The sequence below is a fragment of the Sander lucioperca genome, chromosome 6 (assembly GCF_008315115.2).
Source record: "Sander lucioperca isolate FBNREF2018 chromosome 6, SLUC_FBN_1.2, whole genome shotgun sequence".
NCBI lineage: Eukaryota > Metazoa > Chordata > Actinopteri > Perciformes > Percidae > Sander > Sander lucioperca.
Window position 1 is genome coordinate 39,106,870 of NC_050178.1, and position 219,666 is coordinate 39,326,535.

Consider the following 219,666-nt stretch of genomic DNA (forward strand, 5'->3'; position numbering starts at 1 on the left):
AACTGAACTGTTTTATTTCTTGAGTAAAAATAAAACATTGTTTAATGTACTTATTGTACGTCACTTTGGATTAAAGCATCTGCTAAATGACAAAAATGTAAATTAATGTGCAAGAAGTGGCCACTGATTGTCCAGGTGCAGGATTTCTGCCCCTCTATTCACATGTAGCCTTTCATATGTAAACTTGGTGTCACTCCCATTATCTTCCACAATCTGCCATGCGACTTTAGAATTTTAATTAAGCCATATCTTTATATTTGTCTTCGCTGTAAGGGAAGCTTATATTCCCACCTTTCACATCTGACCATGCACACCGTGACCAAATGGAGCCCACATTTCAGGGTATTGTTATACCCATTGATAACTTTTTATTGATATATGAATGCTTGGTGAACAGTTTTAAGAATCCAAGGTATTAAATCACCATCATTGTAAATTATTATTATTTATTTATTTTAAGGAACCTTTGCGACTGTTCCTGATTCTGATTCACCCTCAGATGGTACCAGCAGCTAGACAAGGACCAGCACCCCTATAGAGGAGCCCTGTTTCTTCCCCCTAGCAGAGACCAGCATCTGTGGAGCAGAGTCCATACTGACTGAGAGAAACCTTTCCAAAGGCCTCAAGTGAAGCACTGCAGCAGATGCTGGACGAGTCCAACAGTGAGGAGTCAACAAACTTGATGCGCACCATTGTTAAAACCCTGGAAAGGTTAGCTTCTCAGGAATACCACGATGAACACATCCCTGCCTACTGCAAAAAAAATTGAGTACAGAATGCAGAAGTTGACCCTACAATTACTGCCACATTTCCAGCACCAGGTGGACAACTGGTAGACCACAACCTGGCTATTGAAAACTCTACTAACAGACATTTTACTTATCTGTAATGTTGAATTGCCATTAAATTTTATGTTCATTCAAACTTGAGAAAGCATCAGTTGGAACAGATAGATGTAAATAAATAATGAATAATTCCTGCATGCTGCTACCTTTTCTTTTATATTTTCTCTACCTACTTTACAAACTTTTATTAGTACCAAAAGCTATTCATATTTACAGTACTTGTTTTTTATTATGATTAATCATTAGGCTACCTATTACTATGTGATTCTTTATTTCTTATTGATACATACTATGCAGTTGATCGTTGCCTTCTAAGAATTCCATTGTGAACATTTGATAATACAACACTTACTTTGATAAAGGGTATTTGCAATAGTAATTCTTTGGCAAGAGTGAACACCAGACAAGACAGTATAATGCAAAATACAAAACTTTATTTTGTAATTTCAAGCTACAGTCATTAGATAGGAAACACATAGTGATACATATTTACTATATTTTGCCCCACTGAAAAGGCACCGCACCGATATCAAAATTAAAGTAACTGCATAGTTCATCCCTGTGCTACTTGGCTTGTGCTGTTGCATCAGTTGTGTTTGGCAGGCAGGCCTGCTCTAGGTCTCCATCTTCCTGGGACAGTGTCATGATCAAGTCCTTCCTGGTCAACAATTTCCACCATGTATAGGTCACAGCCATAGACAGTATAGGTCACAGCTTTCGGTCCGCAGGAAGTTGTGCAGGGCACAGAAAGCCAAAACAACGTCCTCAACAATGTCTTGAATGTTGATGGTGGTTAGAAAGACCCGAAAACGGTTGGCTTGGATGCCAAAGGCATTTTCTACCACCCTTTGAGCTCGCGCCAGCTTGTAATTAAAGACGCATTGCTCTACAGGTAGCCTGCTGTTTGTATATGGCTTCATGAGGTACTCCTTCAAGGAAAATGCCTCATCTGCCACAATACAATAAGAAGCAGGAAGTGGTGCAGAGGCGGGGATGTTGGATGTCGTCCAGGGCATCCTGCAGTGAGCATCCACCAAACACTCCGCCATCTGAAATCCACCCATTGCAACCAACATCTACGCACAGGAACCTGTAACTACTGTCAACCAGTGCCATTAGCACCATGGCAAATGTATGCTTGTAGTTGAGGTATTTCTTATCCAGAGCACCTATAGGCAGTTTGGGAAGTTCCACTGTGCCTGGAATCCATCGGCTACTTGCTGCCACTCGTCCACTGTGTCTGGGCACTGGAAAACAAGAAAATACAATGTAAAATCCATGGTAGACCCTTGATAACTTATAGTCATGTGGCCATGTCCAACTGCCTACAGACTGCACTGTAAACCTCAAAGTATCTAAAAAAAAAGAACATAGGTACAGCACACATACCTTGAGGTAGCCTGACGTCGTCATACTCAGATTCTAGTCAGAATATCTGATACTGCTCCATTGGGCTGTGATTATGGGGCGTGTTTCAACCGAACCAGGAAAGAAAATGCCTCTGAACTCAATTGGATAGACCTACAACCAATCAGAGCAACGGAGGCAGACGTCACAGAAGCTGCAAGTCAAGTCAGGCTTCAACAGAGCAAAGGCAGAGGTTTACACCAACCAATTACTACATTTGGAATAACAAGGATATTCAATATAAAAATAAATCTCTGTATTATGGAAATTGGGTTGCTAATGGTATTGTATTGGTAAAGCAACTCCTTAATGCTGACGGGCAGTTACTAAAGTATAATGAATTCCTCTCCAAATTCTGGTTAACAGTCACGGCAAGAGAATATGCAACAGTTGTTGATGCTGTGCCGAGGAGTGTGCTGCAACGTCTCAGTGCTGAGGATCAGTACTGTCAGTGATCAATCCGCTTAGTAGTGGTATATTCCTTGGGGGAGTTGACATTACTAAAAATAAATGTTCAAATAAACACATCAGGAATTATATACAAGAGGTAACTCTGCCCTCAGGAAGGTTCTTTTGGGCTTCAATCTATGGAGAAATGAACTGGCAAAAAATCTGGTTAATTGGAGAGGTCTTAATAACAAAGTAAAAGAGGTTTCTTTTAAAATCTTGCATAAAATATGTCCAGCAAAAAGGACATTAAAGAGATTCAAACTTGATATTGAATATTCTTGTACTTTCTGTGAACTAGAAGAAGAAACAATCTGTCATTTGTTCTTTCACTGTATGTATACTAAAGGTACGCTTATTTATACCCATAGGTAGATTTGGTTTACAGTGAGTGATGAGTGGGTCAGCCTCCTTTTACACACACACACACACACACACACACACACACAATCAGCAGCACACGGTAGGACTTAACGTGATAAAGTGACAACAGTGCTCAGTACTAATAATAAAGTTAAAAATGTTTTTAAAGACATAAGATTAGATAAGAGAAGATAAGATTGAAAATAACATGCTTTGGGGAGTTCTGGCCAACTGAACTATACAATACAATACAATGCTAAAAGAAAAAGCCACATTCCACTTGCCACAGGCCTGTATATGTGATCTGTAGGCCCACATTTTGTTGGTCTGTAGTATATTCATTAATAAATAGTTACAATTGTTATCAAAAGCTGTAACAATAATGTGGTTTAATGCTATAGCTAGTTTCAAAGGTAGTTTTCACTGACTTTTCTGTTTCTTTACACGTCAGCTCTTGTTAGATGTTTGCTCTTATGACCGTTATAGCTTTATATTTTTAAATTGTAGCAGTATGGAATTGTGAGCTGTACGTATTATGTGGTAAATGCTGTGTGACCACGCATATCATCTGATAGATAAATGCCATTAAACCTATAGGCCGGAGCTCTTCAACAGGGGGTCCGGGACCCCTAGGGGGTCCTCAGAGTCACTGCAGGGGGGCCGGGACCCCTAGGGGGTCCTCAGAGTCACTGCAGGGGGGCCTCCAAACTATTGTTAATATTTGAAAGTTTTTTCAAAAATGAAAATGTCAATTAACATGAATCCAACATATTATTAGCAAATATAAATCCCCACTGATGATAGGCTTACTGGCCAATGGGTAAGGTAGTCACTAAGGCCATCCACAGATACAGTATATCCTAAGGATTCAATGGGCTACATGTATGTGACATAACATTAAAACATGATTTATAAAATCATGCTGATAATTATTTTAATAGCTTAGTATTCTATGCACTAAAAATGTATGTATAAAGGCTTTAGGCCGCCCTACATGTTATTGTAGGCCCAGTTTAATATGCAACTTCATTTTATACAATATTTGTAGTAGGGGGTCCCTGCTCTGTCTCTCTTTCAGTTAAGGGGTCCTTGGTTTAAAAAACGTTGAAGAACCCTGCTATAGGCTATTATAATTTAAGACATTGTGTTATTGTTATTGACTTCTCAGACTCCTGTGGAACAAGGCGTGTCCAGTGCGTGACGTCAGCCCTCACCGACAGAGCTTGTTTTGGAGGAAGTGAACAGAACTCGGCTAGCAGCTAGCACGTTAGCTTGACAGGAAAAGCAAGCGTCAAACGGGAACAGGGCGAAATAGACCATTGTACTAAATCGCTTCTGTTACACGAAGGGAGATATACATCGACAGTGGCAGTGTTGATTTTGATAAGTAGGGTTAGCTGCGAGGCTAGCTATCGGAGAGTATTCAGCTGTCGACGCTGTAAACGTGTTGTTTTTTTACGGCAGACTTTATAGGAGCTGTTAGCTAGGCTGCGCGTTAGCTAGCTAACGCTTCCAACCGAGGCAGAAGAAAAGTCCACTTTGATATTTTATTTCTGCAGGATCATCGCCCAGGTTGGTTTGTGGTGACTTTTGTTATTGGTTTTGCTAACGATATATATTACTAATAAAGCTGTCGTCAACTGTTTTACATTTATTAATAAACCTTTTTTAGCTAAACGTTAACGTTAGCTTAAATTAAGAAGTGTCACTGAGCTGTAACGTTAGTTGACACGGTAAAAACGATTGGCTTTAGATGTTTTAAAACGAGTCTTTAATGATACTGTTTCCCAACCTATGCTTCATCGTTCTTTTGCATTTGCTTAACGTTATCTATCTATCTATCTATCTATCTATCTATCTATCTATCTATCTATAGTTATTTATCATTTTATCTCCGAATGTACTGTGTGTATTCTACCCTGGCAACCTTAGCAAGTGTGTTTGATGTCTTTATGGTTGTTAGGTAAAATGTCGAGATAACTAGGACTCTACGTCAGTTAATTAAGTGGAAATATTTACAACCAGATATGTCGACAGATTTATCATAACTATGGATTTTACCGGTGTATGGATTTTGCTGTGCTAATCATGCTTGCCAAGTCATGGTTGCGTTAGTCCTGTGTTTAAAACCATGTGATCAGTCCCTGACACAGTGTCATGGGGTGCAGATTATGAGAGCAGCACCGATAGCTCTATGCTAGTTTTGCTTCATAATGGCAGTGGTGTGGATTCAAGCCGTAGCTTTTCAATCACATCAGTGGCTATAAACGTTAAGTGATGTGTGGAGAAAAACATATGATTGTGTTGTTTTTTTTCCACAATAATGCCTTTTCCAAAGTCTAACCTGAATAGAGTGATGATTTAAAGCCCACCGGTAATAGAGGTTGGACTTCGGTCATTACAGCTGTATGAGGCGGTTTATTATTACAAAGCACACTCAGTCAAAGTCAGAAATGCTTGGCGATGTCTGGAGCAGACCCACATCTGAGAATTTTTAATCAGCCAGGTGTTTTTGTAAAAAGAATAATCTGTACGCCAGCTGTGAGTAAGTTTAGCCTAGTTATAACGTAAATTAGTACTAAGTGGTGATTTATACATTACTAAGAAAAAGATTTGGAAGAGGAATTATGTTTAATAGTGATCTTATATCAAGGTATATAGATGTGTACATGGGGGATGAACTCATACATTTGAAGAAGACCTGAGGATAGCTTTGCCTTAAAATGAGTGCACCTATCTTTCCAAAAAATATTGGCGCTGTTTATTTGTAGCAATTATCTGTAGTTACTAAAATCTGTCAAGTCTGTGTGGAGATAATGATTGAAGTGCAGCACCTGCCTGTTTGGTAGGACAAATAATGTCTCAAGTGGGAAGGCATCATGATGCAATACAGCATAGACATGCAACTATTAATACCATTCATGATTCCATCCGGTATGTTTCGGATTAACTGGGTGTGTTACATTTTTGTTTTCAATTGATTGTAATGTTCAGCTTGTATAAAGGTACAATAATTGTATCTTGGAATGAAACAATGTTGTTTCTTCCATTGAATGGTTTGTATAAATATAATATAAATATCACAAAATCAACACTTTACAGTATAACAATAACAACCAGCTGTGGTGCTAAAAATAGTAGATGTCATCTCAGCTCAACAGCCCTAGCACTGCATTGTTCAACATATTTTGGGAAAGGAAAACAAATCATGAATAGTATTTAGAACCTCATGGTACAATGTGGTGCTGCATATTGGTTTACTCTTATTACTTTTTCTTTGTGAAGTGAAGGAAACGCACATATGTAAGACCCTGCACTTGGTTTCATTCCTAGAACAGGCCTTTTTTCTTTGGAGTGTATTTGGAGATGCACAGAGGCCTTATCATCTTTCACTGAAACCTGTTGGCCCATATCAAAAGGGTCATCACTAGAGCATGGCTGTATCCATGGTGTTTGAGCAATTCCAGCATTGATCTGCTTCTATTAGAGGAGTTTTCTTTTCCCCTCTAATCTATTTTTTTTTTGGTCTTCACAGCTGTGGCACAATGACATCAAGGAAGAAAGTACTACTCAAAGTCATCATCCTCGGAGACTCCGGGTGAGTGTTGTTGAGCCATAACCCCACAGATAAAATACTGGGACAACACTAAGGAGTGATGCCTGATGGTTTATTGTATACAAAAAAAACACTTAATTGGGGTATTAAAGAATTAAAGTGCTCATATTATGCATATTTCCCTTTCCTTTACTGTGTTGTATATCGTTTTTGTGCATGTAATAGGTTTAGAAAAGTCCAAAGTCCACCCCAAAGGGACTTACCATCTCCAACAGAAAACACTTCACCAACTGCTCCAAACAGCTCTATTGTAGTCCAGCCTTTACTTCAGAGACAAACATGCGTCACTTTGTAACACACGTTATAATGCTCGCCTAGCTGCTAGCGTGGCACACCCTCATACTCTGCTTCTGACTGGCTAGTAGTCCTTACCTGGCTACTGCGCATGTGCGACTCCCAAAAAAGATGGAACAGACATGAGATGCCTCACTCTGTAGCTAAAACAGAGAGCTCAACACACAGGGTGAAAAGAGGAGCTGCAGCAATGTGCAGTACAACAAAAATATGGTGTTTTTTGAAAATTAAACCATGTTAACCTATTCTGATATAACCTCTAAATATAATTATGAACCTGAAAATGAGCAGAATATGAGCACTTTAAATGTAGTCTGATACACTCACTCTAAATACAGCGAGCAAGGAATGTATTCTGTGCTTCACAAATCTATGCTCAATGCATCACAGTGACTTTTTCTGTTTCACTTGTCTCTGCATATGCTCTAAATGTTGTTCTGTGATTTATTTTTTTTCTCCTAGAGTTGGGAAGACCTCGTTGATGAACCAGTATGTGAATAAGAAGTTCAGTAACCAGTACAAAGCCACAATAGGAGCGGATTTCCTGACGAAAGAAGTCATGGTGGATGACAGACTTGTCACAATGCAGGTACTGAGGAAATTGGAAACTGGCAAGAATGCCATGCTAGCTTATCTCTAATTGAAACACAGTCATCATATTGAAAACAATCAATACAATAAAAAGCTAATACATTGTTTTGATGTATAAAAAAGAAAACAACCATGCTAATTCTTATTCCCCTCAGTAACAATGGACTACCAACCGTTTTAATGGTGTACAGTAAATTCATAATTTCTTTCTATGTCTGTTCTGTAAAAGCAATATATATATATCCATTAAGGAACACACATTTTTAAGGCTTTACCGTGGTTAGTTGAGTTAAGGTCAAAATCAGAATTAAAGAAGTATTTCACTGCTGGGAAGATGGCCTTCTCATAAAACCGGGCTGTCTATGCAGTGATAGAAACAAATAATTATGAAATAGTTGCTACATGACCAGAGAAAAATGAGAAAAAGGGCTTTTGCTCAGAGGTAGACATTTACTATTACTATTTACTTTGGTGACTATGGGGCAAAAGAATCTACAAAGCTGTGTTTTTCTTCATAAACATCATTATATGTATAATGTGTATTCTAACAACAGAGTGAAAACATTGTAATTTCCCTTGCGGGATTAATAAAGTATAAATTAATTTTATTATTATTATGGCTCGTGATGCTGAGTTAAAAATTTTTTTAAAAAAAAGGCAAACATCTGTGGCCGGTTAGCTCAGTTGGTAGAGCAGGCACACATATGTAGAGATTTATTCCTCGATGCAGAAGGTCCAGGGTTCGAGTCTGACCTGTGACGGTTTCCTGCATGTCTTCCCCCCCCTCTCTCTCCCCTTTCATGTCTGAGCTGTCCTATCATTAAAGGCGGAAATGCCTATAAAAAAATAAATAAAAAAGGCACACAGCACTATTAATGGTAAAAAAAGTCCCTTCATTTTCTTAGTTTCTTGTGTGCAGGCTTGTATGGTACCTCACGTAACTCCAGACTTCATCAGCTATCGCACAAATAGTGGTCGGTAATCAGGAAGATCTGGTTAATGTGAACCATGTAAACACTACAGTCAAAGTATTACCGTAAGCTCTTTATTTAGAATAATCTGATTATGTTGTGCATGTAAACACACCGTGTCTTCTCTATTCTGTATCTCAGATTTGGGACACAGCAGGTCAGGAGAGGTTCCAGTCCTTAGGCGTAGCGTTCTACCGCGGAGCAGACTGCTGTGTCCTGGTGTTTGATGTGACAGCACCCAACACCTTCAAGACTCTAGACAGCTGGAGAGACGAGTTCTTGATCCAGGCCAGCCCTCGAGACCCGGAGAATTTCCCCTTTGTTGTGCTGGGCAATAAGATCGACCTGGAGAACAGACAGGTGGGTCCAGACAATCACATTTATGTTTGCCAGGGGTGTCACTATGTGCACCACGTGCAAGGAAAATGTACTGTTGTGGTTAAAAAATTGGATTGAACAGTCATTCTCGCGTGTCCGATGTTTCTTAGTATAACATCAGCTCTTTTTCTCTTTCAGGTAACGACCAAGCGAGCACAGGCTTGGTGTCAAAGTAAGAACAACATCCCATATTTCGAAACCAGTGCCAAGGAGGCAATCAATGTGGAGCAGGCCTTCCAGACTATTGCACGCAATGCCCTTAAACAGGTAATGGAGGCCAGCAGGGAATCCTATCTGACAGTTTGACCCAGTCTGGTGAATGTTGAGAAATAACATTCATCAGCATCTGTTTCTGTGAGAGCTGGGTGATGCAACTATGTTGTCTGATTTCAGGAGACCGAAGTGGAGTTGTACAACGAGTTCCCTGAGCCAATAAAGCTGGACAGGAACGAGCGAGCCAAGCCGTCAGCGGAGACCTGCAGCTGCTGAGGAATCTGAAGATCTTCTGGGGGGGGAGGGAGGGAGGGCCCTCACTACCCTGTCTTGCCTTGTCTATACATCCCTTATCCCATGGCCCACTGTGTTAATCCTTAATGCCCAACATACAAGCAGCAGCCAACTCATTGAGTATACTACTACACACAAACATGCTGCACTCACCTCATGTATACAAAACACACATTTTCTATAAATATGAGTCTCCCAGCCCAAAGAACACCTTAGGGAAACATTATGGAATCTACTTGTACGATGCTTATTACTTCAGTGTTTCCCTATGTACTTTTTCATGGCGGTGGTGGTTTGGGCTAACCTCATTTTCGGTTCCATAAATATATCCAACTGCTTTTATTTGGATACTTCACGATAAATCAAAGCATTATCTCTACATGTTTGTGTTGACAAGTAAAGTTGGAAAACTGATTTTTTTTTTTTTGTTTTGTTTTTTTAAATCAGTTTCTTTAGCAGTGGTAGTTTTCTTAATTTCACGGCCCGCCACTGTGGCATGAGTAGAGGAAACACTGCTCCCCCGATTTTACTCATTTGTGTTGTGGCTTAAATTTGTTTGAATCTCAAAAACACTTGTAACCATGGTTTCACTTAACCTCATGCAATCTTAAAAAAAAAAAAAAAAAAAAACTGACGTAGTGAAGATGAGACTGTGCATGTGGGTCACATTATTATGCTGCCTGCTGATTTTCGTTAATTGGCAAATAATTATAAAATCCAGTTCCATGAAAAGTCCATCATACAAGTGTGTACAGATTTTTTTTTTTTTTTTTGCACTTTGCTGTCATCCACAATTGCTGAAGACTTTCAGACATCTCATTTTGGAGCCACAATAAATGCAGTTGTAGCTCAGGTTGAGGACACTGTGTGAATGCAGACTCAGCTCCTTGACGTAGGTGCGGTCCCTAATGAAGGTTCATTTTGTAATCAAGTTATTCGTGGTACAACATTTGACGTGGGAATGAACAAAATGAAGACAGCATGTCATTCTACCTGATGTCCTGAAGAGACTTTCTCAAGTATAAATATTCATAACTGATGCTATTAGTTAGTATGTTTCTTTTTACTGTCAACTATTGCAAGACTTTGTATATTTGCAAACCTCTCAATCATTGTGTAGGGAAGGCAAAAAGTTGTGTTGTAAATCTCCATATCTGACTCTGCCCGTTGCTCGTGTTGGCAAACAAAAGTGCTTGACATTTCTTTTAACTGATCAGATCTTTAACTGTCTGTTCCTATTATGTTAAAACGTTGAAATGCATTATAGATTACAAAAAAAGCATACATACTGTAACTTAAAAAAAAAAATTGGGGGGGGGGGAAGTATTGGCATTCATCATTATATTATTAATATGATAAATGCATAGTATCTACATTGTTTCGAAATGTCTTTGCGTTTCAAGTAATAAGGGTAATAAAATTCTTGAATAAAGCATGCTGTGTTTATTTCTGACATTTATTGATAATTTTAAATATAGTATCTGTGTAGATTTCTTTTTTTTATTGCATTTAAAAGTTACTAAGCAAAACTGTCAATAGTAATGGAATAAAAAATGCCTAAATGCTCTTTTAAACACTGCAGAGTTTTTAGTCCCAGTTCATATCTTCATGTGGCTCTTGGTTTCTTATTAGCTCCCTGAAGCCAATGCTGAAGTGCTCCTGTAGACTTGCACTGAGCCTTTTTGCTTTCGCTCTCTTCTTTACTCCCACATGTGTTGGGCTCCTTCCTCTTTGAAGGTGTGCTGCTTGTCAGCCAGCTCATCATCATCTTACTGCTGGCTGTGGGCTTGGGCTCCTAGGGGGTCAAGGGTCAGATTTGTCAGCTTTAAGCCACTTAAGAACTACATTTTCCTACTACAGTGAGAAAAAAAAAAAAATACCAAAGTAAATCTGATACCTTTTTGCTTTTGAGATCAACTGGCTGAAGGCACTCTGGAGAGTTGTTGCGGGAGTTGTTTACTAGCGAAGAGACAGGATGAAAAGTCAAAGTGTTTTTAGACTGGAGCAGTTTCAGGGCATCTAGAGACTTCACATCTCCAAAATCCAGCCATCTTCTCACTTCTTCCTCTCCATCCAGGATTGCTGGCATCCTAAAACACAACCACACAGTAATTTAGGATTTCATACAGACACAAATGAAAAAAAAAAAAAAAAAACCTTTCCCCATTAACTATCCTTACCTATCATGGATGCTTTCCAGGCTTGGGGAAGCATTAACAGTGATTACACTGTATGTGTAAAGGGGTTCTCCACCACCTGGAGGTGTCCAGCAGTCAAACAGTCCAGCCATAGTCAGCAACTTCCATCCAGTCCACTCACCTGGTGCTTCTCCTCCCTGGCCAACACATAGCATAGAGCAGAGGGGCATGGCCGCAAGAATAAGCAGGTTTTATGAATAAAAAGTGACACATTTTGTTGGAATGGTTGTCATTTTTTACACTTCTTAGCCTAGCACCAGAATCCAAACTGAAGCATGGGTTTGTATATAGCATGAATGGTAAAGAAACACCTGGTGGACACATGCACATTTTTGACAGGATATTTTCAGCCATGGTAATTTCCGCCACAGCTGCATTCTCTCTACTTCTATTCTGGATGAAAGCAAATGTTTGTGGTGCTTATTTTTTTTTTTAAATCCAATATGAACCTCTGTCAAGTCATGGGAGGCCTCCTCTGGAGGGCACACTGTCTCTGAATTCTCCTTATTGCAAGCTGGGGTTGAGGGGTGATCCTCGGTTTTCTCATGACTGGTTCCCTGAGCCTGAGGGAAGTATATGAAGAAAGGCTGCTTGTCTTTTTCCTTCCTCCTCCACTCATAAAAGCCATCAGCCAGGATCACGCAGCGCTGCCCTTTTATCAGAGGGTCCTTTTGGAAGATGGCAAAGTGATTAGACACTGGTGTGTGCATACATCCAGCACAGAGACCAAAGCATAAAACACAGGAAAGGTAATATAAACATGGCACAAAAAGTAAGGAAATTTGTGTTTGGTAGATTATTTCTCTGTGGTAACAATGCTTTTTGGCAATACATCTTATACCGTTGGAAAGCCTGTTTAGTTCCCTTTCAAATGGTTCCCCATTTGTAGGGAAAATGCATTTGTGGAATGAGCAGCAGCGCTGAGTATGTGGGTCGCGCCCATGAAAAATTTGCCAAATCTTCTCTGCCAATGTCAAACAGCTTATTCTGCCATTGACTCATTTGGTGTTTGGTGGATTGGATGATTGAAGTTTGAAGAAACAAGACATATTGACAATTTAACCATTTATTCATTTCACAAACAGGAGCCTCAGTAGTGTGTGGAAGAACCATACACAGCCACAACAGCCTGGCACCTCCTCCTCATGCTGGTCACCAGCCTGGTCACACACTGCTGTGGGATGGCATCCCATTCTTCTACCAGCATTTGTCGCAAGTCAGCCAACGTGGTTGTGTTGGTCACTCTGGCACGAACAGCACGCCCAAGCTGATCCCACAAGTGTTCAATGGGGTTGAGGTCAGAACTGCTGGCAGGCCGTTCCATCCTCTCCACTCCCACATTCTGGAGGTAGTCTCTGATAAACCCCGCCCTGTGGGGGCGAGCGTTGTCATCTTGGAGGATAGAGTTCGGTCCCAGACTGTGGAGATATGGGATTGCCACTAGTTGCAGAATCTCATCTCTATATCTCTCTGCACTGAGATTGCCTCCAATGATGACAAGCCTTGTTTTTCCAGTGAGGGAGATGCCGCCCCACACCATCACACTGCCTTGTCTTGCTTCTTTAAACTCCAATCATCCAATCCACCAAACAAGTCAATGGCAGAATAAGCTGTTTGGCATTGGCAGAGAAGATTTGGCAAATTTTTCATCAGCGCGACCCACATACTCAGCGCTGCTGCTCATCCCACAAATGCATTTTCCGTACAAATGGGGCACCATTTGAAAGGGAACTAAACAGGCTTTCCAACGGTATAAGATGTATTGCCAAAAAGCATTGTTACCACAGAGAAATAATCTACCAAACACAAATGTCATCACTTATTGTGCTAAGTTTAGCTTTGCGGTGCATTAAACTGCATGCACCTTGTATGTTTTTTTCTCCAATATATTCTCACTGCGGCAGTTGTTGGTGCTGTATTGCATCTTGCTCGGGTCATTCTCCTTGAACCAGGCAGGTACCAGGCCCCAACGCATCGAGGCCAACACACACTCATCAACCGGAGCATTCTGAAGACATAGGAGTGAACACAATAAAATGAGTACCTATAATGTTATTTAATGCCATAACCCATGCAGTACATACTAGCCGTTGGGGGGCTTACAATGGTCCATACTGTTGAGACTGTGACAGAGAAGAGTTTATGATTTGTGTTGTTGCTGCGCTGTATATTGTTATGTGTCCGTATTGAATCATTAACAGATTATCGGTGATGTGAAGTCTGTTTCCCTCAGGGTTAAGATTTGGTTCAGGTTTAGGTAAGGGGAACTGATCTCAACGGGGAAACAGAGTTCGATACAACATCGGTATCCCTCCACTTCGAGAGTTATTTAGACCTACTAAAAGTTTTTTAGGGCGAAATCTTCACGTCTACGTTACCTATTTGGCATCCTTCAATTGAAACAGTGTATGCATTTCGGTCAGTGTAACGCTTATCAGTTCAATTTTCTAAGCACAAACAGACATTTGAAAAAACAGAAAAATGGGTTCAAATATCCAATTTTTCATTTTTTCCACCTTGACAAATAAAAAAATTGGATCTTTAACCTGTTTTTCCAATTCTCTGTTTTTATTCAGAGGATCAGAAATTTAGAAAATTACAAAATTGCATCTGGGCTCCAATTATTCAATACTGCAATGGTATTCTCTTCCTCTTCTTTGCGGAATATGCAGGTCATTAACTGCATATGGACCAAAAAAAACTAAAAACTGATAGACTTTGGGGTCAGAGGTGCTTGCAACTGATGGTTTCGAGTGGGGGGGGGCGTAGCTAGGCGGAACGAGGGAGAGAATACCATCGCAGTACTGAATAATTGGAGCTCAGATGCAATTTTGCAATTTTCTAAATTTCTGATCCTCTGAATAAAAACAGAAAATTGGAAAAACAGGTTAAAGATCCAATTTTTTTATTTGTCAAGGCGGGAAAAAAAATTAGATATTGGAACCCATTTTTCTGTTTTTCCAAATGTCTCTTTGTGCTTAGAAAATTGAACTGATGAAGCGTTACACTGACCCATTTCACTCAGGCCCGGTTGTTACCTTACCTTATCAAAATGCCTCTGGGATAGCAGGACGGGACTCATAGACTGTGGGCTCTTGTTATAAGAGGGTTGGTATTTGTCCGCATCTCCATCCCTCCAGCGGGGCTGTCTACGCTGCCCTCCTCGGTTTCTGTAGGAGCAGGCTCGGCTCACCTCGTCAGAAGCAAGAGTACATGCAGTTCTTCCACACATTTTACGGGAACTTTCCGGCCACCTGGGAAAGAGGTTCAACAAATGTTGAGCTAGCTAGCTAAGGAAGTTAACAATTCGTCGGTGTTAGCATGTTAGCTTGAGTTAATTTCAGGAAACAAAACATTTGTTTTTCACTGGCTGTTACGTTAACGTTACTGTCAAGTTGAGGCACCGTTTAGAAACGTTGCTCGGCTTACCTGTTTTCTAGTGTTTTAAAATATATATCGTTAAAACGCCCTTATTGTATTATGTTATGAGGGTATGCGTGTTCATGTGTATGTGTGTCACAGACTGTTAGGTCGTGTGTGTGTTTGAATCATAGGTTTGGGGGAGGGACTTGCCTGGTTAACTACATTTGCGAAAGTCTCGCGAGATGGATAAGGTTAGTCGGGCAGCGAACGCAGCAAGAGAGTCTCGCAAGAGAGCGAGATGACAAAAAACAGATAAATATTCAAAATACAAAAAGAACATGAACATTTGGAGCAGGCTTTTTCCTTATTATTATATATAGTATAAATATACCCTGCTAATTATCATAATTGCTAAATATACAGACATTGACACTTTCTCTACATTTTGTATGGAAACTTTTTTTTATTATTGTGAAATATCCAAAAGATTTTGGACAGATTTGGAGTCTTACTTTTTTGAACTCACTAAATCTGTCTACTCTTTTAACCTTATAGATATTATCTGTTTCTATAGTAATCCAGATACTGTCACTCTAGCCTATCTGAGCCTACATTTCTAATATGGCAAATGTTACTGATATATTCACAAACAGAAAATGTATAATTCATTACCTAATAGCCTATCTAGACCTCTTCTTATAGAACTGAATTTTTTACTCGAGTCAGTTTGTTAAACAAATAAAAAGTAGCCTATAGGTACAGCTAGAAAGACAAGAGCTCCCCCCTAATCCTCTGATTGAATATGATTTTCTTTGTGTATGTTCATGTTGTTTTATTTATTTTTATGTAATCTCTTTAATATTCTCACTTAATGTCATAAATTATATATTTTGTGTATATGTAGTATTTTTGATCTATGTTGTTTACCACATTTGTATATTGCATTTAATAAAACAAAAAGTATATTTAAATATAAGTATTTAATAATTCAATATGACTAATCTTACGTAACAAATACGTAATTCGTTCTTTAACACGCCATTGAAAGTAGCAAGACTAATGTGCAATTAAGTTAAAAATGATTTAAGTAGCCTATACAACCGAAAGAAAACATGATGCCATAAAATAATAACGTTAGGATAAACTCCAATAGGGATATGAATATTTCCACGGAAAATGTTATGGTACAATACGGCAAACTAAAAGCCGCTGCCATGTATACATAGATATCTATGCCATGTATAAATGTCAAGGTTCTGTAACCACGTGGAAACCCCATAGACAGTATTGAAAACTCGCCATCCGGTTGAGTGCTTCTGGAGCTATCCAGCGGTTGCCGTGGTAACAATAAACAGGTCGAGAGTCGGGCGCACCGTGCACCGACCGGAGTTATTAATACCTATATACTGTCTATGATTAATACACCAGTGGACTTTAGCAGGTAAGAGGAACAAACACTAAACCATGAGGTCGAAACTTTGCCTAAAATAGTTAAGGCTTTGGTAGCTACTTTGCCAATAAGTTTTAAAAAGATTGTGTCAATGAGAAGGTTGTAACTGTGATATTGTTAACGTTACGTTAGTTAAACACAAAAAGGACTTGTAATCGGTGGTTGCTTTATTGCAAGTATTAACGTTAATTATTAGAATAAAAATATATACATAGGAACACATACTTTTGTGTGTGCTGTACATGCTACATGGTCTGATGTGAGTGTTTTCTGTGTAAAATAGATTACAGTAGGAGTTTAATTTGCATTGTTGTTGTTGGGATTTGTATCTGGTTTCGGGCCCCTGTTCAAAAGGAACTGAATGAAATCCGACTAGTGTCACGCCCTACCTGGAGTGTTAGGTACAAACCTGACAGGTGTAGCCAAGCTGTCTCCTGCATAGCAATTTGACCCACTTTATAGTCCACTGCACTTGGAGAGAGTCTGATTTACAAGACCAGTAGCCAGAGATGCACTTGCAGTTGTTTACAGAGTTTTCATAATTATGTACACATCATTTGTGTAACATTTGAACACACTTTTACACTGAATGATTGTTTCCCCATAAATGCTGTGTGTCTGTGTCCTCTGCAGCCGTCTGACCAAACCATGAAGCAGAGCCAAAGAAAGGGTTCCTATGAAGAATGAGAGCTGATGTTAATATGGAGGCCACCAGGTCCAAACAGTCTGTCCAGCTGTTACACCAGACTACTGATAGACGCTGCACACCATGCCCAGACAGTGGTGAGGGACAGACAGCAACAAATGAAAACACTGTTCCCATCTGAACATGGACCCAAGGACCAGACAAATAATACTGGAGATATATTTTCTTCAAATATTAATCAAAGGGTGGCCCCATTACCATAATTCATAACCAAGGATGGTAACCATCTACTACTCCCAAAATTGATTCACAAGTCTTGTAGCAGTAACACAGGCCTATATTCTGATTGTAACTTTGTCATTTTATGACTTCACATTGTCAAATTACAGATTACTCACAGAGGTTGCAGAACTTGCTGCTGAGGGACCCATTTATAAACTTAAACGTAACTTCTGTATGATTTCACACCTCCAAAAGGACTACATTCATAGAGCGGGCTTATAGATCATGAATGCTAAATTAATCATGAGGTCGCATTAAGGACAGGTGACCGAATGTTTGAACTCAGAGGCCACTTATTAAAGTTTCATGGCTTTGCTATTTTTGGCTCCAAGCTGAATATGTCAAGCCTTAATCTTTAGTTACACTGCTTTGGCTTTTCCATCACAATGGTATGCTTATTACATCTATGTGCTGTCCAGTTATATTGGGTTTATGTTTTATGCATTTAGGCATATAAATGCATATAGAATATAGGCTTATATCTTATTCATCAGCAAATGTGTGGACATTTTGTTTTGTAATAGATAAATTACATTTGCAAATAATGCTATGTTGCAAGAAACTGCATACAGGTGTTTGTGCATATTCTCCTGTCTCCTCCTTCATGGCACTCGACTGCTACATGTTGGCATGTTATGCCATTGAAGAAGGCTTTTCCATTTATGTTATGCCAAGCTTACAACATGGCCTTCTGGCTTACTTTGCAAACGTATTTACATAAGCCATTGTACCAAAATATTATATACTGTGTACTGTAACAATCCTACTGTTATTTCAGGGGAAACAGGAGGCTCATCCAAGGATCAGAAGGTCACAGCTGTGGTCCAGCAATGCAACCAAGATGAATGCAAAAGCCTGCAAACAAGTAGGTTTACCCTGCAGGTTGACAACCAACATGATGAATGAGTTAACTTGGTATAGTACTCCTCATACTGCATGAACAGTATCATCTCTGACTAGCTTTATAGACAAATAACAGTATAATTTACTCAACAGAGGTTTTGATTTGTGTCAGGTACACCTCCTGAGGGCAAAGTTCGCCGCAGTTTTGTCAGCTTACCTGCTCTTAACCCAGAGAGAGTGAGGACAGCCAAAGCTCTTGCGGACAAAGCTGTCAAGGTGAGTTAACATTACTGGATGTATAGTCTATATCCACATATTCCGCCGGATTTCACTCGTTTCGGCCGTATGTCTGTTTCCTTACTCTTTCTTTGTCTTGGAATTTTAAACTCTGGTCGATTTCTGAGGACTATGGTTAACTGCTCCTCAGATCTCTGCAGGGTAAATCCAGACAGCTAGCTAGACAATCTGTCCATACTGAGTTTTCTGTTGCATGACTAAAACAACTTTTGAACGTACACATGTTCCACCAAAATATTTTGCACCGCCCATGACGATTGTGATTGGTTTAAAGAAATGCCAATAAACCAGAGCACGTTTTTCTCCCATCCCGGAATGCTGTGTGGACTAGACATCCCTCCTCCGCAGCGCTGTGGAGGAAGGTCTGGCAAAGCGAGACTACTGGATGTATACAAAACATTCATGTGGTCACATACATTTCTGATTGTTCTACAAAGTTGTCCATTATTTAGATGTCTGCTTTCATTCCTCCCAGATGCATAAGGTATTCTATGTCCAGGGCCCTTACCCTGTCATCAGGGCAGCATTGAGGTCGAGAGGCTGGGTGGAGCAGCGTGTGCACCCCCCAAACCACCATGCTCACCAGCGCCACAGCGATGAGGGCAGAGCCAGCTCTAATGATGCTGGTGACAGTGATGACGATGACGGTGATCTAGATGAAAGTGTGATTGTTTCAGAAATGCTATTCCTAATATTACTGGGTGTGGATATCTATCTATATCCCATCATTAATGTACATTGCTCCTTTTTCTCAGACAACTCAGACAGTGTCGAGAAAGAGCAGGATCCAGATGGACTATATGATCTCATGGTAAAAATAACTTCTAAGATTGTAGGTAGGCCTGCACGATTCGGGGAAAAATATGAATCACGATTTTTTAGCTTAGAATTGATATCACGATTCTCTGCCACGATTTTTTTCTCACAAAGTGTAATGTTTATTGCACACATGAACCGTGACAAAACAAAACAAATTGGCAGTACCAAACATAGATATTGACAACGAGATATTTGGCAGCTATAGCACATTGCGCATCACCACAAGCCTGTAAATATAGAGGCTTCAATGAAGAGCATTGCAGCGTTTGGGAGCGCTTTAAAACCTTTTTTATACAGTCTATGTTTAAAACTCACAGAAGAAAGTAGTAGCGTTTGTGATGCAGTCGGCTCGTAAAATTAAATGAGAAAATAAGTCCAAAAAAAAAAAAAAAATATATATATATATATATATATATATATATATATATATATATATATATATATATATATATTATATATATGATTTTTTTTTATTTAAAAAAAATAATAATTATAAAGTAATTTAAAAATTAAATCGTGAACAGGGTGAATCGAGATCGCGATTTTATAACGATTAATCGTGCAGGCCTAGTTGTAGGCTAACATAAGGTGATCTGCAACGTGCAGGGGGGGGGAGCACAGCAAGTGAAAGTTTGCTGCTTACCTTGTTAAAACATTGAGGTTTGTAAACGCAAAATGCAACAGATACAGCTCTCATCCTTTCCCCCTACTCAAACAGTCTCGCCTGGTGCGGAATGAAATGGTTTATTTCTATTGGACAAACCGTAGAGACGCCATCAACAACAACAGCTTGCAAAAAGAACAGATCACCAATCATTTTGCAAAAGCAGGCAGCTTCACCACCAAGGTACATTTATATGCTATTATTTCTTACAGCAAAAAAAACTAATTCAATGGTCTCCTGTCACGCCCGCATCAATATTTGTCTTTTCTTTGTCAGGTGGGGTTGTGTGTGAACCTGAGGAACCTGCACTGGTTTGACTCAGCTGACCCAGACACCTTCTTCCCTCGCTGTTACAGACTAGGAGCAGAGGATGAGAAGCACGCTTTCATTGGTTAGATCGGACTTTATGGCCCTTCAAACTAACTTACACGTATCACTTTTTAATATATTTCCAGCATCCTTCTACTGTACTTTCACTCATAGAGAACGCTTAGAATAATTGCCTCTTTGTCTCTGTATTTTGTGTAGAGGACTACAAGAGGACAGCCTGCACCAGTTTTTTGAAGTACATTGTGGAGAGGGAGCAGGGTGTTCAGGGAGAGGGAACGAGCCACAACATTCGGGCTGAGAGGAAACTAAACAAACGGCGATCTAAACCAGTGGTCCTTTCCAAAATGATTAACAGCGCACTCAAAGTGTGCCACGAGTTTCTCGAGAGTCTGCAGCATAATGACATAGACATAAACTTGGAGACACCACAAACACTTACAAAGGAGGAGTGGGCAGAGTTTATCAACAGTTACTATCTTGTTGTCCAGTGAGTACTGTGTGTGCGTATGTGAGATAAAAGGAAACCAAAGTGCTCTTCAGTGTCTCACTACAGTCCCTCCCTCTCTCTGTTTCCTCGCTCAGTGGAGGAGCAGAGATCGAGAACAGTGATCATTTTGTGACCTGCTGCAAAGCCATGCTACAGAGGCTGGTGGAGGTCAGTCCACAGCTGCACATAGACGGCATACACAACATCTGGATCATCAAACCTGGAGCTAAGTCCAGGGGCAGAGGTGAGAGGTCAGACACTATCAAAGAGTTCCAAATATCTGACAAAGTCCTGGCTGACCTGCCACACCTGACTTCTAGGTATCAAATGCACCAGGCGTCTGGATCAGATCCTCAGGCTGGTGGACAGTGATCCAACCCTAATCAAAGAAAGCAAGTGGGTGGTGCAGAAGTACCTGGAGCGCCCCTTGCTGATCTATGGCACCAAATTTGACGTGCGCCAGTGGTTCCTGGTCACCGACTGGAACCCCCTGACTGTGTGGTTCTATAAAAAGTGCTATTTGCGCTTCTCTACGCAGCCTTACACGCTAGATACGCTGGATAGGTAAGACTGATTTTTTTTTATTTTAAGTTGTTTTTTTGGGGGGCATTTTAGGCCTTTATTTGATAGGACAGCTGAAGACATGAAAGGGGAGAGAGAAGGGGAATGACATGCAGCAGTTGAACCTGCGGCTGCAGCGTCGAGGCGTAAACCTCTATTTTTGGGCATGCGCTCTACCAGGTGAGCCACCCAGGCTGTGATATTTCTAAAGAGATGGGGGAGAGGGGCGGAAAGGAAGAAGCAGATGTGAAATCATATGAACATTGAATTTAAAAGGGAATTGCGAGAAAGATACAGAGTAAGGGAAAGGCAACACAGGTTATGGTTATGCTTGTCATTTTTGGCGGGAGATCTGATTTTGTGTGACATGAAAATAGCTGTTATCCTGTGGGTACATTAGCAACTTTCAAATCAACTCCAAAACTGCAAACTGGCTCTAAAATACCTGCCCACTTACTGTATAGTATAAGAGTGCTTCTTCTACCTCCACCAAAGTTGCACAAATTATAAGCAACAAATGAGAAATATGCCAAGTAAACACTGTAAAAAAAGAACTTCTATAAACACTTTTCCTACCCATCACTTCTCTACTTTCTTGCCGTTCATTTCTCTAACCTCAAAATCAGATTTTAGTTTTTTTTTATACCTGTTACTAAATATGTCTTGGTCTGATCACATGGTGAATATTACCATAGTCAAAGAGAAGATAGATTGAAGGCAAACTGGAGAGTACAAGTAGTGAGGGCCTTGTGTCATTTCTCTAATCATCATGTCTCATTATACTTCTCTCCATTCCTTATCACCCATTTTCATTAATTTTTCTTTCCAATCTTGGCCTCTTTACCCCATCTTTGCAGCTCTGTCCACCTGTGCAATAACTCCATCCAGAAGCACCTGAGACCCTCCCAACAGCGTCATCGTGGTATCCCAGCTGACAATATGTGGTCGGATGACCAGTTCAGGACCTTTCTGTCCAGCCAGGGCCAGGAAGCTCAGTGGCAGACAGTGGTAGTCCCCGGGATGAAGAAGGCTTTGATCCACGCATTACAGACAACACAGGATCTGATGGAGTCACGCAAAAACACATTTGAGCTCTACGGTGCTGACTTTATGTTCGGTAGGATGAGATCACTGTAACATGGCATTCAATTCTAATAGATTACCGTTTAATATTTGTATGTATTTTTACTATGAAAACAGACGGAATGATCACCACTTGGTTATTTGGTTCTCTTTTTCTTAGGTCATGACCTGCGTCCATGGCTGTTAGAACTCAATGCCAGTCCCACTATGGCTCCCTCCACGCCTGTGACAGCCCGCCTCTGTACTGCTGTGCAGGAAGACACATTACGAGTCGTCCTGGACTGGCGAGCAGACCGCACTGCAAACACTGGAGACTTTCAGCTCATATATAGACAGGTAAGAAAGAGTTATCCCGCCCTCTTCAGGTTATAGTGTACATTCAAGTGGAGATTGATATACATTACTTAAAGCGTAACTCTCGCCAAAATGCAACCTAGGGTCTTTTTGTGAATGTACCCGAGGCAAACTTTCGTTTAAAAGCATATTTAGGACGGAAACGCCACTTTTAAGATTTACCGTATTTTCGTTTTTCGGTCAAATGGCCTTTTGAATGAGAGAGCTAGGGGCACTTTTATGCTAGCATCAAAATCACTATTTTTAAAACACTAAGAAGGCTCGACACAACATGAGACTTTGCTCCAAGTATCACCAGGGGCTCTACACCTTAATGAAAGCATTGACAACATTGTTTGTGTACACAGAGTTTACTAAAAAGAAAGGTTTTGAACAACTCACGTTAGCAGTTATTGTTTACGCTATCCGCCATTTTCTCAGTCAAAACAAGTCGATATCCGAATGCGAATGAACGGACTCCTATATGAGGCTCCTTTTTCAACTACAAGGTCAATAATAGTTTTTCACTAACGACAAAACAACAAATTCTCCGTGCATTTATATGGAACTAAGCTTTAGGAGCTTTCCATCTTTACTCTCCTCCCTCGACTATTTTTGACTGGCTTGATAGACGGCGACCGGAAGAACAACAGCTACAGTGAGTTGCTCAAAACCTTTCTTTTTAGTAAACTGTGTACACAAACAACGTTGTCAATGCTTTCGTTAAGTTGTAGAGACCCTGGTCATACTTCAAGCAAAGTTTCATGTTGTGTCGAGCCTTCTTATTGTTTTAAAAATAGTGATTTTTGATGCTATCATAGTAGTGCCCCTAGCTAGTTAGTTAGTTATGTTTTATTTCTGTCATGCCAAACATTTTGGCCCATCCCACATGGGATTACAAGACACCACAAATTTACTTATTTAACAAACATCTTCCTGTCGCATATTACTAGCACTCTCATTCAAAAGGCCATTTGACCGAAAAACGAAAATACAGTAAATCTTAAAAGTGGCGTTTCTGTCCTAATTATGCTTTTAAACGAAAGTTTGACTCAGGTACATTCACAAAAAGACCCTAGGTTGCATTTTGGCGAGAGTTACGCTTTAAGATGCCACTTTTGGTCTCTAGGCAGCAGTTGACGTGCCACAGTATGTAGGAGTCAACCTACTTGTTGAGGGCTTCAAGGTCAAGTGCCCCTGCCCACTTCCTCCACTGAGGTCCTCCAACCGTTCGGCACCGAAACGCCGCCGTCCTGTCAAAGAGAAGGAACCTGCAGGAGAAAAAGTAAAGCCTCTGCCTAAGATGTTGTTGAAGAGTGCAGAGACTCAGCTCAAAAACATCAGCAGTGGGGTTCTGCCACCTCCTTCTCTTCCTTCTGAGCCGCCTGGACCCTTCCCTATTGAAACCTTCACAATTCACCTGCCAATGACTGTGAAGTCCATCCACCTGCCGATTAGTGGCCAGTCTCACCCTGTACTTTTGTGGAAGAGGAGACCAGAAGTATCAAAAGTCTGCTCAGAGAAAGACCAACGCTGTCCCATAGAGAAGCACCAAGGCCCTTCTTTGTCTTTGGAGATTAATGTTCCAAAACAGTCCAGACAAGCAACCACCAGCACCTTGAGTGCCTAAAAAAGACTTTCAAAAGAAGGTTTGTTAACCAAATCATCCACATACCACATCCATCATCCTTCAGCTTGAACTTTCTTTTTGCAGGTTTTTTTTTGGCCGACGTCATAATAAAGTCAGATTTTAATAGATTGCTATGTCTTGTTTTCACTCACTACTTTAGTTTCAGTAATGTGACTCACACTGGAGGGCCCCTGTTTTTTATTTTTATTTTTGATATTCCACAGAACAGGTTGTCAACAATTTGTACAGCGATTATTTCTTTCGTAGAACGTATTTTCATTACATGTTCACAGCGAAGTGTGTAGATTATCCAGAGTAACAGGGAAACTGTTTCAAGAATTCCTTAAAGGCTATTTTCAATGTTGTGAGCATCTGAAACAAAATTCCCTTCACCTCCAGTGTACAGTGGTGGAGTAAAAAATATCTAGGATAATACAAAAATAATCTTAATGACTTGATACCATCAGGGATAAGTAAGACAATGTTTAAATTTAGTGGACCAACCCTTCATTACAGAAAATTGCTTAAGTCACACATGATGCTAAACTCCTTATTTGACAACTTGAGCTAACAAGAATAAGGACAAATAAAGCCTATATCAAATGTGATACAGCAGTCAGTAGGCTACTAGTATGCCTACTTTTTTACCATCTGCACTCAAAAAAGAAAGATCTTTTTTCTGAAGAAGCTGTCAGTAGACCTATGTGGGCGTACATTGAAGTCACCAGGGTATTTGAATTTTCATTAAAAAAAATGAATGCGTTCAAATAAAGTAGGCTAACGTTATCCCATCACTTAAGGGAAAAAGCAGTGGTGTAGTCTACGTGATACGCAGGTATACACAGTATACCCACTAAGAAAGCTCCAGGATTTCCATATACCCACTTAAAAATGCCCAATGACACGCAACAACATACTTTTCATTATATTTTTGATATATTTTAAATTGTCATCTGTGTTTTTCTTCTTCACATAGGCTAAATAAAGGTATTCCCCCCATAAATTGGTGCATAAAAGTGTATCTGAATACAGGAAATGAAGTCTTTGATGCTCAAAACTTCCCTGGGGGAGGACACCCTGACCCCCCACTATGATATGCCCCCTCTCCCCCAAATGCAGATTCTGGCCAATATACAGTACAGTATACCCACTATAATACATTAGACTACACCAGTGTTTCTCAAATGGGGGTACGGGTACCCCAAGGGGTACTTTGGAGAACTGCAGGGTGTACGGGAACACTTTTTTCTTTGTCACTGTTTTTAACGTTTTTGTCACTATTTCGTCACTATTTTCGACCCGTTCTTGCCTTCTTTCCTTCCTTTTTTCTACTGTCTTTTTTTTCTCCAAGTTTGTCAAGGTTTTGTCACTTTTTTCGAAGTTTGTCTTCCTTCTTTCTACAGAGTTTTTTCATTCCATCCAGCTGAACTTCAGTTTTTTACAAGTCTGTTGCTTTTTACTAAGTTTTTGTCGCTGTTTTCTAAGTTTTTGATACTATTTTCCACCTATTCTTGCCTTACTTCCTTCTTTCTACTGAGTTTTTCCAACTTTTTACGTTTGTTTTTAAAGTTTTTGTTGCCTTTTGTCATCATTTAAATGTTTTTCAGTTACATGGCTGTTGTTTGGTAAATCTATCGTTGGTCACGGGGGTGCTTGGCTTAAAAACACAATTCAAATGGGGTACATTATTGAAAAAAGTTTGAGAACCACTGGACTACACCACTGGGAAAAAGGGATTGTTCTCTTTAGTAGACAGATAAGAAAAGATGTTAGTGCCGAAGATCACAGTACGGAAGTTAAATTAGTGAAATCACATTGCCAACCACCTTACATAAGTAACCCAACTAAAAGGAAGAAAAACAAAAGTGATGGCAAAGGAGTCTTTCAAACTGGACAACACTGAACTAGCGAAGTGACCGTCAACAACACATAATGAACAGTTGGTGGCGATAATACCCAATTGAAGAGGTTATACACATTTGATATAACGGCGAAGAAGAAGCGATACACGACACCAGCCGAGATTTCTGTCACCGTACTGAGAAATGGCGGCGTCCGTGTGCCGAGTTGGGAGCACCGTGGGTCGAGCCCTCGCCAAAACCCGCAGTGTAAGTACAAAATTAAAGGTTTAGCAGACACGCTTTTTGCAATATGAAATGTCTAAGCGGGAAACCGGTACTGTGCTTTTTTTCGCGTAACGCTGAAAGTAATCGAAAAGGTTGGACCGCCTGCTAAATTCACAGGCTAACTGTTAGCTGTCCGCACAACAGAAACGGGAAGGGGTTAGCTAAACAGTTAGCATTAGCTAGTTAGCTAGCAGTGAATGCAAGGTCAACTGTCAAATAAGGCAGTATGTCTTGTAAACAACCACTTGATGCGTAACGTCCCCTTTATACACGTGTTGTTCAGTGTTCTTCGTCGTTTCGGTCTTTTAACAAGGTCAGCACAGCAGCTCTAACGGGACTGATTGTTACGTGTCCTCAGTCGTCCTCATACCGCAGCTAACGTTAAGCTTTATGGCTAGCAGCGTTAGCATAGTGACTTTGGAAAGGCAGATGCAGACAGTGACAATCCTGTACTTTTGTTGATCGTCAAAATGTTTGATTGTTGAAAAAGTAACGTTACTTTTATACCATGTCAAACGATAACGTAACGACTGCAAACGTTGACATTACTTTTAGGTTTTTTGTGAAGCGGTGTTTTCGGTAGCGTTAGCTTTGGCTGTGTTTCCAGATTTTATAACAATCCTATTGCATTGCACAAGGTGTTCTTTTATAAATGTGTGATAAACAGTCAATGACATCATAGATTGTTGTCAGAAACCATGCTAAATATTAAATATACTGGTTAAAAATAAATGAAAATAGTTAGCTTATCTATATGACATCTCATTATTGTACAATGTGATTGATGTTAAACTAGACAATCTTACATGTATCACATCTGAATAGAACTGATGGCTTACTGATATTGTGGTTTTGTCTATTTTTAGTCATTGGCAGATAGCAGAAAGGGGGCAGTGGTGTCAATGTCAACTGCCAGCCTTAAGTTTATATTTCTACTCTTGCTTTGTATGTGAACAGATCGACAAGAGTTAGTTTAAGGCTTTCAGTACAGTCTGACATATATAAATGTGGTTTCCAATGTGTTTAATGTGTGCAGAAATGCATGTTATGTAAACAGGATTTTTAAATTACTTGTGTGCCTGTTGGTGTCTCTACCTCTTCAGCCCATCCTGCTGTCTCTGAGGCGTGGACAGGCCTCAGTCAGTTATGCCCAGAGCCTGGTGGGAGCCCCTGAAACTCGCCTCACTACCCTGGACAATGGTTTGAAGGTCGCATCTGAGGAGACTGGACATGCCACATGCACTGTAAGAACACAGTTGTAGGGGGCCTATTTACAACCATGGACTGTAGGTTGTTTTAGTTACTAGACCACACTTACATTCTAGGATAGGAGGAAAAAAACGTGCCGGATGTCAGGCTTTATCCTGGCAATGTACTTCCGTTGCTCCAGACTAGCACTCTATAGATTCAACAATTTCACTGTTGTGTGTTGTAGATTTACATTTCATTGATTCTTCACATATCTTTTCCCTATCATAGGTTGGACTGTGGATCAGTGCTGGCAGTCGCTATGAGAGTGAGAAGAACAACGGAACAGGCTTCTTCCTGGAGCACATGGCTTTCAAGGTAGACATCACAGTGTTTCCCCTAGGTTTGGAGGGCGGATGGGCCCCCCAGAATATTAAATATTGCAATATTACAGAACATTTGGACTTAAACAAACAAACTGTTAAGGAAGTCATCCAATATTTTATTTCCCGGTGATCATTTTTATTTACTTTTGCACCTAACCTTACCAAGATTTCAGTCTTGTAGTAGCGAGTATTTCCTCTCTGACAGCAAAGATGGATCGAAGCTTGTCATCTTTTATTGCACTTACAGTAACGTGTCGTCAACTTAAGTAACGTTAACTTTACTTCACCTGTCCCTCCTCTGCTGTGCTTTGTGTGAGTAGAGGGGCTAAGCCCCACCCTCAGTGGCAGCAGAGAAGAGGAGAGAAACTAGCGTGACCATAAATGACAGCAGAACGCAGTAAAGACTCTCCCACTGAGCTGCACCATAATACATTGATCGTATCCTCGAGGTCTATGATCTGGTCTCTGTTGAATACATTTCCCTCCTCATTATACATTTGCAAAGCGGATTTTCAAAGGTTTTAAATCTGCATTGTTAACATCCATGTTTACTAGTTAGCAGGCTTCTTCTTTCCTGCCTTTGTTGGCGCATAACCATCACCTGTAGATCAGGTAAACAGTATAAAACCATTGGCAGGGCTGTGTATTGCATCATATGCATGAAAAACTGCTCCATAGTGCTACTAGAAGTTAAAAAGTCCACATTGTAGGTAGCCTAAGTCTCCAATGGAACCTTGTTTCTTTAAAGCTGAATGCACTTGAGATAAATCTACCTGTTAGCCAAACAGTACCATAACACAGTTCTTTCCATTCACCATTTGTTCTCGCCTCCCAGGGAACCAAGAAGTACCCTCAGACAGCCCTGGAGCAGCAGGTGGAGTCAATGGGTGCTCACCTGAGCGCCTACACCTCCCGAGAGCACACTGCATACTACATGAAGACCCTTGCAAAAGACCTACCCAAAGGTGAGATGACCTGCTTACAAGCAGTGAAATAAACAGAGCATCCCCTAAATTGTACAATAATTTGATTTCAGAGACGTTTTAAAAATAACAACTGTTCTTGTTTGTCATATCAAGATGAATCAACTAATTCACATTTCTGATGGAGAATCCCAATTACTAGAGCCTATACTGTATGGGGCAGTAACAGATCTTTTTTTCTGAGCACAACGTATGCATACCCCCTCTTAAGTTGTGAACAATCAATTTTCTTCTGTGTTTTCATAGCCGTGGAGCTGCTGTCAGAGGTGGTGCAGAGCTGCTCGCTGAACGAGGCAGAGATCGAGCAGCAGAGGGGCGTGGTGCTGCGTGAGCTAGAGGAAGTCGAGGGTAACCTGCAGGAAGTTTGCCTTGACCTGCTGCATGCCACAGCCTTCCAGGGCACTGCTCTAGGACAAAGTGTGCTGGGACCCTCCCGCAATGCCAGGCAAGAGGAACTGCATATTTGCATAATCACACGCACACTAGGGCCGGGCGATATGTCGATATTTTACCTTCTATCGATATATTTTCAAACGAGATATGGGATTAGACAATACCGTTTATATCGGTATAGTTTAATGTTGCGTTACGTGACCCATTTCTTCTGTAAAGCCGTGCCTGTCTTTGCATATCGTCTCTCACTCTTCGCGCAGCCCCGCCCCCGCTCACTTACCCACGGCTCTCCTGCAATAGCGCCAGTGCACACTGCTGTCATTGGTCTATAGTTTTTTTTTTTTCAATGAATTTATTGAGAGCATTTGCAGTTACAAACAACACATACACACAACTACAAAATAAATACGTAAACAAATCATATCCCAGGGAGTCTGCAAAGTCCAGCAAGGCTAATCAACAAGCAGTCCAATTCATAGCATCACTTAGTTAGACGAGTTCCAATATCATTCAGTCACGTGATGTCACAAGTGTTGAATATATCGGCACAGTCTGTTACACTTTACAATTCTTTGAATATCTTGTGGAGTCCAAATATTCATTGACTTCCCTCTCAAACACAGGAAAGAAAGGTTTAGAGCCCCTGAACTTACATTTATGGATGTGATATATAGCGAGTAGAAATAAAAGATTAATAATGAAATATTTTCCTTCCTGCCTTGGAAATTTAGGTTACACTATACATGCATTACCTGCAGGCCTAGGCGATTTCATTACGTCATTCTTAACGGAGATCTTGTCACACTCAAATCACACATTTATCGATTTAGGGTAGGTTAGAAGAATCGCTGCTTTCCGCGTACTAAGTAGCCTAGGAATGCCTCGCAATCTTTGGGCGCACTCACCGCATTGCAGCGTCATTTTTTTAATGACACACACACACACGCACGCGCACACGTCAGAATTTTAGAATTGCTTTCATCAAAGGCACACTGCTTTTAAAACAATGCAGTGTTGAGATGATGGTAATTATGGCTTCAAAAGTTGCACAACAATTTGCCATAATGTAATTTAAACACTGTCTACTCTATATTATATTCAGTTCTGCACCATTGTGTAAGTTACCATATTCAATTCTCCCAGGACTCTGACCCGCCAGGACCTAGTGGATTACATCAACAGCCACTACAAAGCCCCTCGCATGGTGCTGTCTGCTGCTGGAGGTAGGTCTCCTTCGTCCTAACACAAGCTGTGAGGAGGCACCCTGGTAGCTGTAAATTTTCCCTTTTCCTGAAATGACTCGGCGTTTATTTGATGTGCTTCTTTAACAGGTGTGAACCACGAGGAGCTGGTCGGTTTGGCTAAATCTCACTTCAGCGGAGTATCTTTTGAGTATGAGGGAGATGCTGTCCCCGTGTTGTCACCCTGCCGATTTACAGGCAGTGAGGTGAGATATGCTGAATATTTTGCAGTAGTATTTTTTTTTTTTTTCTTCATTGTTTTGTGAGGTGTATTACATGATCTCTGATTACACTGCTATTTAACATGACCAATGTTTTTTTTCCAATACATAATCAACACAAGTTGGAGAAATCACTGAAAGTGACCATCTATATCAGAGTAACGCATCAGTTGCAGACTAATTTCAAGTTAATTAACTTCTATTTAAGATTGCTGTGTTTGGTGCATTAGCTGTGATTGAGGCCTGTGACAGAGCATAGCTCATGGGTGGGGATATTTCTTGACCAGTCGTGGTTCATTGTTTTGTTGATCTTTTCCTTCGATGCCTCTCCTCAGATCCGTATGCGTGATGATGCTTTGCCTCTGGCACACATTGCCGTGGCTGTGGAGGGGGCCAGTGCTGCCAGCCCAGACATCGTGCCACTCATGGTGGCCAACTCCATCATCGGCAGCTATGACCTCACCTATGGTGGTGGAAAGGTTGGGGAAATATGTTTTTAGTTTATGTAAATAATAAACGACAACAACGATGAAATTGGAAGCTGTAACTAACTCAGCAGTGTCCCCTTTTAAGCTTTGCCCACTTGAGGTTGTTAATGTCTTGAGTGGCCATTATTGAGGGGTAGACTATGATCCTCTCTGAAAACCTGGGTCAGGGGTCTCACCCCTGCCTCTGAACTTGTCGAGAGGAACAATACCTGAAAAACATAGCAACTGCTAAAGAATTGGTGAATAGAATAGCAATTTTAGATATTTTATTTTATGTACCGAAAGCTAAAATCTATTATTTCTTTAAATATCATTGTAACATTCTTATATATCATTTGTATGTTGGATTCAGAGCATGTGAGTGGAGTGGTGAGAATTTCCACTCCTCGCTCCCTGAGCTTTTCATCACCTCCGCTCCCACGCTCAAAGTCGCTCCGCTCAATATTGCTCCATGCTCAAACCAGGTTTTACCACGCTCGACTCAAATCGCTCATCGCTCGTTCCAAAAAAAAGGAAAGAAGTTCTACATTTTAGCTTAAACCCTAGCCTGGCATGATGGAATAGTGCACCTGTATGATCTCTCAGCTTCCCTTTCAAAGTACTTTGTCAACTCCATTGTCAAGCTTGCCGCAACAGCTGATTTCTGACAGAAAATAGTGTGGGTGGCACAACACACAGATACGTTCTGGGTCGGGCTCGGAAATGCTTTTGAACTCACAGTGCAAGCGATACCCGAGAAAAATTGGAGCGGGAGATAAGTAGACACTGGATAATGGTAAGACACTAATAAGCACGTTTGTGGGGCAGAAGATGTTGGACTTGCACTACACCTGTTCGATCTTTGCCGTAGTTGGAGGGTAACGTGTGGAATGTTATGGATATCAGCTTTAAATCCACAAGATGGGAATATACAGAACTATAAAAGTTTTTCATATTGATATCATATTTCTCTGTTGTACTACTTTAACACTGTACTGCTATTACTAGCATATACTTAGAGCGGGTCAACCTAACACCATGAATATTTCAACCTACTTCCTGATGCTGGTGTGACTATAATCTAGTTTTGATTGTGAACAGTCGAATATCAACGGCCATTCCTTTCTCTCACCTGCAGCATCTGAGCAGCCGCCTGGCTCGCCTGGCAGTGGAGGAGAACCTGTGTCACAGCTTCCAGGCCTTCCACTCCTCCTATAGCGACACCGGCCTGCTGGGCATTTACTTTGTATGTGATAAGCACCAAATCGAAGATATGATGCACTGGTCCCAGAATGCCTGGTCAGTAATGACTCTGGGACAGAGAGACACACACATTCACAGAACACCATAACTGTAATGGTATGCCACTTTTAATTATAGGACAGTGTGCATATTTCATCTTATTTCCTCCACTTTCTGTTCCTCGCAGGATGAACCTGTGTACCACAGTGACAGAGAGTGATGTAGCCAGAGGCAAGAACGCTCTGAAGGCCAGCCTGGTTGGACAGCTCAATGGTACGTATCATGTCTGTCGTGCATTTACACAAACGCACATACAAACTCCTCCGAATCGCAAGTCAACACACCCGTTTGTCTTTTAGGAACAACGCCACTTTGTGACGACATCGGAAGACACATCCTGAACTACGGGCGGCGTATTCCTCTGGCAGAGTGGGATGCTCGGATCGATGTGAGTTGGCACTCTGAACTAGAGTTCTGACCTGGACCGTTTGTACAATTGAGAGAGAAAAAAAAGTATTGCGTGAAGCAGTGCCTTTTCAAAACTGGCTTCTAGTCTGTCTCCAGGACAAAGAGTTCTGACTCCCCTCCACACCTCTTCTTTCAGGCCGTGACTCCCAGGATGGTGCGTGACATCTGCTCCAAATATATCTACGATAAGTGTCCTGCTGTGGCAGCTGTCGGTAAGTTCTTTTGTGGTTTTAGTATTTTGCAGCAAGGTCAGGGCCAATGCTGTAGTATCGTTCTCTAATCTGTCACTCCTGCCTCTCTCCACCAGGCCCTTGCGAGCAGCTACCCGACTACAACAGAATGCGCAGTGCCATGTACTGGCTGAGGTTTTAAGATGCGTTGTTTTTGCTCCATGTGTCCCACGTCTGCTCCTTATCTTCCTCCTCAACCTTATCCTGCCATCGCTAAGAGTGAACACCTGAGGGATTGTTCACTTGTTGGCTTGACAGCACATCCATCTTCTCTCTCCTCCCTGCCTCCCTCTCCCATCCCGCTCACTGATCACTCTTAGTTAGCCATGAGGGGGGCAGCCAGTCTGCGCATTATGAGTATTGAAATTACACATTGGTTACCTCTTGATTGTACTGTACGGGTCCTCGTTACCTGCTACAGGCTTGCAGAGGGGAGGGAAGAGAGGGCAGAGTTGAATAGAAAACAATCATCCAATGGACACGGTACAGCCGGTACTAAATACAACCTGTTTGGAGCAAGAGTATATTTATAATTTCTGTAACATTTGTTTCTGTCCTCTATTGTACATAACAGAAGCTCTCATTCCAACAAAATAAAAATACTGTAAAACTTTGGGCCAGTGTGATTTGTCTCATACATGTGTTCTGTAGTATGTGATGTGTTGCTTTTCAGTTTCTTTTTTTTATATTAAATTTTAAGATCTTCATACACGTATAACACACCATTTCTTTGTGTCATGGTTAACTGTAATGCTAGCTTTTTGGTTATTGCTCAATTTAGGAACAGCACAACTGAAAGAAACGTTAAGATACAGCATGTACGCGTAATGATAACTTTAAAAAAAAAAATTTTTAGGTTCAGTTGCTTCTCGATTAATTTTGTAGGTGTTCTATATTGTGATGCATAATCACATTACACAAAAAAAGGTCTTAAAAATAGATTGAGAGAATAAGTAAGCCATGTGGGAAATGTGCCTTGTCTTTGTAGGCTCCTGCATGTTAAAAGCACTAACACATTTAGGTGCCTACGCTGCCTCTAAATTAATTCTACGAATATTGCTGTGCACGAAGCCATACATGAAAGAATTTCAGTGTCGCTAGCAGTTTTCAGTTTTCTAGAAAAAAAGAATAGATAACATTAATGAACACAGCTGTTAACCCTACATCCTAATTTATCTCCTAAAAGCAGACTAGTCCTCTTTTTATTGTCCCTGTGTTCTGTCTTCTGATTATATATATGTTTATTCAGAGATCTGTTATAGTTATATAATATACAGTAGTTATAGTTTGAGGTGTAATTTTAGGTTGTGGGCAACTTCTTGGTCGCCTACTTGCATTTTGCTACTGTGTTATGTCTTAGCATTTACTATCGTCACTTTGTATTCTGTTCTTACTACTACAAATTGCTGTCATATGACTGTTTTGTTTGTTCCTTAATTTAGAATAAAGTATTTTTTTTTTTAGAATTGAACCATATTGTTACTGATCAAAGTAATTGTGATGAGATGTTTTTTCATACATTGAGTTTATCAGATACAGAACCTACGTCAGTAGGCTACTTGTATGGTAAACCAGGACCTGCTGAGATATATATATATATATGTTGGATCTTGAATCATAGAAATGACATCATCTCAGATTCATGCTTAGTCCAGCGTCATGCAGTATATGAGAAAATAATGCTATGGGTAAACAACCCAGGACATCTCTGTTTGCTACTTAATCACATTTGTGTGACCCATCAGTGTATCTGAGGGTAACTGAGACGGCTCATAATCCTATTTGGCCCCCCGAGGGCCCACCTATCGTAATCAGGCTGCACTTGTAATATTCATATCATTAGTCAGATGAAGCTAAGTCCCTTGATGGGCTGGACTGGAGGTGAATCAGTAAATAAGGTGGGCTTTGTGTTGTTAGTCTTCCTCCTGGGCCTGACAGCCACTTCCTCCTTGCTTTTCTCCAGAGGGCTTTCTCTATGATTGCTCCCATTCAACCTCCCAACACTCCCCTCCTCTCTGCGTCTGTGGTCTTTAAATAGAGAGATGTGTGTACTAAAACATTATGTTCCTTTAAGTAGCAACAATGCACAGTGTCCAGCATTTTGATTTAAATTTCCCACGTCATACCTGGCAAACATTTTAAGGAGACACATGCATAAAGCTAGGGTGGCTGTCATTACACAAAATCCAATCAGAGTTGACATCAGTAAAAAGGTGATACTGATTATTTGATCCTTGATTAAGCCTATCATTTCAAAATTGGAACCCAATGAGCAAATTTGCAGTTCCTTTTATTCTACTTAAATTATTATGTAACACATCCAATTCCCCATTTTCAGATATGCAATCGCCTCTTTAAACCCTAAATGATGACAACATTTAGCAGCTGTTACTCACATCTAAATGCTCCCTGTAGAGTTTAATCATCACACAATCACAGTATTGTGAAAGAATTTGAGCCTGCTCTTTCATGTAGAACTACTTTTTTTGGAGTTTGTGACGTACACTGTTTTAGGTTCTGGAGGTCTGTTGTCTGACTAGTTGTTGAGAAAATGTTCTATTTATTTACAACATACAAACAAGTATACATATTCATATGGCCTTATAGTATCTCACTTTAACCCTTTGCCTCATCAAGGTCATGATACAGTTAAACTAGCCAATTTGAGGCCTTTAGTAGACCTCTCTGTATATTGAGAATTGTTTTAGAGATGAGAAACCCATTTATTTCAGTGAGATTGTTACTCTTTCAAGAACAATGTTTTTTTTTTTGTATTGTGGAGTCTTGATCCTATATTTAAGGAGAAAGGAGGCCAGTATAATTGTGCATGGTCCTGGACAAGCAGGGATGTCTGGTGGCTACAGACAGCTTCAACAGTCCAGTTACTGCAGGGTATTAGGTGTCATCTGTACAGAATGTGTTGTGCCTTGTTAATGACAGATCTTGGTAACTGCCATTCACTTTCATGAATGTTTATGAAAATTAGTGAACACTTTCACTCAAATCAGTCTTGAAACAAGACATTAGAAATCACACAAACGCAACATAAACTACAAAGATGATCATGACAATCTGTAATTGCATGAAAATTGGACTTTTCAGTGATAATGTTGTTTGTCCTACTACTGTCTTTTACATTTAATATTCCCCCCCATTGTAATGGTGAGACTATGGTCACCCATGATGGATGGATGGATGGATGATTGACAACACAGGAACTCATAACACCATGATAAGAAAGGGACTGTTTTTTTGCAGCGTATTGTTACTTTGAATGGTGATGGTGGGTTTTTAGTTGTGCTTTGACTGCAGACTGGGGCAATGATCCAATTCATTCTAGGCAAACTATTGTGATTACCATCGTGTTATTATTAGAAAGAGAAAGAGCAATGAGTGTAGAGGAAATGAGATGAAATGAGGGGAGGGTGATGGGGTGTAGAGATGTAAAAGATAAAAAGAAAGAGGTAGCGGCAGTGTCAGGGCGAAGACCGACGTGGATGAAGACGAAGTCGTGGACGAGCAGGCAGAAGTCTATTTGAACATCGGACTGCGTACCACACAGGTCGATCCTCCAGTAGCTCTAGAAGAAGAAGCTGGGAGACAGAAGATACAGTATTATAGGATATCTGAGGGTCAAAGACAAGAGATCATTACCAAAGCCCTGCTTTAGACCAGAGGAAAGAGAAGTGCCTTTTTGTCAAGTTACCAACTTTTGACAGCGGTAACACTGAGTAAGTATTGATTGGGATTATGACACTTGATAAAGCTTACCCAGGTTTATCTGTACATGTCCGAACATATTGCACGATTTATTAGAAAGTTGGACGAAATACTGGATTAATTATAGAACAAGTAGACAAAATATTGGAGAATCTAAAATTCTCTGCAGAAAACTGTATAACCAGTAAAACAAGTAGTTTTTCAACATGCTTTTAAGTCTTTTTTTAGGCTTTATTTCAAATCTATCAATTACTGCACAGTGGATAGATCATTTATTTCCTTTTGTGCACTGGCATGGACTACTAAAATGTAAACAATCCTATATATTACATTTACAAAATGAGTAATTTCATTCTACTGTTGCATTGTATCATATTCTATATTCCCATCTAAAAGCCTCTAAGAGGCTCACTTTAAGACTGAAGAGGGATTTGCATATGAAATCAGTATAGAATGACTGTTTTCAGATGTGTTTTTTGTTTTAATTATTGCAAAGAAGAAAATTCCTGATGCATGCCATCACCGAGAGAAGCCTTACAGTGTCACAGTTGTGCAATTTTGAGCCACTGGCTGATCTGTTCTTCGTCTCTCCCTGCAGAGTCCTGACCATGAGAAGTGTGCGTGTGTGTTTCTGCCTGGCTCTGCTGCTGCCTTGGTGTGTCCAGAGCCAGAGGAGCGGTCCAACTCTTGCTAAACTTGACGAAGACACACAGAGGGAGGTGTTGGCTGTGGACATCCTAAACCGCAGCGGTGTGCTGAATTCGTTGCTCCGATCAGAACATCACACTGTGCTCCGGCGAGAACGAGCCCCGCGCCCAGCCTCCCAGGTGCCAAAAAGAGCCCCACAGGGGTCCCGCTTCGCCCTCTCCCTTGATGTTCCTACAAGCATCCTCAGTGTCCTCATAGACCTGGCCAAGAACCAGGACATGAGAACCAAGGCAGCAGCCAATGCAGAATTGATGGCACGAATAGGCAAGAGGAAATAAGAAGCAGGGCTCCTGGGAGCTGTCAGGGGCTCGATGGATGAAATCTCACCTCACACAGGAGTTAACTTCTTACATTGTGGCATCGGCACCTGGTTAGAAACAATGTTAGTTCAGGTAAAACAGTAATTACGGTCAGTATCTGTCCTTTAGAGCTTAGATCTGCTTTACTTTTATACTTGTATTATATTATATTACCTCCTTCTAGACCCAAACCACTCCATTGACTGACTCTTGAAACAGAAGTAAATAGAAAGAATGATGTAAAAACATAAACAAAAGGACACTGCGAACAATGCCAAACAAAATAAGATGAAGCTGGTCTTTTGTCTCAAAGATTATTCACCTCAGAAACTGTGATCAGGTTCTGAAATCTGTTTCTTGTGTTTGCATGTGTAATCTTGAATTCAAAGAAAAGGTTGTTCAATTAAATCCAATATGATAATCATATTTTTCTCAAGTCTAATTCATTTTACTCTGCATTGATATCAGGCATGCTTAATATAATTACAAGCATCAGCAACCCATAAAGCACAAATGAATGCATCTGAGCCAAATGAGCCTGCGTCACCCACAGAAGGGTCTGATGTGTGATAACAGGACAAAGACATGGGCAGGATATTGACCTCTGAAAAGAAGAACAGACCCTTTCTATAGACCTTTGTTCACTGATACTTGATAAATTTGGCAAACAAGTCGCGGCTATTTTAAGTCTGATGCATTATCTGTTCTACATTAGACTAATATCTGTGGCATGATTCATCTGTGCTACTGCAGTGAGCATGAAATGTGAAGCAACAGAGTGAAATAAACTCATCTGATTTCACTGGTCATGACCTTGAATTATTTCTTGCATTACTTCAAGCTGTGGTAGCTTCAATTCTATAATAGTTAAAGCCAACACAAATGCAAATATTTATACAAGAAATGTTTATAATATGATGCAGCTATACTGTAAGCAGTAAGGCCACTATGAAGTCACTACTGGGCATCACAGAAACTCTCCAACCTGTGCAAATATACAAATTATCGAGACGTTATTCAGATATTAGCATTTGATTGTTCTCCCAGCATCAATGACCACAGGGTTGTTTATGTTGCCGTTTGAATATTGTAACAATAATCCATTTAAGAAAGCCTAAAGGGTTTTTTAGGCTTCTTCTACAGAAGTTATCACAGGCAATAAACCACAAAGGAAACTAGCATTTCTTGAAATCATGCTATTTATTAAAAATAGAGTAAAACTTTGTTTACCACACTATAGCAGTGTAGTCTAGTGAATGGTATAAATGTGTACATATTTAACAAATTAAACTCCACTCATCATTATAAAGCAGTTATCACAGTACAGTTTTTACTGGAGGCTACTGTATTGTTTGTAATGACTGCACTAATTAATTTAGCCTTTTCAGTTTGGCTTTAAAGTTGTTTCACAGATTAGACTCGAAGTGTAGGCTATTTCTGCCACATCTGCTAATATTACAGGAAATAAACTTGGACCCAAGCTGTTTCCCTTTTATAAACGGTATGGCTGTTTCCAACACCAATTACTAAAGTAGCCTATTAAAATTTTGAGGTAGGCCTACGCATCACGGTTATCTTCATTTAACTCTACGTTACTGGAATGAGCATGATATGGGAAGTAGTTTGTAATGTATGTAAATAACGCCACTTAAGTACATATTCGAATGCAGGACTTTTACAACGCATTGGACTTCAGAGACAGAAAGTGTTTCCGACCTGCTGGAGTCTAAACTGAAGCAGTTCGTCGTTTGTCCACACGACGTCCTCAGTGTTTCTTTCCTACACACAGACTACTACAATATACAGATCTAATTATGGCCAATAGCTCACAGTTTGGCAAAAGACTGTTCCTCATATCGTCAAATATATTCAATTTGGCCACTTCTTCACTGTAAAGACTTGTGTAAAAATGCCCGAGAGCTTGCATTAAGTTTACAGAGAGAGAGAGAAAGAATTCAAAATGGCGCAAACTAGGGTTTATCAATCTAATCCAGGTGTTGTTAATTAGCGATGAGGATTTGCAAGCAGGAGCACTCGGGAAACGTAAGTCTGTTTTACTGTTGTTCCACATTTTGTCACGTTTCTTTTAATGGGGTCTTATGACATTTTGTTGTATGAGATATTAAACAAGGCTGTGCACACAATTTGTAGAAACAATACATTTTTATTAGGCCTACTACAAATTTAGCATTACGCTATGCTGGTATTCAGTATTTGTGACGAACTGACCAGTTTCTCCTATTTTCTGTATAAGGCGTCCCTGTTAGTGGTTTTAAATTCTAGTTTTTGCCTACCTCAGCCTGTCCATATTGTAAGTAGGTTTTGTTCTATCTGAATGCTGAACATATCATCCTATGTTCCTCGAATTGTATGATGTGTTACTCGCACAACAACCCCAATCCCACTTCAGAGATAGAAAATCGCTATTTTATAAGTATGAAAAGATGATTTAGTATACAGTATGCTTAATCACATTGTCAGGACTGAGTGTTTGTTTTCCATATGTGATAATATTAGGGTTTACTTCAATTTCTAATGCCACAAGTGTGCAGGAGGCTGCTGAGTGTAAACTTTCAGACTCTCACACACACACACACACACACACACACACACACACAGAGAGTGAAATATAGCCAAGACAAAGGGTCTAACCAGCCAGAGTTGAGAGTCGTCTGAGGACATCCAGGTAGGAAACGCCTTAGCATACAATCAGGATCAAGATTCACTCAGTCAACGCTTACACTGATAAATAATTTAGCATGATCAACAGTAACCTAATACATGCGTCTGATCAAGTGTGATTTAATTTTAGCATGATCAAAGACAATTCCCCTCAGATCTCAGACTGTAGCTTTAGTTGTGTAACATGATGTGATAACACATGGTGTGGACACTCATTGTCCCCTTAAGCTGACACACCTATGTTAGAGGACGTGTGGTGACCCTTGAACGATGATCTCATTTGGGGCATTTTCAATTTGTGCTTTTCAACAATTACATTACTGTCACATATTCTCCTCGACCTCTGACAGGTGTCATCTGTGTTTGTCATGTGTGTTAACATTTTTGTCATGTGTGTTGAAATTTGTTATTTTTATTCTAGCAGAAAGTATTTGAAATTTTAAAATCAGATTTATTCAACAATTGTGTTGGAACTAACATTTTGACCACAAGCTTTAATGTGACAAATCTGCCCTCCTCAAGAGCCATAAAACAAACGTCATATTTTAGACTTCTGGTCATCTTATCACACATCTTTATATTGTCTTTAAAGGGTTGATTCACCCAAATTACACATATATTCTCACCTACCCCAAATGCTATTTAGCAGGTATGATAATGATAAAATACAGTGGAGTTAAAAATAATTTAGTTTTTGCTACTCAAAGGATTGAAAAGTTAAATTTGAATGTTTTTTAAAAAAAAAAAAAAAAATAATATTTCCAATAACAATGTCCAGGTTAGTGTGGGTATATGACCGCACTGTCATCATGTAGGACATATTGCTTCAGTACAAAGTTGTTCCAATGAAAACTGTTCATAGAGGCCCTTTCAGAAGCTCAGTTAATGTAACTCTGTCACTTTATATAACAAACTGAAGGGCTGAACCAGGGCTTTCACAAGGGAGGGTCAGTGGGAGTGTTAATGGAGAATTACTCAATAAAACATGCAACAAGCTCAACAGTCATCAGCACAAAGTTCAGTGACCAAGTGGTGCAAGAGAAGGAGGGTGTACGATTTCAGAGAGGTTAAGTGGAGTAAGGAGCAGCACTTCAGGATCACAACGACCACTATACGGATTATATTCAAACACGGTCAGGACAACAGCTTGTCGCCTTACTATAACAATAAGATTATATATGTTGTAGATTTTTTTGTCTTTATCGGGACATTATTGTGAAATGTGTGTAGTTTATTAAAGAAAAGGGTTTGTTTACAGAGTAAAGTTAATTATGACAGATGTAGATGTGGAGGACATAAAAAGGGGCATGTGGTACCAGAATTATCTCCAGATCGATTGCCTTAATTTAATTTATAATGTATAAATGTTCAAGCTGTAATATTGACTCAAAGCTACTACTTGCTGCTTCTGTGATGTTAGTAATGTTACCCTTTGCTAGTGTTGATGTGTTGCCTTGCTGTTAAAGTCTCATGGCTAAACTGATGCTACCTCTAATTGCAGGCTGAGTTGCTCTCAGATGGATTATGCTATGAATACCCTCAGCCTTCTTACTCCATCTACCCTCACCAAGTAAGAGCACTGCTCCATGGGTTGGATGGGATAGCCAACAATCACCAGTTAATAGTGGATGAGGTTTAACATTATGAAGTTTACTTAATGTCTATACTGTCTTTTCTCAGGTGTGTGACAGCCAGCGTCTCAGCCAGTGCTTCCATGACCCAGCAGCTCCTGTCGGGTCGAGTGGCTCGGCCGAAGCCCTTCAGGGTCACAAATGCTGACCGCAGTGTAAAGAAGGGCATCATGGCGGAAACGCTAGAAGACCTGATGAACAAGGTAAGGAGGGGGTGTGGAGTGTTGAAAGGGCTGAGAAGGAATTGGCACGTAGTTGAGGTGGATGATGATCAAACGTTGACTCAAACAGTTGAAAACATTAAGACCAAATACATAGTGAGGAAACATCATGGTGTGTTTAAAGGAATAAATATAGGATTGAAATGACCTCGGGCAGACTGGCCTGGGAACATGTATCGTTGCTGCACCCTGTGTGAGGTTCATGCTGGTAAAAGTTCACAAGACTGAGCTGTACACTTGGTACCTGACTGTAATAATGCTCTCTCTTTTTGTATTCTGGTCCATATCTGAAATGTTTGCTAATGAGTAATGTGCCCACATGACCTGTGACACATTAATTTACCAAGTGATTTACTTGTGTTTTCCCTCTGTGCCTGCTCTCTCAGGTCAGTGACTCGTTGAGTGTACCGTGTATCATGGCCCTGGTGCTGGATGAAGATGGCACAGGAGTGGACACAGAGGAGTTCTTCGAGACGCTGCCTGAAAACGCTGTCCTCATGGTGCTGGAGAAGGGCCAGAGCTGGACCCTACATCTGGTATGATAGTGTTGGACCCTTCTCTCATTAACCACTAGGAGACACTGTTGATCAGCTGCACAGTGTGACGCTCAACGTATTGATTGAGTACTTTTATTCAGCGTTTGTTATGCCAGGGATTCATTGATGTAGAGACTGAACAGACAGGAAAATATCTGTTTCGTCAATGTAGCAACCATGAATATGGATGTTACGGGGGCCTGTAGACTGAATAATAATAATAATACATTTGACTATTCAGTGAAATTTAATCAGCAAATATTGTATCCATCAAATTGAACAGGGAAGTAAAATGTCAGTTATTGTGCAAAGGCAGAACACAGGGCGACCACAAGAGATTAGTTTCTTCCGTTATAATTTTTAGAGACAAATCGAAGGCTGGGGTTGAATATTAATCAGACCCAGAGGTATCATTAAATTTGAACGATGTTCACCCAGAAGCAATTAATTTCCATAGGAATTGATGCAAGCAGTGATTTGCACCCCCCACATCTTTACTCTGGTGACCCACACATTGCCCCCTTGTCATTTCCCTTTCCCATCATCACTGGCAGGAGCTGTTTCAGTCTGTAATCATACTGTCTGCTGGTGTAGCTGGGTGCTGTCATTTGGCCAAGTTTGCTGTGCCAAAAGTGCCCAATGTTTCTGTACCACTTTGACCTGACTTATGTTTCCGTTCCTGTCTCCCCTTACAGAACTACAGAGATCAGTTCTTTGAGTGCAGGCCACTGCACCGGAAAGATGTGGCCAAGCTGACTTTTGACCTATACAAAAACAACCCCAAGGATTTTATTGGCTGTCTGAATGTGAAAGCAACCCTGTATGGTGTTTATTCTGTGTCCTATGACCTGCGCTGTTATGCTGCCAAAAGCATGCTGAAGTGAGTGAAACAGGCTGCCAAATATCTGAAACCTTCCATTATTATGCTTTTAAGTTGAAATAGAATGTAATTGATGTATGTTTTTTTCTACATGTCAAAGTATTTCTCTGGTGACTTTACAGAAGCACTATTTGGATCCCTGGAAATAGTTTAATCCAGTTGGAGATGAAAATTGCCATGCTAAATCCATAAAATACCAAGTGGATCATCGCTTTTGCGGTGCAACCACCCACTAACAATTCAATTTCTTTCTGGTTCATTTTATACTGTATATCAGCTGCTTTTCTAAAATATTAACATCAGTTACAGTATTCTGTGCAGAGCCCCCAACATGTAAAGTCTAAATTCATAGTTTACTATGTATATATGTGTGGGTGGCTGAGTTTAAATGTCAGATTGCAGAAGAACAAAGGCTAGATTTTACCGAGGTTAATTTTGGGAGGAGTTATGTCATCACTGCTGAGATCTGCTGGTTTTAGGCTTTGACACGGAGCTTCAGTTAGAGAGGATTACATTTTGCAGACTTGTCAAATATGGGGCTTTTCTGCTCACATTGCAGTGTAAGAGGTTTGTTTCTTAGATGTCAGTTTTATGAGATTCAGTTGATGTGAGAAATGATCATCTCGGGTTGTGTATATTTTCTTGTCATCTTATGTGGTCAGTCATGTATATTTTATCATAAATGCTCAAGACATGACATGTACATTCTTCTGATAATATTCCAATACATATGTGTATTCCAAGTTAATCAAATGCTGTGTCTGTTAAGCCGGCGTCGCAGATGGGAATTTGCTATCAATGACCACTATCTTTCTCTCTCTCTCTGTGCGCTGCGCTTCCAGGGAGGCTCTGCGATGGACCATCTTCTCCATGCAAGCCACAGGCCACATCCTGCTGGGTTCCTCCTGCTACATTGAGCAGCTGCTGGAGGATGATGAGCGAGCAGAGAAGAGACTGGCGCTGCCACAGGAAGGAAAGATCAGGCAGCTGCAGAGCATGCTGCTTGGAAAGATATCCTACTGATGATGGACTAGAGCTGACGATGGTGGAGCAAATACATTGCCCACTCTTAGATTTAGGACACAATGTCAATAATCACAGATGACACTGGGAGTTTCTACATGTTCATGTCACGGTTTCCTGTGCAGTTTGCGAACATTTCAGACATTGCAACTGTCTCAAAGTCACTTTGTTACATTCTGTTGCCCTATTTTGAAGCTGATACCACAAGTTATTCTTCAGAAAGCCCTTTTACTCACTATTGTAACTTTTTCCTATGGAGATGAATAAATAAAAAACTTTTTTTTTTTTTTTTTTATAAACACTTTTATTTTCCTGTTTATGAAAGTCCATTTAAGTCTTTATACAGTAGGTTTACAAGTGGACTTATATGTGCAGAGTGAGCCCATTAACTGGCTTTGTGTGTGGGACTGTGGTTCCTGGTCAAAATCAATGTAATTGGTAACGGGTCCAGCTGTCTCTCCCACGCTTCCCTAATTGTCCCCTGGCCTGCACTGCCCTGTCAGCTGCAGCCTGCCTCTGCCTTAGAAAATCCGAGGAAGAGAATGAAAGAAGAGCAAGCAGCTGCAGGGGGCGAGGGGATGTAAGCAAACCATTATACTGAGAGAGAGAGAGAAGAGAGATGATGACTTCAGCTGGTGGCTGAAGTGCCACTTTTGCCATCTCATCATGGAAGGTGGCAATAGAAAGCTGTGGACAGATTTTGAACCAAATTGGCTGTCTGATATACCCGGGAGAACAAATGTATGAGGTATATATTAAGTAGGTCAAGAGTTGGAGTATGACTGTGGTCCCTCCCCTGTCTTATGAGTCATGAGGTGCATGCTGACTGTCTCATGGTGTAATCTACATTTGTTGTGCTTCAGTGTTCCTTCACTGTGTGCAGATGCTCCAACTGAAAATATCCAGTCATGCTGTTGTCTTAGTAAACCTTACATTTTGACCTCAAAATGATAGCTGTACTGTAAATGATGTGGTGATTAGAAGACACAACCTCTGATCCAAATGCAAACAAAAGGGTCCACACCACCAAAAAAACAAACACAAGGTTGGAGCCTGTTGTCACTCCCCCACTTGTGACTCGTCTGCTTTACCATTGCGCTCCTATGACATTGTCAGGCTCACGATGGACAATTTAAAAAAAAAAAGGGATCCAAATCCATGCAACTTATGCAGTTTATTTTATTTTATACAACTTATTCCTTGTCAAAACCTGCTGCCTACATTACTCACAATGCCACAAGACCAGCACCAACTGTTAAGTCAGAATGCTTTATGTGCTAGTAGTAGATAATGTAGCCTCAAGCAGCGATGAGGACTACAGAGATCTGGTAAATGCACTTTTTTGTAACTCTACTCCAGGTGTTTTAATTTTCAAACTTGTAGTCCCCAGCTCCATCTGACATGGACTCAAGTGACATCACTTGAGGCAGTTTGTTAGATTTTGCGCATCTCCCCTTGGAGCCACAAAGTGCTTAATGTGTCTGCAGGAGGGCCACCAAACTATTTAATTTTTTCAAAAATTAAAATGTCTTAACATTAAGCCAACATATTATTAGCAAATATAAATCAGCCTATTTGTGGTCACAGCCGATAGGCTTACTGGCCTATAGGTAAGGTAGTCACACTCCATCTCTCTCCTGGGATTCAAACACTTTGAAGACCCCTGTTCTAGGCTATATAGCCTATATAAAAATGTGAATTTTCATCCACCCCATTCCGGAAAAGTTCTGACTGGGGCTTTAAAGTTCTAAAGTACCTCCTCAAAGACAAGACCAGCATCACAGACACATTTGGAGTTTTGAGCCAATTTAATCTAAATGACCTCGATACTAGATCCCTCCTCCTCTAGTCAGTCAGCTGAAGTCATCCTGACAGCACGGTCCTCTGTGCATCCAGCAGGAGCCTGAGCTCTTCCCGTCCGTCCCACTGAGCTGTGTTGCTGTCGGTGGTCCCTGGTGGAGCTGTTGCTGTTGCTGTTGCTGCTGAGCATGTGCTCGGCTGCTCCACAGGGCAGAAGGAACGCTTCCCATCAGCACACAGGTTGCAGGCATGGATCACTGAGCGCACGGCTCCGACTCAAGAGGTAAGAGTGCAGGTTTGCTAAATAATCCATTTGTTTTTTTTATTTTTATTTTGCAGCATCTCAGTTTTTGTGTGTGCAGACGTTAGTCTGAGAAAGACATTTTAGTGTAAAATTGCGCAGCCGTTTGGCAAACAGTTGGCACGCAGGTGTACCCCCACCTATCCAGTCCAACATTAACTTAAATGGCCAATTAAATAATTTTGTGTGATAGGAACGTGCACTAAAATTCACGGATATAGGCGCTGTTTAATTTGTTTTGCCTTAGTTGAACTTTTACGCAGCGTTGGCTATTCTTAATTTTTCTATAGGCCTAACGTTAAGTGTAGATATTTAACAAAATCTTTATAAACTGGAAACACTGTGTTGGTAATGCATATCATATCAAACTTAATGTGTTTATTTGATGAGAGAATGGCTACTTGCAGTGCACAGCAGCACACCGCTCTGTGTGCTGTTTGGCAGTCAGAGCTCCACGAAATATCGATTTAGCAGAGGAATCAGGGTTTTATTAGAAACCACGGGCTGTATGTGGGAGTGTGCTTGACACAGTTACGGGCTCTGAGGCTGTGTATTTCTCCCACGCTCCTGAGGGAGTTCACTGCAGTCCGCTGGAAACATCTCACCATGCATACTGCAGCCTATCAAAGATTGGTTGTCTGTTTGGATGGTGTGTGTGTGTTTGCGATGTTTTGCATTTGTGCATTTGTGTGCCAACATCTGAGGGGCCAAACATGCCTTCAAATATCTATAAAATGCCTTAAACCTCTCGTAATCTATTCTCACTGCCCGTCAGGGTCTGATAGTTGCTGATATGGTTCTATCTCCCCTTCCTTATCAGTTTTAGGTAAGAATCAATAACAACTTTAATTACATAGTTAAACCCATAGGCTGTAGTCAAGTCCACCTTTGTCGAGTCCAAGACAAGGCTAAGACCAGGACTAGTCGAGACTGAGTCAAGACCAAGTCCAAAGCGGTTCGAGTCCAAGTCAAGGCAGAGTCCAAATGAGAGACAGTCAAGACCGAGACAGAACAAAAAGAATCCTCTTCAAGAGCACTTTCTTACCTGTTCATAATTCATGTGATGTGAGAGACAGTATCTTCTATTTTAAGATGATCATTTAGCTTTATTACCATTTGTAATGATACAAAAAGCAAGTGCAGAGCAATGTAGGCTCAAAATAAAGCCATATTATTTAAGTATAACTATTTCAATTAAGTCACATAAAACTGAAGTGCAACTTCACATTTTAGATGTTATACTGGTGTAACAAGAACATTCTGGACTGCCAATGGAAAATGTAACAAATAACAAGCAACAAAGGTGTCACTAAAAAACAGTGACACGTTCCCATTCTTGAACTTATTACTTGTCCTGAAGAATTCATAGTACAAAGTGCTCGCTGACATTACGTCTGTGGACAAAATGAAACTGATTGATGCCTGATGATGGCGACCAATACCAATGCCCGTTCTTGATGGATTTTGAATGAAACTACTACGTGTTTTCTGAACAAGCATGCTTCATCAATGGTTTAGTTTTGAAGGAGGTCACTTTAGAAACAAAGCATATAGTGCTGGACTCGGTCGAGACCAACGAGACTATTGACGAGTCCAATGGCCGAGTCAGAGACAAGTCCAAGACAATAGTAAAACATAGGACTTGAGATGTTTTTCTATCAAGTACTACAGCCCTGGTTAAACCTTAATCATTCATTTATCAAAGCAGAATGAATGGCATAAGAGACCTTTGGGACTTGCCACAGGTCTGTTAAATAACCTTTAAAGTCACTACAATTATGCACAGTATACCTTAATACGAAACAGATTAAGGTATACACTAAAAGAATTTTGTTCCCTGCAGGTCTATTTTGACTTATTTCATCCAAAATGTGGTTATCAAGTTTTATCAACAATTTGATTATGATAATGTATCTGCAAAGTACAATGCACAAAAACAGGCCTATCTGGTTTCAGTTTCTCAATCTCAACTACAGTATATTTTTACGGGTTGGTTGGGAAAAACAAGCACTTTATAGTCGTCACCTTGGGTTCTGAGAAATCAGAATCAGAAAGGGTTTTATTGCCAAGTACGTTTTTTTAACACATACAAAGAATTTGTTTTGGTGTTGTTGGTGCACGTCACACATTCTCTAGATGGAATATTTAAACAATATAAGTATAGGTATAAACAATATAAGTATAAGTATATGTACACAGTATGTATTAAATGAAATTAAAAATAAAGATAGAAATAAAAAATTAAATAAAGAGCATTACAGCAGAGAGAGAACAGTGGCATGAAGAGCCTTCACTCATTTTTTAGACCAAATGTTTAATCGAGAAAATAATTGGTAGATACTTTTAAATTAAAGTTATCGTTGCTAGTATTAATGCTGGTGTTGTGTTTTGTAAAGCCCTTGTAAAGCCAGTAAAGCGAACCGTATCCAGTTTTGACAGATGGGACAATATGCTGCTCAACATTTCGGAAATGCATTCTGCCGTCACAGAATCAAATAATTCCGATTTATACTCTCGTACAATCCATATGCTGTATCATGCAGTTTCTCTCTCAGCTGTCACAAGCAACAGTGTTTTATGTCAAAGAACACAACAAATTAAAAAGAGAGATGTACAGAGGGACAAATAAAGACAATGAAAGTGAAACTAAATGCAGTAAGACACAGCAGGCGGGATTAGAATTAATCGAGAAAGGAGGGGTTGGTTGCAACAGTGTGGGGGTGGAAGAAAGAAAAAAGAATAAAAGAGAGAAGTCTTGATGAAAGCGTTTGGGTCTAAGCTGTGTCTCCTCCGCCACACCGTCCCCGTGTTCTGTGGACGGCTTTGATTGTGAACATAAAGGAAGGAAAGCAAATCCTGCTGAAGACAGAAATTGTGTAAGTGTGTGTGTGTGTGTGTGTGTGTGTGTGTGTGTGCGTGTGTGTGTCAATACAACATCATCATCCCCTCTCTTTCTTGCTGTCGCCAGCTGACACACACATGGATAAATTGTCTTCTAATTGCCTCCTTAAGTAACCATCATTTTTCATTAAATGGCTTTCTGTTGAGCATTTATCCATCTGTCGGTTGAAACACACCTTTTCTCTTTTCGCTTGTCTCCATTTCTTCCTTTCCCCCAATTGCTTCTTCCCCAAGCTTAAGTTTTCAATGGCTGACTATTTCAGGTCCATATTTCAGCTCAGCAGTAAATCATTCAGGTCGCAGGACAACACAAAGGTCCTCAGTGAGAGCCTGGAGGCTTTGCTCGAGCCTGAATTGCCCGTTGTTGGAGAGTGTCTGAATAATGGATTTGTAGTGTATTCTGGTCAATGACTAAAATGGTAATAGGTGCACTCACTCACTATATGTGCAAGTTATCTATCAGACTTCTCCTTGGTCATTTTAAGAGACACATTCATTAAAGATGAGTCTCCTATAGAAGCTGAGGGTTTGCTTGATTTTACTCTACTCTCCCTCATATTTTCCCTTTAAAGCACTCTGTATTTCTTAATATTTCATGCCGTCCAGCTTGCTTTTTACAGCTGCTCCTCCGGCCACAATTAAGGGTTGTAAAAACCCTGGACACAGGTTCAATAAACCAATCAGAATGAAGAGGACCGTTGACCCTGCTCGCACCCTTGCTGTTAACACAGCAGTGAGGGTTCAGTGTCGGGACGCAGCATGTGTTTATTTCTTTATATAGATCATAAGACATACAGTATTATATAGTATAATAGTATGTGTTGTAGAACTGGCAACTCATTTTTTTGTTTAACAAAGTTTTAAATATTTTGGAGGCCATACACAAATAAAGAACAAACAGAATATGAGTTATAGCAATCTAAACTATAATGATTCTGCAGCTATTGTGAATACTTTTCCATTTTTCAAAAGAGGATAAAGCCTGTTTTGCACATATTTGTGGAAACAGCAGCAACCCTTGAGTTTAGATTGTTCTGTCAAACCACCAGCTTTAATTTTGACAGTGTGATTATTTCAGATTGTGTGTGTGCAGTCCCAGTAGGGCTTTGCATAATCCCGTTTCCCATTATGGGTCTATATAACTATGCATACAATGGACATATTAGCCGTATAGAACTATTCATTCACATTTAAAATGCTTATTACAGTTTACATGATGATACTAATCTTGAAAATGATAAAGGTCGGAGTCATGCCACAAAGAGTTGGCCTGTTAATGGCAGACAAGCAGCTGGGAGTCAGATTCAGTGGGGATTCTTTATTCAATTCATATTTTTTTTACATTTCATCTGCTGGCAGAGAAAATAATCCCTTACATTTACAACCCTGTAATACACTCCAATGCTGCTCCAGATGATACTTTTGTCCTATCTGTATTTATTCTACAGCTACAAGAGCACTTAGACTCAGCAGGTGTCCTGTTGTACATCTGTGTGTGTGTGTGTGTGTGTGTGTGTGTGTGTGTGTGTGTGTGTGTGTGTGTGTGTGTGTGTGTGTGCACTAATGTAGTAATATGTGTATGCTGCTCTCCCAGGCCAACTGCGCCGAGGGTGAGCAGTGGCCTGCAAGTGCTTTGACTTGACATTTTGTCTCCGTCATGTCATGGTGACTGGAGAGAGTGCTCAAATAGACAGCTTATGTTTTTTACCCTTGTGCTAACACACATGCTGGTGGGTGTTGCACAGAGGGAGTATATATATATATATATATATATGTGTGTGTGTGTGTGTGTGTGTATACCTTTGTCATTACTCACCCCCTCACACTAAAGACACTCAGGTTTAAATGCTGTTCTTTCTATTCTTGTGCACTGCTTTCCTGATGAGTCATGTCTTGTTAAAATCAAGTTTCTGCCAAATTTTGTGGTGGTCCACTTTATTTCATCAACCTAACCTAACCTAAAGTAGACAAAAAAAATGTAGATAGATTCATTAAATGCCCACCATGATCATTGTGTTCATATTATTAATTTGTTTAATTAATATGTATATGTGTTCATAATCTAAATCTGCAAAGTAGCTAGTATCTAAAGCTGTCAAATAAATGAAGTGGAGTAAATAGTACAATATTTGGCCCTGAATTGTAGTGGAGTGAAAGAATAAAGTAACATAAAAATAAAGTACCATAAACATTTTAATAAGTACAGTACTTGAGTAAATGTACTTAGTTACATTCCACAACTGCATAGGTTTAACATTACAGTAATATGAACGTTATTAGTGACAGAATACAATTGAAAGGTTGGATCTGCTTAGGTTTCCACTGAGAGAGAAAAGAGTCAAATATCAAACACTTGTTGCTTGATTTGATTTAATCATGATCCTTTTTTAGTGTGGTTGATTAAAACACAATTTTCCACAGTATTCCCATGCAAATCCTACATTAAATCTGTATTCCCCATTACTATTCGTGTACCTTCAGCATTTCTATCTTCTCACTATATATCATTTTGACAACCTGTTACATCAGCTTGTCTCACAGGAATATTAAGATTATCTTCACTGTATTTTATTCTTTGTGCTGCTGCTCCGGGGGAATGCTATATGTATACATGTTATACAGTCTCTCATCACATATTTTCTGGCTTCCCTACACCAGCGGGGAAACGGTTGTAGGGCATCACCTAGATAAGTGTAGAAAGTGGTAGCTTTGGATGTGGTGTACCAGTTTGTGAATTAACCCTCCTGCTGAGGCTTTAATGCACTGTAAAGTGTTGTAATTTAAAACATTTATTTCATTTTTCCACAACTTGCAATGATTTTTTTTACATATCCCAGAATTACATTCTACAATTTGCAGCAACCAGTTCTATTGCATTCAAGTCTGACTATTGAATCATAAAACGAAACGTGAATCATTTAGGTGGAGAAGCAAAAATAGAAATTGCTGTTCCTCTTTATAAAGGATTTCACCTTTGTGGTTGTTGAACGTTGGTGTAAAACTATAGACGCATAAAGAAGTTCTTGCTTTTTAAGTTTGTTAGCAGAACCTGATGTCTACTGTTTCTGTTTCTACTGCTTCTGAATCGCTGAAAAGTTTTAATGTTCAACTTGATTATCCTGAATAACATTGACAATAAACAAAATCCCAAAGCAACAAAACAAGCATCCATAAAACAGGTTAAGAGCTGAAAGAAGATCAAAACGAAAGAGACACTCCTAACTGAATCAAAAATGAAAGATTAGGACTCAGATGTGATGTAGAAGTGCTGTACAGAATTACATGAATATGTTTACATATTGCACATGGTAATGTGCACATCTTTGCATTTTGCACAAAAAATACAGGCATCAACTGTAGATATGACCAAGATTAACATCAGTTTATTATCAAACAACAAAATGTGCCAAAGGTACAGCACACATAGCTTTTTAAAAACTGAGTGTTTTAGGGTGCATTTTGGTGAAAGCTATAGGTTGACATTATGCTAAATTTGCTTTTTTGCCAAGATTTAGATGAGAAGATGCATACCAGAGTGGTACCAAAATTCCCATCTAGCAAGCCTCTAGTGTTAGCCTCAGAAGGCTCTAAATTAAGGATTCAAACTGGAAAATGCAGATCCGTTCAGAAAACTCACATCACAAAATCACATAACTTCTTGGTTCTTGACATTATCACCTGATATTCAGTTGTTTTATGAAAATGTGTAATTGCCCACCTCCGACGACCTCATTACAATGTCAGAGGTTAAATGGAGAAGGTGTTGCTGAGATGGGGCCACTGATTAAATGCCATCTCCTTGACCTTTTCCCGGTTCTCAGTAGGGTCTAGGTGACATAATTGCCTTCTGCAAAGCTAGAAAATGGTCACACAAACAGTCACCTGGAGCACACCCTGGTGAGTGTCTTCCACTCACAGGCGACATAATTAGGAAGCCATCTTAAGAAAGGCACCTGGTTTCACACTCGTCTGCCTCCGGCTGACAGTTAGTTTTCAGCAGTGGTGGAGTTGCTTTCTCACAAGGTTTTATCTGGATTTGGAAATAAAAAAGTGCTTTGCAAAGCCTAAGATCACTCAGATTCAAAGAGGGACAACATTCTTAAAGCGTAACTCTCGCCAAAATGCAACCTAGGGTCTTTTTGTGAATGTACCCGAGTCAAACTTTCGTTTAAAAGCATATTTAGGACGGAATCGCCACTTTTAAGATTGACCGTATTTTCGTTTTTCGGTCAAATGGCCTTTTGAATGAGAGAGCTAGGGGCACTTTTATGATCGCATCAAAATAGCTATTTTTAAAACACTAAGAAGGCTCGACACAACATGAGACTTTGCTCCAAGTATGACCAGGGTCTCTACACCTTAACGAAAGCATTGAGAACATTGTTTATGTACCCAGAATTTAGTAAAAAGAAAGGTTTTGAACAACTCACCGTAGGTCTTGTTGTTTCCGGCCGCTACCACCTCGGCAGTCAAAACGAGTCGATATATGAATGCGAATGAACGGACTCCATGTGAGGCTCCTTTTTCAACTACGAGGTCAATATTGTTTTTCAATAACGACAAAACCTGAAATAATCCGTGCATTTATATGGAACTAAGCTTTAGGAGCTTTCCATCTTTACTCTCCTCCCTGTTATGTTGCATTCAGAAATTGATTGTTTTTGACTGATAAAATGGCTGCGGCCGGAAACAACAAGAGCTACGGTGATTTTGATGCTAGCATAAAAGTGCCCCATGCCTCCCATTCAAAAGGCCATTTGACCGAAAAACAAAAATATGGTAAATCTTAAAAGTGGCGATTCCGTCCTAAATATGCTTTTAAACAAAAGTTTCACTCGGGTACATTCACAAAAAGACCCTAGGTTGCATTTTGGCGAGAGTTACGCTTTAATAACAAACTTGAGGATAAAGAACAGTGTGAAACAGCCCAGTGCTCTCCAGGGTCAGACATGAGGCGCTTTGGGTCAAAGCAGGGTCATATTTATTGATATTTCACACTTCTGCTTCACATGAATGCCCTTTGCAACTCAACCGAAAGAAAAACAGAAAACCAATGTAACTGATTCTTTTCAAGTAGAAAACTTGTTACAAAAAGGTACTGTTTAAAAATCACACCAAAACTCCCTAAAAATAAAGCAAATTAGCACAGCCAAACCATTAATGCTTATATTACAGGAAAACCTGTGTATCATAGAGCTCCGGTCTCTATTCTATGACCGGATTGCTTTTCCGCTGCAATTTTAAGATTGGCAAAATATCTGTCCACTTTTTCTGTGCTTAGCATCTTACCCGTGCAGGCATCATGCTTTTCACTCAGGCAATCGTAAGTAGAGTCTTTTGGGACATAAGCGGTATGTTCTGGAGGCAACCAGGAAACCAGCAGCAGTTAGTGATGTAGGACTTTAGAGTGGAAAAAAAAGCTGCCACTCTGCCCACTGGGACATCTTGTTTACCAGGCTCCTGGCTCACACTTCTTTTCTACTTCCTTCCCTCACATTTTCTGTAATCTGTCTCAGGTTTCCAGCATGTTTTTCAGATGTCCTACTTCCAGGTGATGCATGCCTTCTTTTAAACAAGAATCCACCACTTCTCTACATTTTCGATTGACAACCCCCCTCCCTCCCCACTCCCCACTCCCCACTCCCATACCCCCTTATCTTCACTCTGCAGTTCCAGCCTCTGGTGGAAATTAGGGATGCGCTAATCTGACTTTTTCAGTCCCGATACCAATACCGATGACTGGACTTTGTGTATCTGTCGATACCTGATACCGATCTGATACTGTTGTTGAATTAATAATACACTGTATACCTTCCACTTTATACCTTCCTTCCACCATGTGGAAGAGACTAAAGGCACCAGGCTTTCCTAACTGAACATTACTTTCCTAACTAAGAGAAATAACATAGATGTAATGTATTGGATTTTTATGTATTTATACACTCAACTCTTCCAGCATGCGACACACATGCGACAGAGGGGAAAAAACTATCAAAACTGGATCGGCCCGTGGATCTATTAATTTATCTAATCCCCGATCCAGCTATTTTGTCCATATCGGGACCGATATCCAATCTTAATATCGGATCGGTGCACCACGAATGGAGCAGCTGGAAAACCTCCAAAATGAGTCAAGCAAAGTGGCTGCAGGGCTGAGCTTATGCACACCTTCAATTTTTTTTTAAAACTTTACTTTCCCCAGTATCCCTCCTTTCATTTCTTCTAATAACCCCCTGAGATAACTCTCTTTAAAAAACAGTTTTAAGCTAAACCATAAATCTGTATCTGCCCACGGTTTCCTCGCTAGCTTAAACAGTTCTGTAGAAACTTGCCTCTTGTTTCCATGACGTCTATAATTGGCTTATATTGCTTTGCTGTTGATCTTCCCTTTCCTCCCCCATTCTGCTGAACAGGAACACATGAAAGTCAACATACAAACAGACATGTTGTATGTCAGTATGTGAATTTGTTTTTGTCTCCCTTATCATTTTTGTATGGATGTAACATGTTTCAAGCTTTTTTGTAGTTCAGAGATATAACTCTACTTCTCTACCATCTCCCTGTCACTAGCATGGCATCACCAACGAGCTCAGTGTCACACACTTTGATACTATGGCACCTCTGCCAGAACTGTAGTAGGGTTTCCTTGGCAACAGAAACTGGGAGAGTCCATCGCTCAACCGAATGTCTTGTTGCCAGCAGATAAGAGTTGATCTGTTAGATCTGTAGGGTCATCAACAAATGTTTTAAACACTTGATGCTGAAATGTTCACCTTTTAATGATATTAGGGGAAAGGAAGCTGTGATTTTAATCATTCAATTGATTTCCCACAGGTGCAATCAGTAGCCACCCTCTAATCAGCTGTGTTCTGCACAGTGCACACTGCCTTTAATCCTGTGGTTGTCAATACAACAGTAAGATACTGGTGCCTGTGTACCAACAGGCTGTGTCTAACAGCTATAACAAAAAAGCACGACAAAAGTCATCAATGACCTGCGAGCTGCAGCACTGAATGACAGCAGTCTAGTTGTTGGTTGATATTTAATTGAAGTCAACAAATAGTTTTTTTTTGTCCTCCATTTAATGCCATTGTTACTAAAGAATAAGTTAGAGCCACCACCCTTAATCACCACAACCAGAATTCAAAACGGGGACACAGGGCAACGTGGCTGCAGTGTCAAATGTTTACTTCCTCCATAACCTCCCTAACTTTAGTGCAACAGCGTGCTGCGTCTGATGTCATTGTTATTGTTCCCACAAACAGTTCCCACTGGAATCTGATACAGGCCACATTTTAAAAGGTCATGTGAACAGCCAAACAAAAAAATCGGATCTGAGCAAAAAATCCGAATTAAGCATTAAGACTTGCGGTGTGAACGTAGCCCATGTTTGGCCGTGCGTAATGTACAGTATATAGCTAGAGTCGTAACGTAAATAGTTTAGCAATAGCTAGTTTAAAGTAGCTAGCCTAGCTCTTTCAAAACAACACACATATGCCTACCACCACCTCTTAAGATCACTTTGATCACTAAAGATCAGTTTGTTTTATCAGCACACAAATATGAAATATGAAAACAACAATTTGTCGTGGCGTCGTGAGTGGTGTAACTAATTCTGTTTCTGGACCAATAACACTGTTGCTACAGTGAGTTTTTTGGTCAACCAACGGAGATGCTGCACAGACAGTATGTGCTTGGCAGACAGATTGTTGTTTGTCAAGAAATAGTTACAGCATGTACAGGAACTCCCCCTAAAAGCATGTTTACATTTTTATTTGTGTTCATATTAAACAAACAAGATATGTTGGTGAGCTTTTGAAGTGCTGATGGACATATTTTTTTAAACTTTGGACAACTTTGTTGTACCTGTTTTTAATCACATAAATCTCCCTGAAATCTGCTTTATATCTGCTTTATGATTGATGTTTACCTTTGGTTTATTCTGCAGATATACCTTGATGTCCTTCCACAGTATATTTAGTGAATTAACTCTTCAGATGTGACGCTGTCGCTGATACAAAAATGAATTAACTCAGTTTGGCTGAAACATTCCAACACTTATGTTATAAATATACTCTTTTGGCAGTAGAGGTATTTCACATAAATCATGTAGTCTGCTACAGCTGGCAGACTAGAGATCGTAACCAATTTTTTGTGTCCGTTGCTGAATGTGTTGTTTTTACTGATCCACTGAGAGGGCAGTTGATTGGTCTGATTACTTATCTTCATTCAAAAGCCCATTCCCCTGAGCTCCAGTACACATACTGATGGCCTATTGTGGCGGCCTGCGGTTCTAACAGCCTGTGTGCAGGTCTCAGGCTGTGGCTGAGCCTAAATGGTAATCAGGCATACTGATAGGAGACAGATTGAAGGCTGGATTGATGCATAATGCAGCACCTGTTCAATCTGCAGACGCTGGATGATATATGCATATTTATAACAATCAATCTATAGATAGATAGATAAATAGATAGATAGATAGATAGATAGATAGATAGATAGATAGATAGATAGATATTCTTCTTTTGGTCAACATGGGTCTGTTTTGACTTTTCTATCCAAAGTAATGTTGAGATGTCTGACATGCTTTCTCCTCAACATTTCATTTCTCATCTGTCTGAATTGTGTTCCTGTCTTCCCAGCGCTGTCACCAAGCTGTTATTCATCCCTGCATCATGGAGGCTCAGCCTGGTGCATCATGGGAGCTCATCAACAGTGTGACAGATACAATATATGAGGGCTGAGAGGTCGTCATGGAGACTGACAGCTACACCCCAGGCCCAGCCTCCAGTGACTGGCTCGGGACGGTGGCCAGCCTGGAGGGAATGGGAGTCCTTCAGGAGCATGAAGGAGGGGGCTTGCCCAGCAGCCCGGCATCCTGGTACACGCCATACTCGCTGGGCTTCCAGGTGTCGCTCACCTCCTTCCTCATGCTGGAGCTAGTGTTGGGTTTCAGCAGCAACCTGACGGTGCTGGTGCTCTACTTCTCTCAATCCAATTTAGTGGACTCGGTGAGCAATATGGTGACTGTCAATCTGCATGTGCTGGATGTGGCTGTGTGTGTGCTGTGTCTGCCCATCACTCTGGTGATTGTGCTGCTGCCTCCAGGACCAAACCTGGCCCTGCTCTGCTGCTTCCACGAGGCATGTGTCACCTTTGCCAGCATATCCACAGCCATCAACATCCTGGTCATCAGCTTGGACCGATATGACATCTCAGTGCGGCCTGCCAACAGGCTGCTGACCACACATAGAGCAACGCTGCTCCTGGCTGCCGTTTGGGTCACCTCGGTAGCTGTGTTTTTTATCCCATTCTTAGAGGTGCAGTGGTCCAGTGGAGAAGGAGCAGAGGAGAGAGGGAAGGTGACACGCTTGTCGTTGTCCTCACATGGTATCAGTTCCACTGTGGTGCCAGCGTGGCGTAACCAGACACTGCTCTGTGTTGGCGGGCAGGACTACCACACAGGCCTGGGTATGCATTTCCATCTTATCCTGCAGGTACCCATCTTCTTCACCACAGTGGCAGTCATGCTGTTTACCTACTCCAGAATTTTGAGGGCTTTAAACATCCGCATTGGCTCCCACATGAAGAAGGGCCAGCAGTTCAGGGGGCCCCACAAGAGACAGAAAAAAAAGGCGGGGCTCAGAATGAATAATAATGGTGGGGAGGTAGGAGGGGAGCAGTGCACCACAGATGGTACTAAACAGCTCAGCCATCCTCCCCTCATCCCTTCCTCCTCCCCCACCCCCACAGCTACCTCCCCGCCTGCGCTGTCTTCTTCTGCTCCACTAGTCACCTCTGACACAGGCGCTGTGACCGCAATGCCCACCACGAGCGTCCAGGCCTCTGTGTCGGCCATCATTGCCCTGAGGCGGGCAGTGCGGCGACACAGGGATCGACGCGAGAGGCAGAGGCGGGTGTTCAAGATGTCCCTCATCATTATCACCACCTTTCTGGGCTGTTGGGCCCCCCTCTCTGTGACCAACATGCTTATCCTGGGAATAGGCCCTAGTGAGGCCCTGGTCAGCCTACGCCTCTGGTTCTTAGCCCTGGCCTACGGCACAACTGTCTCCCACCCTCTGCTCTACGCTTTCACCCGACAGAAGCTACGCCGTGCGCTCCGTGCTAAGGTTAAGAAAAGGGTGGTGTCCCTGCTCCAGGTAGACCCTTCACCAGGGGGCACCATCATACACAACTCCTGGGTGGAGAACAGAAAAAGCAGCCGGCAGGTGCGGCTGGAAGCAAGCAAAGGTACTGACCGCTGCTTAGCAGAGGTCCTCTGAGACTGACACACATGGGCCAGGCTAGTACAATTAAAAAGCAGGATAGAGTCGCAGGTGTGTTCTATTATGAAACTCACTGGTGCATGAAGCCAGTATGTGAAAAAAAACATTTCCACCTCTGGGAGATGTTTAAATGTAACCACCAGCAGAAAGCCCATGCTAAACACAGCTAATGTTCACCTCAGGCATCAGTGAGAGCAGGATGTTGTCGTCACTGTAGTGCACACAGCCTCTGCTGCTGAAGAAAATCATACAACAGCAAACACAAAACTGTATATAATTTGCACTCTTTCAAATTGTGAAGTCTGTTTACAAATTGAGTTGTATAATAGAGCACTATCATAGTGGTGCTTACCAAACTGCTCCAAAGAATGTGTTTAGCAGCAGATAAACTGGTCTGCCACCCACTCAAATGCCCCAAGGCAGCTTTAAAATAAACATTGACACTTCGAACAAATAAATACTTATCAAACTCTTTGAACGTATTTAATATTGTCTCTGTCTTAGTTCTGCTGTGATGGTGTATGTGTATTTTGAACTAAAAAGAGATCATGCTGGATATTCACAAGCAAGACACAGCGATGATAGAATGATAAGATGTAAATGTTTCCGGGTGTAGGAGGGGAACAAGTCAGAGAACAATTAAAGGCTAGTGTGAATTATTAAATGCAGTTTTGCTTTAGCATAAGTAGTTACTAAACTCTCAATGTTACAGTGTTTACATAAAATCTTGCAATGCTCTTTCATATAAATGCAACTCTTTTGCTCTTAAATTTGTATCATATGGTGCAATGTCTTATTGATGTTTTGCATATACTGCTTGGAGAAGGTAAGCACATTGATTAAAGGCCATAGTTTGACATTTTGGGAAATAGGCTCATTGGCATTCTTGCAGAGAATTAGATGAGAAGATTGATACCACGGTTGTGTGTACAATCAATATGAAGCTTCAGCCAACAGCTTAGCTTAGCACAAAAATTTTGTCAATTTAAAAGATAAGAATTTTGCAAGTAAAGAAAGTCAGTTTTCCGTAGTATCACTGTTGTGTGAAACAGCTAAGTAAGCTACATATCCCGTCTAGCTAGCTAGCTAGCTAGCATAGATCTGTTCTACAACACATGTAACATTATCTTACCTGATGTGTTTTATCCCGTGTCTTTTTATCAGCCGGGAAGCAAAAGAACAAGTAAGACCTGTTGCTTGTATCAGTAACATTACATTCCTGTACAAAACACACCGGCATCGTAGCTTTAGCGAGACGTCACTCATGCGACTTTGGGGTGAGTAGTCTTCCATTCTTATACTTCAACAGTTTTACAAGAAACTGAGACTGCAAATTATCTTTTAAATTGGCAAACATATGTGTAGCTATATCATGGCTCAATTCAAACGGGATAAAAAAGTTATTTCTCTCTCCCCATTGAGTTTAGTTTATTTATGGAAGGGGACAGCGCAAATTAATAAAACACATGATTTCCCATGGGTTAAAAAAGCCAGAATTAGGCTATTTTTCATCTGTAGTCCCCTGCCTTCGATGTTAAAAAAGGCTTTTTAAAATACAAAAAAACAACTCAAGCAAAACAAAACTTAGCATTAAGCGTCACAGAGACAGAAAACAACAAAACAAAGTACAACACACAACTTAGCATAAAACAAGACACAACACAAAAACAGAAAGATATACAACAAGGCAAAAACAACAGGGTATAAAGCAGGGGTGGCCAACCAGTTAGGTATAAAGAGCCACAAAAAAAAACGCACCATAGCAAAAAGCCACACAACACATGCACGTCCACACTACAACAGCAACAGTGTCTTCCAGATCTAATGACAGTCATAATACATAGCAGGTTTCATAGTTTTTTTTCTCACTTAGATTGACTCAGTGGGAAACCTGACAGTCTTTGTTATCCACAATCCCTTTCAGGTCTTGCTTGAACTCGGTTGTGGCCACTCGAAGCAACTCTCTCACTCATTTGTCACTAGAGGGGCTTTCAAACAATCGGATTCAGCAGTGAAAGGGTTAACGAGGAAGGTGATCTGTGGCCGCTGTTTTTCCTCAGGTTGCAGAATCTGTCCTCAAAACTCTGCTGCATTATTTTCCATTTTAAAATAATTGGCAAATGTATTGGCAGTATTGGCAGATGCATTCAAATGTGTTTTTTTTTAACTTATCTGAAATACTGTATGTTTCAGAAAAGTTAAAAACAACAATCAACCAATGAAACAGCCCCCAGCCACACAGGAAGAGCCTCACAGGAGCAGGCAAAGAGCCGCATACGGCTCAAGAGCCACAGGTTCGCCACCCCTGGTATAAAGTGAAATATATAAATTAGAACAGACACAACCATTAAGAACAATAAAAGCAGTATTAAACTAGGGGGAAACAATAAGTAAAATTCATATATGTTGACTCAAACTAACAGAATAATAAATAGACTACATTCACATTCACATTCACTACAGTACATGTCCGTTCCCCCCCCAAAAATAAGGTCCAATGGTGGTCCACCAGAAGGGGAGGGACTTCGCCTCTCTATGTCAATAATGCTTCAATTTACATTTCTATTAGAAATCTGCGACTATTGGACTAGTTGCTTACCTTTTTCAGTAATGTAAGCATTATCTGGTGATGCGGGTAGAGCTGAAGGGGGCACGGGTTACCATGGTTACATGTCTCCAACGGGCAAGAGCTCTCAGAAAGTGACATGGTAATTACAGCTCAGTGCATCCTAAAAGATACATGGGTTACTGTTAATTCACACAAAGTATGTTGAACAATAGTATACATATTAAGTACGTACTGATACTATGCGATTTCAGACACAGCCATGTATGCACACATGAGAGTGCTATCAAACGTCTCATCTAACTCTTTTAGCAATGCCTCTTTGCCCAAACTGCTAACTACTGCTAATAGTAAAAAAAAGAAATCTATTTAATGATTTATTAAATGTTGACAGAATGATGTGGTAAAGTCAGCTGGCTGTGCTGAAGTAGCTATGATACTGTAAAATAGACAGATGAAGGAGAAATAACAGGAAAACCTTTTAATATAATGCAGTCCAGTGCATCACCAAAAATGACAATCTTAAAAATAACCGTTGAGTTCAATCAACACCTCTCTGACACATTCTCAAAACAAAAAGGATACTTACAACCTTAAAAAAAAACTAGTATTCATTGCAGGTCAATTGTTTTGGATTGCATTATATTTAATTTTCCACTGTGGTTTAGTTTGGGGTTTTGGCATACTATAAAGCATGCATTACTCCTTTGAAATAACAATAATGTACATGTTGTAAATATTGACCAGATTAAAATGTATTTCATGTGAAATCAGCAGTACAAGTCACTTGGTCTGTATGTGATTATAGACTGACTTTTCTAGATTTAGAGTGTTTCAGTTGCAGCTGGCTCATCCAAACATGTGGTCCCATGGGTCAACTCAACCTGTCACTACAGCCGAGCACTAACAGATTGTAGGATTTTTGATAGGACTTGTGTTCCCTGTTCTGATGATGTACACACACTGGGGATCATTTCAGAGGTTGTGTAATATATGACACACACAATTGATGTGTTCTTGAATGTAAACACATGAAAACAATATATATTATACTGTATGTACACCAAGAATATGCTATCTTTATAAGTTTTCTTCATGGTGTTGTTTTTATGTGAATGTATCACCATGCTATGTTGAATTATATGAATAAAAATGAAATACTGAAGTCTGTATTTGATGCCTTCGTTTGTATGCTTTCTGCGATGAGTTTGTGGATTGCAAAAAAATATATATATACTGTATATATATGCAAACAATATTGTGATAACTGCATTTTGCCACATAAAGACTTTGACTTACGATGAAACCTACTGTGAAGGGAACAGCATGAGGACAATGTACACCCTGTCCATATAGCTCACATGATTAATCCCCTGGTACCGGAAGGGACACAGTGATATACTGCTGAGCTAAAGAACATCACGTTCTCCATAGACACAAGCACATTGTTGCAATAAATAAACATATAGGATACTCATGTTTATTTATTGTGATTCTATGAGGTCTGTTTTAAAAATGGACTGCAAGTTGCGTACGATTGTGCACTTATAACAATCAGAAAGTAGGCAATAATATAGTGTGTAGGTGGTACAATTTGTATGTTAATTTTAGCATTATCATGTCACTGTTGGCATCGTGAAAGCAAACTTCACTGTTGAACTGGCTTTATGCTTTCTGATGAGAAGCCATCCTTTACTGTTTCAAGTGGGTGCACCCATGTTCAGTATGGGTGCCCTCAGTAGGCACTGACTGAGCACCTCCAGTAGCCTACCTGCAGTGTTCATGCCATGCTCCTCCCAGAGAGCTATAGTGAACGCATTAGTTGATAAGCTGCCAGCATGCTGTTTGAAAACTTGGGCTTTTTGTTGCGTGGGAGGGAGGCGATACAGACCTCTGCAGAATGGGAAAAAGAAGGTCATCCATGTGGGATGAAGCCTGCTGGGCAAAGTAATTCAGCAGCACTCAAACCTATCGAAAACATACTGGCTCCCGCTATAGTTTTGATGATTTTTGCATTTTGATATAATTTTAGTTAAAATCAATTAACATTTAAATCCTGTAAATCAAATCGCTTCATTTGTCTCTGTCGCGTAAGCTGCCGACTTTCCTCCGTGGTTTTCGAGAGGTAAAACAAACAGGCCACAGCTACAAGTTTGGATGGTTTTTACATTTTAATATAATTTAAAAACAAATAACATTATAATTCCACCACAGTTTTTCTGAGAAAAAAAAAATTGTTAGCTCTTTAGACATTCATTTAACCATACCTGCCAGCACTTTTTTCCCGGGTTTCTCCCGTTTTTTGCCCTATCTCCCGGACCCCTCCCGGTTTGTTATTTCTCCCGGGAAACTCCCGTAATTTGCATGGCCCAAACTCCTTTATAAATAATCGGACCAATATGTTTGTCTAATGTTGACCAGTTGCCATACCTTGTATGAAATGCATCCTATTCACACAATCCACACACCATATACAGTTTTCAACCCGTTTGTCACCTCAACTTGGCAACTATAACCCAGTTGCGCAGTTGATTTCTGCGCAAGCTTCGCGGAAAGTTCAGACCCGAAAGCGAGCCGATTAAAATGGCAGGTGAAGGCGGTGTTCCCGCAAAGAAATCGAAATATAGCTGAATATTGCAACAATTTACATGCAATTTACCGTCATATCCACCACCTCCACGCTTTTCTAAGGTGTGTCGCATTGATTTTAATGTAGCACACGACTTTACCCAGCACATTAAAACACAGCGGCACCATCGCGCAGAAGAGGCACATAGGCGATTTCATCCTTCATCACGAAAAGACAAGGTAAGGTTAGGTATAACGAAAACAAACAGGCCACAGCTACAAGTTTGGATGATTTTTACATTTTAATATAATTTCAAATTCAGGTAAAATAAAAATAATAATAATAATAATAATTTCAAAACTTTATAATTCCAACACAGTTTTTCTGAGAAAAAAATGTTAGCTCTTTAGACAATCGTTTTAAAGTTGAACCTACGGTATAATAATACTTACACATTTCAGCTGGTAGCTACGCAAGCCGAAATAGCTCAGTTGGGAGAGCGTTAGACTGAAGATCTAAAGGTCCCTGGTTCGATCCCGGGTTTCGGCAGTAGTCTTTTAATGCAAAAAGAACACCGTTATGCCGTTTAGATCATAATGTCACAACCTTAAGGTCACAAAACAAAGACATAAACGTTTGAGTTTCAAATCAAATGCAAGGCTAAATACAAGTAAACAGTATTCAAACAGATCTCAACTTCACACTACACCATGTTAGTCATCAACCTACTATAGCTCAGTGCTTATCATACACTGTCCACAGCAAAACATAGGAAACATTTATTTATCTTGTTCCAGAATGTGAAAACCGATTTAGATTTAAAAAACATTTCAGAGTAGAGTTTGAAATTAACACACACATTGAATTTAATAGAAAGAGATGAGAGAATTAAACTCAAAGGTCACGTGCAGAGACCTAAGTGTGTAACTTTGGGTTCAACATTGGGGGGGGGGTTGAGATCTCCACTTTTGAGCAAAATTGAAATTTTGAGCATATCAAACACTTCATTTTCCGCATTCTGGTGAATTTTTCTGCAACAATTTTTGCCTTTTCTGCATCAACTTATGGTGCAAATGTCTTTATTTATGGAAAGGAAATTATAATAGTTTTTTTTGGGGAGTTGCACTGGCCAGTTTTGATTATTGGGGGGGGTTGTAACTGACAACACTGTGAAACCAGGGTCACAAACTGTTTACAAACAGAAGCACAATATGTACAGGCAAAACTCCCAACCTCACCCTGATGTCCAAAACTGGAAGTCAGTGACACTGACTGAAAAATCAGTCAAAAAAAAGATGAAAAACCATGTGGGGTTATGATTGGTAATGTAACAGCACACACACACACACACACACACACACACACACACACACACACACACACAGAAGATCCCGTTTTTTTTGTAAATTCATTGACATATTTAAATGAAGTCTATGAATTATGACACAAATTATGAATCAAATAAAATGTATTTATGTATGCCTGTATTATAAACAACTTCCGATAAAGCCGCTTATTGTGTTGTTGCTGTGAATACGTCTCTGTTCAAGGAACAAATACTCTGGGCTATATTTTTATTCTTTGCATGGCTTACTTGTGTATAGTATGCCGATTTTATAACAGCAAAGGATTTGTATTGGTGAACGCTAAAAGGGTACTGTAAGTAGTACTGAAAGGAAGTGGGAAACCCCACTGTGAGGCAAACAGCATGATTACAATGTACAGTACTACTGTGCATTAGAAGCTCATATGATGATGCATGAGCTGGAAGGCCGCTGGGCTGTTCAGTGCTCTTCAAAACAACCAGACAATGTTGGAGTGAATTTAGACACCCTAAAACAGTTATGATAAACCGAATCACTGTTTGAATATCATCAGCTCAGACCCTTCATTGGTTAGTGAAAATGCCTACAAATATAATTATGGCCTCTCTGCCCTTAGTTCAACATCTGCCACACATGCTGCCTGCATCTGCTGGCTCTTGCATCATGACTGACCTCTTCCATGATGGACTCCATGCAACCATGATGTCTGGCTAACTGTGGACCACAGTCTTTCCCCAGCCTGTCAAAGACACCCTCAGATTTGAACTTTATGATTTGAACATCATAACTTGCACAAGTACAGCTCAAGGTAAATGTTGGGGTTGCTCTGATAAATGTAATAGATGTTTACGAAAGATGTTTTGGGTCACGACTTAGAAAGTTCACTATTATTATTATTATTATTATTATTATTATTATTATTATTACACATACGGATGTGTTTCAAATCAATGCTGTTGTTCCTTGCCCTGTTTGATTATAAAGCAGCTGTGTAAATAATGATATAAATAGCTGTGTGTAGTGTTGTTACTATGGAAATATAATTAAATCGATTTTATTTCTATGGTTGTTGTCACTGTGTGTTCCAGTAGCTTATCAATCAAACTGGGGAGTATCATATGAGAGATGGCTTGAGCACTATAAGAGCTAACTCAAACATTAAACTTGATTTCAACATCATCATGTCTGACTTTGGGTGCAGTGCACTGGCATCTAAAACCCAACACTCCTCATGAAAGCCAAGATTAAACAATGAGACAAAGGGGTGTGTGTGTGTGTGTGTGTGTGTGTGTGTGTGTGTGTGTGTGTGTGTGTGTGTGTGTGTGTGTGTGTGTGTGTGTGTGTGTGTGTGTGTGAATTTGCATGAGTCAATGCACATCCATGTGGGTTTTGTAAAACCCTTAACGTTACCCTAAACATGCAGTTTATAGTACTACCAGCATATTACAACACACTGAAAGAACAGAAGCGTAGCCACACATATCACATCCACATGTTCCACAGGTAATGTTAAAAGTATTTCGGCAGCACTTACGCTTAAAACAAATAGGCCACAGCTAATAGTTTTGATATTTTTTGCATTTTAAAGGCAGGTTGTCTCATTAGAATTCCAATGAGACTGAAACCTGTAAGGGGACTGAAGAGGGAAAGTTACATAGTATGCCTTTGATATATGTTAAAATCAAACACAGTTTTCTTGAGAAAAAAATAATAACGTAATATAATTTAATCTAGGCTATCTAATTTTGACGATTTATAAACCTACAGTAGCTATAGATCAAGGGCACCTCTGCGGTTATAATCCAACATTGCACCCAACAAGTTAGTAGCCTATGCAAACCGAAATCGCCCTCGGCGAATCACATCGCGAGTTCAATCATTGGATTAACAGTGGTGTGGCGTGTTCAATCTTTCGCCAGTAAATCAAAGGTCTAAATCAATAATTTGACAACCAACTACTCGGCAAATTAAGTATTTCTAAACGCCAATCAAATGTCGTGTTCAATCTTTAGTAGGCAAATCAAATCGCTTAATTTGTCTGCCTCGCGTTTACAAGCTGCCGCCCACTTTCCTCCATGGTTTTCGAGAGGTAAAAGAAAGGTAAGGTAACGAAAACAAAGAGGCTACAGCTAGAAGTTTGGATGTTTTTTGCATTTTAATATAATTTAGTTAAAATCAAATAACATTTAAATCCCAACATTATTTTCGTGAAGCCAGGGCGCCCTCTATCGTCACAATAACTCTATATTGCATCTGTACTTCTGAGAAGCCGAAATAGCTCAGTTGGGAGAGCGTTAGACTGAAGATCTAAAGGTCCCTGGTTCGATCCCGGGTTTCGGCAGGTTATTTTTAATGAAAAAAGTTGAAAACAGTTTCATGAAAATCAAGTCATTATGTCACAACTTACAAAAAAAAATAAATAAACGGTAAACGCAAAGGCAACACTAAATCAAATAAAAGCAAGCAACCTTTAAACAGGCCTCAATTTTTCAATACAGCTTGTTAATTAACAACCTACTATACCTCGGTGCTTATCATAAACTGTCCATAGCAAAACATAGAAAGCATCTATGTATCTTGTTCCAGAATGCTAAAACCGATACATAAGTAGGCTATTAATTAATTATTAAGTTGGCAACTTTTGAGGGCACAGGCAAAATCAAAATTTGGTGTGATAGCTGTTTTTGGGATGCAATCTATGCTTTGGATGCAATACAGATGGAAACTTCTGAATTATACAGTACAGGGCAAGCAGTGCTAGAAATACATGGGGATTTGCAGCATGACATTAAACATGAACTTGATAAAACATGAATTAAAAATACTGTTGCTTTAAACGTGTTTGTATAGGTTATTGATTTATTACTGTATTACTGCATTTTCAGAGGACAAAACGTTTTGGATAATAATACAGCAGTAGTACATTTAACAACCAGTAGATGGCAGAACTCATGCAGAGTTTCAGCCTCGTAACTGAGACTGAACACTACAGCCACACGCACTAACTGAAGTAGATGGATTATTGCACCTGTATACACAACTTTAGGTCAGTTTTGAGAACAGACACATTATACTGTATTTCTTATTTTTAATACCCCATTCCAAGCATATTTACAAAAAGTAGCCTATTAGTTCATCAGAGCTGTAACCATCTTTAATGGGTGTCTTTGGACTATATATTGATAAGAAGTACTACTTTTTTAATCTCTTTGATGTTTTTTTCTTTATTAGTGCAAGAAGGTGACAAATTAGACAAACAAATTAGACAGGTGGGACAAAACATACAGTCAATAATCACATTTCTTTATTATTTGTATATGTTTCTGTGCCTGTATGAAAGTGTGTGATGTATGTTCATTTGCATACGTGTGACCAGAGAAATATGCAGGTATGCGCTAGGAAGAGGAGGAGAAGAAAGGGGTTATTATATTAATAAACAACCTAAATAAATGCATAAAAAAGGAGGAAAAGTGGTGAAAAAGGAAAATACATACCGGCACATATGTATGTAATAAAATGATGATACAGGTGGGAGAAAAAGTATTTAGATCTGATTATTTACTGCCGGTAGCTTCATCTATAATATGTCATATTGTATTTGTTGATAATATTTGTAATTATCTTCAAATGAAAACTAACTAACTAGTAGCCTGACTAAAATGTATCAAATAAATGTATTGCAGTAAAAGTACAATATTTCTCTCTGAGATGTAGTGGAGTAGAAGTAGGCTATAAAGTAGCATGAAAAGAAAAAAATCAAGTGAAGTAGAAGTCTCTTAAACTTGTACTTAAGTACAGTACTTGAGTAAATATACTCCGTTATTTTCCACCACTGAAAGATACTACTGTAATAAAAGTAACGACAACTTGTTGTGTTTTGCAGGGGGTCAGTGCAGCCAGGACAACTCTCTTTTCTTACCTTTAGTAAGTTTTCCTACCTTTATTTTGAAGTGTCATTACCTTGAGCCGTCCCTAAACCTTTAAGAGGGATCTGGCTCATTGCAGGTCAATTCCAGCCTCAAACATTGGCTGCCGTAAGGCCTTCTGAAAGGGGGCCAGTCCAATAATTCTTTCTGGTTGTTCTAGTTTTAGTTGTATGTATATGATTTGTGTATTGTCACAGTTATAATGATAAGGGTATTTATGTTGTAGAATAAGAATAAGTGAATAGTTAAATAGCTCAAGGCAACAACGGGTAACGATAAACATTTGTTCCAGATAGATAGTTTAATCTGTAACAACTGATATAATGACAGCGTAAAAAGGTATGTTAATATGATGGGTGTGTGCATGTACGTGCGAATGCAGAAAATATATATATACACATACATACATACCCACACACATACATATACATCAGAAATGCTTTTTAACTGTACCTAAATTTAAGTAATGGATAAAAAGTAGAGTAATGTAATGCCAGCTAACCAGCAACATGCAGGAGGTAGCAGAGACAAACATTGATGTGTATTTTGGTTTAATATGTTTCTGTCAGGTCTAGTTGAAACACTTTGGTGCAAAATAAGCAATTATGTAACAAAACACCACATACTTTAGGTCACATCAGAGATAAGATCATGCCAGGAGAGACTCAGCAGGACTGCAGCAGGTTTTGGACACCATCGCTCAGCTGTTCCAACCTGTCGTTGTGTAGATGCAATAGAGCCACAGTCCAAGAGAACAGGTCCAGGCCACGGGGCACCAAACAGGTCAGGGATTTGCGTCATTCCCATTGAAACCTGAATGAATGGCCAACCGGCTCTCTGTGGTGATGTGATAATCAGCAGTGCATTGATAATCAACAGACAGAGAGTGGTTCTGAGAACTAACAATGCAGAAGATTGGCAAAAGGGGATAGGAAAGGTGCAAAATGTTCTGGTGAGTTGCAGGGTTTTGTGTGTGTGTGTGTGTGTGTGTGTGTGTGTGTGTGTGTGTGTGTGTGTGTGTGTGTGTGTGTGTGTGTGTGTCTGTACACACTTTCTATCCTCCAAAACCCTCCCACAGCAACATAAACATATTTTTCTTTAAAAGTGTCTTTGTAAATAAGTGTTTTATTAATACAGTAATGTACTGTAACCTTGCATGTATGCCTGCTTTTGAAACACACTGTAATTGTGTTTGAGGGGAATGATGCTGTGCTTATAATGGGTGTACTTCAATGCACTTCTGATTCCTTATAGTACATTTGTCACAAATTACAGACTAATCGTGTGCCTTTTTCTCATTTCTCATTTGTTGCTATGTAATTTGTTTCCGTGTAATATCCTGTGCTGTTGGTTATGCAAGATCTCTCTCACTCACTCTCTCCTTTGATTGTGCCTTGCACTGTGTGTTTCCACTGCTGTAGTATGGTTTCCTTGTGGCTTTGTTCCGACTGCTCTTGGAGACCTACAAAGAATGCCTGACGATGCCAGTCAAGCTCTAAACCCATTCAATTAGGTGGTTGAAAGAAATCTGCAGGTGGAGAACAGTCCAGACAGCTGAACGGATGCATGTTTGTGGGTAGAAAATGTTTTTGCTCTAACTAATCAAAACTCCATTCAGTCTAGTTTCACTTCCAAGCAGCTCCTACAGATGTCCCAGCCAATCTGGCATTACATAACTTCCACCCAGCAAACCTTCCCCCTGTTTCTTTCGTACTTGCAAAACAGGTTGAGCTCTAAGTAGTGGTTGTGGAGTGTCATTGCAAGGCAATATGGCCTCGCCTCCACCTATATACACAAAATAGAGTAGAAAGATATACAATGTTGTGAGGTAGTTACAGTAATGCAATGACAGTGAGCGATGGATGATACTAGTTACAGTTAGCTGTGTAACGTTTTCCCACACTGCCAATTTCTCTAATACAGTATTTCTACCACAGCCATTGAATCCCCTCTGCAGGCTGGGTGATCCCTCTTGTTCCTGTTCCCAATCCAGGCTGAAGTCTCTGACGCGTCTGAGGTGGTAGAGACGCTGACCGGCTTTCTTCACCAAGGTGCTGACATGAGAGGACCATGAAAAGTCCTCAGTGATGCAGCTATCTGAAGCTGTCCACCCTCTCCACCTCTCCACGCTCTCCACCCAAGGGCGTAGGTAGCTAGAAGTTCTAGATGCTGAACATATAAGCATTCTCTATGGGCCCCAGCACAAGGTTTAAACCTGTAAACCAGAAATCTTCAACAGGGGGTCCAAGACCCCTAGGAGCTGCAGGGTGGCCACACAATTATTGTTCAATAGTAAACAAAAAAAACTTGAATCCAACATATTATTTGTAATAATAAATCTTTTTTTTTAATTTACACAACATTGATGATAGGCTTAAGTGCCTATAGGTACTGTAGATAGCCATAAGGTAGCCATCCACAGATAAAGTTAAGCTTAAGGATTCACTATGCCACATTATAACATTAAAACATGATGTATAAATATATGAATATGTCAACAATTATTATTTTAATAGCTTAGTTTTGAAGGCACCATAAAAAGGTATGTATAAAGACTCTAGTCCGCCCTATACATTATTGTAGGCCCAGGTTAAAGGTGCTCTAAGTGATGTTGGGTGACGTTACTACTTGTTGACGTTTGAAGTATTGTCAAACAAAATGAGGCTAGCTCGCCCCTCCCTCCTCCTCATCCCGTCCCCTCTCTCTCCCTTCTGCGCACTAACCCCCCAACCCCCACCCCCAAATCCTTCTTGTCGGTTATTGGCTAGAACACTGTTTGTTATGTTTCGTGGTGCAGGTTGGCGCAGTTTGTTTTTGTTGCCGTTTGTGGAGCCTGGGCTGTCTACGGAGACCACGTTTTTTTTCACAGTGTGTTCAGGGGACAGGCAGCTCGGATAGTGAGGAGATGTTTGCTGTATGTGACAAAAAATGTTGTAGCCTAAAAAACGCATCACATCACTTAGAGCACCTTTAATATGCAACTTTATTTAATACAATATCTAAGTAGGGGGTCCCTGCTCCATCTCTTTTTCAACTGAGGGGTCCTTGGCCTTAAAAATGTTGAAGACCCCTGCTTTAAATCCACTGAGGACTTCCCCATGGCAAGTACTATCAAAAAGACTCTTTTCTTGACGTTTTTTTGTGATTTTGATAAAAGTAAACCGGAAGAAAAAACCTTATTCCGACCAGTTGTAAGTTGGCAGAGCGCCACCTACTGTAACCGTCATTCTTCCCTTTCTTCCCCGCTTATGTATACGAGGAGAACGGGTAAGACCCCAGTTACTGCTGTGCATGTAAACACACTGTTGTGGTGCATAACAGTCAAAATATACAAAGTAAGAGAACAGAAAGAAATGTAATTAATATTCATTAGTTGCTGCATGACTCAAATACGTGTGTTCCTAAATGGGAGAGATCTGGCCTACAGAAAAGTAGTACTTCTAAGATGGTCTTGTTGTAGAGATTTTGTGACATAACCCACCATGATGCATACAGTCCAAATGTAACTTGGGAAGGTTGTATAAGGGAACAGAGTATGACCTCACTTTTGTCCTTTGAGACAAAAAGGAGGCATTGTCTTCTCAGACTGACTGAGTAGAAAGTAACGAACCCACTCACTGTTCCACGAACAAGCTCCAAGGACAGTGGGGAGGCTTGTTTCTCTGTGTAATCTGTGTAGATGCTGTTGTTCAGATTTGTGTTGTTCCTTCTCTGAACTGCGCTGACCTTTGCAAATGCCTGGGTGCCGATTTACGTCATTAAGTCAAAGCTGCAATTGAGAAAGGTTTGCATTTGTTCTCTTCACCAAACAATGGGGCTGAACTTTAAGTGCTTGTGTGGAAAAAAAATTGTAGAATTTCAATATCATCAAGTCTGCTTACTCTGCTGTGGTAAAATCATCACACTGGTAAATTAATCTTTCGAAAATGCATTTTACTAGGAGGTACTAGAAAAAGTACTAGAAAAGTGTGAGCAAGGAAAAATAATAAACTATACTTTTTTGTCATTCCAAGTACTGCGCTCCCTGCTCGAGTTCCCAACAGTTTAACACTTGTTTTCAAATTTTAATAAATATTCTCTGCCTCTGTTCTCTGCTTCTACCACTCAATGTAGGAGCAGTTCACTGGCACCCTGCTCTGCATGTTTCAAACCAGATGATGAAGACCACAGACATCATCTCCTGGATATTGACGCTACCAGGTGCACAGTCTGAAAAATGTAAATGCATCACATTCACTATCACATCAAGTTCTTATGCTTCTACATTGCATATCCTTCCCCCAAGTTGCAAGGGTAATAACTGAGGTTATAGTTACCCAATGGACGCACCATGCCAACATGTCAGCAGAGCAGTCACACTTCCCAGTGACAGTATTTATTGTGTTCACCATGATTCCTTCTCTGGTGCGAATGTGTGTGTCATTGTTAGTGTGCGGTTTTTGCTTACGTTGGTGGTGCATCTGTGGTTATCCCACCATCTGTCAATCTGTCTAATAAATGAGGAAATTTAAAATAGAAGCTAAGTAATACATACAGGAGAGAAACTGAGATGAGAAGTTTACACTGTAGCGTTGTGTCCAGAAATCAAACATTTTCATACAGACAAAGTGTCTCTCCTCTCTCTCACCAACACACACACACACACACACACACACACACACACTAAACCTACTGGCAGGATTGAGTGTCCTTCTAAAAAGCGATTGTCTATTGATATCTGTCTGGAATGTGGGAGGCCTGGCAGCTCGTCTTCCCCCACTCTCTCTCTATGCACACTCAAGTTCATGACCTGTTGCATAACACTGATCCTCAATCATTGTACTAGATGTAACAACATGATTGGGCCTAAAACAGATGTAGTTTTTATTTTCAATTGTGGTTTGTGTATAACATTAGGATCAACAGTAAGCTTTTTAAAGTGCAGTTGGTTGCTGTCTAAAGTTAGGAGCAGTATGTGAGAAATGGAGGGTATGGAAGAGGAGCAAAGAATAATAGTACCAAATAAGCAGTTCGAAGATGGTAAGGTAACATGTACATCACGCGAGTTGCGTTTCTTTTCCAAACGCAAATTTGCGTAAGGTAAGTTATGGTTAGCCAATTTCTTGGGGAAATTATTTATAACGTTACAGTATATAACATCATGGGTAGTTAGGAAAACACTGTACTGAGGAAAAGACTGTGGTCATGTTTGCAGTCACCCGATTACATTCGGTTTGTGCAAGTGCAAGAGTTTGTGCTATTTGTGGCTGTTAAATTAATAAGTAGGTTATCTTTCGTTGCATCGTTGTAGCAACATTTATAGCTTTGCTGGACCTATTGGAGTGCTTAAACTTAAGTGCCACTTTTCTTGCTTATGTTCCAGCATCTGAATCTTTGGCCCCTTCAGGCATGCAGCTTCTTGCAGTCCATCATTTAGCTCTGTCAATCTCCCAAACCTTTGATCTGGGAGCTTTATTACACATACTCCAAGAGTACAGAGGTTTTAGCTGGAAAACCAACTAGTGTGCTCTTTATGTATATGTTTTTTATGTTTATATGTCTGAGCTGTTTTACCTTTCTACGGCATTTCTCAGTGATCCGATATGTATAGGTCTATACACCTAAAGTTGTCACAGAGACATGGTCAAATACTTTTATCTTGACTTTCAGGCATAAAAGGTTACACTAGGATAGAGAACAATGGCTTAGTGACGGAAACATTCTTTGATGAACACAAATGTACTGTGTCAAAAAACCTTAGAATACTGATCTCCTTCATGCATCTCATAGTCTGTTTGACACAAGGAAGGTGGCAGTTCCATTAAAGTGCCCATATTATGCTCATTTTCAGGTTCATAATTGTATTTTGAGGTTGTACCAGAATAGGTTTATGTGATTTAATTTTCAAAAAACACTATATTTTTGTTGTACTGCACATTGCTGCAGCTCCTCTTTTCACCCTGTGTGTTGAGCTCTCTGTTTTAGCTACAGAGTGAGGCATCACACTTCTATCCTATCTTTGTTGGACAGAGTTGCACATGCGCAGTAGCTAGGTAAGAACTACTAGCTAGAAGCTAGCGCTGCTAGCGGTTAGCCACCTCGTTCTCAATGGCAAAACACTGCTACAACACTACAGAACTACTTATATTTCCTCGTCTGCAGGTATTCCACGCAAAGTTGGAAGTGCGCCCTCGTTTAGAAGAAGTCTCCCGGCTAATCCTGCCTTGTACTGACCAAAGTTGGAGAAACAGCTAGCTGATGTGGTATTAGCTAAAGTGGTTAGTACACACCACACACTGGACACCACATACTGACACTGGATATGAACAAGATGAAATCAGGGTTGTTTTGTGGAGCGAAAGTAACACTGTGCCGACACAGTATATTTGAGGCCCAAGTATCAAAGCATGTCCTAGGCCTGGAGCCAACAGTGCTTCTTTGACCTCTCTGCATAATTCAGGTACTTATCCAATCCAACAGGGTGACTGTCAGGGCTATCGTTCCCCTTCATGGCTGGCCGTGACTTACCAGTTAGTCACCCTTTCTCAGTCATGGAAAGTGTGACGAGTTTTAATCCTGAGACTACATATGATAATCTCCTCAGTGGCTTAATTTTTTTGATTAGTAGCAGTGAAAGGAGAAGTATGGTGGATTGCTGGCCTATGACAGGGAAACCATTTGGACAGAGAAGTAGAGCGTGGTATTTGTCATTGAGAGGGTACATTGCATGAAGGGGTATTCATTCGATGAGTGGCCGACCTGCTCAGGGTAGCTGTGGCACAATCCTGGGCCTTTGCCAGCTACATTTCTCCCTCCACCTCTCTCCCTCTAGCTCACATCCTACCATTCAGGCAGACTCTCATTAAGTGCCCTTTTGTTGAGGGATTACTGGGTTTATATATATAACCTCTGTTTGCACTATCACTGGACTGTCAAAGCAGTTGTTGGCACTGCCAGCTCATTTAGAAGCCATCTCTGTGTCCGTCTGGCGTCTGACTCCCTTCACTGTCTCCACATTTTCAGCCTGTCTCATATCTCTCTGTTCCAACGACTTCTCTCCCTCTTGATTATACTCTTTTATCTATTTTTGTCAATAGTATTTTCCTGTGGAGAACATTCAGAGAATTACTGCCTCAGTGTTCCCATCATTTTGCTGCATCTGATTAGTCAGACATCAGATTTATTTCTGAAATGTTTGTGCCTGACTGCCCTCAGTGTGTGTGCACACATGCACCTTTCATGCCTTGTCCGACACTACTCATGTATGTGTGTGCATGCGCTGTGTTTTAGGTTCCGTTAGTACCCGGCATGAGAGAGTTAGGCAGAGTGAATTCTAATTTGTCACTGACACATTACAAGTTGTGGGGTTGGCCTCTGGAGAAATGCACTTAAGCAACTCTGGCGGAAACACTGTTATGGTAGAAGAGGTTAGTGGCATTGAAACAACAGTTTCTATTTGGGGGGTTGGTTTTGTTTGTGTGTGTGCGTGTGTGTGTCTGTGTCTTTAACCCTGTTGACCTTTTGTTCAACAACATATACAGTCATAACTCTGAAGTGGTGTTCATGCGTCTCTTTGTGTTTTGCAGGTAGACATAGCCCAGCAGGAGTTATCCTTGAAGCACACCAAACCAGGCCAAAGGCATTTGAGCTCCAGGTAGACAAGGACCTCTCTGGACTCTCACTTGTCTGCAACTCACCCTCCGTAATTCACTGCTTTACTCATTTTTTCTTTCTTTCTCTCTGCCACCAGTCTTCCTCATTTGTTTTACTAGGCCAGGTCATGTTAGTGTTATGTAAGTATTGGACTGGGAGGTGCAGATGGGGATATGGATCACTGTGGATCCAAACGTCCAGGGGGTAAAAATAAGCCCGTCCTTTATGGTCCACTATATTGTAATACCAGCTATGTCCATCTAAATGTCAAATATTGTCCTGGCTCTGAGATAAGTGAGGGGTTGAACATTGTAGATGGATTTGGACAGAAAGTTGATATGCTCTGTGTTAAGACTAACATAAATGCCTCACAAGAAGGTCATCAGAGGAATAGACTCTCGGTCTGATTTAGAAATCACAGCCTGACCTTCTGTTGGAGTTTCATCAGCATGTCCATGTCTCATAACATACGCGTTGCATCATAGCTGAGAAGATCTGACGGGTAATTCTGTACCCTATGGCTTCTCAGGTCTCCAGTCATTACACCTTCCACTATTCAGTAAATTTTTTTTTTTTTTTTTTTTTAAACTATCTTGGGGAACTAGTGTCCAGCATAAATATTTAAATGTCCAGTTTTACATAGAAGAGGCAGCAGAACTTTTCCACTCTACATCATTTAGCTGTCCTTACTTTCTGTCTCTCTGTGGGCCTCAGGTGTTCAATCATCATACTGGAACAAGGTCAAGCTTTTCCTATCAGCACCCACTCAGAAACCATCATCAGGCCCAGCACCCCAAACCGCAGGACTCGCAGTGCCCTCTCCACTACCCTGCTTATGTATCACCGGACTGCTCACTATCCAGGTACAGAACTTAACCTCAGGAGAAAAAGAGACGGAGTGACGAGAGGAGAGTCCGAGAGGTATCTTGATTTTAACATAACTGATGGATGAGAGGTTAATCGTTTCGCTGGCATCGTTTCAAGAATATTTGCGTCCAAACGGATCCATTTGTAAATGACTCAACACGCTACTTCATATTCCAGGCCTGTAGTTGGCGCTGTTTCTGCTACAGAAATTCACCAAAAAACAGAGAAGAAGAGACGGAGCATGCGCATTAGAGCCTGGATCGGACCAAATTTTTCCGTCCGAACCCGGCCTGAGCCCGACAGAGCCGTGACCGAACCCGGCCCGAACCCGACAGGCATTATGATATTTATGTCCGAGCCCGACCTGAGCCCGACACAGTTAAAATCTCTTTTTTTTCTCATACTAATGACACATGTACGTTTGTGTGGAAAGCCTGCTTTTATTAAGCAACTGGAAGGCATTCGGAAATGTCAACAGATGAGGCATCAGCGCACACGGGGGAACAAGCGCACGTTAATAATCTGTTTAATTTAAAATGTTCGATGTGTTAACCTTTCCTGCTTGCTTCGATTCCGACCGTGATCAGAAAACCAGGGGAGACTCGGTAGGCCTAGAGCTGACGTTATATAACGTCGGGGTTAAAATCCCGTTTCTGGTGAGCAGATGAATGAACTTGGTTTTCAGTCTGGGGTTTATCTCGGACACCACACACACTGTGTACAGAAATTAAACTTATTCCACCAACTCTGCTCCGGTCGCATCTACACGTCTGCTTCCTTTTTTCTCTATCTCTCTTCTGCCCACTTTACACACACACTGAGCTCTCTTAAAGGAGCTGCAGCACCATTTTACAACAACTGCCTTATCGCGCTGATGTGACCGAGCCCGACCCGAACCCGACCATCATTTCTAAATATCTGTCCGAACCCGGCCCGGCCCGTCGGGACCCGTTGGGCTCGGGTTAGGTATCCATGCCTTAATGCGCATAAAGCTTGTGAGCTGTATACAAAATGTTGCCCTAGTAACCCTAATAGGCTCAATATGTTCTCCAGCAGGAACACAAGCATGTAGTCCGCCATTGTTGTTGTTATGAGATGTCGTCGCGGGATAAGAGGTCAAAGGCTAGAGGTCGAGGGGTGTGGCAATGACATCATCGATACGCAAGTATGCGGCTTCGCCGTCCAAACGAAGACGCAAGGGCGCCGTTTTTGAATTTTTTCAACCTGGGACCAGGTTTCAAAAAAGTGCGTCTTTATGCTACATTTACACGTGGCCGGCTATTTTCATAAACGGACATTTCAACCTCTCCATTTTCAAAATTAATCGTGCACAGCTGTCAGTTTTCAGAAAAGTGTTTGTTTACATTTACCCGTGTATATATTCCGTCAAGAGCATGCCAAACCTGTAGGTGGCAGTGAAACGAGAAGCTCAAGCCCACGTTAGCCAATCAGAATCCCGAAAATAGCAACAACAGCAACAAATCACTTCCTCTCTCTTCTCTTCCTCACTTCCTCGGCTGCCTAAACCTCCGTTTGTCTCAGTTTACATGCAAACGTGCAAACAAAGTTTTCCAAAATCCACTTTTAGAAAGACTTGTTTTCAGAGGCGACTTCTCCGTTTGCGTTTAAACAAAGGGCACAAACAAAGGGAAATGTCTCCGTTTATTCAAAATAACCATGTTCGTGTAAACAGGGCCTCAGGCAGTGCGTTTACAGGATACGTTTGGACGATCGGCCAACACGATGCAAAACGTGCGTTTACAACAAAAAGCGTTTCCGTGTGGATGGCCCCTAAGTTTCCTTAGATGTCAGTGGTAGTGGATTGAATGTTGTCTACGTTATGCCGGTTTGAGGGTACTAGAGCAATGTCGTTAAGAATGTCTGAGAAGTCACTAAATGTAATTAGCAACAAAGTCGCTAACTTGGCAACACTGCCCCGCCCTCACTGCTGTACAGAGGCTCGTAGAGCAGCGCATGCGGGATCCTTTGTAAGACATACACACATACGCACAGATGTTCCTCGATTTATAGTTAGATGAAGCGCATATTATGGTGGATAAATTCTGCTATTTGGGGTACAGTAAGATTGATGGATGTTTACTGACAAAGGGATAGAAAGGAGGGCTGCATTAGTGCAGCAAGGGTGTAGGTTTTGTCTGAAGGGCGGCAGGGGGTCTTCAGAGGGGGGTTTGGATGGGCTTTTCTGTAATCTTCTGACATGTGCGCTCTTCCTCACATGCACACAAGCACTTCAGTGCAGGGCTGTCTGTGGTACAGTAGTCTATATACTTGACGTTCCACTTCCGGGATTGCTCCAGTGCCGCAGGAAATTCCGCCGGATGCATGTCTTTTCCGTTTCCTTCCACTTTCTTTGTGTTGGAATTTTAAACTTCGCTGGATTTATGAGGACTATTGTTGACTGCTTCTCAGATCTCTGCATGGTAAATTGAGACTATAGACTATCTGTCCAATCAGATTTTTCTCTAGCACAACTATTTTGCAGCGGCTCTGTTGCCCATGACGATTGTGATTGGTTTAAAGAAATGCCAATAAACCAGAGCACGTTTTTCTCCCATCACGGAATGCTGTGTGGACTAGCCAGACCCTACTCCGCTCCGCAGCGTGTGGATGGTCTGGCAAAGCGAGACTAGTGGTACAGTAACACACTGCACTACTGCCAACACAGCCCACACTGCTTTGTATCACCCGCCAAAGTCCCTACCCACACAGACTGTAAACACACTATGCATTTGATCACAGACCTTACTGTAAATCTCCCCAACGTTTTTCTTACTTGTGCTACCATGGAGCTTTATGATTCTTCCCAGTCACCCTCTTTTGCCTTGCTGCATACCACATAAAACCTCCACCATAAGGCCACACTACTTCTTCCTACATTTTGAGCAGTGGGTGCCATAGTAATTATAGGAATCATGTTGTGGTATCACTAGTTGTGCCATATTTGCTTTCCAATAAAAGGATTTGGAATAATGTCACTAAAATAGCTCTATATGTATGTTGCTTTGGATAATAAATAACGTATATATATAAGTTTTAGTTAAAGTTTAGTAGAAAAAGAAAGTTCATTTTGCAACTATGCATCATCAAATTGATATTGGGTTAAATTACCACACATAAAGCAAGTCCATTAAGGGCTAAATGAACAAGATCTTACACCTACAAGCATTTTGCAGGTGACAAATTATTTCCTATCCTAGTTATAGGACTGTATGTTTCAGAGTCAGAGGCAGCCTGCACTGCAAACAGACTGAACAGCAGAGTCAAACCATTCAGCAGAGTATCACAGTAGCACACAAGACTCGTGTCTGATAGCCCCAAGCGTCTCTAATTTCTGTCACAATAAATAGACTTACTAACTTTCAGGTGTCTATCCATTTATGTGACATGGCGTGTTTGTGCATGCTTACTTGCATTTGTTCGTGCATGTTGAGAGTATGTGCATGTATTTCAGTAGGTCAGTTTGCAGCCTCTAGTTGCTGTAACTGTACTCCGACTTAGAGCCTTATATTACCGTATTATGTCTTTGCACGTGTGCGGTCTTTTTCCAAGGATTAATATTCATCTGGGTAGAAGTCTGCAAGGGACCTTTGCATGCTGAGTTGATTTACAGTATTGGGTGTCCTGGATGAAGCGGTTGTTTATCTTCTCACAGCAATGATCACATTTCTTTTAATATGAGGATTTTAGGTTTCAAACCATAGCTTCACCTTTCCTGCAGTCTATCTTGTATTAGGCTCCACTTGTTCTCCCATCATGCAATCCTATTCTTCCTTGTTTCTTCATCTTTTCCTTTGGTGTCCCGATCTTACTTCATCCAGTCTTCCTATTTTTCTTTTTGTCTTCATATTTTTTTCATATTCTAAATTATTCTAAAATCTTTTATGACTATGGCTCTGTCCTTTCTTGGTAAAACACAGCTGCATCTAAATTCTATTTGGCTATGCACAACAATGAAAGGAGTGTCTGGAAAGAGCTTTGGTCTGGAGACACTGAGGGCATGCCATTGTGTTTATGTCAGTGCCCAGCTTAAAATACTACACAATAAGGTGTATGAGTGCTGTTATTTATGGTAAGAGAGATGCGTCTTTTTATATTTGTATATAATGGTGTGAGAGATGTGCCAACGTGCTTAAGGATATGTGCATCCCTCCCCTCCATTCAGTCACCTGAGGTAGGGTGGTGGATGCCAAGAGTTGACACACACACACACACACACACACACACACACACACACACACACACACACACACCATACATACACATACATAAAGTGTTGTTGACATATGATAAAACTGTGTCAAGGCCCCTAATTATGCAACCGAACATAGGCTTCAGCCCCATTATCCATCCCATTTTATTGTAACAAATAGTTTACTGCAAAATTGGTTGACAGATCTCACACCTCATAATTAAATAGGTGGATATACATACATAATAAGTAAAATCAGACCGAATGGGATTTTGTACACATGAACTCGAGTAATTTCATAATTCAAGCTCTGATTTATCCCAAATTTGGTGTGACAGTGGGCAGGGTCTGAATGTATGAAAAATAGAATGTGACTATCTTTATGCCTTGAGACAATACAGTATACGAACACATAAGTACAATAAGCTGAATTATCAAATATGAATGTATTCATTTAATTTTAGGCATCTTTGGCAGAAATGTCAATCAGAGTTTGCTCCAGCAGTATATAACTGTACCAGGTATGGTCAGTGATCTACGTTTAAGAAATATATGACGTGTTCCAAGCAAATTGAAATGGGTCTAAATGGCATGTCTGTTATCAATCTAGAGACAAAAAAATGCACTTATAGTATATATAATGGAGTACTAGTCATTCATTTCAATCGTCCCGATTGTGATTTTGATCCCGATGCCATTCTATTTTGGCTATGGTTGGCAGGAATGCCCGCTCTCTGAGATGATCTGTGCTTGGCAAAAGTCTCCCGTCACAGGCAAGAGGAGGTGCAGAAGTCTAGTTTTCTCTCAGAACACTTGAATTATATTTGCTGAAAGGTTATTATGGAATATTTTGCCCAAAGAGGCAAAACAAAACTGCCTTCCCCAGCTTTAATGGTCTATCGTGTATGGTATGGATCTGCAGGCATTATTGTATCACTCAGAAATAAACAAAATAACTTTGTATTTGAAGACTGAAGTAAGAACATAAGCAAGCGATAAAATATTTTAGATTACCCTGAATAGCTTACCCTTTGAGGGCAAAGATGTTTTGACAAGTGAGTTTTTTTCCACTTCAATGTCTGTCCTCTTGGCCTGTGGTGGCAGCCAGTGAATTGTTTCCCCTCTGTATGATCCCTGTGTTTATTTGTCTCTTGCATTTGGCATGCAGCAAACTGTTTATTAATAGCTAGTCCACAGCCTGAATTACCTACATCATGTGGTATTTTTAGTGGGGGCTTAAGTGTTTAGTGACCCATGAGCATTTGGTTAGCGGGTTTATCTGGTGTGATGTCATGTGAGTAGATCAGTCTGGAAAATGACCTCGCAAATCACCACACAGGTAAGATCAGCCTTTCTCCACTGCACTGCGCCAGGCCAGCAGAGGTAGAGCTTTTGTGTTTGTGTTTACGTGTTTTTCCAGGGATTCATTGTTTTTGTGTGCTTTGTATTTGATTGTTGTGCATGTGTTGCTCTGTTTCTGCCTGACTGCATGTGTGATCTTCATGGCTTCCGAGTGTTCTGCAGGTATGACTATAAGTCGATGTGTCTACGCACGTTTCTCCTTGGACACCGCCTAAATCGTTCCAGGTAAATCCAGACTCAAGCCATCTCATTCAGATTATTTGTCTCATCCTTAATCTTTTAAGGCTCTTGAAGAAGGTCAGCAGTACAAAAACACACAACAAACTAGTTCTCAGAACCATGAAAAATACTGAGCATGCACATAACATTTATTAAAGACATTTATGTATGGATGAGTAGATTGTTTGTTTTGAAGTAAGAACTATGCAACCTATCCAAATATATTTGTGTGTGTGTGTGTGTGTGTGTGTGTGTGTGTGTGTGGTGTGTGTGTGTGGTGTGTGTGTGTGTGTGTGTTGTGTGTGCTCTTTGTTATTTTGCCCTTCACGTTACCCTCTAATGCCTCTTTCTATATCTTTCATTTGTTTTATATCTAAATTCACTCACCACCTTCATATTAGCCTCCTCCTCCAATGTCCATTGCCACACATGGGCAAAAGACAGACCTCACCAACACTTCCTTCCTGCACTCCCCTCCCCTCACCCTCACCAACCATCGTTCTCGTTAATACAGACATATCTGCCGATCACATTTCTAGGATGCCTGAATGTGCTGTAAAGCCCTCTGGCGCTGCCACAGCCTTGATACAATGAAACATCGACCCAGTTGACGTACTCTCATGCTGCAGTTATGGTCTGAATGGTGGCTTTGTGTGTAGCATGTATAGTCACTGCAATGAAGATGGATCCAGTTTTGTTTTCTGGTCCTTTCTGTGGGGTTTTAGCAAGATATCCTCGCAATAGTGCTGATGTTCTCAAGGGGCTGCAGATTGCCCCTATGTACAAGCCAAAACATGCACGTGTCGTAAACTGGGTGTGATTTTAAATCGCCAATCATCAACGAATCAGCTTTGCTGTAGTTTATGTTCCAAAAAACTGTAACTTTGAATCTTTGAATCTTGCTGTCATAGAAGAAACTAACAAACAGCAATGTAATGTAGATGTATATAAATGAATAATGTTGGATTACTATTCCATATTTAATGGGCTATTCTGAATATTTGGGGGTGACACATTAAATAATATAGGCTAATATTTTAAAAGAGAAAAGAACACAGCATTCAAAGACTGATTCTGACATTGATAACCATGGAAACGATCGAAGCTTCGAAGCATTCGGGTCAGTTCTAAATTAAATTGAAATATATGGGTCTGTAGAGTTGTGTTATTTTTAGAATAGTTATTCTTGGTATATCCCACTTTTTAACCAGGAATATGACCAAATATTTTGATGTATCGCAGATGAAGAATCTTGTATATTTAGTTCTTGCAACAAATAAGAAAATGACTTAGGTAAGGGGCCAGGAAGTCACGCGTAGATAGTGCTTGATGTTTTTACATTATTTAAGTTTTTTTTTACCAAACACACATGCAAAATGAAATAATTATAATTATATGAAGAAATCGTGATGCTTGTTATGTTAGGTTGTTAAAAAAAGAGAAAAAGAGCTGGGTTCAGCTTTGTCCTTCCTCCTTGTTTTTCTTTTTCTTTCCTCTCTCCCTTCCCCCAGATACCCCCCTCCCATCCCTGTCTTTGTTTGCTTGCTCTTTTCCCTGGAAGGGTTACCAGCCAACAGCCTGCTTTGGGTGCTCCTGATTGGAGGATTGCTTGTGATGAGGGTGGGCCCAGTGTGAGAGCTTTACCAGTGGAGAGCCAGTTCTCAGCAATCAGAGAGCATTCAGTCTGAAGTGTAGGCACAAGCAGGATCTGTCTCTGTTGGCTTTATCTGCCGCTGCAGCACTAGTCCAAACCGCAACGTTTAGAGGACTGTCTGTGGCTTTCTGCTTCTACTCAGCTACAAGAACTGCCAGACAAGGAATTAAAAAGGAATTAAATATCCATTAAACCTTGGCGTTTTATTGTTTCTCTTCTATTTCCTCCTTCCTGTCCTGATGCCCACAGTAGTGTGGTCAGGGCGAGGGGATGGGTCCGGCTGTGGAGGCTCAGGCCCAGAAGGCCATGGATTTAGAGCAAAAGCAAAAGCAACAGCAGCAGCAGCAGCAGCAGCAGCAGCAACAGAGCCAGCTGCAGCACCAGCAGTGCTACATGGAGAAAGGAGTGATGCTTGAGCCCTTCCTGCACCAGGTGGGGGGACATTGCTGCGTCTTGAGCCTCGGGGAGCAGACCATCTGCAAACCCCTCATCCCCCGCGAACATCAATTCTACAAATGTGTGCCTGCTTCCATGAGGAAGTTTATCCCCCAGTATAGAGGTAATGCAAATGCAATGCATGTGGCTGCTGTGTTTTGTTGTGTTGTTATGCATATCTCTTTATTTATTTCACTGCTCTATGTGCATATGTGCAAATCAGGTGGGAAATGAAGTTTTGCACGTTGTGTGTAAAGTGTACATTTTTAGATTTTTAGAAAAAAAGAGCTCCCTGCGTCTGCTCAAGTGTTGTTTCTCTGTGCTTGATGGCAGCACGTGTCAAATTGTACCACAGGGTGCTGCAGCTGAGACTGCAAGTGGGCCTCCTACAAACAGGCCAGCCAGTTGTGATGTCTTGTTTGTAGGAGGCTGTACTAACACAGGTAAGTCAGGCTTGCCCCCATTTCTTTTTCTGGAAATCCACTATGAGGTCATCTGAAAAGGTCAACATAGGCACGAACATGGGCACTGATGTTAAATCAGCCTCGTATTTTTCTATTTTCCCTTTCCATTGCTTTGCTATTAATATTTTCTGGCAACCGTGCTTTCATTTCAGCAGTTTCAACTCTTTATCCTTATTTTTTACTTATAGTCTCAGTCCTCCTCTCTCTCTTACCTTATTTTCCCTCCTTCTTTAGCCATATTATGGAAACACCATGGGGAGGATAGGCTGTTTATGATACAAACAAGCTTCGGGAAACCTTTGCTCTCCTGCTGATTATTACTTGTTGTGCTCTTCATCTATAGCTGAAACCTGTAGACAAGCATCATATTTTTTTTTCTGTATGTGTGCAGTGATGCTTTGTGGTTTCAGTATGATATTCATGTACTGTATACTGCTCATCATTTTGTGTGAGATTGACTTGCTGGTGGAGATTTAGATTATATGCACTCTCATATCTGTTTGTTAAATATACGGCTACACCCCGCAGCTGGTTAGTGTAGCTTAGCACAAACACTGGAAACTGGGGAAAACAGCTAGCCTGGCTCTGTCCAACAGATTTTTTGGTAACACATATAACTTACATTTTGTAGCCTTGTGTCATTTGTGTTTGAGCTGTTATCTTCTCTATGTTGTTTTTTAGCATTAGACCTACTTAAAAGCATGGTCTGTTTTGTGTATACAAATTACAACCCACTGCCTGCATATTGATATTGACTGATTGTTCTTCCATTCTGTCATTTTCTGTGTTGCTTTGATAGCTCACTATCTGTCCCATTCCCTGTTATAGGTTTGTCCAGGTATTGTTAGGACAGATGTCTTAAACAGATGTCGATGTAGACCCACAGTACTCTATAAGTGTAACTGCTGCAAAAAAAGCAACAAGATGGGAATAAGAGATTCTTAGCACTTTAGAGCTTGTGTTATCTTTATTGGCAACTTTATTGTGCTTTGATTCTTTATGAGAGACGTATTCTCTTCACTGCTCCATGACACACATGTCTAACAGGTGTCTTTCTGTTTCCCTCTATGTCCTGCTCTCAGGTGTGGTGTCAGTGAGCTTTGAGGAGGATGAAGAAGGAAACCTTTGCCTCATTGCTTACCCCCTCAAGAGTGACCCAGATCTCATGTGGGGGAAAATGATGGCATCCTCGCCGCTTGTGGACGGCGAAAATCACAGCAAAGATGGCCAAAGCCGCCACTCTTGTAAAGACAAAGACAAGAGGTGAGATGAAAGAGACAAAGTAGGGTTAGTCAATGCATCAACAAGCAAGGGCAAAGTGAGTCACTTTCACACTTAAATCAAGGCTAATGTAAATTAAATTAAAGATAATGCATTGATCACTTCAGAACCAACCATGATGTACTGTATTTAAAACAATCTTTAGTTTTCCATGAATGGTGAAGACAACTATATTTAGTCTGAAGACTCATAAATCGACTGATGACACGCACATTGACTTACACATCCATGCTTAAGGCATAAAAGGCTCTAACTGTTAGAGGCTGATCCTTGGCCTTGGCAGTTAGAGAGAGGATCACAGCCTCAGGGTTACATAACTGCAATAGATTCATGTCCACGCATATACACAAACACAAAAGTCAGCCCTGGGGCCTCATTTATAAACGTGGCATACGCACAAAAGTGTGAAGACGTGCGAGCTCTACGCAAGAATTGGGATTTATAAAAAGCCAACTTGACGGGAAAATGTGCGGTCCTCCATGGACACTCTGACCCAGGCGTACGCACAGAAACGGGTGAAATGAGAAACTGCAACATCGACGCCAGATGGACGAAACACGTGAAACTGTGTGAATCTGAGACCATTGTGTAACCACTGTGAAAATCGAAATATTCCCTTTATTGATGATATGAAGAATTCACAAAGCCATTCTTACAGTTAATATCCTACACAAACACCTGTTTGATCCATCTGCGGTGAAAAACAACAAGACAAAATAAAACAAGCTACTATTGTATATTCAAACAAATATATTTGCAAAGAAAACTCAAATGTTCTGTAATTATTTTGGCATGTTATGGAATTTATTCTCATGAATAATACGATAAACAGGACAAATAGACTGATGCTGTTTTCGATGCCTCCGTCTGGCGGAGCACATCGTTTTAATATGGTCAATATGGTCATGGCTTTAGATCGTTTTATTTTTGTTTTACATAACACAAACATATTTTCCTTTTTTCCACCTCTCTAACAAGAACTACAGCTTCACATTGAGTGAAAGTCCTTTGCTTTGTTTTCCTCTGTGCACATGATGTCGGTATGGATGCATATTAATTTGGGGCGTTTCACTGACTGTTTAAGGGCAATTATGGCCATGACATGAAGCCACCAAAGCTGCGCCACATTTAGAGTCGATTGTGATTTATAAAGGGAATCCGGCGTATGAATCCGGCGTATGACGGTTTTATAAATCCAAATATTTCTATGCGTACTCACATCCTGTGTTTAGTCTGTACGCTACTTCTGACGCAAATTCGCTGCACAGTTTTATAAATGAGGCCCCTGGCCTGGAGTGGCGGAAAGGCTGGAAGGCTGATACTGGTTGATGGCAAAATATATGATGAGGTTGATTTTAAATGTTTTGGATGGATGATAGTGACTGAAAGACACTATTCCATTGGGTTCTTCCAATATATCATTGCTGCCCTCTTGTTTTGTGCTCTACTATCCACATAAATAGACTACTTTAAAGCTATAGTGCGTAATTTCTGTCTCCCCCATGAGGAATTATTAGTAATGACAACAAAAATGTTGGCGCATCCACATGACACAAGCCTTCCCCCCTCCTCTACCCAGTTGCTTGTAACCAAGGAGGACATGGAGGATTAAAAAAACATGATGGACTCTTCAGAAGAGGTAATTATATTTGCTCGATTTTCTGCGCGCGAAATTGGCCGGACGACACCATTTTCTAAACATAGCCATACTGAGAAATACAGAGAGCGTTTTGTGGAGCTGATAGTTCTAATTAGCTTTGTATCAACTTATTTGGCAATGGTATCAGAACAGCATGAAAACCAAGGCACTCTTGTTGAAGAAAATCTTAAAGCAACACTAGAGAACTTTTCCCACTTCGGTCCCCCTACAGGTTGAAAGCGGAATTGTCCATTACATTACATTGTCCAGTTCATTCGAACTACAGATCCGCTACCCGATCTGGCAAACTTGCATAATGTAATGTAATGGACAATTCCGCTTCCAACCTGTAGGGGGACCGAAGCGAGAAAAGTTCTCTAGTTTTGCTTTAAAAAGCCTTTATTGATGGCATAGCAAAAAGTAAAAAATACGCACCAACGTGTTGCTGCCACAGGCCTTCTTCAGGGTGACTAACCAGAAGTGAGATACAAACAGGAAATATATAGAACAAAGACATTTGTCTACAAAGACATGACTTGAATGTAACGGACGTTCATTAATATTCAAAAGTTACGCACTAAAGCTTTAACCACATACACAAGCAGATACTGAGTCTGTTTTTTTTTTGTGTGCCTAAAACTAATGATGTTCTCTCCGTCTGCCATCCAGTGTTCACAAACTGGAGGAGGAGGCTGAGGTGTTCTACTACAGACTGGAGCGCAGTCACAGTAATGCTGTACCACAGCTCAAACAAAAACCCTGGACTGTCACACTTCAACAGCAGCACCTGCAGAAGCTAAAAGAGGAGGCCATGCACTGCAACCAATACAGTATCCTTTCACTGACTGAGAACTACACAGTTTTTCTTCTTCCTATTTGGCAATTTTCCATATCACAGTGGAACTAGACAGGATTATTGTTCAGTGGTTCCAGGGACATGGCATGCGCCCCAGCCAACTGAGCCACAACGACACCTCAACACCTGCCTATTTACATGCAGTTGAAAAGTATACATGATAATCAGAGGCTCCAGCATGCACCTGGTGCCTGTTATCTAATACAGTGTCTAGCTATCAAAGTCTTTGCCTTGTGGAGTTGTGCTTCCAAAGCCCTCCCATTAGTTCCTTTATTTTGCTGTGACTTGCCTGTACAGTCAGTATTGTAAGGATTATAGCATTCATGTGAATGCAGTGAAACCTGTGGAAGGAAAAGCTTAAATATACACGTTTTTTTATCTAACCATGTCGAGCAGTTGTATGTTGTAAGCTGATTAGTGTAGAACAAAGGCCACGGCTTTTTGACTCTGGCCTCCTTGACTCAGTTTACCAGAATTCATCCTGCTGGAGAATCTGACGTGGCGCCACACGTTGCCGTGTGTGTTGGACGTGAAGATGGGCACACAACAGTATGGAGACGAGGTCACGGAGGAGAAAAAGGCCAGGAAGATGCGCAAGTGTGAGAACAGCACAGCACCCATAATAGGAGTCTGCCTCTCTGGCATGCAGGTGGGCTTTGATCCAACACTGGCTTTAGTGTTTATGGCTCTGTTTTAAAGGTATAGCTAGACATTTTGGGAAATCGCTTATTGACTTTCTGGTGAAGAGTTGAGATGAGAAGATCTATACCACTCTCTAATCTGTTTAATATAAGGCTACAGCTAGCAGCTGATTAGCCTAGCTTAGCACAAAAACTGGAAACTGGGGGAAACAGCCAGCCTGGCTCTGTCCAACTACTACCAGCACCTCTTAGGCTCTGTAATTAACACATCTTGTTTGTCTCATTTTGGAACTATTCCTTTAATAACCTGACTACCATGTATTGTTTATGAATCTACCCTGCAACAGGCCTGAAATTAGCACCTGTCAAGCACCAAATGGCACTAAGATTTGTCTTTGGCCATTAAATCAGTAAAGGTCACCCACTGGCCATTAACTATTTGAGAACAATGGAACCTCTGTTCAACATCTCTGATGATGACCAATCAAAACAGTTGATCTGTACATTTTGGAATACTTTTTCCTTCATTGCCATGATTATTTAAGCAGAAACTAGGAAAAAATATGAATAAGACACAAAACCTTGTTGGAAAACTAATATTGGGTGTTATAAACATAGTCACTATTCCTTCTCTACTTTTCAAACCCCTCTATGTCTCTCCATCCCTTCAGGTGTACCAGTATGACACGGGCCAGCTGATGTTCATGAACAAGTTTCATGGCCGCAGGCTGACTGTGCCAGACTTCAAAGAAGCTTTGTTCCAGTTCTTTCACAGCGGACAGCGTCTACGACGCGAACTCTTCGCCCCGGTGCTGCACAGGCTCCAAGAGGTGCAAGCTGCCCTGGAAGCCTGTGAATCCTATCGATTCTACTCCAGCTCCCTGCTCATTATCTACGACGGAGCACCCCACCAAAAAAGCACTGAGGACGGCCTCTCTGAAGAAGAAGAAGAAGAGGGCGAGGAGGTGGAGGCTGAACCAGAAATGGAGGAGGAAGAAGAGGAGGAGGTGGGTGAAGAAGCAGGTGCACTTGGTTTTCCTCGCAGACCCTCCACGTCTAGCGATGGCAGCACCAGTGGCGGGATCTCAGGTGTCCGCCAGGCTCGCTTGTCCCGCTCAAACCCCCGTAGCCCCTTGGTGGATGTAAGAATGATAGACTTTGCCCACACTACCTGCAGACATTATGAAGGGGACAGCGTGGTGTACAAGGGCCTGGACAGCGGCTACATCTTTGGTCTTCAGAACCTGATCACCATCATCTCCGAGCTGGAGAACCACAGCACGGACTGAAGACTGACGTGACACACACACATTCAGACACAGATGCACAGTAACACAGAACAGGACTGGACTACAGAAGCGGAGAGAGTTTTCTCCTCTCCACTTCAAAATCAGACCTTGTTGTAGCTGGTCTTTCATTGGACCCAGTTCCTGTTTCTGCCGTTGGTGCTTCTCAATGTTTCTGTTGTGTGTGTCCATCTTCGGGATATAAAAGAGACCTGCACATAACATAGACGAGACATCTGTGTGACTGATGGAGTGATTTACCCATTGTCATCATTCTGTTTAACCCGGTTCACTGTTGGGACCAAAAGGGTTGGCAGCAAATAAAAGCAGTTTGAAGTCTCGAGGCAGTAGAAATGTTTTTCTTACTTCCGATTCCAAAGAAGGCGTCAGCATTTTGCACACACAAACACATTCTGTTGTGTGTTTACACTGGGATGGGGCAATGTGAAAGAGCGTATATGAGGACAGAGCTGATAGGAGAAAAGGTAGTGAGCACACACCCTCCATTCTTCTTTATTGCCTGTTCATTCTGCCATCCTTCTTTCCCTGTTCATCTTTACTTAAAGAGACTATATTCATATAAGTATCAGGGACAGATGATATAGAGTTATTTCTTTATTTGACATATTTCATAAAATAAACTGAAAGTTTAAAAAAAGAGAGCGAATGAAGAGTACTACATTCCGTGTTATTAATGTTATGATAATGACATTAATTAATATTGTTATTTGACATTTAAATACCTCTACCTTGTATGTACAGTATGTGTTGTCCACAGTCTGTTGGGGAGGAAAATAAAGACTTGGGTTTGTGTTAACATTTGTGTCTTCTTTTATATGTGCTGCTACTTGTTGACGAGGTCAGGAGCTTAAAGAAAGAAACCACAGACTTCCTGCTTATGGGAAATTTAAATGTTGCAGCAATTACATTTCATGTAATATCCAGGATGGGAGGTCGTCCCCTGGGTGTGTGCATAAATGACAGCTTTTTGAGCACGAGTCAGTACAAGCACATAATGACTATAATTCATATCTCTACAAATACCGTGGAAAGTATGATAGGACTGCATTCAATATGAGCAGGCCCACTCTTACCACCTGCTGTGCAGATAAATAACTGAAGCAAATGCCAAGCCTGAGGCCTATAATGTAATGTTGAGTGCAGCCATGACACAAGATTTCCCAAGCATATATTTAGACCTGTTTCCCCCGAGTCTAGAAGAATGTATCTGTTGCAGGGATGTTAAAATAGAGACGGGTTGTTATGGCTTCAGTGGAGGATGACGACATTCTGGGCTGCCTCAGCCGGTCCTGGTCATCTCGAACCAGTCTAAGGCAGACCGAGGGGAGATGAACAATCTGCTCTCAGAGTCACAAGCTCTGTGTCATGCGAGGAGTAGCGGCAGTCGGCATGGAGAAGAGCTATTAAGCAGACAGGCTTGTATCAACAGAGCACGGACCATTACCACATCAGTGTCCTCTCTCTGGAATGTTCTCTACTGCTGCCACATACGTCCATCTGACACACACATTTTAAATCAATCAACGAAAAATATAAAGCACAGTTTTATGTGAATTGTCATTTTTTTAAAGATACATTTTGATGTTTCACAATTCAATGTTAATGCATGGTGTACCCTACCACAGCTACACACATTATTTTGTTAAATTAGATTCTTAATATCTGACACAGTTAAAACACTTATATCGGTTAGAGTAGTACATCATATTATGAAGGCTGTTTCAGGTAATGCTGAAAAAGAATAGTGGCCTCCTGCATGTCACTATATGTTACATGCTGGCTGGGTTTTGGACTGTAAACCAGTAAAGCACAGACACTCTAATCTTTAAGAGTCCAGGCCAGGGCAGGTTAGGGTGGTTTATGAGCACATACTGTAATTACACGCCACATATAGACCACAATATGCCAAAGATCAGCTGCAGAGCCACAGTCAGACCTGAAGCAGGATATGCATGTGATGTTTCTGTGCTGTGTGATGGCAGAGTGATAATAAGATTAATTAATTAATTAATAAGAACCCCCCCTCTCTCTACTGGGGGGGGGTGGTAGCCAATGTTGCGTCACAGCCTCAGGATCAGTAGGCTGCTTTTAACCATCAAAATTATCACATTCTATCGTCATATTGTGTGTATGCATATGTATATTACACCACGCACATACTTAAGATTCACTGTTATTCTATATCATAGTGTTTGCATACCACATGACACGTGTGTGCATGTGCGTCCTCTTAGCCCATTTCTTTATAAAGGTTGCCACTGCAAATGGATCAGTTGCAGAACCACAGTTAAAATCACCATGGCAACAGCAGCCTTTGCTGGAAGTCAAACAGTGTCATAGCTTTTTTTGGGCGACAAGAGACACGCCCCCCATTCATCAAAATATGAATGCACTCTGTCACTTTTCATTCATTCATCAAGTCTGCTCCATCTCATGAACATTCAGTCAGTGATTGTACATTGTTCCTGTGATTGACGTATTTCTAACCTCCAAAAACAATAATTCCATTACTTTGCCTGGCAAAGGTTGTCCTTTACAGTACCAACTGAAGTTCAATATCATGCATGATGCAAAATTAATTTCCCTTGTTTGTTCACTGCCATCAACTCATTTCCTTATCTCTCAGCAGTTCACTCATTATCCACACCCTCATGATTATCTAATAACTTTGAAGCACTTATTCGCTTATTACACTGTTGAAAGGCAGCTAACTATTCCACATCTCTCCTGCATATGGGGGACAGTCCAAACCAAATTTATGTTTCAGTACCATAGCTCCACTTTCCTCTTGGCTATTTGATGTTTATAGGACTTGTCCTTGACAGCCTCTCAAATACAGATATGACAGGACACAAACATTAGGAAAAACATGCAAAGCTTTCTATTTTTATTTTTGGGTGTTTGCATTTGAGGCTGCATGTATGTATGTGAGTTTGTGCATGTTTTACACCTTTTGTAAGTCCTTGAATTTATTTATCATTTTCTCACCCTAAATCCTGATAGATGCTACATAATTTAAGCCGAATTCCTCTTGCATAAACTCACCACATCCTCTCTGTTTTTACATGCTTATAGACACAAACAACAACACATGGCCTAGAACATCACACAGTTTTTACCTTTTGGTTAAGAAGGGAAATTAGTGAATACAACCAATCTATGTGGTCTGAAGGCTGTCCGATGACTCTTACATATGAGCCTCCGCACCACTGCATCCTCTCACTGCCATCTAAGAATTGCTGCCTTGTCAGTCACATTATTTAACGTACAAGCATGCAGTGGACGCTGCTGTATTTGGCTGTGAAAACAGAGTGGAGGTTTCAACCAGTCAACACAGTTGTGGCCAAGGTACGAGGTGCTATTTAGCTTTCCCTATTCCCTAAGACAGCACCAATCAGTCATACCAAAATGTCTTTGTACAATATTTTCATTAGGTTTTAATGTGTCTTTATCAAACAGTGTTTTTACACTTTGTTTAAAAGAATAGTTTATTGAGTAGAACATGACTGCCAAAATGAGCAGCGCAGTGTCGAAGGAAAGCGAGAACTTCAGGAATACAGCCAATTCTGTTTGTGCTAAATTGAGTTTACTCAATAGTGACAAGTAGGGATGGGCGTATCGATCCTGTGGTATCGATAGATCGATATACTCATGCTACTCATTTGGCATCGATTTCCTTAAAAAAATATCGATATAAACTAAAAAATAATAATTGGGGGTGTATGCATTACTTTCAGCTGTTTTAGATTACTTACTTAAATGACTATGTGCCGGGACACCCCTGTACCTGGCGGCGTATTGAGCTGGCCCATGTCACGTGACAGGAGACGAGCGAATGAGCGTCAACGTGCGACACAGCCGACAGCGACACAGCCAAGGGCCTGAAAATGTGTATGTTTTTGTTCATATTTAATTTATTTCATTCATATTTATGTTATTTATTTTACTTTTAATTTTATTATGTATTGACCATAATACATTTTGTATAAATGGTCTGTATTTGTCTTGTGATTTGTCTTAAATGTAATAATATTTTTACTGACAAAAATTGGCAATAAGAAATTAACGGTATCGGTATCGGTATCGATATCGATGAAAATGCAAGAAAAAGTATCGGTATCGTATCGAATCCTAAAAGTGTGGTATCGCCCATCCCTAGTGACAAGCTCAGCACAGGCAGTTACATAAACGGGTCAATAATGTTATGAGGGAGAGAAGAAAGACAGGAAAAACAGACAAAAAAGCCTTTCTACTCTTTCTCACTCATATGCAGACAAAACAAATGTGATTAAGATGAGGCTGCATTTGAGTGACAGCTTTGACGACACACAGGTGATCTCCATTTAGCTAATTATGTCTATTAAAACAAATGGCTGCACCTGTGATAAATGAAGTCTGTCATATTAAAAAAAAAAAGTTCCCTTCCTTTTCCATACACATACATACAGTATGAGCAACGATGTGTACACACGTTTTGTACAAAAGGATTTCTTTTCAAATGCAGCTCCCATTTGCTGCCCTGATTGAACTAATCAGGCCAACTTGTCACAACTCACAAAGACATAAGAGTCTACAGTCATGCTAGCGGAGCTGTGAGACTTTACTTTGCACTAAGGCACAAGGCTGAAGACCTTTCTTTTTGATGTTGCCTTTCTTTAAATAATTGTTAATTTCTTATACTGAAGTTGCATTGTTGAAACTGTATGACAATCTATATAAGCATATAAAGAGAATTAAAAAGTATGACCGGTGGGACCGGCCCGTTCTGGGAACGGCAAGGATTGCGGGTGGATTACGTTTATAGAGCAACGCCTTATACATTGTCCCATACTAGCAGCCTAAAATCTTGTATTTTATCTGCTTTTATATTTTTAATTGTTTTTAACTGCTCTTTAATGTTTAATTTCTTATACTGCACTGTAACTTTAATTCTCATATTTTATCTGTTTTTATCTGCTCTTTAATGTTTTATGTAAAGCACTTTGAATTGCCCTGTTGCTGAAATGTGCTATACAAATAAAGCTGCCTTGCATTGCCTAAATGCTAATATCAGCAAGCATGCTAACATTCTCACAATGGCAATGCTAACATGCTGATGTTTAGCAGTCAATGTTAGTCATATGTAGCACCTTAGTTTAGCATGTTAATGCGTGTATGTACAGAATCTCATGGCAATAGATCCAATAGTTAGACTGGGATATTTTAATCTAGACCAAAGTGGAGGACTTCACTTACCAATATCTGCATCCTTATAGCCATGCCGCTAGCATGACTAAAAACAATAGTAACTCAAAGTCCATTTAATAACTGTTTGTGGAACTTGCAGGAGAGAAAAGAAAATTTATTATTTTGTTAAACTTCTGTTCCTATGGTTGAGAATGAAATTTCAAGCTCAAACTTGAAGTATAAACAGCAATCTCATGCTAAAAAATAGTATATAAAAGTAAAAATAGTCTATATCATATAAATAAAGAATATAAAAATAAAAATAAAAAACTCAAGAGACTAACAATGCCTCCAGGAATAATTTATCAAATAATCAGAACAAATATTACAACATAATGTAACAGAAACCAAGGATTAGTTATCACAGGAAGATAAAATCACACCATGACCCCATTCCAATCTAAATCATTCACTTCAAAAAATCCCTACTCTCGCTTGAACCTGCTCTCACACATGCACAGGCTACAGCCTCTGCAGTTAAACCATATAAATACTAACAAAACCCACGTCTAGTAGGTTATAACCACATAAAATCAAATTGACTGGAATGACAACACAGTGCACGGAGGCTCGGTCTGCTCGTCCAGTCACAGAAGCAGAGAAAGGCAGCGAAATGGACAACAAAATCAAGAGAGGAAAAGCAAAATCGAGCTAAGGTGTAAGTGTTAGATAACGCTGGCTGTCTGCCAGGCATCGGGCCTCGACTTGGCCTGAGGCCCCTGTTGTACCGACGGCATGCGGGTCCACTCTGTCAAATTCATTTACACTGACCTTTTAATTACTTTAATGAACCATCAGAGGCACAGATTAACACTCAACACACTCTTTATCCAAGCTCACCCATGAAGGTCAAATGAAGATAGACTTTCTGCCCTCTTGAATTACTCCATGAATTTTACTCTGGCCTCGCATTACACTGTCACACTGCCAGGCCTCGATTGGATTAGTTGGGGATTACAGGAGTTTGGGTTAAGGCTTGAAAAAAATAGATAAATACTATGAATATATAAAACCATTGTGAAACAGTTATTAGTCATAAGTGGTTGTGGCTTCCAAACAGAGCCTCAGCTGTCCACAGTCTGACGTAGTTTTAGTTATAGACTGGTGCCAGACATGGTGTTATTATAACAAACGTATTATGAATAAAATATATCTGTCCCCTTCCCCTACTTATGGACAAGACTCTATCCTCAGTGGTGGGTTAACATAAGCCCTTCATATTTGTATTTTCCAGTCTGGGTACTGTTGACAGTATTTTTGCTTTAAAGTCAAGTCAAGTCAACTTTATTGTCAATTCTGCAATATGTGCCAGACATACAGAGCAATTGAAAATATGTTTCTCCCCGACCCACGGTGCAATAAGGACACGTTCAACAAGTATAAAATAAAATATAAGAAATATATACAAATGAAGATAACAAAGATAAGTAATATGTACAATACAGTTATAAATTCTAAATCAAACAAAACGTTATAGAAAACTAAAGATATAGATAAATGTAAAAGGAAGAGTTCCTAAGTGTCTTCTTTTTATAAAGCATATTAAAGCATATTTCCTGCCAGTAACTATTTTTTTATTTTAGTTATTTATTATCTATTGTCTGCTAATTAACTGCCCACTGACTGATGAAAACTGCACAATCATGCCTCCACATACGCGCTGGAGCACTTCAATTTTTACATTTACCTATCTCTAAAGTAGCACAACGTCTAGTGAAAGTAGCATGTTTATGTGAATCTCATTAAAATTTTGTCTCAGTACTTTGATAGTACAGAAAAAATAAAACACAGCACACAACACACACCAAAAGCCTACTGTGTCAATGTGTGAAAATGCCATTCCATTGTTCTATGAACTTCTATACTTTTGTATGGACATTATGTGCTAAATTGATTTTAAAATATGCCATGAGTTATTTCTGGAATGTAGCCAACAAAGAGATTTTTTATCAATGAAATAGTGTGTGTCAAATAGGTCACAGCAGAAATGCTACAAATGATCCGTTTGTATCTTTGGAACAACTAGCCACAACTTCAGCCTGTACTTAAAGGAAAGCTACCCCAAGAGCTCAACTTATGGCTACTATCCTGACTGTTACTGTGCCTTGTATGATTTAATGTGATTGATTGATTGATTGATTGATTGATTGATTGATTGATTGATTGATTGATTGATTGGTTGATTGATTGGTTGATTGGTTGATTATTTAGTTATTTTAGCCCATTTGTGAAAATGTAGCTACATACAAAAAGACATTTTAAGATTCTTGTTTATTATGACTTGCATACCCAACCCTAGATTCATACTTATGTGCATAACAGAACGAACTAGACTTTACACTTTGCTTTAACTGTAAATTAGTTTCTACTCACATAATTTCACTTGGTTTAATGATCAATTAAGTGTTTAATCTAATCTGATCATATATCAAAGTTTATAAAGCATGTTTTAAGATAATGGGATCTAGAGTTTTAAAGAGGATTTAATGCTGATTTCTGGGTACAGAGAAATCCATGATCATTTTCTCTTTGAGCACCTGGGCCTGAGGCACAACATGTCCTCTTACTTTAGTTGGTCTCTATCCCAATTTAGAATGTAAATAATATGGTCCTAGGTCTATTTCCATTGCCCGGGGTTCCATGTGTTAGGCGCACACTGAAACACACATAATTGAAGGTTGCAGACAGACACAATGTCTCCCACGGGTACACACAGGGACAGGGAAACTAAGCAGGCTTTCAAAAAACTATGGATCAGCATTCATGTTTTAGCATGGATTTATCTTGTGTACAAAAAGTTGATAAATAGTTGTTAGTTAGTGACGATTTGCATTATCTGGTGCTGAAGGACTGATTACACATGTTGTATTAGGCTGTGTTATCCTTATTGGATCATTAAAGCACTGCAGTCATTTCTGGGTGGCTCTGTTTTCATTAAACATGAGTGTGATTTGTTCAGAAATAAATTCCCTCCCAACTAATAATAACTTCTGTTTGAAACATCGAAGCTGAAGTCGACCACTTTACTTATGACTGACAGGAAGCATTGTACAGTAATAGGTTAGTCAAAACTCAGTGAAAAGCACACCTGCTGGAGATGTGAGAAAGAAGCTAGTACTGTTGTACACATGCTGTATTTCTGTGTATTTCAATGAGATACATAGAGTAATGGGGGGACAATATATCTTTTTTAACAAGTCTGGGGCTCCTTTCTGGCCCTAATAGAGGGAATTTGTGGCTTAAATTTTACTGGCACTTGATACTATGAATTGATAGATTCAGAGGTAAATAGTATACTCATTCTCATGTTTTTGTGTTGTCCACGAATGTATCTCATGTTGAAGCTGCAAGCAGCCTGGCTTAATTTAGGGGAGGCATGCGTCTGTGTTTATGACTTAGGTTTATTATACTCCACTTGTTTTGTGTAATAGCATATTGTCTGTGTTTTCAGTTTTTAAAAAATGGGACAGTGAACGAAAGTTATGAGGTGTTGTACATGTAATGTGTTTTATTCTGTGGTCTTTTCAAAATATCAATACAAATAAATAAATAAAACTGTGAAACGCAGACTGGAGGGGGTTTGTGTGGTATTTGCTTGTCGTCAAAAAAATTGAAGAACTTACTTGTCATTTACTTGAGTCTTTTCTTTTCATGCCACTTTCTACTTCTACTTCACTACATTTCAGAGAGAAATATTGTACTTTTTACTCCACTACATTAATCTGACATCTTTAGTTACTAGTTACTTTCCAAATTAAAATGTTTGCACACAAAATTATAAAACTATAACATATTATGTTTTATTATAAATTAAACTGCCCAACAATATAACGGCCTACAAGTCCAGCTGAAATGATTAGCCGATTAATCACTTAGTTGATTGACACAACTGTTTTGATCGTTTCCAGTTTCTAAGTTGGGAGGATTTTTCGGCATTGAGTACTTTTACTTTTAATACTTTAAGTGCATTTTCCTGATGATACATACATACTTTTACTTAAGTAACATTTTCAATGCAGGACTTTTACGTGTAACAGAGTATTTTTATAGTGTGGTATTAGTAGGCTACTTTTACTTACGTAAAGCATCTGAATACTTCTTCCACCACTGTAGTGGAAGTGATGAAATATTCTCATCAATACACACAAACAGCCTCCCTCTCTATTTGTTTTCATCTGATAGAATTCCACCTAACTTCATGTACCCCACGCGTGCACACACACACACACACACACACACACACACACGTGTGTGTTGCACATATTGCAGAATTGACAATAAAGTTGACTTGGAACAACACTGAGCTCTAGTGGTGAGAACCTTTCAAGAGAAATGATGCATGAGAAAAAACTGAGACTGCTTCACTCAGAATTCTATTAGAACTAAATGCATTCGGAAATTATGTACACAACACTGTAAAAAGTCCACTAAATAGTTGATATCCTCTTATATGTAGCACTGTACTGCTAAAAACATAAATAACAACAACAATAACACACAACAATCGTTACAATATATTGTAATCAAAACAATAATAGTCATATAGTACATACTATGCCAAGGTATCAGAATCAGAGTCAGAATCAGCTTTAATGGCCTAATGGCCAAGTAACTAATTGTGAACAAACAAGGAATTTGACCCTGGCTTTTTGTTGCCCTCAATGTATACAGAGATAGATAGTCTATATTAGGCCTATGGCTAAAAACAAGGACACCAAAGCTGAACAAGGTAAATAAACTTAGCACAAAAAGTAAGGAAATTTGTGTTTGGTAGATTATTTCTCTGTGGTAACAATGCTTTTTGGCAATAAATCTTATACCGTTGGAAAGCCTGTTTAGTTCAAATGGGGCACCATTTGTAAGGAACATGCATTTGTGGGATGAGCAGCAGCGCTGAGTATGTGGGTTGTGCCCATGAAAATTTTTCCAAATCTTCTCTGCCAATGCCAAACAGCTTATTCTGCCATTGACTCGTTTGGTGTTTGGTGGATTGGATGATTCTGCCTACGGCAGTTGGATCGTAGGTTCAAAGTGTGGAGAAGACGTGGAGAATGCTATGCTGATTGTTGCACCAATAGGGTAACACCTTTTGGTGGAGGCAGTGTGATGGTGTGGGGCGGCATCTCCCTCACTGGAAAAATGAGGCTTGTCATCACTGGAGGCAATCTCAGTGCAGAGAGAAATAAAGATGAGATTCTGCAACTAGTGGCAATCCCATATCTCCACAGTCTGGGACCGAACTCTATCCTCCAAGATGACAACGCTCGCCCCCACAGGGCGGGGTTTATCAGAGACTACCTCCAGAATGTGGGAGTGGAGAGGATGGAACGGCCTGCCAGCAGTTCTGACCTCAACCCCATTGAACACTTGGGATCAGCTTGGGCGTGCTGTTCGTGCCAGAGTGACCAACACAACCACGTTGGCTGACTTGCAAGTGTGACCAGGCTGGTGACCAGCATGAGGAGGAGGTGCCAGGCTGTTGTGGCTGTGTATGGTTCTTCCACACGCTACTGAGGCTCCTGTTTGTGAAATGAATAAATGGTTAAATTGTCAATATGTCTTGTTTCTTCAAACTTCAATCATCCAATCTACCAAACACCAAACGAGTCAATGGCAGAATAAGCTGTTTGACATTGGCAGAGAAGATTTGGCAAATTTTTCATGGGCGCGACCCACATACTCAGCGCTGCTGCTCATTCCACAAATGCATGTTCCTTTCAAATGGTGCCCCATTTGAAAGGGAACTAAACAGGCTTTCCAACGGTATAAGATTTATTGCCAAAAAGCATTGTTACCACAGAGAAATAATCTACCAAACACAAATGTCATCACTTTTATAAACAATGTAAACTATACTCTAGCTGCTGCCACACTTAGGTGATATGCTAAAGGTGCATCTATCTATCTATCTATCTATCTATCTATCTATCTATCTATCTATCTATCTATCAAGACTGGTGGTTACTTTATGACAGTTTTGTATCATCTGTCTTCTGGGAGTTTTTCAGTATAGGCTACACTTGTCTTGTCTTCATCCATTCCTGGCCTGATCCTGAATTTATTCATAATATATTTCATTACATGCACGGTTCGTGCTCATGGATCTTTCTCAGAGGAGTGGCTCGGCTCAAACCATAGCCTACTGGTCAAAGCTAGTAATGAGTCTGGAGCATATAGACTGTATTAAACAGTATGGCGCCTTCTTGAGGATGGAAGACCTATTTGTAAATTATAAATGTTAAACATTAAAATCGTGCGTTTTCCGAGTTGACTGGAAATGTTTTTCATACATACGACCATATATGTAATGCGTATGCGTGTGCAGGTTAATTAATTCCCCCCCATAATGGTGAATGCCCAAAACGCTTTTCTCAGCAGGCAATTTATTTATTCAATTCACAACTTTAAAGTATAACAGTTTTATATCTATGATACGACTGTACACAGTCTTCTGTGTGCAACATGAAGGGTCTCTGTCTCAGAGATGTGACGTGTGTTAGCGGCTTGTCTGGTGACGTGTCTCTCCTCTCTCTTTTCTGGCGGAGCGGCTGCTGGATGGGGCCACACCGACTCCGCTAAGCACTCATACTGTAACCAGTAACACCGCAGGACTCGGCCTACGGACATTATGGGGAGTAAGTGACATTCTTCTCTTGTATACACGTGTTGAGGGTAGTCGAAAATACCTGTCGTCCTTTTAATCTCGAACAATAACGGACTTAAAGCGTTCGCCGGCAAGCTAATTAGCTAGCTAACCTTGGGCAGGTTAACGCTAGGTGGATAGTTGGAACTAGCTTATTACTGGAGCTAATTTGAAGCTTTCAAATTCCGTCTTTCTGAGATAGCTTGCACACACACACACGCAGAGCTTCACATTCAGAGCCCACTTCTAACATCTTGCCTTTGTCTTTCAAATAGGCGTCCACGCGTCCTGTTTTAAAGTGATTGCTCACTCGTTTTGTGATTGAACGTTAACTTTAGTTAGCATCACGCTAGCTGAATGGACTGTGCAACCAGGATAGTTAACGTTAATGTATAGACACTTGCAGCTGGTGCACGTTGGTAGATTTGCAATGCCAAATTGACTAGTCGAGTGCCAGAAAAGAATTCAGTGGCTATATGTTAAATCGCTTGCTGTCAAAGTCTATTTCAGTGATTGTGATTGACACAGCTGATCAACTCCAAGACGAAACGGTCTAAAAGTGACTGCACACTGAATACTAGTTACTCCAACCTTGCTCAGATTTATTGTTTGTTTATCCAGATATTGCTAAGAAAATACAGCTTTTTGCTGCATTGACCAGTAATGTTGGCAGCTGTTTAGCTGGTGGTTAGTGATGACGTAGCATCTAAACTAACCTGATTTTAAGAAGACCAATAACTCAAGATAACACAAACCTACTGTATGTGATACTGTGGGTGTGTGGTGTAAATGCAATGTAACTTCTGTCTTTTAATGTCTGCTAATCTCTTTCTGCAGTTAAATTTTTGGAGGTCATCAAGCCGTTCTGTGCGGTCTTGCCAGAAATTCAAAAACCAGAACGAAAGGTATGTTTATTTATTTTATTATGTTGCATTATGTCTACACTGTGCATATATGAATCGATTTGAATGACATCTGCACATTTTTTAATCCTCGCAGATTCAATTTAGAGAAAAGGTACTATGGACCGCCATCACACTATTCATCTTTCTGGTGTGCTGCCAGGTTAGTATCTGTTGATGACAAACCTTAATGACAACCAAGCTGTGGGTTCTGTTCATGTTCATGATGATGTGTGTGGTTTATGACACTGGTTTGTATCTTTTCCTTGATTCAGATTCCTCTCTTTGGCATCATGTCTTCAGATTCAGCAGATCCCTTCTACTGGATGAGAGTAATCCTGGCTTCCAACAGAGGTGCTTGAATCGTAGGCTGTATGTTAAACAGGGTTAATCACAGAGTTCTTTTATGTCCTGTGCAGCTCCAACAAGTAAAAACAATCAAACTCCAGTGTTGTTATCAGACCTGACATAATCTCATTATTTTATGTGATGAGTCAAAGGTCAAGAGACGTAGGCCCTTAGGCATTGTTTCTGGTGCTGCTGCTATTGTTGTACTAACTGAGGCTTACCATGACACTAATCTGTTTACCTCCAGGTACGCTGATGGAGTTGGGCATCTCACCCATTGTCACCTCAGGCCTTATCATGCAGCTTCTGGCTGGTGCCAAGATCATTGAGGTGGGAGACACTCCCAAGGACAGAGCCCTCTTCAATGGAGCTCAGAAATGTAGGTCTACTACTCGCTACCTTTGCTATTTTTAGAACTTGTCACATACCTTTAAACCTGTGATGATGTTTTATTTGCTTTAAAGATAGCAGACACAATACACTGTTCAGTTTCCCAGTACCATCAGTAGTAGCTGTCCATGCAAGATTGCCAATTGCAAATAATTTTTTCTGTGTTTTTGCAGTGTTTGGAATGATCATCACCATTGGACAGGCCATTGTATATGTTATGACTGGCATGTATGGAGACCCTTCAGAGATGGGTGCTGGGATATGCTTGCTCATCATCATCCAGGTTAATACAAACTCTCAGTGCTGCTCTCCGGGCTAAAATTTGAAAATGTATCTTGAAACAGACACACACTTTTCTAAGGTTTAGGTTTTTTGTCTGATATTATACAGGTGTTAAAATAAAAAAACCTTAACCCTTACCTGCTAAAATAACATTTGACAGCCAAATATTTAATTATCATTCTTTATAGTAGTATGTCAGCCAGCCTGGTTTTAATGTTGTGTATTGTGTGAAGCACTTAGAGATTAAATATAAAGCATGTTAGCTCTTGTGCAGTAAATACTTTCCCGTTACATTATTTTTTTCCCCTGAGGCAAACCGACAAATTAAGATGACATCTTAATCATCTTCCTTTGTGAGATAGGCCGAAATCAGAAAATTCAAACCCTGGCTAGTAGGGCTGCACGATTCAGAAAAAGTCACGATTCGATTCAATATCGATTTTTAGGCTCAAGATTCGATTCAAAAACGATTCTCGATTTAAAAAAAACCCGATTCACAGTATGTAAATGTAGTTACTTTTCCCATGTGCTTGCAGTACAATTTAAAAGAAAAGAAACACAACAAATTAAATGTAGTTTGATATTACTTTATATGTCTTCATACAAAAATAAAAACTTTTGCAACTAAAAACTGCAAAGTGCCAAGCTTTGGCCAGCTTTCAAATTCATTTAATTCAAGTATAAAATAAAACTGTTCAATAAAAAGAGCTTTTCGTTCAGAGTTGGGCGGGAGTTTAGAGCATTGAAAGAGTGCGTTGGTTGACTGGCATGTTAGGTACTTTAGGTTGTTGTTCGTCCACGTCTTTAATGTTAATCTCTGGGTGATGCCGTACCATCTGAGTTCTCAAGTTTGTGGTGTTTCCAAAATACTTAACTTTCGCTTTGCAAAGCCTGCATATAGCATGATTCTGTGAGATTTGCCATTGTTTGCGCCGACTAAACTACTTCTGCTGCACTCGTTCTTCTTTTGATTATGACAAGAGTGCCCAGGCGTCAGTGTGAATTTGACGAATTGCCATCTATGGGAATGGCGAGCTAAACTCATTTCAGGACTGGAGAATAGTATACACGCCATTACAAAATGAAAAAAAAAATATATATATATGGAATTCTATGAATCGATTTTGAATCAGTACAGCTTGAATCGCGATACAAATATGAATCGATTTTTTTTTTGCACACCCCTACTGGCTGGTTCATTGTGACTGTCATAATGTTTTGTTGTACATAGCTGTTTGAAAGAGCTGGTTGTCTGCCTGAATCGGCTCAATACAAAACCTCCTGTCTGTTTCTTCAGCTCTTTGTTGCAGGTCTCATAGTCTTGCTGCTGGACGAGCTGCTCCAGAAGGGCTATGGTCTGGGCTCGGGTATCTCTCTCTTCATTGCAACCAACATCTGTGAGACGATTGTCTGGAAGGCCTTCAGCCCCACCACTGTCAACACAGGCAGAGGTATGGGTACTGGGAACAAACACATTTTAAAGCTGATAAAGGAGATACATCTTCATAGTGATGGACCAATTTTATCGGCCGGCCGATATATTGGGCCGATATTTGCGTTTTTACGTGCATCAGCCGATACACGGCTGCTGCGTTCGCTGATAGTTTTTTCCCGGCATTATTTACAGACAGGCGTCCACAGGCAGCTCTGTGTTGGAGACACTGCACCCATCCATATGATGCACATTGCACACATAATTTGGGTGATATGAATGTAAGATGATTGCAGAAGTGACACTTATCTGTGTTTTTGTTTATTATTTGAAGAAATGGCAGAGCAGATTCCGAAAACAAATCCAGTGTGGCAGGTCTTACGTTTTTATGATGTAAATTGAGGGAGCAAAAGCAGTATCGGCTCAAGAAATTCGGCAGCCCGTATCGGTCATTGGCTAAGGCTGATGGAAAAAAAATTGGTATTGGCACTAAAAAATTCACATCGGTCAATCCCTACATCTTCATCTGTATTATAATGGCTAACCCTGGAACCCCTGTCTTTTATCCAGGTACTGAGTTTGAGGGAGCCATCATTGCTCTCTTTCATCTTCTGGCCACCCGCACAGACAAGGTGCGTGCCCTGAGAGAGGCCTTCTACAGACAAAACCTGCCTAACCTCATGAACCTCATCGCCACCGTCTTTGTGTTTGCAGTGGTCATATACTTCCAGGTGAGCTGGTAACACCAACTAAATACAGTCCAGTGTTTTACCTGCTTTTATTGCACTAAAGGCTTTTGGATGTCAGTGTTTTGAAACAAATATCAGCTTACTCACGGTCACGCTTTCTTACCTCACCAGGGCTTCAGGGTGGACCTACCCATAAAGTCAGCACGCTACCGTGGTCAGTACAACACCTACCCCATCAAACTGTTCTACACCTCCAACATCCCCATCATCCTGCAGTCTGCCCTCGTCTCCAATCTCTACGTAATTTCTCAGATGCTCTCAACGCGTTTCAGCGGTAACTTCCTCGTCAACCTCCTGGGAACCTGGTCTGTAAGTATATAATGCGTGTTTTGCCTCCAGCACATCCAGTCTCAGTCTTTGAGACATGTTTAAAGACCTGGAGATTGTATTAATGAGTCTAGTTATTTTCATAAAAAGGGCCCCGTCAGGTTCCATGTGTTGTAGTTAGCCATGGACTTGCAGCATCTTATGGCGCTTTTCCATTACGTGGTACCTGCTCGACTCGCCTCGACTCTACTCGCCTTTTTTGGGTTTTCCATTACGAAAAAAAGTCCCTGGTACCTGCTAACAGGTACTTTTTTTTTTTAGTACCACCTCTGTCGAGGTTCCAAGCGAGCTGAGGCGATACCAAAAGGTGACGTGAAAGCGACAGACGGGGGTGTCCTGAACAAACCCGCCATTTTTAAATAGTTTAGCCAGCTGTGCTTTTTTTTGCTGCCTCCAGCTTCTTCTGAAACAAAATGTGTCTTCTGGCTGTGGCAACAACAACACACCTTCAACGTTCTGTGTGTGTGTTGCGTTAGGCCACGGCAGCTTACTACGGCGCCGCTATATAAGACGACCAGCCACGATACTAACGATACGGTACTAAAATGCGCAATGGAAAACGGACGCACAGTGCGTCGAGGCGAGTCGAGCAGGTACCATGTAATGGAAAAACGCCATTACTAACTAAATCTTTTTTTGTTTAGGACTCCACGAGTAGTGGACCAGCTCGGGCTTACCCAGTCGGCGGTCTCTGCTACTACCTTTCTCCTCCAGAGTCGTTTGGTTCTGTCCTGGATGACCCGGTCCACGTGGTTATCTACATTGTCTTCATGCTCGGCTCCTGCGCCTTCTTCTCCAAGACCTGGATTGAGGTCTCAGGATCCTCTGCCAAAGACGTAAGTCTGTGTTTGTACAAGCATTTGCAACTTGCTTTTTGTCAGTCCCACATGAAATGAACCTGCGTATCTATCACTTTGTGTGTCTCAGGTGGCGAAGCAGTTAAAGGAGCAGCAGATGGTAATGAGGGGACACAGAGAGACCTCTATGGTGCACGAGCTTAACAGGTACAAAGCAACCTTGCAAACAGAGTCTCAGGTTTCACATTTGTTGCTTGCAGCATATGGAAAGTTGTCCTCCAGAATTTTCATGTATTTATAATGGATTTACTATTCACAGGTACATCCCCACAGCTGCTGCCTTTGGTGGCCTCTGCATAGGAGGGCTGTCTGTGATGGCTGACTTCCTGGGTGCCATTGGTTCGGGTACAGGAATCCTCTTGGCTGTGACAATCATCTACCAGTACTTTGAAATCTTTGTGAAGGAGCAGAGCGAAATGGGCAGCATGGGAGCGCTGCTTTTCTAGAAAATTCCAACCTTCTGACACACATCAGACACAAAGCATCCACCCCCCATCATTTTTATTTTGCTTTTTTTTTTTTTTTGCAATTCGCACAATCGGTACATTTTGCAGCTGGCATAGGTCATTTTTCTCCACCACCTGTGTTTTCCACCATTACCTCTCCAGCGTGTCAATGCTGAGAAAACCGTTTCCCAGCGTTGAGCATAGTATTGTGTGTCTTCAGTCCTTTTACTCCAATAGCTATTACCCCTCTCTCTGCGGGCTCTCTTATCAGCTGAAGAATGTCTAAATGCACACAAGGGTGAGGTGCTGTCTTTGACCTACCTCAGGCATTGTTCATTGCAGCATGTTCAAAGAACACTAGGACAACGACAATGTGTTGGTGCTTATTTCAAGCTGAAAGCACTGCCTGGACATTTCGGGGGAGTTGAAAGAAAACCATGTCATGTTCATCACAAGTAGCAGTCCTGCTTGAGGTTTCTGGGGGCCTATAGTAGGATGTGAAAAGTATAAATAAAATATGCTTGTAATCCTGATTAGGATTATGGTAATCTCAGACAAGCTGTTGGTGGTTTTTATTTACCTTTTTATTTTGATATGTTAAATCATGGACTATGTTTATATTCACTCTGGTCTTATATATGTCCTCTGTCTCTGCCTGGTCCTCAAAGGAAAGTGTTTGTCTGTGTCGTCATGCTCTTTTACTCCCAGACTGAATCGCTGCACAATACTGCCGAGATGGTCGGGAGGAGGGTGGGTTTGATAGGGACGAAAAGGGGTTTTCATTTTGGTTTTTACTTTATGTAACAGACATAATTGTGTTATTAATAAAAAAAAACAACAGGATTTAGTTTTTATTCCATTTGTTGTGCTTTGTCCTTGCATGTTCTGTGACCTACTACAGGATACTATTTGTTGGTCAAATAATGAATAATGTATAGTGGCATAGAAACCGAATGGTCATAGCAAAAGTAATTGATAGTTAAAGCTGGATTTGACACTAAAGGGCAGTAAGACTATTAAAAAAAACCTGCAACAAGCTTTGACATAGTTATCAACTTACTAGGGCTGTTGCTCTGATATTAGCCCCTAGAAGTAGACATGTTTATGTCCATTGGGTGGGTTTATAACTCAGCTTGTACTAATCACTTAACTTCCACTAGAGGTCACTGTATGAGGTTTAAAATACACCTGCTAGTAAAGATTAAAATTTAACTCTAAGGGGGGATGTAGCTAAACAAACTGTACACAGTATGCCAATACATCACTGCCAGAAACCTTCTCACATTACATTTAATGTTTATATCAAATGTTGCTAAATAGACTTTAATGTGAGTGACAATGAAAACACATAAGACAGAAGAAATGTCTTCAAGACCAATCAAAAGTCCAGATATCTCTGACTACTTCTAGATACCCTATGATCTAAAGAATGAGTCACCAAACATAAGTAATGAGGCAGTGCATTGATGGATATTTAATTGGGTGATCATTAAGAATACACGAAAGATGAAGAAAAAAAATACATTTAAAATGATTAATTTTGCATTTTAGTTTCCCTTTTTGTCCCAAAAATTGACTTTTCCATCTGCTAGCTCTTTACATGAAAACCTGGGGCCTTGTTGCTTTTAGACTGGATGAAAATTTCAAAAGGGTGTATTGTATAGGCGTTCAGGTTAACTAGAACTCATGACTCAGAATTACATATGACTGTAATAGAACTAAACAAGAAAACAGGAGGAACAATTAAAATGGGAAATTATTGTTAAGTAAATTCAGTTTATTTCAAACCAGGGGTGGAAGTAATTATTATACAAAATGGACCATATCAGAATAATGTATATTATATTATTGGATTATAATTATTATATTATTACATGCATTAATGTGATCATCACTTTTTTTTCTCACTATTTTAATCACTTTATATTTACTGCAGGGTCGTTTAATCTATAATAATAGCCTACATAATGTATTCATTGATGTATATATTGTATTAGTAATCTGAATATGCAAAGTAACTGGTAACTAAATGTATCAAAAAACGTAGTCCCTCTGGGATGTCGTGGGGTAGGAGTATAAAGTTGCAGATAATGGAAATACTCAAGTAAAGTACAAGTACCTCAAAACTATATATAATAATGTATGATAATGAGTTAATGTACTTCCACTACTGTTTAAAATGATTCACAAACAATTTATTTTGATTTCACTTTTTTTAATTAAATACAAAACCTATATGATATATTTAGGTTGTTATTATATTCAAATATATATTTATTACATAGACCGAAAAAAAAAAAAATTTAATAAAAAAAAAAAAACTCGAGTGACGTCATTTTCGTGCGCCCACATGTGACCAGAGGGTCAGTGGGGGGTGCTGTCGGACGCCGGGTAGCTTTAGCTAGTCAAATGCGAACCTTGCAGTTAAGTAATTCCTCTCACACTGTTCATCTTTTACCACAGAGGGCGAGGCTCGACGGACAAAGACACCGGCAGACATGTCGTACTGCAGGCAAGAGGGTAATTTCGATCTTCTTTCATTCATTTTCACTCCATGGCTGGGCAATGTCATCGACCGAGCCACCATGCTAGGCTAACTTTCTAGAAACAGCGTTAACTTAACGCAGATTACATTACAGTAGGTTAGCTATTAGCTGCGAGAAAAGCCAAGCCTCCAGCAATAGGGTGTTGTAGTGACTTAATACACTAGCTAGTCGCTGCAGTTATTTGACAAGTAAGTCACAAATTGGGAAAAGCGGCTAACGTTACTACCTCTGATCCTGATGGTACTGTCAGGGCTATCAAACGGCTGAGCAGGTTAACTCGGGTCAAAGATACTGGCATAGTACGCCCCCCAAAGGTCACTGTAAACAAAATAGTAGCAGCTATACTATCCAGGACCAGAATATGTAACGTTACTCTATTGTAATCCTTGTGTTGTCGTTGTTTGTCATGTAGGTAAAGATCGCATCATCTTCGTGACCAAGGAGGACCATGAAGCACCCAGCAACGCTGAGCTCGTTGCCGATGACCCCAATGATCCATATGAGGAACAGGGTTAGTCATTTTGGAAAAAGTGGACCTGACTTCCAAACATTCCTTACCCCATAAAGGTAATTCCTTTAACTTGCCTCTGTCTGGTTTTTAGGTCTGATCCTTCCAAATGGAGACATCAACTGGAACTGCCCATGCCTGGGTGGCATGGCCAGTGGACCCTGTGGTTCTCAGTTCAAAGAGGCTTTTTCCTGCTTTCACTACAGCAAGGAAGAGGTGAAGGGCTCCGAGTGTATCGACAACTTCCGTAACATGCAAGAGTGCATGCAGAGGTATCCTGAGCTCTATCCTCAGGAGGAAGATAAAGAAAGCTCCCAAGCAGAGGCCAGCTCTAGTTCTGTCTCCGCCGCCCCGACCGAGGGCTCTGCCTTACCCCCTGAAACTGACTCTACCCCAGCGACCTCAACATCCGAGTCTGCTGTCTCATCTGACAGCACATCGCTTATAGACAATCAGACTGCCAGCTAAGGTCCATCTGTTGTCACCCAGGCTACTCTGTGTGCAAGCACTGCCGAGCATAACTGACTCTCCATGAGCAGCTGTGATTGGTCTTTCCTCCTGTTTAAGCCTACAGAGGGGACTTACTGAAATAGCTCTCATGATCTCATGGGCAGAATTTAAAGGCCATCAGAGAAGGACTTTGTGAATGCAGAGAAACATAGCGTTATGTATAAAAGTATAGGCTACTTTGTTTGCTGAGCACTCAAAAATCATTGAATAAATAATATGATTTAATGACAGCAGGCCAAGCTATTTGCTGCAGGGACATTAGTTAAAAGACTCACTTTATATGCAATTGGAATTTAATTTGCTGTCTTATGTCAATCAGTAGAGCTTGTTAGTGTTCATTATGCGTGTTGTCCTGTTCATGTTTGCTGCCCAGGAATATCACTAATCATTCAATTTGACAGTAATCTTAACAGTAAGCAATGATCAGCTTTTCTAAGGAATTTAACATCCACTCAAGACAGTTTTGACGCTTACTACAACTTAACAGTTAGTCCCTTTGCTTTCCATCACGTGAGAGACCAAAACACAGGTAATTGGTAAGAGAACAATGCTACTGTTTCAGCTTCTGTTCAGTGACCATTACATTGATATTAAGAAATGTTTTTTTTAGCTGTTTGTTGACATCTTGTAGAAACTTCAGGGTCTCCATCTGTTGCCGTATGAGCTATAGTTGTCATATTTGTCAATTGACGCTGTATGTGTCCTAGACCAAAGTGGCTTGTCACAATTAACTGTCTGCATAAATGTTTTTGTTGTCTCAACAATGTCTAGATGTCTCCATTTGGATGCTTTGGTCACCATTCAATGACATTCATGCCTTATAAGACTTGATGGGTTTTTCTCAAACATGTCCACATTAAAATGATCGTCGAACAATTTCAAATTACATTTTCCTTTGCTTCTTCTAAAGTCAAAGCATAACACCCTCTTGTCAGTGATTTGTTTTTTTTTTCCTTTTTCACACGTTGAAAGTCTTAGGGATTTTATGCGAGCTTCTCTCACTGGAATTACAAAGAAGATTTACAAGTTGAGGAAAATGGGTGACTGTATATTAAGACAGAACCACATCACATTTTACAGCGTTCACTTAGTTCATTATATTGCTTGTTTATTAGTAATGATAGTTTCATAGCATTTTATTGAATCCAAATTATGTTTAGCTTTCAAAATGTGTTATATTTACTATTTATGAAAGAAGTAATAAATATTTTAGAAACCATCTGAAATTCGAAGAACTTTTCCCCATCACATATTTTCTATATACGACTACCTTAATCTTTTGTACATTTCTCTTTGCTAATAAAAAAGAGGAGGTAAACATTGAATAAGAGATTTGTTAAACTCAGATCTTAACAAATCCAGGTATTCATTTTAGTCTTTATTTTGTGTTGCACACTCACACATCGTGAGTACCTTTCTTCAATGTTGTGACCTGGACTGATCATGAGTTTGGATAATTTCCTCCTGATGATACAGCATGTTGTCCAGCGGTTTTCAGTCCCTTTTCTGATTTTTTTTTCCACCATTCTTGAGAAATCCTCTGAAGTCTTTCCCGCCTTTTTGGATCTATGTTCATGTGCATCCAGTCCTCAGGCTCTCTGATATAAGTAGACCAAGTCGGGGTGTCCATGGGACCACCACACTCTGCATGGTGACCAGCAGACGGCCTGTCCCAGCCTCCTCTGGGCCTGCCAGCAGGTACTCCATACCTGGTAAAAAAAAAAAGGTAAGACATTGTTAATTGATCTAATCTAATAACAAATCTCTGTGGTGTTAGCTTGATATTTTCTAACTTTTGTGTCACTGTTCTAATCTTTTAATGCTAAAAGCCTCTTTAGGAAAACCTTGAAACTATGAACAGAACAGCACTGTATGTATATGTACCATATTACAAATCCCATCTCTTTATGTGTCTGGATCTCGTCTTACCTGGGTTGAGAATAGGACAGGTGCAACCGCGGCTGGTCCACGGCAGGGGATAGATGCGGATGGTTCCCAAGTAGAGCGCCACTTGGCTTGATCGAAGGACCTTGCGAACTTTGACCTGCACTTCTGCGTGGCTGCCTTTGTCATGAGCAGACAGCACAATGGCTTTGATCACTGTCATGGGTCACACAGGAAAAACAGAAGACTGAGAAGGCAATTTAAAGCAAGTACAGATCATTAGATTTATAATGTGTGGTCTAGAACCACTCTATCTCTAAAGTGTCCTGAGATAACTCCTGTTGTGTTTTGACACTATAAATCCAATTGAATTGAATCACAATTTATGAAACAGTTTTCAAACTAAAGTAAAAAAAAAAAATTGCACATCATTTCTTACCATAATCATGTTTGGTCTTACAGAGGTCAGACACACTTCTCAGCTTTTTCTGCTTACAGCTACACTTTCCTGTGTACAGACATTGAGTTAATGCTCTGATCCATTTTTATCTCCATAATTACACTGCATAAAACACTATGATTCCACAATTTTAAGCCTTGCAATGCAGATGAACTTCACCGTTAATGAGCAATACATCTGTAAATCAAAGTACTACTCACCTGTGTAATGCAGAGCAGAGACGGCAAGCTCCTTTGACCACTGTACCTCTTCTTCTACTGTGAACATGTGATCCAGATCAGGGATTTTTCCACCAATGGGCACATTGAACACCTGGTTATTTGAGTAGCTGCAAAAGTGGAATTGAACCCATCAGGTCAAGGTTCATTGTAGGCAATTAACCACACTGAGTTTTAGTTTTAGCTTTTGTGTTAGTCTGTAAAGAATTTGGTCATGGATTAAGCATATGGCTAACCTGTCCAGACACTGCCCAGTGGTTGGATCACAGCTGTGAGTGCAAGTGCAGGGTTTACAGCCCTCCTCTCCAAAACCCCAATAGCCAGGCAGGCAGTGTCTGCAGCTTGTGCCACCTACACCAGATTTGCAGTGGCACTGCCCGCTTCTAGGGTGGCACCAGGGTCTCTCCTCTCCAGGACGAGGAGGCAAAGAGCCCTGTGGATCACACCAGCAGCCTGAGAAACAGAAACACAAATACAGCTGTGTATGCTGCTCTTTTGTCTTCTATCGTCAAATTAGGAATTTACAAATATATACCAGCAGATGGAGCTATAAGACATTATGGTTCTTTTTCATTTCATCCATAAACCTCCCTAACTGTGAATTAATTCCACTGAGATCAAATAAATTATGAAACCTCCTTTATTTTGCTTTTCTGATTGATAACACATTAGCCAATCCCACACCAGAGTAAGAGACCCCCCTGTTCGAAGTCTCTTACGTGTGCATGTGTGGGGGGAGTTAAGGGGCAGGGATGGGTGGTGGTGGTAGCCGTGGCGACAGCGCTGGCACCTGCGCCCGATAGTGTTGTGTCTGCAGTCATCACAAACGCCCCCACTGGTGCCGCCGGAGGAAAGCCATGCCCGCTGAGAGAAGTGACAGCTATCTGCGTGACCGTGGCACTGGCACTCTGAAGTCACAGTGGTGTGTGTGATGTCGTAGCATGTAGAGAGATGAGAGAGAGACAAAGTGAGGACATCAGGATGGGAAGGAGAGAGAAAGCAAACAGGAAACATAGGTGATTATTGTTTAGTCTATGTAGCCTACTTTTATAGTCATAATAGATATATACAGTTGTCAAAGTGCTTTGCATCCTGTGCTCAAAATTTAAAGACTAGATCAGCAAGGTATACCAGGGTCCAAGCACCCAGAACCAAAGGTGCACAGATCTCGTGCAACAGGCAGTATGAGGCCATCTCTGAAAACGTCTTAAAAAGGTGGATTTTTTTGTTTTCGTTTGTATGCCCTAGGTCTGATTTAAAGGTCCCATGGCATGAACATTTCATTTTATGAGGTTTTTAACATTAATATGCATTTCCCCAGCCTGCCTATGGTCCCCCAGTGGCTAGAAATGGCGATAGGTGTAAACCGAGCCCTGCTCTGCCTTTGAGAAAATGAAAGCTCAGATGGGCCGATCTGGAATCTTGCTCCTTATGAGGTCATAAGGAGCAAGGTTACCTCCCCTTTCTCTGCTTTGTCCGCCCAGAGAATTTGGCCCACCCATGAGAGAGAGACATCATGGCTTTCAAACGAGCAAAGTGGCAGTTGGTCAAGGCCACACCCCCACCCTCCACCTTGCCCCCCCCCTCTCTCCTCCTCAATAGCATTTAAAGCTACAGACACAGAAATGGCACATCCTAAGGAAAGCTCATTGTGGGACTGGCTCTAGTGGCTGTAATTCTGCAGCAAGGCTGAATTTCAGGAAAGAGACTTCAGATACAGTATTAGGGGACCACTAAGGTCTATATAAAAGAGACTTCAGATACAGTATTAGGGGACCACTAAGGCCTATAAAAGAGACTTCAGATACAGTATTAGGGGACCACTGAGGCCTATATAAAAGAGACTTCAGATACAGTATTAGGGGACCACTAAGGCCTATATAAAAGAGACTTCAGATACAGTATTAGGGGACCACTGAGGCCTATATAAAAGAGACTTCAGATACAGTATTAGGGGACCACTAAGGCTTATATAAAAGCATCCAAAGAGCACCATGTCATGGGACCTTTAACAAAGAATGGAAATAGTATTGCTTATCTAAAAACCTAAATACGTCTTGAGTATGTATTTAAATCTCTGCTTAATAAGAACTACAAATTTAATTCACTTTAAAGCTCAATTTTAAAGCACTTCTCTCTTTTTTTCTTTATCAGCAGGATGAGTGTTGTGCATTCCTGGTGGTGATCACTTACTCTGGCATGGGTTGGACTCCCCACTGCTGCTGTTTGCAGGCCTCCAGGGACGATCATTGTAGAGCGGGGCACACTTCTCACAGTGATTTCCTGCTGTGTTGTGAGTACATAGGCACCTACCAGACACCTGGAAAACACATCTGGGGCTGGTTAGTTACAGACACCTGCTGTCTGGAGGTCAGGTGGTATCAGGTGGTGTAAAGAGTAAATCAAGCTATTTAAAGCTCTTTAACTGGCAATTTCCCCATCAGTAAGTACATTTTACATCTGGACCTAACATCCTGACACGTGTGTTATACAAGACTGTAATACAACACAGGCTAATGCAAAAACTGACAGACACACTTTCTCTAATAGTCTTTTTGTCACTGACTGTTGTTCTTTTACTTTGACACGCACCTGCAAGCACAGGAAAAGCCACTCACCATGTTACTGTCCTGTCTTGTGTCTTGGCTGCTGTTGTATGGTACACAATGCTCAGCATGTCCATGGCACAGGCAGGTCCCTCTGGCCAGTAAAGTATAAATAGCATAAGGTGTGGAGGCTGAGCTTTCTGTGGAGAATGTGGAAGTCAGAGCTGAGGCCGTGGGGCTTGTCCATTCTGCAGGTGGATTTAGAGGTGCCGGACAAGTCTGAGCTTTTAGCAGTCTGATGCGGAGGTTAGTGAGTGTGAGGCGGGCGAGGGCCTCTGGACTGTAAGGGTCCAGTGTTTTAGCACTGCTAGGGTCTAGTGTCCGTAATATTACCTGGAAGAAGAAACAGAACACCAATCACCATTGAATCAAACATTGTGGCTCTGCCAAAAGATAATACACAAGCCTACATCTCTGTGCATATTCTCTTACCTCCCCCCTACTGCAGGGTGTAGCACTGGTATAACGGGATGTACACAAAGACCCTGGCTGAGTAAAATCATCAGGCAAACCAAACTCCATGCTGCAATTGTGTGCAAAGAGCTTAAGAGCTTCCCAGGTCTTTCCAAAGTCAGCTGAACGCTCGATGGCCATGGCAGCAGGCCGTGGTGACCTGAACACTAAAACTACATGGGACAGACAGAACTGTGCTTCAAGGTCCAAGCGGATCTCATCCTGCTGCTCCTGCATGGTGGTGCCTGCACCTGATGCCCACCAGGTATCTGGATGCAAGAAAGGGTCATCAGTCATGTGAGCAGATGGGTGGGTGTCCTCGGGGCAGAGGAGGTGGGGGGTTACAGGAGGATGGGGGCAAGGGCTGTGTGGGAAGGAGCTGTTCCCACAGCAGCTTGAGTGGGTGAGGAGGGTCCTGCCACTAGCCAGGTTCCCAATTGGTGGACTACAGGCATGGTCCACACATCTGGAAACTGACACAGAGGGGGATGGATAGTCAGTCTTATGACATATAGCAGAGTATATTTTATTACATTTATCACATTTATTAAGTGTGATAATATGGGTATTCAGATCAGTGCTTTTACCGTATATGTGTTGGCAGAAAAGCATTCAGTAAAAGAAAAGCACTTTCCAGCATGGACATCATAGACAAAACCAAGTTCCTCGTCATTGTGTTTACCATGAATATTTGATTTGCCTGGCAATTGTGCCACTGCTGCTTGCTCTGATGTGACACAGAATCCTACCCTTTCCTCATTGGACAGCATTAATACTCTCACGTTACATGTAATGGCAAGACAAAAGCAGCCCTGCTATCACATTTTTATTTATTGGTTAATATATAAACAGGCATTGCCTTTATTCTTTACTGTTATGACTGCAAATTCTAAGCAAATACAATGTCACCTGCAAATGAAGAACCATCAGACATCATTAGTTCAATAATTTCATTAATATGTAATGCAGCTGAGTCAGCATAACTGTCTTCCCAATCAATAACACAGCTTAACCTCAACAGAAAAAGAGAAGGCCAGATCAGACAGAATGACGCAACTGATTCAGAGAAAGAGCATGATGATGCGTCTCACCTGCTCCGCTCCTCGTAAAAACCAAAAACAGCCAACAGAGCGCCAGCAGCATTTGATGCCGACCTTTCCCACGCATACTAAACACTCTCATCCTTGTTTCTGCTGTGTTTACAACATACGTGGTGCGATAAACGCCTTCCAGCAGAGATTAGTCCCAACATTATGTGTTGTCTTTCTAACTGACAAGCTCATATTTCCCTGCCAATTACGCAATGCGCAAAGTGTGCAGATGATTCCAGGAGTATTTTTCCGATGCCCTTCCAGGAACAATGTTGAAAGAATCTTTTATAAAGTTCAAAGCATCCTCAGGAACAGCCAGGGCATCTCACTGACAAAAGTGGATTGTGTTCCACCGTAGCAGCAAATGGATCATTGATTAGCCCAAGAATGAACGCTCCATGTTTGACATAACGAAATGTTTCCAATTTCCTGGTGTCTTGTCTTCATCGATTGTGCGCGATAAAACGTGACTGTGTGTTAGCCTAAACGATGCAAAGGATATGTCCTTATCAAAGCTAATTAATTCATGTAAAGGTTTTCATTAATTCACAGCCAACCTGAGAGCTCCGTGTCCCAGCAAGGTCCAGGGCTCTACGTGTTTACGCACAAGAGAGGAGTGTGGCTCTATTTATCCATGGTCCTCCCCGCCCACACACATACACACACACACACACACGGTGAGGACGTTGTACTGAAACAACACGAACAACTATCTTGGATTGTGCATTTTCTCCACTCTGGACAGAATTGTATCCATTGCAATCTGCTAAAGGTCGTGCACAGGGGTGGACAGACTTGCGACTTGCACGGGATCGTCAGCGCGGTTAATGTGAACCAGCCGCACAGCGCATACCAGCTAAACCAGGTCCCTCCACTAACCAGGGCCTCGTAATGGGGCGAGGAAATTAGTTTATCTGCTTCTGCCCTCCTGTTTTTCAGCTGCAGCAATTCCAAGTTACAGGTCTCTTTGAAGTCTAGCAGGAAGAAACCTGAGAAGGGAGACAAAAATAGTCCTCAATGCAGTTATTTGCAGCTTGATGGCGCATTGTGGCACCGAAAGAATCTGACAGCTTGGTGTTTCATGCAAATGATTTGGACAAGAAAAGGGCCTCTCTCCCATCTGTATGCCTGACTGGATAGATTACTCTGCCATTCTTCATTATAGCACTGGATAATAAACACACACGTCAGGAAATCTATGTCCTCTGCTGAGCCTGATGTATTTTCCCTCCCTGGCACCCAAAAGAATAAACACCATGTCTCTTTAGTTTTATGGCTCAACTTCAAATACAAGGGGCTCAGAAAATTGGAATGGACGCACAGAATTGGATTGGTTTCCATGAATGTCTTTAATGCCATACAAATTGTTTACAGACCTGACTGCTTGCTTTTCCACAGAATGGAGAACAAAAACAGAATTACTAAGGAATGGCATATGGTCTGATGTTTGTACTGACAGAAAATACAATATAATGTTTAGGAGCAGCAAGCAGTAGATTACTCACATAATGTTGTCCCAGTCATCAATCCTTATTAATCTGACATTTGTCCATCTGTGTTGATTTTAAAGGTATCTCCCTGCTAAGGTTTTTAATTCCATTTTCCATAGTCTCTTAACTCATATATCACCCTATCTGTATATGTTGTACATTTGTCTTTGTTCACCCCTCGCTGATCTTTCCTTTCATCTCTCTGTCCTCCCGCTCTCCACTGTTAACACCAGCTATAGTGTCTGGCAGGCCTCCACACAATAAAACCCAGAGGCTCTCCATCTTCTGGCATCTCAGTTTCTCCTTTCGTCACACTCCAGTGGTGCAGTATATGCTAAGAATAGCTTTATGGGAGATTTGGGTAATGCCATTTATGAGGAATTAGCTGTTATCTGGTTGTGTTAGTGGTATACAGACATACTTTATGGCTGCTTTGTACTCACTTGGATTTGGTTCTGGCTCAATGGGATACACAGCAATGAGATTCACATATTTTCACAGGGTGCAGGATGTGAGGACCTGTGTGTATTTGGGTGTTTAAGGAAAAGGGATAATGGATAAAACATAGAGTCAAATCATCCGTGTGGTCCAGCTGTGGTTTTGCTTCATTGACAGAATCAGGTTGGTTCTGGAAGAAGTTCGTACTGTATGTACACACTGATATCTGACTTCTGCAAAGGCACCAAAATTCACGTCACTGGTTTGAGGTCAAGGTTTGCAGCAAAGCCATAAAACATTTTAAGAGCAGCTGGTTCAAGTGCAAGTAAACTATGTTTGGTTGCTCATTTCGCCTTCAAAATGCGAAACACATTGACTTCTTAATTGACTTGAAATTGTAATTACAGTAAGGGTGTTTGTCTGTGATAAAGGAATGCAGAGCCGCCCACATCCAATAAAGTGCTAGTTTAGAACGTGAGCATATCAAGGAGGATAAACAACATAATCCACACCGCAGTTAACATGTGTTACATTCTCAGGGCTGAGAGAAAAAAATCTTTTTTTTCTTTCTTCTACCTCAGCAGATACATTCTCTCAATGTTCAGTGTGTATATTCATCATGGCCCCGAGCTGTGAGAGGTCAAATACCAGCCAGGAAAGGTCCCAGTGATCTCCTACCTGCCCCGTGACTGCCTCTCTAATTGCTCCTTTTTCTCTTATTTACAGGGCTTAACAGGGGCCGGGGTCAGATGAACAGGGACTCCCTCTTGCCACCCTTACAATCCTCAGTGTTTGTCCAGGCTGCTTGTGTGTTAAGGACATGGTGTCACTCCACACTTTTCCATCTCCTTCTCCCTCCATGTCGTCTTTCAAGTCTTTGTGTTTCTCTGCTCATATATTCCTCCATGCAGGGATAAGAGGATTAAGCTGCTTCCTTACATGATTTTACTGCATTTAGGCCTCACAAGCCACCATCATCACTATCAGGCCCTGATTTGTCTCTCCAAATAGTCCATCTATTTAGTTGGTGTGTGTGTGGATTTGGAACCATCAAATTTATGCGAGTCTAATTTAAATGTCTCAGTTTATTATGGCATTTTTGTTATGGATACTGTATATCGACACAACACTTGATTGATCAGGCGTTGATCACAATCCAACATGATCAGACCTTGATTTGATTCTCCAAATTATCTATTCAGTTGGTGTGTGTGTGTGTGTGTGTGTAAGTTTATGCCAGTCTAATTTAAAGTGCCCATATTATGAAAAAAATCACTTATTCTGGGATTTGGGGTGTTATTTTGTGTCTCTGGTGCTTCCACACACATACAAATGTTGAAAAAAAAACATCCATGCTGTTTTTAGTGAGATACAGGTTTTGGAATGTGTCCTGCCTTCAGTCTCCGAGTGAGCTTGTCAAAATCTGCACGGCTTTCTACTTAACCATTAGGGGGCTAACCATTAGCATGCTAGCTCGTTCTCAATGGAAAAACACTGCTACAACACACACAAATTCACCGTAATCTACAAAATAAATTGTATAGAACTACTTACATGTCCCTGTTCTGCAGGTATTCCACGCAAAGTTGGAAGCGGGCCCTCGTTTAGAAGAAGTCTACCAGCTAATCCTGCCTTGTACAGGCCGAAGTTGGAGAAACAGCTAGCCAGCTCATGTAGTCCTTACCTAGCTACTGAGCATGTGCGACTGACAATAAAGATGTTACATAAGTTGCGAGGTCTCACTCTGTAGCTAAAACAGAGACCTGAACACAGTGTGAAAAGAGGAGCTGTAGCAATGTACAGTACAACAAAAATATGGTGTTTTTTTGAAAATTAAACCATGTAAACCTATTCTAGTACAACCTCAAAATACAATTATGAACCTGAAAATGAGCATAATATGGCCACTTTAAATGTCTTAGTTTGTTACGGTATTGTTGTTATGGAGACTATAATGACACACAGTAGGATCTAATATGACGTTATCCACTGGCCACAAGAGCAACCAGTAAGTGCCATGGTTAATAGGGTGTGCTTGAGTTAAGCACTGAGCTCAGAGTTAATTATCCTGTTGAACTTTTGGAAAAGACTTGTTGCTCTTACAATATAAAGTACACAGTCCTGATATCTGATGTATACTGCAGATCCAAGAAATTCTAGCTTACAGTTGTACCCTTTAAAATCATACAACAACTCCTAAATACTTTACCCTGAAGCCTGTCAGTTGGCGTTAAAAGGTCAAGGTGATAGGTCAACTGCAAAGTTCTACAGTTCAAGTCCAATAAAACCAAAAGGACGGTCTTTTTTTAGGGTAGTTTGAGTTGGTGTGTTGCTTTCATTTATTATCATTGTGTGAGCACGGTAATCAGTGTGGACAGCTCACAAAGAAAGTGTCTTACAGCAAATGTTTGATATGATCCCCATGTCATAGAGGGCTCAAAGCACAAAGAATATGTTTAAAAGTTGGTTAACATGCATGTGCACATCTACTTTTTGTGTTGTGAGTGTGCTAGCATGATAGGTTTAGGTTGCATGTTGCCTCTTTGATGCGAGCGGATGTATGACAGAGATTAAGCTGTCAGACCAGAATCTGATAGAGGCCAGATGAGGCAGGATGACAAATCAAGGCCTCAGTGAAGCACTTGGGCAGCTTGCCAAACCAATAATGTGTGCATCTGTGAGCTTGTGTGTGGATTTGTGGGTAGATTTGTGGGCATGTGCAAGTGGAAACTATGCTGAACTGTTTCCATTTATTCTTAATTAATTCTTAACAAGGAGGAATGTCAGGATTATTAAAGAGTGGTTTACTTGAGGAGGCTTCAGCTGAGCAGGGATATTTATAGCTGAAACTCCTGTTTAATATTGGACAACAAATTAACCTCCCACCCACAAGCACACTTGCACACACCACTGGCCCCTGTGGTCTTGTGTCACTGTCTGACTTCTTTACATCTGTTTATGATGTCATCGACTAACAAGCTCAAGATATACTTTTGTGATACACAAACATACACAAGCATGCACATACATGAACACAGACTCAAATTCTTAATAACTCGTTCTTTCCGCTTTCCATCACCCACCCACACAAAAAAAACTGGAATGCCAGTTATAGATTCCACTCACTGCTTTTGTATTCTTCCAGCTCATATTTGCATACCCACTTAGAGAAAACATAGTGACTTGGCTTACAAAACATTTTATTTTAACTGTCTCAAAGACCTATGGATTCAAAGACACTGTAGTTTGGCACAATGGTAGTCTCGCATTGCCAGACCTATCTTCACAGTGCTGCAGAGGAAGTTCTGGCAACAGGAGCAAACACTCCTGGGTAGGAGAAAAAAACGGTCAGGGGTTGTTTGCATTTCTTTAAACCAATCACGCTACACAACACTAAGCTCCGGACGCAGCGAGCGTGGCTCTTCAAAATGGTCTCAGGAAGGAACTTGCTTTGGTGGAACATTTGCACCCCGCAAAAGAAAACTGCACAATATTAAATGAAGTTAACCGTTCACACAATACAGTAACGTGAGCTATATAAATTAGCTGCATACATGGTTAAACGTCATCTAGCTGTCCTATCAAATAAAGGCAGAAAAGCCAAAAAAATGATCTTAAAAAAAACAACATAATTTGCTCTTACGAGTGTATCGCTTTATGTATTTTGTCCGTAGAAAATTCCCACCAATAGGTCCCAAAAGGCCCCATTTATAGAGTAAATGCCATAAACATATTCTTTGTAAATCCTTATAATCATTCCCTGAACGAACCAAGCAGGCCTGTCTTGTTGCACGATCCAAATTTTCTTCAAAACTTGCCATTTGCAGCTTGTAACGTTGCTCAGAGGTTCCGCTTAATGTTCCTCGATGCGACCGGAGTTTAAAGTTAACACAAAGAAAGCGGAAAGTGAGGGACATCCTGCAGAACTTCTGGTGGCGCCGGAATTATCCGGTAAATGAACCGTCGTCAATCCAGAATAGCACAGGGGTAAACTAGCAGAACAAATCTAACTACCAACAACCAAGTGCTGGGGGACAGAGGTCAGCACAATGAGGCTGGGTTATATACTGGAAACTCATTGGAGTTCAACATCAGTTAGATGCAGGGAGCCACAGGCATAATGTTTATGCTCACATAAATACACACAAACAACTTTAGTTCTTTAGTTTTACATCACTGAGATTCTGCTGAATATTTCTATGACCCATGTTGTTTGACTATGGTTCTGATCCTAAAAGTCACAGTAACAAATGTAGCAAATGAGAGGAAAAATCAAATGCAGCTGTTTGAGGTCCTGGGGGTTCCAGTCTGTCTCTCATGTCTGGACTCTTTGCTTCTTTGGGGCCCTTCTCAGCTCATTAAACAAGTCTTTATTGGCATGCCAAGAGTACACCTGTGAGTCATCTAAACCATGACAGCAACTTCAATGTATAGCCAAGCACAAGGGTCACCGTTAAACAACAGTACCTCATATGACTGGGCAAAGTCAAAAACCAAATCTGCATGAAGGCAGCCTTTTATGTATGTTGCTGGTATCAGCTTTACTCTTGTAAAATGCACCGCCACAAAACACTGTGATGTTAATGTGACACTTGCTGCCCTCATGGTGGTTCTGTTTTATCTATGAACTGACACCAGTGACATTCACTGACCACAGTCGTGTTATCATTCAGATCAGATGCCCTTTAAAAGAGGAAACAGTGCTTTGAAAATGCATGTTTTTCGCATTTTTGATGTTTGCTTACAACATAACAAAAACTATGTATATTCTAAAGAAAGTTTAATGAGACTTTACTGGAAACTACAGCATGCCTTTGTATGTTTCCATTCCTGTGTGCAAAAATAAAATCACACTGCAACCTAAGGGTGTGCCTGTATTTGTGGTTAGATTGAGGGTTTCTGCAGAAGGTATGTGGGAATATGTGCAACTTCTAAACCCTGCTGGCTTGCCCAACAATGTGACAGTAACAGGGGGATAGCCAGTGTTTGATCCCATCAGCCAACATCTGGCCCTCAGGAGGAGCTAAAGTAAGCGGCACATGCTGATGTCATTAGCGTAAAATAGGAGTTATATTCACAGAGCCATGACCCTCACAACATCCCAATACTGTGAAAGTCGGAGAGAGGGAGGATGAGAAGTGGATGAATAATATGAGGATTTTAGGGAGTGAGAGAGAGAGAGAGAGAGAGAGAGAGGGGGGGGGGGGGGAGAGAGAATGGATAATACATCTGGGTGATTATGTAAGTGACTAATATTGATGTTCTTCATTGGTTGATGTTGAGCCAGATCTTTCATGTCAGCATATATCTGTAAAGCTGTAACAAAGCTTGTTAGGATTTAATCAGTTCCACTCACCCAGAGCTGCTGGCCACATCTGTCCAATCAAATCCCATCACCATGGTGGGCTCCTGGCTCCAGAGATGGCTACAGTATTGCCAACCAAACATTGGTAGGCGACCATGTTTTGAGGCCCACCACCTCATCAGAGACTTGTGGTTCTCGTGAGGTTTTCTTTGGAACCTCTCTGGCTGGATTTAATCAATGCCGTTAGACATGTGCTAATGATTAATAAATTGCTGTGGTCAGGATGCTTTGAGTGCTGAGGCCACTCTGATATGATAATGTCATTGTTAGATGTGGATTATTTAGTCCCTTGGGGAAGTCTTTCATTTGGCTTAGGCTTCCTCATTGGGTGAGGTCATTGCTTTGAGACTGAGCTCTATTGAGAACAAGCCAATGAAGCGGAAGGCCTTTTGCTAAACACTTCCTCTTACTAAACATTTCAACAGGCCTATGCTGAGTAATAACTGCGGCACAGAATTCAAAAAAGATTTTTGTTCATGATCTTGTCACAGAGCTGAGAACAGTGATGTAGGTCACCTCTGACTCCTTTGTCCCCATGAGCTTAGCCACACTATAACTCTTCAGTTACTCTCCTCTCCTCTCCCCGCTCTACCTTATTTATCTCTATCTGCGTGGCAGCAGGTCCTTCACAAGTGACACGTGAGGGTTTAGACACATGAGACTATTCATTTGTGCTTGGCTGCCCAATCTCAGGCTGCTCTGATGGATTTCAACTAAAGAGGCCAGGGGCAGGAGTAGGGGCCGCAGTGCATGATGCCTGTGATCTGCTATGGGAAACAGACACGGTTGTGATGCCCTTGTGACCCAGGAGTGTGGGGATCGCACGGGTCAATGGGGTTTTCTCCCTTGAGGACACATTCAAGCTGTCATCAGTTTTAAGGGAAAAGATTGGAAATGTGTGTGTGCATTCCAATGAAATTCCATTAGTTTATTACTGCCATTACCGTCACTATCTTCACCAGGAACAGGATGGGATGTGAGTGTTCTTCTTACCTGTGGAGAACAGTGGTCATGTGACATTTATGTGGTGGTTACTCACAGTTTTGAGTACCAATATCCCAGAGGCTCAAACTGTCTAAGATCTATGTACATATATCAAGAAGAAATTATAAATACTTTTTTCTTTTCTTTCAAGCTACGACTACGACTTGTCTTCTGCTTCCAGATTCACACTGCTTTTATTATTCAGATGATTAAATTAGAGGACAACTAGGATTTGGGACTGGTTTTAATAAGAAATGATCTTACTCAATAAAAATCTATTGCTCCAGGGTAAACTATCAGTTTCTACAGGGGACAGGCTCACATATTTACTCATTCTCTGGACTACTTCTCTTTGTCTTTATTCACTTATTTCATCCTGTATGGCTTTCTTATACTTCAATGATTTTTTTCCTTACCAGTGATGAGAGAAGTATTCAGATATTTTGTTTCAGCAAAAGTAAAAATACTACTATGTAAACACACTTTGTTAAGACTTTATTTCTATGTTCGTGTTGCTCGGACTCTCACTGCAGTTGAGTAGGGAGTGACGCGTCTTCGTCTCCATGACAACCGTTGCCGCGTCCACCATATCAGTAGTTAACTTCCACTTGGAAACTGAGATTTCGAAAGTTCAGCTCGCCAATATTTTATCTATGCTGAGAATACTTAAAAGGAGCGTTAGAGCTTGCAATTTAATTTAAAATAAGGTAACGTTATGTTAAAATTATTGTTTTTTTGTCGTTTACATCATTTAAATTAGCAAACGTTCCTTGTCCTAACGTTATCCAGACGTGATTTGCCTAACGCAAACGCTCGTAGCTGAACGTTGCGTAATTGTTACACGTTAGGTACGGATTTATAGCTTGTATTTTGGAATGCAGCTTCGTTAGTTAGCTAGTTAGTTAGTTAGCTAACGTTAACGTTATTTAGCAGCAGCGGTCGGTTAAACCGGTTAAAACGTAATGTTACACGGACAAACTGGCCTGTTGTTAAGGCTAGCTCAAAAGCCTTTCGCCGGTGGATGTTCATTTTCCATTCTCCTTTTCAAAATATAGCTAGCTAGGTAACTTAGGTTACGTGAGGTGCTCCTAGGGCAGAAACATAACTTTACATGCTTCCTACGGATCCTTGACACATTGAAAATTTGTGAATTTGTGGGGGAAAACAAGTCTTTAAAGGTTTTAGAAAAAAAGGCATAAATAGACATGGATCATTGAAAGTGCTTGAATTTTTATATTTTTGCAAGAATATAAATTAAATAGAATTTGAGGAATTTGGGCATGGAAAGTCCTTACATTTAATGTTTCAGCAGGTGTGGGACCCTGAATATAATGTACCCAGTTTCAATCCACATTTTGCATGTAGACTAAGCATGTTGAGGCAGTACAGTCCAGAATATTTTAGAAGCAGCTAACAGGATTAAATTCAAGCTTAATTGTTTACACATAAATTATTTTATTCTGCTAGAGGATGGAAAGGAAATATTTGCCTGGTTTCGGGGTCCTGGTGCCTCATCCCCCCGGCAAACCTCCAGAGCCCAAGCCTCCAGCTCTCAGTCACAGGTGCAAACTCCCTCCAATCAGAAAATATTCTGTGAATGAACAGAAAGGCATCTACTCGGATATCATCACTACATTCAAGTTCCAGGTAAAAGCACATTAGCTTATGCCTCTTCAAATTCTGATAGACATTTCATTGTGAAGGCCATTTTGCTCTGACCAAAACCAAGACTAACTGTTTATTGATTAGTCTCGTACAGCGGGACCTGAGATCCAGCAGAGGTCACAGGGCCAATCCAGCTTTGAGTTCAGTGATCTCAACACAACAAAAGGTGAGATACTGTATTATATGACATTTTCAGTAATTATTGCTGATATGCCAGCTATGTATTTATAAGAGAAGCATAATATGCTTCTAAAAAATACATTTTGTATGCTCTGTGTAAAATCATTATCCCTCTGCACTGTTTTCATTAGTTACAACCTTCAAAACTCCAACGCAACTCCAGTGCAAGATTGTTGAAAAGGATAACCATGGACCTACATCACAGCAATCACAGACTTCTTACTTCTGCAAGGGTGGAGATGCACCCAAAGTCCAGATACCCTACCAAACCGTTCCTGGCCAGATCCCTCAAAAGTTAGAGATCGAGAGGTATGCAGTGTTTGTGTGCACCATGTATGACTGAACCATGTATGTATGGTTTTACATTAGCTGGTTTAGTGGGGTCCATGAATTGGTTTATTTTAACTGCCTGTTGTTAAGACTCATTTTTAAGTTTTATATTGTTTTGTTATAGACGTCGAAGGGAATATTTGAAGTTAGATGTTGAACAGCTCCTGGCAGAAAAAGGCATATGCTCCAATCTTCTAATGCCAAGACATCAGAGCAGTAGTGATGAGCATGCAACTATGACTGACAATCCTGTATCACCCTACCTCCCCCTGGAGGTGAGTCTGTTACTGCTGTAATTTATTCTGCTATGCATTTACGTAACCAATTACTGTTTACATTCCATATTTTGGGGCACAGCACAACCCTACACTCATCTTTCCCATGTTTCTCCTTTAGGTATTTGACAATGAGGAGTATGACTGCCGGACTCCGGAAGACTGGCTTGCCCTGGGCGATGCTGAACAATTACCTTATCGAAAACCTATTCCTGCAAAAGCCCTGCTGCCTACAGATGAAAAGATTCCTTCTGGTAAAATGTCCTCAGAAATATACAGTGTAAACAGAGATAGACATTATTTTCTGTTCTTTGATGATTACTCTCTTCTCTCTCTTTGAAGAGGACCCAAAAAGCTCCTCCCAGGAGTACAGCTGGCATTTAGTTGGGGTTCTTGACTATAGTAAGAAGAAATGCCAGTACCTGGTACAGAAAGTTCACCAAAACAGCCAATTGACAAATGAGAAACCCAAAAGGAGCAAATCTACTGGTTGGTTTTTACTTTGCATTATAATGACACAATATTGTCTCCTAATTTCCTTTTGGCTCTGTTTGTCTTGTTCACCATCCATGCATGCCTTCCATCTACTTCATTTCCATAGCAGTAAACAACATGCAAGCAGGCGCTAAGTTCTGGGTACCCAGGATCAGATTGGTATTTAATGCTGAGGACCCACGAGTCTTTGTCGAACGGATCCAGTTTGCCCTGCGCTGGAGGGAGAACACAGAAGCTCTGCTTCTCTACCACTTGTCTGTGGACTGCATACCCATCTGGAGGGGAACACCAACTCTTGATACCACCAGTTTCCAGCGTATCAAAAGACACACCCTTTCAGCCCCTGGACTCAGGCTGAAAATGTGAGTAATGTCAGTGTGATATTACTGCTGTCATTGTCTCCTTGTTCAGTATCTGTTTTATAATAGATCCCTCTGAGTTGAAATGTTAACTAACTAATAGGGAGAATAAAGGGAATGTTATGTGTGCAGTCTGGAAAAGTGTATAGAGGATCTGGAGAAGGAGGTCAATCTGGAATTTGAGTGTACAATGAACCGCATGAGCTTTGACAAAGTAGTGAGGAGCCACCCAGAGGAGTTTTCACGCATCACCCTGCCACAGAAGGATCCTGAGTATGTACCACAAAAAGGTAAGACTGTTAGCCTTGTATACGTTTGTTTGAGTCAGTGGGGTCAAAATGAATTAATGTATTAACCCCTCACAATCTAAAGAACTAGATTGTTTCATCTATGTACAGGGTGCGTTCCAGTTCCTCACTTTGCCTATAAGAAGAACCAAGCTGCTTTTGTCTTCCGTTCCCTGCTAACAAAGCCAGAGGTGATCCGTGCATTATCTGAAATATTGTCTGAGAGCAACAAAGTAGCAACCATGAGGCTTTTCAATGTCACCTCAATCAAACCACTGCGACTGGACGAGTTTGAAGTCATCCAGTCCCAAATACATACTCAGGTATTGTAGTTTTTCATTCTGCAGATACTGGGCTTTAACTTCAAAGTAGCTTTGATTTCTTTTAAATAAGAATTTGAATGCATTATTTGATTGTCTGGTCGTCACTGCAGATTTAACCACTACTCATGCTAAGACAATGGGTCCCCAGGGCATTTTTTTTTTTTGTGGTTAAACCGTTTGTAAAAGATTAACAGCAACAACTCTTCTTTTGTTTTAACCCTTGTGCTTGTCTTCCCGTCGCCCATGAACTTGTTGTCCTTCCGGGTCAATCACAGTATATGTCAAAGTTTAGTTAGGATATACTGTTTTAAGACCATTTAAAAAAAAATTTCAAATGCTATAACATTGAATAAAACAACCCAAAATTCAATGGAAGGAATCATTAATTTTACCTGCAAAGAATGTTGTATGGCTTCCATACAATGAACATCCATGCATCCAATTTATTTTTGGGCAATTTGATTGAAAGAAACCCATATTTCTGATATGAGAAACAGGTCAAATTCGACCCAAGAACAACACAAGGGTTAAACTGCTATGGTACTGGCAAAAAAAGGCATGTACAAGTCCCTTTCATTAAAATTTAACCATGGATACATTTTTGCTGTTGATGTAACTGTGATAATCAGAAAAAAAGACGTCTGAATTTCAAATGAACAAAAAAGCATCAAATATTTTTCTCTTTCTTCAGATAAACTTGTTTCTTAGAGAGGCATGGATGGTCACACTGAGCAACAGCATCCGTGCCAACCTGGGGAATATTGGCCAGGGCTCGTACAACGTAGACGAATCTCGCTGGGAGATATACAGGATGTCCAAGCTTTACAGACTGATGTCTGTGGTGCACTTCAACCTGCAGGACTCCCTGCGCTTCCTTGTGCAGGATTCGCTGGTCGGCCTGACTCAGCTGATCTTAAGCACTTGCCACAGTGTGCTGACATGTCCTCCTGACCTGGCCTGGGGGGATGACCTTATCACTAGCCCTTACAAGTAGGATAGCATGCACTTGCACACATGGGCACACATTTACATTTATATAAACATCTTCCTTATACACTTTTGTGTTCATATGCATCCACATTTTCTTATGCTGTTCCTATATCTTGTTAGTTACATAGTCAGTTCAGTTTTAAGGAGTGTTTGATCGTGTGCTGGGTTCAACAATAAAGGTTGCTCGATGGCAAGTAAAACGCCACGTCGGGCAAGTAAATATAACAACCCACTTTCCCGTTCGGGCATCATGGTATCATAAATGACATTATTGTTCGCTTGCCCTCGTCAGCAAAATGCTTGTTGAATGATTTGATTTTAATGTGCCGTTGGCCAATCAAGAATCAAGTTGGTGCTTGCCATTTGTTACGCTATTTTCAGCGCTTTTTCTCCGGGGTTTTTTCCGAAAAAACTATTTGTATAGTGACCAGTAAAAGTGGACTTCGGGCAAGTAAAAAAAAAAAAAAAATGTCCTGCCCAACTGGACAAGTGAACAAAAACCTTAATGTTGAACCCTAGTGAGTGTAAATATTGCTAAATATTTAGTATTGTGTTGGTAATATTACTCCATTCTCTATAACTAGGCCAAAAAAGAACCCTCTGTTCCTGGTGGACTTGGTTCTGGATCAGACTGGGGTTCATTACAGCACTCCATTGGAGAACTTTGAGACATCTATCGTTAACCTGTTTGATAACGCCATTCTGGCCACATACAATGTACCACAGCTTGATAAGGTAAAATAAAATCTGTAATCACCTGAATCACTGAGCATTGAATTAAAAAATGGAAATGCGATGTAAACCTTGTTCCGTGATAGGTTCCTTTATCATTGATGATGATAATGACAAATATACTCTATGGAACAATGATTTAACGATTCCTCTCTTGTCCATGCCAGTTTGTGATGAAGAATTTGTTCATCGGTGGCGATCCGTTGCTCGAGTCAGTGAATTTGTATGAACCAAAAGTAACTGAGCTGAGAGGCAAGGTCCGCAATGCTCTGATACAAGCAGCCATACCTCTCAGGGCTTATGCTGCTGAATATGAGAAATACTTAGAGCTACACAACTTGGACATAGAAACCCTTCTCAAGTAAGTTTGTTTAAAGTTTGCAAGTATGCAAGTTCTCCCACAAGGTTTAAGGTCTGTCAGATTTATGTTCCGTACAGCATGCTTTCCTCATTAATTTGTCTTTTTAAATCTTCTCTGCCAGATCTCATATACATGCAGAACAGACATCCCAAGAAGTGAAGAAAGAGGTGGAACAACATCTTAAAGACAAGGAAAGGCTCGAGCACTCTCTGCCCACCTCCATTGTCATTGGTCCATTTGTTGTCCGTGTAGAGGTGGCACGTCAGGCTCTCTCTAACAAAAAAAAGGCTTTAGCCAGTGCAATGCTGGACCACATTGTTGTGAAGCTACGCAAGCAGGTTGACAATGTAAGTCATTTGTTTAGAGGCTAGAAAAACACTTTACACAGTATATACTGACTGTATGGGTTTTTTCTTTTATACAGGACCTACATTTACTTCAGTTTGAAAGTGACCTTAGTTTTTTTATCTTGTATGTGTGTGTAGGCATGTGACGAGTGCAACACAATAAGTAGAAAGCTACATGAGAAGCCCAACAGCATTGAGGAACTGGCTGAAAAGAGGGACTGGGCGAAGCAAATCCCAGAACAGCTCAAGAGTTACAAGGTGCACATGTGTGGACTGGCTATTTCTGTTAAGTGTCATATGAAGGGTTACTATAAATTATTAACTTTTATTTACTTACAATAAATCTGAAAATGTTTTTCAATCTGTCCACAACAGGATCTTATTGGCAAGACCCTGTCAGACTATGAGCTATTAGACGAATTTTGCTACTGTCTTTCAGATGAGGATGTTAAAAAAAAGTAAGTGTAAAATCCCCATGCTAATGTTTTGAAAACTAATCTGAAATTGAGTTTGCATTTTCTAATGTGGGATTAAGAGTGATTTGATGGGTTCATAGTGGTTAGAGTGAATAGAGGGACCTGAGGAGTTATTAGAGTGATTGTTGTAGATACTTATCTCTGCAGGTGGACAGCTATTCGGTGGCCTCAAAAGATAATTGGCCAGATCGAAGCAGTAGCCGTCCAGAATGTGGAGGATGAGGAGCGCTTCCATAAGATCCAGCTGGTTGACCAGAACAACTTTGAAGAGCACCTAGACTCTTTGCAGGTCAGCTGAGTCAACAAATGTTTTTTTGTTCAACAGCAACTGAATTCGCAGCCTCATTTGGCTGCATCTGAAAGTAGACCCCTTTATTATTTGTATTTTTTTCAGAATTCTTCTTGTGATCGGTCCTCCGTCAACAGTCTCCATCCATCCAGTCTAGACAGAGCTTAGCCTATTATGTTTCAATGTTAGAAATGTTAGTTCCGCAAGGTACTTGATGTTATTTCTTTATAAATCACCACAACTGTGTTTATAGATGCTGGTTGCTGGGTTTGCGGCTCATGCAGACATTGATCATGCCCATGAGGTGGTCAACGAGGTCAGGCGTATAAGCAAGCAACTTAAGGAGTGTCAGACAATGGCTCAAACCTACAACACCAGAGAACGTCTTTTTGGTGTTCCTGTCACTAACGTAAGTGAAAGAGGATCCATTCATTTATGTCTAGATACGTTTTATCTTTCCAAATGCCAGAATGTTTCCTCTTGTTTTGTACTGTTAAACAAACTGGAAAAGAAATTAAATTTGTCATGCTTTTTCTGACAATGAAATCTCAATGTGTGTTACAGTATGATCACCTGCAGAAGCTGGTAAAGGACTTCCTGCCTTTCAAAGACCTATGGACTACCACCTCTGATTGGCTACGTTGGCATGAGAGCTGGCTCAATGACCCACTGTCTTCCATAGACCCTGAGCAGCTTGAGCGCAATGTTACAGATGCCCACAAGACCATGCACAAATGTATTAAACAGTTCAAGGACATTCCCGGTAGGTGACACATCTATCACCATTCAAACTTGACAAAGTGTGATTGTTAATACGTCTGACGTGTTCTTTTCTTGGCCTGCTTTCTTTGTCTTACACGGCACTAGACTGCCAGTTGGTGGCATCTGTAATCCGCAGCAAGATTGAGGACTTCCGTCCTTACATTCCTCTGATTCAGGGCCTGAGGAACCCGGGGATGAGGAACCGTCACTGGGAGATGCTTTCGGAACGCATCGAGATGAAAGTCATGCCCAAAGCCAACCTGACCTTCTCCCGCTGCCTGGAGCTTGGCCTACAGAACTACGTGGATGACATAGCTCATGTGGCTGAGGTAGCTGGGAAAGAGTACACCATTGAACAGGTACCTTTGAACGGGAGTCATATTCTAAATACAGTGTTTATAAAGTTTTAAGTTTTATTTGTATAGGATGTGTGATGAATGGAGTGTCACTGTGGAACGGCAAAGTTTGGACATTATTTGGGCAGCTTATTTTATTCTCTTTCTCATGAACAACATTTTTAGGTTTAAATGCAATTTTCACAGTAGGAGCACTTGAGTGTAAAATAATATTTGGTGTATATAATTGGTGGCTGATACTTTTTTTCCAAACCCTCTCACTCAGGCCCTGGAAAAAATGGAAAATGAGTGGTCAACAGTAGTCTTTGATGTGTTGCCCCACAAAGAGACAGGCACCTACATCTTGAAGAGCCCAGATGAAGCGTCGCAGTTGCTGGATGACCACATTGTCATGACGCAGGGCATGTCCTTCTCTCCCTTTAAAAAAACCTTTGAGGCCCGTATCAACACCTGGGAGAGCAAGCTGAGAATGACTCAAGTACACACGCACACATGCACACATGCACACATGCACACATGCACACACGCACACACTTAAGGTCTTGTGTCTTTTATCATTATGATGCAGTGTCTGCCCTCTTCTGGTGCTTGCAGGATGTGCTGGATGAGTGGCTGATGTGCCAGCGCTCCTGGCTTTACTTGGAGCCTATCTTCAGCTCTGATGATATCATTCAGCAGCTGCCTGTGGAAGGAAAAAGATACCAGCAAATGGATCAAACATGGAGGAGAGTCATGAAAAGTGCTTTTAATAATCCAACGGTGAGAGCTTCCACAACACTTAATATTAACGGACAAAGGTTTTGTTTTTCTACAGAGATAAACATAGGGCTAGGTAATAATGATGCTTACTTTGTTTGTTGTAGGTGATTGAGCTGTGTCCAGATGCTCGTCTATTGGACAAGCTGAAACAGTGCAACACACTGTTGGAACAGGTGCAGAAGGGACTTACTGAATACTTGGAGACAAAACGAAGCGCCTTCCCCAGGTAAGCTTCAATGAAAGTTTCATGAAAATTCCCCTGGCTTTCAATTTCTGGTGGTGATCATAACAGATCTATGATGATAATTACACATTCCCTTTCCTGGAGAGGATATGCATTGATGTCACGTTTTAATACAATACCACAACCTCACCAACAGTGAGTGGCCCAAAAAAAATGTGCTTTGATTGTTTAAAATGGGGGTAGCTATGAGACCAAAAGGAAATCGATCAAATATCTTTAAAAAGTAAAGGCTACTTGATTCAACAATGATATGCATGTGGATGATATGTGAGCTGAAATGAGTTTCCATGCTAAATTATGGCACACTGTTGATTACACAGACTTAAAATATTTGTTTGCGAATATTTGTTCCGTAGGTTTTACTTCCTGTCAGATGATGAGCTCCTGGAGATTCTGTCCCAGACTAAAGATCCTACTGCTGTACAACCACACTTGCGCAAATGCTTTGAGAACATTGCACAGGTTTGTTCTGGCCGGTTGTTTCTTTTCAATTACTCCGCTCGTATATTACTGAAAATATAACATGCATACCACATACGATTGAGACTTCTGTTGGTTCTCAGCTTCAATTCCAGTCAGATCTACAGATCACACATATGTATTCTGGAGAAGGGGAGGAGGTGACGCTGTACCTGCCAGTGTGGCCTACTGGAAATGTGGAGAACTGGCTCAGGGAAGTCGAGAAATCGATGAAGGCCACGTTGAGGGATAACATTGACCGCTCACTTAAAGTCTACCCTGAGGTCTGCGATCCTGACTCTCATTTTGATGTGTTTTCTAAACTTGTATTGCATTTTCATACAATTTCTAGGCATATTTTAATTGTCCAGTTTTTATATCACCTGTGTATGCACTTCTGACCCCTCAGCAACCTCGTACAGAGTGGGTGTTGTCGTGGCCTGGTCAGGTGGTTATAGCTGGCTGTCAGGTCTTCTGGACTGCTGAAGTGTCTGAGGCCTTGGAGCAGGGAGACTTGGCCAGTCGCCTTTATTCCCAACTACAGAAACAGGTGTGGACTTGGTATAGACTGGCACATATTCTGACTAAATACATTTTTACATATCCCTAACAGTGTTTTCCCTAGGTTTGTGGAAGATTTAGGTGCACATAATTGGCGGGGGGGTTTAGGGGTCCTTCCTTTAAGAAAATGTGACGTTTTTCTAAAACGTTGGAAAAGCTAGAGCAGATAATAAATGAATAACACTCAGAAAGCTTAAAGATAAAACTTGCTAAAAAAGTCGACTAGGGACCAACTACAATCATTAGATCTGAGAAAAGTTATTTAGGTTGTTTTGATGCTCACATTGATTTTACATTAATTTGGCTTTGGTGCTGCCCAAAACGGCTCGGGTGCTGCACCCTGCCTACTTTGTGAAAAAAATACACATGCTATTTATTGCTCACATTTGCACTGTACGTTGTGCACAATACAGTATACTGTATACTGACATTCATAAGATTTTCCCTTTTGTTTCTGAAGCTGGGTGACTTGGTGCAGCTGGTGAGAGGACGTCTGTCTAGGATGCAACGAGCTGTGCTGTCTGCCCTCATCGTCATAGAAGTCCATGCAAAGGATGTTGTAGCCAAACTGGTGGAGCAGGAGGTCTCAAGCGTCAATGCCTTTGAGTGGATCAGCCAGCTCAGGTTATCTGTTTGTTTTGTTGTTTTGTATTTTCTTTTTCTTTTTAGTTTGGTCAATCCTGATGTTGGAGTTCATTTTCTACTATCATTCTGCAATACTGTGGGTGCAGAATATTGATACTGATCTGATACTGATTGTAGATATTACTGGGACAAGGAGGACTTGTACGTCCGTGCAGTGAATGCCGAGTTTTTGTATGGATATGAGTACCTTGGTAACTCGGGACGTCTGGTCATTACCCAGCTCACTGACAGGTAGTTCTCTTTTTTTCTCTTTCTCTACTCTTTTTTTTCCTGAATACCATATATACTCTTTTTAATACACAACTTCCTGCCTCTTTCAGATGCTACCTGACCCTGACAGGAGCGTTACACCTGAAGTTTGGAGGGGCTCCTGCAGGTCCAGCAGGGACAGGAAAGACAGAAACCACTAAAGATCTGGGAAAGGCCCTGGCTATCCAAACAGTTGTTTTCAACTGCTCTGATCAGCTTGACTTCATTGCTATGGGCAAGTTTCTTAAAGGACTGGCCAGGTGAGTGGCAGTTACTAATAGTGCTGGGACGATATGTTTTTGTCCCGATTCCATTCTTTCATGATACATGGGTGCCGATTTGATTTGTATTGCGATTTTCATTTAATTGCGATTCTTGAAGTATTGCGATTCGATAGTATAGAGTATTGCGATTTTATTTTTATTCTTTAACAAAAACAAAAGTTGAATAATACACCTCTAGAGATAATATATCATAAGACATATATATATATTTTTTAAAGAATGCACGTCACATGTCAGTCAGTCAGTCAGTCTGACATAATTTTAATTTGTGAAGAAGTACATAACATGGATTTTCTGCATGTTCTGCTTTCGCTCTGTTTTGCTGGGAATGGATATGATGTAGTCGCCGTCAGCGTTCCATATATACAGAAAATTGTAGTCATTATTGTCAATCATTGGTATGAAATAAATAAAATGAAAAATATAAATTTGGGGGAAAATAATCGATTTTAAAGCAACACTGTAACATTTCCCACTTTGGTCCCCCTACAGGTCGTCGCATTGTAACTACAGCTCGCGCTACCGTAGTTCCAATGCAACCTATAGGGGTACCGAAGCGGGAAAAGTTACATAGTGTTGCTTTAAAAATCGTCACAAAAAAAATGACGATACATATGTGAATTGACTTTTTCTCCCACCCCTAGTTACTAAAGTATGATAGAATGTCAGTTTTGTTGTTATATATGACAAATCTTACATCAATCACATTCATGTTGCATTTATGTCTGTCTTCCTTTTTTGCAGCTCTGGGGCCTGGGCATGCTTTGATGAGTTTAATCGTATTGATGTGGAAGTGCTGTCTGTGGTGGCACAACAGATCACCACAATACAAAAGGCCCAGCAGCAAAGGGTGAGAGGTTGATTCACTAGAAATCACACGCTGGTACCTACTGTACTTTACCACAGAGTATTTGACCAGGGTACCATTTTGTGTGAATGTCTTGTACTTTTATTTCTTCTGCATTTCAAAAAAAGAAGAAAGATGTTTGAAAATGTTATGCTTTAGTAATTACTTTTAATTGAGTACTTTCCTAATATGAAATTTCAAAGTGTATATATTGTTTTTTATCCAAGTAAAGAATTTGATTATTTTTTTGACCCCCACTGCATTCCACACATAAAGAAGCAGTCTATGTATCTCTAAGATAATTGTGTGTATATTGTGTTTTTAGGCAGAGCGGTTTATGTTTGAGGGGACGGAGATCCCTCTTGTCCCTTCTTGTGCTGTATTCATCACTATGAATCCTGGTTACGCTGGACGCACTGAACTGCCTGACAACCTCAAGGTTTGAAATGATGATTTCATTTTGAATGACTATGAATGTATAACACTGAGTATAAGCAGATGAAGTTCAACAAATGAAATGATATATCTTCTACAGGCACTGTTTCGTCCTGTGGCCATGATGGTACCTAACTATGCCATGATAGCTGAAATCTCCTTGTACTCGTTTGGCTTCAGTGATGCCAAAGTCCTTTCCTTGAAGATCACCACCACTTTCAAGCTCTCCTCTGAACAGCTCAGCTCTCAGGTATTGTATGGATTCAGAGGAGATCAGACATTTCTGTCTACCAAGAAAATATGCTATTTGCACAGGAAAGTGGTTGAATGTGAAATTGAAGTGGCAGCATACTGTATATTGTGACAGACATTACTTTTTTTAACCTTTTAATGTTACAGCATTGGACTATAAAATATTGGCGTGTACTGACGTACGTGTACTGACTTTTGCTCTTTTTTATATGAAGGATCATTATGACTTTGGTATGAGAGCTGTGAAGACTGTGATCTCAGCTGCTGGAAACCTCAAGAGAGAACATCCTGACATGAATGAGGTTAGAAAGGTTTCTTTTGTTAACGGTGGGATAAAGTATTTAAGAAAAAATAACATAAATTTGGAATGGAGTTGGAACTACTACCTGTCCCCTTGTAATATCTTATTCTTCTAAAATCTCGCTGTCTCCCAGGAGTTGATCTGTCTGCGAGCCATTCAAGATGTCAATGTACCAAAGTTTTTACAGGACGACCTGAAGCTTTTCAACGGTATTGTGTCCGATCTCTTCCCTAAGACAAAACAGGAGCCAATCAACTATGGCACACTCGAAGAGTCCATGCGTAATGTCTGCACCAAGATGAACCTCAAAGATGTGGATGGTTAGTGTTTCTGGAAGTACAGAAAATATGTTTTCATATATGCAGGTATCCAGCTACCTGTATTTTTAGGATGAGTAGATGACATTATTGTGGTGATTGCAGGGTATATAAATAAGTGTATTCAGCTGTATGAGACCACTGTGGTGAGACATGGCCTGATGTTGGTGGGACCCTCTGGATCAGGTAAAACCAAGGTGAGTCTTTTCCCTGTCACGATATTGTTTACGGTTTTATTCACAGTTCTCTTGTTTTGCAGTGTAGAATCCTGAATGTCAGTATAACTGTTGCGTGTGTTAGTGTTATGAGATACTAGGTGCGGCAATAACAGCCCTGAAGGGCCAGCCCTCTGTGAGTGGTGGTGTGTATGAGGAAGTTCAGATATACGTCCTCAACCCCAAGTCTATCACCATGGGACAGCTCTACGGAGAGTATGACTTGCTCACACACGAGTGGTAAGTGATGCTTTGTTCCTCAACTACAGAACAAACAAAAAAAGTCAGACCTATACTACACACACACACTTTTTCTCCACCCCTATAGGACAGATGGTATCCTCTCATCTGTTATCCGTGGAGGTGCATCATCCATGGACCTTGAGAAAAAGTGGTACATGTTTGATGGGCCAGTGGATGCTGTATGGATTGAGAACATGAACACTGTTCTGGACGACAATAAAAAACTGTGCCTTAGCTCCGGGGAAATCATCAAGCTTACTGATGTAAGGAGTTTCACGGTCTTCATTTTTTTGTCCGTGTTTTCCTCTGTCCCACATGCATAGATGTTTTGTGTTTTCCTCTTGCAGGTAATGACCATGATGTTTGAGGTGCAAGACTTGGCGGTGGCATCACCAGCCACAGTGTCTCGCTGCGGTATGGTCTACCTGGAGCCCAGCATTCTGGGCCTCATCCCTTTTACAGAGTGCTGGCTGAAGCAGGTCCCCGAAGCCCTGAAACCGTTCACAGAGCAGCTCAACTCCCTGTTTGCCAGGTTCCTGCAGGTGGGAGGGGAGACATAACTGAGAGACACCAGCACTGAATCTTAAAGCTTTTCATTATGAAAGACTGTGATCATATAAACAATTTGCTGCTTTTATTTTTTTAATTTTTTTCTGTACTTTTACCCAGGACTCCATCACATTTGTCCGCACATCAGTGAAGGAGGTCATCACATCTCTGGACAGCAACCTCACCTGTAGTCTGCTTAAACTTATGGACTGCTTCTTCAATCCTTTCAACATCAGAGAGGTGTGTGCAGCTTCTCTCTGTTATATTAGCCCCCATTTAAATGAATATATACATGGATTTCTGTGCAGATATGCTGTGTGAAGCATTTAGAACACTTTTAGTTTTGTATGGTAAATATTGAGTGTTTTAAGAAAGCTGTACAAGTACAAGATACTTTAAAATGTAAGGTTTTCAGCGATCTTAAAAACTGCAATGTTTTTGTGAATAAATGTATTATCATCATATACATCTACATGGGCAAGTGTGGTAAAACAATACAGAAGATGTTCTACTATTGAAAAACATTGATTGTGTTGGGTTGCACCTATTCAATTTCAGTAAATAATGTATCTACAATCATGCTATCATGCAGTCAGTTACATTCCCACTGCATTATTACAACAACAACAACAACAACAACAACAACATCAGTGTAAATGAATGTGCAGGAAGTTCAACTTTAAGTTGATGAAAAACCCTGTTCTGTACTGTATATGTGAATTTAGTTTCAGTTTATTGTCTTGTAGGATGTGAAGCCACCGCCCCGAAAGAAATTGGAGCGTCTGACGGAGCTGATTGAGCCCTGGTTCTTTTTCTCTCTGGTGTGGAGTGTAGGAGCCACAGGAGATGCAGCTAGCTGTAAGCGCTTCAGTGCCTGGCTCAAGAACAAGATGGCAGAGGAAAAGGTCAGCATCTCCGCTTTGGCATCCCAAATACTAAAATAGTTCTAATGTGATTTGTATTGACAGCTGGAATAGTTCTTGCAAGAGGTATATTTTTATAATCAGAAATGTATTTGTCCTTCAGATCCAGTTATGCTTTCCAGAGGAGGCCATGGTGTATGACTACAGGCTTGATGATGCAGGGATAAGTAACTTTGAGGATGAGGATGAAGATGAGGAAAGAAAAGTAAACAGATTGTGCATAATCATACAGATTGTTCATGCAACCCAGACCATCAGATGCATTTTTGCTTTTTACTCAATCATCTTTTTCCCCCCGGTACCCTAGGTCCAGTGGGTCAGCTGGATGAAATATGCAAAGAGTGTTGTAATCACCCCAGAGACAAATTATGCTGACATCATTGTTCCGACTGCTGACACAGTGAGAATGTCTTTCCTCATGGATATGCTTTTGACCAATAAAAAACCTGTGAGTATTTTGATTGTAGTTGAGCTTCACACATGTCTACAAATACTGTAAATGTTTAAAAAAAAAACTGTATCACTTGTCAGCATCAACTGTGAATTTTTAACCTGAAGCACTTATTCAGAAACTCATAATAAATACTTTAAATGATTTCATTTCCTTGAAAAGGCACCAATAGAATATATTTATATTTGCCTTTGTGTGTGATCCAGGTGCTCTGTATTGGGCCAACTGGCACAGGAAAGACCTTGACCATTTCAGACAAGCTGCTGAAAAACATGTCTGCGGAATACATCACACACTTCCTCATGTTTTCTGCCCGCACATCAGCCAACCAGACTCAAGATTATATTGACAGTAAACTAGACAAACGGTATGCCTGCTCTACTTTACATCGTCAATCCAACTACACATTATTTACAATACTACGAACTATATACGTATTTGTGACCCACCATTTTAATGATGAATGTGCCTGTGTGTCAGGCGGAAAGGTGTGTTTGGACCTCCAATGGGAAAGTATTTCATCTTCTTTATTGATGACCTAAACATGCCCCTGTTGGAGACTTATGGTGCTCAGCCTCCTATTGAACTGCTGAGGCAGTGGATGGACCATGGAGGCTGGTATGACAGGAAACAGATAGGTAAGAATCCTGGAGGTCTTTTTGCTTTTACCACCCTTTTGTTCCTTTTAGCTTTTGATATTGTATGCTCTTTATTGTCACACAGAGTATTTCTTCATGCCTAATATAATAACTGTTATAATAATAAAAATAATAATAATAATAATAATAATGCATAGATTTGGGTTTTGTTGTTTTCGCTCAGAAATGCAAACCATCTCATTAGATTGAGCTTCTCTTTGTTTCCCTGTCCTTTCTCCCCAGGGACATTCAAGAACATAGTGGACATCAATTTTGCCTGCGCCATGGGACCCCCGGGGGGAGGCCGGAACCCCATCACCCAGCGCTTCACACGCCACTTCAACTTCCTGTCCTTCACTGAAATGGAAGATGCCAGCAAGAAAAAGATTTTCTCCACCATTCTGGGCAGTTGGATGGGTGAGTCGGGTCTGCTAATCTGTCAAAACAGATGTCGCAGGGTATAGATTACTTACATCAGCTTGTAAAAAAACAAACAACTAACAACAGTTTTTAACTGAATCTTTGTTCTCTTTCAGATGGAAATATGAGTAAAGACGAACCAGGCAGTAAGTCAGAGACACAGAGAAAGGGAGTAGATAAAGAGTGCATAGTGTGAAATTGTAAAATTTCATTTATTACTGGAAGACACAAAACACATATCTGAATAATTGCCATTTTAAGTCATTTTAATTTACAAAATAAGCACATCAGCTCTATCAAGCCAAGACATGTTGACCAAAGCATGTGGAAGTGTCTTCTGATAAAAAGAAAATGTTATCACGTCTCTCTTCTCTCCTGCTATTTTTTTCAGGACCTGTTCCAGCAATCCAGCCGCTGAATGAGTCTCTTGTAGACGCTACTATCCGAGTCTACTCTACGATTACCTCCCAGCTCCTCCCAACTCCAGCCAAGTCCCATTACACCTTCAACATCAGAGACCTGTCCAAAGTCTTCCAGGGCATCCTCATGGCTGAGGCTGGAAAGATAGAGGTATTTAGATCCAACAGAATCAAATCGTTTTACATTATCACATTACTATTATGAAATGTTGGAATACCCATTCAGGTAAAGTCACTTGATCCATTAAGTACTTACAAATTCAATTTCCTTTGAAGTAACTAGTACCAGTAGTGTGCTGTATGGCTTTTGTCACCCTAGCAATAGATCCAACAAATAGTGTGGGTGCCCTCAAATAATTATATATAAGTTTGGACTAATGAGAAATTTTGGAATGATTAAAAAGAAGCCAGTATAAAATCAGTGTTACTTTGCTGATTTTAGGACAAGTTGCAGCTGCTGCAGCTGTGGTATCACGAAAACTGTCGGATTTTCCAAGACCGCCTGGTGTGTGTCGAGGACAGGGACTGGTTCAACAGGCTCCTGAAGGACTGCATTCAGGAGTTTGACTGCAACTTTGAAGAGGCTGTGCCCTGCCAACCTGTTTTGTATGGAGATTTCATGACTCCTGGAGCTGACCGCAAAGTCTACACACTCATAGAAGACAAGGAACGGGTGAGTGGTGCCAACCAATGTTGGAAATATTTCATTGTATAATCTTCTGTTGCTAAATAGCTGACAAGTTGGCTCATGGGTAGTAACATTGTACTTTGTGAAGGAGCTTCATTTTTATATTCCCCATGTCAATGTGTTATTTTCATTCTGTAGCATTAAGTGAGTGACCGTATACCCACTAAAGGTTTTTTCACCTCTATATTATATAATTTAGTTGGCGAAAGTGATGGAGGAATACATGGAAGACTACAACCAGATAAATACCACCAAGATGAAGCTGGTGCTCTTCATGGATGCCATTGAGCATGTGTGCCGTATTGGCCGAATCCTGCGCCAGCCTTTGGGCAATGCCCTGTTGCTTGGAGTGGGTGGGAGCGGGCGTCAGTCCCTCACTAAGCTGGCCTCATATATGTGAGATCTCACACTTTGTACAACTCCCATGCCAACAGGCTAAATACAGTGTCATGAAACATGAAAAGAAAATCGCTCCAATTACCTGGTTTTTAAAAGGATCACACTGCTGGTTTTGTGTGTGTTCTATACTACTGACCGTTTTTTTTTAAAGCATATACACATTTAACGATTGATGTCCTATTTTATGTACAGCTGTTTTCATTAATTTCAGCAAACTATAAAATGTCAGACATGAGATAGATACAGTAATACAGTATGTAACAATCAACATTCAGTTGCCTTTGTTTTATACCAAACTTGCAATTTTTATTGATTATTGAATAATAGTTCAGGTACAAGCAGGTGCTGTTAATAAAATAAAATTAAAAAAACTCTTCTGCAATTTACCGTTAATGTTCTTAAACATGCAGGAACACCAGTATGATCCTTTAAATATTTTGTGGCACAGTCCTCATAGTGTGTTTGTCCATATTCAGGTCAGATTATGAGTGTTTCCAGATTGAGCTATCTAAGAACTACGGTCAGACAGAGTGGAGAGAAGATATTAAAAGCATCATGCTGAAGGCCGGCCTTCAGGACCTGCAGATCACCTTTCTCTTTGTAGACACACAGGTAAAGCGTTCTCTTATGCCTTGCTGCAGTATACTTCATGTGTTGGTAGTTAATAGCATTGCTAATACACACTTTGTTGTAGGAATGTTGTTGTACAAAATGCAACATGTAGATCTAAATGATCTTAAGTATGTAATGCATAAAGTAATGTATCTCTGTTCTCACCAGAAGGCAATGCATCAAATACTCATCAGTACCTTTGTGTTAATCTCCCAGATTAAGAGCGAGTCATTCCTAGAGGATATCAACAACATTTTGAACTCTGGGGATGTTCCCAACCTGTATGCCTCAGACGAGCAGGAGCGCATCCAGGCAGCCATGAAGCCAGTGGTGCAAGACCTCGGCCAACAGCCAACTAAAGCCAACCTTATGGCTGCTTACATCAGGAGGGTCCGGAGCAACATCCACACTGTACTCTGCATGAGGTTAGTAATTCGGTAAAGTTGGTCAATCACTTGGTCAAAAGCAAATTAAAAGAAATGGATACATTTGCCCTTCATCTTTGTTCTTCCTATACCACGTTTCCTCTTTATTTATTTCTATGCAGTCCTATTGGTGAGGTGTTTCGTGCACGCCTGAGGCAGTTTCCCTCACTTGTGACATGTTGCACCATAGACTGGTTCAGTGCCTGGCCAGAGGAGGCTCTGCAGGCTGTGGCCACATCGTTTCTTAATGAGCTGCCTGAGCTAGAAGCCAGCCCCACAGTCATCAGGGGACTGGTGAGGATGCTGTGTGTGTGTGTGTGTGTGTGTGTGTGTGTGTGTGTGTGTGTGTGTGTGTGTTGTGATCTGTTGAGACCATGTTTGTTTTTTGTAGTCTATATCCTTGACGTTCCACTCCCGGGATTGCTCCGTTGCCGCCGGAAAATCTGCCGGATTTCACTCATTTAGGCCGGATATCCGTTGCCTTGGGCTTCCTTTGTGTTGGCTTTTAAACTCCGGTTGATTTATGAGGACTATGATTAACCTTTTCTCAGATCTCTGCAGGGTAAATCCAGACAGCTAGCTAGACTATCTGTCCAATCTGAGTTTTCTGTTGCATGACTAAAACAACTTTTAAACGTACACATGTTCCACCAAAACAAGTTCCTTCCGAGCCTATATTGCAGCGGCACCGCGGCTTTTCCTCCCATCCCCGAATGCTATGTGGAGAAGCCAGACTCTCCTCAAGCGAGCTTTGGAGGACGGTCTGGCAAAGCGAGACTAGTTTTTGTGTCTTATCTCTTACAATAGGAATCAGAATCAGATACTGGAACAACTTTATATTGAACACAGTCTCTCCTTAATTGATTCCCTTCTCCAGACATTGATGTGTGTGAAGATTCACCAGATGGTAGCCAGGATGTGTGAACAGTACTTGGCTGAGCTTTCTCGACACAACTATGTCACACCAAAGAGCTACCTGGAACTGCTCAAAATCTTCTCAAATCTCATTGGACGCAAAAAGCAAGAGCTGTGTGGTGCTCGTCAGCGCATGAAGACTGGCCTGGACAAGGCAAGGAACTGAACTGGAAAAAATAATAATAGAAATGTATGTACATATGTTTAATTAGCACTCTTATCTGACTACCTGCTATTGTGTGATCATGTAGCTTCTTAGCACAGCAGAGGATGTGAGTAAGATGCTGGAGGAGCTGGAGACAATGAGACCTCTTTTGGAGGAGGCCGCTAAGGACACTGAAGTCACTATGGAAACCATCAAAGTAAGGAAAACTAAGATACAAAAAATCTGTAAGAGTGGAACAATAACCGGGGCCAATGATTTTTACTTTATAGTGTTTGTCCCATATATGTGCAGCAGTGTTTTTGAAAAAACATACCAATTTATGACCTATGTTGCCAGAAAGACACAGTGGTTGCAGAGGAGACCCGGAAGTCAGTGCAAGCAGAGGAAGCCAAGGCTTCAGAGAAAGCTCGTTTTGCAGGAGCCATCGCAGCAGACGCCCAGAGAGATTTGGATGAGGCTCTGCCAGCCCTGGATGCTGCCCTTGCCAGCCTCAAGTCTCTCAACAAGAATGATGTCACTGAGGTCAAAGATTTTGATGATGATAGGTTGAAGTTATTCTTTAATTAGTACTGCACTGCACAGTTTATATGTATACTATAACCTCCAGCATTTTTTTTTTCCATAGGTGCGAGCCATGCAGCGACCTCCCGCGGGGGTAAAGCTGGTTATTGAGGCGGTGTGCATTATGAAGGGCATCAAACCCAAAAGGGTACCTGGAGAGAAGCCTGGCTCCAAGGTTGACGACTACTGGGAACCTGGTAAGGGTCTGCTACAAGACCCTGGAAAGTTTCTGGAAAGCCTCTTCAAGTATGATAAGGTAGAGTTCATATCTAGTGGATTAATTGCCATGTCATTGTATGTATAGCATATGTTGTCCTTGTCTCTCCAGAACATCATTGTCTTTCAGATTTTATTTTAATCTCTTAAATTCTCAAAATTCCAGTGTTAGATGCTGATTTGGTCATTTCCTGTTTGGGAGATGTATTAAAGCTGCTTTTTCTGCCAAAAATCATTTCTGCAGGAAAACATCCCAGATAGCGTGATTAATATAGTCCAGCCCTACATAGATAATGAGGAATTCCAGCCAGCCTCCATTGCCAAGGTTTCTACAGCCTGTACCTCCATTTGCCAGTGGGTGCGAGCCATGCATAAATATCACTTTGTGTCCAAGGCTGTGGGACCTAAAAGGGTAAAAACTGGCATTGGCTATCCATGTAAGACACCACTGTATGTACATGTCTTTCAAGTGAGACATCTTGACTTAAAAAATGTAAATATTTTCACAGCAAGCTCTCCAGGAGGCCCAGGAGGATTTAGCTGTGACCCAGCGCATCCTGGATGATGCCAATGAAAAGCTGGCAGCGGTGGAGGGTGGCATTGCCACTTTGCAGGCCAAGTACCAGGACTGTGTGGCTAAGAAAAATGAGCTGGACAACAAGTATCAACTGTGTGAGGCCCGCCTCGTCCGAGCAGACAAGGTTAGAAGGAAGGATAAGATAAGATAAGACAACACTTCATTAATCCATAGGGGGGAATTTTAGCATTGTAGCAGCACAAGAAACAGACAAGAGAGATGATTAGAAACAGAATACAGATTTGTAGAAAAAAAAACATATATATATATATTACAATATCAATGCCAATGTAATGCAGTGTAATATTGCAGTGTAATATTGTCTAATAAGAATACTTTTTTTATCATTTTCAGATAATTTTAACATATATAACTTTTTTGATATTGATAGTTGCATCATTGATCTTCTTCAGCTTATAGGTGGACTGGCAGATGAGAAGGTGCGTTGGAAGGAAACAGTTCAACATCTGGATTACATGGTCGATAATGTGGCAGGCGATGTGCTTCTGTGTGCAGGATACGTAGCATACCTGGGACCCTTCACTGTAAGTGGGATGTAACTCAGTTAGTGCGTGAGTGTGAATACATATTAAAAAGTTGCATTACCCATAATATACAGTATTATACATAATTCCCATTACAATCAACTGCATTTTTATAAATCAATATTGTGATGATTTAACTTAAAAACAACTATAACTTTTGTTTTTGCGTTTCCAGTAGACTATTTAAAAAAAAAATCTAACCAATAACAATTAGAAAATCTGAACATAATGGTATAAGTATATTGTTGAAAGCATAATTTCATAAAATAGTGATTTTTTAGTAGGTTGGCCATAGTGTGTCTTTTCCTATTCCTAATCAGTGCAGTATTATTGCATGGTTTGCATGAAGGTGCATTGTTTTTGTGTTTAGGGAAAGTACAGGACAGCCATGGCTGAGGAGTGTCTGCATTGTTTCAAAGAGCTAAGTGTTCCACACACTGACAAACCAAACCTGATCAACACCCTTGGAGATCGGGTCAAGATCCGCTCCTGGCAGGTCAGAACCAACCAGCTGACCTTCAGGGTCTAAGCCTCTTACGATTTTAATTGTTAATAGTCAGACTGACTCCGTTTTTTGTGTGCTTTTATATTAATTATCATTTACCTTGTCGTCATACTTTGTCCTTTCTATGTGCATAGATATCAGGTTTGCCCAATGATAACCTTTCAGTGGAGAACGGTGTGATTGCTCAGTACTCTCTGCGCTGGGCTTTATTCATTGATCCTCAAGGACAAGCCAACAAGTGGATCAAAAACATGGTGAGGACTATCTGTGTATATATGTGTGCTGCTCCAACCATAACTGCAGAGGGTGCCAGTGAGACAAAAAGACATGAGAAGTAGCCGTATCAAGATTGGAATTTATTCCTTCACATTACGTGTATAGTTTGTAATTATACTTTATGTACCAGTATCAAGAGTTGACATAGCAGAGTATCCAGTGCAGTTCAATATGTTGTTAAATAAGGTTCAGTACATATAGGTGTACTTGTTTTGGCTGTGTGGCAAACAGTGGTTAGATTGTTGGGGTTACCTCTTATTCCACGTCACCAACAACCCCCCTGGAAAGCTTCTGTGTCTGTTGTTGTATTTAATCTGGGGCGCCCTGGTAGCTCACCTGGTAGAGCGTCTGCCCCATGTACCAAGGCCCAGGGTTCAATTCCAACCTGTGGCCCTTTGCTGCATGAGTTCCCCCCTCTCTCACCCCCTTTTCATCTATACAACTGTCCTATCAATTAAAGGCAAATATGCCCTAAAAAAAAAAAAAGTTGTATTTAATCCACTGCTGCTCAGTCATACTTGCTTCCTGTTGTCTCTCAGGAGCAGGACAATGCATTGGAAGTTATTAAGCTAAGTGACCGGGACTTCCTCCGCAGTCTTGAGAACGCCATTTGCTTTGGTAAACCCTGCCTCTTGGAGAATGTAGGAGAGGAGTTAGATCCTGCTCTAGAACCTGTCTTGTTGCAACAGGTGAATACACACACATCTATTACAAACAAAAATAATTTGTACCGTCTGGCAGTGTTGTGCAAATATTTACCGTACACTGATTTGCCTAACTCACATTTTTGGCCCTTAGACATTTAAGCAGCAAGGCAACACAGTGCTGAAGCTGGGAGATTCAGTCATCCCTTACCAGGAAGGCTTCAAGATGTACATCACCACCAAGCTGCCTAACCCACACTACTCTCCAGAGGTCTCTACCAATGTCACCATCATTAACTTCACCTTGTCACCCAGGTAATACATGCTGACATATTTTTTTATTTTTGTAAATTTGCCATCAATTATCTCAGTTATGGTCACGTTTTTCTCAGCTACCCTTCAGTGCTGAGATCTGCATCCAAAATACACAAGTGGTGTTATTATTTAAATATAGGTGCAAAACATACAATAGTTACATTTGAAAGCAATGCTAATGCAAGTTTGTATATTTGTTAAGTTTGAAAAGGCAGCCTTTCAGTCTTATCTGTTTTTTAAATTGTTGGTCAGTACTGTACCAAAATATTCTGCATTCCACATCTCAAAATCAAATGGTGAGATGAAGATGTTAGGGATAGATTAAAAAGACAAACAGCTGGTGACTGGGAACCAGATATAAACCAATAATTTTCAGAATCAATTTAGGGTATGTACTGTATTCTAACAACTATGTCTTGGTGTTACTGTCTGTTTTTGTGTAAATGTGCATTTTGTGCGTTTCCAGTGGTCTAGAGGACCAGTTGCTGGGCCAGGTGGTGGCTGAGGAACGTCCAGACCTGGAGGAGGCCAAGAACCAGCTGATCATCAGCAACGCAAAGATGAAACAGGAACTAAAAGAAATTGAGGATGAGATCCTGTTCCGACTGAGCTCCACAAAGGGGAACCCTGTGGACAACGAGGAGCTCATCCAAGTGTTGGGGGCTTCCAAGATCAAAGCTGGGGAGATCCAGGTAAGATAGTAGGAGAGCTATTATCTCTAATATGGCATATGTCCTACCATAAAGTTCTTAATGAACTAGCTTGGAAGTGTTTTTTTCTCAATTACATCTCCCTCCGAAACCAAAATAAGATACTGTAACGATGTGCCATCAAACTCATAAGCCACTATTGTTGGATTTTCTACTAATGCAAACTGGTTTTACTGGCAGGCCAAAGTGATGGCCGCAGAGCAGACAGAGCAGGACATTGATGCCACCCGTCTGGAGTATGTTCCGGTGGCTGTGCGCACACAGATCCTCTTCTTCTGTGTATCGGACCTGTCCAATGTTGATCCTATGTACCAGTACTCACTGGAGTGGTTCCTTGGCATCTTCATGGCTGGCATTGCCAACTCTGAGAGAGCAGGTAGAAAGGAGTTCCACAGTAAATGTCATTATGCTCTTTGGTTGCAAGATTGTACACAGGATTATGTCTGTGCAGATGGAAAATTCATGAAAACTGGCTTATGGCATTGAAACCAGATGTTAAAAATATTTTTCTGCTTACGCTGATTTTTTCCATGACATGTTTCTTACAGACACGGTGGAGAAGAGAATCACCAACATCAATACATTTTTCACCTTCAGCCTGTACAGCAATGTGTGCCGCAGCTTGTTTGAGAAGCACAAACTCATGTTCGCCTTTCTCCTGTGTGCTCGCATTATGATGAATGAGAACAAAATTGATCTGGTGAGAAACAAGGGAGTTTAAATTCTCCCTCTCCCCTATTTAATTTCCTGTAGGGCCTCATACAAATACAGAAGTTAAGTTAATCCAGGTACATTTGATGAATCTGTGTTATATCTCTGTGGCAGGCTGAGTGGCGCTACCTGCTATCTGGAGGGATGCCCATCCAAAGGCTGACCAACCCAGCAGTGAGTTGGCTGTCGGAGCGCGCCTGGCAGGACATCCTGGGCCTCAGCGCTCTGGACAACTTCAGCAACCTGGCAGAGACCTTCGTCGAACATCTGCAGGGTTTCAAGAGGATTTTTGACAGCAACCAGCCTCACAGGCACGCATAGATAACCACTATGTTAACAAATGTACACATGCATCCTTCATTTGTACTTTGTAGAAGCTGTCAATATCTATTAAGGTGTGCATGTGTGTATGTTTTCCTATAGGGAGCCTCTCCCAGGAGATTGGGACACAAAGCTGGACACATTCCAGAAGTTGTTGGTCCTGCGCTGTCTGAGAGCTGACAGTCTTGTTCAAGGCCTGCAGGACTTTGTCTCAGCTCAGCTGGGACAACGCTTCATAGAGCCTCAGGTAGAGTCACTCTCCTCTCTCTTGCCTTAATGTTGATATTAAAACCAATATGTACGCAGTGACAAAAATGTATTCTTATCTCTGTCACAGTGGCTTAGAAGTGTGGTAATTAACATGGCAATAATGGTTCCATTTGTTTGGGCTGGTTCTGCAGCAGTGCAAACATTGGTAATGTTTGTAGTACTAAATTAACTATGCTAAATTCAGCTGAAAATGATTTCCGGTTGTTTGCTCTACAGTATGCAGCAGCAGTATAAATGGCTTGTTACTCCTTCTCTCTCCATCTGTCCACAGACGTCAGACCTGTCTGTGGTCTTCACAGAGTCGTCCCCCTCCACTCCCCTCATCTTTGTCCTGTCCCCTGGCACTGACCCTGCTGCTGACCTATACAAGTTTGCTGATGTCATGCAGTTCTCCAAGAAAATGAATGCCATCTCTCTGGGCCAAGGCCAGGTCAGGACCAGGGGGGTGCCTGGGAATTCTCTCTCACTCTCTCTTTCGTACACTCTCTGTGACCCTTGGGAAAGGCACTGTAAAACATTTTCTCACAGAACCAGGCCATTCTCATTTGTCTTGTTAAGAATGGCCACCTCTGTGCTAATTGTTTTCTCTATTTATGGCCATAGACCAGGACAATGTGCAATACTGCTTTGACATATGCTAGATTTCAGGACACCACAATTAAGCTTAAAGAATAACCCTAAAAGGCTTGTGTGTAGGTTTTAGGATAAATGCAGACTCATCCTTCAGAACCTGAAACCTAGTGGCTGGCCTACCAAATCTCCCAGCAACACACTACCCCTGTGGCTGTTCAATAGGTCTTAGTGGGAGTTTATCACATTACCTGCAATTATGTGAGAGGGCTGTTGCATCACCCTCAATTTCTGTCTACATTGAACTGAGGGCTCTTAAGCATTTCTGAAAGACTCCTAGAATGTCAAATTGGCGGTGGGGAGATTCCCTATAATACCCACTCTTTAAATAAGGCAAACTTCTAGGAAACGTGGATGGTTTCTCTAAACCTAACCTCATGTTAAGTTAAATGTTTTTTTGGCAAAACTCTTGTTGTTGTCTTCACATCTGCCTTTTCATCTGCTGTTGTTTGTGTAATTCAGGGACCCTGGGCTGAGACCCTGATGCACGCTGCAATGAAAAGAGGTCAGTGGGTATTCTTCCAGAACTGTCACTTGGCGCCCAGCTGGATGCCTGCCCTGGAGAGACTCATTGAAAACATCAACCCAGTAAAGGTCAGAACACACGCATACACATAATGTACACTATACACTCGGATTGTATGTTAGGCAACCCTTATACTTACTTTGCCAGTGTTAATTACTTCCTTTACTTTACTACCACATACTGTATGTCCCACAACCCCCAAACAGGTGCATAAGGACTTCCGTCTGTGGCTCACAAGTCTTCCCAGCAACAAGTTCCCAGTGTCCATTCTCCAAAATGGGTCAAAGATGACCATTGAGCCTCCCAAGGGAATCAAGGCCAATCTACAGAAAACCTACCTAAGACTCACCAACGATTTTATCTCCTCTTCCACCAAGGTCTGCGTAGTCATTAGTCACCCTCTGAGTCTGTTCCTTCTTATCATATTTACAATGTTTTGTGAACATCTAGTATCTAGTAGTATCTCCAAGTTATTCCTCTCCTCTCCTCTCCAGGCAACACACCTCAAGTCTTTGCTCCTGTCTCTGTGTCTCTTCCATGGAATTGCTCTGGAGCGAAGGAAGTTTGGCCCACTGGGCTTTAACATTCCCTATGAGTTCACCGACGGAGACCTGAACATCTGCATCAGCCAACTCAAAATGTTCCTGGACGAGTACCAGGATGTCCCATACAAGGTGAGCGAGATAATGTTTGTATCTATATTTAACAACCTGTATAAACTAACTAGCTCCAAAGCCACATCATTTGCAATCACTCCAATCCTGTCCCCCCTTTTCTCCTAACTTATATATTATACATGTCCAGCTCACTGTTGATTGATATTATGACATTTGTCTTATCACTGTGGATAGTTTAGGCATTAGCTTACAGAAACACAGGCCCTTTAGTATGATACATAAGCTTTGGTCTCAGCCTGTTTGTGTGTGTGTGTGTGTGTGTGTGTGTGTGTGTGTGTGTGTGTGTGTGTGTGTGTGTGTAAGCATGTTCATCTGAGTATCTCCCTTTTTTGTCCTCTACCTGTCCAGGTGCTAACATACACTGCAGGGGAGATCAATTATGGCGGCCGTGTGACAGATGACTGGGACAGACGATGTCTGCTCAGCGTGCTGGAGGATTTCTACTGTCCTGCTGTGCTTATTGATAATTATGTCTACTCTTCGTCTGGAGTCTACCGGCAGATAGACACAAATCTGGATCTCAAGGTTAGATAACGCAGGAGCATTCAAAAATTGGGATAAGAGTAGTGCATTAAATTTGACCTTTGTCTGCATCCGTTGGTATACTCCAAAATTGCATACTGTATATTTTCAAAGGTTGATAATCACCGTCTGCATGGAGTGCTGCTCGGGTGTATAGAAAGTGTCCCTCTGGTGCTCTTCAACTTAGGCATCCTAGTTTAGAAAGGTTGAAGGAATATGAGGCACTTAAGAGGGTAATGATTAAAGAGCCTTTAATATCTCTTGGCTATTAAGTCATAAAAACATGCCTATGTGTTTCAGCCATTGAGTACAGAATGGTCGCCTTCGGGCTGTCTCGTACTTTGTGCTCTGATGAATAATGGCATAGGCTGCTTGGTCTGTGTGTTCTATAAACTCAAAGATTTAAAAGTTTAAAGATGTTATGCATAGGTTTTTGTAATTGTTTATAGATAGTTTGCCCTTACAGTGTGTTAGACTTTTGATGTGTGATTTCCTCTGCTGAACATGGTCTATCATGTGAGTTTACACTCATGATGTGACCAATTACTTATCCATATTGATCATGTGATTGTGACTTGCCAACAAGTATAAGAAACAGCCCAAAGGTGACTATTTTGTACTTGCCCTGCCCTGATGAAGGCTGAAACGTGGAGGAATGTTTTTATTACTTAATCACAAGATATTGAAGGCTTTTTAATGAATAACCTTTTGAGTGCCTCAGATTCCTTAAATCTTTCTAAAATAGTCATACCATATTTACTTATAACATTAAAGGTTCAATTCACAAAGACTGGGTGGAAGCAATGTGTATAAGATATTTTTAACATCAAAATGACTGAAAATGATATGCTCTAGTGTGTAAAGTGTCACATATAAAATAAAGCACATGAACTGCTGACTTTGAAACTAATTGATGGCAATAATGGTGTCAGTGAGTGACCTCTTGTCATGGCAATTCCGGCCTCTAGGGTTACTTGGCATACATTCGTGGTTTGCCCATCAATGATACACCTGACATCTTTGGTCTCCATGACAACGCCAACATCAGCTTTGCCCAGAATGAGACCTTCGCCCTGCTGGGAGCCGTGCTTCGTCTCCAGCCTCGAGCTGCATCTGCTGGGGGCAAATCTCTGGAGGAGGTACAGATATCTATTATTTCGAATTTTCTTCACTCATATACTTTTACTACTACTTGCAGCATATTATTGTATGTACAGTACACTAACTCAATACAGATTGAAAGGTGTGGGACAACTGAAAACATCATCCTTTTCTCCATCAACAGCAGAACATACGTAACTGAGCAATGTTTAGAAGCCTGTCAGGAACTTGGTCCTGACTATGGCTGACACATGTTGTTTAATTGGTGATGTGCCTCTTCCTGTACCGTAGAAAGTGGAGGAGATAGTTGCAGGCATTGTTGAAAAGATTCCGCAGCCTTTCAGTGTTCAGGAGGTAATGGAAAAGTACCCAGTCCGCTATGAAGAGTCCATGAACACAGTGCTCATCCAGGAGGTCATCAGGTAATATAAGCCTGTGTTATAAGAAAACATCACAAATCACATTGTAGGTCTCCATAATATAATAATAATAATAATAATACACGTCACTCTGCTCTGTTGCTGTACATTTAAAACAACAAACCCGAGTCAAATTCCTTCTGTGTGTATACATACTTGGCCATTTAAAGCTGATTCTGACGTGTTCGTCTTTGCACAATTTGATCAAATGAATAAACACCAGTTATGCACGTTACTTGTAATTAGCTGGTAGTAGGATACATGAATGACTGGGTAGTACTGCATCAGGTATTTCCTGTTTAAATCATTAGTACTTCAGTAATTGGTCCTTGTATCTTTTGTCTTACAGATATAACAAGCTGCTAGAGGTCATCTCTCAGAGTCTCCGAGATATTGTGAAGGCTCTGAAGGGTTTAGTGGTGATGTCATCAGAACTGGAGCTTATGGCCAACAGCCTGTTCATCAACATGGTGCCTGATATGTGGAAAGCCAAGGCAAGACAAGACACACACAGAGTTATTCTCCTTTTGATTCCCTTGTGGGTACCAGTGCCCAATAGTCAGATGGCATGTTACAACCCCTGTAAAACATTATGTAACATAGCATTTTGTAACACGACCCACATTACAAAATGCTGCATTTATGTAAATGCATTCTCTTCTGAATTTAAATTATATTGAAACAATTACCTTCTCATATTTTTATACATTTAGTGATTCTGTAGGCAGGGTGGCTCACCCTGGATAATTTCAAAGAGAAACCTTGACTCAAACCAGGCCCGGTGTTAGACTGCTTTGAAACAGTTACTATCTAGTAACTGTTGACTCTATTACTCCAACTCTGAGCGAACTCCGGGCGAACTCTCTGCTCCTCATCACGGGGCTTCAGGCGCTGTCAGCAAATCACTCCGCCCAAGTAGCAGTGCTTCTCCTTTCTGAGAATATAGTTCCCAGTTTATATACGGTTAGAAGATGGCTGTCTCTCATGTGACCTTGTTATTTGTACACGCTGTGACTATACAAATCACAACATGTAAAAAGGAAAATGTTGGCGTTATTTTGTCACTTATTCGGAGCAGTAGGCTAGATGGAGCCAGTTACCTCCAGGATCTGTGCTAGGCTTAGCTAGCGCTGGGGGCGTCAGACAGAGTTACAACACACACAGAGATGAGAAGGGTATGTATGGACTTGTCTAACTCTGGGGGTTACTGTGAATAAGCTAAAGTCCCAATAAGTCGGCGTGTTCCTTTAAGGTAATGCAAACCCAAAATGTCAAAGCACAGAATACAGCAGTGTGCCTTGAACTGAACTAATATTATGATATCCGTCTTTGTGTAGGCAGTTAGGGATGAGACTTGGACGTTTGACATTTGGGAGTGATTTCAGTGTACAAGATAAAAGATTTACTTTCAGTGACATTCTGTTCTGCTCTAATAATTCCAGGCTCTGCTTCCTAAGAATACATAGCTCTTTGACTGGCCATGTGTCTCTCTCCCTCCAGGCATACCCTTCTCTGAAGCCTTTGGCGTCCTGGGTGTCAGATCTGCTTCAGAGGATCAATTTCCTGCAGAGATGGATCCATTACGGCATTCCACCTGTTTTCTGGATTAGCGGCTTCTTTTTCCCCCAGGCTTTTCTCACTGGAACCCTCCAGAATTACGCCCGTCGCTCCGGCACCTCCATCGACACAATTGGATTTGACTTTGAGGTCAGACAGTAAGCTGTAAATCTGACAGTCTGTGTCATTGCCACTGTTTTTGACGTAAAATACACTAATTTCAGGCATAGAACTACACATTTGCCACTCTAAATTGACTGTATGAATATCAACATATACCATCCATTTTTGTTAGAATTGCTTGAAAGATTTAATATTTAATGGTTGGTTTACTATCACCCCGTCTCTTCCTCATCTCTTTTGCAATCCCTACTTGCTCAGGTAATCGGGAAGTCAGTGTCAGAGATAACAGAGAAACCAAACACAGGCTGCTACATCCAGGGTCTATTCCTGGAGGGGGCTCGCTGGGATAACCAGGCAGGTCAACTCACAGATTCCAGGCCCAAGGAGCTCTACACAGAAATGGCCCTCATCTGGCTGATCCCCAATCCCAACCGCAAACCTCCAACCTCTGGGGTCTACATCTGCCCAATCTACAAGACCCTCACGCGTGCTGGTTAGTACACACAGCGTGACTGGATTAACTAATATTATTTGTTAGATTAGATAGTGCTTGGCTAACAAGTTGTTTAATCAGAGATTTATGAAATATTTTAGTCAAGGAAATGGATTAACATAAACGTTTGCTTAGGGTAATACCTATTTTTCAGTTTGACGAGGCGTTGGCCTGCTCGCTCTAGTGTTTGTGTGTATCTCCTATTGGTGGTTTTATTACTCACCCAAAATAGACTCCAGTTAGTGTCTTGTTTCACGAAGCGTCTGAAAGTGCAGCTCTGAATTTCCACCCACAGCACGTAGCCAACACCTTCGACTGCTCAGAAACACTTTACTCAGTGCAGTGATGGAAAAATACAAACAACTGAAATGTCTTCATGTCACTGAACTGCTTTGTGTAATCTTTTAGGGACTTTGTCTACAACCGGCCATTCCACCAACTATGTGATCTCAGTGGAGCTGCCTACAGATCACATTCAGAGACACTGGATCAAACGGGGAGTCGCCCTCATCTGTGCACTGGACTACTAAATACACACACACACACACACACACACACACACACACGCACACACACACGCACACACACACACACACACACTTTTCATATGCAAAGAAAACTTACTTTTTACTGAATCTACAGCTTGTTTTACAGCCCACAGCGATGATGATTGCAGTTATGGTCACTTAAACAGAATCAAATCAAACACAGACACTTTGTCTATGCACCTTAAGTCTCTTAAAATGATCTTACAGAAACATGCTGTGTAATAAACTCTTTTTCACAATTTCATATTAGTGTAATGATGCTATGTAAGATTATTTACTTTGATATAATCATTTGGTTAAAGGGATCCTGCTGCAGTTTTCCACCTACTATACTGTAAGACCCCGTGTAAGTTTTGCTTCAAATCTACTCTCCTCCTTTACTCCCATAAGCCAACAATCAGCTTATCTTGTTCTGCACAATGCTTACTGAACACTGAACTGAATATACGTCCTGCTCCTTTAAGACTTCCACATAGGGCCAGTTGAGAAATATGACTTGACTGTAGGAGGGTGGTGCTTAAACAAACTGTGACAGGGACTTGCCATGTGAATAACCAAAGGGGTCTAGGTCAAGGAGAAGCTGAGATCAGCAGAATCAAGAGAATATCCTCCCCTCTGCTGTCTGTTAAAGACTCCTCTAACTGGAATTAAATATTTGTGACATTTACATGATCTCAAATATTTTGGATTTCTCTGAGGATACAGATTTGACAGAATACTTCTTAAAAACAAATTGGCGGGTATTTAAGTTAAGTGAAAAAAATAGTTATTGTGTAGTTTAAACAAGTGTTATTTGTTTTATATGCTGTATTGTGAAATTAGTGAGTGGAGTCCATACAGGGGCTGCGTTGCCCAGGTCAACCAGACGCGCCAGCGGTGCTCAAGGATTCCTCTCAGCTTACGCAATTACCGGAGGGCGGCAGGCGTCATCGCATTGCTTTGGGGACTTCACTCACGCTTTCTTCTCCAGAGTACAACTGCTGACAACAAGCCGGCGTGAACATGCTCCAAAATGGAAACGGAAAGGAGAAGCCGCTGCAAGCGCCAAAGGCTGAGGCCGAGCCGGACTCCCCGGCTGACAACCCGAAACAGCAGCTGCCCGCTCCTGCTGCTACTGAGAGAGAGGACGCGGACAGCGAGTCCACACACTTCCCCATGCCCGTTTATCCCAAAGCGGAGATAAAGCGCAACGCAGTGACGGACGATTATAAGATCTCCAGTCAGGTTCTGGGTTTAGGGATCAATGGCAAAGTCCTACAGTGCTTCAACAAGAAGACTGGAGAGAAGTGCGCACTAAAGGTAGGCTATACTGAAGTTGGAATAGACTACTTCTGCTCAGTTTACACACCTCATAAGTAACGTTACACTTAGTAGCCCGGTCAGTAGCCTAGCTCATTTGAACCATAGAATTTAAAGATAGATTCACTTGCGGCATAAAAATAAGACTTATAGGCGTTTTGTGTGTTTCCCAAATGATCATACTTGAAAAATAGTTTTACTTGTGTGTTTAGAAAGTTGATATAAGGAATGTTTGACAGAGTCTGGAAGTTGTTTACTCACTGTACTGTCCAGTCAAACCTGTCGGTCAGTTTGGAATAGGCAGCAGGAGTATTTAGAATATTGAATCTACACGTTTAGATTTAGACCATGAATTAAGCCCTTTTAAACAAGGATTAAATGTAAATGGGAAAGAAATGTAATTGTTTTTTTTGTTTACTGCGTTATTAGTGCCATCTCTATATGGAAACATTGTTTGGTCTGTGGCCTGTGTTTAAGATCTTAGAGTTGGAAAGTGGGTTCACTTGTGAGTCTGTAGCCAAACTTCAAAGACATTTTCACCTTTATTGAGGTCAGATTTCTGTCACAGACATACAGAACTCAGACTAACACTGAAGCCTTTAATAGTGACAAACAAAATCCGTACTACAAGCGTCTGCTTGTGTGTGTAATTTTGAAAGACTATGACTGGTGTACAAGCATGTCTACGCTCTCCTTTTTATGCATGTGTAGGCCTACCTGCTGTTCACATTGGGTTTGACACATAGACCTTATAAGATCACATGCTTTACATGTGGACAGGCTAAACACTATCATGGAGCTGTTTTGTGCAAGTTAAAGGGACAGTTCACCCCAAAATCAAAAACCCATATGTTTCCTCTTACCTGTAGTGCTATTTATCAATCTAGATTGTATTGGTGTAAGGTGCCCAGTGTTGGAGATATCGGCCACAAAGATGTCTGCCTTCTCTCAGATATAATGGAACTAGATGGCACTCAGCTTGTGGTGCTCAAAGCTCCATAAAAAATACAGTTGAAAAACTCAACAGCAATGTCTCTTTACAGAAATCATGATTATTATGATAATTAAGATAATTGTAATCACTTTTATGTAGGAACTATTCTCTTCCTACCAAACTACTCCCGCCAACTGCGTCACTGCAAAGGAGGAAATGTACTCATGGACAAGAGGCTCATGCTAGCGAGAGATGTGAACGTTAATGGTGTTCTCCTCGAATGAGCTGTAGCCTCAGCTAGCTCAGGTAAGCTAGCAGCATTGGTTAGCTACAGTTACAGCACAGCTAAGAAGCACAAGCCTCTCATCCATGAGTATGCTTCCTTATGCGTGGTGATACGGTTGGCGGGTGTAGTTCGGTAGAAAGAAACTATTTACATGAAACTGCTCACAACCAGGTCTGTGGATTATCTTGAGTAACCGAGTCGTGATTTTTTCAGATTTTTTGGCGCTTTGAGCCCCACAAGCTTAGTGCCATCTAGGCTCATTATATTTGAGAGAAGGCAGACATCTGTATGGATGATATCTCCAACACTGGGCAACTCACACCAAAAAAATCTAGACTGATTAATAGCACTACAGGTAAGAGGAAAAATATGTGTTTTTGATTTTGGGGGTGAACTGTTCCTTTAAGGGGTGCACAGTCACCCAGCCATATGCTCTGATATGTTACACTGCTTCATATAGACACGTGGATTTTGACAACCTTGTTCTGGGAGCAGTGGAAACTTGGGCACGCCTTCATATACGGGTATAGTCACACAAGCACGGGTCGTCAGGCTGTCACCACCGGGGCACAGACTTGGAGAGATTTATTGGCTTACAGTAATCCATCTGGATCGGAGCTGCCAAACCAGGCAGCAGCAGTGGCACAAGCAGAGCTGTAGACCCAGGCTGAGAGAAACAGGATGAGAAAGAGAGTGAACTGCAGCAGAAAATAGGAAGTCACGAACAAAAGATGAGAGGCCAAGAGGGATAGGATAATTGGTAGCATCATGTCAGACTAAGAGCGGAAAAAACAATTATGATTTAGAAATGGCAGGAGAGAGAATGATGAAAATACATATGTTGCTGAAAAATCTTCAGGCAACGAGATTTTTTTTGTCAGAGGAGCTGATGAAAAAAACACTGAGTTGGTTACATGGTACCACAGCGTGTGTGTGTGTGTGTGTGTGTGTGTGTGTGTGTGTGTGTGTGTGTGTGTGTGTGTGTGTGTGTGTGTTGTGGCTATAAAGAGAAGGTGTGTTAATTTGTGAAAAAGAAATTCTGTGTCGTCATGACGACACACAGAAGTGACTGACTGCATCCATAACAGCATCACCTGTTCGACAGACTTTAACTTCCACCAGAGAAAGCTAACAGCGGGTCAGGATGAACCCAGCATTGAGAAAGCACCACAAACCCACCACTCTCATTGTCTGAAACCCCTTTGCTCTCTGAAGACCCTGACAAAAGGTTTGAGAGATGACAAAGGAAACACAATACGCCTTTTCTATAGTAGCTCCTATTGGCGACCGTGTTGGTTTTGCTTGTGAATAGGATTGTACTGGACTAAGTGACAGAGTGTACCTGATAGAGTTTTTATTCTACTTTATTGCCATTCAGGCTAATTTACAACTTCCCTGTTCTTTTAATCTCAAAGCAAACATAAATAATCGAGAGTGTTTGATGTGGAGGGGGGTGAGGAGAGTTGACCAGCTCACTGGCTTTTTAATTAAGTGTTGCTCTGAGCGCTGAACGTAATGGATGGGTTTAGGTTTAATCCACTTTTCAGCAGAGCTGGAGGGGAGCCATCCTGTTAATGTAATTCAGTTACAGTCAACAGGATTCTTTTAATTTGGATTTGCCTGACAACTGGGAGGAGAGGGACCTGGGAGAGCTCTGTGGTGCATAGCAGTCCTCTTGAGCACCTACCATTAACTGTTAATACATTAGGAAGCACGTATTTGGCCGCTGATTGTTCCATTTTAGCGCCTGAAGAGCCTTCCGGCTTAGTGCATGGAAAAGCTGCAGGTCCGTGCAGGCTTCCATTTAAAGTCAAAATCTTCCCTTCATCGTGTATGTGTGTGTTCACCCCTGTGGTCAAGTCTTTGGCATCATGATGGTAGCACATCTGGGTTTCCTCTGGTTCCCACAGAGACCAAACTGTCATAGAAATTCTCAGTGGTTTGGTCAGACACTGCATGGAAGAGATCTTAATAGTATGTTTGAAAACTGCAATCAGATCTTACGCAGGTTCGCTCCAGGCAACCAGCGCTGTTAAACAAGTTAATCAGTCGCAGAGGTTTGGGCTTATAAGTCTCCATTTATTCTTCAGCTGCTTGTTGTGCAATTCCAGCTCATTATCTGGTAGCGACAGTAGCATACAGAGACGAAGTCCCTGCCCTTCCGGTGGACCCCATGGGATCGTTTAAAAATATGTACGTTAGTGAACAGAAGAGACAAATATTCTTTTGATCCCGTTTGATTTGAGCCATTTTATTTCCTTTATTTATTTATTTATTTAACAGAGACAGTGCTCCTTAATCAACAGCAAAGCAACTGTAAATGAGCCAGATTTCGCTCAGCAGGCTAATTTTCATCTGTTGTCCCTGGCCAGTTTGTAAATGGCAACCTAAAAAAAAGAAATACAATAAAATGACAATACAGTCAACACATAAAAGCAACATACACGACCAACATTAAAAAAACAAAACAATGCACAACATGCCACGAATTACATATATGATGTTTGTCAATTTAAAAGATCATTTTGCAAGTGAGGAAAGTCTCAAGTTTGTCGTAGTACCACTTAGTTTTGTGTAAAACCGCTCAGTGAACTACATATCTCGTCCAGCTAGCTAGCTAGCTTAGCTCTGTTCTACAACACATGTTACGTTATCTTACCTGATGTGTTTTATCCAGCGTATTTTTATCAGACAGGAAGCAAAAGAACAAGTAAGACCCCTTGTGCTCATGTGTGTAACATTACATCACACCGGCATCGTAGCTTCAGCGAGACGTCAATGGTGACTTTGGGGTGAGTAGTCTTTTTAATTACTTTTTGAGACAAACTCAGACTTTCTCCATTTGCAAACTTATCTTTTAAATTGCCGAATATCATATGTGTAATTCATGGCTCAATTCAAACGGGATCAAATATTTATTTAAATCTCGGCGTTCACTACCGTTAAAGGTACATTGTGTAATGTTGAGTTGATTCTTAGCAAAAAAAAACTTTGTTCTTTTACAAATATGTGCTCATTCATGTGTAATTACTTCCACCAACTAATCAAAGTATTCTCGTAAAATGTAGAATCTGTATTTCAACGCTAGATGGGAGAAATTCTTACACAATGTACCTTTAATGTTTTTATTGCCTAGAAGGGACAAGGACTGGGGATTTTATTCAAAATGTTTTGTGTAAAGTGCACCACAGTTTACCTCTGATGTCAAGGAAAACTTTTACTTCATTTGAAAGTTTGTAGTGAGTGAGTTTGAGTTTTTAAAGTTTTTCGAGTTGTATTATAATACTGAAAAAAACTGTGTGTGTGTGTGTGTGTGTGTGTGTGTGTGTGTGTGTGTGTGTGTGTGTGTTTGTGTGTGTGTCAATTTCACAGTTTCAGTGACATGAGAAAATACTTTGAATGAGTATGTAGTTCCTCTCACAATTGAGTAGGCGGTCCTAATGCAGCCCAGGAAACATACACGTACATACTGCTATAAGAATGTGGCCTAAACCACCTACGAATGTGGTTTGAGTGATTGGATCGCAATGCATCCTCAACTCATTCACACCTGTACTTAGAGTACCTGGGGCACGTTCAATCACAGTTTTGCTATGGTTTCCTGGTTGAACATGTTTCCTCCGAGCGGTGTGAAACGGTGTGCAACTGATGGTTGTGTATCTCGTTTATTGGCTGTGTCACAGGTGATACCCAATCAGCAGAGACGTGTATGTAAACTTGTGGTAATAAAAAGGCAGAGCGCTTGCACACACAACAGGGTGTTCAACGCACCCCCGTTTCAGTTTTTTAAAAAAACTTGTTGCTATGTTTTGTCGGGGCTGAACGTGGCCCAGGTGAAAACGGGGTCTATGACTAAATACCTGCAAAACTGATGATATTCCTTTCAGCCTCAACTGCACTTTGTGTTTAGTGCTAATTAGCAAACTAAGACCTTGTGGCCTGGCTAGTGTTAGCATTCAGCTCAAAGCACTGGTGTGCCTAAGTGCAACCTCAAAGAGCTGCTAGCATGGCTGTAGTCCTGTTAAAAACTGATTTTCAATAAAGCAGCGATGCTATATTAGTGTTATTATTACTGCCATCATTTCATAAGCTAAATGTAGTGGAGTAGTATAGCATTAGCAACCCTTAAAGCTTTAGTGCGTAACTTTTTCATATTAATAAAAGTCCGTTACATTCAAGCCATTGCCAAATGAGTTGCTACAAAGCTAATTAAGACTGTCAGCTCCACACAACTCTCTCTGTATTTCTCAGTATGACTATGTTCAGAAGATTGTGTTGTCTGGTGACTTTCCCGCGCAGAAGCTCGAGTAAAGATAATTACCTCTTCTGAAGTCCATCATGTTTTTTTAAATCCTCCGTGTCCTCCTTGGCTACGAGTAACTGCGTGGAGGAGGAGAGGGGGTGCGTGTGCGATTATGGAAGGCTTGTATCATGTGGCCTCTCCTGGAACCATCACCTTATCGTGGTGGAGAGGTTTGTCTGTCCCTATGAACCTGAGGGCTGTGTTGTCTGGAGCTTTGTGCTCCTGGTAGGGTCTCCCAAGGCAAAGTGGTCTCAGGGGAGGGGCCAGACAAAGAATGGTTCAAAAACCCTATGAAAAAACGAGGTAGAGATGGAGTGACCCTGCCCGGAGGAAGCCCGGGGCCCCCGTCTGGAGCCAGGCCCAGATGGAGGGCCCGTCAGCGAGCGCCTGGTGGCCGGGTTTGCCACGGAGCCCGGCCGGGCATAGCCCGAAATAGCTACGTGGCACCTATCTCTCCAACCCATGGGCCCACCACCTGTGGGAGGAACCGCTGGGATCGGGTGCGCTGCCAAATGGGTGGCAGTGAAGGTCAGGGGCCTCGACGGACCAGACCCGGGTGGCAGACGCTGGCTCTGGGGACGTGGAACGTCACCTCTCTGTGGGGGAAGGAGCCGGAACTTGTGCGGGAGGTGGAGCGCTACCAGTTGGATCTGGTGGGGCTTACCTCTACGCACAGTCTCGGTTCTGGAACCATACTCCTGGATAGGGGTTGGACTCTTTTCTTCTCCGGAGTTGCCCAGGGTGTGAGGCGCCGGGCGGGTGTGGGGATACTCACAAGCCCCCGGCTGAGCGCCGCTACGTTGGAGTTTACCCCAGTGGACGAGAGGGTCGCCTCCCTACGCCTGCGGGTTGTGGGGGGGAAAACTCTGACTGTTGTTTGTGCGTATGCACCAAACAAGAGCTCGGAGTATTCGACCTTCTTGGAGACCTTGAATGGAGTCCTGTATGGGGCTGAAGAAAGCAGAAATGCAGAAATGCTTAAAGCTCTGGGTGTGGAGGGGTTGTCTTGGTTGACACGCCTCTTCAACACTGCGTGGAAGTCGGGGACGGTGCCTAAGGAGTGGCAGACCGGGGTGGTGGTTCCCCTTTTCAAAAAGGGGGACCAGAGGGTGTGTGCCAATTACAGGGGTATCACACTTCTCAGCCTCCCCGGTAAAGTCTACTCCAAGGTGCTGGAAAGGAGGGTTCGGTCGATAGTCGAACCTCAGGTTGAAGAGGAACAATGCGGATTCCGTCCTGGTCGTGGAACAACGGATCAGATCTTTACTCTCGCAAGGATCCTGGAGGGAGCCTGGGAGTATGCCCAACCGGTCTACATGTGCTTTGTGGATCTGGAGAAGGCATATGACCGGGTCCCCCGGGAGATACTGTGGGAGGTGATGCGGGAGTATGGGGTGAGGGGGTCCCTGCTCAGGGCCATCCAATCTCTGTACGACCAAAGCGAGAGCTGTGTCCAGGTTCTCGGCAGTAAGTCGGACTCGTTTCAGGTGAGAGTTGGCCTCCGCCAGGGCTGCGCTTTGTCACCAATCCTGTTTGTAGTATTTATGGACAGGATATCGAGGCGTAGTCGGGGTGGAGAGGGGTTGCAGTTTGGTGAGCTGGGGATCTCATCACTGCTTTTTGCGGATGATGTGGTCCTGATGGCATCGTCAGCCTGTGACCTTCAGCACTCACTGGATCGGTTCACAGCCGAGTGTGAAGCGGCTGGGATGAGGATCAGCACCTCTAAATCTGAGGCCATGGTTCTCAGCAGGAAACCGATGGAGTGCCTTCTCCAGGTAGGGAATGAGTCTTTACCCCAAGTGAAGGAGTTCAAGTACCTTGGGGTATTGTTCGCGAGTGAGGGGACAATGGAGCGGGAGATTGGTCGGAGAATCGGCGCAGCGGGTGCGGTATTACACTCAATGTATCGCACCGTTGTGACGAAAAGAGAGCTGAGCCAGAAGGCAAAGCTCTCAATCTACCGGTCAGTTTTCGTTCCTACCCTCACCTATGGTCATGAAGGCTGGGTCATGACCGAAAGAACAAGATCCAGGGTACAAGCGGCCGAAATGGGTTTCCTCAGGAGGGTGGCTGGCGTCTCCCTTAGAGATAGGGTGAGAAGCTCAGTCATCCGTGATGAGCTCGGAGTAGAGCCGCTGCTCCTTCGCGTCGAAAGGAGCCAGTTGAGGTGGTTCGGGCATCTGGTAAGGATGCCCCCTGGGCGCCTCCCTAGGGAGGTGTTCCAGGCACGTCCAGCTGGGAGGAGGCCTCGGGGAAGACCCAGGACTAGGTGGAGGGATTATATCTCCAACCTGGCCTGGGAACGCCTCGGGATCCCCCAGTCGGAGCTGGTTAATGTGGCTCGGGAAAGGGAAGTTTGGGGTCCCCTGCTGGAGCTGCTACCCCCGCGACCCGTTACCGGATAAGCGGAAGAAGATGGATGGATGGATGGATGTATCATGTGGACGTGCCGACAGTTTTGTTGTCATTACTTAGAATTCCTCATGGCGGCGAAAGAAACTACGCACTATAGCTTTAATGGTATACTGTTATTGCTGCACAAAGCAGGTATAGACAATCATTAGAGCATATTTATTACAGTAACAACACGGTATATTAACATCTCCTAGACCACTTTCGCTGCAGAATTTATGAGCAGCACTTTGGTAGTAAAGATAAACCACCTTTGTATCAAGACATACAGACTAGCGCTCTCTGAACCACTAATATTTAATAGAGTGTAAACATGTTAGAGCTGTGTGTGTGTGTGTGTGTGTGTGTGTGTGTGTGTGTGGTTAGGAGGAAGGGAGAGTGTGCTGTTAAACTCAGGCATTATCAGATGGTGTGTGTTTTGTGTTTCCAGTGTGTGGTCTCCATATCGCCTCACATAAGAAAAGAGTCCATCAGAAGATTAACTATGTGCGTCTCAGTCTTCTAATCATCCCCTCAGTGTTTTATATATGTGTATTTAATCCAACACAGTCCTCTATTATTGTAGCCGATACTAGTTCCCTGCAGGAAATTAAGGAAACCATCTCACATGCTGTCTGCTCTGATTGAAGTCATAAAGCCATAAATGACACAGAAGAAACAAATCGGCCCATTGCTTTGGTTTACAAAATAGCTGGGACTCATGTAATAGTAGATAAAACAAAGAAGTCACAGGAAATCCTCAACTTCTACTTTCGACACCCTACTGCTCCGAAACACTCGGCCCTCACTTCCTCTTTGACATTAACAAGCTGAAACACAACGTTATGAGCTGTTCTCTGACATTTAGAGTTTACCAAAATATGTGGAATTATTTCCTTTCAATCCATAGAATTGAAAAATTATTTGTGTGTGTGTGTGTGTGTGTGTGTGTGTGTGTGTGTGTGTGTGTGTGTGTGTGTGTGTGTGTGTGTGTGTGTGTGTGTGTGTGTGTGTGTGATGTACTCCAGGCTACGTCCTTTTGAACAACAGGAGATCACGCCATCCCTGTCACATCCAAAAATACACTCTGGCTCTAGATGTGTATGATGTCAAGGGCCACCACCTGCTGTGTGTGTGTGTGTGTGTGTGTGTGTGTGTGTGTGTGTGTGTGTGTGTGTGTGTGTGTGTGTGTGTGTGTGTGTGTGTGTGTGTGTGTGTGTGTGTGTGAATGACTACATGTGTTAGTCCTACACGTAGTGGGTCACGGAAGACAGTCTGTAATTGTTTAATTATTATAAGCTTTTATTTTTCTCTTTCTTCTCTACACTATTTTGGGTCACTTTTCACCAGCTAAAAAAAAGTAAAATGTTTTTAACCATGTAGGACTACATTGATGATATAGGTAACAACTTAAAGGAAATTATATTATATATTGTTTTGTTTTTGACTAAATGAGTATAATATCTGACATGATGTTGTAAATAGGAATAGGTGATATGTTGACATCATTACAATATAAATAAGGTTTTTTTTTCTGATATCAACAGTGCTACAACTAACAACCATTTTCATTCTCGGTTAATCATTTTATACGGTATTTTAAAACATCCATCATTCAGTTTCCAAAAGCCTAAAGAGACATCTTCAGATTGCTTGTTCTGCGTGCACTGAATATTATTCTAGTATTATGCTCTATTCATCATGCTCTCTGTCTCCCAGATTCTCTACGACAGCCCTAAAGCCAGACGAGAGGTGGAGCTCCACTGGCGAGTATCAGGTGGGCCGTATATTGTTCGCATCCTCAGCCTGTATGAGAACATGCATCAGGGAAAGAAGTGCCTGCTCATCATTATGGAGTGGTAGGAGTCACATTTTACCACTCTAACCATCAGTTTACACCCTCTGACATATCGGGATACTTACTTAGCAACCATGTAATATTATGTCTTGTGTTTTTATTATCTTAAAAAGATTGCAAAAATAAGATCAGCTCAGATCAGAACTTGAAGATATGATCATGTCACGCCTCTTTACAATGGCTTCCTGATTGGTTTAAGATAGATTTTAAGATCTTGTTGATTCCTTTCAAGGCTCTTCATGACCTGGCTCCATATTATATTTTTTTATCTTTTATATCTTTTAATTTCTTAGAAACCTTTGTGTAGTTTGAGATCCTCAGGCAGAGTCCTGTTGAAAACTAAAGGGGACAGAGCTTTTGCAATCAGCGGGCCTGAGGCTCTGGAACGACCGGACCGAGGAAAAGCTGTCTTAGTCGGGGGATCTGAGCTGCCAGTTTGTGTTATTAGTTTTTAATTTCTTGTTCATTACATACATTTTTCCCTTTATGTATTTTAGGTTTTTATTCTCTTTGGTTTTTGGTGTTCCTTTTTTATTGTAAAACACTTTGTAACTGTGTTTTAAAAGGTGCTATATAAATCAAGTTTTTTATTATTATTATTATTATTATTATTATTATTATTATTATTGTTATTGTCAAATGTCAGTCATAAGACCTGCCACTCAGACAAGACAAAGTGAAGACATTGACACTGTTTGTGAGATAAAGGGAAAGAATTCGCGTCACGTTATGACAAACTGTCCATAAAAATACCCAGAGTGACTCCAGTGATGTAGTTGAACTTTGCTCTTTTTATTACTTTCCACTTGTAAATTTAATAAAAAAAAACATAATGATTCAGAGGAATAGAGAGTAAACACAGAGGCTGACAGCAGACAAACGGCACTGTCTTCTGTTCAAGGGGATTTTAAATAATGACTAACTGGTTCTTATCATACTGAAAGAGCAGCTGTGTGTGTGTGCGTGCGTGCGTGCGTGCGTGCGTGTGTGTGTGTGTGTGTTCTCTGCAATCTCTCACTCCTTCTTCCTGTATGACCGAGGGTCAGAGGAGGACAGTACAGCCCACCGCAATCAGTTTAGCACACACCAACACACACACATTTCTCTCACTGCTATCTGTTCATCTGTGTGCTCATGAACCACAAAAAGTACACTCTTACTTAATGCACAGTAACTTACATCCACATCACAATGAGCACAAACACGGTTTTCTGAGGTGGCAGCTGTTTGATGCGTGGTTTCTGAAACTGTAACATTTATGGTAGTGAGTGTCTGAACTGTATGTAGGTCATAGGTCTCACCATTCATCAGCTATTGTATTGTTATACAGTATATTATTGTCAAACTAATTATTTTGTTATAAAAACAGAAACGAATGAGACAAATAACCATATTACTGTTAAACTAATGTAATACAGCATCATTTCATAAAAACCCTGTAGGTTTTTTTCAATAACAACATGTTGGTACTTTACCTTCTTCCATCTTTTGGTGTTATTTTTTCCTGTCTCAAAAAAGAATTTCCCTACGGTATTTTTTTTAACTTGACTTTTCATTTCTCTTTTCAAGAAACTGAAAGCTTTAGGTGAAAGTGTTTTGAGCTGTAAAACAACTCAACAGATTTCCACTGAAATCCAACACTGTGGCTCCCAGTGTAAAACTGTAGATGTAGAAAATATGTATTTATTGTGCTATGGATTTATTGTTATTTGCAATTTTGTATGGAAAATAACATGTCATTTCTTTGGTTACGTCAGCTGATCGTACTGTACTTCATGTACTTTTCATCGGAGTTTATCTGCCATACTATAACTGTGGTGCTTTGTGCAGATGCAGATGTCTAAAAACACATTTATTTAGTTGTTCCATCCCTGATTTATTCCTAATCGCAGTATAGTTTTCCAGGTGTCTTCACTGCACTGCATGACACCAGTAGAAATGACTTAATGTAATTGAATGTTGACAGAACATTTTGAAAAATGTTCTTCCATTTTGTTTCTACAGAAGGTGAAAATATCAAAATGGGAAACGATGATTTTCTGTGTTTGATTGTAGTATGGAAGGGGGAGAGCTGTTCAGCCGAATCCAGGCCAGAGGAGACCAGGCCTTTACTGAGAAAGGTGAGGACTGATAAATATTTCCAGGAAGGAGCAACATAAGGCAGACATCTTGTATAGCATTGGACAGGCAAATAGAAAATGATATACGTTTGTTCCTTTCTTTTACGCGATCCCTGTTTGATTTGAATCTTTTGTTGTGTGATACTGGAATTGCTTCTGGTTTGAGAGAGTATGTTTTTCTCTATTCCTCCCAGAGGCTTCTGAGATTATGAGGGACATCGGCACGGCCATTGAGTATCTCCACAACATTAACATCGCACACAGAGACATCAAGGTGCAGAAAGATCGAGATCATGACAAATATGAGCCGTTCTGGGTCATTTAAGGACATTTTGTCATACTTTCTCTTCTTCTTCTGCCTCCTAACCAGCCAGAGAACTTGCTGTACACCACTAAAGAAAGAAACGGGGTCCTCAAATTAACAGACTTTGGCTTTGCTAAGGAGACGACGCTACACAACCCTCTACAGACCCCCTGTTATACACCGTACTATGTGGGTAAGTTGCTTTATGTTGTTTTGAAAAGATTTTCTTTTTTATCCTGACCGATGAACTGTTTTAAGGAAAGGTGTCATGGATTCTGTATATGGTATTTCTCCCAAGGTTAAAGGTGGACAGAGTTTGTAATATGGAAAACAATATACAATATTTTTGCCACTGATCTCCATTTATAATTGTTTTTATCTATTTCTGTGTGTTTGTGTTTTGCCGATGATAAGCTCCTGAGGTTTTGGGACCAGAGAAATATGACAATTCTTGTGACATGTGGTCTCTGGGCGTCATCATGTACATCCTGTGAGTACTGGGCGTGTGGATGGGTGGGGGAGCAGTGTGGCTATAACCACAAATGTTTTTGTATGATGCATTCTGTATATGGATACCTTCAAACAAAGTGGAGGGGAATCTTTTTAAGGTTTTAAAGTTACTCTGTCTGGCTCATTGTGTTTGTCTCTGTAGGTTGTGTGGATTTCCTCCATTTTACTCCAACACTGGCCAGGCCATTTCTCCGGGGATGAAGAGGAGGATCAGGATGGGCCAGTACGAATTCCCCAACCCAGAGTGGGCTGAGGTGTCACAGGAAGGTGAGAAGGACCCTTCCACCCCACCCAAAACATTTTTAAAAAAACACACAGGCCCTGTTCACACTGACACTTCGTTCACAATCGTTTGAAAATGCTTGTTTTTCTCTCATTGGTTTTTCTCGTTTCAGCCCTGCACATGTAGGTTATCAAAAACATTCTCCAGAACTAGGGCTAATTAACGTCAAAATGAACATGATAATAACGAGTTAACGCAAATTCCTCTTAACGCCGTTAATTGTTCTGACGCGCGATTAATACATGCACTTTCTGTGAATTGGGGCCTCAGACTGCTCAGCAGTTTGGGAAAGGAAGCGATGCAGCAGTAACGTTGTAGATGGCTACCACAAACAGACCTTGAGCAGAAATGAATAAAGGAAATTTTGAATGGCAAGTTCCGTTTCAAAGTCCTTCCAGATGGTTATTGACAAGACTTAAGTTATTTGCATGTACTGTCGATGTGAATTACACACTGTACATTGACTCTTTACTACATCAGCATTTATATAGACTGTCTATTCACGCATACTGTGTTATTTCTGATCTACATCACTACCTAGACCACTATTTGCACTAACAGTATATTGACTCTTCACTACATTTCAGCATTTATATAGACTGTCCATTCATATATATTGCGTTATAACTGATCTACATCAATAACTAGATCATAATTTGCACTGTTTATTTGTTTTGTTTTGTTATGTTTGACTCTTCACTACATCTCAGCACTGTTATACACTGTCTATTCATGTATATTGTGTTATTACCTTATCACTTTCGCATATCCATCGTCTTACTCACACCTAACTTTGCGCCGGCTTTGTAATGCCTACTTAATCTACACTTTATGTAGCTTATTGTATTCTGTATTCCTGTATTGTATTGAATGTGAAACTCTATGTTGTCCTGCATGCTTATGCTTTTCTTGGCCAGGTCGCCGTTGCAAATGACAACCTGTTCTCAACGGCCTACCCGGTTAAATAAAGGTTAAATTAAAAAAAAAAAAAAAAAAAATTTAGTTACCACCGGAGTATGTCGAGTCTCAAGTACCACTTTCGGTGGACTGTAGAAACTGAATTGCCCTTTGGGGATAAATAAAGCTATCTGTATCTGTGTGTATCACTTGCTGGCCAAGCATACACCTGATGCAGAGAACACTCCTTCCCCTTGCAAAAGACAGGCCACGCTGGATAGTATGCAGACGCCTGGATGTATCTACTTGTACAATGTGTCCGTTGCTGTAATGCACAAGGTCCAAAAATGGGATGTTTAGTTAACCTTTACTTTACCTTTAAGTGTAAAGTGGGACTATACATACTGTTAGTATTACCAAGTAAGGTTACACTCAGGTCAAATGCCCATCTGTTGTTGCTTGATGGACTTGAGTTTGCCATTCTGTGCTTTCAGCATATTTTCTGAGCATACAGTACCTTTAAGGTTATTCTGGAGAATAGTCTAGACAATATTTGTCATTGTTTTGGATTGTTGCAATAATAATAAACATTTGCATAAAGCAAGCATATTTGTCCGCTTCCATGTTAATAAGAGCATTAAAAACTTGAAAAATATCCCTTTTTAAATTACATTTAGAACAGACACAAAAATGTATGATTAATTTGCGATAAATCGCAAATTAGCTATGGACAATCATGCGATTAACCAGGATTAAACATTTTCATCGATTGACAGCCCTATCCATTACACAACCTGTGTTTTACTTCTGAAGCAATTGCCCAAACCACTCTATGAGACATCTTGCAGATAATTTAAGAGACAACAGCCAGCTGGTGTCTTCCTCCTAACCAACAGCAATGACAGTGCACAACTCTGTCTTGCTCATGCTGTCGTTTTTCAATTTTTTCACTCAATCTATCTCACCCTTCTCTCTCAAGCAATCCTATTTGCTGTGAAAGTAGACCATTCTGTCACTGAGACCAGGAGAAGTTTCACGCGGCACAAGATTTGCATGTGTGTGTGTTGCTACTACTAATGCAATTATCTTTGCACTGCTTTTCCAGCCAAAGATTTGATCCATCAGCTACTGAAGACAGACCCAAACGAGAGAATGACCATCACTCAATTTATGAACCACCCCTGGATTAATGTAAGTATCTGTGTGTCAAGTACAGATAGACATTGCATACTTCCTGTACTGCTTTCTGTTTGTCTGTGCATCTATTGGCTCATATCTACATCTGTATGCATGTGTGGGTGTTTGTTTGCACTCTGCAGAAGTCCATGGTGGTTCCCTCCACTCCGCTCCACACCACCCGGGTACTGACTGAAGACAGAGAGATGTGGGACGATGTGAAGGTCAGAAGCACAACAACACTGACCCCCTCTGGTCATATATATGCATTACAACCTGTCACTGCTGGGCTGTCAAAGCTTTAGGTTAGCCCCAGTGTAGTCTCGCATTGCCAGACCTTCCTTCACAGCGCTGCAGAGGAAGGTCTGGCTAGTCCACACAACATTCCGGGATGGGAGAAAAACGTGCTCTGGTTTATTGGCATTTCTTTAAACCAATCACAATCGGCATGGGTGGCGCTAAGCGCCCGTCAGAGGCACGCTGCAAAATAGCCTCGGGAAGGAACTTGTTTTGGTGGAACATGTGTACGTTCAAAGATTGTTTTAGTCGTGCAAACAGACCAGACAGCAAACTCAGATTGGACAGATAGTCTAGCTACCTGTCTGGATTTACCCTGCAGAGATCTGAGGAGCAGTTAACCATAGTCCTCAGAAATCCACCGGAAGTTAGAACGCCAACACAAAGAAAGAGGAAGGTAACTGACATTCCAGGTGAAAAGAGTGACATCTGGCGGAATTTCCGGCAGCATCGGAGCAATCCCCGAAGTGGAATGTCGTGAAAAAAGACTAGCCCCAGTGTGACAAAATCAGTGGTGCAAAGGCAGAGATATCCTGACTTTTAGTCTCTAGAATGAGGCAGGCTCTGTAGATGCTGGAGCCTACATTTCCCGTAATACAACAAGAGTTTCTTTCATGCATGCCTGGGAAATACCCATATGTTTCAAACTCTTCTCCCTCAGTTTGTACTACTTTCTGTTAAAATTTGGAGTCACCAAGCCCAAACTGAGATACACCCTGATGACATATAACATCATCGTGGTCACTTTCTCAGCCTTTACAAAGCTCCTCCAGAGCCACAGAGGACATACAGTACAGTATGTATGTCAGTAAGTAAGTAGTACTCTTAAATTGATTTTCATGTTAAATCAGTTGAGTGTCCCTTTTATGATTATAATGATTATCAAAGGAAAATTAATGAAACTAATTAAAATGTTACAAACACAAAATGCATCAACATCTTGACACCCCGATGGCCACCAGGGGGAAACAGTGGTCACAGTCTAGTCTGTACAATGAGTTAGTTCAGTGTAACATTTAACACAAACACACACATACACACACACATTTAAACACAAAGGAGCTCAACTGCCCTGCGCAACTTTTCTTTCTATGATTCGCACAAAGAAATGTGTTCAAATAACAAGGACGCTGTTTGCTCTCATCAAGTCACTTTGGGGTTAATTTCACATTCCTTCACAACAGCTGAATGAGAGAGCTTGAAGTGATAAGGTATGAAAAGAACATTTCTCCAAAATGTGACGCACACAATACACCACTGTTCGGTTCTGCAATGGGCAATGCTCTGTTGTGTAAAAATTTCACCTATTGCACTCCTGAACAACCACTTCTCAAAAAGCACAAAACCGTTACATTCTTTCTACATAGAGATCACGACAGACAAGAGGCACTATATCATGAACCATGAAGGATGAAGAGTTTGAGCGTTAATATTTCCAGGGCTGTAGCCTGTTGGCATGTATTTGCTCCAGCTTCTCTTGGCCTTGGCCAGTGATGACTTGATCTTTCTCCAACTCATTAAAATGTTCCCAGATAGGTCCATATTTGTTTATTTTTCATACTGTGTAGTATGGAACAGCCCTTAAAGAAGTAGTTTGACACTTTGGGAAACACGCTTATCCGCTTTCCCATAGGTGAAAGTTTAAGAAGATTGATACCACTCTCAAGTCTGTACGTTAAGTATAAGGCTAAAGCCAGCAGGTGATTGTCTTAGTGTTAATGACACTACCCGCCTCACAATGAGCTTAAAATCAAGATCTATATCGGAAACACATATCAATTACAATCAATTACAGCTCCACACACACAGTAAAACAACCTACATATTGTCATTTTAATGAAGCTTTTAAAATGTAAATGTTTGTACCCGAATAAACGGAAATTTGGGGTGGTTCAGAATTTTGGACATAGGACCTCATTTCCAAGTTAGCCAGTGTGTTATTTATCAGTGGAGACCGTTTTCAACACTTTTCATCCAGTCCTTCCAGTTGCAGAGTTCGCTGGTGCTAGGCTAGCGCAAGTCAACAGTATCTGCTAGCCTGCCATTAAGAACAGTCTTACCCACTCCACAGTACACCCGAGGCAAATAAATTATAACACCAGACTATCGATGTAAATGTCTGTTGATAGAATAATGTTAGAATTAAAACTACCCTTACATCGCATTGCAATAGTTATACTTTGTTCCCTGTAGTTGGTAGCATAGGCTACAGCAGCGGAGTGATATTACCTTGACTACCGAGAAAGCCGGTTTACATGACAATCATGTCATCAAGTTTATTTACCTGCCGCTGTGAGCTCCAACTAATTCCACTCTGCCAGGCTATAACTCACATAACTCACAACTCACTCCACAATGCATTGAACAGTAACGTTCCACTAACGTTGTCAGTCTCAATCTATCAGTAGCAGCTAGGCTAACATTATGGAAGGGGCTAGCTTTATTAGCTAGAGTAGCCTACCGAAAGTTATTACCTGTTCATCAGTAGCTGTTGGTGCATCTAGAAAGACGGATGGAACCGCATTCGTTGTCATTGACTTGTGGTCCTTTAGATTGCGGGGTTTTTCAAAGTAGTGTGGTCTAAAATGATCACTACACATTTGCCACTTGAGTAGGGTCTCCGCTGGTATCTTGATGTCCAAGCCAGCAGCTACTAGGTTTCCCGACTGGAGTGCGCTTCTCTGTTTACTTTATGTCGTAGTACTACTAACCGGAGCAAAGTAAAATTCCGGCGCTGCTGAGAAACTAGTCCCTCAAAATGAAATGCGATCATTGAGATGTAAGGGTAGTTTTAATTCTAACATTATTCTATCAACAGACATTTACATCGATAGTCTGGCGTTATAATTTATTTGCCTCGGGTGTACTGTGGAGTGGGTAAGACTGTTCTTAATGGCAGGCTAGCAGATACTGTTGACTTGCGCTAGCCTAGCACCAGCGAACTCTGCAACTGGAAGGACTGGATGAAAAGTGTTGAAAACTGTCTCCACTGATAAATAACACACTGGTTAACTTGTCCTTGGCCTACTTATCCTTTTGTGCCTCTAAAAGTCAGTGTAACCAGCCTAGCTCTGTCTAAATATGATAAAATCCACCTACCATGTTGTATCTTATCTTATCTCATTTCATTTTTTTAATTCATACAAAAACCAACGTTGCTATTTTTACTGGGGTTATATGGAGTATGTCTTGGCCAGGAGCATGGTCCCTGGTAGAACTGCAACTTGACCTCTTTACACTTCGGTTTTTGTGTACATTAAACAATGAATGTACAACATGCTAATTAGAAAGCTTTAGAGCTGCTGATAGGATGATCTTATTATATCTTATTCTCATTTACCTATCAGCAAGAAAGATAATAAGCGTATTTCCCAACATGTCAAACTATTGCACTATTGCATGTATGCACTGATCTCTTGGATGTAGAGGGGTAAAAGTATAGCAATGACAATCATTTAAAAAAAACACTAAAGCACCAGTGTAACTCATATGACATTTGAAAAGATTGGTTGAGAATAGGACTCAACAAAGGTGTACTTACACTATGACATTATTGTTCTGTATAGTACCCTCCCTCCGGTTGTAATATGTAACTGTAGAGTAGTCTTCATTCAACTAGCACACTCTGCTACACCTGATCCTCTGCCCTGTCTCTCATAGGAAGAGATGACCAGTGCTTTAGCAACCATGCGCGTGGACTACGACCAGGTGAAGATCAAAGATCTTGACACTTCCAGCAACCCGCTACTCAACAAGAGACGCAAGAAGGCCGCTGCGGGGGCCAAGAGTGGGTCCACGGTCTGCCAAAGTCAGTGAGACACAGAGGACTGTTGGTGGAAATCCAGACAGCCAATGAGGACGAAAAGCAGCTCAGAAGTTGGAAAAGTTTATTTTGAGCAGGAGAAGATCCTTTAGAGACCTGCACGAGACTCTCGAGAGACTGCTTGCCTGTTGGGGGAAGGTTCTCTGAAATAAAGGGACAACATAGGAACAACAGCAAAGTCAGAGCTGGACATTTATAAGACATATCAAGACATGATATCACATGTTTCTCCTGTCAGTGGTAGAAATCAACAGCTCTGCTCACTGTGGGTCTATCTGTTTTTAATTATTTTTATGTATGTCATTTTTAGACCTTGCCGGTTTGTAAGAGTGTCTGTGTGCAGACATGAAGTATTTCTAGTGATCATGTTTTGTGTATTTAAATGTGGGGTTGCCTATTCGAGCTCTCCTTTGTAACTAGTGTGCAAATCACACAGACAGACAGACAAAGCAACTGTGAAGCTTAGAACACTCACTATTACCTGTGTTGTCTTTATATTGTCTGTTTTTTTTTCAGGAATTAAAAGAACGTCTGACACTGTCTGCCTTGTTACTGTAATAACATGTAGCCTCCATACACTTCAACCCAAGGGAGTATTTTTATTTAAAGCAACAATAAAATGGCCCCATACGTATTACAAAGCAGTATGTTTTACTCACTGTCACTGCTTTAGATCGTCATTGTGTCCTAATGGAGCAATGAGAGGTACCACACAACCTGTCTGCTTCCTGTCAGTGTGGGGCCAGAGAGTGTTATGTAAGCAGCAGTGGTGTAATGGTTAGTTTTGCTACATGGATGAGTTGTGACACTTTTTCTTGAGAAAGATCTTGTGTAAAAAAAAAATAGTGTGTGAATGTGGTTATGGGGGTTAAACAAAATGCTTCCAGTAAATAGGGCCCACTCACTTTACATGAGTAAGTGCAGCCTTTTGCTAATGGAAACCTCATCTGTCAGATACATCCACTTGATGTAGAGATTGGATTTGTCCATACGCTTGTAAATAAAATGTTATAAAGTAAAGCTCCATGTGTGAGATGTTTTTCTGAGCACTTTGGAAGTATTGTTTTTGGAATCGTGCCTTTCAGGCTTTGTGAGGCCGCTATAAATAGCAGCAGTGGAGTAGTTATTTGGGATGCAGCCATCTGACTGGAAAAGGTCAACAATATTATGTTATGATATGGTGAGTACCTTTCCCCCACTTAGATCACAAGGTCCACCAGCAGTATTTAGGGGATGGGTTAAGGGAAGCTTATCATACATACTACTTGCTGTAAATATGGGATGTGAGCCATGATTAGATGTGGCCCAAATAGAGCATAACCTCTCAGCTGTTGTTTGGTGCTCCATGTCTTTAAGTATAAACGTTCTCAGAGTGTATTTGTGGTTGGAATTTTACAGTGTGCTGCAAATGACATATTTCCTCATAGTGAGGCAGTGGTACTTTTCCTTAGTCAGCCATTTTGTAGAGACAAATGCAGTCATGATTACAGCATGTATCCGTTTCCCTAATATGATGTTAACATTACAGTGATTTATTCACATCTATTTGTGTTTTTTCACCCAACAAGTCACTGATCCTCCCCCTCCAGAACTTTACAAACACCAGAGTCATGGCATTGACACCAGTGGTGGAAGAAGTATTAAGTACTAATACCACACTGTAAAAATACTCTATTACAAGTAAAAGTCCTGCATTGAAAATGTTACTTAGTAAAAGTATGTATCATCAGTAAAATGTACTTAAAGTATTAAAAGTAAAAGTACTCAATGCAGAAAAAGCCTCACGTTTTAGAACAAAAAAGTGTAAAAAAGAGCATTAAAAGCATGATAAAGGGTTGAAAGTCAAATCATTTTAGCTGTACTTGTAGGCGGTTATGTTTTTGGCTAGTTTAATTTATGAAAAAACATCATAGTTTAAAACTACATGTGTTTTGTGTGCAAAAATCTTAATTTGTAAAGTAACTAGTAACTAAAGCTGTAACAGATGAATGTAGTGGAATAAAAAGTACAATATTTCTCTCTGAAATGTAGCAGAGTAGAAGTAGAAAGTGGCATGAAAAGAAATGACTCAAGTAAAGTACAAGTACCTCAATATTTGTACTTAAGTAAAGTACTTGAGTAAATGTACTTAGTTACATTCCACCACTGATTGATACACAGTGAACACCAGAATACCGGTTCAGCCATGGGTCAGTTTTTTTTAGCACTATTCACAGGAGATACATAGGGATATGTTAAAATACTTTTGTTTGATTGATTTTGATTCTTTTCAGAGTTAGATTAATTCATAAAACTGAGAAGCTTCAGTGCAAGTCTCAGCAGTAACTCAAGGGTTTAGAGATGATGTCTTTGAATGATGCATGGAGTCTGCTATTTCTGTAACAGTCAGAGACAAGTATCTCCTGATAAAAAAATAAAATAAAATCTCTCTCAAAAGTTGTCTGGAAGTTGTATGAAATAGCCTGGTGTGTGGAGCAGGATTAGGTGTGAATATTGATTAATACATGTTCATGTAAGGCTATTTTCAATTGATTTTTATATTTATGGCAGATGCCAAAAAGTCTCCATCCAAAAAAAGGAACATTTCAAATTAAGGGGCCAAATAATTAAGGTGGATGCCCTATACATCAGGTCATGTTAGCTGGACACAGGACCATCTGAAATGTGTTATCTTATGCTAAGCCATGTGATAAAGCCCAGGTAGTACAGAATGTTACACAGTGAGTGTGAGGGGAATGGGAGTCTTAGGTGTGAGATGTGCAGGGGGGAGTGTAGGATGGGTGGAGATGGGCTGGGGGGGGCACTTTGCTCTTGAGGGAAGAATGTGTTAAAGGTCAGTTGATAGCTAACTGTTTCCATCTTGCTCAGATCATGTTGTCTGAAACTGTCTGACAACATGATCTGTATGAGCTCGCTGCGCTCCCTTTCTGTATCTTTCATGGCTTTTGTGGTGTGTAGATCTCAATGATTCCTTTCTCTCTTCTCTATCTTCTTTGTGTGTGTGTGTGTGTGTGTGTGTGTGTGTGTGTGTGTGTGTGTGTGTGTGTGTGTGTGTGTGTGTGTGTGTGTGTGTGTGTGTGTGTGCGCGCGCGCGCGCGTGTGTTACAGGCCTTGATCTTGCTTGACAATCAGTGTCATCACTATCACAGGCTGTTGATAGCTGTATCATTAATGCCACTGAAATAGCCTCAAGCAAAATCTGCATCCTTTCATAGCATTGTACTTTCAGTACTATCAGGTTAAATTATTTGAAATTGGTGATATATAGTACTTAAATTTAGTACTTGAATATTTAAGTATTCAAGTACACCTCTCCCCCCAACCTGCATCCACCTTTAACTTTTTAATGTATCTTGTTTTGTACCTTTAAATCAATGGCTTGAGATGTTTTTGACACTGATAGGAAGGAAAAAATAGTTTTTAATATCAAAATAAAAAACTAATATTTACAAATTGAGCACAAAATAAAAGTCTCGCCCATCTGAGCCATGAAACCCGGCAGCTCACAGGTCTCTTGTTTACTAATGCCTGTCTCTCTAGGCAGATTTATACCTGTGCCATATTCTTACATTTTCTAATGACGGATCTTACAATACATTTTTCCATTTCCTTTATTGTGTCATATATCTTTTTTGTGCATATAGGTTTACAAAGTGAAAAGCCCAAAGTCCACCCAAAAGGGACTTACCATCTCCAACAGAAAACACTGTTCACAAACTGCTCCAAACAGCTCTATTGTAGTCCAGCCTTTACTTCAGAGACAAACGTGCGTCAATTTGTAATATTATTTTATTATATTATATTATTTGTTATAATGCTTGCCTAGCTGCTAGCGTGGCACGCCCTCATACTCTGCTTCTGACTGGCTAGTAGTCCTTACCTAGCTACTGACCATGTGCGACTCCCAACAAAGATGGAACAGAATGGTTTTTTTTGAAAATTAAACCATATAAACCTATTCTGATATAATCTCTAAATACAATTATGAAACTGAAAATGAGCATAATATGAGCACTTTAAGCAACTACCTCAGATCAATTTGGGAGATTTGCTTTCAATCTGATATTAAAGAGTCTCTAAGTTCTGCTTATTTATGTCAAAAAGCCTGATTAATCAATAGAAATATTTAGTTATTACACAATTAAACATGAAAAAGTTATAGTAAATAGCTTTAGTACTCATTACACAAAAACAAGTTCTGCAAGTTAGACTGGAAAACTTAAAACTGTTCCTGTTTCCCTGAGCTGTACATTTCAACATTCAACATCCTATTGTATCATGTATCCTATAAGATACGTAGAACAAATTATTCCTATGAAGTCTGAGATTATAATATTGAATTTTGGTATTTTTACTATCTGTGATACACAGATTAGCTGCATGAATCCATGCTGTAATGTTTCCTGCAATTTATAAAGTATCCTAAATTAAACCATATGTGTCATGAGTAAGCTACAACTTAAGCCCTGTCAGGACTTGTGGGGACATTTCTCCATTTCTCAACAGTCAAAGGGTGGGTGGGGTGTAGGAAGGTGCAGGGGGCAGGTAGGCTGCTCCCTCACTCCACACACACGCACACACACACACACACACACACACACACACACACACACACACCCTTCAATGATGCTCACTGTACACAAGTGGGTGTGTACAGTGAGCCTCAGTGAAGCGCTCAGCAGGCTGCTGCTGGACTCACGTACACCGCCAGGCACTGCGCTCCATCAGACAGACGCCCATGATGAGAGGCTGCTCCAGCCGCACAAAGATTGCACAGAACCAGGACAGAGCGGGTAAGAGACGTTGCTTTGAAGGATTAAGTAGACCCCTGCACGCAGGAGTTTAACTTGTGCATCTGTAACCGGATGACAGAGAGGGCGCAGGTCGAGCAAAGACATAAACAAGAGCCGATGTGCAGTACGTGCGGCGCTGTCACCGAGTTCTTTACCCTACATAGAAACAACAGGCGACAGTCTTTGGTTTAATTATAGTGACCAGCCTCATTTGTAACAGCAGCTGTGCTTTAAAACAGAGGATGAAAAGCCAGGCGGATGTTTTTGGACTGACTGCTGACGAAATTTCAAAAAACAAAAACAAAAAACAATCTAAATACTTCGTGTAGCCTAAAGCTGATCTCCCAGGTTTCTTTCCAGTTATTAATATTTTCATGTCCTATAGCCTACACTGATCATGCTGGAGATGCTGCTGCCGAGGTTGATGGTTTGCGTTTCCTGACTGTTTGTTGTGTTTATGGTTGGGATTGTACAGCTCAAACTGGGCTGCTGCGATCAAATGTCTTCTAAGCACTGAATATTGGGTTCGTGATCTGAAGCGGTCTCTATGTTGGTTTATTGCCGAGTGTAAACATACTATATTTGGAAATGACTTGTCCAGTATTACAGGCTAAAGGCTGTTAGCTACAATCAGAGCCTGGCTGTCAGCAGCTTGGAGGAGGAGCTCACAGAGCTGTTTCCTGTTCAAGTAGTATGCGATATTTAACCTCAATGAAAACTATCTGACGTTTCCCACAGTGCACATATACAGTATATGAATGACTGTTTTCACACAGGCTACCCAAGCTTAATGCAGATAAAATAAGATACTTTAAATAGCCTACATGTTGCCTGATCACAGTTTAGTGTTTTTCTCCCCTCAAAACTTTGCACTGCAGTGTGTTTTTATTACCTGGCTGAAAAAGCTAAAAAATATATCCCTGTAGCATGAGTTAGTGTGCCATTTATTTGTGGACCTGATGAACCTGACATATATTATAGTCTACTAGCAGTCAGGGAATTTGAGAGAGTAGGAGCTATTTAATTAGAAAACCTCCATCTCACCATATTTAGGTCACAGGCCCTGTTGCTCTTAAGACTGACACTAAAGCTTAATATAACCAGTGCATCAGATAGTACATCAGGAACGGGTAAACAGATGAACAGATAGGCCTATACTAACCTGAAAATGTACAGTGACTTACCACTATAGTATGCACACCTGCACAGTGCAAGTCAATCCAATACAACACCTAGATGCAAAATGTCCTGTCGTTGTAAAGCTTGTAATGTTTAGTTTTTGTTGACGCTATGTTAGTGTGGATTTATCTCCATGGTCATTTCTTAAGCCCTTGTGACAGTGGAGTTACTGGACTGCATTCTTTTTTCTTTTGAGCTGCTGTAGCACAGGAATTTCCTCAGTGTGGGATAAATAAAGTCTTATCTTATTTTATCATTCATTTGAAAGGCACTCTGTTCACATGACACGGACAGAATATTAGAAACACCTTCATACAAATCCTCTGACACCTTTGCCCCCATAAAGTATGAACATTATGAACATTACATCTATAGGAAATATATAATATGTTGCAGGGCTGTTGAGTTGGATTGCATTACAGGTGTTTCCTATACACTGGTAGTTTACATGCCTGGGTCAACACACAGCCAGAGAAAGAGGGAGAGTAATGCTGCCATCTCATGGACATTGTCAGCTCGTGCTTGTTGGGATTACCTTGAATGCCCTCAATGAGAAAAGGAATAAGCATTTTAAAACATTTGTCACTTAGTGATTGCTGACTTTATTTGTGAGAACTTTCCGTAAGCAACCAAGAGACAGTATAGATAGCATTATTGTCAAATAGATCTTTTTCACAGAAGATATTTGGCTTTTCATGGAAAGCACAAGTGTTACTAATAACATTAGCAATAGCTCTGTTCTATTCAAATGTTCCAGTAAGTCAGTGTGACAGTGAGCCAGCATGCATGATACTACAACCCTGAAACTGAAGCAGTTACATTTAATTCAGTCATCATTGATGTTACCACACAGTGTTGAGAAGAAGTGGAATCAGGCCACATAACATAGTGGACCATGTCCATGGGTGTGTGGGGCCTTTAAAGCAGCATTTCTAGGTTTAAGTTATTTTCTTTGCTGCTCTCTCAGAGTTCACTTCATTTGGTGTGGTAGTAGTATAGTTTTTATTACAAATCTAAAAAGATAATAATGCACTAATGCTTTAAGGTTGCATTTTAAAAGTCTAACGTACCACCTTGACCCCTAGATAGCCCCTTGAGGTATTCTAAATGTTCATCAGGAATCTCTCTCTGCTGCATGTACTGTACAATGACAACTTGTTTTATGTGTTATGCTGAAGCCAGTTGTGGAGTCTCCAAATTAAACAGTGGATGTTTTATTAACTTTTTCTTGTTTTTTTGTTTTTGCTTCCATTAAGGATACAGACTATTGAGACTATTGCATGGCTGCACTAATCAATATTTTTATAAAGACAGTGGAGCAAATGACATGTGTAATGTGAGAGAAGTTGTTTACAGTTGCTCGTTGTTGCAGTTCCCCTCACTATGAAGCGTTTGAGCGTCTCTCAGCTCATTGATTTGGTTTTTACGGCTTGCAGCTGAACTGTTTTGGTTCACTCTCACTGCTCTCATCAACCCCATTTCCAGCCAAAGCAGGCAGCTGCTGTCAGTGAAAAAGCTCTGTACTGTAAGTTACAGAAACAGCAGACAGACCTGGTAAACATAATGGAGCATTTAGCAGCCAAGGAGCCAGATATTTCCCTAGGAGTTGGTGAAGACATAGACTATCTCCACATCGCTGTGGTAAGGTCTGGTTACACCACACATTCATTCCAGGATAGTAGGGTTGTTTGCATTTCTTTAAAACAATCGTCCTGGGCGTGAGGTTTTTTTTTTTGCAGGATGGTAGGGGAAGACTCATCCCTGATTGGCTCGCCCTGACATCCTTACCCTAACCATAACCAATCCCACTCCTCTTGCCTAAACCTAACCAACCCAACCAGAGCAGGCAACGAGTACTAGCCATTCAGGGATGAGTTCCCTAATGAATATTCAGGAGTCTTCCCCTACCATCCTGCAAAAAAAAAAATTGCGTCCTGGGTGGCACAAAGCTCCGGACGCAGCGACGGTGGCTCTGCAAAATCGTTTCAGAAAAGTGTACCCGGCAAAATAAAATCCCACAAAATATTAAATGAAGTTAACTGTTCACACAATACAGTAACGTGAGTTATTAAAATACGCTGCATCATGTTTAAACGTAATTTACTCAGTGTAGGCCTATCGCCGTGTGTAGGCTACATCACCACTAGGCTACTCTTGGCGATGTTATCAAAGTGCGGCAGGAATGTAAGTTTTTGAGCGTTTGCTCACTGGCATGACCCGCAGATAAATTAAGCGATCTTTTGCATACGTCGCGGCGACATATGTGTGCTTACTGATTAGTTAATGGAGGTAGGCTGTAGGCTAGAGTGAACATTTGACCTACATTGACTACATCTGTGCCTTTCCTGCTGTGACATGTCAAAACATCTTTTGTAAAAAAGGGTTAAAGTAGCATAACTCTTTCAGTATCTACACTATTCTGTTGTTGGTGCATTTTCCAATGGCGCCCCACTGCAGAGCTTAAATGGGTAGCCTACGTCCCACCTCCGGCTCTAGGACCCATCTCCAATGCCAGGACCTTCTTTTTACAGTCACTGGCCAGGACCCATGGTGGAAAATCATTGACTGCAGAGGAAGATAAGTTCTGAACCAATTGGACCCTTAGGCCCTTAAAATCTGACTCCAATTATCTCTAATGTCTTTTCTTCCCCGACGTATTTGTAGATGGTAAGACCAGAAGACACAGAATAACTTCACAGAGACGATGGAAATCAGCTTCACAAATTTAGTAATCAGTATTTCAAGAATTACAAGACATATGCATACGGTTTCACAATCTTAAGACTAGACTCGCCCTAGCAATCAGACAATGCTGTACGGGGCTCCGGTTCGTCCAGTCTCTCCCAGAATGTGAACCCCGTTTCTGACACTGCCTACTTTTTATCTCCGGGCAGGTCATCACCCCAGCAACCGGCTCATCTCTCCTGTATCCAACAATGATTCACTCTCCAAATATTCACTGTTTTTCACCGTGGCTGACAGTTACACCACACTTCTAACAAACTGACCATGAAGTAGGCCTAGGCCTAAAGCTGGTTTTCTGCAATCTTATAACCCTCTTTTGATCATATTTAATTAAAGGTCAAGCTGAAACATTTATGTGTTGACTCAGACATTCTTAAATAATGAGATGCTTTATGCCTCTCAACCCAACCTAAATCAAACACACAACTCGTAATGCTTCAACAGTAAATACATAAGATTAGCATGATTATTGGATTATTCCAGCTGTCTATGTGGAAATTCAGCGCTAGGGGGTCTCTCTTTCAAAACAGGCTGTATTGCCTATGCACATCTATGATTCAGGCAGAAAAGGTTTACGGAAGAGTTCATGTATTGAAATGTTATTAATTGTATGTAATTTCATTCTAATAAAATAGTTTATTTTTCTTTGTGGTGGTAACGTTTACCAGTGTCAGCAAGTATCCTATGGGGGGATTAGCAAACTAGCTAGCTAATATCTGACCACTATGAGTAAAATTTAACAAGTTGCTGCGATCATCCAACCACTCTTGTCACAGTGTTGTAAAGCAGACATAAATAAATAGTTATATGGACAGCACAGCGCTCTGAGTCTATATGATCTTAAAAAAAGCCCCGCCCCCTCTCTCTGAATGGTAAAACTTCTGCATTAACTTTCAAATGGTCATTTTTCAGGAAAGGAAAGGTTAGGTATACATTTAGTAAAAACAAAAAACTGCAAGTTAATTGCTCCTTAAGCTTGTGTTTGTGGCTGAGCACGGCTCATGTCACTTACGGTTAAGCAGAGGATATGCTGCGCCCGTACTACGGTTATTACGGCCGGCTGTGGCTAGACCGAAGCACGTGACATTAGGTAGAGAGAGAGAGAGACCGGCGACTGGATCGACCGGATCATCTCTCCATCACCGCAGAGCAGCGCGGATGAAACACCGGTCATCTTCAGAGCAGCATCACGGGAAAAGGCCCCGTGTTCCCGCCGTGGCTGCCTCCACCTCACCGCCGGACAGAATGGAGGACAAACCACCGTCAAATCCGCGGGAACTCACCCAAAACCCTCTCAAGAAGATCTGGATGCCGTGTAAAAATGGCCTTCCTGAAAAACACATTTCTCAAAGAAAGAGTGCGTATGACGACTTGGCGTCAGTTAACATCTGATGATTTAGGCGGTGGTTATGTCATGTGTCATTTCTTTTGTCTGAGGTTTATTGTGTGCATTTGAAAGCGCGTAGCGAGAGCGCTGTGGTGACTTGAGTCGTGCTAATTCGCCCCCCCCGCATACAACGTTAACGTTAGCATATATCTAAATCTGCTGTGACGTGTTAGCTAACGATACAACGGTTATAAACGCGTGGACCACGGCTCGCAGAGTTCAGGTGCCTTGCTGTCGCTGCAGCCATCTGGTTCACACAGTTATGTAACGATTCACATGATGTTCGCCGCAGATGAGTGCTGCTCGCATCGAGAAGAAAGGACTGGTACTAGGGGTGTCCATCTCATTATCGTCACTGTGTGCCGTGCCAAGCACTAGTTGTTGGTAAACAGGAATTGTATCCCTGCAGTCATGTGAATGATTTGCCCCTGTGGATGTGCTGTTGTGTTTTTATCTGCGCTCACGTTGGTCACTTGCCAATGCTCGCCATGTTTTTACACACGTGGAATGTTACAATATGGACATTAGCTTACAACAAATACATCTGGTGAAGTAGCAGCACCCGTAAAAACGATCACGCTCTCTGACCCAGTCATCTGTGTGCACACACTGCAACGGAGTGTCTGTGGAAACTAGCTGTTATCTCTCTCTATGTCTTGAATAGTTAAAGTGCAGCGTTTCACAACTCCTCGGGCACAGCCTTGCGCCACCATGAACTCTGCTCCTGGCTGACTACATTCTCAGAGTGCCGTGATCATAAGGACAATCTAATATATGTCAATGTTGACTTTTATAAATGATTTAATATGCAAGGTAGTATAAGGGGAGGTTTTGAAAGTGATTGAGGCATATTGGCAGCTGTGAAAATAATTGTTGAACAAAACCTTCGATAAACTAATGCTTGTGCTGAGGCATTACACATTTTACACTGAAATAAGTTTCTCATCTTCCATGTGCATTATGTGTGATCAGCACATGACTTCAGCTTTCTTTCCCCTCCATCTTTCATTCCAGTATGTATGACCAACTGTCCCACCCTGATTGTGACAGTAGGCCTTCCTGCCAGGGGGAAGACCTATATCTCAAAGAAGCTGACCCGCTATCTTAACTGGATCGGAGTGCCCACCAGAGGTACGACTTCTTGGGCTCTGCTGAATAGTATTGTAGAAGCATCAGTCTCAAAAGATAAAGGGAATTGGTTCAGGATGTGCATCACAAGTTTCATGCTGAAGAGAAAGGTGATCTCAAGTGTCCTTGCCTCCATCTTTCCAATAGAGTTCAATGTTGGACAGTACAGAAGAGAGTGTGTGAAGATCTACAAGTCCTTTGAGTTCTTCCGTCCAGACAACGAGGAGGGGTTAAAGATCAGACGGTAAGCGTGGCAACTGCACTCGGACTAACGTAACTATTTTTTTTTTGCCACCAACAACCAAGTGAATGATGTTATCTGTGATTTTACAGACAATGTGCCTCAGCAGCGTTGAACGATGTGCGGCAGTATCTCACAGAAGAAGGAGGCCAAGTGGCGGTGGGTCAAATGTTAAATGCTGTTTTTGTTTAAATGTTTCAGGCAGATCAAACATACTGTGCAATGCTGCACAATCTTATCAACTTGTTTCTGTCTGTGTTAAACAGGTTTTTGATGCAACAAACACCACAAGAGAAAGGAGGGAAACCATAATCCAGTTTGCAGAGCAGAATGGCTTTAAGGTATCTTGTTGGGTCACAATTCTGGGAGGACATACGGCATTGGTTGACATTCCAACTAAGCTCGATTTGTTCCTCCTTTTCTCTCAGGTGTTCTTCGTGGAGTCAGTGTGTGAAGACCCAGATGTCATACAGGAGAACATAGTGGTGAGTGTACAAGTTTATATGTTTATTTTATCTCAATAGAAAATGAACTTCTGGCCCTGTTGTACTCACTTCTTTGCGGTTTCACTGACCAGCAAGTGAAGCTGGGTAGCCCCGATTACACCAACTGTAACACAGAAGAAGCAGTGGAAGATTTCATGAAGAGGATCAAGTGTTATGAAAACTCCTACGAGACCCTCGATGAAGTCCTGGACAGGTGAGGTGAAAGCTGGTGTGGAGAGTGTTTTAGGAAAGATGTCCTAGCTTTGCTAAACTATGGAAATAACTATCTTAGAAAATGATCTGTTCAAGTGCACTGGTCTTTTCAGAACGATGGGGCACTAATTTAGTATTTCCTGTCAAGTTGAAGATTTTAAGCGACACAATGCGTTTCTCATGCTAAACAATTCTGTTTTATTATGAAAAGCAAATGCAGCAAAGCTCGCTAACATGCGATAGAATAGGGAAACATTGTTTTGGGAAATTACAGATTGTTTGACTTATATACATATTACAGTGCATAAACATTAATTTGACTGTTTTGATTTTTGCTCATGCTTGCAGATCTATTAAATTCAGAAATATTTCCAAAGGTTGTTATGACATTAATTATGTAGGATAGTCCTCTGTGTCTGTGCTCATTTGCTTTTCAAGTAAGGTCCGGAGTAAACATCTGCCTGCCTTTTGCCTAGTATGAAGAAGTGGCACCACACAAACTGTGTTTTCACGTAATCACTTAATCTGATAGAAGTGACATTTCAAGCTTTTGTAACAGACGTTCTACAGTTGCTGAAATCACAAATTATATTTGTCGTATAATTTGTACCAACATTATTAACAATAGGTTTATGCAGTGATTCATTTGTATTCCCTAACTAATTATGCCGTGGTTCTCAAATCTATACTCTGGGTTTGGCTCAGTCACATCGAACTGAGAGAGAGAGAGAGAGAGAGAGAGAGAGAGAGAGAGAGAGAGAGAGAGAGAGAGAGAGAGAGAGAGAGAGAGAGGCCAGGAATCTACACTTCACAGCGCTTCGCCGGCGGTGTGTTACCGTGTCTGTTGTCTCCTCTCAGGGATCTCTCCTACATTAAAATCATGGATGTGGGTCAGCGCTACTTGGTCAACAGGGTGTTGGACCACATTCAGAGCCGTATTGTCTACTACCTCATGAACATTCACATCACGCCGCGCTCCATCTACCTGTGCCGCCATGGGGAGAGCGAGCTCAATGTCAATGGTCGAATCGGAGGAGACTCAGGCCTCACACCTAGAGGCAAAGAGGTATAGCACACTTTTCCAACAATAGATATGTCTGAGTTTTTTACTTGACTAGGTGAATTAGTACAAAAAATAATACGTGTTTTTTTTTCTTCTCCATGCAGTTTGGGAAGAAGCTGAGCCAGTTCATCCTAGAACAGGGCATCAGCGACCTGAAGGTGTGGACCAGTCAGATGAAGAGAACCATCCAGACAGCTGAGGCTCTTAATGTGCCCTACGAACAGTGGAAGGTCCTGAATGAGATTGATGCAGTGAGTACTACGTTCTTGGCTGCTAAACATAGCGGTTTGCTGACATGTTTGTGGTGTTAAAGAAGTTTAATCTGTGTGTGATGTAATTTTAGGGCGTGTGTGAGGAGATGATGTATGAAGAGATCCAGGACCACTATCCCCTGGAGTTTGCTCTGAGGGACCAGGACAAATACCGCTATCGGTACCCGAAAGGAGAGGTCTGTGGCTAAAATGAACGTTGTGTTTTGTCTAATGATGGGATGTGGTTATGTAACTGTTGGTGCTTTTTTGTATGGTAACGTTGAAGTAGAATGCTTGTGGACATTGTGTCTCTGTTTTGAATTTTGGAATTTTCCAAAGCAGAGTTGGTCCTCCTTTGTTAATATAGGGACAAAGTATCTCATATAAACTCACACGTAACCACAAACAGAATTAAACAGCATCCAGATGACTACTGGCCACTTACTCTCTGCTAATGAGCCTGTGTGTGTGTGATCACGTTGTTTACTGTGTGTCTTAACTGTGTGTCTGAATGCCCGCTGGTCTGTTCTCACCTTAAGTCCAGCCCATTATATCTCCATTAATCTAATACAGGACAGGAAGATGGATTTGGGCATTAGTTGGCTGCCCAGGCGGACAGTGCTGATGTAGAGCTTTGGGGAATCTTGTTAAAGCTTGTTGGTCTAGATGGCCTGTATGGATTTTTCCACGTGCTAAAATGTCAATCTGTTTAACTGAGATTGATTATTTAGCAGACTGTCTGTCTGGAAAAAATGAATTGTATGGACGTTTTTACTTACAGATTTAGAGCTCTTACTTTGTTTTATATATAATTTATTAGGGGGTTTGAACCCTATTGTTTTTGAGTTTAAACCCCGAAGGCGTAGAAGTCAATGGTTTTTGCTCCGGTTTATTATTATTTGTCGTCTTCCATTTAACATTGGCTTTTAATTTGGATTTAATATTTGGCTTTTCGATTTCAATTTAACATTGGATTTTCATTTGGACTTGACACAGTCATGTCAATGTAAATGAGGAGGCGTGGCCCAAAGGCTGGTGGGAGGGTCTGAAACGAAAGGGGTGCAGAGGCACCTTATGAACAGCAGGGGGAGCTGACTGCTGGGGAGCTCACTGTTGAGGAGCATCTGTCTGCAGCTTGGCCACCAGGCTGGCTTATAGAGAAGACACACCAGCCCGATAATCGGGCGTCGGGCTGTCTGGCGAGGTCAGTTTTGATCCTATCAACACCAAAATTGGTATGCAGCCTTGCGAGACTGAGATACAGGGCTTAGCAGGGAATTGCCTATAACTCAAGTTCATCTTGAGTAATCCTGCCTTAAATCGATGGAGACATCTGGCACGATGACCTGAACGTACGTACCAAGTTTCAATCTGAAAATCCGATTTAAGGAGGGCGAAATGACGGGACTTATTAAAATGCTGCATCTATTGTTGTGATGAAATAGGTGTGTGCTTGATCTCATCCCTTTTTCAATACAGCATTAAATTATCTGAAGTGACTTTTCAGCTTTGTAAAGACCACAATCCTGCTTGCGCCTTTGACGTTTGGTGATTGGGCTGCTTCGTAGTGGCGGCTGTGGCTCAGGTGATAAGAGCGGTCGCCTACCAGATCCTGGGCCCTGCAGTCCCATGTCGAAGTGTCTTTGTGCCCCCTAACTGTTACTAAACCTAAACAATAAATCGTTATAAAATCGCGACGATCGTGACTTTTTTTTCTTTTCTCCAATTAATTTATTGAAAGCATTTGACATTGACATGTTTTTATTATGTAAAGACATGTTCAGGGAGTTCAGATAGAGCCTGTATCAGGGCCGTATCTAGTTCACTGTGTTATGTCACTATTTTTGGTAGCCTACTGTACTTAAATGGCCGGTATGTACTGTACTTTATTTTCTTTATTCATTGAAGCCTCTATGTTTACAGGCTTGTGGTGATGCGCAATGTGCTATAGGTGCAAAAAAAAAAATCTATTTTTGGTACTGCCAATTTGTTTTGTTTTGTCATGGTTCATGTGTGGTTCAACTGTTACCAATGCTGCGCCATCCACGTGTGAACTTGTGTGAATGTTTATCTGACAAGCAGGTGGCACCTTATATGGCTGTCTAGGCCACAGTGTATGAATCTGTGTGAATGGTGCCTGTAATATGTAAAGGCACTTGGAGCGGTCATTAAGACTAGAAAAGTGCGATATAAATGCCAACCATTTACATCCTTCTGTTGGCCGGGTTTGAACCCGTGAATTGCCGCTTGCACCTATAGTGTTTACCTCAAATGGACAGATCGTTGTGTGCTCTTAATGATTATCTCAAAATATCTGCAATAGAACAATCTTAAATATTGATAGAGCTGCTTTAAGCTGATAATAATGATTCTCAAATGAAATCATACTCTGCTTTCTGCCAGACTGATTTGCCTCTTTGTGTCTCTTCTGACTCAGTCCTATGAGGACCTGGTGCAGCGGTTGGAGCCGGTCATTATGGAGCTGGAGCGGCAAGAGAACGTGCTGGTCGTCTGTCACCAGGCCGTCATGCGCTGCCTGTTGGCCTATTTCTTGGACAAGACAGCAGGTCAGTCATTAAATTTAACCTTAAAGGTGCCCTGCCACACATATTTCATTACTTTGTGGTAATGTCTGAAGTTCTACCATGGACTCTGTAACATCATGTGTTTCAAGCCATTCTAGCGTGGTATCGAAAGCCTGCAGGAAGACTCAGCTTGATTTGTGCCAGTTCTCATTAATATTCAACGAGCTAAGCTGCTTGACTTTGATTGGCTAACAGCTAGCCAATGAGAGCCTGGCTATCAGCATCCTTTACCCAGCGTAACTGGGCGAGCTCATGAATAGTAATGAGCTCAGCCAACACCACGTCAGACTGACCAGCTTTTGTAATTGGCCTGATTTCTCCGCTTGTTTCTTTTCAGTGGCTAGAGCTGACAGAGGAGGTAGCAGTTCATTTTCACATTCACGACATAACACATATGGACCTAACGTATTTAAAAAAATGCAAGTAAAAAACGGTTGTGTGGCAGGGCACCTTTAAGGAGCCTGTGGGGTCCTTAAGCAAGGCACCTTACCACACATATAAAAACATACACAAAAAACCCACACAGATAAACACAAATTCTGTTTAGTGGCCTTCTTCAGAAGTGGTTAAACAGCCATGTGGGAAATGTAGGAAGTCACTAAATTCACTAAGTAGAAGAAGATAAAGTAAGTTGAGTGAAAAGTGGCTTCGCTAACAGTAAGGTTAAATACGTCACAAAATAACGGTTTATTAACTATTATTTTAGGAGTCCGTTCCTCTTAGTCACGCAGTTAAATCTTCACCGTATTAAGGTATTCATACCTTGTTTTAAATAAGGCACTGGATAAATAAGATGGATATAATGTTTTGCTCATTGTAAAGCTGTGACATACTTTCATAGTGCCCAGATGGAGAAGTGTGTTTCACTCCTGCTGCCTGATCTTATTTACTTCTATCAAAAATGTCAGATTAAAAATAATTACATTTCTTTTACTTCCATTTCCTTTATTCATAATACTATACTTACAAAATCCGACAATGTTTATAGTATATCTGGAGACTAGGGATGGGTGTAGTTAGGGTTTTATTGATGCTACTACTCTTATCAGTTCTTTTTTTATTTCTATGAAATAATACATTCTATTTTAAAGATTATTATTAAAAAAAATGCATTCAGAACAGGTTAAGAATTTACATTTTAGAAATAAAAAAATATAATTTATTGAGAAGCAATGTCAAAGCCACTATATAAAGTCTGTATCTCCCCGGAAACCAATCTAAATAAAATAATATTGCTGGCATCAAAGCACTGAGTGAAGTTTGAAAAGGATAAAGAACATCAGAAATCAGTTACTATTCAATTTTATTTATAGAATCAAATCATAACAAGAGTTATCTCGAGACACTTTCCAGATAGAGTAGGTCTAGACCACACACTATAATTTACAAAGACCCAACAATTCCAGTAATTCCCCCAAGAGCGAGCATTTAGTGCAACAGATGAACAGTGGCAATTATAGTCACAATAAAGATAATGGAACAGTGACTAGAAATAGTAGTTTTAGTAGTTCATGGTGTAGCAGGGCACTGCAGGGCGTTACAGGGTGTAGCAGGGCACTGCAGAGCGTAGCAGGACACTGTAGAGCGTAGCAGGGTGTAGCAGAGCGTAGCAGGACACTGTAGAGCGTCGGCGACAGCTACAACCATGATTTAGGTGCCACCCTAATCCAAGGAAAACATAAGGACTCCGAGGAATAAGCTCCCCAGAGCTAGGTTACTATTATCCATCCTCTTCATTCTCTCCAACTGTAGCTGCTAATGTGGATTAGCTTGTTCATACCGGTTGCTATAAAGTACCAGTGGTGAATGGGACACTGCGGACGTTACAGTGGAAAAAATAGCATTTCTGCAAGTTTATGATTTGTTAAAAGGCATTTTGATAAATAACTTGTCTTTTTACAATCAAAGATTTTATTGCACTTACAGTAACAAGCAGAGTTGTTAACTCATTCATTCACTTATTCACCTCCCGGTCTTGTCCTTGGCTGTATACGTTAGTCTAGACAGGAACGAGAGTTTGTCGTTTGTCTGGGCAGTTTCATGAACCTGTGCGTTTTGTCTTCACACAGAGGAGCTGCCCTACCTGAAGTGCCCGCTGCACACTGTGCTGAAGCTAACACCAGTGGCCTACGGTAGGACGGGGTCATCTATTAGCATATCATTTTAATATATTTCTAATGAACAGTAATAAAAAATCAAAACCCACACTTTCCTGTCACCTGAACTAATGAAACAAATCTCCTGTCTGCCTGCTCAGGCTGTAAGGTGGAGTCCATCAGCTTAAATGTGGATGCAGTCGACACACACCGAGAAAGACCAGAGGTGGGTATAACACACACACATACACACACACACACACACACACACACACACACACACGGTACAACTGAGCTACATTGTGCAAGGTAAGATGGTTCACAAACAGGTTGGTCTGACAGCTTCAGATGCTGAACGTCATGGTGTTGCATGTCATATTTCACTGCAGTTTCACTGTTTATTCTGATGGCCATGTTTTTTATAATCAGTGGTGTGTAATAGTAATGAGCTCAGAGCAGGTTTGTGTGGGATTTAGGGCTGTCCTCGACTAAAGAAATTCTTAGTCGACTAACACTTATATGATTTTGTCGATTAATCGATTAGTTGATGTAATCGACGGAGCTGTGCTCTTTGAGAGGTGGTTAAGACTAGAAAAGCACAATATAAATGTAGTTAATGAACCATCTGTAAAACTGAGTTTCTCCACAATTAATCCTGCAAAAGCACCACTTTAAATCTTGTGCTTACCAGAAATGTGCTCATAAGTTTCTTGGAAATGAGTAATTAAGCATGAATAAGCATAAAAAATGACTCATCAACTAAAGAAATCTTAGTCGACTAAGACCAAAACGACCGATTAGTCAACTAATCGACTAAGAGGTGGCAGCCCTAGTGGGATTATGTGTGGATTACACCCTACCGTTCAAAAGTTTGAAATTGCCTGCCACAAAAGCTTGATTGGGTACAGTCAGAGGGCTCGGAGAGGACTACTCTATATTTTTGAATGGTCTTTCGTGCTTTATGGTTATAGAAAGTCCTCTTTACAAATCTGTTTTGTACATGGAGATCAACCAGACTGGCAATTGAAAGAGACAAAGATACCTCTGAGCAACAGTTCAATAACAAGAGAAGAAATAAGCAGTCATTGGTAAAAGAAACTGAAAGTTTAAATAGAAACGGGTTCCTGTTCCAGTGCCAAGTGCACAATAATGCAGCGTATAACAAGCTGGAATGAACAGGTGTATTGCAAAGCTAGTCTTTTGTTAAGATTACTTTTTGAGGGCATTTTTAGACTTTTATTATATCGGACAGCTGAAGCTATGAAGGGCCGCAGGTCAGAGTTGAACCTGCGGCGCTGTGACAAGGCCTTTGTACATGGGGCTCACGCTCTACCAGGTGAGCTATCCAGGTGCCCCTGCAAAGCTAAAGCTCTTAAAACCTGACAAGTGAAATAGAAAGTTAGTCTAGGGTCAGTACTATTGGTTCTTGATCAGGAAATATCAGCTGAACATACTGTACTATGGACTGACAAATCACAGTTTAAACTTATTAAAAAGAAAATATTAAATATTAAAAAGAAAAAGGCTCCCCAAAATATTTAGAGGCCAAATGCACCATTGTGGTTTAATAATGATCGAGGGTCACTTGCGCTTTTCTGGATTGGAAAACAAATTCAAAATCGAAGGGTGTTTTCTCCACTGTCGTGCAACACTGTAGGCTTTTAATCCTCATCATCATTATTCTTCTACCAAAACTATTTCAAATGTAAATAATGCATTTGGTGTCTGAATTATGTTGTTTTTACCTTTGTTAAAATAGCCATTATTAAAGGAAAGAAGAAAAGCATCAATATAACTTTTGAACAGTAGTGTATGTTACCAGGACACAACAGGATGACAACAATGACTAATGCTCCTATTGCTTCTAACGCTCCACAGTGTCGCTCTCACACAAATATGCTTCTGAGTGGATCATGTTACAGTTACATACAGGGTTTGAGGCTGAAAAGCACAGATAAAAGCCAGTAATAGTTCTCGGTGAGATACACCTGTCATAATGCAAGTATTATGACAGAAAATATGTCTTATATGAGTAATGTGATGTGATGTAACGCTTAGAAAATCCATTCAATCAGGATAATTTATTCACGCTTCCAGGTGACGTTTGGGATGTGATGATTGCCCATCACATCAAGCCCCTTTGTGGAATCTTAAAGGAACACACCGACTTATTGGGACTTATTCACCGTATCCCCCAGAGTTAGATAAGTCCATACATACCCTTCTCATCTCTATGCGTGTCGTAACTCTGTCCGATGCACCCACCGCTAGCCCAGCTTAGCACAGATCCTGGAGGTAACTGGCTCCATCTAGCCTACTGCTCCCAATAATTGACAAAATAACGCCAACATTTTCATATTTACATGTTGTGATTTGTAGTCACAGCGTGTACAAATAACAAGGTCACATGAGACACAGCCATCTTCTAACCGTATACATACTGGGAACTATATTCTCAGAAGGCGAAGCACTGCTACTTGGGCGGAGTGATTTGCACGCAGCACCTGATCGTGGTGAGGAGCAGAGAGTAACTTTTCAGGTGTTGCGCTAATCACTCCGCCCAAGTAGCAGAATATAGTTCCCAGTATGTATACGGTTAGAAGACAGCTGTGTCTCATGTGACCTTGTTATTTGTACACGCTGTGACTCTACAAATCACAACACGTAAATAGGAACATGTTGGCGTTATTTTGTCACTTATTGGGAGCAGTAGGCTAGATGGAGCCGGTTACCTCCAGGATCTGTGCTAAGCTAGGCTAGCGGTGGATGCATCGGACAGAGTTACGACACGCACGGAGATGAGAAGGGTATGTATGGACTTATCTAACTCTGGGGGATACGGGGAATAAGCTAAAGTCCCAATAAGTCGGCGTGTTCCTTTTTAAGATTTTAATGTTTTTGTAGCTGATAAATCGTCTGATAAATTTTCTAAGAAAAAGCATGCCGTGAAGTGGTTTTATTTGTTCTTGACTTAGACTGCCAACACATAACTGGCAAGGACACTGGTCATAAAGACAGAAACAAAAACCTCAACCATGTGAAAAAGACATCATCACCTCAACCTCTCGCCCAGTCTGTGTGCAGTGGATTTCATATCTCCCGTGTGTTTTGATCCCTCCCCCTCTTTGTGTGTTTTTGTTTTTTTTTATCAAACAGAACGTAGACGTGTCGCGGATGTCAGAGGAGGCTTTGCTAACAGTGCCAGCTCACCAATGAGGGTGAACCTCTCGCCCCAACCCCCAACCCCATACTCCTTTACCCTCCTTTATGCACAGTCTACCCTTCAGACGCACAATGAACCTGCCAAATTCAGCAACCTCTAGTCTTTTTGCTCCACCTTCCTTTGATTGCATCACTGTTCTGATCTTCTGTTTCCCTTCACATATTTTTCGCCGTGGTGGTAATTGACTGGAATCCAGTTTCTAATTTGGATTATTAAAGCAACACTAGAGAACTTTTCCCGCTTCGGTCCCCATACACGTTGGAAGCGGCATTGTCCATTACATTACATTATGCAAGTTTGCCAGATCGGGTAGCGGATCTGTAGTTTGAATGAACCAAGGGGGTAAGCGAACATCCGCAAAGCGTACCTCCTATGGAGACCTTTTGATGCTAACAAGCCATCACCTCCCGTTAGCATTCCATTGACTGCCATTCATTTTGGCGTCACTTTGACAGCAAATAACTTTACATCTGAAACGTTTAAAGACTATTTGTCTGTTGTTTATTTCTAAAGAAACACGACAATGTATAAAAGGCTCCATTACCTTGCATCTCACGTTATGGCTCCGTAGCAGACGTTTTTGTAAAAATAGGCTAACGATTGTGTCATAACCACGCGACTTACTGTCGAATAGTAGAGGAATTACCGTATAGTACAGGAGACGCTCGCAGGCAGTTTCGACTTACATTAGCTGTTTAAGTTTAATTACTAATGTTAACTAGCAATAATTAGCCTGTGCCTATGTTATCTCCTTACATATACCTACGCTCTCCGTCTCTGTAAGATTGGGAATGATTGACAGTTGGAGGCTGCGCAGTAACGCTCAGCCATCACCGGAAAAATGCTTCTAATATCCTTCGCTCGTCTCCGTGGAAGTCTACGGCGTGGCTTTGTCCATTTCTTTAACGTTCTATGGAATGAATTGGACAATGTAATGTAACGGACAATTCCGCTTCCAACCTGTAGGGGGACCGAAGCGGGAAAGGTTACATAGTTGCTTTAATCCTATGACCCAGATCTTCCGTTCTCCCATTTTTGGAGAATGAATAAAAAGCCGATGGTTTTCTTTTCTTTTTTAATTGATGCTGTAAATCCCAACTGTGAAGCAATGAAACTCCAGCACCTTTTTTTGTTGTTGAATTGATTAGTGATGTTTTTTTTGTTTTCTCATTGGATCTTGTCAGATTAACTGATTTTACAGTGTTAATTTTGAGCAGTCTCATCAATTTATATTTCTGTTGGTGGACATCAGGACACTCTAATCTTAGTTTTACAGCATTGCACAACACAAAACAAGGTTGTGCCCTTTTATATTTTGCACATAAAAAAACCAACTCTGTTTATTTCCTTATTAAATGTCCTCTATTCCAGTTTGTCTCTAGTTTTAAGATGGATGTCCAACACTGTCCAATGAAGATCCGTGAATTACAGAAATACTTTGTTTTATTGTTGTTTTTTGACAATGTCAAGGATCTTAAGTTTATTCATCTGTGATCCGAAGTAAAGAGGGGATTTTTCTGTTTAATGTTTCTAAATAAACACTCAACCATTTCATGTATCCTTGCAACACTCTTCTTGTGCTTCATTTTAGAAAATTTGGCATGAACCAGTTTTCCTCTTTAATATCTGAAAGTTAGGCTCTTTGGTTATGTGCTTTACCTTGAAGGTATACCTTGAGATAAAATGCATCTAGACTGAGCTGGATATTTCTTACTCGTCCTACTTGAAGATCAAAAGTGGCCGACTACTTCCTTTTTATTCGTACTATCTACAGATCAGATGTTCAGTGCAGCGGCCTTCCTGCTTACTCTGCTGTGCAAACTGGAGCCTCACACGTCTCCATTCATTCATATGCAGAGACTCCACTGGGGTGCATAAGAAAGAGCTGCCATTCATCAGCCTGAACAAAACACTCACTGTGTCTCACACACACACACTTTTTCTGCCTCGATTTTAGAGTGACAAAATGTGATATTGGTAATGCTGATATTCACAGCTAATAATACTGAGCTTTTGTTAAAAGGCTTAGTTTTTGTAAATTAAAGATGATCTTGCAACGCCAAAACTAAGTCAAAGGTTACAAAGACTTATATTTGGATGCATGGTATGATCCAAATAAACGCATCTTGAAAAATAATGCACAATTCAAGAGGCAAAAAAAGTGCTGCTACCACGGGTCATTTTATGTTGATGGCAGCATCTGTTAGCTATGAAATTGGTCTTAATAATATTAAATTTTAATACGTTTTTAAAGGAACCTAAAGACTCCAGCACAGTTTCAAAAGAGGTCAAATCATCTGTGGCCAAACTGTAGATGCATCATTCAAGAAGATTAAAACCGTTTCTAATATGGCAAACTGTCTTGAAAGCCATGTCATGAAGAGAATAGTGCAAAAACAACCTGTTAAACCTTGTGTTTAATGTATGGGAACTAAATTGCAAAGCTTTGTTGTGTAATGCAGTGTTTATTCAAGAGGCATCTGACACTGACTCGTTCCTCTTTCCAGAATGTGAACATCCATCGTACGACTCAAGACGCCCTGCAGACCGTCCCTCCTCACCTCTGACTGCAGTAGTTGGACCTCTGATTCTCTCGCTCCCTTTCGACGGACTCTTGTGGTCGTTTCACTTTCCCAGTCTGCACAACCTGCTCACAGTGGTGCCCGTCTGGGTGATGATGTGCCTCCGTCTTGTCCTTCAACACCTCTGTAACCCTTATGTTCATCTTTTTATTTATATATATATATATATATATATATAATATGATGGAGCTCAACCTGAACGGGTTATGTTTGAGCATCAGTGTTCAAAAGCTACACAGCGTGGCACTCGGCATAGCTGGTCCAGATTATGTATCAAACTGTTGTCTTGCACAGAGGGGATTAAAAACTCACAGCACATTCTTATTCCTATTTGTTACTATATTCACTATGGTTACAGTGTGTTGATATTGTGCAGCAGTAGAATTAACACTCAACAAGTGTAAATATTAACCATGTGGCTTCATCAATGATCCTTCTGCTACATGTTTGACATGTTACTGTACTGTATAGTGCAATCCCTGTTATGTGACTTTAGCGATTAAGTGCAATTTGAAGGTTACAAACCTACATGGAAAACAATACTATGAAGCTTACTATTTTGACTATGTGGTGATTCAATGAATGAGTGAATGGATGGACTGGGCGATGGCTGATGATTCTACACAGACCTTCAATAAAATCAGAACTTTTTTGTGAAGAACGCATTCTAGCACACAAGGTATCGGAAATGCAAAAATGCAATATTAGTTCAAAGCTGTTGCCGTTGATACGGGTCATGACTTCAAAATGTACGTCCCACTGTTCACTGTAATGAAGACGTTATTTTATATAAGCCAACCTGTTGTCTCTGTCAGTGTGAGTTTAATTATTATTAGGGCTGCACTGATATTTTTGATTATTTTTCTATTAATCTGCCAGTACTTTCTCACATACTCGATTGATTTTTCAGTCTATAAAATGTCAGAAAATAATAAATGGGCATCACATTTTCTCAGAGCAAGTTGACGTATTCAACAATGTTTTGTCTTACCAACTGACTTAAACCCAAAGATATCCAGTATACTATCTCCAGCAAATATTTACATTTGAAAAGCTAGAACCAGTGAATTTTACAAAAAAAAGAAGTTAGCCCATCATTTTCTGTTGATGAACTAATTGTTTCAGCTGTTATGTAGTGAGATCATGTGGAGGGTGCTGGTCAGATGGATAGGCTGGATAATAATGAGACTGGTGGACTGGTCCAATCAGATGGTGCCAGCTGATTGAGGTTGGACGGGCCTCTTTTGTCTCTCTGTCACATGCTGATTCCCTGAGATGAGGAACTGGTGGCGTATTAGGAAGTGGAGGCTGCACGATCAGAATCCAACAGGTGAACTGGCACAGTGTAAATATTTGATCATGAGCAGGAAGTGTCCAGGAGATCACTTTATCTATATTTATCTTGCCATTTTCATAAATCAGAATTATGCCACACAGTTCCTCCTCTAAAATCCAAAAGTGGTTAATAATTAAAACAAGGGTTGGCATTCTCTTACAGGTAAAGAGCTTGAGAACAGTATTATACCAGAAGTCCCATAACCCCAGCGTTCGTGTTGAACACACACTACAAACAAGTGTCAGTGAATTACTGTATGTCCTAATGTCCATGCAAGGGCCGCTACGCTACAACTAAAATGGTTCACACACAGCCTGCAGCATGAAGGTATCACTTCCCCTTCCTCAAATAACACAGTAACTGTATAAGTTGAGATGTGGCCAAAATGCTGACTAAAAACTACTTCCTCAGAAGCAGAACATAGCCATTTACAGGTACAGCAGCAGCACAAATGCTCACCATGAATGACAGAACTTAAGTAGGAATACCAACGGTATAAACAACTGAGTTTTATTATCTTTCATTATTTTCATACATGTGTTTTGGTGGCTTCTTTACAGACAGCTCTCGCTCCATGTCTGTGATGAAACGCCACACGGACCACTTTCCACAAACACGGGTTTCCTGAACAGGGACATTTTTGAAGACAAATTTGAAACAACAATGACAGAACACGCGGACTCTTACACAAAATACAAAAACCTGGCTGTTTTATTTGCAACGACACGTTCTCAATGTCCCTGTATTCATGGCTATCAACTTGATTAATACTTTAAGGACCCGCCTTTGTTTGGGGATTTGTTCTAAGTGGCTGAAAATGAAACTGGTAACTATTTCATTATATACAGTCATTGATATTCATGAGTACAGGGAAATACTCGAGACGGGTGCAAAGGGTGTCATCGCCGGATTAGTCATGTTCCTCTCATCTCCTTGCTGATTGGCCGCTTACTCCACTCTTGTGCCGATTGGCCCTTGGAGCCTTTTACAAGCTTGTGTGGGACCAACACCGTCATCAGAACTGTGGAGAGAAGAAGTCAAATTATTTTCCATGTAAGCATTTCTGTCTTTTACAACAATGAAAATGTGAATACGATACGATTACAGCTATGAGTCTGACTGTAATATGCAGAAAAAAACCCAAAACTATAATAGCCAAATTTTAGCCATAAAAACCAGAGAGCAAATCTCTTACGTTCTTGAGGAATTCCTCAGCGACGATACGGGCCCTGGCATTGACGGACAGTTTCATCTCGCTGATCTCCTTGTCGATCTCCTCCATGAAGTGGATGACAAAGTCCACCAGCTTGTGTTTGTACATCTGCTCCGTGTGGAAGTTGGTGATCAAGAAGCTAATATCGTATCCCTGAAATCACAGTGCATGGGAGGAAATGAGAAAGAAGTGAGTCAGAGAGACGGGTCAACACGTTAGAAATTCGACAAAAAAAATAAAACTTGTGTAATTGGAATCATGGGAATATACACTGTAAATAACGAGGTATTTTTATGTTTGGACACAGTTTCTACAACATCTGTGCATGAAGAGCCCTATGCCATTCAAAAAGTTCACACTTTTCCTCTTTTGTTTTCTTTTCTTCCTGTACTATTGATTCCTTTTTTTGTCAATCACTTTCTTTAATTCTAGTATACCAAACCCATATTACCTGTCCATCACTCTGTCTCTCTCTCTCTCTCTTCTCTTACCTCTACTGGTTTCCTCCTCAGAATGAAGAAGTTCTCTGCTCTCATCATCATGAAGCGCATGAACTTGTGGCAAAGGATCTTCTCAATCTCATCAGCCTGTAGTGAAGAAGGGTTTTTTGAATGCCGTTAGACTGTGAAAGAAAATTAGGAAATGTGCATAGCTCCATAACCAAAATCTGTCCTGCTGTTTTTAATCACCTGTTTGACAGCAATGCTGACTCTGACAGAGTTGATGGATCCCTCAATGAGAACCCTCTCCTTGTCGTTGCGGCTGATCACCACAGGCTGAAGTAGCAGCTCCTTACTGCTCCTGTAATCACAGCACAATCCATCCATTACAGATGAAAACTGTGTAAATGATTGGGTTTTCTAGATACTAAAAGTCATCCTTGTGCTCGAGACCCTACATGGCTCTAAATAGAACCTTAGAAGTTAAAGTGACTTGTTGAAAAACTCTTAAATCTTCTCAATGTATTGGGAACACACTTGCAAACAGGCTGCAGCAAGTCCCCGCTGGCCAATTTTACAGCCTTGCCCATGCTTGTGTCATTTTTTACCCCCTCCTAGATTTTCTTATGCAAGTTTGCACAAGTCTGGACTTGTGTGACAGCTGTAGATGCTCTGCAAACAGCTTAAAGAATTATTTTACCGCTGGAAAGAGGGTCTTTTCATAAAACTGGGCTATCTATGCAGTACGGTGCAAACATTTTTTATTTTTTAAATTAGTGCTAAATGACAAAAGAAAACAGAAAATGTACTGTGGTATTCCCTTTTGCTCAAAAAGGTAGAAAACCTACAACTACCAGAATACAATGCGCTGCCACAGACCAATGAGGGGGAGACCGCAGAGAGAAAGAGGGGCGGCTATCTCTCTCGATCTGCTTTTATATTCTTTGTCTGTATGCAGAAGTACAATATGTAGTTGGAGCAACAGTCCTAGGGCCAGCAGAAAGAACTCCAAGTGATGTGATTCATGTCAAGCGCTCACTTGGATTTTTTCAAGAGATCTGGGCACTGGTAAGATGGAGGGAAGTTTAACTTAGTGCATTTACACATACTACCAACATTATTATGATAAAAACGTTGGTTGAACATCGGCAAAGTTTCCCTTTAAGGGCAGGAGACATAGGAGGAGAAACTGCAGAGCAGTGGGACAACCAGTGAGAGAGCTTACTCCAAACACATGCCATTATTACACATACCTGACCTCCACCTCAGGCTTGTTGTGTCGCTCCACCACCTGAGAGGAGAAGTTCTCCAGACAGAGGGCTGCCTGCAATGTGGCCCTCACAGCGTTTAAGTAGGGGCGCAGAGTCGCTGTCTGAGGAGAAATTGTATAAGATCAATGTCTGGGTGGGTCCCACTGCAGATAAGATCTTGTTAGACGATGCATTTCTTATTTAGATCAGGGTACATGGGCAAACTGGACCTCCCAGTCTAGTGAGGCTGACTCGACCAGCAGGGTCAGCCTGTGAGGTCATGTTTGATCAGGAACCAAAAAATGAGCTGGCTGCAGGGCTCCCTGCACCCCTTCCATACTTTAAATTAGAGCTGGGCAATATATCGATATTGTGATATGAGACTAGATATCGTCTTAGATTTTGGATATCATAATATCATGATATGACATAAGTGTTGTCTTTTCCTGGTTTTAAAGGCTGCATTACAGTAAAGTATGTATGTACTTTTCTGAACTTACCAGACTGTTGTAACTGTTCTATTATTTGCCTTTACTCACTTAGTCATTATATCCACATTACTGGTGATTATTTATCAAAAAATCTCATTGTGTAAATATTTTGTGAAAGCACCAATAGTCAACACTACAATATCGTTGCTTATCGATATTGAGGTATTTGGTCAAAAATATCGTGATATTTGATTTTCTCCATATCGCCCAGCTCTACTTTAAATATTTACAGTTTTCCACATTTATATTTTGGCGATAGAACAACTTAACAGTCATTTTAGAAAGAAAAACGTAAATGATAATCAGCATCAACCCGATGCGAGTTATTTTGACATAAATGGTTTGGCTTGCATTCACGTCAGTGGATGGGTGACTGACATAGCAGATCCTTCCAATTATTTACGTCCTTCTACATCCCTCTGCATAACGTTATGGCAAACATGTAACGTTAACGTTACACCGTCTACTGACAAAGCTTTGGGAGAGCTAATGTTAACAGTCATAACGATGAGAAAAGGAGCCGAGAGGAAAAGACAGCTCAGCTTCGATCACTTTAGTTTCTGCAACCGTATCAAGGATGCCCGTCCTCTCATTTCACAATAGCCAACCAGAAATCCCGTCTAGCTAGCCTAGCTAATCTCCCCTTCAATGTAGCCATAGTTTGCGGAGATACATTGATAAATAATGAAATATAAAGATAATTTAGTGCAAGAGACTTACCATTTTTGTGCTGTAAAAGACGGAAGTTCCTCAGCCACGCCTGGGACTCCTCTTCCGTAAATCCTACATCGTTTAGTACAAATGGGGTGCGCTAGGTTTTTATTTAGCTCTTATTTTGAAGAGACGGATTTCTCCACACACCAGAAAAGATGCCGCTTGCCCTTATTACTCCGCCCTGGTGGAGTATGTTTTCTATAAAACGAGCATACCCTACGATGCGTCCATTCCGGTCTGTGAACAGGAGCCATATCGCTCAGCGACCATTAGTTGATAAGTATTTTGACCTTGTGTTATCTGTTCTTGAATAAAATATGTTAAATAACAGCGTTATTACCTACATATGACCCAGTTTAAAGCTGAATGGCGGGGTTAAGCGGTAATCTATTTTGTATGCACCATGACACAAAATGGTTTGTTCCGATGATACCATTCTAGCACTAGGCTCATACATTCACAGATCCTGAAGTATGTTTTGATAGATGGTTATATCTGAAAATACTCCTACAGTTTTTTGTAATGTTGTAAAAATTTAATTTGGTTCTTAAAATTGTTATTTTATCGAAAATAGGCCATTATTTAATTTGAATGTATTTGACACCCCCCATCTAATCACAATGGTTTTTTCCATCATGGACACCATTCAGTGACGGTAAATATCGCTGCTCTTAAACATTCAAAGACATACATTCGTGTTTTTGGCTAGTACCATTTAAGTCTTGTGATTAAAAAACTCCTTTATGTAAAATGTCCGTGTGCAAAATCGTGAAATCATAGCGACCTTTATTAAAATGTAATTTAATTTAGGCAGTGTGGGCCCAGCGAGCTCGCGCTATGTGAAGCAGACCTGTGTGTAACGTTACGTGTATTTGGGTGGGGGCGTCCGTGCTTGAGTGTGTGTTTAATGCATGTACGTGATAGAAAGACACAGACAAACTGAACCACAGCTGGCAGCCACTGTGTGGGTCTCATCTTCTTGTATCATCCACACTGTCCATCTTCTTGTGTCAGTTTATTCAGACACTGCCAGGTCTCAGCCACACACACCGCATCATGAGTGAGTTGAAGGACTGCCCCCCACTGAAATATTACGACTTCAAGCCCGTTGAGCATGTCAAGGTGTGTCCCCGCTACACTGCTGTGCTCGGCCGCTCAGAGGACGATGGGATCGGTATTGAGGAGCTGGACACCCTGCAGCTTGAGCTGGAGACGCTCCTGTCCTCAGCCAGCCGCCGCCTCCGAGCCCTGGAGGAGCAGAGACAGGTAGGAGAAACTTAGGAAGTATAGGAACCCCCCCTTCTTCTTTAAAACGGCATTTTTTTTTGTAGTATGTGGTTTTCATCCCAATTCAGTTTCCTGTGACTGTGAATCCCAAATGAAGACACCAAAACTTACACTGTTGACATTGCCTGTCTTGTTGGTTGCAATTTGTAACTCTCCTTCTTTGCTGCCTCTCAGATCCTAACAGACTGGCAGGACAAGAAGGGAGACAAGCGCTTTCTGAAGCTGGGAAAAGACCCAGACCCAGCTGCCTCTTCTCGCCACAAACCAAAGAAGCAGAAGTTGGATGGAAAAGGCAGTCACGCGCCTGGTCCAGGTCCTGGCAGACCCAAATCCAAAAATCTGCTGCCTAAAGTCCAAGAGTATGAATTTACTGACGATCCACAAGACATTCCCCGCACTCCTAAAAATGATGCACCCAACAGGTCAGTTGTTCTGTATTTGCTTTGCCTTAGTGTTTTTCCTCAAGTCATATCAGACTCTATTCAGCTTATTAGCGAGGTTAGTCTCAAACAAGTGTGCTGTAGTAAGATTTTTTTTTAATTTCAGATTTTGGGCATCAGTCGAGCCATATTGTGCTGATATCACAAATGAAGAGATACGACTGCTAGAAGAGCTTCTGAAACCCCCGGAGGATGAGGCTGAGTATTTCAAAGTATGACATAAAAAGCCATGTACTGTTATGTTATGTACCTAAATTCACTCGAGGCATGGCCAAACTTCTGTGTGTTTTTATTGTGTTAAGTAAAAGTATTATTTTAGATGTGCGTTGAGCTTTGGTGCTGTCTGTGTAAACTGTAGATTCCAGCTCTGGGGAAACACTACTCTCAGCGGTGGGCTCAGGAGGATCTGCTGGAGGAGCAGAGGGAAGGAGCACGAGCCAACGACAAGAAAAAGAGCCTCATGGGAGGGCCGCTGTCTGAGCTGGATGCAAAAGGTGAGGGAGCAGCCTGTGCCTGGAATGACTGCCCTTGGTATTACCATGCCAGACTGTAGTTACTGAACAAGCATGTATCCGCCTTAATACTCATCTTCATGCTCAACTGCTGTAGATGTGGACTCCCTGTTGAAAAAGTCAGAGTCCCAACATGAATCTCCAGAAGACGGATGTCCCTTTGGTCCTCTCACACAGCGTCTGCTCCAGGCCCTTGTAGAGGTCAGTATGCTGTGATCAATCATGTACACTGTTAAAACTTCCAATAATGCATGCATGGTGGCTTTTAAAAATACAAATGACTGATGAGTGAGATATGGCATCTGAAATATTCATGTTTAAATGTTGTGAAAACACTGAAACATTACCATCCTTTTGCTTATGTTTTCTTCCAGGAGAACATTATATCCCCCATGGAGGATTCTCCTATACCCGACATTTCAGGAAAGGATGCTAATGATGGTGCTGGGACTTCTCCTCGAAGCCAAGGAAAAGCTTTTAGGTATTTGAGCAGCACCTAATGAATGGGTGCCATATCAGAAGTGCCAAGATTAGGGCTGGGTATCCTCACTGATTTCGTGATTCCGATTCAGAAGGATTCGATTTCTGATTTGATTCAATAACAATTTGATTAGGGGTATTTCCGTTGCAAAATCAATTTTGCTTGAATATGAAAGAGATTCTACAATTGTACAAAGTTCCTTTTTAGCCTGGTGCCTTATTAAAATGATGAATGTTTACATTAAGAACAGACCCCAAGGCAGTTGCATTAATCATACTTTTTATTTAACATGAACACACTACAGCAGTCAACACAATAAAGTGCAACTCTATGGACTCAGTCAGTGAGTATTGGGTGATATTTCATTCAAAAATACTGTATTGAGGTGAGAGTCCAGGGGAACCCTTTCAAAATGGCCATGCCAGTTTTTTCCCTCTCAAAATCAAGGGGGTAAGCTTCTCCTCGGACCGCGAACCTCCTATGGCGCCATTTTAATGCTACAAAGCAATCACCCCCCGTTAGCATTCCATTGACTTCCATTCATTTTGGCGCCACTTTGACAGCGAATAACTTTACATCTGAAGCGTTTAAAGACTCTATTTGTCCATTGTTTATTTCTAAAGAAACATGACAATGTATAAAAGGCTCCATTACCTTGTACCTCACGTTATGGCTCCGTAGCAGACGTTTTTATAAAAATAGGCTAACGATTGTGTCGTAACCACGCGACTTACTGCCGCATAGTAGAGGAATTACCGTATAGTACAGGAGACGCTCGCAGGCAGTTTCGTCTCACATTAGCTGTTCAAGTTTAATTACTAATGTTAACTAGCATTTTAGTTAGCAATAATTAGCCTGTGTCCATGTTATCTCCTTACATATACCTACGCTCTCCGTCTCTGCAAGATTGGGAATGATTGAGATTTCTCTTGGCACAGCTACCAGAAGACTTACAACTTTGAGACACGTTGCTCACGGCACATTTACGTCGTCTCTCTCAGTTGGAGGCTGCGCAGTAACGCTCAGCGCTCACCGGAAAAGTGCTTCTAACGGCCTTTACTGGTCTCCGTCCAGAGCAACGGGATCTGTTGGTCCATTCTTATATACGGTCTATGCTCAAAATGTAGCCTATCTTTGGAGTTCCCAACAAACTAGCATGGCAGTAGTTGGTACCAATGGACTCCTTCTAGTTTCATATGATACAGACATACTGTAGATTGATTCTGGATTTTCTGAATCGATATCAGGATCATTCAAATAAAAATCGATTTTAATCAGAATTTTTTTTTTTTTTTTTAATATCCAGCCCTAGCCAAGATCAGTTCTCCACATTAGATAACTTGGCACATTGGCAGACATGTTCACTCACACGTTACATTCACACACCGACCCCAACAGCTGATGTAAACACATGTTCAACCGAGACTGCAATCATGGATTAATCCCAGGTCATTGTCTATTACAACACCCAGGTCTGCAGCTGTACATACAGTAATACTAAACAGAGCTGTGCTACAACCACCTGCGTGTAATAGTATATTTATGTTGTCACACATATACTCAGGAGACACTGCTTGTCTGAATTAACTGCCTGGCCACAGTACTGTATATTGGTTGTGAGTGTGGTTTACTCTAGTCCTGTGTGTCCTCAACAGTACTCCGAAATAGGTTGGCCCAAAGTTTATTGTAAGTATCAAGTTCACATCCTGAACTGTTTACTTTACTCTATGCCACACATCTCATATCTTCGGTCTTTTCTTTCCCCGCTCCAGTGTTCCTCACACACGCTCGTTGGAGGCTCGGATCAAAGAGGAGCTGGTGGCTCAGGGGCTGCTGGACTCTGAGGAACGACCTGGACCAGGAGGAGACTCTGAGGACGAGGTCTTGGCAGAGCTGCAGAAGAGACAAGCAGAGCTCAAAGCCCTGAGTGCTCACAACAGAGCTCGTAAGCAGGAGCTGCTCCGGTGAGGACACAGGCCAACAATGGATATATTTACCATCAAGTAAACTGTACATCATATGTAAAGTCTGATCCATGATCAGCTGTTGACACTAACTTTTGTATTTGCTGCTGCCTCGCAGGTTGGCGAAAGAGGAGATGCGCAAGCAGGAGCTGAGGCAGAGAGTCCGGGTGTCTGACAATGAGGTCATGGAGGGATTTCGGCGAATCATGGCAGCCAGGCAGAAGAAACGCACCCCAACCAAGAAGGAGAAGGACCAGGCCTGGAAAGCTCTGAAGGAGAGGGAAAGCATCCTCAAGTTACTGGATGGATAGAGGAAGAAACCGTTAGCGTCTGGTTTTTATCCAGAAAAAATGTTGGAAGAAGCATTTTTTCTCCACAGATTGACACAGATGAGAATTGCTGTGACAGCTGTTTGATGGTCAGTGAACAGCTGTATTTATGATGTTGTATGATACAGTTTACTGCAGGTCTGCGTGATTTGAGTAGAGACATTTCTTTATTAGTTTTTATGTTATGTACAGCAGAATGCTCATTTGATCAGTAACATTTAGGATGCATCAGGGACCTATTCTCCTTTTGTTGAATTGTTTCCATTGTCAGTTGAATTTGTATGTTGCTTTTTCTTTTTACCATTGTAATGTTATGAAAACAATACACATGAATGTTTGAATAAATCAGTACTACCATTTTTGTATGTGTGTGAAATGGACAGTTCAGAGATGCATCATTACATGCCGAAAAATTGATTTTTTTAAAATGTATTTGTTAATGGCTTTTGACAGTTTATTTCTGATTTATGATAAAAAAGAGATATCCAAAATTCCCTCTGTAAAAACCTTTGACTTTTAATATGTCAACAAAATGAAATGTGGCTTTATCCAGTGTTCAGATTTATGTTCTAGAAATGTATGCAAAATAGTGCATATTTAATAAAACTGTTCCTCATTTGCATATTTAAACAAATGTTCTGAAGATTTGTAATACAAAAGAAATTGTCTTAAAGTAATCAGTTTGTACCCTATTCACCTGTAGTGTCTCCCCCCAATGGCTCTTATCTCTGTGCATATGTATCTACGTTTAAAACCATGTACAAGAAATAGTCTATAACAAAGGACTCAAACCCCATAAAATATTAGTGTGTATATATAGGATGCGAACAAGCATGGAGACCATTTCTCTCAAATGGCGGCAATGAGGCAAACTGAGCCAAAGTTTTAGCCAGAAGTTCAAGTAGCTCTACTATGTATTGGCATTAAAATAATGTGTGTTGATATTACAGTAATAATATTACAACAATAGGAGGGAGCATCTTGAGTGGTAACCCAAAGGCAACTGCTGTGAGCTGTATACAGTATGTTTTATTTTTTTGTTTGTTTACAAATTACTATATATAAATTCACACACAATCTATCACACACAGTGAACCTATCTCTTATCTGTTATGTTTATTATTTTTTATTTTCAGTTTTATTTCTGAATTTGTAGCCACATTGTTGTTTTTACTTAATTTGAAAGTCAATATGCTTAGATATGGATGCAAGTATTTGTTTTAGTTCTGGCTCATTTACCTTTTTCCAAGAAATTATATCTATTAGCATAACTGTAGAAAGCATTCCTCTTTACTGAGTCCCCACTAGATGGCAGTCATTGTCTCTTGACTGACTAGGCTCAATGAATTTACATAGCAAAGGCTCCTGTGGTTGACATTAGCATGTGTCAGTGTGGTGTGTGTGTGTGTGTGTGTGTGTGTGTGTGTGTGTGTCTAGTCTTCATTTAAAGATATCCTCACTGATCTTGATCCCAGGATAAAGCAGGAGACTGTGTGTCTCACAGTGTGCAGCTGTGTGTGAGGGTCACTCGGATCACATCACAACAGTCAGACACACTGCTCTTTCACCAACTATCGCATGTGCCCACCAACTAAAGTTTTCTTCTCCTTTTTAAAGGTATTTTAAAGTTTTTTTTTTCTTTATTAGAGCAGCTGAAGAGAGACAGGAAATGTGTGAGGGAGAGAGGGGATGACATGCAGCTATGGACTGCCAAGGACTGAGCCTACATGGGCAGACGCTCTACCGTGTTAGCAAGAAGTTGCCCCAACCAATCAAAGTTTTAACAGACATGTCAAGTATTTTTTTATATTTAAGTGAAAGTTTTTTTCCCCCTATCGCCTCATTGTTTTACTCCATGTGCCCAAGAAATCATTTAACTTTTACATCATAAGGATTTGGCTGGCCAGACATGTAGACCAATGCACAGGTATGATTTCCTACATGTGTAGTAGAGAATATACTTGAAAGACCCTTTGTGGAAACTGACTAAATCCTCAATAATACAGCTAGACCATCTTTTTAGAACTGAAAAAATAAAAGCTCATGTTCAGTGTGCTTGAGCAGAGCTCAGAGCTTACAGCCAGGCTGGAGGCTGCAACAATGGCCCAATCATCATTCAGTTTAGGTTGTTGTCCTCTACGGAAATTCATAATGCCCATCAGCCCATGTGTATGAAAGCTTTTAATAACATCCAGACCTATTGAATCCTCCTCACAGGTGAATGAGAGGCTGAATAAATAGCCTAGCTGTTGAGGCTGGGCGTTCCGCAGAGGCTTTTGTTGCATTTGTTGTCATTAGACCTAAACTGAAGGGCAGGTGGGTTTTGTGTTGATACACTGCTCATACACGCTCAATGATGCCCATCTGCTGTTTGCACATCTCATATTGAGCTGTTTATAAAGGCTAGCTAGACCCCTT

At 41.0% G+C, this 219,666-nt stretch overlaps 16 protein-coding genes, 1 long non-coding RNA gene and 3 other non-coding genes across 39 annotated transcripts; 16 read left to right on the plus strand and 4 right to left on the minus strand.

The window, feature by feature from the left end:
• The first annotated feature begins 4,283 nt into the window (after positions 1 to 4,283).
• Positions 4,284 to 10,727, plus strand: rab7a (RAB7a, member RAS oncogene family). The gene is made up of 6 exons (XM_031278408.2): positions 4,284 to 4,634; positions 6,598 to 6,660; positions 7,435 to 7,561; positions 8,676 to 8,894; positions 9,051 to 9,179; positions 9,306 to 10,727. Exons 2-6 carry the CDS (start codon positions 6,608 to 6,610, stop codon positions 9,399 to 9,401), a joined length of 624 nt encoding a protein of 207 aa, XP_031134268.1. The 5' UTR covers positions 4,284 to 4,634; positions 6,598 to 6,607; the 3' UTR covers positions 9,402 to 10,727.
• Positions 10,112 to 15,167, minus strand: hmces (5-hydroxymethylcytosine binding, ES cell specific). Of its 3 annotated transcripts, none has more exons than XM_031278398.2 (7): positions 15,047 to 15,167; positions 14,661 to 14,871; positions 13,482 to 13,625; positions 12,121 to 12,285; positions 11,600 to 11,754; positions 11,317 to 11,509; positions 10,112 to 11,214 (listed from the first exon to the last, which is right to left on the minus strand). In XM_031278398.2, the coding sequence occupies exons 2-7, from the start codon at positions 14,847 to 14,849 to the stop codon at positions 11,026 to 11,028; spliced, it is 1,035 nt and encodes a 344-aa protein (XP_031134258.1). In that variant the 5' UTR covers positions 14,850 to 14,871; positions 15,047 to 15,167; the 3' UTR covers positions 10,112 to 11,025. The 3 variants fall into 3 exon arrangements, with proteins under 3 accessions (XP_031134258.1, XP_031134249.1, XP_035857979.1); XM_031278389.2 differs by having other exon boundaries at positions 12,067 to 12,285; positions 15,047 to 15,166; XM_036002086.1 differs by having other exon boundaries at positions 12,067 to 12,285; positions 14,661 to 15,166.
• On the plus strand, positions 14,861 to 24,533 carry LOC116035331 (tubulin monoglycylase TTLL3-like). 5 transcript variants are annotated; one of them, XM_031278362.2, is made up of 14 exons: positions 16,268 to 16,421; positions 17,064 to 17,213; positions 18,137 to 18,223; positions 18,374 to 18,477; positions 18,974 to 19,160; positions 19,254 to 19,309; positions 20,036 to 20,164; positions 20,258 to 20,372; positions 20,510 to 20,798; positions 20,894 to 21,042; positions 21,119 to 21,362; positions 22,217 to 22,476; positions 22,603 to 22,778; positions 23,905 to 24,533. In XM_031278362.2, the coding sequence occupies exons 2-14, from the start codon at positions 17,114 to 17,116 to the stop codon at positions 24,403 to 24,405; spliced, it is 2,397 nt and encodes a 798-aa protein (XP_031134222.1). In that variant the 5' UTR covers positions 16,268 to 16,421; positions 17,064 to 17,113; the 3' UTR covers positions 24,406 to 24,533. The 5 variants fall into 5 exon arrangements, with proteins under 5 accessions (XP_035857977.1, XP_031134222.1, XP_031134239.1 ...); XM_031278379.2 differs by having other exon boundaries at positions 18,974 to 19,145; XM_036002085.1 differs by having other exon boundaries at positions 18,974 to 19,145; positions 19,263 to 19,309.
• Positions 24,534 to 26,248: 1,715 nt separating this feature from the next.
• Positions 26,249 to 33,965, plus strand: LOC116035375 (cytochrome b-c1 complex subunit 1, mitochondrial). 2 transcript variants are annotated; one of them, XM_031278416.2, is made up of 13 exons: positions 26,249 to 26,513; positions 27,635 to 27,775; positions 28,011 to 28,097; positions 28,941 to 29,070; positions 29,335 to 29,533; positions 30,625 to 30,704; positions 30,813 to 30,928; positions 31,279 to 31,422; positions 32,549 to 32,709; positions 32,840 to 32,925; positions 33,012 to 33,100; positions 33,257 to 33,332; positions 33,428 to 33,965. In XM_031278416.2, the coding sequence occupies exons 1-13, from the start codon at positions 26,451 to 26,453 to the stop codon at positions 33,490 to 33,492; spliced, it is 1,437 nt and encodes a 478-aa protein (XP_031134276.1). In that variant the 5' UTR covers positions 26,249 to 26,450; the 3' UTR covers positions 33,493 to 33,965. The 2 variants fall into 2 exon arrangements, with proteins under 2 accessions (XP_031134276.1, XP_031134274.1); XM_031278414.2 differs by having other exon boundaries at positions 26,414 to 26,512; positions 27,628 to 27,775.
• LOC116037376 lies at positions 31,519 to 31,639 on the plus strand. Its single transcript, XR_004101859.1, has one exon. It is a non-coding gene; the product is annotated as a small nucleolar RNA SNORA26 (small nucleolar RNA).
• A 2,660-nt stretch (positions 33,966 to 36,625) lies between the features above and the next one.
• Positions 36,626 to 38,503, plus strand: LOC116035392 (urocortin-3-like). Its single transcript, XM_031278417.2, has 2 exons — positions 36,626 to 37,081; positions 37,669 to 38,503. Exon 2 carries the CDS (start codon positions 37,679 to 37,681, stop codon positions 38,054 to 38,056), a length of 378 nt encoding a protein of 125 aa, XP_031134277.1. The 5' UTR covers positions 36,626 to 37,081; positions 37,669 to 37,678; the 3' UTR covers positions 38,057 to 38,503.
• A 1,510-nt stretch (positions 38,504 to 40,013) lies between these two features.
• cidec (cell death inducing DFFA like effector c) lies at positions 40,014 to 45,627 on the plus strand. 3 transcript variants are annotated; one of them, XM_036002342.1, is made up of 6 exons: positions 40,014 to 40,120; positions 42,261 to 42,329; positions 42,440 to 42,593; positions 42,998 to 43,147; positions 43,843 to 44,027; positions 44,870 to 45,627. In XM_036002342.1, exons 2-6 carry the CDS (start codon positions 42,277 to 42,279, stop codon positions 45,048 to 45,050), a joined length of 723 nt encoding a protein of 240 aa, XP_035858235.1. In that variant the 5' UTR covers positions 40,014 to 40,120; positions 42,261 to 42,276; the 3' UTR covers positions 45,051 to 45,627. The 3 variants fall into 3 exon arrangements, with proteins under 3 accessions (XP_035858235.1, XP_035858236.1, XP_031134281.2); XM_036002343.1 differs by lacking the exon at positions 40,014 to 40,120 and adding an exon at positions 40,745 to 40,763; XM_031278421.2 differs by lacking the exon at positions 40,014 to 40,120 and adding an exon at positions 41,679 to 41,892.
• Positions 45,628 to 46,776: 1,149 nt separating this feature from the next.
• LOC116035417 (G-protein coupled receptor 22-like) lies at positions 46,777 to 61,341 on the plus strand. Its single transcript, XM_031278430.2, has 2 exons — positions 46,777 to 47,133; positions 58,695 to 61,341. Exon 2 carries the CDS (start codon positions 58,806 to 58,808, stop codon positions 60,333 to 60,335), a length of 1,530 nt encoding a protein of 509 aa, XP_031134290.1. The 5' UTR covers positions 46,777 to 47,133; positions 58,695 to 58,805; the 3' UTR covers positions 60,336 to 61,341.
• A 4,608-nt stretch (positions 61,342 to 65,949) lies between these two features.
• trnaf-gaa lies at positions 65,950 to 66,022 on the plus strand. The gene has a single exon. It is a non-coding gene; the product is annotated as a tRNA-Phe (tRNA).
• Positions 66,023 to 69,066: 3,044 nt separating this feature from the next.
• trnaf-gaa lies at positions 69,067 to 69,139 on the plus strand. Its single transcript has one exon. It is a non-coding gene; the product is annotated as a tRNA-Phe (tRNA).
• A 15,267-nt stretch (positions 69,140 to 84,406) lies between these two features.
• LOC116035436 (inositol hexakisphosphate kinase 2-like) lies at positions 84,407 to 94,087 on the plus strand. Of its 3 annotated transcripts, none has more exons than XM_031278477.2 (6): positions 84,407 to 84,772; positions 86,918 to 87,227; positions 88,650 to 88,830; positions 91,157 to 91,317; positions 91,817 to 91,992; positions 92,656 to 94,087. In XM_031278477.2, the coding sequence occupies exons 2-6, from the start codon at positions 86,939 to 86,941 to the stop codon at positions 93,271 to 93,273; spliced, it is 1,425 nt and encodes a 474-aa protein (XP_031134337.2). In that variant the 5' UTR covers positions 84,407 to 84,772; positions 86,918 to 86,938; the 3' UTR covers positions 93,274 to 94,087. The 3 variants fall into 3 exon arrangements, with proteins under 3 accessions (XP_031134337.2, XP_031134326.2, XP_031134315.2); XM_031278466.2 differs by lacking the exon at positions 84,407 to 84,772 and adding an exon at positions 84,855 to 85,020; XM_031278455.2 differs by lacking the exon at positions 84,407 to 84,772 and adding an exon at positions 86,594 to 86,705.
• LOC116035446 lies at positions 92,130 to 109,942 on the minus strand. Its single transcript, XR_004101369.1, has 3 exons — positions 109,933 to 109,942; positions 107,143 to 107,151; positions 92,130 to 92,216 (listed from the first exon to the last, which is right to left on the minus strand). It is a non-coding gene; the product is annotated as an uncharacterized LOC116035446 (long non-coding RNA).
• LOC116035427 (protein transport protein Sec61 subunit alpha-like 1) lies at positions 105,013 to 111,746 on the plus strand. 2 transcript variants are annotated; one of them, XR_004897585.1, is made up of 13 exons: positions 105,013 to 105,152; positions 105,998 to 106,065; positions 106,160 to 106,225; positions 106,338 to 106,416; positions 106,658 to 106,789; positions 106,974 to 107,083; positions 108,380 to 108,533; positions 109,085 to 109,245; positions 109,375 to 109,572; positions 110,235 to 110,426; positions 110,518 to 110,594; positions 110,707 to 111,332; positions 111,399 to 111,746. XR_004897585.1 is itself a non-coding variant. In XM_031278438.2 (12 exons), the coding sequence occupies exons 1-12, from the start codon at positions 105,146 to 105,148 to the stop codon at positions 110,891 to 110,893; spliced, it is 1,431 nt and encodes a 476-aa protein (XP_031134298.1). In that variant the 5' UTR covers positions 105,013 to 105,145; the 3' UTR covers positions 110,894 to 111,746. The 2 variants fall into 2 exon arrangements, 1 of the variants encoding a protein (XP_031134298.1); XM_031278438.2 differs by having other exon boundaries at positions 110,707 to 111,746.
• A 1,478-nt stretch (positions 111,747 to 113,224) lies between these two features.
• Positions 113,225 to 115,335, plus strand: chchd4a (coiled-coil-helix-coiled-coil-helix domain containing 4a). Its single transcript, XM_031278524.2, has 3 exons — positions 113,225 to 113,413; positions 113,852 to 113,950; positions 114,042 to 115,335. Exons 1-3 carry the CDS (start codon positions 113,392 to 113,394, stop codon positions 114,413 to 114,415), a joined length of 495 nt encoding a protein of 164 aa, XP_031134384.1. The 5' UTR covers positions 113,225 to 113,391; the 3' UTR covers positions 114,416 to 115,335.
• On the minus strand, positions 114,872 to 122,012 carry si:dkey-202e22.2 (netrin-4). 2 transcript variants are annotated; one of them, XM_031278506.2, is made up of 10 exons: positions 121,170 to 122,012; positions 120,058 to 120,551; positions 119,638 to 119,958; positions 119,213 to 119,339; positions 117,739 to 117,927; positions 117,256 to 117,472; positions 117,002 to 117,129; positions 116,781 to 116,849; positions 116,387 to 116,557; positions 114,872 to 116,166 (listed from the first exon to the last, which is right to left on the minus strand). In XM_031278506.2, exons 1-10 carry the CDS (start codon positions 121,258 to 121,260, stop codon positions 116,030 to 116,032), a joined length of 1,944 nt encoding a protein of 647 aa, XP_031134366.2. In that variant the 5' UTR covers positions 121,261 to 122,012; the 3' UTR covers positions 114,872 to 116,029. The 2 variants fall into 2 exon arrangements, with proteins under 2 accessions (XP_031134366.2, XP_035858196.1); XM_036002303.1 differs by having other exon boundaries at positions 121,727 to 121,787.
• Positions 122,013 to 130,002: 7,990 nt separating this feature from the next.
• On the plus strand, positions 130,003 to 162,580 carry dnah1 (dynein, axonemal, heavy chain 1). 2 transcript variants are annotated; one of them, XM_031278532.2, is made up of 79 exons: positions 130,003 to 130,153; positions 130,914 to 131,093; positions 131,196 to 131,277; positions 131,423 to 131,600; positions 131,746 to 131,896; positions 132,018 to 132,150; positions 132,239 to 132,385; positions 132,498 to 132,753; positions 132,883 to 133,040; positions 133,149 to 133,360; positions 134,052 to 134,350; positions 134,935 to 135,085; positions 135,250 to 135,443; positions 135,565 to 135,790; positions 135,929 to 136,048; positions 136,166 to 136,248; positions 136,414 to 136,555; positions 136,809 to 136,964; positions 137,120 to 137,318; positions 137,423 to 137,676; positions 137,939 to 138,151; positions 138,268 to 138,432; positions 138,537 to 138,658; positions 139,033 to 139,138; positions 139,240 to 139,419; positions 139,545 to 139,685; positions 140,157 to 140,320; positions 140,459 to 140,572; positions 140,662 to 140,850; positions 141,619 to 141,724; positions 142,047 to 142,160; positions 142,257 to 142,406; positions 142,624 to 142,710; positions 142,843 to 143,029; positions 143,132 to 143,223; positions 143,327 to 143,481; positions 143,570 to 143,747; positions 143,832 to 144,026; positions 144,154 to 144,273; positions 144,780 to 144,938; positions 145,060 to 145,161; positions 145,264 to 145,404; positions 145,614 to 145,774; positions 145,888 to 146,045; positions 146,289 to 146,462; positions 146,582 to 146,611; positions 146,857 to 147,035; positions 147,327 to 147,557; positions 147,772 to 147,968; positions 148,448 to 148,583; positions 148,800 to 149,008; positions 149,131 to 149,302; positions 149,886 to 150,077; positions 150,175 to 150,285; positions 150,426 to 150,611; positions 150,715 to 150,906; positions 151,111 to 151,278; positions 151,376 to 151,567; positions 151,857 to 151,988; positions 152,359 to 152,484; positions 152,628 to 152,747; positions 153,309 to 153,458; positions 153,568 to 153,728; positions 154,195 to 154,420; positions 154,619 to 154,814; positions 154,987 to 155,138; positions 155,264 to 155,460; positions 155,573 to 155,717; positions 156,012 to 156,170; positions 156,833 to 156,964; positions 157,103 to 157,273; positions 157,391 to 157,570; positions 157,922 to 158,098; positions 159,064 to 159,234; positions 159,488 to 159,618; positions 159,965 to 160,109; positions 161,116 to 161,322; positions 161,554 to 161,788; positions 162,197 to 162,318. In XM_031278532.2, exons 2-79 carry the CDS (start codon positions 130,917 to 130,919, stop codon positions 162,316 to 162,318), a joined length of 12,621 nt encoding a protein of 4,206 aa, XP_031134392.2. In that variant the 5' UTR covers positions 130,003 to 130,153; positions 130,914 to 130,916. The 2 variants fall into 2 exon arrangements, with proteins under 2 accessions (XP_031134392.2, XP_035857708.1); XM_036001815.1 differs by lacking the exon at positions 130,003 to 130,153 and having other exon boundaries at positions 130,917 to 131,093; positions 162,197 to 162,580.
• A 279-nt stretch (positions 162,581 to 162,859) lies between these two features.
• Positions 162,860 to 183,835, plus strand: mapkapk3 (MAPK activated protein kinase 3). The gene is made up of 10 exons (XM_031278544.2): positions 162,860 to 163,635; positions 173,272 to 173,411; positions 175,466 to 175,530; positions 175,725 to 175,804; positions 175,901 to 176,027; positions 176,249 to 176,324; positions 176,487 to 176,611; positions 178,630 to 178,715; positions 178,844 to 178,924; positions 182,658 to 183,835. The coding sequence occupies exons 1-10, from the start codon at positions 163,339 to 163,341 to the stop codon at positions 182,811 to 182,813; spliced, it is 1,233 nt and encodes a 410-aa protein (XP_031134404.1). The 5' UTR covers positions 162,860 to 163,338; the 3' UTR covers positions 182,814 to 183,835.
• A 3,532-nt stretch (positions 183,836 to 187,367) lies between these two features.
• Positions 187,368 to 207,449, plus strand: pfkfb4a (6-phosphofructo-2-kinase/fructose-2,6-biphosphatase 4a). 5 transcript variants are annotated; one of them, XM_031278580.2, is made up of 14 exons: positions 187,368 to 187,613; positions 193,939 to 194,055; positions 194,200 to 194,296; positions 194,386 to 194,452; positions 194,560 to 194,634; positions 194,722 to 194,778; positions 194,871 to 194,992; positions 195,850 to 196,057; positions 196,159 to 196,305; positions 196,398 to 196,502; positions 198,743 to 198,872; positions 200,960 to 201,022; positions 201,148 to 201,212; positions 206,717 to 207,449. In XM_031278580.2, the coding sequence occupies exons 1-14, from the start codon at positions 187,559 to 187,561 to the stop codon at positions 206,774 to 206,776; spliced, it is 1,368 nt and encodes a 455-aa protein (XP_031134440.1). In that variant the 5' UTR covers positions 187,368 to 187,558; the 3' UTR covers positions 206,777 to 207,449. The 5 variants fall into 5 exon arrangements, with proteins under 5 accessions (XP_031134440.1, XP_031134432.1, XP_031134424.1 ...); XM_031278572.2 differs by lacking the exon at positions 206,717 to 207,449 and adding an exon at positions 204,143 to 204,517; XM_031278564.2 differs by lacking the exon at positions 187,368 to 187,613 and adding an exon at positions 192,624 to 192,894.
• A 1,157-nt stretch (positions 207,450 to 208,606) lies between these two features.
• Positions 208,607 to 212,430, minus strand: LOC116035524 (actin-related protein 2/3 complex subunit 4). Its single transcript, XM_031278629.2, has 6 exons — positions 212,242 to 212,430; positions 211,034 to 211,152; positions 210,030 to 210,141; positions 209,832 to 209,927; positions 209,323 to 209,493; positions 208,607 to 209,148 (listed from the first exon to the last, which is right to left on the minus strand). The coding sequence occupies exons 1-6, from the start codon at positions 212,242 to 212,244 to the stop codon at positions 209,143 to 209,145; spliced, it is 507 nt and encodes a 168-aa protein (XP_031134489.1). The 5' UTR covers positions 212,245 to 212,430; the 3' UTR covers positions 208,607 to 209,142.
• A 299-nt stretch (positions 212,431 to 212,729) lies between these two features.
• Positions 212,730 to 217,619, plus strand: tada3l (transcriptional adaptor 3 (NGG1 homolog, yeast)-like). 2 transcript variants are annotated; one of them, XM_031278594.2, is made up of 9 exons: positions 212,730 to 212,890; positions 213,250 to 213,501; positions 213,697 to 213,944; positions 214,069 to 214,174; positions 214,321 to 214,456; positions 214,572 to 214,675; positions 214,849 to 214,955; positions 216,728 to 216,919; positions 217,038 to 217,619. In XM_031278594.2, the coding sequence occupies exons 2-9, from the start codon at positions 213,292 to 213,294 to the stop codon at positions 217,228 to 217,230; spliced, it is 1,296 nt and encodes a 431-aa protein (XP_031134454.1). In that variant the 5' UTR covers positions 212,730 to 212,890; positions 213,250 to 213,291; the 3' UTR covers positions 217,231 to 217,619. The 2 variants fall into 2 exon arrangements, with proteins under 2 accessions (XP_031134454.1, XP_031134463.1); XM_031278603.2 differs by lacking the exon at positions 212,730 to 212,890 and adding an exon at positions 212,914 to 213,031.
• The last annotated feature ends 2,047 nt before the right edge of the window (positions 217,620 to 219,666 follow it).

Excerpts from the sequence above, each read along its gene's own strand:
- rab7a (XM_031278408.2), top strand. The coding sequence starts at position 6,608 with ATGACATCAAGGAAGAAAGTACTACTCAAAGTCATCATCCTCGGAGAC. Across the intron at positions 8,895-9,050 it reads TCGACCTGGAGAACAGACAG|GTAACGACCAAGCGAGCACA; the intron begins GTGGGTCCAGAC and ends TTTCTCTTTCAG. Across the intron at positions 9,180-9,305 it reads CACGCAATGCCCTTAAACAG|GAGACCGAAGTGGAGTTGTA; the intron begins GTAATGGAGGCC and ends GTCTGATTTCAG.
- hmces (XM_031278389.2), bottom strand. The coding sequence starts at position 14,849 with ATGTGTGGAAGAACTGCATGTACTCTTGCTTCTGACGAGGTGAGCCGA. Across the intron at positions 12,286-13,481 it reads TGGAGAAAAAAACATACAAG|GACCCTCTGATAAAAGGGCA; the intron begins GTGCATGCAGTT and ends ATCTTCCAAAAG. Across the intron at positions 11,215-11,316 it reads TTGATCTCAAAAGCAAAAAG|GAGCCCAAGCCCACAGCCAG; the intron begins GTATCAGATTTA and ends TTGACCCCCTAG.
- LOC116035331 (XM_036002084.1), top strand. The coding sequence starts at position 17,114 with ATGAGAGCTGATGTTAATATGGAGGCCACCAGGTCCAAACAGTCTGTC. Across the intron at positions 21,363-22,216 it reads ACGCTAGATACGCTGGATAG|CTCTGTCCACCTGTGCAATA; the intron begins GTAAGACTGATT and ends CCATCTTTGCAG. Across the intron at positions 22,477-22,602 it reads CGGTGCTGACTTTATGTTCG|GTCATGACCTGCGTCCATGG; the intron begins GTAGGATGAGAT and ends TCTTTTTCTTAG.
- LOC116035375 (XM_031278414.2), top strand. The coding sequence starts at position 26,451 with ATGGCGGCGTCCGTGTGCCGAGTTGGGAGCACCGTGGGTCGAGCCCTC. Across the intron at positions 30,705-30,812 it reads GGTGCTGTCTGCTGCTGGAG|GTGTGAACCACGAGGAGCTG; the intron begins GTAGGTCTCCTT and ends CTTCTTTAACAG. Across the intron at positions 33,333-33,427 it reads TCCTGCTGTGGCAGCTGTCG|GCCCTTGCGAGCAGCTACCC; the intron begins GTAAGTTCTTTT and ends TCTCTCCACCAG.
- LOC116035392 (XM_031278417.2), top strand. The coding sequence starts at position 37,679 with ATGAGAAGTGTGCGTGTGTGTTTCTGCCTGGCTCTGCTGCTGCCTTGG.
- cidec (XM_036002342.1), top strand. The coding sequence starts at position 42,277 with ATGGATTATGCTATGAATACCCTCAGCCTTCTTACTCCATCTACCCTC. Across the intron at positions 42,594-42,997 it reads TAGAAGACCTGATGAACAAG|GTCAGTGACTCGTTGAGTGT; the intron begins GTAAGGAGGGGG and ends CTGCTCTCTCAG. Across the intron at positions 43,148-43,842 it reads AGAGCTGGACCCTACATCTG|AACTACAGAGATCAGTTCTT; the intron begins GTATGATAGTGT and ends CTCCCCTTACAG.
- LOC116035417 (XM_031278430.2), top strand. The coding sequence starts at position 58,806 with ATGGAGACTGACAGCTACACCCCAGGCCCAGCCTCCAGTGACTGGCTC.
- LOC116035436 (XM_031278477.2), top strand. The coding sequence starts at position 86,939 with ATGGGTCCGGCTGTGGAGGCTCAGGCCCAGAAGGCCATGGATTTAGAG. Across the intron at positions 87,228-88,649 it reads GTTTATCCCCCAGTATAGAG|GTGTGGTGTCAGTGAGCTTT; the intron begins GTAATGCAAATG and ends TCCTGCTCTCAG. Across the intron at positions 91,993-92,655 it reads TCTGCCTCTCTGGCATGCAG|GTGTACCAGTATGACACGGG; the intron begins GTGGGCTTTGAT and ends CCATCCCTTCAG.
- LOC116035427 (XM_031278438.2), top strand. Across the intron at positions 108,534-109,084 it reads CACTGTCAACACAGGCAGAG|GTACTGAGTTTGAGGGAGCC; the intron begins GTATGGGTACTG and ends TCTTTTATCCAG. Across the intron at positions 110,427-110,517 it reads CAGGATCCTCTGCCAAAGAC|GTGGCGAAGCAGTTAAAGGA; the intron begins GTAAGTCTGTGT and ends TGTGTGTCTCAG.
- chchd4a (XM_031278524.2), top strand. The coding sequence starts at position 113,392 with ATGTCGTACTGCAGGCAAGAGG. Across the intron at positions 113,414-113,851 it reads GTCGTACTGCAGGCAAGAGG|GTAAAGATCGCATCATCTTC; the intron begins GTAATTTCGATC and ends TTTGTCATGTAG. Across the intron at positions 113,951-114,041 it reads TGATCCATATGAGGAACAGG|GTCTGATCCTTCCAAATGGA; the intron begins GTTAGTCATTTT and ends TCTGGTTTTTAG.
- si:dkey-202e22.2 (XM_031278506.2), bottom strand. The coding sequence starts at position 121,260 with ATGAGAGTGTTTAGTATGCGTGGGAAAGGTCGGCATCAAATGCTGCTG. Across the intron at positions 119,340-119,637 it reads CAAGACAGGACAGTAACATG|GTGTCTGGTAGGTGCCTATG; the intron begins GTGAGTGGCTTT and ends TGTGTTTTCCAG. Across the intron at positions 116,558-116,780 it reads TAAGACCAAACATGATTATG|TGATCAAAGCCATTGTGCTG; the intron begins GTAAGAAATGAT and ends GACCCATGACAG.
- dnah1 (XM_031278532.2), top strand. The coding sequence starts at position 130,917 with ATGGAAAGGAAATATTTGCCTGGTTTCGGGGTCCTGGTGCCTCATCCC. Across the intron at positions 137,319-137,422 it reads ACAGTTCAAGGACATTCCCG|ACTGCCAGTTGGTGGCATCT; the intron begins GTAGGTGACACA and ends ACACGGCACTAG. Across the intron at positions 138,433-138,536 it reads GTGCTTTTAATAATCCAACG|GTGATTGAGCTGTGTCCAGA; the intron begins GTGAGAGCTTCC and ends TGTTTGTTGTAG.
- mapkapk3 (XM_031278544.2), top strand. The coding sequence starts at position 163,339 with ATGCTCCAAAATGGAAACGGAAAGGAGAAGCCGCTGCAAGCGCCAAAG. Across the intron at positions 163,636-173,271 it reads GAGAGAAGTGCGCACTAAAG|ATTCTCTACGACAGCCCTAA; the intron begins GTAGGCTATACT and ends TCTGTCTCCCAG. Across the intron at positions 176,028-176,248 it reads TTATACACCGTACTATGTGG|CTCCTGAGGTTTTGGGACCA; the intron begins GTAAGTTGCTTT and ends GCCGATGATAAG.
- pfkfb4a (XM_031278564.2), top strand. The coding sequence starts at position 192,696 with ATGAAACACCGGTCATCTTCAGAGCAGCATCACGGGAAAAGGCCCCGT. Across the intron at positions 196,306-196,397 it reads TCCTGAATGAGATTGATGCA|GGCGTGTGTGAGGAGATGAT; the intron begins GTGAGTACTACG and ends ATGTAATTTTAG. Across the intron at positions 201,213-206,716 it reads CACACCGAGAAAGACCAGAG|AATGTGAACATCCATCGTAC; the intron begins GTGGGTATAACA and ends TCCTCTTTCCAG.
- LOC116035524 (XM_031278629.2), bottom strand. Across the intron at positions 210,142-211,033 it reads AAGCCTGAGGTGGAGGTCAG|GAGCAGTAAGGAGCTGCTAC; the intron begins GTATGTGTAATA and ends CTGTGATTACAG. Across the intron at positions 209,928-210,029 it reads TCAGCATTGCTGTCAAACAG|GCTGATGAGATTGAGAAGAT; the intron begins GTGATTAAAAAC and ends TCTTCACTACAG.
- tada3l (XM_031278594.2), top strand. The coding sequence starts at position 213,292 with ATGAGTGAGTTGAAGGACTGCCCCCCACTGAAATATTACGACTTCAAG. Across the intron at positions 213,502-213,696 it reads CCCTGGAGGAGCAGAGACAG|ATCCTAACAGACTGGCAGGA; the intron begins GTAGGAGAAACT and ends GCTGCCTCTCAG. Across the intron at positions 214,956-216,727 it reads AGCCAAGGAAAAGCTTTTAG|TGTTCCTCACACACGCTCGT; the intron begins GTATTTGAGCAG and ends TCCCCGCTCCAG.